Raw genomic sequence first — 240,768 nt, forward strand, 5'->3', positions numbered from 1 at the left:
CCAAGATCACACCCTGAGCCAAAGGCAGTCGCTCCACCCCTGAGTCACCCCGGCATCCCAGCCCTTTCATTTCCTATAAGCAGATTCTGTGGTTGGTGTGGAGGTAGTGACAATACCTGTAGTCTCAGGATGAACCAAAATAAGCGGAGGTGCAAGTTGATTTCTTCCTCTGAACATGGTAGGTCAATAGCAGTTACGGGTCATCTCCATATCCTGGCTTTTCATGGGCTGATAATTGGTTCAGCAAGTTAGCATAGCCCAGGCTGTTAGAAACTTACATCTTCCCAGAAAGGTTGTTCTTCACCCTTTTCCTTCTAGGCTAGACAAGTTTTCAAGTTTTGAGAGCACAAGAGAAGTCAAGTAAAGTGGGAGGGGAAGGTGGGGAACAGTGCAATTACAGGAAAGGAAAACAGCCTAGAAATGTGGACGTATGAGGTATTGAGAGCTTTCCTAATATCACAGTCCAAATTACAGAGTTAAAGTCACACGGTCCTATTTCTAGAGTTAGCCAAAGCCCTGAGAGTCGCCTCATCTTCGTTTCATAGAGAGGGAATCAAGGACCAGAGTGATGAAGGAGCAGGTCCACCGTCACAGAGGGAGTCAGGGGGAGGACTAGAACCCAGAACTCTCAAGTCCCAGACCAGCATTCTTTGCACTTTTCTTCTCTGCTTACAGGTCTGATGGGAACCACTCAGTTCTAACAGTTGGAGCAGCAGATGTAATTAGGATACTAAGTACTGGAGAGTGTGCTCCCTGAGGACCTATCTCTCCATGACCTTGGCCAACCCCCAAGCCTCCCTGAAAGCCTTTCCCTGCTTCTACCAGGAGCCAGCTCCCATCACCCACCAGGGTCTGACACAAACAGCCTGTCTGGGGTGAGTCTCTCAATTCCAAGGTGAAGCTCGAGTGAGAACATCTCCACCCAGAGCTCCAGAGTATCTGGGAAGGGAAAGTCTCCAGACTGGAAAGGCATGGAAATTTCCTTGAACCCAGAAGCATGCTTGGAATAGTATCAACTGCCGCATCACCACTCCAGCCTGGCCTTGTTAGTGAGGCAAGCCACAATCAGGAGATAATTAGCTTGCTGTTATTTATTCCCTACACTAATCAGCAGCCCACTGCTTGCACAGCAGAGAGGGCTCCCCCACCCCCCCACCCTGAGCTGTGGGGGTTCTCAGGGACCTTTAGTTACCAGCCAGGAAACAAGTAGCAGACAAAGGGCTGGGGAGAGGGGGAGAGAGAGGAGGATCCCCCACCACAGGACCTGAGCACCAACCACAGGACCTGGGCGCCGCAGGCTTCCACACAGCACAGAGCTCCCTGGGGAGAGGCAGCCCTGGGATCACCAGGAGCCCCAGGCAGTGCAACACCCCTCTTCGTTTTGGTCTTGGGGTTGGGCTCTGGTCGATAAAGGGCAGCTGGCCTTCAGCTCCTTGTTCTGCCTCACTGCAGTCAAATTGCCTTTTTCCAAGGCGACTTTCAAAAAAAAAAAAGATGACATTTATCAAAGCCTGCTGAGTGGTGACCTTGGTGGGAGGGAGAGAGGGCGGGTGTACTTTCTGTGGAAGCAGGCAAAGAAAATAAGAGAAACCTGGAGGGAAGGAAATGCTTTCAAACCTCAAAGTTTTTGGAACAATCACAGAGAGATGGCTGGAGGTTTGAGGATAGCCACTCCGTGCTCACCAGCACTCTGTCCTGCCTCCTTCCTCATCCTCACCAGCACATTCTCACTGGCAGTCCTGTCATTCCAGCCCAAATAGGAGACCAAAGGTGCTCCATTCAAATAACAATCTTGGGTAAGGGCTCAGATCTGTGACTTGATTGATAACTTCACGAGATACTGAAGCTTAGGTCAGTAGTAATTCCAAAATGTCTCTACAGCACAAGCTAGGAGGCTGCCATTTGGTTGGAAGGTAGAAGTAAGGGGAGGTGAAAGGCTTGCCCTGAAGCTATGTTTGCATAGCAAGCCCATCGGGGTTGTTTCCATATATTGTACATCTTTCTGGAATGGTGTAGATAAAGCCCTTTGATGCCACTTCTTGGCCCCATTGCCACCCAGAGGACTTTGGGGGACATCTGGTCAACCTCCACCCTTACACAGGAATCCCTACAAGTTTGCTTAATACTCTTCTCTGGCTTTCTAAGCCCTCTTTATACATGGGCTCATATATTACCTGTCACCATGTATCATGACCACCTGTGTCTCAGTTTCCTTCACCAAACCATGATACTTGAGAACAGAGACAGTTTCTTATGTGTCTACCTTCATATTGCCATTTTTCTACTCCTAAACACTCTCAGGACTTCTTGCTATATATGAATGAGGTGTGTGTAATAGAATGAATGAACAAACACGTGAAAGGACATCTATGCAAAGTAGTCATCCAGCCTCTGCTTGAATGCTTCCTGCAATGGGGAGATCATTACCGCAAGATGGAAAAGATCCATTACTGGACATTTGAAATGTCAGAAGATGTTTCTGTCCATGGGATAGAAATCTGCTTCTCTGACACTTCTACCCAGTAGCACACTTCTTCCCTTTAGAGGCCCAGAAGAACAGAGAAGTCCTCCACCTAGGATTCCACGGATGAGCCTTATGAGATCTCTGCCCCCAAGAAATGTGTGTAAAATTGTGTGTGCCCATGTGCTTAGGGGGAGGGAATCCACTGGTTTCACCAACGAGTCTGTGTTACCGAATTTTACAGCCACACTACATTTGTTTACTCCCTCTTCCCCATGAAAATGTATATTAGACAAACCAAGCAGCTTCAAAATGCTTGCTTTTGTAAATTTTTCCCTCCTTACTCTTCCAAAGAAAGCAGATCTGGACTATGTGTCATGAGCAAAATTAACTCTGCTACTCTAACCACAGATGATTGGATGGGGATCAATTCACATATTCAAGTGGACCAGGTATGGGAGGGACACACAGGAGGCTGAAGGAAAGGGTTTGATAGGACTTCTGCTCCAAAGGGTTCTCCATACTGGATGGCAGCAATCTGGCTCATTCAAAGCCTCTTACTGGGGAAGCACACATCCTAGTGGTACCCACAGAAGGTAGGTACATCTGGGCCTACAAACCTCTTTCTGCCATTTCAGACCACTATTTCAGCTCTCCAAGTCTTAGAAACATTGTGTTCACAACTCCTATAGCTAATAAAGCACCTCCCTAGCTACAGTAAACCTCTCGGTGGGACCCTGCAAGCCACCTGTCTTCGGAGCACTATGAGGGGTAACTCTTCTATATGGTTCCAAAGATTCTGACTAATCCACAACCTTTCAACTTCCCGAAGTGGTTATTATGACGTCCTCCCAAAGTAGAAGGTCTCATTGTTAAAGCACCCTTCATACATGAACTACCAAAGGATTCACATGCATTCTCATTTAATCCTCATGAAACTCCTTTATTTTCTATTTTTTAAAAAAGATTTTATTTATTTATTAAGAGACAGAGAAAGGGGGGTGGGCAGAGGCAGAGGAAGAAGCAGGCTCTCCATGGAGCAGGGAGCCCAATGCGGAGCTTGAACCCAGGACCCGGGGGTCATGACCTGAGCCAAAGGCAGATGCTTAACTGACTGAACCACTCAGGTGCCCCACGGAACTCCTTTAACAGTGGTTTTCAAATTTAGGGGTACCAAGAATCACTGGGCTTCTTACAAACAGATTCCCAAGCCCCCATCCCCAGAAGTTCTAAGCAGGTCTAAAGTGGCCTCAAAATCCTCTTTTTAATCAAGTTCCTTGGAGATTTCTGGTGCAAACAGCCTGAGGCCCACCCAGGGAGAACATGACCCTAAAGGGTAATGTTTCCTAATTGTCCTGATGATCAAAATGCTTTCTAGACTCCTCCTCAAAGATTTCTAGTTCTGTGGCTCAGGGGCTCTGGAATTTGTACTTTTAATTGAATAGGTATTACAACTTCCATTCTATAGATGAGAAAGCCGAGGCTCAGAGTAATTTATCCATAGTCTTATAACTAGCTGATGACAAGGGTGAAATTAGAACCCAGCTCTCTTGACACTCAGTCCAATGCTCTTTCTACTAGGCCACAGAAGCCACCACCTATATAGAGACCTGAATGTAACAGCCAATAGATAGATGTTTGTTAAATTGAATAGAATCCACATATATACTTTCTAGGTCCTGGGGGAAAGAGATGATTTCTAAGGCATATTTGCATCCCACTCCACCCAGCCTCACCCCAAGGCATACAACACAGTGGTCTGCCCGAGGGGTTCCACAGATGTTTGTGAGAGAATGCATTATGATATGATTACTGGACTGTGTATCATTCCATCAGCTACCTCTGGCTGTGCTCCAGGCTGTAAATGAGCTGTCCAAAACTGAACCTGATATTCCTGCTCTGGTCTGGCCCTAACTGAGCATAGCAGGAGCTTCTTTGCCCATGGTTTTAAAGGAACTACTACTGCCTGTTCTGGGAAGTTGGGCCTTGCCCTTCTTGCGGGTCTAGTTCTGTGTGTCCTCACAGAACTAATAGGAACTGACTCCATTTTGCTAACCCTGGGCCCTCCTCAACATCTTCAGCTTCTACTATGAATCCTAATCCTAGCCTCCCACTCATTAACACATAGAATCCTGCTAGGCTCAAAGTCTGGGCCCGGAACCCCTGGAGAACCTGGGCCACAGATTCAGATTTCTCCTGTTTCTATTTGCTTTGCATTGTCCCAGGAAGTGGTATCATCAGAATCCCAAACAAGGATGAAGGATGCAGCCCACTCCTACCTCCTCACACTTATAGAGCACCTACTACATGTTAGAGACTATGTTAGGTACATGAACTCAGTGAATCCCCACAACAAATCCATTAGGTAGGGCATCTTACTGTACCCATTTTACAGGTTAAGTAATAGCTCAAGTCACACAGTGAGTAGCAGAGCTTGAATATGATCCCAAGAAGCCTGGCTCCAGAGACTATCTCTTAACCACAAAGCAAGACTCCCTCTCCAGGTTAACTCAGGCCTGCTGTGAACCAGCTTGTGAACTTGACTGCTAAGGTATCTTCTAGGCCTGGTAGTCTAAATGCCTGTCATTATGGGTATGGGCCAGACAGGCTAACATTATGATTATTAGCCTTAGAATCAGCTAAAAACAGTTTAAGTGGTTAAAGAGTAGAAACTTCAAGCATAAATGAATAGCTAAGGATACAAAAGGCATGATTAGAGGAAAAAGATTAACTCGGAGAGTTAGTCAAATGGTCTTAGATAAGGGAGAAAAACCCTCAGCAGTAAACTTAACGTAGTTTAACTATAAACCTTCCCCAAATTACAACAGCACTGACTTCCTAAACTAGAATATTAACTTCCCAAATATAATGCAAACTAATCAAGGATTCATATGATAAGAATTCAGTGATAAATCTCACATTAGTTAGAATTTAATTTTAGATATAAAGGCTTTAGAAATGCCTAGATGGTTCAGTGGTTAAGCATCTGCCTTTGGCTCAGGTCGTGATCCTGGGATCAAGCCCCGCATCAGGCTCTCTGCTCAGCGGGGAGTCTGCTTTTCCCTCTGTTCCTCTCCCCCCTCAACCCCCTCCCCCCGCCCCTGCCTTGTGTTCTCTCTCTCTCAAATAAATAAATAAATAAATAAATAAATAAATAAACAAACAAACAAATATCTTTAAAAAGGGGGGCACCTAGGTGGCTCAGCAGTTGAGCATCTGCCTTTGGCTTAGGTTGTGATCCTGGGGTCCTGGGATGGAGTCCCGGTCAGGCTCCCTGCAGGGAGCCTCTATCTCCCTCTGCCTGTGTTTCTGCTTCTCTCTCTGTGTCATTCATGAAAAAAATAAATAAAATCTTTTTTTAAAAAATCTTTAAAAAAAGTAAAACCTTTAGAAATCCAGAGAGCGGGTTGTATGTACAGGAAAATAAAATATTTCTAGACTGATGGCAAAATTTCTTAATGAAAAAAATCCTAAACTCCCTTTAGAGGACCCCCTGGTTATCCAGGTTCACATGGCAGGAGCTCGGAGGAGTCTTATAACAATGCCTTGGAACAAAATCTTCCATCTCTGGGATGTCTGTCTGGTCAGCGGCAGGGTGAATGTGGTGGTGGAACCCCACCCGTAAAGGCGGAGATAACATTTTGTGCCATGAATTTATTTGTCAGCAATATTTCAAAGATGCATTTATTCTGATGACTCAGTGCTGGGCTATTTTGAGACATCCATATGTGAGTGTCAAGAGTCAAGAAAGTGTTCGTGATTTAGCCATCAGGAACGATCCTTCGCCTACGGAAGGAGAATAAAACCCTGACCAAGAGCACAAGCTGTAAATTGAATAAGGTGCTCTCAGATTTATTTGACAGACCTGAAAAGCCCAGGACACTCAAAGGTGTCTATGGCACCCCTCCACCTGCACCAACCATTCCTCTTTTGTCCATAGTTAATATTCCTATTCTTATGGCTTCTCCCGATCAAGTGGAGCCATGGTTGAGGTGGAAGTGGGTAAGGAATAGAAAGGCAGTCAATAGTGGGTGGGAATACTAATGGGCAATTGAAAAGGTTAAAAGAATCAGTGAAATGAGTGATAGTTTATGAAAGTGGGTGGGGGATGGCAACAGGAATCCTCCAAACTGAGCACCTTTAGGGAGAAACCACAAATGGCAACATGAGTGAACTGCTAGATACTGAAAGGGCTCAGCCCAATACTAAGGGCTCACATTTTAGCCTTTTAAGCAATACTTCACAAAGGACTAATCGTTATTGCTACCCCTCCCAGAAATAGCTTCATCTTAGAGCCCCCCTCTTTTCGGAGATACTCCAAGAACTACAAAAATAGTGCTGATATTAGTAACACCACTGGGGTTCTGTACAAAATATAAGAATGTCTCAAATAATTTTTTAAGATTATTTATTTATTTGAGAAAGAGAGAGAGCGAGAGCACACGCACACTTGGGCAGGGGAGAGGATCAGAGGGAGAGGGAGAAGCAGACTCCCCGCTGAGTAGGGTGCCTGACATAGGGTTCAATCCACACAACTCTGGGATCCTGATCTGAACCGAAGGCAGACACTTAACTGTCTGAGCCATCCAGGTCCCTCAAGAATTAGGACAATGTAGTCTAATTTGCTGGGTGCACGTAGATTAATTTTTTTTTAATTTTTTAAGTTTAAAATTTTGTTTAAAATTTGTAAACATATCTAAATTGTAAAAGTTAAACCAGTGAAGGAGATCTTATAAATCTGAATGTATGCTCCAAATACGTGATACCTTGAATGTAAGAACAAGGCATATAATTGGGCAAGGTAATTTAAACACATGGTGACAGCAAGACCAAGGGATCTCCTAACTCTTACGGAGAAAACCGGGATTTTTTTTACAAAAGTAATACTTATAAATGATAAAGCACTTTCACAAAATAACCCTATGAAGTAAGCTCAGGTTCTGTTATTGTTCCCATTTTATAGATAATGGAATGAGATTTAGTAGAACAAAGTGAAATACCCAAAGTCACACAGCCTAAATACAGCTATGATTTGTCCAAGCCCAAATCCTATGCTTATCCTTACTTCTAAAGCAGGCACTGAGACTAACATATAATAAATGTACTAATTTAATGGAATTACTTATTAACGTTAATTCAACAAACATATTTTGAGCACCTACTACTAGCCAGACCCAGGGCAAATCCCTCCTCTCAAGGAGCTTACAACTAAGCAGTCATGTAAACAGGCAAAATAGTAGGTGAGAAGTGCTATAAGGACATATACACAATGTGAAATGGATCAAAGAAAGGGACATCTACGTGCACCCAGCAAATTAGACTACATTGTCCTAAAGAAGAGTGGCCAGCCTCATGGAGTCTTTAAAACAGAGTCAAAGGTAGCTAGGGTGCTTTAATTCCTCCAGTATTCTCTAGTTTTGATTCTGATAGCCAGTATGTACTAGCTATTAAGAAAAGAAAAAAAAAAAACTACTTCTAGTGTAGAGAAAATTAATTCATCTAGTCCCATAACCTGGTAGACATATCCAACCTCTTTTGCTCAAATGCTGAGCTGCCCAAACAATCTTCCAAATTGTATTTAGGAACATTGGGTTGATCCCTTCCAGCAAGATGAAATAAATACTCACTATAAATAACCTGTTTATCCTATCAAGTTCTTCTTTTTATTGTGAATTAATAGATAGTTATTCTGGCCTAGAAAGCAGCTGTGGGAGAGTTAGCTTCAGTCAATTCTCTGAGCCAGTGCTATCCAATGGAACTTTCCACTATTCTATTCAATAGGGTAGCTAGCCACATGTGGCTATTGAACATTTGAAAGGCGTCTAGGGAAACTGAAGAGGTGATTTACAATGTTGTTTAATTTTAATTAATTTAAACGACCACATGTAGCTAGTGCCTACCGATTTGGACAGCACGGCTCTAGATCCTTGCTACTCAAACTGTGGTCTGTGAACTAGCAAGGTCTACGTCACCTTATTAGTTTGTTAGAAATACAGACTCTCCGGACACCTGGGTGGCTCAGAGGTTAAGTGTCTGCCTTTGGCTCAGGGCATGATCCTGGAGTTCCGGGATCGGGTCCCACATCGGGCTTCCTGCGTGGAGCCTGCTTCTCCCTCTGCCTGTGTCTCTGCCTCTCTCTCTGTGTCTCTCATGTGTAAATAAATAAAATCTAAAAAAAAAAAAAAAAAAAAAAAACAGACTCCCAGGTCCTACCCTAGGCCTCTTTGATTCAAAACTGTATGTTAGCAAGATCTGTATGCACAATAAAATTTGAAAATGGCATGGTTACTTCTGGATGAGCTGGATGAAAAAGGATTGACTGGGATCCCTGGGTGGCGCAGCGGTTTGGCGCCTGCCTTTGGCCCAGGGCGCGATCCTGGTGACCCAGGATCGAGTCCCACGTCGGGCTCCCGGTGCATGGAGCCTGCTTCTCTCTCTGCCTGTGTCTCTGCCTCTCCTTCTCTCTCTCTGTGTGACTATCATAAATAAATAAAGGAAAAAAAAAAAAAGTCTGCTAGTAAGCTTTAAAAAAAAAAAAAAAAGAAAAGAAAAAGGATTGACTGAGGACCCTATCTGTGGTGACCTCTCTGAAATGCAGACATCCACACTTGAGACTGGTGTCCAGCATGAAGGGCCTTCTTTCTTTGTATCTGTCTCTCCTTGGGGAAACATGACCCCATGTTTCCCCATCCCTAGAACATGGGATCTAGGGAAAGTTAGTATAGAATATGCGGAGGGGGATGGAATGGGAAGAGCATGTGTTTCATGGGGATACCTATACATAATAAATGATATACAGAATAAATGATCCCTTGATAATGACTGAATATGGATGATGGGTATATGAGAGTTCATTGTACTATTTTCTCTACTCTGTGTATATTTGAAATTTTTCAAAATAAAAAAATAGATATGATTTCAAAGATGATGTGAGTGATAACCTCCAAGATGGCCCCCAATGATCCTCTCCTTCTGGTATCCATGCCTTTGCATAGTCTTCTTTCATATTGAATCAGGGCTGGTCCATATGACCAAGATGGAGATAGCAGGCCTGACTTTGGAGAGCTAGGTCATTGGGACTTCTGCCTTGCTCTCTGTTGGCTCTCTTTCTCTCTTTTAAGATCTATTAATTTATTTATTCATGAGAGACACAGAGAGAGAGCCAGAGACATAGGCAGAGGGAGAAGCAGGCTCCCAGCAGGGAGCCCAATGTGGGACCTGCTCCCCAGACCCAGGGCCACACCCTGAGCAGAAGGCAGACGCCCTACTGCTGAGCCACCCCGGCGTCCCTCTCTTGGATCTCTTGCTCTAAAGGCTGTCAGCTACCATGCTGTGAGGACACTCAAGCAGTCTTGTAGTGAGGCCTTTATGGAGAGGAGCCAAGGCCTCCTACCAACAGCCAGCTGCAAGAACGAGCCATGTAGCAAGCCTCCATGGAGTTGATTTTCTAGCCCCAGTCAAACCTTCCCATGACTGCAGTTCCATCTGACATATGACTGCAATTTCATGAGAGGCCTCCAGGCCAGAACTGCCTGCCAGGTTACACCTGAATCTCTGACCAACAGAAACTGTGAAAGGCACTGAATATATATAGTTGTATTAAGCCACTGAATTTTGGGGTAATTTGTTATGCAGCAATAGAGTACTGTTTCGACGTCATCTCAGTATTTCCTACTCCCTGAAAACTCTCTCCACCTTATCATCAATGCTTCCAATGAACAGGAAAAGACCTTTCACACTGTGCATATGTTAACGTGCTAATACCCCTTGAAGAGATAGTACATTCACTTAAATTCAATGTAAAACATATGTGACAAATATAAATTCTTTCTTTTTAAAACTTAGCAGGTTAATGTATTGAGACATTAATTTCAGTCTTGCTCCTGCTGTTGTAAGAGACTGGAAAGAATAAAAAGGTAATTTCTCAGGCTCTATCATCCCAAGAATAGCTATAGTCTTGAGTTATAAGGTCTAAGGTCTCCTTACATCTCCCTCAGTCCATGTCCACCCCCCCACCCCACCGCCACCCTACACTGATTATCAGCTTCTTGATCAGAGGGTCCTGGGATCCAGCCCCATCAGGGTCTCTGGTCAGCAGGGAGCCCGCTTCTTCCTCTCCCTCTGCCCCTCCACTCCACTCATTCTGTTTCTCTAATAAATAAAAAATCTTAAAAAGAAAACAGCTTCTTGGTGTTAAAGAAGACCACCACCCTGACCGCCCCCCCCCCCCCCCCCCCCCCCCCCCCCCCCCCCCGCCATCCCAGCTTTTCTTGGGGATTAGGTAATAAACAAACTATGTTAGAATTGCTCCATAAGGGGAGGGGAAAGAACTGGTCCTGGTTCAGGAAGAGGGCAAGCAGCCAGGCCAAAGGGATGAATGGCTTTCCCCGGCCAGCCGGAAAGGTTCTGGAATTTCCAGAAGTAGAAGGTTGTCCCTGGCTTGTAGGAAGTGTGTGTGTGTGTGTGTGTGTGTGTGTGTGTGTGTGTGTGTGTCAGGGATGCAGTAGGGATCGCTTCATGGGAAAACTGGGCACGTGGGATCGGGGGGCCTGGCCGTACACCAAAGACCGCACCTACCCCTTTACCTCCACTCCGGCCCACCTGCCCGGCCCGCTGTGCGAGCGTACCCGTCGGGGTACCCCGGGGGTGGGGGCATAGTAGCGAGACTGAGACACACACGGAAACAAGGCTCTTCCCAAACCTTTCCCCAAATCTTTGAGACTTCACAGCCCTAGAGAGAGAAGTGGGGGAACCTCAGAACGTGACTAATGAATCTCCCGCCAACACTGACAGGCGGGAGCCGAGCCAGATTTCTTTAATTTGTAGGATTCCAAGACGTGTGACGCTCCCTGCCCCGGAGTCCCCGGCAGCGAAGTCACTCCGGCTCGACCCAGCTTGGCCGGGAGCGGCTCCGGTCGGGGCAGGGGGGGCGGGGGGCGAGCGGAGCAGGCGGCCGGACCCCCGCCCCCGCGCCCCCCCCCCGCGCCCTGCGGCCCCCGCGCCCCCCGCGCCCCCCGCGCCCGGGGGAGGGGCACCGGCGCGCGGCCGCTCGGCTCCGACACAAACACACGCACGTGCGCCCCGCCCCCGCCGCGCACGCGCCCCGAGGCTCCGGCGGCTGCGACGGGCGCGCGCGCGGTGCTCGCTGCCCCCACGCCGCTCCTCGGCTCGGCTCGCGGCGCCTCCCGCTCCCGGCCGGCTGCCCGCTCGGCTCCACGCCGGCCCCGCGGCCCCGGAGGCGGGGGGTGGGGGGCGGCGGGCCCTGCGGGTGCAGCGGGCGAGGCGGCGCGGAGCCGGCCGGCGCCCGGAGGCGATGGGGCCGAGCGCGGGCCGCTGCGGGAGGCGGGCGCCGCGACAGGCCGGCGGGTGAGGCGCCGCGGGCGGAGGCCGCGACGGAGCTCCCGGACCCGCCATGGGCTGAGACGCGTCCTTGCGAGCAGGTGCGGTGACCAGCGGCCCCGGGGTGCCCGCCGCGCAGGCCCCGGGGACCCCAGCCCCGGGAGCGGCCCTCCCCGCCCAGCCGGCGCCCCGCGGACCCCTGACCCCGCTGACCCCGCGGTCGAGGCGCCCCCCCCGCCCCCCGCCCCGCAGCCCTGGGACCCCAGCCCGGAGGCCCGGCGCCCGCCTCTCGGCTCCGTTGGGAGCCCACCGCCTGCGCAGCGCTTGGGAGCCCCGCGGCTCCTTTCCCTTCGAGCCCCACGTAGAGGGGGAGGGGGAATGTGACGGGGGGGGGGGGAGCGAGGGGGGGTCAGTGCTACCTTCGCGAGCCCTCGTGGCCCCACACCCGCCACTGTCTCCCTTAAGCCTGCAGTGAAAGTGACCCTTCCTTATCCCACCAGAACATGCCCGGGTGACTCTCCCAGATCTTCCTAGTGGCCTTCCTCGCCCTTCCCAGTGACACTATGCAACCCCAGCGTGACCCTCGAGGCCTCTGGCTCCTGCTGCTGTCCTTGTTCCCGCTCCTCTTTCGAGGTGGCCAGGGCCGGCCGTCCTGTGGTTAGCTGTCCTGCTGCCTGCCTGTGCGCCAGCAACATCCTCAGCTGCTCCAAGCAGCAGCTGCCCAACGTTCCCCACTCCTTACCCAGCTACACCGCGCTGTTAGACCTCAGCCACAACAACCTGAGCCGCCTGCGGGCCGAGTGGACCCCCACACGCCTGATCCACCTGCAGTCCCTGCTCCTGAGCCACAACCACCTGAATTTCATCTCCTCCGAGGCCTTTTCCCCAGTGCCCAACCTGCGCTACCTGGACCTCTCCTCCAACCAGCTGCGAACACTGGACGAGTTCCTGTTCAGCGAACTGCAGGCGCTGGAGGTGCTGCTGCTCTACAATAACCACATCATGGCAGTGGACCGCTGCGCCTTCGATGACATGGCCCAGCTACAGAAACTCTACTTGAGCCAGAACCAGATTTCCCGCTTCCCTCTGGAACTGGTCAAGGAAGGAGCCAAGCTACCCAAACTAACTCTCCTGGACCTGTCCTCCAACAAGCTGAAGAACTTACCGTTGCCCGACCTGCAGAAGCTGCCCGCCTGGATCAAGAATGGGCTGTACCTCCATAACAACCCCCTGCACTGCGACTGTGAGCTCTACCAGCTGTTTTCACACTGGCAGTACCGGCAGCTGAGCTCCGTGATGGACTTCCAGGAGGACCTGTACTGCATGAGCTCCAAGAAGCTGCACAATGTCTTCAACCTGAGTTTTCTCAACTGCAGCGAGTACAAGGAGCGGGCCTGGGAAGCGCACCTGGGTGACACCTTGACCATCAAGTGTGACACCAAGCAGCAGGGGATGACCAAGGTGTGGGTGACACCAAGCAATGAACGGGTGTTAGATGAGGTGGCCAACAGCACAGTGACAGTGTCCAAGGATGGCAGTCTTCATTTCCAGCAGGTGCAGGTTGAGGATGGGGGTGTGTATACCTGCTACGCCATGGGGGAGGCTTTCAATGAGACACTGTCTGTGGAGTTGAAAGTGTATAATTTCACCCTGCACGGCCACCATGACACCCTCAACACAGCCTATACCACCCTAGTGGGCTGTATCCTCAGTGTGGTCCTGGTCCTCATATACCTGTACCTTACCCCTTGCCGATGCTGGTGCCGGGGTGTCGAGAAACCGTCCAGCCATCAAGGAGACAGCCTCAGTTCGTCCATGCTTAGTACCACACCCAACCACGATCCCATGGCTGGTGGGGACAAGGATGATGGTTTTGACCGGCGGGTGGCCTTCCTGGAACCTGCTGGTCCCGGACAGGGTCAAAACGGCAAGCTCAAGCCAGGCAACACCCTGCCTGTGCCCGAGGCAACAGGCAAGGGCCCTCGGAGGATGTCGGATCCGGAGTCGGTCAGCTCGGTCTTCTCTGATACACCCATTGTGGTGTGAGCAGGATGGGTTGGTGGGGAGATTCCGCCCCAGGAGAGGTAATGCACCCCTGAAGGATATGAGGGGATGGAAGAGAGAGCTGGCTGCCCAAGGGAGTGGGTTCCCCCGACCTTGAGGGAATTGGTCACGGGTACCATAGCTAGCAAGACCTCAACCACGGTGTGGCCGCCACGACTTTCCATATGGATATACTAATCCTCAGGCAAGTGCTACCCCCTTACCCAAAGCCCTGGGAATTCTCAACCTGGTAGAGGAAGAGGAGCATGTCTGAGTTGGGTGGGAATGAGGAAGGGGTGGGGGGAAGAGCAGATTCCCTAAACTTTTTCGAGGTCATCCTTAGCTCCTTAAGAGAAAATCATTTTGGGGGAAAAATTTTTTTTGCTATCTCTGCCCACCCACACCTGTGATGTGTGTGCTGGGGGGTGGATCTTCCACGGGAGCCACCCTGGGGAAGAGCTGTAGTATCTTCTTTGGCCAGGAAGTCACACTTCACAGCCGGGGAAATTGGAAAAGCCTTTGGCAAAATGAATCGGGAAAAGGCTGAGACCTCAATCAATAACGCTCCCCAAAGCTGTCGTGATTTCCCACCAATGCCTCTTTCCCAACGAGTCCTGGATGGATGGATCTTTGCGGGAGCCTGGCCTGTTGCCTATCAGATATGGCAACAATGTGAGGTGTGGTATCTGTGCCAAGCCCTGGAACCAGTGACCCAGAGGGAGACAGCATGAACTGAGGGGTCTATGTCACGGCATAGGTGCCAGCACAAAACTTGTAGATGGGGGATAAACTCCAGATTTGCTAATTCTCCGGTTGGTGAAATCCTTGGTTAGTTAGCATTTGGTTCCCAGCGCCTATGTGTCAGACCAGGGTGGGGGCTGCTGAAGGCAGAGCTTTTATGGATGCTTGCCTCAGACCCGGGATGTGGGGCCACGTCAGCAGTGGGAGGAGGAGGAGGGCAAATCAGCCTCTGTTATGTAGCGTCCAGCTGGGCCTACCAGATTCCCTGATGCCATCTCTTCTCTCAGCTTCTTAGCAAGCTCAGGTGGGATTGAGTTTTCCCTGATATGCTGCTCTGCAAATGGAGGAACCCTGGAAGGTCTGGCCCCAGCTGCGTTAGACTGGGCTTGGGGACGGAGGGGACCAGTTATGTGTCTTCTCTATGTTGGCAAAGCAGCCTTGGTCCCCTCTTAGGTCTCATCCTGCTGCAAAGCTGAAGCATGGGATTTCATCATCCAAGGGGTTGGAATTGGGTGGTGGTCTCTGCCCCAGCATGGCAAGTTGGAGTGCAGCTTAGAGCTCGGCCCCTCTCCACAAGGTTCCAGGCAGTCTTGTAGCAGAGACAGTGGCACTAAACTTTCAGAAGGGAAGTTCTGCTGCCGGCAGCCCTCTCAGCCAGAGGTTTGTGCTGTTGGGGTGGTCAGGCCAGAGGAGCTTAAGAACAGGCCCAACATTCCATTCCATCCAGGGTTGTGGAATACTCTGGGCACAGAGATGACTGCACCCTTTGACTATACCGCAGGTCCAGGGAGATACCTGGGTGCTCCAAGCTCTGGCAAGGGGATGAGAGGAGCAAAGGTGAAAATGTTCTCTGACGTTGGTCTTTTTCAGTGTCTCCCCTTCTCCCAACCAAGCTCCCTGTCCATTGGAAGTTCTCCAGATCTTCTAGCTTTCTGACCTGCTCTTTAAGGTTCCAAGAGGTGTCCTCTCCCTACAGGTGAGGGATGCTTGCTAGGAGGGCCTGACTCCCGCTGCCTATTAAGATTGGGAAAGGGGACTGGAACTCACCATCTTCCCTTGTCTGTTCCTGGGATGTCAAGACTGCTGTCCATCCTTTATTAGTAACCTCATTTGTCAAGAGGTGCAGCATTTCCCTCAAGTACTTGCATGCTCCTAGGTATGCATGCTTCTAGGTGTGCATGCACACTAGCACCTTGACTTCCATCAGGACAGTGACTCTTTAGTCCCCACTAATTTCCCCTGTCACAGTGGGTTCCATCTATGAGCACAGCTTTGTGCAGACAACTTTCTTGCCCTATAGGAGAGACAGTGACTACGCCAGGCTCCCCAGATACAAACTCTTGTACTTTTCGTTTCCAAACTCCCTGAAGCTTTACCTAGCATCTCCCTGGCACTGAATAACTTCTCTGCAAAGGCTGGAGTTAGGAGAACCACAGGTTGAAGACCTGAGGAAAAGGGATGATGGGGGACTGGCCAGGTCTTCAGACCCCTCAGAAACCTCCTTTGGATAGAAGGTAATATATATGAGAAATAAATGGAGAACTGGGTCAGTGATGGACCCAGAAGGAAACTGGCAGGGGAACAAGCAGCTAGAAGTTATTCTTCCTGTGTTAGCTGCCCTGGAAAGACAGGGGCATGAAGGAAAAGTTGTCTTGTTGTATATTCCAGAGACTTCTGAGGATTTGTCACTGGAGCTATAGTAACCAGGCCACCCTCCTCAGACTTACTAGGGAACCTGGGAAAATCTCATCTCTCTGTAGTTCCCCACTAGGCACCAGCTAGGGCTTTGACAATCTTTAAAATAAATGTCAAATGAAATTGGCCTTCTAGAACATTCGGAGCTCCTGAGGACTAGGAAGGCCTTTTTCTTCAGAAGTACTACCCAGTTCAGGGAATAAGAAAAGACCCTGAGGCTCTAAGTCTCCCTACTATATCCATGAAGTAGCCTCCTTGTTTGAAAGACTGGTAGATATGTCTGGCTGCCCCACCAAGAGACTGAACTGATTGGCCTCTTCCCATGGTTTCAGTTGGTAGAACCCAAAGGTAAGCTTTCCACATGGGGGATTAGGTACTCAGCCTATATAAGCTCACGAGAACGTTGTGTAGGAAACTGCCAGTTCTGGTTATAAGAGAAGGCTGAGAAATCACTCCCTCCCTTCTTCCACCCTGCACCCATAAACCAGACATGTCTCCCAGGAAGCAGGTGTCCCTGGAGACAGAATATGACAGGGCTCTACAATCTGTCTGTGTGATTATTTGTGATCTTTTTTTTCTTTGCCTGTATTTATGGGGCTCCTAGGAAGGGGCCTGGAGAGGGTACACCCCACCTGGGGACAGTAAAGCCAACTGATTCCAATTTTCTGTGTGTTCTTACCTCTGTACTTCCTTGTGGCCCTGCTGGCAAAGCAAGCAGGCCTTCCTGTGTCCAGGACCCTGCCCCTCGCACTTATGTACACCCAGGCTGGCAAATCTTGGAGCCTCTGGGCTCTGAAAACTAGACTATGATCATTAAACCTGGCTTGAGTCTCTGTTCTGGCAGTCTGTGACTGGTTTATCTTTCTTTTCAGCCTGTGGGTGGGGCTCGCTGTACCTCATAAGTGTGTGCCCTAAGGAGAGGATACCTAAATGCTGTTATAAAGGCAAGAGTAGAATCCACATCCAGGCATGAAAATAGACCAGGGTCAAGGAACTTTGACCTGAGAGTAAATACGGTAGGCTCTGCAGGCCATGAACACTCCGTTACAGCTGCTTAGCCGTGCCATGGGAGCAGGAAGGCTGCCCCAGACAGTATATAAACTGATGATTGTGGCCCTGTTCCAGTAAAACTTTATTTACAGACATTAAAATTCGAATTTCATATCATTTTAACATGGCTTTTGAGTTTTTTCAACAATTTAAAAATGTAAGAACTCTTATTAGCTCACAGACCATACAAAACCCAGCTGTGGGCTGGTTTTAACCAGCAAAGGATAGTTTCCCAACCTGATAGATTCTCAAAAGAAATGTTACTGATGCTGTAGCAGGAGAGAGTTTAGAAATTCCTTAACCTGTGGCTACTCCCTGTAGATAATGAAGTCTTTCTGGATCCCTGGGGAGGAAGATCTGCCTCCCCACAGAGTTCTCTTAAAAGTCTAGATGAAGCCTACTAACTGTGCTATGGAAAAACGCTTGCACTGGATTAAAAGAATTGGTGGAAAGTAGCTAGCTCAGTTTCAGTATTTTGATTATTACCTGTATTTTTATCATACTGTAAATGGTAACTATCTTAGTTTGGCTAAAAGCATATTCATTGAATAGGCAGGTTACTATTCATTGACACTTTAATGTGTCCTAGGCATTGCAAAGAAAGAAATGCAACCCCCCACCTTCTTGGTACAGACACAGCCTATCAGAAATTGGACTGGATTCTACTAAACTCTGAACATGCATATTCTTTGGCTACTGTCTTGGTACTTCTGGAAGGGGACTGTCATGGTAGATTCCAAGAGGGGAGAGGAAATGGTATAAGGAAAAAAAGAAAACCCAGAATTTGAATCATTACCTGATTTGCTAAATTGGTAAAATCTTGACCAAAGGGCAGCCCTCCTCTGTCTGGAAAAGTTTTGTTCTCTCTGTGAGGAACCACCAAAGTGGTGAGAGGATGGAGATACCTTACTCCAGACACATCAGACAGATCAACCTTAGCAGTCCGTGAAATCACAGATGTTGATGCCAGAGTGCCCCCATAGTCTTGTAGCAGTTTTTCATTTTTTCAAAGCAGCTTTTGCTGTGGCTGATGTTGGCCAAGAAGAGGATGCTGGCAAAGAGAATGGGTCTGGGAAGACTGCTGGTGTTTCTGCCATCATGGCCTGTGCCAAGCCCTGTCTCTGAGCCTGCAAAGTCCTCGTGCTCCTTTCTCCCATTACGCCGGAGAAGTGCATGGCTGCATCTCAGCCCCCAAACCACAAGAAGTTCTCTAAGATTCTGGTCAAGACATGCGATGTTGTCGGTCATGTCTCGCAGCTCTCTCCTTAGCTCCTCTTATGTGGCATTTTGGAGGACTGGAGGAGGCTGATCGTACTGTTTGTTGCCTTGTAGAACCGAAGTTGAGAGTTCAGTTGCACCGGCCAGCCTAGTCTCCCTCTTGACTTCTCACCTCCTTCCCCTCTGCAGTTGTACTTCTTATACCACTTACCTTGGTCTCCCAGGAAACCAAGCTCCTTTCCCCATCCAAATCATAGGGACAGTTCAGACCTTTGCCTTAGGAAGGTTGGCTTTTCTGGTCTGGCGGCAGTGAGCCCATGCTCCCCCTCCCGGGGCTCGAGAGGAAGGCTAAAAAGCAGCTGCCACATCAAGCCCCTTCATCAGGCTTCCATGCTGTTGGGCAGGAAATACCAAGTGGTAAAGATGCACAGACCAGCCCTGAGGTCTTCCAGTCTATGTCCAGTTACTGTCCCAGAAACTTAGAGGGTGTGGAACTGTGGCCTGAGAACCACCCTTCTGTGAGCCAGGACATGGAACCCTGCAGGGAGACTTCCTGGCACAGGCATACAGAAGGTGAGAGTCCTTGGCCCCAAAGTTAGGGGTGTGTGTATACACATGCATGTGTAGGTGTGCAAACATGCACATAGGGTGAGGAGTGCCATACCTGGGCAGAACTCCGTGCTGCTTTCCTCTCACTTTCCGCTGCTCCCTCCCTTGGCCAGTTTATTTTTGGTGGGGTCCAGCTGGAAAGGCCCAGCTCAGTCCTGGGCATCCTTAGAAAGCGTGCCAAGAGAACTCACTAGCTGCTTTAAAGAGAGGGGTGCTGGGGGCCCCTCATGTATACTCGGTGAGACCCAAGAGTTGAATCCTCTGGTACCACAGAATGGCCTGAAGTAGCTCTTTGATCTATAGCGGAGGTTAAAAAAAATCCTCTGGGAAATTCTGACAATAGCAGGAAGATTAAAAACTGGGGCTCTTAGTCCCCGCACACTGGTGACTAGCTAAGCTTTCTGGGTGGATGGGCAGAGGGAAGGCTGCCTTATTGGAGGTATTCTGGGTTTGCTTTAAGCTTAGCCCAGAGCTGGGAACTGTCTCCTTCAAGCCGCCCCTTAGGGCAGTTCTGGGGCCCTGTCGTTCCGTCTGTCACCTATGTCTTCTCTGTGCCCATGTTGGGGAGAAATGCCAGGCTATGCCCACAACAGCTGACTAATGTCTCGTTGCTGGATCCCAGGTTAGAAAAGAAACGATAAAAAACTGAATACCGAAGCCTCTGCACTGCTGTGCTACCTACCTCTCGGTGTGCACTCCGGGTGGGCTGCTGGCAGTTCTCAAATGGAATGGAAAGTATCCTTCCCCTAATTTAACATTTAAATAGAACTGTTTTCTTGGTGTGTGTGTGTGTGTTTTAATTCCAATGAAGTCCTTTAAGGAGGAAGGGACAGATCCTACTCCAAGGAGAGAAGCCTGTGAAGGAGCTGGGGGCCATGTGTCGCAGCTCTCCACCTCCAGTGCCTGGCATGAGGGCCCGATGCAGGCCTTGCTCAGCCTGAGGCTACAGGGGAAACCAGAGGGTCAGGGTGGCAGTGTTGTGTCCATTACTGTTGCTCCTGCCTTCCTGGCCTGTCTGCTCCACTTTTCCTTCCGAAGTGCAGAATTAGGTAGGAGAGATTTAGGCAGACTTGTGACCTGCTCCATGAACTTTGGGCTGGATGAAGGGACAACTGTGCTGATCTCCAGATTTATAATCAGCCCCATGCCTGGAAACCACTGGGTGGGCAGCACCCAGGGCTGGCTTCGCTAGGGTCATAACCTTGATGGCATTCCTAACAGTGAGTGACAGCTGACCTTGCATCTAGAAGGAGGAAGTGTGTGTTCTCTTACAACGGCCGACAACACAACCTCTCAGAGTTGGGTCCCCTCAGCATCATTTTCCGTAACTGTCGATTGCTTCCCTAAAAGAAGCGTCAAACCCAGAGCCACGCTGAGTAAAAGAGAGTCAAGGACAAGAACATACTTCTCAACACAGCTGTTTACATTTGTTTAATGCTTTGGACTCTGCAATCCCTTGTTAACATGCATTCTCTCCTCTGACCCTCACAACATCCCTGTGAGGTAGGTGGGTGGAGCAGTAAGTGGTTTGCCTTTGGCCACACCCTTGTGAGGAGCTGAACAAACCCAGGCTTCAGCTCTCCTGGCTCCCAGGACAATGCACTTTGTGCTGCCTGATTCACAGGCTCTTAGGTCAACCAGATACAAGGGTAACAGAGCACTAACCCAGAAGCCTCCCTGCTCCCTAAGCCTGCAAAGGGCCCCCAGAAATGCTGAGATTGGGGCATCAGGAGCAGGGGTGTCCTCTAGAAGTCAAGACAGGTAAGAGAAGGACAGCATGCTAGCGGTTCAGAGTCAACAGCTGCCACTGCTATTCTCAGTGGAGCCTACGCTTTGTTCCCCACGTCTTGACTTTTGTCAGGTGAAAAGACCTTAGTGATTTACTCAGAGGGTGCTCGGGCCCCACTCCCAGAGGACAGCAGCCTCAAGCCATGGCTAGGAAGTGAGCCTCCGACCCCCCTGCCCCTCCCCATTCTGTTACACTCCGGCGGGGGGGGGGGGGGGGGGAGTGGCTGACTCAGCCTGCAAGTGCCTAGAGCTCTGGAACTGAAAGGCCCCTGTGCAGCTAATGATTATTATTAACTCTGAACAGGCCTTGGCACAGCAGCCAGCTGGCTCGGGGAGGATGCCTAGATCTCCCACAGTGAGGTTTGAAAAACAAGACCCAGAGCAGCCATGCACGGGGGTGGAAGGGTGAGGACAATGAGGAAGAAGGTACAGGCCAGTGTCGGGATGGGCTGGGCAGTCGGCCCCCTGGGGTGGCACGGAGAGGAGGAACGGGCCAGCAAGGGACCCGGTAACCGACCTTTGCTGCAGCGTAGCAGCCAAGAAGGTGAGGCTGGAAGACTTCCCCAGACACAGAGCTCCTGCCATTCAACACCAACCCCAGCTACGGTGGGGCTCAAGGCAAGGAGTGGTTCCGGGAAGATGGGGGGAGGGTCTGAACCCAGGACGATAATCCTGTTACCATTTGGATTTGGTTACAAAAAACATCTACATTTCTAATGTCCTCAAGGTTGAGTTTGAAACATAATCATATTTGGAATCAAGTCTTAGTGAGCCTGATATGCAAATCTGTGCAAATGACATGCAATTTTTTTTTTTTTAATGTGAGCACCCCGGCCTTTTTTTTTTTTTTTTTAAAGGCAAAACAGGCTGACTACTAGCAGCTTTCCCTAGTCAGGGAACAAGGGCAAAAGGGCAGCCATTTGCTCCTTCACCCCAGAGCCTCTGCCTCACTGCTGAGGAGCCCAGCTAACATCCCAGATGGGGAGAGACAGGGAGGTGGGAACAGGGCGTAGGGAGGAGGAAACCACACAAGCCAGGGGCTGTGCAGCAGGCAGCCACCCAGATCCCAGCTGGAGGAAGAGTGCCCTGGCGCCAAGGTCTAATGGTTGTCCAGCTGCTGCCTCAGGATGGGAGGGCAGGTGGTGATGCAGGGAGAGACGCAGAGGAGGGGGGCGGGAAGTACCCCCCAGGCTGGCCGACCGGGAAGAAGGGCTCCTCCTGGTGACCTGCTCTGTCTACTGCAGTCAGACAGGCTCGGCAGAAGACCACCTGTGCCCCTCCTGGCCCTGTGCCCCTGCCCCCCAGGCCTCCCGGTCAGAGAGGTGACAGCTGGGGCCCCCTTCCTCCTGCAGAACATAAATGACGTCCCCCTTCCTCCCAGGGCTGGGAATAGACATCAGCTGGCACAGCCCACGCAAACCACCGGCTGTCAGCCCGCCGCCCGCCGCGGCCCCCGCACCACCTGGCAGCAGCCAACACCTCCGGCAGGCTGGGCTCTGTGGCGCTGGCTGCCCGGCTCGCAAAAGCTGGTGAACCTCACCCGGACCTGACGCCCTGCTGGAGACAGTGACACTCCCAGCACTGGCTGCAATGGGGGGGGAGACGGGAGTCCCTGAGCAAAGTGACCCTGGATAAGAATGCCCTTCAGGCAGCCCCAGAAACTACCTCTCCCAAGTTTAGACCACACTGGGTAGCCTGAGAGCGGAGAGGTGACAGTGAGACAGGTGTAATCACCTGAAGAGCAGAGACCCCCTTTACATGCCCCTGGAAGATGCCATCTGACCCAGTGAGATCCACTCAGAGGATACTTCTGTCCTTGCAGTTCCCAGTGCCGGATTGTTAAACCATACCAACCTCCTGGTTTCTGAGCCACTCAGAGACGGAGGTCTTAAATCTTAGGAGGACCTAAGACATCGAAATTACTGCCACCTAGGAACACCTGCCCTGCTCCTGGGACCAGGAGCTCCAGCCCCAACACCCAGGCCTCCCAGAGCTTCCATTGAGCTGTCTACCTGCCTCAACACCAGCTTTCCTGGTGTGGCAGTCTTCAATCCTTGCCACAATCTACGGCGGTGCATCTCCCCAACCAAACCAGTCTGGCATCCAGCTCACCACTGAGGGCAGCTGGGGAACTACCTTCAGTTTGGAACAAGGAAGGGTCTCTGCAGGCAAGAGGGCCCAGCGCTTTTATTTTTTGCCAGCTGGCACCACACTTAGCCCCCTCCTGGGCCAAAGAGCTGAAAAGAGACAGCAACTGAGAAAAGCTTGGCTGAGAAGGGGAACCAGGGAGACTTTGTTTTTCCTCGATCAGAAAAGCCCTACCCCACTTCTTTAGCTTTTATTTTGTTCTAAAAGCTTTGGAATACCTCCACAGAGCTACGTGCTAAGGCAAGAGCCCGAGCCTAAGGATGGCTACGAGATGCTCAGGACTACTATGCAACCCAGAACACATGGCAGGGAAAGGCACCGCCCCATGTGCTGCAGTCCTCAAGTCCAGAATCTGAGGTGGGGCGAAGGAAGTTCTCAACTGAGCTGAGAAGCCCTGCCCGGAGCCACAGGCTTGCTGAGGCTAACGCCCTTCTGCTCCTTCAAAAGCTTTAAAGTGACTTTAGTGCCTTTATTAAAGTCTTGGAGTTCAAGAGAGCCTCATCTGGGACCCTTCTCTCCACAGTGCCTGACCCCCTGTGCCCTAGGTCCAGGAGCCCAATCAGCAGATTATTCCTGGAGGGCCATGAGGGACAGGGGGATAATGAATGTGACAATAACATCCTGAGTCTGCTTAGTGGTCCAGCCCATGGTCCAGAGCAGGAAGAGTGTTCTGTGGCATCCATCTGACAGACACTGAATGTTGGAGATTGTTTAGAAACACTCACCTGCGACACGGATGCAGAAACCGGTCCCAAGACATGTGACTTGCCTAAGGCTGCCCAGTAGAGCCTACAAGAACCATAACCCGTGGTCTCTCTCCATACTCTACCCAAAGTACTACTGCTATTGTTCATAAATTACTGGAACCCAACCGCCCATCAGCCACACAGGCAAGAAATGACTGCGAACACCCAACACTACCACCACCCGACACTTCTGTCTCCCAACAAGAGTAGAGGCTTCAGGAGCAAGCCCCCCCATCACCTTCTATGGGCACCCAGCAGATTTCCCCATCGGAGTCACCATCAGCAACAGCAGTTTGGGTTTCTGCAGCCCCTGGCCCAGCTAAGAGGTACAAAAACCCTACCACTTCTGAAGTGGATCCCCTGAAGCGCACCAATGGGAACCTTTAAGTCCAAGGCAAGTGTCCCACCTGCATTCAGAGTTTGGAGAAACTCACATTTCCATTTTCTTCTTTGGCAAGTAGGAGCTGGAGATCTGGTGCATGATCACCAGGGCAGGATAGAGGGGCAGTGCCAGGCACAGGTACCAGGCTGTACCTTTGATCTGGGCCTGGAACCACACTGAGTACATGCCCAGGAGCACCGTGACCGTAGCCGTCAGGTAGACCACCAGTCCACAAGTAAGATGGTAGAGTTTGAGGCGAGCCACCCTGGACACCCCGGCTGCTCGGGGACAGAGAAGGCAGGACCCGCACAGCGCCTGCCCACCCGTGGCCAGCAGCGTCACCACCCCCGCCCAGCTGTGCCAGGACGCCAGGTGGGGCAGCTCACTGCGGGCCCTGCTGAGGATGATGAAGCCCAGGCCCAGGGCCGCACAGAGGATGGCTAGGGTCTGTCCCGCCCAGTGGAGTCGGATCCGGGCCTTTCGGGAGCAGAAGAAGAACAGAGAGTGTTCAGGCGAGAAGAGCAGGATGGCCTCAGCCATGCAGAGGCAGAACTGTGAACACAGGAGAGGGCCAGTGAGTGCAGGCCCGGCCTGGAGGCCTAGGAGGAGGTCGTGCTTGCACTCCTCCACACTCCTCAGCAGGGAGCCTAAAGAACTCCCCCAGGACCTCCTGCCTCGGGTCAGGGTCAGCGTCTGAGCACAGGCAGGAATGGACAGCTGAGTGAGGTCCTCCTTCAGGCCACAGCCATGCCCACCTCCTCCACAGGCGGGGCTCCCATTTCCTGACCCATGTTAAGCAAATTTTTAGCAAGTGTTAAACCTCCTCCTGAACTTCGTGGGGCTGGAGTTGGGGGTGGGGGCAGGTGACTGGACACCACTTCTACTTCCTCCTTTCAGGTCTTAGAGGAGAAGAAACGTCTTCCACGGCCTCCCAACTCCCCTCAGCCACGGACACTAACTACAGCCCAGCCTTCCATGTCTCCCAACCATAAGCTGCAGGGGAAGATGGGGCCCTCATCCTCTCCCCCTGGTCTCTGGGCCTTAGGAAGGCTGGATGCTTCCCTAGGGGCATACCAAGCAAATCAGGGGCAGAAAGGAAGCCCAAACTCACCGCCAAGGCCATGAATACAGGGTGCCAGGAGAAAAGACCTAGGAATCAAAGAGAACAGACTGACAGCCGGGCGCCAGGTTTCTGCCCTGCGGCTGGCGGGAGCCCGAGACTCCGGCTACGGGGAAGGTCGGCGCCCTGCTGCCGCCCCAATCAGCAACTCGTGCGAAGTGGAGCTGCCAGTGGGGCTTACGGTGAGCAACCAAGGGGGAACCATCCACCAGGTCTGGCCTGGGCTCCCCCTCCCGCAGCTCCAGCTCAGCTCGGCCCTACACTGGCCCTTGGCCTCCTTGTATCCTCCACGAGGGGCTCCGCTTCTGCTGAACCGGTGAGTTCGGGGGGCTCTGCCTCTGCGGCCCAGCACCCACAGCGCCCCGCCAGCTCGCGGGGCCCCGCCCCACCACGCCCTGAGCCCCGCCGGGCCCCTCCAGGGACCGAGGCGCCCGGCCCCGCCCCGGCCCCGCCCCCGGCCGCCAGGCCCCGCCCCCGGCCGCCAGGCCCCGCCCCGCGCACTCACTGGTGCCTGGCCGGGACAGCGCGGTCAGGAAGATGGTGAAGCCCAAAGCCACCAGGTGCGCCAAGATCCCACTGCCTCTCCGCAGCCAGAGGCTCAGTCTCGGCTCCCTCGCCGGAGCGGGAACCAGACCCACCTCCAGGGGCTGCATGGCCGGGCGGGCTCCCGCTCCCAGCCGCCGGGGCGCGTCTTCCGGGTTTGCGATCGCTGAGGCGGCGGCGGCGGCGGCGGCGGGAGAGGCCCCTCCCCCGGGCGCGGCGGCAGCACGGCGGCCTCGCCCACAGCGCCCCCTGGGGCCTGGGGGGAAAGCGCGCCGGCCCCAGGGCGCGGGGGGCTCCAGGGCGCCGGGGGCTCCAGGGCGCCGGACGGCAGGCGGCCCCTGCCTCACTGTACCTTCCTGCCCGCGAGGGCTTACGTCTCAAGTAGCCTATGGAAATGACACTTAGGGCAACTGATCCCACCCAAACCCCAATGACCGACTTCGTGCACTGAACCGAGAGTGTGAAACCAGTGCTTTTTGAACGGTCTTCTAGAAACTCTGAATTTCTCGGCTCACACCCTCCCCCCGCCGTCCCTTCTTCTGTCTTGTAAAGGGGGTAAGTGTCCTCCCTGCCGAAAAGCAAGGAGACTGAAAGGTAAGGACCAGGTCAAAAAATCGTGCTCGTGCCTGGTGAGCTCAGGTTTGGAGGAGAAGAAACCAGCTGGTGCTGGTGAGCTCAGGTTTGGAGGACCCAAGGAGGGAGATGCAACAACAGTCTCATCCCCTATCAGCACGCCAGTCGCCAGTGAGAGAAACGGAAGAACTAGGGCACCCCCAGGCCTTCCCACCTCCACACCATCTGCTCAGCCCTGGGGAGCCAGGTGATCCGGAGGGACCAGGACCTCCCACATTCCTGCTGCCTCCCACGCCAGAAGTTTTGTAAGCGATCATACCTTTCTCCTTCCTGCCTCCAGAAAGGTGTGGTGCAGCTTAAGGCCTACCTGGGAGGGACTCTCTACCCCTTCCTGAAGGGCAAACCCACAGGCCTCGGACAGAGACCAAAACAGGCTGTCCACGAAAATCATGGACATCCTTAGAGCGGTTACCAACTCCATTCGAGCTCCCCTAGTGGTTGAGAAAACAAAGCTGCTAGTGAGAGGTGGTTAGGGCAGCAACAGTGGAAGAGACTGAGGCAATGGGTTCAGAGATAGCACGGAGGCCCAGTGTTGCCGGAGGGCAAGAAGGCCCAGACTGATGCCCACAGACCCTCAGGGCAGAGACCTGAGAGTAGAGCCAGAGGTGTGCCCCCACCTCCCCACCCATCAAGTTTCCCTTCCCAGTGGGACCAGGGTCATTTCTGGGATAAAGATTCTCGTGAGCCTTGCTCACACAGAGCCATATGCCTCATCATCCTCTCTGGAGGGAAGACTCCCGCAGGACACAAATCCCAGCCATCCCCACACCATTTAAAAGGACAAAAATATATGAGCATAAGAGACTTCTGCAGGCAGGCGCTGGGAGCTGGAGTCTGGCTGCCTATCATCTTCGCCTCCTGGGGTGCGGATGGGGACAGCAAGGATACTCATTTTATTACATCTTTTCCTTCCTTTTCTATGTTTCTGTTTTTACATTTTCTTTAGCAGCAACAGAACAGGGAGACAGTCTTGAGGTATTTTAAAGAGTTTTTTTTCTTAAAAAAAATAATATAAAGTTATAAAAAGCGGCAGCAGCCTGGGGCCCGGATCTGGAGGGGAGGAGGTGCTGGCGGCTCCATCGCAGTGGGCAGGCACTTTCTTGTTAATGGGCTTTAGACTGCAGGAAGACAAGAGGCAAGAGACACCATCAGGCTGGGGGCCTACCAGTCCTCCTACCCAGTGGACTGTGGGCCATTAGAGCTAAAGCTTGCTTTCCTCCTGGCGGAGCTGATGATGACAGCTGGACGAGGGGACAGATGAAGGCCAGCCGAGCAGGGACAGCCTGAGAACATCCGCATGCACATGCGCACACATGTGGGGCACCGTCCGACTTGCTACTCATGCAGGTGCCCGAGGAGCGGGTATGCATCTGGCCCGTGCCTACACCAGAAGAGTATCCATCCCCTTCTCACTATCAGGAAGTCCCTCCAGGATGAGATCATACAGACAGCCCATAGCATGCTGCTCTGGGGCTCCCACCAGAAGAGGCACATAAACCTGGCTGCTGGCTTTACCAGAAACCCTGGAGGACTAGCCTGACACCTGAAATCCTGGAAGTGGGCACGTGTGCAAGGTGGGCACATAGGCATACGTGGACTTGGGTGGTGTCCCTGCCTTTCCAGGCCCTGATGCCCAGAAGCAGAACCAAGGAACAAGAGTGGCCCACCCACCCTGCCACCCAGCCTATCAGGCCATGGCTCGGGGACCCAAGTTCAACGCCCCTGCCCAAACCTTTCCCATCAGAGTTCATGAAGTCCAACTTCCTTTCCTTCGGGGACAGAGGGAGCTCCAGTTCCTGGTGTGAGGAACAGCCGATTCAAAAAGTGGCCCTTTCATTACAACAGAAGCAGATGTGGGGGCAGAGGAGAGGCAGCCTCTCCGTAGCTCAAGGGAGAGAGAGGGGAGGGCCCATCAAGCAAAAGCTGGGTCACCTTTCAAAGAGCTGACCTACCTCTGCCTAGAGAAGGCGGCCCAGGACTCTCTCAGCTTCCCCTTTCATCCCTTCCCCGCACAAACATTGCCTTAGCACCTTCTCTGCGCCAGGCTCCCACTGTGCGCTCTACCCTCGTCCATCCTCATCTCTCCCTGCCCATGCTCTCCAGGGAGCTGGGCTGGTACCTTCAGTGTGGAACACTTCTCCTCAAAGGCCACGGCAGGACCCGGCTTCTTGCGGCGCACGGGGCAGGCCGCATCGGCAGGGGTGCCGGCCTGGCAGTGCTTGGCCTTCACCGGCCGGCAGTAAGTGGCCAGGTTTTTCCGCTTCTTGGCTACCTCCTCCTCAGAGAGGCAATTGGTTGGCAGGGCCTTGGCTGGGTGTCCAGCCGCTCCCCGGTTGTCCAGCTGAGAAGCCTTGACGGGTGCAGGGGCCTGATGAGGGGAAGCCCGACAGTCCAGCGGCCCTGCCCGCTTCACTCTTGGCCCCACCGTCCCATTAAGCCCCACGCCCAGGGCTGTTTTAGTCTTGGCCGAGAGGCCTCGGCAGCCGGAGGGTTTGCCTTTGCCAGAGGGCTCCAGGATGCAGGTCCGTTTGAAAGTGGTGGGGCCTGGGGATAACTTTCGCTTTCGAGAAGGGGCCTCCGCCTCGGGCCCGTCCTTGCCTTTGGATGACTTGCTAGCCTTCGATGGTGGGAGTTTGCTGAAGGATGGGGACGGCGTGTTGGCAGGCAGTGGTGAGGTGATGGCCTGGCTCCCGCCCGTGCACTCTGCCTGGCTGCAGGCGGCTGCCACACTGGGGGAGCCGGCAGGGTAGCTGGGGACCAGGCTGTCCTTGGCGGGGGACGTGGAGGCTGGGCAGGCAGGTCTGGGGGGTGGGCCTGGGAGGCGGGGGCAGCTGCCCGTAGAGGATGGGCTCAGGGGAGCAGAGAGTGGGGAGCTGACAGGGTGGGATGGAGGTTCCGCTGCCGGTGGGATCTTCCTGCAGCAAAAAGAGCTCCGCTGTGACGCCACCCTGCAAACAAGAGGACCTCCCCACCAACCTCCGCCTCTGCCCCACCTAGAAATGGCCCACAGAGCCCCTGGCCTTGCTGCCATCTGCTGGGAGACCGTGGAACTGAGGGTCAGGAAGAAAGCACAGCGGGTAGGCAGGAATGGAGGGCTACAGAGACCCATTAAGAACCTCATTTCAAATTTCAGTTTGGCTGTCCCCTATGCCTAGTCACCCAGAAGGTACTGGAAGCGATGGGTAAGGGTCGGGATTCCCTCCCCCACCACCCACTCATGCCCTGCCTCAGCCCAGCCTCGGCCTGTCAGCTTCCCACCTCTCCTTCATTCTATCTGGGGTCTTGCCAAACAGCCAAACCGCATCTCTAGGTGTGTGAGAACGAGGGCTTCTGAAGCCCACGTACATCCGGGCCCCGGGGGACTAGGGAGGGTGGTTCTGGGCCGGAGAGACTCACTTCCACATGTGAGAGCTGAGGTGCCGCTCCAGCATGGAGCTCAGTGCTGAGCAGAACCGGTCCAGCCGGCGGCTAAACACGTAGCATCCTGGACTCACCAGCCGGCTCCCAAAGGTGCAGAACTAAAGGCAGAAGGAAGGTGCACGGTTAGTGGGGCCTGGGACGCAGGGAGGGCTCCTGTGCAGAGGATCTGACCTCCTCCCCACACTGTGGGCCAGGAGGGCTGGGCCACCCCCCGCCCCAGGTCCCTGCCCCAGGTCCTTACCGCCTGTGGCCGCGGGGGCCGGGTTGCATAATGGCAGTCAGGGGGGAGGTGGAGGTCCTCAGATGTCCCCTCCTCCTCACTCTCCTCGCTGGAGGCCTGGGCCCCACCCCGGGGCAGGGGAAAGGGGAACAGGCCTGGGTCCCCATCACCACCACAGGGGCCTTCATCATCCAACTCACTCTCAGAGGAGGCCCGGGACCTGGAAGGGCCAAAGGGGATGTGAGGGCGATGAGACGGGAGTGGGTCAGGGTGGGGGTGTCCCTGAACCCGCCAAGCTCAAAAAGCCAGGGCAGACACCCTGCTGGGCAGTGAGCCAGAGAGGAAGGATAGGAAGGAAGGGAACCACAGAGCTCACAGAGTAGGAGCCAGAAAGGTCAGGGGCCACGGCTCCCAAGGGATCCTCTCCCCAGCCCCTTCACTTCCCAGGCCCTGCCTCCTGAGGGGCGGGGAGGGGGTGGGAAATCTGCTCCAGATTCGCCTCCTCCAGAGCATCTTCTGAGTTTAACTGCACCCAGCTCTGGTCAGCCCAGTCAATTCTCTCAACCCCCTTCTTGCATCACATATTCCTGTGAGCCTGTCTGTGAGCTGAGCCTGTTTCGGGTCTGCCCCTTGTGTTACAGGCAGAGATGCGTGTGTGTCTCCTTCGGCCAGGCAGGCTCTCCCCGGGCTCCGGCGCAGCCTCTGCACACGAAGGGGCCAGTGAATGAATACGCGGTAGGACTGCCTCACCCAGGACCCTGACCCTTTCGGTTCCCCAGGTACGAGTGTTGGCCTGTGCGAAGCAGCTGGGCACATGGTTTTATCCCGGGTATGGGCACCGGCACCCTACGGAGAGCCTGAGGTACGGCGGTATGCTTGGTGAGGAGCAGCAGTCGCCCACCTCCGCGCCATGGCCAGGGGCCCCAGGTGTCACCCCCCCCCCCCCAGCCTGGGGCAGAGTGAGACTCCCTGGACCTCTCTCCCGGGGTCCCGGGTGGCTTGGGGCCAAGTGTCCCCAGGTGGGGGACTGGACTCTGGACGTACCTGGGCAGTGCACAGTACGGGTAGGTCTGCTTGGCACGAGCAGAGAAGGTGCTGCTGGGGGCGGCCGCTGCCACAGCCTGGCCTGAGGAGGGGTGCTCCTGGGAGGGGCGCTCAAGAGCCGGCTCCTTGCGCCCTGGGCTCTTCTCTTTGGGAGACTCCCCTTTGCGGGAATTGGCCTTCAGCTCTGCCACTAGCACGTCAAAGTCCTTGGCTCTGCCCTGGACCTCCCGGCGCTGGTGCACCGAGTGGATCTAGAATAGAGCAGGGTGAAGGGTAGGGAGGGTGTGTGAGCCGAGCAGTGTCGCGGGGCGGCAGTGCGCTCCCCTGGGCAAGCAGAGGGGCGTGTGCGCATGTTCCTGGGTGTATTCGTGTGTCTTTGTTTCACACCTGCACAGGCCCAGAACCTTCCTTTGGAGTGGGGCAATCTGCCTAAAGCTCCCATGCTGGGCCCCCTGGGGGGCACTTCCTCTCCTCTAGCCTCACCTGGAATTTACCCCCAGGCCCTGAGCCGAATCTTGGATAACACTGCAGTTTCTCTCCTTGCCCAGGGTCCGGGTCTCTGCTGTCCCCCTCACTGTGCAGTGGGACTCAGATTACCTTGCAGGTCAGCAGCCGGGTACAGATCTTTTTGGTCTCTGGGTTTATTACCCCACACTGCCTGTTGAGGTCGCACTCCTTCCCTGTGGGGAAAACAGTTCCCGTGACCCCCCAAGGCCATTTCCAGGAGGCCCGAGGGAGAAGAGCTGGGCCTAAGGCAGAAGAACCTCTGGCCTTCAAGTCCAGGGCTGCAGCCTTCTAGAGAAACTCCTCTGGGCATCAGACAGAAACTCTCTGCTGGACACAAGAACCATCCCCGTCCCCACTCCCAGCCTAGGCACTCCTGGCGAAGACACTCCAAGTCCACAACAGGGCAACACGTATCAATAAACAAAAGCAGCCATAGGCATCTGAGATGCCAGGGAAACCAGCTGTGGGAGGGGTCTGATGCCCTGGATCTAGCTGAGGACAGAGATAAAGGTCAACAGCCCAGGGTGAGAAAGAATACCTTCACCCACTTGGGCTTAAGGTCCCTTAGCTTTGAGCAGGACACCTGGGCTGGAGAGAAGCTTCCTAGACAGCAAGGAGTTCAAGTGTATGTCCACATCAAGCGGTGACCAGGGGCTCCTGCACCCTGGCAACCAGTGATGGCCAGGACCGCTCCTTCCTGAACCCCCTCCATCTAGTCCAAGGACTAAGCAGTCCAAAGGGGTCCCCACTCTACTTTCCTGACTCCCAAGACCAGGACTACTCACGGGCCATCTTCCGGTGGGTTTTGTGGGTCAGCCTGGCCCCACCAGGCTCCTTTTCAGGGGGGCTGCCTTCAGCCCGGTGACTGGGGCCCTCACTGGGGGTCATCTCGATGCTCTCTCTCCCAGGAGGTTCTTTAGAAGGGGGTGCCATGGGAGTTTTTCCAGGGGAGTCCTTGGTGAGGCCACCAGGCTGGCTGAGGAAAGCAGAGGGCGGGGCCACCCTGATTCCATGTCCATCGGGCTTCGGGAGACTGGACATCTTCTCCAGATTCACCACAGGCACGAAAAGGCTACACACGGAGAGAGGGTGTGGGCTGGGGGGCAGGGGGGCTGGGCCTGGGCCCTGGACTCTAGCCCAGAGCCATCTCCTTCCCAGCCCTTGAACTTGGGTGGGCTATAGCAGGGGTGCAGAACATGGGGAAAGGGGACCCCATATTCCTTGGAGCACCTGGAAGGGAGCTGCAGAGAGAATGGCTGCCTCCTGCTGTGAGCAGCCCCCACTGCCCCATGGCTGCCTCCATTTGTATTAACCCCTCCCTGGGCTAGGGTCAGGGTCAAGGTTGGTCTCAGGGAGTCTCCAGCCTCTCCTTACCAGAGGTTGTCCTTCTGTGTCTTCTCAGGAGGCTGGTGGCCACGGCTCCGGGACCCCTGGCCCTTCTCCCTGGAGGAGGTTTTGGTGGAACCTGGGGCCCTACAAGCTGGGCCCTGCCCATTCACTACATGGCATTTCTGAGAGCTGGCAGGGGCTGGAGGTGGGGGTGGGGCCCGGGCATAAAGCTTGCTGAGGGGCCCATGTCTTCTTTCTGTCACCAGGAGGTGGAGAGAGTAATCAAGGTGAGTGGTATCAAAACAAAAAAACAAACAAACAAAAAAAAGGTGAGTGGTATCAACTGGCTCCTCCCCCAACCTCCTAACCCTGGCCACAGACTCACGATACAAAGTCTGGAATTTCCCAAGCCTAAGATTTTAAATTTGCCCTCTTTCCCCTTGCATGAGCCTTCAAGACTCAAAATTCTAGGACTCACCTTGCTGAACCTCTTAGTTCTTCCACTAATTCCCCTAGATGCTACAACTTTGCTCAAACAAGCACCCTGACCCGCCACGATCCTCTGAAGCCACCCCCAGGACCTTCTGACCCCCCCCCCCAAGGCCTCCCCGCGCTACCCACATGACCTCCCAACTGACCCTTTCCTCAGAGGCCCATGTTCCACCTTCCCCTGTCCCCTCTGTCTCCTCCCTAGGGCTCGCCTCACCGCAGTGCTTCTGGAAAGCTTGAGGCTTCACCACTTGGCTGCAGTGGTTACACACAACCAAATAGAAGTCGTCATGGGCAGGGCAGTGCCCGAAGATGGACATGTCTGCAATGAAGAAGCCCTCATCACTGGGGCTGGGGATCCCAGGGGTTTCCCTGTAAGGTCAGACAGCACTCCCACCCACCCCGCGCAGAAGACACCTCCCCCTCCCAGCTGACATGACAAGCTTTATGCTGCATGCTCTCAGCTTCTAGAGATTCATCTAAGAAGGAGCTGTTGGGTGAGTGAGCCCAATCACCTATGATTAGGATCTCCCACAACAGGTCACAGGCGGTAGGTGAATGGGCTGACTCAGATCTAGCAAAGTGAGGCTCCCCAGGCCTGCTGCTTCAAGCAGCTACCTCCTGGGATATGCTGGAAGAGAGGAAGGTGGTCCTGTCTGCCCTAGGCCCCAGCCTAATGTGTGTCAACTCCCACCTTCTTTAATGAGGGTCATGGCATCCAACTTCTTCGTGTTTTTGTTACTCTCCTCCAACTCAGCCCCTAGAGGAGAAACACAGCTCAGAAGGAACACCTCCACCCCAGAAGCCCCATCTCCTACCCAAGCGGCAGCGGCCTGGCAGCAGAGCAGCAGGAGCCCACAGTCCCTAACACGCTTCTGGTGCTCAGGATCTGGTGCTCAGGACCGCTTACAGTGCCTTTCAGCAGGTCATTCTCAAGTGCCCATTCTTCCTTCACCTGCTACCTCTGGAATGGCCTGACCCCATTAGGAAGGATCCTGTCACCTTTCTTATGGACCCTTCACTCCAAGGTGCGATTCCCAGCTCCACTGCAAACTACTGGGCGATTGTGAATAAATATGATCTCTTTTCTGGGCCCGCTTCCCCATTTAAATGGGAAACGATCCTTAACATATTTTACTACAAATCTCTAAGTCCCTTCTTTGGAGATTTCTCTGATGCGTCCTTTCTGCTACTCTGTGCCGTGCCAAACAGGTACCCTCCCAGGTCCCCATCCCCATGAATGCTATTCTGTTCCACCTGGGTTACCCTGGTACTGACAAAGTTACACCCAGCTTCTGAGGTCCTGTGCTGACAGGATGGTCACAGAGCATCCTGAGAAGAGAAACTGCTGTCTGGCTGGGGGGGTCCTCTGGCATCCTCAAAGTCCCTTTGGTCACCTATGCAAGCCCCTCCCCTCCTTAGGAGGGCTCTGGGCAAGGGTTGCCCTTCTACCTCAGTTTCTGGGTTGATGACAAAAACATCTTAGCTGTGCAAAGCAGCTCTTTCCCCCATCCCCCTACCTTACTCCTCTCCCCTCCCTCCTCTATGCCCCCTCCCTGTCCCTTGGAAAAAAAATCAATTCTGAGTCACCAAACCCGTCTGATTCCATTTCCGGTTCTCAAAGCACCCAGACCCTGACAATGGCCCCATCCTTGCCCACCCAGCATGGGGCAGTCCTGGGGTGGCCTGGGCTTCCACTGAGATGTGCTTCTAACACCTACCAACAGATTTGCCCCTTTCTAGGATGAGAAGTTTCACTGACAGTCTTACATAATCTCTGTATACGAGGGGTAGTGGGTTAGGCAGGCAAGAGACAAGGGGCAGCTCCCACTCTTAAGTCCCTTAAAATGCAGTGATGGGCAGAGCTGAGCTGGGAGTCGGATGTCTCAGAGGAGAACAAGTGTCATCAGAGACGGCTCCATGCGGTCTCCTCCTCCACCTCTTCTCACTTGCAAACTTCTTCAGGGCTGTGATGCCTGCTGTCACCCCAAAGGCCACGAGGCCAGGTGCCCCCTGGGGCCCAGGAGACAAAGATCAGCAGAAGGGGCTGTCAGCCAGCTTACCAAAGGCACTCGGGGGCCTAGAGAAGGTGGGTGTCAGGGGAGAGAGCCAAGAGGCAGGGCAAGAGGCCCGGGAGAGGACTGAGGGTTGGAGGCACAGAGGGATGGATGGACGAAAGGAGGGAGGAAGGGAGGATGGATAGATGGATGGACCGACGAACTAAAGCGGAGGGGGCGGGGGTCCAGTAGCACTGCAACCCGCAGGCCCAAACGCCGTAACGGAGCAGGAGGTGCGGGGCAGAAGGCGAAGGAACAAGGGGGGTGGGAGGGGGGCACAGAAGTGGGGTGCGTGGGAAACACGTGGAGAGGGCTGTTGCGGACGGGGAAAGCCCTGGGCAGGTGCAGGAGGGGCGGAAGCTAGAGGACAGCAGGCGAAGAGAGAGATAAAGGCAAGCAGACGTGGGGGCAGGTGCCGGGCACCGGTAGAGGCAGAGGTGGGCAGGGTGGGCTGCGGGCGGTGGGCCGGCGCTAGGACCCGGAGGCGCGAAGGTGATGAGCGGGCGGGCACTAGGACCCGGCGGGTCCTTTGTTTGGGGGGCCGCGGAGCCGGACGGCGGCTGCCGTCGGCGGCTCCCCTCTGCCGGCGGGGGCCCGGAGGGGGGGAGGGGAGACGGTGATGGGGTCCCCGGACTCGAGGGGGGCTTCACTCACCGTCGGCCGCGGGCAGGTCGGCCCGTTCCACCCACGAGCTCCAGCTCTGTCCCGCGAAGTCATCGAGACTCGGCACCCGCCGCTCCAGAGCGGCCATTGCTGCCGCCGCGCGTTCACGCACCGCCATCACCGCCGCGGACGCGCGCCCGCCCCGGCGCCTCCGCCGCGCGGCCCCCGCCCCCCCGCCCCGCCGCGGGCACGCCTCCCCTCCCCCTCCCCCCGCCAGCTCACGCTCTGCGCAAGCGCGCCACGGCTCGTCGGCCCCTCGCGCTCCCTCTCGTACAGCCTTCTGGGAAGTGTAGTCTTGGGGGGGCGCTGTTGCCTACCGAGCTTGCAGCCAGAGCCCCTCCAAAATGCACAACTGCGGGGGGCGAAGAGACCGAAGGCCCGGGACCCCCTCTCTTAACCCTTGTGCACCCACTCTCTGTGCTACCAGCCCGCTCCCGCAAGCTCCCTGCACCCCCAGCCCCAGCCCTCTCTCTGCCCGAGAGCCCTTCTGAGCCGTGCCTCCGCCAGCTGGCTGGCGCCCCTTCCCGGGCTGGCGGTCAAGAAGCGACTTCGCTCCCCCGTAGATCGAATAGGGTAGGTGCAGGGAGGTGGGCGCTGTGAATCAGAAGGGCAAGGGGAGGGAGTCTGTTGGATGTGCTGAAGGACACAAGGGTTGGAGTGGGGGAGGGTCCTCGGCTCCCGTGTTGTGCCTCCTCTGTGGGCCACCCACGGTGCCCTGATGCAGTCTAGAGGGCTGGGGTGGCGTTGTCTGGGTTTGGGAGGACCTAGATGAGCTGATCAGGATCACCTGTCAGGATGACAGAAGGCTGTCTCCGAGCCAGAGCCGGCCCCGAGGCTGCTGGTCTTTGCAGCATCTCTGCTGATCCTTCTCTCCTCCTGAGAACTGCGATCGATACCCTGTACCGCCTCTTCCCAAACCCTGGCTGGACCCTGACTCCATCCATCACTTTGGCTTCCTTTTTCTAATGAATATTTTCTCTGCTGGAAGGGCTGCTACCAGAGCCTAGGCATAGGGAGATTTCTCATCAGATCTGTCATTTTCCTTACTAAGGCCTGGAAAATACCTTAATCATCCTCTTTCTTCTTTTCAGCTGATAACATTTCTTCCCACCCTCCCACAACCAAGAGACAAAGCCTGTCCCCCCCTATCACATCAGAAAAGAGATACTAGTCCTCTTTTCCCTCTTCAACCCTCACAGCTCACCCCAGATTCATTCCTTCAGCTAAAGGAAACCAAATTGGAGGCAAGTAAGTCAAGGTCTGTGACTTCAAGAACTCAGACTTTCTTTTCACTTTCACCCAGGGAATGTTTAAGTACTAGGAAGATAATCTCTGAGGGCAGAGATTCTTAACCCGAGAGCCACAGATTGTGGGGGGGGGGGGGGTGTCCAGGAACTTGTTGAAATTGAATTTAACATTGTGTCCAAATGTGTTTTTTCTAGGGAATGTAAGGGTAGCCTGTAAGAAGGGCAAGGGATATAGAGGTGCAAGTTTGTTCAGAAAGAACCTTCATAGTTAAAAGGGCAAGGCATATGGCCCTCACCTCCTGACAGGAAGTTTAGAAGAGCAAATGGAAATAGCACTGTGGAAGCCACTGTCTCTTGCCTTTTGAGTTTGCTCAAATTTGCTAATGAGTCTACTTGCCTTGAACTAACTGGTGCCACCAAAAGAGGAAAAACTCAGACTCTACTGCTTGGGATGCAGAGTGGAGAGGAGTAGAATAATGTTTTGGTAGAAATGCTGACATTTGTCCAAGAACCTAAAGCAATGGTAGGAAGAGAAAAAAAAAAAAAATCCCTGGAAGGGTTCTAGTCTTGGCTCCTTTATGGCAAATGCTTTGAAGCACTGTTTATTCAAATGTGTAATAACAAGCACCAGAAAACAACATGCAACATTCTCCCTCCCACCCCGATCCTCAATCCCAGAAGTAGGAGACCTATGATCATAATACTGGAGGGAACGCAAATTCAGAAAGGGTCCTTGGCGGGCACCCTGGCAGGGTCAGCATTTAGTAGGGCAGAGGGCATGTTCCCTGCCTGTTGGCCTCCTGTAATCTGGAGAAACCAGACTCAGTCCCCTACTCCAGGCCCCACCAGGCAATGCATTGGTGCCAGCCCTGACTGGAGGGGACATGAGTCCTATGAGAACAGCTCTGCCCTCAGCAGTTGGCCTAGCCCAGACATCTGGAGGTAATGAGGTGAAGTAGCCTTTCCTCTTTGGGTGGTCACGGAAAATGAGGCCATAGCCTAAATCAAGGCCCTTCTGGATGAGAACAAGCCGGCCTCTTGAGGAGGAGAAAGAACCTTCTCTGCTCTAGGAAGAGTTCTGGGCTAGGAGTCCTTGGCAGGAGTGCATACCCACCCCACCCCCCTTCCCCTAGCTCAAGGGCCAGTTGCTAACTTCAGCCCCCAAATCAGAACACTTTATCCATCACATTTCAAATAAATTATAAATACATATACAGAATCCAAACGAAGTTCCAGTAGAAGCTGCTCACAGACCCTCACAGGGGCCAGCTTAAGAAAAATGGTCACCTCTTTGTTCTCTGTGTCTCTGGAGCTGTAGGCAATACTGTTCCCCCCTCTTTCTTGAGTAACCATGGGGACAGCTCAGGACAGAGAGAGGTTCAGACTTAGAAACACTCTCAACCCCATCCCCTCTCTTCCCTCCTCAAATCCCTTCCCCCAAAATCTAAAAACAAAACAAAAAACTAATTCTTTCACTGAAGGGTTCTAGAGCATTTGAGGACGTAAATCTCACACTCCCCCTGTCCAGTGGGGAAACTCTGACCCAAAGAAGAAATGATTGGCCCAAAGTCAAAGACTCTGTCCTCTGGGGACCCTGGTAATCTGCACTGTGAATGGTGTTTAGGGAGGTGAGAAGGTTGGAGGGGTTGTCTCCGTCCTGAGGAGAAATTGGCACAGGGCACATTCACCTTTGGGATGATAAATCGGTTAATTGGCACTGGATTGGGAAATGGCTGGATTCTTCATCCTTCTTCATCCTTCCCTGAGCAGCCCGATGGCCAGGGCAGACTGAAGTGCTTCGAGTTGGGGAGGAGCTGGATGGCCTTTTCCCAGTCAGCATTGACTCTTAGGCCCTGGGGTTCAGAGAGGGACTGAAGGAGGTGTCAGAAAGAGGAGACACATCAAAGACAAATATGGAACTGGGTCCCAAAGTGAAGAAGCACCAATAGCATTGGCCTGCCCTGGACTGGGGTTGGGGTGGAGAGGGTTAGAGCCTGGGAGGGACAGAGGGCAAACCGAGAGGCCACATTCTTTCGTGAAGGTGAGACAAAGAAGTATGAAAGAGAGGCCAAAGAAGGAATTGTGGTTTGGGGGAAATGAGGAAGAAATGGGCCCATCCATCCATGTCCTGGGGCTCTGGGGCAACTTAGCCTCGTGATGGTCCTTTGGGCCCTTCCAAAGCCCTCTCTGGACCCACAGGAATGAAAGGAAGGCCTGGACAGACATGGAAAAGGATCTTGAATGCCTCAGACCCAAGAGGCTGGGGAAGGGAGATGGACGGAGCGGCTGGAGGAAGGGAGGGCTGAGATGGAGATGCTCCTAGACCCCTCATCTTGTGTCCGATATGGGAGACTAAGCCCAAGAAGGAGGACAGGGAGGAAGGTCAGGAGCTTCTAGTGTTGGTAGAAAGTGCCAGAGCCTGGAGGGGTGGGAGGATTGAGGGAATAGAAGAAACTGCTTCCCCAGACAGTTTCCTGGCTTCAGTTTCTTGAAGTTGCAAGCCAGTTGCAATATATCTGCTCCCCACTGAGTCCAGGCCTCATCAGGACCCTCTACAGAGCTGTTTTCTAGGCTAGTTGGCCTCTTGGGTTCCCACATGATAGGCTCTGTGGGTGAGCAGGGGCCAGAGGAAAAAGTAGGAGAGCTCCAACTGACAGGAGATCAGGGCAGAAACAAGGCTTAGATGACAGCCATTGAAGAGGGGCCACCAAACCACTGGTGGGCTCTTCATGCAAGAGACCAGGAAGAAGGCTGCCGGCCAATCCCCTCCCCCCCCTGACTTTTATTGAAGCCGACAGGTTGATAGAAGTGGCTGCTAGGAACCGGTCTCAGGACTCTGGTCTCCTGCCCCAAACTCTCCTGCAGTAGAGGCTCGTTCTCAGAGGCTGTAAAGGTACAAGTAAGATCCCAAGTAAGATGCTGAGGTCCAGGCAGTGGACAAGGAGCACTGAGCTCCTACCACCAGAGGCTTCAGTAAAAGGAGGGATAGGAAGCCACTGGGTGGGCTGCCCTGGGTTTCTGACAGCTGATGCCCATCCATCCACGATGACGTCTCAAAGCTCAAAGCCCAGAATGATGGGGGAAGGGGAGTTGGAGAAGGAAGAGGGAGGTCTTGGAAGCTGGAGGTTGTTGAAGAGGTGCTGTCCTGTTCAGGAGTAGCCAGATGGGGGGCTGCTTACTGCTTCTCCACCGCTCCCTGCTCAGCTGCGCTCTCCTGGCTAGGGCCCTGGCCCTGGTCCTGGCCCTGGCCCTGGCCCTGTCCATGCCATGGGGTCTCCTTGAACACAAACCAACAGTTCCCGGCCCACAGGAAGAAGTTGATAAAGCCGAAGAGCTGCAAAGACATCAGAGAAGTTTGTGAGAATGGTAAGGAAAGCATTGTGGGAACAGGGAGTTGTTCGTGTGGTGGGTGGGAGAAGAGCATAGAGGGCTAGGGAGACTGGACTTCAGGGGACGGGATGTAGAGACCGGGTTCAATGCCAGTGCCCACTAGGGGTTCTCTGGTAAAAGTCTGTAACTGTCCACAGCATGCACCTGAGCTGTAGCTTGATCACTAGGAGAATCTGGCCCCTGGAGTGAAGCATCATGCAAAACAGAGCACGGAGCAAGGGCTCTAGTGGCGCTATCCACAGCACTGTTTTGAGGGCCTTTTCCAAGGGTGGGTGGGACCAGAGCTGTCCAAGGTGCTCCTTTCCTAGGGCCAGGGACCCAGGCAGGGCCATATTCAAATATTTATTCAAAAATACTTAAAAGCCTATCAGCAGGATGTATTCGGGTGGGAGTGTGCTGATGTCTGCAGTTAACTTCAAAATGCATTAAAAATAAGATGGTTTGATGGATGAAGAGAGGCAGATAGGTATGTGATAAAGCGAGTCTAGTAAAATGTTAATGGTACAGTTTGGGCGACGAGTGTGTGGGTGTTCATTGTAAAATTCTTTCAACTTTACTGTGTGTGTGAAAATTTTTACAATAAGCTCTTGGGGACTAAAATCTATCAGCAGGGTTCTAGCAAGGTCTAGAAGGCTCCCTGGTGTGCCAGCAATGAAACTCTTCAGTTGCTGGACCTTGGGGAGTTCCAGGTCATTTTCAGGGCAGGGCTAAGGTGAGGGCACATTTGAAAAGCTCGAGGGCTCAGCTATTTACCAACTGATATGGAAAAATTTCCACAATCTTAACAACTGGGGTGGCCAAACATGTGCGTACCAGCTGGACCCACCTCTGCCCAGAGCCTCTTTCCAGTCTGGAGGCCCGAGTGACAATGAACCCCTTTTCACTCCGGGTCTGCTCCCAGTCTTGAGCCCAGCCACACTCTGTGCTCCCCTTCACATGCTTGCACGCGCACAGAGACACACACACACACATATTGTAAAGAGGCAGGAGGAGTGGGAGGCAGTCGCAGAGAGCATGCCTGGACATGGGGAGAAGGGAAATGGGAAGACACTACAGGAGGAAAGAACAGGAGGCTACGTGGCTCTTAGGTTCCCCACCCCCCAAACCAAAATGTCTTCTCAGGGTCAACCAGCGACCAGCAGCCACTCTTAGGTGCAGGGGTCACCAGCTCCAGTTGCAGGGAATACCAGTGGAGAGATGGCCTGTCTGTTCCCCTCAGAACCTGCCACCGGGCGAGGCCCAGGTACCTGAGATAGCACTGCCTCCCCGACGCCCCTTCAGCGGTCACAGGTCTCACCACAGAGATGTTGGCCAGGCCCATGGAGGGCGTGGCGCCGGCACTGCACACTGCTTCCTCCCCGTGGCACACAGACATGGCTGCAGTCAGGCTGGATGGCCGCGTGGCCCCCTTGATGTCTGTCAAGCCCTTGCCCCAGGCAGCTGCAGCTACCAGCCAGAAGAAGGTGAAGGAGACAGTCACACAGAAGTCCTAGGAGGAGCAGAGGGACAGGAAACACACTCAGAAAGGCCCCCCTCTCGTTGTCTACTTTTTTTCCTCTGGTCATAAGGTCATAATGCACTGGGATCTTGGGGTCCGGGACAGCTACCCCTTGCTATCCTACCCAACACCTGGAGCCTCAAAGAGCCCAGATCATCTTAAGGAATCTCTTCACTGCCACCAAAGGAACCCTGCCACCCAGGGCTACCCCTGCCCAGGCCCTCAGAACGAAGTCAGACAACAGTCTATCAAAACAGCTGCTAGGGATCCCTGGGTGGCGCAGCGGTTTGGCGCCTGCCTTTGGCCCAGGGCGCGATCCTGGAGACCCGGGATCGAGTCCCACATCGGGTTCCCGGTGCCTGGAGCCTGCTTCTCCCTCTGCCTATGTCTCTGCCTCTCTCTCTCTCTGTGTGACTATCATAAATAAATAAAAGACTAAAAAAAAAAAAAAAACAGCTGCTAGTCACTGTCACCCCCAAACCTAGGTGGCCTAAACTCCCCACCCTCGCCTTCAAGCCTTTCCTCTGATCATCATTGCTCAGCTACAACTGAAGGCAGTGTGAAAGCAGACTGCAGGAGACAAATGGGGTTCTCTAAGGCACCCCTTCCACCCTGCATGCCTGGGATAGGAAGGTGGTAGAAGGGGAACAACATTAATGATAGCTAACGCTTATTGAAGCTAACTCTACACCAGATATTTTATATGCAGCTTCACTCACCTCCCCCAAACACTATGAGATAGGTATTATCTTATCCCCATTTTATATTGAGGAAACTGAGGTCTGGAGAGGAGAAGTGACTTGTCCAAGAGCACAGTTAGTAAAGACTGTCCTGGAATTTGAACCCAGGCAGTGTGACTCCAGAGCCTACTTCTTGATGCTATTATGCTTTCTGTGAGCACAGCAAATGATGGGAGGTTGGGAGAGGCAGCGTCCTTGGAGCCGTGGGAGCCACAGAACCCAAAGGGTATGAAGGGCAAAGAGCTGGTGGGAGACTCAGGAGGTTCCACATATGGATGTCCTCTCCCCCCCATGTGGCCTCAGTCCCAGAACGCATATCTCCTTAGTTTCCCCGCCCATCCCTTCTGGCCTGTGCCCACTCACCACCAGTGGGAAGCGCCTGTTCTCTGTGTAGAGGTTGTGAAAGCGCAGGTACAGGACCAGCGCAGCCATGGTGTAGAAGAAGGAAAAGATGCCCAGGGTCACAAAGAACTCAGCAGGAGCAGAGAAATCCCCCATCAGGTGCATGATCTTGGAGGTGGAGTCATCATCGCAGAGGGGCATCTCATACTGGACCCGGTTCAACCTGCAAGTGGCAGGGGATGCCATCCTGAGCTCGGGGCAGTCCTCTCCCAGTGGAGGCAGGGGACTGTCCCTGCTCTGGGAGTAGTCCTGTGCTACTTCCCACCCCGGGACTCTTACAGAACCAAGAAAAGGAGTGTGGGGGGAGGGTCGTTCCTGGAGGCAACCTTGTAGTCAAGACAGGAACATTCCCAGGGACGCCTGGGTGGCTCAGTGGTTGAGCAGCTGCCTTCAGATCAGGGCGTGACCCCGGGGTCCTGGGATTGAGTCCCGCATCGGGCTCCCCACAGAGAGCCTGCTTCTCCCTCTGCCTGTGTCTCTGCCTCTCTCTGTGTCTCTTATGAATAAATAAAAAAATCTTAAAAAAAAAAAAAGACAGGAACATCCCTGGAATTCTGGTCCAACTCTACCTCCCATTCAGCCACTACCCAACAGTCATCCACCTTGCCCAGATATGGTGACTGTTAAACCACCAGGGAGATCAGCTTCATTTTGCCCCTGGGAAAGCACAGGTCCACGGTGGCCAGGTTAAGGTTGGACTTGCCCATTCTCAGGCCTTATTTAGTGAACGCCCCCCACCCCCACCCCATGAGACTATATGGTACAAAATCAGGACAAAGAAAAAAAATCACTCTGTTATAAACAAAAGATAGTTAACCTAACTTAGCTGTTGGTACTAAAACTTTCTGAGAAAATGAGCCCTGTCCCCGATTCTCCTCTGAACAGTTGGGATTCCCCTCCCTAGGCTCAAGCTCCCTAACCTTCAAGGCAGGAAGAAGGTTGCTGGAGGTCAAGAAAGACCTGAACAACTAGCCCCGACTCCTGGAAACCTCCATCCCAAACTGCAAGGGTTCTTCCTGTAGGAACTATGTCACCTGCTAATGGTCATCTGTGGACTGGAACATTATTATAACAATGATCTATTTGAGTTTCCTTGATGTTTCCGTATGGCTAGTGTGTCTGAAATTCTGTGTGTGTGTGTGTGTGTGTGTGTGTGTGTGTGTGTGTGTGTCTGAGATTGTTAACGGGCAGGGAGGACCCAAGTCTTATAGTTCTATCTGAACCTGGAGTGGCACTCAGCAAAAAAGTCTTTAGGTTTCTGGAGGAAGAAGAGACCAAGCAGGTCCTGCCAAACCAGCGAGAGAGGCTGTGTGGGGTCGGAATCAGTTCCTGCTCACCTGAAGGGATAGCCGAACAAAACAATGATGGAGCTCACATCTTTGGCTTCGTTGTTGCAGCGAACTGTTGCTCCTGTCTCCCCGCTGTAGGAGCCGCAGGACCCGAAGGCGAAAATAGCAAAGAGCTGAGGGAGAGGGAAGCCACTTTGAGAGTCGGAAGCCCTCAACCAGCCAAGGTATATCCCATCAAAACCACCTTCTGACTCTCCGCAGGTGCAGTTATGGGGGTGGGGGAGGATTCCCTTTAATCAAGTCCCTCCTGGGCAGGGACTCGTGGCTTCCATTGGCCTTCCAGGCTCCAGATGCCGTGTTCACTGCACCTAAGTGCTGGACCAAATAGCCAAATGAATGAGGTTGACTTGGAAGGGAGATGTAGAGAGAGGAAATGGATACTTTCCACGTCTCCCCGGTGGATGTGACAGTGGAGCACAGGTAGTCTCCTTAAGAGGATGACCAACACAAAGCAAGTTAGACTTTTGGAAATATCTAGCATAAAGCTGGACTTGAACTTTCTCCCCAAGGGAGAGCCACCCTAGAAATAGGTTCCTCTGTGCCAGCTGAGATCAGGCGTGTGTTGGAATTCCTAATATTTCTCCTTTGAAGCTGTCGTTGAATCTTGTCATTACCTCGTTGCTACCTTCCAGTGGCTTCTTTCCTCACTGGAGGTATAGCTAGAAGGGACACCTGTCGCCAAGCCTTCGGAGGGGCCAGGCAGGGAGCTGCCGTCCCATGGTCTGGCAGCCCAACCCCTCTTCCCCCAAACATACTTTTCTCGCAGCAGCAGGGCTGGCTGCGTCTATGCTGACAGTCCTGGCTCAAGCCCAGAGAAAAGTACCTTCCACTTGCCTTATCGGCCTCCACTCTTTCTCCAGTGGTGTTGCCCTTTGTAATCTGCGGGTGCTGCCATCACTCAGTGTTAAGAACCCGAGGCATTTCAGATCACTTGAATTGTTTTCCTCTCCACCTTTCATCACATCTGACTAAACCTCCTGTCTTGAGTGAGATGAAATTTCCCCAACCTATGGTTTTCAGATTTCTTTCTGGGGAAACACACTGGTTAGAAAAGGAGGTGAGAAGCTGGAATCTCTGATCCTCCCACGTCATCTGCTCAGGCCCCATTTCCTGTGCACTTACCTCGTCCAGGCTTGCACATGATGTAATCATTCTTAATAAGCACAGAGCTTATTCTGTTAATGACCGTTTTCTGTATGTTTTTCCATGTCTTGGTGTCTTGGACATTAAGCACCTAGAAGACAGCTCATCTACATCCCAGCCTTGCACCCAGAGTTTAGAGTAGAGTTGTGTGCACAGGATTTTGCTAATGCTTGACAGTGTTACAGAGGGAAAAGAGACCTGGGTTAGGAGTTTGGAAATGTGGGTTCTAGTCCGGGTCCAGTCACTCATTAGCTGGATGAGCTCAAGTAAGTCACTCCACTTTGAGTCTCAGTTTTCTTGTCTGTAAAATGAGGGCTTTGGAGCAGGCAATCCAGAGGCCTTTCTCTCACTGGAAGAGAGTAATGCTATCAGAGTGCTCTTGGCTGGGCTTGCCAGCAGCTGTACTCTGCCCCTGGGTGGTGTCTGGTGCCACTGCCCTGCCTTGCATCGCCTGGCCTGGCAGCTCTTGTCCACGCTGGAGCTGCTCACCCCTCTCTAAAGGTCATAATGAGCACCTCTCTGTCTCCATGAGGTTTAGTTCAGACAAATGAGAATTGTCTTCATTTTTAAAAACATTCAGAAAAGGAGAGAGTATAGCTCTTTCCAATGCCTGAATAACCTCATCTGGCTTCATTTACAGAGGCTGAGATAGAGACCTGTTTGCTCATGTTGACAGAGCTGAAGAGAAGTTGCCCAAAGCTTCTGCATCATTACCTTTTATATACTCCAAGCCTCCTCACTGGCATAACAATGGTGCTCCTCTAGCTCTTTTGTCATAGGAATTCTGGAATTTATGTCAGCTTCTTACAAGTTTCTTTATCCCTCTTAGCCTCTGGCGCTGAGAACTGGACACACAATTAGAGTGTCACATTCTAGGAAGGGCAGCACAGTTGGACATATTTTTATCCGTTGGCAGTTAGCGCTATAGAGGTCCCCTAAGAAAATAGGTATTTCTAACTTGGGGCAATGAGTGGTCAATTGTGGAGCTTTCTCCTCACCAGCACTTCCTTGACAGGCACATCTACAGAAGGATGACACTGAGCATCTACTGTGTACCAGGCACTGTTTTAAGCACTATCATTTAGTAGTGAACAAAAGAGAAAAATCTCTGTCTTCATGGAACTCGTAATTTAGAGCTGGACTATCCACCATGGTAGCCACTAGCCAAGTGCGGCTATTTACACTCAAGTTCATTAAAATTAAATAAAATTAAAAATTCAGCTGTTGAGTCACAATAGCCACATTTCAATAGCTACATGTGACTAGCAGGTACCATATTGGACAACACAGGTTATAGAACTTTACCATCATTGTCCAAAGTTCTGCTAATGTCTAGATGGTAACCTAGAAGTTCTGAAAATCCTAAACCCTGCTCTATGATTCCTCAAAGAGTGAAATATACCACAAATAGCTGGAGTACTAACTGTTTCCTCTTCTATTTTGATTCTTTGAAAGTCAGGAATCCAGAAACACCTTACATAATTCTTTATCAATCAGAATACATAATTAAATCTGAATATCGGGCAGTCATGTGATGCCAGATAACATAAAGTTTGCTGTGTAAGTGGACAAAGGGAAAAATCTGAGGGGAACTTCATAGGTTCACAGGACATCAGAGCAAAAAAAGATCTCAGAGATCGTTACGCCCAGTGGTCTCACTTCACAGAGGTGGAAACTAAAGTCCCAAAAGATCAAGTAACTCTCCCAAGGTCACATTTAGTGATTGTGAGAGCTAGCCTTAGAATTCACATCTCCTCATTCCCTGTCCAGGGCTTTCTACTTCATTCACTCATCAACAAACAGTTATGAACCATCTGCTATGTGCCAAGTGCTGGTGACACAAAGATGAATGAATAAGACCCAGTACCTTCTCTTGACAGTTTATGTCAAGGAGAAAAAAAGTGTAATGTTCAAATAAACAAACTAAAATTCTGCATCACAAAGTTATTAAGGCCAAAAGAGAGCGAGAGCGAGAGCGAGCAACAGAGACAGAAAGAGAGGGAGAGGGAGAGGGGGGGAGAGAGAGAGAGAGAGATCTTTCCTATGTTCAGTGAAGATTATAAGGAGGCAGGGAGGAGCTCTGCACCTGGGATGCAGGTGGCAGAGAAAGACACCCTGACCCAGCCTCCTCCACCTTTTGGAACCAGAATGTGCCAGGTGACTGAGGCACAGAGAGGAGCAGGATAGAACTGAAACCATCCATATCACTGAACACAAGGGCCTGAGTTCAGCAAACTGCTCAAAAATAGCAGTAGCCAAGGAGTCACTGAGAGGGGAGAGGTGGGGAGGGAATCTCTAAGTCTCTAATGCCAACCAGCCTTCTTCCTCTTGGAACTGTATTGCTGGGGACAGTGATGGTCATACACTGCACTCCTGCTCGTCTCTGTATCTCTGATACAGGTGACAGGTGGCCAGAATCACCTTGCCAGTTTGGTGCTGACTTGCTGGATGGTGATGATCCTTTGAGAACCCCAGTTAGTGCAGGGCACAAGGAAGATGAGTTCTCCCCCTACTCTTACCTCTACAGTCATCTCAGTGGTTTTATGGACTCTGGTGGTATTCTTTCGCATTCCCCTACACCAGCTGAAATAGCTTATTTTCATTATAGAGATCCTGGAGCCAAGTAAGTGGCTTTGGCACCTCAAAGGTGAATTATTGATTAGGGATACACCCAGTTAATGATAATATGACTTACTATGGAAACAGTGACTGAGTAATCCAGGATTCCTTGATGCCTTACCCTCAAAATGAGGATCTGGTGGTGACATTTGAGTAATCTAATCAAAGGACAAATCTAGCTGACAGTCTGTATACAGAGGAAATTTAGGGGAAAGGGGAGGTCTATAAACAAAAGGAAGGGGAGCCAACACTTACTGAATATCTCCTGGATTTCTTGGATTGAATGCTTGGATGCTTTATAGAAGTCACCTCCTATAATAGATCTCCCCTCATTTACAGATAAGAAACCACGGCCCACAAAGATTTTACTTACCCCAGGTACCCTAGATTCCATGACTAGAAAGCAGAGGAGACTTAATGTAAACCAAAGCCCATTGACCTCACAATCTGCCTTTTTCTTTTTTTAAGAAACCAATTCTTTAATAATTGGTCTATACCTATGTCATTTCACTAGCTTTGTGAAGATTTAGTGAGACATCAGAATTGGAAATGAGGTGTGGCTTGGCGGTTTAGCGCCGCCTTCAGCCCAGGGTGTGATCCTGGAGACCAGGAATCGAGTCCCACGTCGGGCTCCCTGCATGGAGCCTTCTTCTCCCTCTGCCTGTGTCTCTGCCTCTCTCTGTGTTTCTCATGAATAAATAAATAAAATCTTAAAAAAAAAAGACACTCTAAGCCACACTCCTAATGAATAAAAGACTAACACTGCTTTCTTCTTACCAGGGTATCAGCAAACTGCTTTTGGAGAACAATAAAAACACAAGTTTTCAAGCATCATTACGATAAATGCAAGATTTGTGTTTTCTCTTTTTCCTTTTCCAGTCCAGGAACATTGGATCCCCCAAGCAGGAGATGAGTGAAAATCCAAAAGGATATTTTACTGTCATTTCTGGTGCTGGTTCCTGTGTACTTTCACATTAGCTCATCCTGGAGAGACTCAGGGCAAGTGAAACTCAAGCTCTGCTAGCACGGCAGCAAAAGCAAATCATGTCTCCCTTTGACGCTGTCCTTCGAATGAAGGCTGAGTTCAGAGTCTAGCCTGGGCCCCTGGATTTAGCACTGAGAGAAAGGCATCACCCCCTCTCTGAGAAGGTGAGGATCATAAAAGTCAAATGGGTCTTGACGTAGGCATCAGTGCTGGCCCTGGGAGGAGACTGGATCATTTTCCTAGGCATCGCTTTGCGCAGCCTTTACAGAAATGTGGGTATTGGGGTGGGGGGCATTCAGAAAAGGATAGAAGGACTGAAGAGGGAAGCTTTTCGGAATCCCCCCCCCCACCAACGAAGATTCCATGGTCTAATAATGATCCTCATTGTTTCCCTCACCCCTTGACAGTCTTTGTCAAATTCCCCTTAGATCCATTTGTCTAGTTTAATGATAAAATTGTACTCTTATATTTCAGGTTCTGCTCCTCATAATGGCTCCCTTGTTCTGGATGGCAGTCACATGGAGCCTTAACATCATTCTTATATGGCCACCACTGGTACTGAGACCTTAATATCATTCTTATATGGCCACCACTCTAGTCCTGAAGGGAAGTGGGGGTGGGAGTATAAAAGAGCTCAGTCAGCAGTCCATCCAACTGCTCTTGAGGCAGTGAGGAGAATGGAAAGTCCCCACTAGGTCCCAGAGTTTGCACTTGGGAGCGCCTTGCCTGGCCTGTAGCCCCAGTCAAGGTCTCAGATATCTGGAGATAACCCTACATGCACTATTGCCACTGAATTCCAGATCTGATGATTCCCATCCAAAGGATGATTCAGGAATTGGTGACACAGCGCTAACTCCTATCTCCAGTGAGTTAAAAGCCCTTTAGAACTCCATCCTCTTCCGTATTAACGGTAACTTATTGCCTAGCTGAATTCTGTGCTGAAAGCACATAAATTAATTAAGTGAAAGCACAAATGGTGTGTGGATTGTCTAACTTAAATCTCTTCTGTTATAGTGCACTAAATGCTTCCAACAAGTTGTCATGATTTGAAAGACTGACCTGTCCACATTCCTGACTTACACTCAGGACGCCTTGGGCACTGGTAAGGACAGAGAACATACCTATATCTCCAAGTACCAGTCAGGCAAGGAGATGGTATTTCCCCTGGACCATTACAGAGGTAAACTGAGGCCACAGGCAAGTGATTTCTTCAAGGTCACAGGGTGAGTCTAATGGAGGGCAATATTCTAGCATACCAACCCGTTTAGAACAGAAGGGGACCCTAGGAATGGTGTGACTAACAGTTAACTAACGTGAGAAACTGAGGTCCAGGGAAGTGACTTGCCCAAGGTCACATAGCTGGAAAAGGCAGGTAGGTCCAGGTCTGAAACCCAGAGCTCCAGCTTCCCAACTCAATGTTTTACCTTATTTTACAAGCACATTTGGACACAGTGTGATGTTTATTGTCTTCATATTTTTTATTTAATCCTAGACCCATAGACTTCATTCATTCATCCATTCATTCATTCATTCATTCCCCCTTTCACTCAGTCACTTGAATCCAGATTATTCTGGCGACCTGGACAGGACAACTCCCAGCCAGGACCCTGTCCCCCGGAGCCCATTTTCAAGATCAGCCAGATCCTAGTGGGTTTGGGGGCAGGATGGTTTCCATCGCCCGCCTCCTTCCCTCCTCTGCCCTCCGTGGCTTTCCTCGTCCTCCTTGTCCTCCTCCCCCCTCTGCCACCGAGGAGTGGTATGTGCAGGATCAGAGTTCTGGAAAGGTTACACCCGGGTCCTGTCGCCCGGGTGAAATGTGAGCGCCCTGGGCAAGGGCTCCTTGCACATAGAAGGACCGAATCCCGGGCTCCGCGGGCCCCGCTCGCACCCCCCTGCCCCCGGCGCTGGAGGAGCAGCCCCGGCCCGCCCCTCCCCCGCCCACCTGTCGCCGCCCCCCGCTCCGGCCACATTGCTTCGGGCCGGCGTCACGGCCCAAGCTCCCGAAATAGCCCGCGGCCGGAGCCGACTCACCCACTGGAGAACTTTGATGAAGCCCAGCGGCTCCTCCAGCCGCTGCCAGCGCAGCCCCACCAGCAGGCGGTCCACCTGCGGAGACGGGCGGCGCTCAGGGAGGGTCCCGCCGACTCCCCGGGGAGGGGGCGACAGCCGGGGCGGGGAGTACCTGCTGGCGCGGCGACTTGTCCGCCGCGCGACTCGAGCCCTCGGTCGCAGACATGCCGGCGCGGCGGGGGCGGCGGGGGCGGCGGGGCGAGCGGGGACCGGCGGGGCTCGGCGGGGCTCGGCGGGCGGCGGGGCTCGGGGGCTCGGCGGGCGGCGGGGGCGGCGGGGGCGGCGGGGGCGGCCGACGCGGGGACCGCGCGCTGCCGCTCCGGCTGCACCGAGCCGCCGGGGCCGATTCAAACTTCTGTCAAACTGGCGAGCGCACTTGGCCGCCGAGTCACGTGGCGAGCGCCCGCGCACCCTCCTCCCGCCCCCGGGCTCCGGGCCCGCTCGCGGGGCGCCTTAAAGGGACCCGTGGCCTCCGCGGGCGCCTGGGCGGCGACGGGCTCGGCTTCGGGGCGGGGAGCCGCGGGAGCCGCGGTCCCCAGGCGCACCCGCAGCCGGGCCGGGCCGAGGCCGGCGCTGGGCCGCACGCTCGGTCCCCAGCCCATCCCATCCCGCCCCGTGTGCCTTCGGCGCCGCGGTGCTCAGAATCCACAGGACTTGCATAAAGCATGATCCGTGTCGAAATAAGGTTCTAGACCCCACTTGAGTTAACAAACTGCTTGCTCCCAAGAATCTCCGGGGGCCACTACAGAGGGGAAGGGCAATACCAGGGAAGTCGCTCACTTTTTATTCCGTCTAGCTGGGCGTCCGCTTAATCTTTCAACAACAAAAGGCGTTCGTATGTTAGTGGCTGACAAGTTATTAACCTTTGCAAAGTATAAACTCATTCTCCCTTAAAATACGCAGCACTACTTAAATGAGAGCGAAAGAGTCTTTGAGGAATAGGGGGCTCGCAGAGTATTTGCATTGAGAAGTTGGCAGTTGCGTTCTGATCGGCCTTACATCGGTCCCTAGTTTTCAAAGCAGTGTTTGGCAGGAGGCCCGAGGGAGCAGTTATGAATGTGACACGTTCGGCCTCCTGGATTGTAAGTGTAAGTAGTGGAAGGTTAAGGGATTTGTCCAAGGTCACCGAGTGAGCCAGGGGGCTGCGGCCAGGAGGTGACACCCGCCTGTGCCTCTGTAGAACGGGCTCGCGGTATGTATCCCTCCCACCCCGTCACAAAGTCATTACTGGAGCGCTTTAGAATGACTACTTTTTAAACAAACATTTAGCTGGGTTTTTTTTTTTTTTTAAAGATTTTATTTATTTGAGACAGAGAGAGAGAGAGAGGCGGGGACAAAGGCAGAGAGAGAAGCAGGCTCCACGCAGGGAGCCCGACGTGGGACTCGACCCCGAGTCTCCGGGATCACGCCCTGCGCTGAAGGCGGCGCTAAACCGCGGAGCCACCCGGCTGCCCTTTAGCTGTTATTAATACAATTCATACCCACATTGGGTAAAGTGAATTACCAAAGTTCGGGTAGGAGGGAATGGCTGCACTTGAACGAAACTTCTCCAACATATTTCCATGCAAATCTAGATGAAATAAGAAACAAGAGAGTCCCAATTTTTAAAAGGATTTTATTTATTCCTGAGAGACACAAAAAGAGGCAGAGACATAGGCAGAGGGAGAAGCAGGCTTCCTATGGGGAGTCTGATATGGGACTCGGTCCCAGGACCCGGGGATCACGCTCTCAGGGGCAGAGGCTCAACCACTGAGCCACCCAGGCTTCCCCCAATCCAATTCTTAATAAACTATTCTACAGTTTTAGGTTCCTTAACCATAGAATAGGAATAATAATGTCTGCCCTACTTACCCCAAAGGGGCGTCAAGAGGATTAAGTGCTGTGATGTGTGTAAATGCCCACACTACACAAATATGAAATACTTATTACCAATGTTTACAACGATATGCATACAGAATATAACACAACCATAAGATTCAGAATAATACAGCAAAAATCCCACATCTACCAAGTAGTCTTACTACTTGCTGGGGGGTTGACTATAAAAGGGCAAGAGGGAGCTTCTTGGAAAGATGGAAATCTGTATCTCAATCGTGGTGATGGTTACATGGTTTCATATATTTATCAAAACTCAAAGTTGAAATATTCACATCTTATGACCTAGCCTGCTCACTTTTAGGTATAGAGTGATGTTTATCAAACTGCTGTTAGAGAACCATTATTAGGAACCATTAAAGCAATTTAGCGTGTCTCCTCTATGGGGCATTTACCCTGAAACTAATTATGGTTAATCTTCGGGCTCCCTTACTTGCAAAACCTTCTTTCAAGGCCAGGTTACTAGTTCTGTATTCATAATTTTGTGTTCTTTTTCTGCAGGAGGGCCCCAAATTTTATAAATTTTAGGCAAATTTAGACAAAACCTAGATTGGCTCTGGATGGCCAGATTTTTTTTTAATGAAATGGAATAGAAAATAATGAGAATGTTTTATGAAATGTTTGTTTCAATTCATACAATGGGCGATGACTTAAAAATTTGTCTTTTACCAGGGATTGTGTCTAAGGGGAAAAAGAAGAAAGTTGGAAATTCAGGGCTATGTGGCGACGTATAGATGTATGTATATATTCAATGCAACACTTTGTAAAAGTAAATATTTGGAAAGAACCTAAATGTCCATAGATGTGAGAATAATTCAGTGGTTTATATATATGCTGTGGAATTCTATATAATTAAAATGAAGGGACTAAAGGCACATATATCAGGCTACATGACTCTAATAAACCCACTGTTAAGTATTAAAAAAAAAACCCCAGGGATCCCTGGGTGGCGCAGCGGTTTGGCGCCTGCCTTTGGCCCAGGGCGCGATCTGGAGACCCGGGATCAAATCCCACATCAGGCTCCCTGTGCATGGAGCCTGCTTCGTCCTCTGCCTGTGTCTCTGCCTCTCTCTCTCTCTCTCTGTGACTATCATAAATAAATAAATAAATAAAAATTAAAAAAAACCCCACAAGTTAAAGCCCAATATTTAAGTTAAGTTAAAAATCATGTGAGAGGGGATCCCTGGGTGGCTCAGAGGTTTGGCACCTGCCTTTGCCCCAGGGTGCGATCCTGGAGACGCAGGATCGAGTCCCGCATCAGGCTTCCTGTGTGGAGCCTGCTTCTCCCTCTGCCTGTGTCTCTGCCTCTCTCTCTCTATGTCTATCATGAATAAATAAATAAATCTTTAAAAAAAATCATGTGAGAAACAATAGAATAAGTCTGGTGAATTTTGATGTCTTGTTCATAGTTACAGTCATTCTACAGTACAAGTTTTAAAATACTTTAGTACAGAGCTAATAAAAAAATTCAGGATGGGACAGTGGTTACTTCTGGGGAGGAAAGAGAGGGGAGGGAACGGTATCAGGGTACACACAGGGCTTCGTTTTTATATACAATTTTTATTTTGTTAAAGAATGGATTTGAGGCAAGCAAGGAACTGTTAAAATTTAGTAAGACTACTTGGTAGAGTTATTTTTTATATAAGGTATGGGATTTAAGTTAGGGTTATTATTATTATTATTTTTAGCATGTAGATATCCAATTTTCCTAACACCAGTTTTTGAAAATATTATTCTTTGTCCATTTAATTGCTTTTGCACTTTTGTAAAAAAAATCAATTGGCCATATTTGTGCGAGTCTATTTGTGGACTTTCTATTCCATCTATGTGTCTGTACCTTTGCCAATACCAATACCACATTGGCTCAGATACTGTAGTTTTCTAGTAAATCTTAAAATAGGCTAAAATGAGTCCTCCAACTTTGGTCTTTTTCAAAATTGTTTTAGTTATCTAGTTCCTTTGACTTTCAAAATAAATTTTAGAATCAGCTTGTCTATATCTACAAAAAATTCTGCTGGGATAGTGATTAAAATTGCATTAAATCTATAGACCAATTTAGACAAAATTGACATCATTACTATGTTGCATTTTCCAATCCATGAACACTGAATGCCTCTCCATTTATTTAAGTCTTCTTTGATTTCTGTATCAGCATTTGCAGTTTTAGGCATACAGCACTCATGTACATGTTTGGTAGATTTATATTGGATTATTTAATTTTTTTGGAGCCACTCGTTTCCATTTGACAATTGCTAGAAACTGATGTTTTTCTATTGATCCATTATCCCATGACCTTTCAAGGCTCTTATTTTAGTTCTACGAGTTTTTTTGTAGATTCTTTTGGGTTTTCTGTATAGACAATTATGTTGTTTGCAAATTGGGACAAGTTTTCTTTCTCTCTTTACAATCGAATGCCTTTTATTTATCTTCCTTGCCTTAGTGCACTTGCTAGGACTTCCATCACAATGTTGAAGTGCATAGTGAGAGTGGACATCCTTGCCTCATTCTTCTTAAGAGAAACTGTTTAGTTTTTCACCATTTAGTATGATGTTAGCTCTAGGTATTTCATAGACTCCTCTTATCAGGTTAAAGATATTCCCCTCTATTCCCAGTTTGCTGACAGTTTTTTATCATGAATGGATGTTGAATTTTGTCAAAAATTTTTTGTATCAATAATGATCATGGACTTTTTTTTATTAATATGGTAGATTAAATTGATGTGTTTTTTATAATATTTAAAGATTCATATTATAATTAAATAATATACTATAATAATAATATAAAGTACATAATATTTAAAGATACATATTTCTCCCAGTCCTTGGCTTGTCTATATGTATATATAACTATACTTTATTTTTAGAGCAGTTTTAAATACACAGCAAAACTGGGCAGAAAGTATAGAAAATTCCTACTTCGCCTCCCCCTCTCCACACATAACCTCTCCCATCATCAACATCCTGAATCAGTATAGTTTATTATTTATTTATTTATTTATTTATTTATTTATTTATTTATTTATTTATTTATTGTTTTATTTGTTTTATTGTTTTATTGGAGTTCAATTTGCCAACATATGGTATAACACCCAATGCTCATCTCATCAAGTGCCCCCCTCAGCACCAGTCCCCCTAGTCACCCCATCCCCCTGCTCACCTCCCCTTCCATTACCCCTTGTTCTTTTCCCAGAGTTAGAGTCTCTTATGGTTTGTCACCCTCTCTGATTTTTCCCACTCATTTTCTCTCCTTTCCCCTATAATTCCTTTCACTATTTCTTGTATTCCCTGGATGAGTGAAAATATAATGATTGTCCTTCTCCGATTGACTTACTTCACTCAGCATAATACCCTCCAGTTCCATCTACGTCAAAGCAAATGGTGGGTACTCGTCATTTCTAATGGTTGAGTAATATTCCATTGTATACATAGACCACATCTTCTTTATCCTTTCATCTTTCGATGGACACCGAGGCTCCTTCCACAGTTTGGCTATTGTGGACATTGCTGCTGTGAACATTGGGGTGCAGATATCCCGCCGTTTCACATCTTAGGGGTAAATCCCCAGCAGTGCAATTGCTGGGTATAGTACATTTATTTGTCACAGTCAGTGAGTCAACACTGACACATCATTATCAGCCAAAGACCATAGTTTATATTAGGGTTTACTCTTTATGTTATATATTCTGTGGGTTTTGACAAATGTATACTGACATATATTCACACATATAGTATCATAAAGGATAATTTCACTGCCCTGAAGATCCCTTATGTTTTACCTATTCATCTCTCACTCCCCCAACCCTCTGGCAACCACCAATCTTCTTCTTTTTTTAAGATTTTATTTATTTGAGAGAGAGAGCACAAGCAGGGAGAGTAGCAGAGGGAGAGGGAGAAGCTTCCACTGCAGGGAGCACGATGTGGGGCTCTATCCCAGGACCATGGGATCATGACCTGAGCTGAAGCAGGCCCTTAACCAACTGAGCCACCCAGACCCCCAACCACTAATCTTACTGCTTTCACAGTCTTGCCTTATCCAGAACACCATGTAGTTGGAATCATTCAGTTTGTAGCCTCTTCAGAATGCCTTCTTCACTTAGTAATATACCTTTAAGTTTCCTTTGTGTCTTTTCATGGCTTAATAGCTCATTATTTTTTAGTAATGAATGATATCCCCTTGCATGGATGTACCACAGTTTATGTATCTACTCACCTACTGTGGGACATCTTGTTGCTTCCAAGTTTTAGCAATTATGAATAAAGCTGCTATAAATATCCTTGTGCGGGTTTTTGTATAGACAAATGTTTTCAACTCATTTGAGTAAATACCAAGGAGTGTGATTGCTGTATTGTATGGTAAGAGTATGTTTAATTTTGTAAGAAACTGCCAAACTATATCTGAAAGTGGCTGCACCATTTTGCATTTCCATCAACAATGAATGAGAGCTTGTATTGCTCCACATCCTTGCCAGCATTCGTTGTTGTCAGTGTTTTGGATCTTAGCCATTCTAATAGGTAGTGATATCTCATTGTTTTAATTTGCAATTTCTTAATGAAATATGATGTTGAGCATCTTTTCATATGCTTATTTGCCATCTGTAAATCTTTGGTGAAGTGTCTGTTCAGATACTTTCTCTATTTTAATTGGGTTGTTCATTTTCTTTTTTTTTTTCTTTCTTCCTTTCTTTTATCTTTTTTGGTTGTTCATTTTCTTTTTGAGATTTAAAAGAATTCTTTTGTGTACTTTGGGTAACAGTCCTTTATCAGATAGATATGTATTTTGCAAATATTTTCTCCCAGCCTTGGCTTGTCAACTTATTCTATTGACAGTGTCTTTCACCTAGCAGAAGTTTATGATTTTATTTTTGTGGGTTTTTAAAAAGATTTTATTTATTTTTTGGAGAGAGACCACGAGCAAGGAGAGGGATAGAGGGAGAGGGAGAAGCAGACACTCCACTGAGTCTCAATCCCGGAACACTGGGACCATGACCTGAGCCGAAGGCAGATGCTTAATGGACTAAGCCACCCAGGTGCCTCAGATGTTTATAATTTTAATGAAGTCCAACTTTTATTTTTGTTTTTTTAAGATTTTATTTATTTATTCATGAGAGACACACACACACACAGAGGCAGAGACACAGGCAGAGGGAGAAGCAGGCTCCATGCAGGGAGCCCGATGTGGGACTCGAACCCGGGTCTCCAGGATCACACCCTGGGTCAAAGGCAGGCGCTAAACTGCTGAGCCACCCAGGGATCCCTTTTTTTTGTATCTAAAAAGTCATGACTAGGGGTATGTGGGTGGCTCAGTCAGTTAAAAGTCTTGACTCTTGGTTTTGTCTCAGGATGTAATCTCATGGGTTTTGGTATGGAGCTGCATCAGGCTCCGTGCTCAGCAGGGAGTCTTCTTGAAGATTCTCTTCCTATGCTGCACCCCCCACCCCCGCCCCATCTCTCTCCTTCTCAAATAAATAAATAAATAAATAAATAAATAAATAAATAAATAAATCTTTTTTAAAAAAGTCATCACCAAGGGCAGCCCAGGTGGCTCAGCGGTTTAGCGCTGCCTTCCGCCCAGGGCGTGATCCTGGAGACCCAGGATCAGGTCCCGCGTCAGGCTCCCTGTGTGGAGCCTGCTTCTCCCTCTGCCTGTGTCTCTGCCTCTCTCTCTCTGTGTCTCTCATGAATAAATAAAATCTAAAAAAAAGAAAGTCATCACCAAACCTAAGGTCATTGAGATTTTCATATTATCTTCTAAGAGTTTCATAGCTTTGCATTTTAGATTTAGGTCTATAATCCATTCGAGTTAGTTTTCCTACAGAGTGTGAGGTCTGTGTCTAGATTAATTTTTTTCATGTGGATGTCCAGTTGTTCCAGCACTATCTGTTGAAAAGCCTGTCCTTTCTCCATTGAACTGCCTTTGTTCTTTTGTCAAAGATCAGTTGAATATATTTTTGTGGGTCTATTAACTGCTCATTGAATATTGAGCCATCTTGAATTTGTGGTCATGACATGTTATTCTTCATATTTTTTCTTTATATATTGGCTATATTTTTACATATTATATATATTGCTGAATTCAGTTTTCTAATATCTGTTGAGGAACTCTGCTTCTATGTTCATGCGGGTTATTGGTTTGTAGTTTTCTTTTTTGGATTGTCTTTATTATCAAGGTAATGATAGCCATCTAAAAGGAGTTGGAAAATGTTCTCATATATTCTGGAGATCTACTGCTTTTTAAAAAGCTGGCATCATATTTTAATTAAACCAATTGCATATTCAAAGTAACACCATTCTTCCAGCATTTTTTTAATCCATGAAACTATTACGTAGCAGATATTCATATTTTGAAAATTCTGCCTGTTAGGAGTAGAGCCACCCTACAAAAGGAGATTGACAGGTTGCTGAATCCCTGTCCTAATAGTTTTTTGCTTGTGTGTTTGTTTGTTTTAGATAACCTTAGGAAGCACTAAAAAATTCTTGGATTTTGGGGTGCGCCTGGGTGGCTCAGTCAGTTAAGTATCTGACTTTGGCTCAGGTCATGACCTCGGGGTACTGAGATTGAGCCCCAGGTCAGGCTTCCTGCTCAGCAGGAAGTCTGCTTGCCCCTCTCCCTCTGCCCCTTCCCCCCATGAGGCCACTCTTGCTCTCTTTCGGATGGATAAATAAAATCTTAAACAAAAAAAATTCTTGAGATTTTGGTAAAATTACTTTTACTATCTGGAATCCTAATTCTGTTGGATTGGTATTTATAAACAACTTGTAAAGGCCTAATATCAAAAACCTCTTAATCTTCATCCATGCCTCAGAAGAAAATAGTTTAAGGGAAAATACATATTTGAGAGTAAAAATCAATAGCTATTATTGTAATGAAAAATAGAAGTCATGGTATTATTGTGTAAAACAATGATTTAAAGTTGTTTTTCTTTTTTTTTCCTGGAGCTACTGACACAGAGAGAGCAATTTTACATAAATAAAAGCATAGAAGTGTGAACTATTGAGGGATATTGGTGATCAGCAAATCTTGCCCTGAAAATAGGACATTTGAAGGGGAGTAGTAGAAAATAAAATTGGAAAGGCAGTTAGAGGTAAAGACCTTGCATGATAAACCCTTAGACATCATTGACCACTTATTCTCAGGTTTTGAGCAGAACAGTTAATATAGAAGTGTTAAGGACCAAGCTTCCAAGTCAGCCAGATCTGAGTTCCCTACCTCGTTCTGCCATTTAGTAGCCTATGCTTTTTTTTTTTTTTCCAAGAGATTTGATTTCTCTAAGCTTATCTTCTTATCTACAGAATAGGGTTAATGATAGTACCTACTACAAAGTTATTGTGAAAATTAAATAAGATGATATATGATGAGCCTGGTGCCTGGAACTTAGCAAATATCCAATAAATATTAGTGACTACCTAGTTAGAACTGTGCTTCAGGAATATTAATCTGGCAGCTGTGTGCATAAGTGGTATAAGCATATGGCTTTCCTTTTTTTTTTTTAAGATTTTATTTATTTGAGAGAGAGAGAATGCACATAAAAGAGCACAAGCAGGGGCAAGAGGGAGAAGCAGGTTCTTAGATGAGCAGGGAGCCCCATGCAGGGCTCTATCTGGGATCACCACCTGAGCTGAAGGCAGCCACACCAACTAAGCCACTTAGAAGACCCCAGGCTTCCTTTTTAAAACAGAACCTGGGCCTTCCAAGGTCTGTGCCAAGAATATTTCAGAAGTTAGAATCTCAGCGTGGAATTTCATGTCTCTAAAGTCAAATTAACAAGAGTTAGAGGCTACCCTGACTGAAGGTCAGAGAAGGAGTCATGATTACTGTTTTCTATATTCCAGTATTCTGGTGTACTGTACTATGTTTAAGCACTCAAATGGAGGTATTCTTGTACCATTTACATTTCTTGTACCATTCTACTACTATTGGTAGTGCAATACCATTATTTTGGACACTGGTCACCAGCTTCATTTACTCTTCTTAGGTCTCTGCAAACCCTCCTTCCTCTCTTACCCCACCCCCTCCTCATCACTGTCACCACAAGCATCCCCCCAACCCCTTTTAACCACCAGTTCCAGCAACTTCCCACCTCTTCCAAACTCCTTCATCCTCTACTACACTCTCACAGCAAAAATGCTGAGCAAGGAATAGGGAGGAGGAGGCTGCGAAGTAGGAAGTCTCCCCATAGGAGATGGGGAAGATCAGACCCAGTTCAGATCATGTCTCTTAGACTAATGGGGAGAAATCATTTTCAATCAGAGACAGTAGTCCTGAAAACTCCATGAGGAGCTAGACATCAGGAAAGCCTCAAAGCTCTTCCAAATCAGCTATATTAGAGATGATGATGGATGGATGTGGCAGGGAATAGGGGAGCAATGAAGTTGCAGAGAGCCACAATGCCAGGAGTGACCAGAAGGGTATTTTGTAATGTGTTTATAATAATTTTTGTTTTAAGATGTATTAAATAATACTTTGTTTCATTAGTTTTTTAAAAACTTTATGAATTCTGAACATATACAATTTAAAATCCAGTATTTTGGCTTTGCAGGAAATTAAAACAGAAACATTAATAACACAGTTTTGCCCTAGTATCATTAATACTCGCTGAAAGCAGCATCAAAGAAGTGTGAGAAACCCGGGCACCTGGGTGGCTCAGTCAGTTGAGTGTTGGCATTTGGTTCAGGATATCGCTTCTCGGCCTTTTGGCTAAGATCAAGTGCATTTGGTTCAGGTCATGATCCCAGGGGTCCTGGGATCAAGCCGTGGATTGGGCTCCTTGATCAGAGGAGAATCTGCTTCTCCCTCTACCCCTCTCCCTACTTGTGTGTGAGCGCACTCTCTCTAAAATGAACACATAAAATCTTACAAAGAAAAAAAAAAAGAAGAGTGAGAAACCATTGAGGACAGTTATAAAAATAAGGAATGTCACAGGATTATCAAACATTGTCCTGTACCATAGCATATTGTACTGTAAGATATGTCATAACTAGAGTCCCAAATTGTTTGTTTCCTTCCTTCCTTCCTTCCTTCCTTCCTTCCTTCCTTCCTTCCTTCCTTCCTTCCTTCCTTCCTTCCTTTTTTAATTAGAGAGAGGGAGGGAGATTTTGTAGTTTTCATTTGCCTTCCTTTGATATCAGCACCAAGTACTAAAAACTGGACTTTAACTTCATTGTTTTGAATTTATAACGCATAAGCAAATTGGAGAAGCTGCTGCTAACTCACATGCCTTCAAGCAAAAACCTCTTCTATTGTTACTTCTAACTTGCTTGACCAGAAAACCAGATGAATTAGTTAAAACTCTTTCAGTGCAGACACTCAACTAGGCTTAAGGAAAAATGTATTGCCTCCAGCAACTGAAAAGTCTGAGTTTTAGTCATGACTGGTTCCAGGGGCACAAATTATAATATCAGAGCTGGGCTCCTCCTCTCTCTGTCTCTCCATCTCTTTGCTCTGATTTCCTTTATATTGATTTCATTTTCCAGCTGGATTCTTCCCATGATATCTCACATCAGTCTGACTTTACTACTACTACACTACTACTACCACTACTACTATTACTACTACTACTTCTTCTTTCTTCTTCTTCTTCTTCTTCTTCTTCTTCTTCTTCTTCTTCTTCTTCTTCTTCTTCTTCTTCTTCTTCTTCTTCTTCTTCTTCTTGTAGTAACATTATCCTATAGGATATAGTTCATACAAAAATGGACAATTTAATGAAGTAAAAGGTAAAAGTTGATACTATTGCTCAACCTTGGTAGAAATCTAAGGATTTGCAATTTGGGCAGGGAGGCTATGTAGGAACAAAGCTAGTCCTAAAGATAATTCTCAGTGTGTAAGGGGTTTGGGGGGCTGGACACTCATTCACAGCTGGTGAGGAACACATTTAGACAAGCTATGGCAGTATTTATTTTATTTGTAACAGAAACTAAGCTGAAACTAGTTTAAGCAAAAAAAGGGGGGGGGGATTTTCTGGCTTATGCATTGAGAAGTTCAAGGAATGGGAGTGGTTTATGCAAAGCTGGATTCCTTCTGTCTCTATTTCTGCCTCAGTCTTTTCATTGCCTCTGTGTGATGAAGAGATAGCTGCTGCAGACCCAAGTTTACATTGTCCTTACTGTTTACTGACTGGGTCAAGGGGATGGAGCTCTCTTACTGGCGAGGCCAGGTCACCATCTCAGCTCTGGAGCCTGGGAGATAGATCAGCTCCGCCTGAGCCATATGTTTGGGGTGAGATTACTATAGAATGGGAAGGGATTCTCCAAAGGTAGGAGAGCTGGGAAGGCAAATGTGTGTCCACAACAAGGACAACTTGGCAGTATGTACCCAAAGTCTTAAGAATATACATATCTCTGAGCTTAGCAAAACCAACCTTGGGACTTAATTCTAAAGAAAGAACCAGAAACAAACTTTTACTCCTGATGTGCCTGTGATGATGGGTAGGAAGCTGAGAAGGAGGCCAATCTGGCCTTACATCTTAACAGTCTAACAACCCCATAAGGGCTGTAGGCAAAATTGTGGGTAGGGCTCCTAATGGCCCAATTTGGGCTGCATTCCCATTTCAGAGTCAGTCTCTGTGGCCAAGGACTGGCCAGATCTTGGCCACATGCCCATTCTTGGACCTTGTGGGTAATATGAGTCCTATCAGACCCACAAAACTGAAAGTTAGAGAGACTCTAGTTTCCCCCAAAGCAAATCAGGGTGTTTTTGTCTAAAGAGGAAAGAATAGACAGTGAACAAGCAAAAGCAATAAACATACTACATCAGATAACTAAACCTTTAGAAATGCATCTAGAATCATGGCAAATTTGCTCTAAGTGAGGATCTGGGAATGTTTCCCAAAAGTTAAGTCCATCAACACTGGTATATAAATTTTGTGACATATATTTTGGAAGTTCCAAGTGGTTTTGCAGAGCTGAGGGCATATAGAGACACTCTTTTGCAGGATCATCTTCCTCTGTCAGCTCTTTAAGTGCAAGCATTTTTTAGGGTTTTATTCTCTGAATAATTAAGTTGTCACATAAACAAGCTCTGGAGAAGATGAACTGTACCATAATCTGACAAACCGTATTTCTCTCTTTCAGAATTGTACCAGCAAATCATTAGGTTTCCAAGAGAACCTTGCAGGATATTTAAGCCACCTGGAGAAGAGATAGTACAATTCCTTAGTGTAGAATTTAAGAACTAACAGAATCTGGGATTGCTTTCCAGAATGCAGCTAATTTTCAAAATGAAGAGTCAATTCAATAAATATCAACTGAACACTTTCATTATTGGTTGCTCCCACAGTATTAATACCCCCATTTTTCCAATGATAGTACCCGCATTTTGCTTAAGGCAAGCCATTCATGGCCAAATGGTTTGGGTATGATAGATCCCACTTCTGGCTTTAGAGGTAGGATCTAATTGACTTATGGCAACACCCCAGGTCATGATAATTCATTCAAGGATGGAAATGCCCCAATTCAAGCCAATTAACTCAATTCTTGGACACTGATTTGAATAAATAAGAATTTCTCTTTCTCTCTACCACCCCCCTCTAATTAGATATAAATTCACAAGCACATAACCTCAGGAAAAACTAGCAGTCATCCTTATCATCAGGAAGGGAGAGTTTGCCTGAGAATGAAGAAAATCTTGAGAAAAACTAAAAGAGAAAAACCTGGTCACATTGTTTGAGTTGCTGGATTTGAGTTGTGCTAGTCACATCAAGTTGCTGGATCATGCCATGCCTGAAGCAATATTGTTCACTTTTCAGTAATATGTACCAACAAATTCTTTTTACTTTTTAAAGTCAGCTTTTAAAAAAGATTTTATTTGACAGAGAGAGAGCACGAGCAGGGGGAGCAGCAGGTTGAGGGAGAAGCAGGCTCCCTACGGAGCAGGGAGTTCAACACAGGTCTCAATCCCAGGACCCTGGATCACAACCTGAGCTGAAGGCAGACGCTTAACTTACTGAGCCACCCAGGCACTGCTTAAAGACAGTTTGAGTAGAATTCTCTATTCTGATACCAACCTCAACTCCAAAACAATTCTGATGCTAACCGCCCAGAGTTAGTGTCAGACTTTGCAGGTGTAAGGGCACAACCCTCAGCAAGACTGCCCTTACTTCAGACATCAACTTACACTTTGGGAACCTCCAGGCCACCTACACTTTTGACCAATTAGTGAAAATTCAGGGGTTGTTATGACCTCCTTATATTCAGCAGTTCACAAGAATGACTCACAGAACTCTCTTAGGAAAGTGCTATACTTACAATTAGTTTTATTTTAAAAATACAAATCAGGGTCAGCCAAATGAAGAGACACAAGGCCAGGTCTGTGTCTTTTTTTTTTTTTTTTTTTTTAGAGGGAGAGAAGTCTTACGCAGACTCTGTGCTCTTCAGAGAACCCAATGTGGGGCTCAAATCCCGACCCTGAGATCAGGACCTGAGCAGAAACCAAGAGCCAGCCACTTAACCATTGTACTACCTAGGCATCCCATGGGAAGGTCTTAAACACAGAACTTCCATGCCTTCTCTCTGTGGAGTCCAGACATATCACCTTCCCAGCACACCCTATGCTCACTAACCAGGAACTTCTCTGAGCCACAGTATCCAGAGATTTTACTGGGATTTCATTATGTAGGCATGATTGTTTGGATCGTTGGCTGAACTCAATCTCCAGCTTTGTTAGAGATGTTTCTTCAAGCTCTCCCTCCAGTTCATCCTCTCTGTCTCTGTATTAGTTCAATCTTATCACTCATTTAGTTCCCACTCTCATTCTATGCCACATTCCCACAGTTTAGGCCTCACTCTATCAGCTTCCCTGCTTTGGTTAAGCCTCAGGGGGACTGGCTTATCCTGGAACAGCAGGGGTGGAATTTCTTTGAGCCTATTTAACCTGCAAAGTCTGAAGACATTCTTGAAGATTCTCATTACCTGAAACAGAGATGGTTAAACATTTAGGTTGTTTCTCATTACTCCTCCTTCTTGTAAAGTCTCTTGTTGAAGTTCATATCATTCATCCACTCATCTTTTCTCCCCTCTCAGTGCAATTATCTTCCAAACTCTTGGCCATTTTCCTCATTCTTTAACAAGCACCTGGTTCACAGCCTTCCTCCTCCCTCAACTTCTGCCATTCTTCTGGGCAATTTTAAGGTCCATATGGCTTCTTGGTTTCATGTTCTCATTATCTCCAATCCAATGAATTTCTTCTCAACTTCACATCATCCATAATCCTCTTCTCTTTTCATGCTACAATCTCTCCCTAAGCACTCTTATCAATTCTTACGGCTTTACACACAATCTGTGTGTTCACGACTCCCAGTTATTTTTCCAGCCCAGACCTCTCTTCTGAAATCCATACCTCTATCTATATTCAACCTGAATTTTTGGCATATCCCTATACATGTCTCATATTCAGGCATCCTATACTTACCCTCTCAAAACTTACCCATTGCTCCTTTGACTCTCCTCTGGCAAATCTGCTTCATTTCAGCAAATGATCCCACCAGCCATTCAATTGTGCAATCTTCCTTCTCCATCCCATCATTTATTCTACCACTAAGTCCCATTTTACCTCTAAGATACCTCTTGAGGTACTTATTTATCTCTCACCATCCCCACTATATCAACCCAACCCAACCAATCATCACTTTTGCCTAGACCATTGCAATAATGTCCATCTGGTCTCTCTGCATTCATTCTTGCATCCTTTCAACCCATTCTTTACATAGCAAGCATCATGGCTAGGTTTTTAAAAATATATTTATTTATTTACTTTGGTTGGGCAGAGGAGTAGAGGGAGAGAGTCCTAAGCAGATTCTGTGCTCAGTGGGGCTTAATCTCACAACTCTGAGATAACAACATAAGCCAAAACCAAGAGTCAGCCACTTAACCGACTGTACCACCCAGGGGCCCTGCATCATGACTTTTTTATTTTTATTTATTTTTTATTTTATTTTTTAAATTTTTATTTATTTATGATAGTCACACACACACACACAGAGAGGCAGAGACATAGGCAGAGGGAGAAGCAGGCTCCATTCACCGGGAGCCCGACGTGGGATTCGATCCTGGGTCTCCAGGATAGCGCCCTGGGCCAAAGGCAGGTGCTAAACCGCTGTGCCACCCAGGGATCCCTCATCATCACTTTTTTAAATACAAATTTTGTCTTGTTGTTCCCCTACTTAAAACCTTTTAGAGGCTTCCTATTTCTCTTAGGATAATGTTTGAGATCCTTTGCATGTTCAACAGGGCCTTCCATGATGTGGTTTCCACAATCCAGCTTATTCTTCTGCCATAACTCCTCATTCACTGGGCCAGTCACACTGGCCTTTTCTTTTCTCTGAAGATGCCAAGCTCCCTATGTCTCAGAGTATTGGTACATACAATTCCTTCTACTTTGAACATTCTCCACGCCCTAATCCCACCTCCATATACTACTTACTATGTGACAAGAGCTATGCTCTGAGTAAAAGAACACCTCTCTTCCCTTAAGAAGTTCACAGTTTAATAAGAGACATACATATATGCAAAAAAATTCACCACTTTATAATAAATGCAATAGAAGTATGGCCACAGAAAGAAATATTTATCTATTTCTGAGAGTTAGGAGGGGCACTTAAATAGAAGAACCAGCAGCATGTCTTATAGACAGAGACAAGGACATGAGGAGATACAAGACGTTTGGTGCTATTGGAGAGTTATGGCAAGAAGGTGGCAGGAGGCACCTTGGGTGTTGTGTTAAGGGGCTTGAACTTTATTCAAAATGTAAAATGTAAAAGAAGGTGTCCCCTACAAAGAGTTTTATGTAGAGGCATTAATAGTGCTATCAAGTTGGTAGTAGTTTGGGGAAAAGGCTGGATAAAAGAAGGTGAAGGCAAAATGTCAAGTAGAATACTAAAATAGTCCTAGCAACTGATGATGACAACTGAATAAGTGCAAAGGTAGTGAGAATAGAGAGAAGGTGAACTGAAGATGTATTTAAGAGGTAGAATTTGGGACGCCTGGGTGGCTCAGCGATTAAGTGTCTGCCTTCTGGCTCAGGGCATGATCCTGGAGTACTGGGATGAGTCCCACATCAAGCTCCCGGCATGGAGCCTGCTTCTCCCTCTGCCTATGTCTCTGCCTCTCTCTCTGTCTCTCATGAATAAATAAAATATTTAGCAACAACAACAAAAGCAAAAAAAAAGAGAGGTAGAATTGACAGGACTTGGTGACTGAACAATACAGGTAACTTCCTTGTCCTTATGGAGCTTGCATTCTAGAATGGAAGGCAAATAATATGTCCAATAAACAAATGCATACATGATATGATCCCTGTAGTGTCACAGGCTGTAAAAGAAAATAGAGCAGAGTAAAAGCACAGCAAATGAAGGAGAGAGTTCTAGATAGGGTGGTCTCTGTGAGGAGGTGACATTTGAACAGAAAAGAAATGAGCCATGTGAATATCTGAAGAAAGATTATTTCAGGAAGAGAGAGTTATAAGTGCTAATGTCCAGAGATGGGATATGCTTGTCATATGTTTGAAGAATAACAATAAGACTAGAATGGCTAAAGTGCAGAAAAGAGGAAGGGGAGAGTAGAGTTAAAGTCAGAATTTATTTTTTTTTAATTTTTATTTATTTATGATAGTCACAGAGAGAGAGAGAGAGAGAGGCAGAGACACAGGCAGAGGGAGAAGCAGGCTCCATGCACCGGGAGCCCGATGTGGGATTCGATCCTGGGTCTCCAGGATCGCGCCCTAGGCCAAAGGCAGGCGCCAAACCGCTGCGCCACCTAGGGATCCCTTAAAGTCAGAATTTAGCAAGAGATCAGATGATGAGTGTCTCATAGATAATGAAAATAGCTTTGGATTTTATTTTAGTGTAATGCAAATCACTGGAAGGTTTTGAACAGGGGAATGGCATATTCCAACTTACACTGTGAAAGGGTCACTCTCAACAGATTATAGTGAGGGAAATGTGGAAGCTGGCTAGTCAGTTAGGAGGAAGGGATCTAGGTGAAAGATGGTTTGGACTAGAATAGAAGTGATCATGGTGGTGAGAGTTGGTCAGAATTGGGATATGTTTTGAAGGCAGTGCTGATGTAATGTGTTGATGGGTTGAATGAGGGTAGAGAGGAGTCAACAATGATCCCAACATTGCTGGCTTGAGCAACAGGCTGAATCATAGAGCCATTTACTGAGATGGAGAAGATTGAAGGGAATTAGGTTTGATAAATGCAAGAACTGTTTTAGACTTATTAAGTTTGGAATCCTGTTAGATGTCCAAGTAGAGTAGCTAGTAGAGATAGCACTCTGGAGTTAAAGGGAGAGGTTGAGTCTATAGATGTAATTTTTGGAATCATTAGCATTTAGATGGCATTTATGATGATAGCACTGGTTAAGATTTTCTAAGATGAAAGAAAGCAAAAACTAAATAGAAGTCCAAGGATGAAACACTAGAATACTCTAATACTTAAAGGTTGAGAGGAGAAAGACGATCCAACAAAGAAACTAAGAAAGAGTGGCTAGTGAGATGAGAAGAAAATTAGTAGAGGGTGGAAGTCAGGTAAAGATAGTTTTTCAAGAAAGGGAAAATGGGGCAGCCCCGGTGGCTTAGCAGTTTGGCGCCACCTTCAGCCCAGGGCATGAACCTGGAGACCTGGGATCGAGTCCCATGTTGGGCTCCCTGCATGGAGACTGCTTCTTCCTCTGCCTGTGTCTCTGCCTCTCCCTCTCCCTGCGTCTCTCATGAATAAATAAATAAAATGTTTTAAAAAAGAAAGGGAAAACGGTCAACTGGCCAAGCTGCTATTGGGTCAAGTCAATTGAGAATTGGATTTGGCAATATGAAGTTTATCAGTGACCTTGATAAGAGAAGTCTCAGGAGAGTAACAAGGATAATAGGCTCATAAAGTATTTTATGTATCATAAAGGTTAAGATATGTAGAAAGAAAGTGAGAAGCACCACCATATAAAGGGAACAGAGAAGTAGTGCAGTAGCTGGAGAGACATACTATCAAGGGAGAGGTTTGTTGTTGTTGCTGTTGTTATTGTTATTTGAGAAGGGAAGGAAGATTGGTGATGCAGGAGAGAGGGGGAATATATAAGTGTGGAGGCAAAGTCCTTGAGTAGTTGAGTTCTCTAGACACTTGAATATTTAGGCCTAGAGCTGAAGAAGGAGATGGAGATTGGAGATACAGATTTTGAAATGATTAACGTATATGAAAGGGACAAATGTGGAAGTGAACAAGTTGTTTGGGAGAGTGAAAAGCCAGAAGCCAAAGACAGAACTCTGAGGTATCAAAAAATTTAAGGGAATAAGGAGAGAAGATCAAGTAAGGAAGACTGAGAAGAAATATCCTCTATTTTCCAGTTATTTTTATGTCCATAGCACACGGCACATAGTTTCATCTATCACGCCTGGAAAGCCTTCCCTTCCCTGGATTCATACCCATCTCTCATAGTACTTTATGCAAATCTTTATTAGCACTTATTTCACTGCATTTACATTTTATGTTGTCTTCTTCCATCAGCCTGAAGGGTCCTCCTGCCAAAAACTTTATTCATCTTTTTATCTACAGCTTGTAACATAATGCATAGTAGGTGCTAAATAAGTGATGCATAGAGCAGCGGGAAGCTAATCCACAAATAGAATGTGTAATATATATAAGCATTAGAAAGCGTCAATATGCATTTTATGACTTTCTAAAAGAAGTATACATGTTGGAAAGAGTTCACCAGTAAAGCCATCTGGAGTTTTCTTTGTAGAAAGATTTTAAATTATGAATTCAATTTCTTTAAAACATAAAATACAGAATTTTCTAATTATTAGTCTATTTCTAGTTTTAGTCTTCGTAAGTTTTGTTTCTCAATAAAATTTTCCCTTTTATCTATATTGCCAAAATTTTTTAAAAAAATATTTTATTTATTTATTCATAGACAGAGAGAGAGAGAGAGGCAGAGACACAGGCAGAGGGAGAAGCAGGCTCCATGCAAGGGAGCCCAATGTGGGACTCGATCCTGGGTCTCCAGGATCACACCCCAGGCTGCGGGCGGCACCAAACCGCTGCACCACCGGGGCTGCCCTATATTGCCAAATTTATTGGTAATAAGTTGTTTATAATATCCTCATATTTTTAATGTCTCTAGGACCTATGCTAATGTCCTCTTTTTTATTGCTGATATTGGTAATATGTTTTCTTGCATTCTTCCTTGATTAGTCTTGCTAGGAGTTGATTAATCTTTTCAGTCCTTTTGAAGATTAGTAAGCTTTGGCTTTGCCGACTCTGTTGATTAATGAGTGTTGGCTCTTGTATATCTGCTTTCTATTTCATTGATTTCTGATTTTATCTTGATTTCCTTTTTAAGCTTTCTTTGCGTAAACTTGCTGTATCTTTCTTTAAACTTCCCTGTGAGCTCTAAATCCCATGGGTAGTTCTCTAGCCAAAGTGGCGCATTAGTAGAATCCCAAGGCTCAAAGGAATGAGTCTGATTTATTAGCCCATGATGCTCAGTCATTAGCTAGAAATGGGTTGTGAGAAGAATGGCCTCAGTTGTGAACATATGGCAGATCCAGGTCAGTAGCTGGGGCTATCAATTAACTATGTTCTGCACAGAAGGGAATCCAGTGGCCCATTTTCAGAACCACCACAATTCAACCCTTTGCCTCATAGATCTATTTCTTCAGAGGGTGCCTGGGTGGCTCAGTCGGTTAAGCAGCCTACTCTTAATTTCAGCTCAGGTCATGATCTCAGGGTCCTGGAACTGAGCCCTGTGTAGGGCTCTGTGCTCCACATTTAGCAGGGAGTCTGCTTGAGGATTTCTCTCCCTCTCCCTCTCTCCTCCCACCTCCCCTCCCCCCACTAACACACACATTCTCTCTCTCAGATAAACAAATCTTTAAAAAAAATAATTATTTAAAAAAATCTATTTCTTCATTTGGATTTAAGAAGCTCTTCCATGGTTCCCACGGGCCTCTCTTCCTGATGGGAACTTAGAAAAGTAAGTTTAGTGGGATGAACTACAGCAATTGATATAGATGCCACAACTGACACTCATCCTATCCCTTTTCCACTATCCAGTCTAAATTCCCCTCACTCTCAGTTAGCATCTTAGCAGGTCTTGGTGGTTTTTGTGGTAACATAATCCAAAGCTTTATTCTTGGTCTGAGCTTTTGGTAACCATTCTCTCTTCTCAGGTCAGGGCTGCTGAATATGTTCACAGTTACAGTGGGGCAAGGGAGTATCAGATATCCAAGAGGGACCATATGAATTCGGTAAAAAGCAGTGCTACCTTTTCCTACTAAGCAGTTATCCTTGTCATGATCGTGACTCCTCTTTTTGCCTACAGGTCCTAGGAATAATGAGTCCGAAGTGCAGCAATCATAGCTTATAGTTCAAAGGGACACTCGTTGTGTCCTTTAATAGAAGTGTGAGCCCTTTGAGGACCAGCATCTTCAACCCTATAGATCCCATATTTGTGCGTATGGGAAGCACAAAATCCTCTAGTGGGTCATTGGTAGTAAAAGTAAATGGGGCTATTCCTGCACCCATTCGTTGGCTAGTGGACCCATGTTTTTTCTTAGTGGGGTCATAAAGACCTTTGATTTAATGTATATGACATATTCTGAATAATAGCACCCAATTTTTTCAGAATGTTACCCTTCAGGGGCACTTCACCTGTGCCTTTATAAAGTCATTCTAGCTCTCTATGAGGTCAGCTTTTTCTGGATTGTATGGTATCACCATAGGATTCTATGTCTGTAGTTCAGGCAGGCATTCCATAAGCCCCAATATAGTAATGTTGGCTAAGGATCTGTGGGTGGAAAGGAAATCCCATGCCCAGAATAGCCATCTATCTCTGTGAGAATAAACCACTGGCTCCTTCAAGATGGAAGGGACCCAATGCAGTCAACTTGTCACCAAGTAGCCAGTTGGTCTCCTTGAGTAATCGTGACATATTAGGGGCTCAGCATTGGTCTCTGTTGCTGGCAGGTTGGACATTAAGACATCAATAGCTATATTAGCCTTGGAAATTTGGGGTCTATGCTTTTGGGACCTGCACATAGTCTCCATCCCTGCCACTATGGCCACTCCATTTATGCACTTGTATTAGGTTCTTAGGGCTCCCTAAACAAAGTACCACACATTTGGTAATATAAACAACACACACTTACTGTCTTACAGTTCTAGAAGCTAGAAGTCAGAGTTCAAGGTGTCCGCTGGCTTGGTTCCTCTTGCGGGCTGTGAAAGAAAATCTGTCCCATGCTTTTCCCCTAGCTTGTGGTGGTTTGCTGGCAATTTTTGGCATTCTTTGGCTTCTGCTACATTACTCTGATCTCTTGTTTTTATTTTTACATGGTATTTTCTCTGTGTATCCCTGTCTTCACATGGCTGTCTGCTTATTAGAACACTGATCATATTGAATTAGGAGACCATCCTACTCCAGTATGATGTCTTCCTAACTAATTACATCCACAACAACCCTATTTCCAAATAAGGTCACATTTTAAGGTATTGGGGGTTAAATTTTCAACATGAGAATTTGAGAGGGGGGATAAAATATAACATATTTGAGAGGAGGGATAAAATATAACATAACAGTGCCTATAACAATCATGCTGGTTCCAAGGTAGCCAATGATTAAGGCTGGTAATGACAACTAGATGAGTCATTTTGTCTACTTGATTGCTTAGTGCCTCTTCCCTGGCGGATGCAAGATGTGATCAAACATCTTCACACTTCATGCCCACTTCTGTATATTCATTCACATGACTCTATCCCAGATCTCTTGGTCTTTGATCTTCTAGTCCTCCTTCTAGGTCTAGGTTCCTGGACAGGCCATTGACACCTGCCCAAGAATCTATATACATTCTTACTTCAGTCTGCATCTCCTTATACATAAAGCAGATGATCAGGGACGATCCTTGCAACTCTACCAACTGGGAAGATTTTCCCTCTTTGCTGTTTTTCAAGGACTCTCAAGAATATAACTATAATGCAGCTACTATTTAATTTTGGTTTGCACCCATATACTAAGCTGATTCATCCATAAGCCAAACTTTGGCTTTACCCTTCTTCCTTCAGCTGGTCATGGTATTGGTGCAGCTGTGGTGGGTTACATGGGGATCTGGGCAGCCTGATCATGCAGTTTACAAGTGCCCTAGTTGTGCTTGATCTCCATCCCATACGTACTATTTCCATCTTACAAAAGATGCTGCTGGGTCCATCTGAACCAATAGAACCCGGTCCATAACCAGTGGTTCTGGACACATGGTTACTTAGTGTACCGTGGTTAAGTGTTCTGTCTCCACCAAGGCTCAGTATTTGGTTCTCACTAGTAGCTGGTTCTTAAAATGTGTATAATTCTCTGTTGCAGATGGCATGACCTTGCTCCAGAGTCCTGGGGAATGTATTGTGATTTTTCCACTAGGGCTTACCATAAGCTCTTAGCTTGGGCTGCCAAAACAAAATACCATAGACAGGGTGGCTGAAACAACAAAAATTTATTTCCTCACAGTTCTGGAGGTCAGAGGTCTAAGATCAGAATGCCAGCATGATCAGGATCTGGTGAAAGCTCTCTTCCTGACTTGTAGACAGATTTACCTTCTCACTGTGTTCTTACAGGGTAGAGAAAGAGAGGAGTGGGGAGGGAGAAAGAAAGAGAAAGAGAGAGAGCGAGAGCGCTCTGTTGCCTCTTTATCATCACATTAGGGGTTAGGGCTTCAACATATGAATTGTAAGGGGGACACATTCAGTCCATAACATTCCACCCGTGGCCCCCTAAAATTCATGTCATCATTGCATGCGAAATACATTCATTCCATCTTCAAAGCCCCGAAGCTCTTATTAATTCATTCCAGTATCAACTCTAAAGTCTCATCTGAATATCATATAAATCAGATATAGTGAGACTGGGGGTATGATTCATCCTGAGGCAGCTGTGAATCTGATAAATCAGACAAGTTATGTGCTTTCAAAATATAATAGTGGGACAGGCCTAGGATAGACATTCTCATTCCAAATGGGAGAAGAAGGAAGGGATTCCAAATGGGAGAAGAAGGAAGGGATGATGGTCCCAAGCAAATTCAAAATTTAGCAAGGCAAAAATTCCGTTAGATTTTAAGGCTTGGGAATAATCCTCCTTGGTTTGATGCTCTGCCCTCCAGGTACAGTTGGTGGCAGTATCAGCCCCAAGGTTCTGCTGGGTAGTCCCACTCCCAAGGCTGTTGAAACTGAGGCAGTGGCCCTGATGATCTCTCAATCAATTTCAGGGTCATTTTTCCCCCTTTTTTTTAAATTTAAATATTTTATTTATTTATTCATGGAAGACACAGAGAGAGAGGCAGAGACATAGGCAGAGGGAGAAGCAGGCTCCCTGCAAGGGTCTCCAGGACCAAATCCTGGGCTGAAGGCAGTGCTAAATTGCTGAGCCACCCAGGCTGCCCCATTTTTTGGTTCCCTCTTCTTGAAGAATAATGCATGTTCACAGTTAAATAGCTCTATCATTCTGTCCTGTCAAATTCAGTAAGTCCAACAGCGTTCCTTCATTTGTTCTCATCTCCACCTCCTTCAGTTTAAACTGGCTGTGTTGCTGCTTATATAATCCCATAAACTCTATCAAGTGATAATCTAGTTGTGCCATTGGTGTTCTCTTTACATCATGCTTTCTCATTTTTTGCAATATGGATAGGCTGAGTATATTTGAAATCATCAAGTTCTGGTTCCTTTTTGCTTAACAATTCCTTCTTCTTCTTTCTTTCTTTCTTTCTTTTAAATATATATATTTTATTTATTCACCACACACACACACACACACACACACACACACACACACACACAGGGGCAGAGACACAGGCAGAGGAAGAAGCAGGCTCCATCCAGGGAGCCTGACGTGGGACTCAATCCCGGGTCTCCAGGATCACACCCTGGGCTGAAGGCAGCGCCAAACCGCTGAGCCACCTGGGCTGCCCCCTTCTTCTTCTTTAAAAAATATTTTATTTATTCATGAGAGACACACACACACAGAGATATGGGCAGAGGGAGAAGCAGGCTCCCTGCAGAGCCTGATGCAGGACTCCATCCCAGGACTCCAGGATCAGGACTTGAGCCGAAGGCAGATGTTCAACCACTGAACCACCCAGGTGCTCCAATAATTCCTTCTTCAATTCACCTCTCTCCTTTTGCATTTTACTATAAGCAATCAGGAGGAACCAAGCCCCTCCTTCAATACTATGCTTAGAAATCTCCTCAGCTAAACATTCAGTTTCATTGCTCACAAATTCTGCTTTCCACAAAATACTAGAACACAGTTCAGCCAAGTTCTTTGCCACTTTATAACAAAGTTCACCTTACCTCCAGTTTCCAGTAACATGATCCGTATTTCTGACATCTCACCAGAATTGCCCTTAATGTCCATATCTCTAGCATGTACTGTAAAACTCTTCCAACTCCACCCATTATCCAGTTCCAAAGCTGCTTCCACATTTTCAGTTATTTGTTTCAGCTGCATTCCACTGGTGGTGTCAAGATCTATATTAGCCAGAGAACTCCAGAAAAACAGAGTCATTATAGTTATATGGATGTAGGTATAAGTACACATAGATTATACAGCAATAGCCATTGGCTTACTATAAAGAATTGATTCACATGATTATGGAGGCCAAGAAGTCCCAAGATCTGCAGTCATCAAACTGGAGACCCAGGAAAGCTGATGTGTAGTTCCAGTCTGAATCCAAAGGCCTGAGAACCAGGAGGGCCAATGGTATAATTTCCAGTCCGAAAGTTGGCAAGTTCAAGATCCAAAAAGAGCCGATGTTTTAGTCCAAGCCTGAAGTCTGGAAAAGACGAGCATTCTACCTATGCAATCAAGCAGGAGTTCCTTTTTATTCAGTCTTTTTGTTCTTTTTGTTTGTGGGACTCGATCCCGGGACTCCAGGATCGCACCCTGGGCCAAAGGCAGGCACTAAACCGCTGAGCCACCCAGGGATCCCCTTATATTCTGAGATGTTTAAGAGGTTTATTATTACAGAAGGCAGAGCTAACTGATCCTGAGGCAAAACTGTAAATGAATAATTATTTGTCCCACATGTATGTGAATCATTTCTGACGCTCTTCCCGGAAAATAATTCATTCAACAAATCACTGGCCACATATCACGTCCTGATGCCTTATTAATCTGCTCCAGTAATAAGACCATATCAAGCACAGCATGTGCAGTTGGGGCTGTTTCTTGCTGAAGCCTATGGCAGTCTAAAGTCATTCTCCAGAATCCACCTAGTTTTTGCAGTGGCCAGACAGACATTCCTTAGGTCTTTAATGGTAGCACTAACTTCCATCATGCCCCCTGTTATGTGATATGTTTGTTAATTTACCATGTTGGCCGGGTGGAAGGTCATTTTCAGATGTTTCTACTTGGCTTTCCCCATTGATAGCTGTCACTTCACACGGGTCAAGGATTTAACTTTGGTATTACTGCAGCTGCTAAGTATATCAATTCCAATTACATACTCGAGAACTGGAGAAATGATGTGGGTGGGCTGTAAGCTAGACTTTAGTCAGAACTCCATTTGCCTCCACTCTAATAAGAGGCCATGATAGTACTTTGGGCCTCAGCATATTGATGTAAACTCAGACCCTAAGTCCAATAGTTCTCAAATTCTCTGGTTACTCCTCTTCCCCACTGTGTAATCACTGAAGAAAGTGGCCATAGTTATCTTTTGGGAAAGGACCAGGGAATCATTACATTTATACTCCCTGCAGTGAAGCAGGATCTTCCACCTCTAAGTCAAGCTGTTTCAGATTGGGACACTGACAAGGGATAATGACTTTTTGGGTGAAATCACCCTCAGTATCCTGCTCCTCCATGTTGGTCTGTTTTTGGGTTATTGATGTTAATAGGCTTCCCATCTATTTCATCCCTACAGATGCCCACCTCTATATCCATCTCCACAACTCCCTGTGAGTCAAGTCCCTTTGGCTGCCACTCATTAGATGTTGCTGGTCTTTATAGTTGTGGCCTCCTCGCTTCTAGTGACTAAGTGCCACCATCTGGCCTCTACTACTTGGGGAAGGGGAACTTTATTTCCCTAGTTATTAATGAGCTCTAACTCTGTGACTGCTAGTATTAGCTCAGGACTGTAGAGAATTTCTTGGTGTTGTTGCCCCTTACCAGAGGATTTCTAATGGCCTTCTGGCTTATCTTCTGGGCTCTCCTATGAAGTGTAATCCTTTGATAGGATTATCAAAGGATTGGCCTCACCCATATCCATCCCAGCATGCCCACCTCCCCCAGTCTTTTAATTCACTCTCCTACCATATATGCCTGGGCAACTCTCATGTTTCTACTTTGCTCAGCGTTGGCCATCACTTTCTCTAGGTTTCTAAGAGCCCCCCCAACAGTGAGTTGTTTTATCTCCAAGATAAAACACCCTTACCAGGGTGTTAAGTCCTGACTCAAGAAAATGCTCCTAAGTCAATAAATTCTTGATTATCTAGTCTGATATTCCAGCCTCCATGATCAAACAACTTCAAAACTCAATTGTACTCTCCTGATTTGTGTGTGCTAGCTAATTCTTACAGCTCCTTTGTACATGATCTCTTTCCTCCTTTATCAGGTCAGGCATGTTTTCAGCTGGGTAATGCTAGGATTTGGTTCTGGTTATTAGCACAGCAGCCAGAGTAGGGGAAGCTCTGCATTGTCTTTCAGCATGGAGGAAGTACTAGTTCTTACTATGAAGGGACAGACCATCTCTTTGCAGAGAACTCTGAAAGTTTTTGAGGGTCTGTAGAGCTGATATCCTTACAGTTGTGCATTCATGCATCCAGATGTCCCAACCCTTGTTTCGGGGTTCAGGTTTCCTCAACCAGGGCCCTAACCTGCTCTGGCCATACATTTTAATGTTTCTGGGGCTCTGTGCCTCTATCATGTCCTGAATCTGTGGCATAGCTGTGTCAGCTCCTCCACTATAGGAGATAGAAGCCTCTTTGTAAGTTACTGAAGAGGTCCTCTGTCTCTCATACTTGGCCATTAACCTAGGGAGACCTTTGCTTTTTCTTTATCCCTCCTGAGTATCAATATAATTTAGCAGTAACCAGCCAACTCCATTCCTTGTGCTGGGAACTACCCATGGTCCTATCCTACTCAGGATAATATTGTCTCTTGCCCACCAGGTAGTGTGTGAGCTGGTCCTGAAACCTCATTTTATTATTCAGCTTTTGTTTTAGTTTTGGGTTTTTTGAACCTCTGCCGGTATCACTTGTATTAGTTAGGATCCTCTACTCAGAGTTGCCAAGGTGGAATTTGGCATGTGTATTAACTAGGGCTGCCATGACAAAATATCACGGGCTGGGTAGCTTAAACAACAGAAATTTATTTCTCACAGTTTTGGAACCTAGAAATTTATTTCTTACACTTCTGGAGCCTAGAAGCCCAAGATCAAGAGTTCCACAGATTTGGTTGCTTCTGAGGCCTCTCCTTCAGCTTGCAGATGGCCACCTTCTTGCTCTGTCCTCACATGGCCCTTAGTCAGCACCATACCCCTCCTGTCTCTCTGTGAGTCCAATCCTCTTTTGGAAAGATTGGGATTAGAGTTCACCCTAACAGCTTAGTTTTAACTTAATTGCCTCTTTAAAGGAGGCTGTATTTGAATAAATACAGTCTGAGTTACTGGGTGTTAGGGCTTCACCATATGAATTTCGGAGAGAACACAATTCAGCCCATAACATGCAGATTTCTTAGGGGAAATGTCTATGAAAGATAGAAGGGAAGGGGAGGAGAAGGTGGAAAAGTGTATACACTGTGATACAGATCTGACACCTATGAATGAGAGGGAAAAGAAATGACTGAGTAGACAGGGTCTCAGACTGCAGCATAGTTCTAAGAGTTTCAGCTAGACTGATAGGTGGTCCTCAAGGCAAAGCTACCCATTAGAGGAGTCCCAAATATTCCAACAATGAGGCTCCACTGGTACTCCTGCCATGCTCAGTCATTGGCCAGGACTAGCCAATTATTATTTAAGAGGCCTGCAAGAACCAAAGCCAGTTAAACCTCTCAATATCCTTGGTGAAAAATCTTTGCTTATTTAAAAATATTCCTACAAAATGACTGAAGTAAAAAAACAAAACAAAAAAAAACCCAAAACCCAAACAAGGTGAAGGAGCCAAATTTAAAATGTCCCTTTATGTAAATAATAAATTGTAGCTACTAAAGATAAAAGTAGATAGATAGATTTGGGGAATATGGTATCTAGGAAGAGCAAAGGGACCTAGATTATAAATTGATTTGAAATCACTTACAGGGCAGCCCTGGTGGCGCAGGGGTTTAGCGCCGTCTGCAGCCCAGGGCATGATCCTGAAGTCCCGGGATCCAGTCCCACGTCAGGCTCTCTGCATGGAGCCTGCTTCTCCCTCTGCCTGTGTCTCTGCCTCTCTCTCTCTCTCTCTGCATCTCTATGAATAAATAAAACCTTTTTTTTTTTTTTAAATAAAATCTTAAAAAAATAAAAAAAATAAAAAGAAATCACTTACAAAATTCTCCACATTAAGTATATTTTATGCCATTCACCCAGGAATATCTGACACAAAGTAATAATACAGGACATTTACTAACATATCTGAATATTTTCAATATTTGTTGGGCTATTAATTTTACCAAACTATTTCATTTACTTCCAGTGGAATGACAATGCTTCTAATCTGTAGATACTTAAATAGTTAAGACCTCTGTGTTTCATTTCTTAAAATGATTAAAGCAGCTTTCAATTAGGGGATCATTTTTATTTGAAAAAATGTGCAAAAACGTACCAAAATATCTGCGAGCTCTCATTCTGTGGGTGAATGCAGAACTTTCATTAATGTCCAAATGATCTGCATTTCTCTGGGAAGAAACAGTCCTCATTTCTCAGTATGTCACCTAAAAAAGTTGTGACCAACAAACTTCTGTCATGTTTATAAAAAAAACTACAACCAACCAAACAAAAAAAACTCCACAAAGGAAATAAAAGGAAAAGAAATATTAATGTTAAATTTTAGGGATCCCTGGGTGGCGCAGCGCGATCCTGGAGACCCGGGATCGAGTCCCACGTCGGGCTCCTGGTGTATGGAGCCTGCTTCTCCCTCTGCCTATGTCTCTGCCTCTCTTTCTCTCTCTCTCTCTCTCTGTGTGACTATCATAAATAAATTTTTTTTAAAAATTTAAAGAAAAATTTTTTTAAAGTGGCAATTTGAACTGAATTTTCTACTTACTCTAATTCTTCAAGTGACACACACTCACTCACACACACACACACACACACACACACATATATTTTTAAGATTGGACAATTTATTGAAAGCCGCCCCACCCCATCCTCGCAGTCTCTAGGTCACTTTTTCCTCTGGTAGATGTTGTGCGCCAGCCCCAGGAAGATGGCTGGGGGCAGGGGCGAGGCACATTGCTCAATGAGGCTCATGAGGCGGCTATCGCTATCTTCCTCATACTTCGTGAAAACGGCTGGCAGGTTCAGCTCCTCATACAGTGCCTTCACCCGGGCCACATTCTCCGTCTCCTTCTGCCCATAATTCTCCTGAAGGACCTTGTGCTGCTCTGGAGATGCCTGCTGCAGACACTGAACCACCAGCCAGATGCACTTGTCCTGAATGTCTGTGCCAATCTTGCCTGTCACACTGGGGTCCCCAAAGAGATCCAGGAAATCAGCCTGAAACTGAAAGAACTCCCCCATCTCCAGCAGGATCTTCTTAGCATTGGCATGGTCTTTCTCCCCGTCGATGCCTGCCACATACATGGTGGCAACCACGGGAAGGTAGAATGAGTAGAAGGCCGTCTTATACTTGACAACGTACCTCTTGACTTGTACCTCTTGTCAGTGAACCTGCTGAGACCCACACTGCCCTGAGGGGCGGTGATGAGGTCCAAGGTCTGTCCAATCTCAGTTTGGTAGGAACTCTGGAGGAAAAGCTCAATCAGGTTCAGGTAATAGGGCTGCTCCCAGCAGTAGACTTCAGCAGGCGGTAGATACATGATTCCGGAAGCAAAGCGTCATTGATGGCATCCAAGCCTATGCCTGGATTCTGATACCAACAGATCTGCCCCCATCGGGTGAGGGTCAAGTCCATGATGTCATCTGATACCAGGAAGAAAGCCTGGAGCAGCTCCACACACCAGCCCACGCTCAGCGCCCGCCGCAGACTAGTAGCATCCTGCTACCTGGGCTCCACCAGCTCCTGAAATGCTATCAGCACCGTCAAACCCCGCTGGTACCTGCCTCCAACAGCTTTGTACTCCAAGACCTCCTTGAGCCGGGCAATGGCGTCTCCCATCTCGGGGTGGCCCATGTCATCCTCGGTCAGCATCTTGACAATCTAGGGGAAGTGCTGGATGAAATCCTGCCTTGCTTGGGCATAAGCATCCAATTTCTGGTCTCCATTCATTCTGAGGGAGGAGCAAAGTGCTCTGCTCCTGGATGCCGAAGTGACACATTTTTTTTTTTTTCTGCAGCTATCCAAAGTGACACATATATTAACCTCTATACAACTAGTATGTTTACAGCAATCCATCAATAATTGTCTATTTACTCAACAATCATTCTAGAGCATATAAGAGGTGCTAGGCTGAGTAAGACATAGTACTGGTCCTCAGAGAACTCATGTTTCAATTACTTTTCTTCTTAAAAAATATTTTTATTGTGGTAAAATACACATGAAATTTACTATTTTTTCCATTTTTAAGTGTACAGTTCAGTGCATGAAGTACATTCACACTGTTGTGCAACCATCACCACAATCCATCCCCAGAACTTTCCGTCATCATCCCGCACTGAAATTCTGTACCTATTAAACAATAATTCCTCAGCCCCTTTTCCCCCGGCCCCAGGTAACCACTAGTCTACTTTCCATCCCTAATGAATGTGACTATTCTAGATACCTTATATAAGTACAATAATACAATATCCATCCTTTCATGTCTGGCTTATTTTGTTTAGCATAATGTCTTCAACCTCCATCCAAGTTGTAGCATGTGTCAGAATTTCATTCCTTTTTAAGGCTAAAATAATATTGTTGTGCATATATACCACGTTTTGTTTATCTTTAGCTAGCTAATCTCTTAATTTCTTTCAAAAAGATATGACAATGCTTTTAAAATTACTGTTTTAAGCTAGAGTATGCAGCATCACAGTAGCTCCCCAGACGCCAGTTCCCTGATTTTGCTCTGACCAAAGAACAAGGTGCTCTCTTTCACGGTTTTAGTTTTGTTTTGTTTTTTTTTTTTAAAAAGACTTTATTTATTCATTCATGATAGTCACACAGAGAGAGAGAGAGAGAGAGAGGCAGAGACACAGGCAGAGGGAGAAGCAGGCTCCATGCAGGGAGCCCGACGTGGGATTCGATCCTGGGTCTCCAGGATCATGCGCCGGGCCAAAGGCAGGCACTAAACCACTGCGCCACCCAGGGATCCCCGGTTTTAGTTTTTGAAACAATTCCTGACACTTCTGTATTTCTCCTTAAAAGTACTTGGGACAGTTATACACTTTGAGGTGTCTTTTTTTACAGCAATATCTTCTAGTTTATGTAAAGTCAGAAGTATTTAAAAATTAGGCAATTTCAAGTACGTAAAGAATTCAGTTCGGGGATCAGTTCTTACTGGCGTCCTCATTTGGGGGCATCTCCAGTCCAGCTGGGGCTTATTTTGCCACAGTTCATTTTGCTCCAGGACCAATGTGCCTAGGTTCCCAATATATTTTCTGAATGTAGGGAGGGTTTCTGAATGTAGCTCATTCTCTCATGTTTTATTACATTCATTTCTTTTTTGTCTTTAATGGCTCCATTATCATTTTTCTCAGAGGGATGCATGGTTCAACTTTTTTTTTTTTTAAGATTTTATTTATTTATTCATGAGAGACACAGAGAGAGAGACAGAGACACAGGCAGAGGGAAGAAGCAGGCTCTACACAGGGAGCCCGATGTGGGACTCGATCCCAGGATCTGGGATCACGCCCTGAGCCAAAGGCAGGAGCTCAACCGCTGAGCCACCCAGGGATCCCAAAATATTTTTTTAAAAAAAGAAACATTTATCGAATTGATCATGGTATGAAACTATACTAGGTGCTGGATTTTTAAAGCCAGGACGATCCATTTTCTTGGGAGAAAACAGGATTTCCCTGATTACGCACCATCAGCTACTGGCTCCCCTTCATTTATGATATACAGGGCACAGACACACTTACCCAGAAGAGATTCCACTTTCAAGTCGTTTTGCGAGACATTCACTGCCATACCTGAAACTAGTAGGGGCTGCAGAACACCTTGCATCCCTGAGTGTTCAGGAAATATTATTATGCTCAAGTACCTATATAGGTTTATAGGTAATACCTATGCAGGTGTATAGATAGTTACTATACATTAATTTTAACATAACTTTTAAAGTGCAGGCACAGTATATTTAACTGGCATTTTTCAATAGAAAGGTCACATTAATTGACCAGAAACCTAAAGGATACTCTCCTTTTCTCAGAAAACAGGTTTCTGAGGATTGCTACTTGAAACTTCTCGGTTTTATTAGTGTCAAACATCTGATTGGCCAGGGACCACAAAAACGATATCTCTGCTGAATTTATGAAGGCAGGAAATAAACGATGGGAAAAACAGATCTCATTACTCTAAAGGCTTATGTCTACATTCCCCCCCCCCCCCGACTGAAATGCCTTGATTGTTTACAAACCTAATCTAGGACCAAATACGAACTTTTCTTGAGAGACACGGGGCCTGGGAAGCTAAGACTTGATCAGACTGACTGGAGTGGAACTGGTGTCTCCCTTTCAGTCATCTACCGCCCCCGCACAGGGCTTCTTAAGGGGCTGCCTCTCTTGAGCAAATCATTCACTTACAGCCTTTCTATGAAGCGTGAAGTTGCTCTCCTACCTTTACGGAAGGGAAGCACCAGAAGGCGGCACGGTCAGCTAAATTCTCATGAAGAACAGAAAAGGCAGCGAGCCATACGAATCCCGGATCCAAGGATGTGCGTTGGCCGACCTAAAACCCAGACTGGAGGGTGGGGGGCGGCGGGGAAGGGCAAAGAGCGGAAGGAAATGCTGCTAAGGTTACCTTGACCAGGTGACAACGTGGGAGACTCTTCCCGCTTAACGGAAACCCATCAATTTTTCTCAAACGGACCACGCAGTAGCGAGGGCAGAAGCGGATGGCCTAGGCCGCAGCGGCCCGCGCGCCTCGCCGCCGCCACGGGGAGCCCCGCGCCCCGCGCCTGGAACCCGGGAGCGCCAGAGCCGGAAGCGCGGGGATCCCGCCAGCGGCTGGGCGGGGGCACAGCGGAGGCAAAACGGGACCGACGTACCCTGGCGGGGATTCCGGGAGCCGGCAAGGAGCCTATTGAATCACAGTTCACACGGCCCAACCCTCGCAGCCGGGCTCCGGCTGCCAATCTGAGGGCGGCTCGCACCTCCTCCGGGGGAGGAACTCTCTCCACACGCCTCCGGCACCGAGCGCCCCTAGCAACCACCTGCGCTGCGAAGCGGAAGCTCGGCCCTGGTCCCGCCCTCCCCGAAACCAACCGCGGCCTGGCAGGGAGGCACGTTGGGCCAATCACGTCGGCGGGAACTACGACCAACCAATCGGAGGCCGTCACAGGCGGGCGGGCTGAAGGGGTCGCAGGCGCACGCGCGGTCGGGAGCAGGGCCTCGCGCTGTGGTGGTGCGGGCGAGCTGGGTGCCGGCGGGCTCGTGTTGGCTCTCAAAGACCCCGCGTAGCGGCTGCCGCCTTCTGCCCTCGCCATGTTCCTCACTCGGTCTGAGTACGACAGGTCTGTGCGTCGGGGTGGGGGGATGGGGCCGGGCTTCTGGGCGGGCAGGACCGGGGCCCGGCCCGGCCTGGGTTCTGCCGTGTCATGGGGCGCCCCGGGAACCCGAGTCTGGCCCGGCCCGGGGCATCTCTTGCCGTCCCCGGCCGCCCGGGGCGATTCCCCGAGCTAGACTCGCGCCGGGTCCTACCGCTGAGTCACTGCTGGGTCGCGACTGGGTGCGGAAGCGGGAAGCTGCGCTTTGTGCTCAGAGAGGCCGAGGGGCCGGGGCTCCGACCTTTAACCCGGAGGAGTCCAGGGGTCGCCGCCTCCCGCGTTCATCATGACTGCCTTTAAAAAAAAAAAATGTGCACGTGTTGCCTGAAAGAAAAAGCAACTAGAGATTCTTTAATGGCTTTCATAATTTCAGCTCCCCTTTCCTTCTAGGGAAACAACCTCGTTTTGTTTCTTAGTCGTGGAAGTACAGCGGCCTTTTCTTGAAATGTAGGAGGGCGTGCTGGGATGTGTACTTTTATGCAAAAGCGCCGAGGCATTCTCAGTTCTGCAGAGATAAAGAGTGTGGAGTCTGATTTTATAGGAACTGGAATTTAGAGTGGTTCTCAAGAGTTTCCTCATCACGCTGAGTCGACCAGACCTGGGCTTTTTTGACTTTTTAAGAAGCTTATAGCAAGCTAGTTGTGTGTTAGGGCCAGATCTGTTCTCGAAATTAAGGTTGTGAAATTGTTGTATTTATTTTAAAAAGCAACAGTTTTCAGGACTTGGAAGTACTAAATAATATTAAATTGTGCATATTTAAGCTGTAGACATTTTCACTTTCAGTTTTTGTTTTGGTCAGTTAGGTTTTCATCTACTATAGAAGGTTTTTTTTTTTTTTAAGCCCAGAAGGGCAGATTTTCCTTTCCTACTAGGTCCTTAGGAGCTGCATTTCTTGTGAAAGTATACGTTGACCCTGTCAAAATTTTAACACCTGGAACTACCACTTTTTTATTCTTTTACTGACTCTTAGAATAGATAATGTGAAGTTTAAAAACTGACAGCTTTTCCTACTGTCCTATAAAATGACTCTTAGTATGTATATCCCAGAGCATTAAAAGGAATCTTCTTTAGGTGATAGAATTTTGAGTTATGGTGTACATGATAGAAATTGTTATCCTGATTTATCAGAAAACCTTTATCAAGATTTTGTGATCTTTAACATCTTCAGTGACTGCTTTGTGTTACTCATTTTTGTATCTTTCCAAGAATGCCTAAAATACAGCTTTTTAAAATTCTCTTAGCTAATATACTTGAATGCTTGCTGTGTACAAGGCACTGTTTAGTTGCTGGCCATACAGCAGTGAACAAAATCAAGATCCTTACTCTCATATGGGAGACTGTCTTTTAAAGAACTATCTACAAAAATAATTATAGTGTAAATTGGAAGTGTATTCATGTCATTAGAGAAATTCAAATCAAGTACTATAGGAGTTTTGTTGAGAGAGATTGCATTCAATATTAGAGGATTATTGAAAACTTTAAAAAGGAGCTGGTATTTAAACTGAGTCTTGAGAAAGAGGAAGATTTTAATAAATATGGACTGTAAAAGTCAGTAGTTTTTGAGGCCAAGAATATAGTATGAAAAAGGGAGGGCAGTGGGAAAGCACAGTTCATGTTTGGGAAAATTCTGTTCTGGGTGGCATGTATGATGCATGTATGTATGGGAATGGTGAACTATGGGAAAAACAGGATGGTGCTAGAATCTGAATGTTTTTTTTTTTTTTATGTGTGGTTGAGTTCAGGTCTTACTCTTTGGGCAACCATATGCTATTAATTTTCCTGTTAAGAAGTTTTATAATTGTGTTTGCAGAGATTATTTGACTGAAATAGAGGAAAGAATGAATCAATACCTGTTAGAAGGCTATTATAATAGGTGAAAGGTAATGAGGGCGTTGAGACTGAAAGAAGAGTGTTGAGTTACTATGTGGGAGGAATTGATGTGACTTGGCATGTTGTTAATATGAGAGATGGAGAGAAATGGGTCAGATCATTCAGAACTTTCTAGCTTGGGGAACTGGGAGATTGGAGATGTTTTAAAATAGAAATGAAATAGGAATGGCAGGAGATGGAGCTGATTTTGCAAGGATGGCTGGATTTAAAGAGATATTTCTGGGATGCCTGGGTGGCTCAGTGATTAAGCGTTTGCCTTCGGCTCAGGGCATGATCCCGGAGTTCTGGGATCAAGTTCTGAGTCCTGCATCGGGCTCCCTGTGGGGAGTCTGCTTCTCCCTCTGCCTGTGTCTCTGCCTTCTCTCTGTGTCTCTCATGAATAAATAAATAAAATCTTAGAGAGAGAGAGATTTCATGTTGGAAAATGTTGAGTGTTTGGTGCTAATGGGATATCCTTTTAAAAATGCTTAGGAGGCATTTAAATTAGGAAAGAGGTCAAACTGGTAATAGAGATTTGAAAGTAGTTGGTGCTTAGTGTAAATAAAATGACCCAGGGAAACAGTAAAGTTTGAGTTAGAGGGCTAAGAGTAGAGCCCATGTTAGGATTTGGTAGTACCTCACTAGGGTGAAGTGCTTGAATTAGAGTAAAAATGCTATATTCACATAGTACTTTATACTTTACAAAGTTCTTTCATACTCTATGGAATTCAGTATTAATTATCTTGTAACAGATGCAGCATAGGTTTTGGTTTTTGCTTTTCATTTGAGGGAATTACAGCTAGTTGCAGAACTAGAACTTAAGTCCAGGTCTTCTGTCCTCGCTTTTCACTCAGTCATTTTTAAAAATTGTTCATTGGGTGCCTAGGTGGCTTAGTTGGTTAAGCCTCTGACCAGCTTGTCCTGATCTCAGGGTCCTGGGATCGAGTTCTGCATGGGGCTCCCCTCTCAACATGGAGTCAGCTTATCCCTCTCCCTCGGCTCCACCTTGTGCTTATGCTTTCTTTCTCTCTCAAATAAATAAATAAAATCTTTTTTAAAGAAGTTGTTCCTTAGAGGGGCACCTGGGTGGCTCAGTGGTTGAGCTTCTGCCTTTGGCTCAGGTCATGGTCCTGGGATCAAGTCCTCCATCCAGGGATGTTCCCTACAGGGAGCCTGCTTCTGCGAACTCTGCCTGTGTCTGCTCTCTATGTCTCTCATGAATAAATAAATAAAATCTTTTTTTTTAAAAAGTTGTTTCTTAGAGTTCTGAACTTTTTAAAAAATATTTTATTTATTCTCTGACAGAGAGCACAAGCAGGGGGAGTAGTAGACAGGCAGAAGCAGCAGGCACCCTGCTAAGCAGGTGTGGGGCCTGATCCCAGGACTGGATCATGATCTGAGTCTAAGGCAGTTGCTTAACCAACTGAGCCACCCAAGTGCCCCAGGTTCTGAACTTTTTAAATGACCTCTGGGAAAGGGGGATACTGGGATGGTGGGATTCTTCTTTCACTCCTCATTTAACCCAGAGTAATAATTCCCAGAGGTGGTATAGTGAAATAGCTAAAAGCTTGGACTCTGCAGTCACTTGTGTAAATTCTAATTCCACCTCTGCTGCTTATATGCTGAGGGACTTTGGGCAAATTAGGTAACTTCTATGTGTCTCAACTTTCTCATCTGTGAAATAGTATCTATCTCAAAATGCTACTTCGTAGGATTATTTTGAGGATTAAGTGAGGTAATCATTTAAAAGTTTATAACAATGCGAGGCATATAGTAGATATGCAGTTAAGTGTTAACTTGTATTATTACCTGTTTTATATTTGGGGGATATATATGAATTTTTTTTTGAAGACAGTTTTTGATAAATTTGAAAATGCTGTATTACACATCATATTACATGTTATAAAATCAAAACTCCATAAACCAAGGATTGTAACTATTTTCATTCATTTGTTCAAGTATTTTTGAAGTGTCCATTGTGTCCTGAAAACTTCTGTAGCTAAGACCATGCCTGATGTGTCTTCTCTATAGTGATTTCCAAAAGACTGGAGCAAGGAAAGGTGGGGAAGTGTTTTGGAGAGAAAAAGAAGTCTGGCAAGAAATGGATATAAATCTGTATGGAATAAATAAATTAGCTTAGGCTTTAGGAACTACACAGACCTCCGTCTGTTAAGATACTAATAGTAATTGCTACAAATAAATAAACGTGCTTATAGCTGACTTATACTAAAAAGTAAGATATTAACAGCAAATCCATGTAATGAGAAGAGGATAAGAATAAATACTTATTTTCTTGGGAATCGCCTGGTAGTTTTGGGGCATGAATTTATTGAAGGAATTACAGATTGATTCAGGGTTGAGGCAGAAGATCACCTGCTCTCATTTGATCAGTTTGAAGTCTCTGGGAATAGGACAGAAGTATTCCATACAGAAGTTCCATTTTCTTAAAAAGCTGTACAAAAGCTTTTACAAAAATGTACAAAAAATAGCTACAGATTGCTTTGGGTGAAAGAATAATGATATTTACATCTTGTAGCCATTTGAGCTAAATATCAAGGAACTTGAGTTTCATGTATCTATGCTTATTTTTTCTGCCAATTTTTAATACTTTTTTTTTAATTATAGGGGCGTGAATACTTTTTCTCCTGAAGGAAGATTATTTCAAGTGGAATATGCCATTGAAGCTATCAAGGTATACTATCAAGTGGCAAGTTTTTGAAATTTCATGGCAACCTAATGCTTTGCTGGCAAAATATTTGGAGTGAATGTGTATTAGCTATTTCTTTAGAAAATATTCTTTATCTCCCTTTAACCAAGAACTAACCATTCTAATAGCAATTTCAATATCATTCCTAAAACCTTTTGAACAGATAACTGCTTCATAATTCTATATTATGTAGCTTTTTCTCGTGGGGCTGAAGGGACACGTTTGTGTTCGTAATCTTCTTGGTCATACAGAGAGGGGTATAGAAGTCTAGAGTTAGCACCTGGGAGACATTTTGAACAAATCATTTAAATGATCACCTGTAAAAAATTAGTAAGTAAGCTATACTTAAAGTTAGTTATCACATGGGATTGCATTTGTTGAACTGTGGATAGTCTGAATTCTGATATAGACTGTCCAGGGTAAAGTCCAGGCATCAGTATTTTTAAGGACTCCCTCAGTGAATCTAATATCTAGCAAGGGTTGAGAATCCCTGATCTAGTCCAACCCTTCACTCTGTACTTCAATCAACTCTACATCCTCAAATATTTATAGAATCCTAGTCCCACCCAGATGTGCAAACCAAGAATAATCCTCAGTTTTGGAGGGTTTCTCCGTTAAGCTCCTTACTGTGATTTTCCAGATTGCTTAAAGATAGGTAGGTGGCATCCGATCCCTAGCCCTATGTTGGACTAAGAAATAGTGATGTGGCCTTTAATAGATGTGACTTAACCTGTGTGAAAATTCAGGCTTTTTGGTATTTAAACTACCTGGTATTTATTTATTTATTTTTATTTATTTATTTTTTTATATATATTTTAAATATTTTTATTTATTTATTCATAGAGATGCAGAGAGAGAGAGAGGCAGAGACACAGGCAGAGGGAGAAGTAGGCTTCATGCAGGGAGCCTGACGTGGGACTCGATCCACGGTCTCCAGGATCACGCCCTGGGCTGCAGGCGGCACTAAACCGCTGCGCCACCGGGGCTGCCCAACTACCTGATATTTAAACAATTTATGAGCTGCCAGTGAGAAAGCAATTTGATAACTTTAAATATTCAATAGTATGAAAGGAGCTGGAGAAATGACTAGGAATGGCTGACAAGTAGGAATTGTCATTTGAAGGTACTGTATGGATGGCATGAGTGAGATACAGCCAGCAGAAATGGAAAAAAATTGCCTTTGGAGTAGGTTTTTTTTGGGGGGGGAATAATTTGTGGCAGTATCAAAATTAATGTATTATACTGAGGATCTGGACATTGGTTATAATTAAAATACTAAAGAAATAACTACGTAAAGTTAAATGTTCTCTCACTTTGCTTCTCCGTTTCCCCAGTTCCCATCAAGGGTTAGGGTGAAGTTTAGGCAGAACTTTAATATTGAAACATCTGGGGGTAAGTGTAAATGTTCAAAAGAAAATTATCTTGATTTTGATATATTTTATAAAGTAGACTGTCTTGAAACTATTAATCCTTTTTTGAGTGGAAGCTTAGGAAGTTATTTAAGTGGAGGCCAAATTGAATATGCTGAGAACTTATTCTTGTAATATGAGAATATTTCATCCACAAAATAATTATAGTACCCAGGGACTGACATTTTGCACCAGGTATTTCTTTGTTGGGGGACCATCCTGTGCAAGGTAGAATGTTTAGCAGGATCACTGGTCTCTACCCACTAGATGCCAGTAGCAATACATTTCCAACCATGACAACCAAAAATGTCTCAAGACTTTCCTCTCCAGATATATGTCCTCCAGAGAGTAAAATGGCCCCTGGTTGAGAACAACTTCGCTAGATAAAATTTAAAAGTAGGTATGAATTCTGTCCTCTTCTGTTCAGTTGGAGATTTAAGAGCAATACAGAATATATAAAACAACTAGAGAACAACTAAGTGCCAAATTAAATTCAACGATAATATTTTCTGATTAAAAATTTTATTAAGGTATAACTGTATGTAGTTTCAGAGTCAAAAGATAAAACAATTACAAAAACTTCTTAAAAAACAGCAGTCCCTGAAGATTGTCCCCTTTATCTTCAGTTTCCCGAAAGCAACACTTTAAAATCTTTTTAGCTGATAATTTTCTTGGCATTAACTTCGTATTTCTAGCACAGACTTACATATTTTTGTTTTGTTTTGTTTAGGTATTATCCACAGACTTTATATTGTGGAGTGTGATAATTTCTGCCCCTAATGACACACAGACAGACAGATAGACATACACACAATTTCCTACTGTGGTGGGGGTAAGGTGACCCACTCAATATATATATCATATTTAGCATAATTTTGTAAGATCACTAGTCAACATTTTTATCTGTATGATTGTGTAAGTACTATTCACAGTAAGCCATTTTCCCATTTCTGCACAGTATTTTCCTGGGAGTTGAGTACTCTCTTCTTAAAAAAAAAAATGTGCTTAATTTAATATTTATATATCACAAAATCACCCCAAAGTCTCTCAAAATACCCAGGCACTTAAAATAGCCTATTAAAGATTCTTAATCTTGGGGCTTGATCCCACCACCCTGAGATCATGATCTGAGCCAAAATCAAGAGTCGGATGCTTAACCAACTGAGCCACCCAGGCATCCCCTTTTTAAAGATTTTATTTATTTATTTGAGAGAAAGAGCAGAAGTGCTCAGAAGTTTGAAAATCACTGCTCTAGAGAAAACTGCCCCTTCTCATTTCATGCCTGAAGAGCGTTTCAACTAGTTTGTGAGAGCTGAACGGGGAAAGGCTGAGGTTCTTAACATTAAGCTTGTCAATTTTTACTTAATGCCCCTATTTTCACTGTAGTCTTTGACTGTGCTTAGTGTCCCCCAACCCAGAGACCACTCTATTTTACCCTCTCCAGAGTCTTCTACAGGAGTTAGGGTGAGGCCATTATCTAGCTTTACAGCACAGGGACAGGGATCTGGAAATCTGTTTCTTAGGTAGACATTGAACTGATCTTAATTTTTTTTAGCTCCTCTGTCTATTGCCAGAGGTCCTTGTTGCCACCATTTCCTTTTTTGGGGGGTTCTATGATATAAATCAGATAGTTTCTTGATTTTCTTTACCACTGGTTTAGGATTCAGAATTCACAGATCTGCTAAGTAACTTATCACTAACTCATCTTCTTTGAAATTTTGTTGCTTGTCTTTGCCCATTCTCTTTGTCCCAGTATATTTGTTTATCTCCCCCACCCCACCCCAGCCTTTAATCTTGTACTATTACCAGGCTGGGGAAAGGAGTAGAGCTAATGTGTGTGTTCAGTCTATACCTTTTAACTAGAAGTATGAATACTCATTTTTTTTACATAAAATTCTTTTATAGTTCATCTCCTAGAGTTATGCATGCAAACACTGATTAAGATATTATATAATAAGGGATCCCTGGGTGGCGCAGAGGTTTAGCGCCTGCCTTTGGCCCAGGGCGCAATCCTGGAGACCCGAGATCGAATCCCACGTCAGGCTCCCGGTGCATGGAGCCTGCTTCTCCCTCTGCCTGTGTCTCTGCCTCTCTCTCTCTCTCTCTGTGTGACTATCATAAATAAATGAAAAAAAAAAAAGATATTATATAATAAAAAATTGGTATGTGCATTTAAAAACACTTAAAGTCACGACTTTACCCATTTGAAAAGTAGTACATCTATGTATGAGACATGATCAGTGTGCAGACATGTTAAACGTGTTATGCATAATGATTCGTGGAATTCTTTGGAATCCTTTGCAATAACAGTCTGGTGGCTTGCACTGGCAGGCATTGGTTTGTAGAACTAATTAAATAATAATGGTAATTCAGAGGAAAGAGCACATTTAGTCATGGAAGGCTTTATGAATGGTGGGTGGGATTTGGATAGTCAGAAGATTGTATTCAAGGGGAGAGACTGCATGAGCAGAAGTGCAAGGGTAGGAGATAATATAGCATGAGAAAATGGGTTAGGCTATACCTGGTGGATTTTTTTGGAGAATACTGAGTAATAAAGTTGGAAGAGAAGAGTGAGATTAGGTTTTGAGGGCTCTGGAAGCTTATTTGGATTTTATGTTACAGACAATATAGGGAGATGTTAATTCTTCAGAGAAGTATAATGAAAATAGCATTTATTAGATCAGTCAGGCCATAACATGAAATATACATTAAGAGAAAGATTAAGTAGGGGAGCCTAAGTAGGAGACTATTGAAGTAATCTAGGCGTATAAGAAGAATGACTAAATTTATTATTCATTTATTAGGCACCAGGCACCATTTTAAGCCTTTTATATATTAATATGTTTATTCTTCTTGATGTATTTTGCAGATAAAGAAATATAGGAGGGTGGTGACTAGGATGGTGCCATGGAAATGGAGAGATGAAATTAAGCTATATTGTGAACTGCTAGTGACCTCAAAAGATTAAGTTAATATTTTTATGTTGGTAATGGGTGTTGCGATTTCTTTTTTCTTCCTTTTTTTTTTTTTTTTTTTTCTTTTTAAAATACATTATTTTTCTGGAGGTCACGTAAATTTGAGAAATAATAGTGTTTGGGACAAGTCAAGATGGCAGAGGTGAAAAGAAAAACATTAGAGTTTTATTGTTTTTTTGCATGCCTGTTTAGAACTTTAGAATCTGCTCCTCCAAAATATTGGCATTAGAGTTGATCCTTTCCCACATATTTTTAAGAACTTAGTGAACTTTCCCGTTAGAAGAACAAAATTCTGTAAATTAGTGCTCTTGCCATAGATAGGAATACTACATTACTTATTAGGGGTCTGCATACTAGATATGACTTGAAACTTCTGTCTTGTGAAGTTATTCAGAGAGATCCCTGGTGAGTATGTGAGACTGTTCTTTAACCTGTACACGATAACCATAACACGTTTCTTTTTAGCTTGGTTCTACAGCCATTGGGATCCAGACATCAGAGGGTGTGTGCCTAGCTGTGGAGAAGAGAATTACCTCCCCACTCATGGAGCCAAGCAGCATTGAGAAAATTGTAGAGATCGATGCTCACATAGGTAAGGAGTAGGGGAAAGCCGTTCTGTAGGATCTGGCTTGGGTTAGTCTTCTTTGGCTTTCCAAGGGAGGTGCATATTAGATGAATATCTTATTCCTTTGTTAGCTATGGTTTTTCAGGTAGTAGGCCAGTGTGCATAATATAATAGTAGGAAGCAGCTGTAGAGCTCACCTACTCCCAGAAGTTCCTTTCTCCTTCAAATTTAGACTTGGCATGTTATGATGGTTGTTGAACTATGTAAAGGTTGAATCGGCCAGCTCCCTATGATTGGGTCTTCAGTGATGCATAATGTTAATCCTGATAGAAAACCATGAGAGTGATCATGTGGAAAACTAGAGATGTCCACTAAAAAGAGGAATTCTTAAAGCTCTTTAGGGTGACTAAGGTTCAGAGAGCATAAGAATATTTGAGCAGATCCGTCCTCTTCCTCTGTTTTCAGATTTATCTTTTTACTCTCTGTCACCCTCTACATCCCTCACCCACACCGCAGCACTTTTTTTTTTTTTTTTTTTTTTTGGTCTCTGTTTAAATTCTCCTGCCTTAGCTTCTGGCATCATTATAGTATTACAGGGTGAGTAGTTCTGCTTATTTATAGCGTGGTATTTTAGTTGGCTGTCCAAATTTTCTTAACCTACTAGTCATCTTATTAATGAAACATCAGTAAAATCAGTAAAATAATTACTTGAAGGCCTTAGAACCAAATGCCCTGGTGACTCTGAGAGCTTGACATTATTTCTTTCATGGATATAGAAACTAAGATTTAATCTTTTAAGATTAGAACATTGTTTCTATTTTAACTCAAGTCACCTGTCTTTTGGAGATAGATCAGTGTCACTTTAGCAAATTGAGAACCTACCGTGTGCCAGATACATGCTAGTCATCAGGGATACAGAGAGAAATGAGACATAGTCCTTGTATTTCAGAAGCATACAGCCTAATGGTGAAGGTGGACATGTAAATAAGAATATGCAGTTGAGTGATATAAGGTATTAAGAAAGGCTATAGTATGTGCTCAGTAGGGGTACAAAGGAGGAAATAATTAGTTTTGTCTGGAGCCAGTGGTAGTGGGTGTTGAGAAAAGGATTCTATAAAGGTGAAGCTTGAGCTGAGTTGAATTGCAAAAGATCAGGAAGTGTTCAAGTGAACAAGTGTTTGGGTATAGCAAGGGAGAGCACTGTGGTTAGAGAGAATAGAAACCCTTGATGGTGTAAAATATGGAATACGTTGGCACAAACAGTTTGGTATAATTGGGAGGCAGACTATAGCAAGAAGTGAGCTTGGGATCAGATAGTTGGAAGTTCTTTTTATTATTATGCTAAAGAGATTGAACTTGATCCTTTGCATTGATGAGAAAGATTTTAAGCATTGAGGTAATATGATCAGATGAATATTTTAGAAAGGCCATTCTGATTAACAAGGTTGCATGGTAGAGTGAAGGGATTTGAGACTGGAAACAGGGAGACCACGTAAGAAATTTCCTTTAATCCACATGGAAATAATGAGGGCCTTAACCAAAGCAGTAGCCAGAGAATGGAGAAAGTAGGATTAATGCCAGACAGGTCAATTTGATAGAGATTGATAGAATTTGGGGTCTGATTGGTTGTGAGGGCCAAGGAGTCTAGAAGGGAAAGAACTTGATTTGAGTCAGTGGTACGTCCAAGGAGATATTAAGCTAGGTTTGAAATGTGGGAATAAGGCTTAGGCTGGAGATACAGAGTTTGAGTCATGGCATATAAAGTAATAGCCATAACTTTGGCATCTTGGACCGTTAGGTAAACTTTCTCTCTAAACTATGTGGTTTGTATTTGGTCAGAAAGATGAAAAAGCTTTTGATTTTATCATAGGGTCTTTCACCATAGCTCATAGTGAGATGGTTATTTTTTTATCTTTATTTCTTCTGTTGGAATACTAGTGTTTGCTTATTTTGAAAGTGCATTGTGGTCACAAAGTGCTAAAGGGATGCTTAAGGATGTAATATGTGGAAAATCATGTTTGTTTGGCTGTTCTTTTCTGTCTTCTATCTTATTGGACTTCTGTGTTATTGTGGGTGGTTTTTTATTTATTTGTAATATAATTCTATTTGTGTTCAGTACAGATAATCAAATAATTTCCCATCTGTCTCTTGGGTATATTGCCATGGGATTGCTATATGGCTGCCATGATTCCATTTCAGTATTTCAGTTACTTCCTGAGTGGATGAAAGAGTCTGCAAGGATTTGGCCCCTGGGTCACTATTGCTTTTACATTGCAGGTTGTGCCATGAGTGGGCTAATTGCTGATGCTAAGACTTTAATTGATAAAGCCAGAGTGGAGACACAGGTAAAATTAGCATCATCTCTCTTTTTTACCATGATGCTTGAGTTCCTTGTTAATGACGATATAGCTGCCTGGGCTATCTTGCGGGTTATCTGTGTTAATGTCAAATGTAGCTGTTGGGAGTGGTTTTGGATAGAATCCCTAGTTTATAACTTTCTGAGGCTTGGGGTCTAGCCATCCAACCATTGCAGCTTTAAGGAAGCTGACAAATAGTGCTGACAGTCTCTTGCTTCTTTTTGATTTGCCTTATATAAAGCAAGCTTTACACTGCCTTCTGTTCCCTAATTGACTTTTTGTGGGAGCACCATAGCAAGAAGTGGATGTAGCTAAAGAGCATTCTATCCCAACTGCTTTGGTGTTGGGCTTGCAAATAACAGCTCTCCTGTGGCAAGTAATATTATGGTTCCAGGTGACAGATACTGATCAGGAATACTGATATTTTCTGCTTGGAGAATAGACCAGTAAGAAAAAATCTGATTGGTAAAATTTTTTTTGCATTTATTTTCAACTTTGCTGTCAGACTTATATACAAGTAAGTCATTAATTTAAACGCCAGTGGGGCACTTGGGTGGCTCAGTTGGTTCAGCATCTGCCTGTGGCTCAGGTCATGATCCCAGGGTCCTGGGATTGATCCCCACGTGGGGCTCCCTGTTCAATGGGGAGTCTGCTACTCCCTTTCTCTCTCCTCTCTCCCCCACCCTGCCTTGCTCATCATGCATGCTCTCTCTCAAATAAATAAAAGCTTTAAAAAAAAATTTAAACACCAATAAACACAATGATGAGATAAGGTCTGTGAGGGAAAGTGGCACTTAACTGTTAGCATTCACTTTGTGCAAAGACTAAGTTTGGTTATATGAGGGGTTAACTGGTTTTCAATGGAGTCATCCTCTAGTCTGTCATTACTTAAGAGTCCTTTTGATCAGAGTTTATTTGCAGAGCTATTTCTCTTTCTCATGTAGTCCCAAGCATTTGAGTTTAGTGTTAAGGAAAACGAAATGGAGCTGAGCATTCAGTTTACAATCACAGTTCACAGGGATGTGTGTAGTGGGATGGTGGGCTGCTTTAATGCTTTTCTTATTTAAAAGGTAGACTGTTTTAGGGGCACCTGCGTGGTTCAATTGGTTAAGCGTCCAGCTCTTGATTTCAGCTCAGGTCATGATCTCAGTATTGTGGGAGTGAGCCCCACATCATGCTCTGTGCTCAGTAGGGAGTCTGCTTGAAATTCTCTTTCCCTCTCTGCCCTCCACCACATGTGCTCTCTCTCTCAAATAAATACATAAATCTTTAAACAAAAAAAAAAAGAAGAAGAAGAAGAGGTAGACCACATTTTGCTCTTCTTCTAGAACCATTGGTTCACCTACAATGAGACAATGACAGTGGAAAGTGTGACTCAAGCTGTGTCCAATCTAGCTCTACAGTTTGGTGAAGAAGATGCAGATCCAGGTGCCATGGTGAGTGTGGTGTTTGTGTCAAGTTTTCTTGCTGTTCTAAGGGATGCAGGATATTTGTCTTCTGAACATACCTTTCTCAGCCCCTCTGACCGCCTACTTCAATAGCCATTTATCTTAAGACCTCTTGTTTTTTGGTTCTAGTCTCGTCCCTTTGGAGTAGCACTGTTATTTGGAGGAGTTGATGAGAAAGGACCTCAGCTGTAAGAATAATTTGCCATTTTTTCCTGTTTCTTTTTTGGTAGAATTTTTAATTTGGGTTGGGGACTTGCTTAAATCAACTGAGAAGATTATTATAGAATTACAGAAAATGAGGGGCGTCTAACTCTAAAGTTCAGTGATTGTGTGCTCTTTATATAGAAAGACAAATTTGAGGATTCTATGAAAAACTATTGACACCACTGCTAATTCTGGGAAGAATTAAAAGTAACTTTGTTACTATGGTCAGGATGCATTTTAGAGCTTTGTTTTAGAACATTGATTTGCTCCTTATTCTCAAATATTATTTAGGTAAGCCTACTCAGGTGCAATATTTATATCATCTGTACTTCTGAATCTCTGAGGAATTTATTAAACGCTTTTTGAAAGATCTGGTTCTCTAGGCACAGAATGTCTTTGGACCTGTGCCTCAGTATTTTGGTGGTTTCCTGGCTGCAGAGCCAAGCATTTATATTCTTCAGTGAGATGTTTGTTTCTTAAAATGCCACCACGCTTCATTTTAACCACCCCTCCTTTGGGGGAGTTTTGTAGGTTTCATATGGACCCATCTGGAACCTTTGTACAGTGCGATGCTAGAGCAATTGGCTCTGCTTCAGAGGGTGCCCAGAGCTCCTTGCAAGAAGTTTACCACAAGGTAATTGAGCCTTCTCACAACTTTTATTATTATTTTTAAAATCAGGGTATAATTTACATATAATACAGTGGGCAGACCTTAAGAATTGAGTTCTAGGAGTTTGACGGTTATATATACCCTTGTAAGCACCACCTAAAACAAAATGTAGACTACTTCCCTCACTCCCTAAAATGCTTATCTCCTCTCCAGTCACTTTCTTCCTCCCTGGTAACCACGTTTACCACTATAGATGAGTTTTGTCTGTTCTTGTCATTTTTATAAATACACTCATATAGTTCGTATTTTGTGTTTGCTCTTTTTTGTTCAATATATTGTTTTTAGGATGCATTCACATTTTTGTACTTAACAGTAATTAATGCTGAGTGGTATACCATGGTGTAGGTTTACCACAGTTTATTCTTTATCTTTACAGCTTTACTTAATAATTATATTTCCTAGTCTGGCTCTTGAAGCAAGTAGGTATTTGGTACTTTTTATCTTGTAGGCTGGGAAAACTTGGTTTTGGGGGATTCATTGTTGTAGTTGAAGGCTGCCATACTCATTCATATGATTTACACAGGGGTGCCTGCTTCCATGAACCGCTGGTAGTTTTGATTTTATGTATGAAAAAGATTGGGTTCATGGGTTCAAAACAGTACAAGAGCAGATTTGCCAAATCAGTGGGCAACCTTTTTAGATTATTTGGGAATTCTCATTCATAGAATATTCCCAATATTATCTTGCTTCTGTATTAAAGAAGATAACTAGGGAAATGTAGCCCTTTCCACTTTTTCAAAGATCACGTAGATGAAAGTGGGTGACTTTGATCTGGTTCAAAATAAGATTTTTTTTTTTCCTTTGAATAAATGTATTAACGGTTTACTTGAATTCTAGAGATACTTGTCATGCACTGTACTTACTAAGCCACTTTATTTATTAATATTTGCCAAGTTATTTCTTCAGGGAGATACAGGGGAAATCTTTGAAGGAAAGTGGAATTAAATTATAATGGCTACTCTCCTTACCCTTTTTGTTTCAAGTCTATGACACTGAAAGAAGCTATCAAGTCTTCACTCATCATCCTCAAGCAAGTAATGGAGGAGAAGCTGAATGCAACTAATATAGAGGTATTTTTTGTTCCATTATTTTTATTCGGATATCATAGCTCCTGTTGCTAAAGGTTGAATGGATGGAGATCATTCATCCCTTCAAAAGTTATTACTATCCTTTGAGTAAGTGATAACAGCAGAAGCCAGAATTGGATGTGTTAAAGAGTAGAAGGGAGGTGGACAAAACAAAAGTGGGCTCCTTTCTCAAGGAGTTATTACTATCCGCAGAAGGCAGCATTAAAGAAAGGGATTTTTGTCTTTTTAAGCATGAGAAAAGACTTGAAAACAACTTTTATACACTGAGAAGAAACTAGTGTATAGAAGCATGCTAAAAGAAACAAAAGCAGAGGTTAGTGATGGAAAACTAAAAGAGGGAAGGCATATTACAAATGAAGGAATTGATTTAAAGATTAGAACTCATTGGGATCCCTGGGTGGCGCAGCGGTTTGGCCCGGGGCGCGATCCTGGAGACCCGGGATCTAGTCCCACGTCCGGTTCCCGATGCATGGAGCCTGCTTCTCCCTCTGCCTGTGTCTCTGCCTCTCTCTCTCTCTCTCTGTGACTATCATAAATAAATAAATTAATTAAAAAAAAAAGAACTCATTCAGCTTAATATTGAATAGCCATTATATGTCCAGTACTACACTAGATGCCAGGGATACAGACAGAAAATCCAGTTCCCCATTCTGGGAGTATACTGTATGATATAGGGGCCATATAGATAATAACAGTTTGAGACAATACTTCTATAATAGTAATAAGAATGGATTGTCACAAGAACATATGTCCTAATATACTAGGACATTAGGAAAGCTGGCTGGAAGAGGTGATGCTAAAGAATAGAAGAGAAGGGAGTCTAGGAAGATGGAGCAGCCATGGGCAAAGGCTCAAAGATGTGAAATAATATTGTATGTAAAAGGAAAAAACTTTTAAAGATTGATTGATTGATTTGAGAGCGTACTTGTGCAAGAGAACACAGTGTGGAGAGGGGCAAAGGGAGAGGGAGAGTCCTAAGCAGACTCCTCACTGAAGGGGGAGCCCAATGATGAAGGGCTCTATCTCACAACCCTGAGATCATGACCTAAGCTGAAACCAAGAGTTGGATCTTAACCCACTGAACCATCCAGGCCCCCCTTATAAAAGGAACTTTGAGGGTTTTCTGACTGTTGGGGTTCAAGATAAATGTAAGGTAGTGAGATGGTAAGGGTGACATGGGAGGGTTGTGGACCAGATTCTGACTGCCCTTATTTAGGATGCAAAGTGTAGATGGGAGAAAAAGGGGGTGGTAGTGAGTAAAGATCAAGTAGGTTTGCAGGTGAATTGGGAGAGGAGAGGTCCTGTATTTCCTTAGTGATTGTTACATTATCTGCTGAGGGTGGGTGAATGCAACAGTAGAATTTAGGAGAATGGGAACTATTTGGAAGAGTCATTATGAATAGGGAAAAGGAAGACCAGGATAAGTAAAAGGATTGCTGGGCTACATTAAAATACTAATAGAGGGTTTCTGGGTGGTTCAGTCAAGTGTCTGCCTTTGGCTCAGGTCATGATCCCAAGGTCCTGCCATCGAGCCCCACATCAATTGATCAAGCCCTCTGATCGAGCCACCATCAATTGGCTCCCTGCTCAGCAGGGAGTCTGCTTCTCCCTCTCCTGCTGCCCCCCCCATGCTTGCTCTCTCTCGTTCTCTCTCAAATAAATAAAATCTTTTAAAACATTTTTTCAAATTATTTTTTTGTCAATTTGTTTTTTTTTTTTAAGATTTTTTAAAAAATTTATTTATTTATGATAGTCACAGAGAGAGAGAGGCAGAGACACAGGCAGAGGGAGAAGCAGGCTCCATGCACCGGGAGCCCGACGTGGGATTCGATCCCGGGTCTCCAGGATCACGCCCTGGGCCAAAGGCAGGCGCCAAACCGCTGCGCCACCCAGGGATCCCTAAAACATTATTAAAATACTAATGGAGGGCAGCCCGGGTGGCTCAGCGGTTTAGTGCCACCTTCATCCCAGGGCATGATCCTGGAGATCCCGGATCGAGTCCCACGTCAGGCTCCTTGTATGGAGCCTGCTTCTCCCTCTGCCTGTGTCTCTGCCTCTCTCTCTCTCTCATTAATAAATAAATAAAATTTCTTTAAAAAAATAATAAAATAAAATACTAATGGAGAAAAATAATTTTTTAAAATTAGCAGAAGGACACTTGGGTGGTTCAGTGGTTCGGCTCAGGGAGTGATCCTGGAGGGATCGAGTCCCACATCAGGCTCCCTGCATGGAGCCTGCTTCTCCCTCGGCGTGTGTCTCTGCCTCTCTTTCTCTCATATAAATAAATACAATCTTTAAAAAAATAAAAAACTAGGAGAAGCTGGAATCATCAAACAGATTATTATAAAAAGTCTGGATAGTAGGCATAGTATGTATGTATATTATATTTCAATTAGACAGAAATTTTAAAGGCAACTGCAGTTGTAATCACAAATCTGTAATTAAACCAATTAGCACTTACCACAGTATTTATCAGCGGTACTGAACATAGACTGAGATACTGTATGTTTGTATTAATCCCTGGTGCAGATTTGCTGGTTCAGGGCCTAAGGATGGCTTACCAATAGAGCCACTTCCACAGACTGAGTGAAAGTGGCAAACTTGGATGATGAAACAGAGGCTGGCCTAAAGGTGGGAAGGTCTGAGTGGAGTTGGAGAAAGGGGTTGGGGTTGGGGGGGGGCGTTGCTCCTTGAGCAGTAATGGGGAAAGGAGGGCTTTGGAATGGAAATGGAAAATTTTACTATGTAAATACTGTTTTTCACTTTCTTAGCAAAGATCTTTAAATATTTACCCTTGCCAGTCTTTGAGATGATCAAGCACAGCAAATGCCATGATACCGCCTATCTTGACCCTTTAGGAGGGATTTTGTCATTTCCTTTCTAGTACTTTGTGTTGGTACTGAATGAGATAGGGTCTTAGCATTTCTGCTGAGAAAATCCCCTACCCCTCTCAGAGTAATTCGTAGGTAGCTCTGTTGATTTCACAATGAAAGTTCTGAGGCCTGGGACACCTTGGTGGCCTAGTGGTTGAGCGTCTGCCTTTGGCTCAGGGCATGATTCCGGAGTCCTGGGATTGAGTCCCACATCGGGCTTTCCGCAGGGAGCCACTTCTCCCTCTGCCTGTGTCTCTGCCTCTTTCTCTCTCTCTCTGTCTCTCATGAATGAATAAATAAAATCTTAAAAAAAACAAAAAAAAGTTTTGAGGCCTGCTTGGTTCAGTTGAAACTGCAAAGGTTTTTGGCTCATTCAATTTCAGTGTTGCTTTGTTTGTTTGTTTTTTAAATTTTTTTATTATTATTTATGATAGAGAGAGAGAGGCAGAGACATAGTCAGAGGGAGAAGCAGGCTCCATGTACCGGGAGACGTGGGATTCGATCCCGGGTCTCCAGGATCACGCCCTGGGCCAAAGGCAGGCGCCAAACCGCTGCGCCACCCAGGGATCCCTTCAGTGTTGCTTTGAAAAGAGCATCAGACGTGTCTCCTTCCTATCATTAACTGCATTAATACCTGACTGTGGTTTTTTTCACATTTAAGCAAAAGGGCACTTCGCTGTCCAAGACAATTTACTCCACCAGTACTGATGTTTCTAAATCTAACTGTCCATCAGTCTTTGGAAATGAGGCCCAGAAATCTGTATTTTGAAGTTGGGTGAGTGTGATGGTCAGTCTGAGAAAGTTGGACATTTGGGAGCCACTGCTCTAGAGCATTTCCTCCATCTCTTTTAGGTCCCTGCTCCATCAGTTGTCCCTTGGATCCCTAGCCTCTCCTCTACAAAAAAAATTTCCAAGTCACATATTTTTTAGAAAACAAAACAGGGGCACCTCAGTGGCTCAGTCAGTTAAGCGCCTGCCTTTGGCACAGGTCATGATCCTGGGGTCCTGGGCTCCATGCTCAGCTGGGAGCCTGCTTCTCTCTCTGCCCCTCCCCCACCTGTGCTGACATGTTCTCTCTCTTTCTGTCCCTCTCAAATAAATAAAATCTTTTAAAAAATAAAAGAGAACAAAACAAAATCCACTTTTGTTAACTCCTCCCCCTATCTATGTCCTGTCTTTAAAAAAAAAAAACAGAACCAACCTTGTGGAGATACAGTGTATGTACTATAAAATGCACTTATTTTAAGTGTACAGTTAAGTGAATTTTGACAAATACATAATCGCCACCTCAATTAGGGTATAGAACATTTCTATCATCCAAAAAGTTTTCTCATGTCCCTTTTTAGTCCATTTCTTCCCACTGATCTGCTTTTTGTCCCTATAGATTTGTTTTGGGTGTTCTAGAATTTCATGTAAATGGGTCACACAGTGTGTGCTCTTTGGTGTCTGACTTCTTTCACTCAGTATAATGATTTTGAGATCCATCCTGTGTGTTATCAATAGTCTGTTATATTTTATTGCTGAGAGCTATTCCATTCATCCTTTTTTGTAACCTTTATTGCTAGGTCTCTTTCCAGCAGAACTTTGTTCATTGCCTTCAGCGCTTTCCCCATCATTTGTTCCTCAGTTGCTACCATTTGTTTCTGTTCTTAATATTTCCCTCAGACTGCTTCTTGCTAAGATAACTCCTGTTGGTCAGATTTCATCGTCACATTTTAGACCTATTATTTGACCTTTCTGAAGCAGACTCCTCAAAATTTTGACAGTTCTAAAACTAAACATTATCTTTCCTGAAAACCATTTCATCTTCTCATCTTCCTAATTCTGGCAGATGACACCACTGGGGTACCTGTCATTCACAGCAGAAACCGAGACGACTCTGGCTTCCCCTTTCCCTTCACTGAATCATTCTCTTCACTGACTTTGCACATTTTTAAATAATTCTCATGTCTGTGCCCCCTCTCCCTCCCTACTTTCAAGTGCCTTCTTTTGTTCAGGAACTCCGTTTTCTCCTGCCCTGTATATTTTCAGAGGTTTCCTAACTAGTTTTCCTGCCTGTAGTCTTGCCATCCTTCATTTCATTACAGCCCCCATCATTGTGCTTCTGAAGTTGATTTTCTAAATTACACATCTAGTCTTGCTTGTTCTCCACTTAAAAACATTTTTATAACTCCTGACCACAAGATGAATTTGAAACTTCTTCCACAGTATGATGATTCACTATTCTTAAGTCATAATGTTTAATCTGTTAGGCACTTTGCTAAGCATTTTGTGTGCAATTATTTCTTTTAATCTTCACAGCAACTCTCCAAATGGGTATTCCCGTTTTACAAAAGAGGAAACTGAGGCTTTGAGAGGGTAGAATCATGCCCAAAATAACAGAATTGGTAAATGGTAAAGTCAAAATTCGAACCCACTGTGATTTTGAGGTCCTATACTTATAACCAGTAAATATACTGTCTTTCCTACTTTCCCTTCCCATTTTTATCTCATCCTGTAAGCAACCTCTGCTCCAGCCATTCAGAATCACTTTGTTTTGCAAATATATCATCTTGTTTCATGCTTTTATGCATTTGCACATTCAGTGTGCCCTTCTGCTCCTCCACTGTCTGACCCATTCTTGGAAAACTTTAAGACACAACTCAGCGGGCGCCTGAGTGGCTCAGTTGGTTAAGCATCTGAATCCTGATTTCAGCTCAGGTCATGATCTCAGGGTCTTAAGATTGAGTCCTACTTTGGGCTCCCCACTCAGCATGGAGTCTGCTTGGGATTCTCTCTCTTGCTGTCTAAAATAAATAAAATCTTAAAAAAAAAAAAAAACCTCAAAAGTTGCTTCTCTTTGAAACCTTCTTGACCTCCCTTAGGTCAATCTTTTGTGCCTCTACATATGCTTAGCTCTGTTGTAACACCTAACATTGAAAGTATTTGGCATCCAGCACCCTTAGTAAATAAGAGATTTTCTTCATTTGGATCCCTAGTGCCTAGTACAATTGTACTAGTACACACGTGCTTAATAATTATTATTCAATGAAAGAAAGTATGTTTTACCTATCTCACAGAGATTGGTCAGTTGGGTTTTTGTTTTTGTGGTGTTTTTTGGTGTTTTTCAGATTGGTTTGGTTCTTTAGATTTATTTTAGAGAGTGAGTGCACAGGGATGGGGAGACGGAGAAGAGAGAGAGAATCTTAAGTAGACTCCCAAATGATAGCAGAGCCCCACATAGGGCTTGATCCTACAACCCATGAAATCATGACCTGAGCCAAGACCAAGAGTTTGGACACTCATCTGATTGAGCCACCCAAGTGCCCCCTCACAACGGTTTTTGAAAGAATAAGAAAAATAGAAGAGTATCTTTCATATTATATAAATAAAATTATCATTATGCAAATCCAAGGGGTTCTTTTTATTCATCTAGTGATGAGTGATATTATATAAAGACTCGGTGGCTCAGTCCGTTCAGTGTTGGACTCTTGGTTTCAGCTCAGGTCATGATCTCAGGATCATGAGATCGAGCCCTGTGTTGGGCTTACAGGGTCTTCTGCTCCAGATAATCTCTCTCTCTCCTTCTGGCTCCCCCTCCCCCCACCCCCACTGTAAATAAATAGATAGATAAATAGATAAATAAATAAAATATATATTTTTTTAATGTGCAGTATTGGGCAGCCCTGGTGGCTCAGTGGTTTAGCGCTGCCTTCAGTCCAGGGCCTGATCCTGGAGACCTGGGATCGAGTCCCATGTCAGGCTCCCTGCATGGATCCTGTTTCTCCCTCTGCTTGTGTCTCTGCCTCTCTCTCTCTCTCTCTCTGTTTCTCATGAATAAATAAATAAAAAATATATTTTTTAATGTGCAGTATTCTGTTTTACCTTAGATGAGGCAGAAAATAATAAACATCCTGTAATTGGATGATGCTAATTCTGGCAGTTTTCAAATTATTTAAATATCAGTAATGAATATTACCAAAAATGCCCTAGTATATTTAATTTTAAAGTCTAAAGAAAAAGGCAATATGAGGAAATGACATCTACTGCTCAGTATTGCCCCCAAAACATGGGGAACTATGTTATCAGCAGAGGTAATGGAAAAGTTGGTAGTTTTAGTTAAATGTGAAACTAACTATCTTCTGACCTTGGTCTTTTATTGCTTAAGTAGATTATATCTGGATTGTTGGTTATTAGTAATATCTGCCAATCACAACTGATTTCCTGTTGTCAGTGTTAATGGAATCCTTTCATTTTCATTGCCAGTCCTTTTATTTTTTAATTTTAAAAATTTTTTTAAAGTTTCTTCTTTAAAAAAAAAGAAAAGATTTTTAATTTATTTGCTTGAGAGAGAAAGTGAGAGAGAGAGAGAGAGAGAGCGAGAAACAGCAGAGGAAGAAGCAGACTCCTTGCTGAGCAGGGAGCCAGAGCCAGAACCAGAGCTCAGCTGGATGTGAGGCTAGGATCCCAGGACCCTGGGATCATGGCCTGACCTCAAGGCAGACAGACACTTAACTGACTGAGCAATCCAGGTGCCCCTCATGGCCAGTCCTTTTAAAAAACAAAAATTTGGTGGTTAAGTTGCCTTATGAACAATTTTAGAGAAGACAAAATATACTTAATATTTCGTACTTTTGTTTTTTATTTAGTACTTATTATAATGTTCTAGGCAGTGTTGTAAGCACTTTACATATGTTAACACATTTAATCTTCACAACTTCTGTATAAGTTAGGTGCTATTATTATCCCATTTTACTGATGGAAATTGAAACACTGAGTGGCCAAGAAACAGGTCACACAATACAAGCTTCACTTGCAAGTGGGTAAATACACTTTAAAAATATTTCTAAAAAAAAAAAATATATATATATATATATATATTTCTAAAGGAATCGTTAACAGAAAAAAGTACTGATGCTATGCAATTTGCTGTTGCTTTTCTGATCCTTATTGAAGTAACTTCAAGAAATGACAATGACACCAGGCATTTGGTTAACTATTGTGTGGTAAGTTAACCTCAAAATAGAAAATTTGGTCAATAAGGATTTTAATTTGGGAGTCAGAGAGCTATTTTAGGAACCCACGGCTGGAAAGGATATCCCTGGGACAGCAGATCCCTTAGTTCCTAATGAACAGCTGCATCACTAACACAGCTTCTCCTGACCTAGTGCTATCTGCATGGTAATCAAGCCCAGCTCGTCAACCCTTCTCTGCTTTCTTTGCAGCTAGCCACGGTGCAGCCTGGCCAGAATTTCCACATGTTCACAAAGGAAGAACTCGAAGAGGTTATCAAGGACATTTAAAGAAGCATGATCCTCAGAACTTCTCTGGGACAATTTGAGTTCTCTTAAATGCTTTTAACTTTTAATTCCAGCTTCTGTTCCTTGGAAGAGATCCAGTGTATGTGCATTTTTTTATGATGTCTGTACATAAAGGCAGTTCTGAAATAAAGAAAAATTTCAAATTTGTTAATAGACCGTTCTCTTCTAATGCAGTCTTTTGTTAATATCCCTGTCCTATCAGAGTATCTGTTTGTTCTAAAATTGTTCTCGTGTCTGACTATCTCATGAATCCCTTGAAGTTGGCAGATGAACTCACACTAGTCCAGCTCCTCCCAATGGTTTAGAGATATTAATACCAACGTGAACCCATTTCAGTCCTGCAGTTTCTCTTGATTAAATAGGTACTTTGGCTGCTTTTCTTATATGAAGATGTTAACAAATTGACCATAAAAAACATGTTTTGAGGGTTGGAGTTAATTAAACCAGCTACAGTGTTGTCCCAGTTTTTCTATCTTAATAGATAATTTGGAGGGAGATTTTCGCTTTTAATGAAGTTAACTATAGAAGCCGCCATCTTTTGACCCATTGAGATTATTTAAAGAATCATCTGTTGGAGCCCCCCAAATAGCCATATGAAGTAGATATCATTATCATACTTTGACAGATGAAGAATCTAAGGCTGTGTGTCCATAGACACAGAAAATTAAACTGGGGATTTGAACTCAGATTTTCTGGTTTCATATATCAACTCTTGATTTTACAATGCCAGGTCCTTTGAGCCTACACCCCTATTGAGTGATAGGGAAAGGTCATAGAGATTTGTTTTTTTTTTTTTAATAAATTATTTTTTATTGGTGTTCAATTTACCAACATACAGAATAACACCCAGTGCTCATCCCGTCAAGTGCCCCCCTCAGTGCCCGTCACCCATTCACCCCCACCCCTGGTCATAGAGATTTGAAATATACCTGGACTATATACAACATGGCTAATCCATATGTGGATAATGCAGAATTGATTGCATGTTATCTTCATTGACATTTGTAGGATGTTGTAGTCCATGATGTCAAAATAAATGATGTTATTTGAGTAGGTTGAATTCATACTAAATTTCATACTGTGTTTCCAGGGAAAAAAAAACAACAAAAAACTTGTGTTTATATACATTTGGAAATTGCAATGGCAGGAAACATTTGGAAGAAAATAATTTTGCCCTAGATACATACATAAGGAAAACAGGGAACTAGAGTTGTCACCAATGTTCTGGAGACTGTTTTGGTGACTTTAACCCTGTTATTAAATATTACATGATAGGGGTGCCTGGCTGGCTCAAAATAGAGCATGCAACTTTTGATCTCAGGTCCATGAGTTTGAGCCCCACATTGGGCACAGCAATTATTTTTAAAATAAATACAACACGATAATCATGAGATTCATTTCTCTCATGTTCACTTTAATTAGATCATAGTAGAAATGCCACTGAAAAGTCCTATCACAACTTCTATTTATTCAAATCTAACAAACTTACCGAGTACCTATCCACTATATGCCAAGCAATGTATTAGGCATTGGGGATAGAGTTGTGAAAATACTGGATATGGTCTGCTCCCACGGAGCCCTTAGTGGGGAGAACTAGACAGTACATTCCCTTTAACTATAGGTTCATGAACAAAGCATGTTCCTTTAGGGAGAGGTGGGAGTTGTGTCTCTGAATTATGGATATTATGTGGGGAAAAGCAGATCTTGGCATATCTCGCTTAGCCTCAGCTTCCACTGTTACTCCTCTCGCTGCCTGGGCAGTGTTATTTGTAGTTGGGACTATACAACTAGTGAAACAATAAATGTCATACTCTATAATTCAAACTTGATAATTCTTGAAAGAATAGAATTCCAGCATTCTTGAGAGAGAAGTTTGGTTTTCTGTAGAATTTTAAAACTTTCTACAACGTTTCTATTGTCCAATTTAAATGGGAGGAGAAATGGTCTCACTAGGAAAAGTGATGATTTTGTGATGTATAACTGCTTTCTATCGATACTTCTGCTATAGAATGTATCTTGGAGAAAAGTACAGTTTTGGGATCCCTGGGTGGCGCAGCGGTTTGGCGCCTGCCTTTGGCCCAGGGCGCGATCCTGGAGACCCGGGATCGAATCCCACGTCCGGCTCCCGGTGCATGGAGCCTGCTTCTCCCTCTGCCTGTGTCTGCCTCTCTCTCTCTCTCTGTCTGTGACTATAATAAATAAATAAATAATAAATAAAATATTTTAAAAAGTACAGTTTTTAGTAATAGGTAATTGATATATTTTAGTCCTGCAAGTGAGGTAAGATCTTAACTGTAGTATTTCACAAGGGAGGTCTGACAGTGCAACTTTTGTATATAGTGCCTTTGTCAGATGAAAGTAAAATTCAAAAAGTTCATTCACTCAAAACATTTTCTCAGTGCCATATGCAAAGTACCATGTTCCTAGCAACTGGTCCAGTTTGAAGAAGGCAATATACATTCTGTAAGCATATGGTTGGTAACTAAAAGCAATATATTCAGAAGTGAAGGTACAGAGAACTGCAACAATACTTGTAAAGAAGTGCATTTGGTAATTTCTCCAGGAGATGGCACTGTTGAGTTGGCTCTTTTTCTTTTCCAGACAGACAATAGACCATTCATCTTTGTGTCACCCAAACAAAGAAATATTCCTCTGTAGCCCCTCTTCTTCCCCTAGCTAATCACATGCTACTGGAACTGACTGTCTTGTGATCTACTCCATAGTTGGCATAGATCAAAAAAATAATCTGTATTTAAAAAAATAATCTGACACATGGTAATTAATGGAAAGGTACAAATTGTACACCAGTTTTCAAGCTTTGTCATTTCAGCAGCTGAGAACCTGGAAGACTAGTCTAGTGATTTCAACACTCTGCTCAGATGCCATTCAAAAATATTTTTCATTCCTCAGTCTTACTGTGGTTGTTCTGGGGGAGGGGGGGAATGTAAATTTGTAAATCTTTTTGTTTGCAAATCTCTGTGAGTAGGATTTTAATGTAAACATCGGGTGGGTGCATTGCACCATTTTGCTCTACAGTGAATAATATAATTTCATTTGGGTTTACCTCCAGTTTATAGCTAAAAGTATCAGTGATCTTATTTGGGTGTAACGTTTTGCATATTTTGTCTCTTTCTATTTACTACCTTTTCTACTGAACAGCTTTTAGCATTCCGAAGGGTTGGAGTCCATAAAGTCAAGATTCAAAACTGGTTTTACCTGCGCTGCATGTTCTAAAAGTTAAGTCTGCGGTTTTCTGCGATAAAGGGAACAGCATGGGGGTTTTATTGATTAGAGGCAGAGCCCTTATTTGGTGGGCATCACATACGGAAAACCAAACTTGTGCAATGCACTGCCTGCGGGGTTAAGGCACATCGGTAAAGGCAGCATGCACCCATGAAATGATCGTGTCTGAAGTGGGCACTGGGGAATTCTCTGGCCCCTTTTACCCAGCCCTGATTTCTAAGCTACTTTGTTGAGTCCGGGGACACCAATGAGCCAGTCTATTCTGCCTCTGGCCTAACTCCCTGCAGGAGAGGAAGGTGAGCGAGACCCTAAGTGGTGGAGGGCTCCCGGGGCTTGCAGGAGTCACGGAGGTCCCGGTGTCCATCTGCCTCTGCAGGACCTGCCCACACAGCTCGCGTTGCCCCGTCCGGCAGCGAGGCGGCGGCTCCATCGCACAATGGGCGCTCCCTGCGCCGGGCTTGAGAACCCGAAGCACCGGTTCGTGACGAAGCCCCCTTTCCAGCAGAGCGAGCTGAGGGATTCCCTCGGGAGGCTCTCCCGGCGCCGCCGCAGCCCAGGGGCGGGGGCCGGGGAGTCTCGGCGGGCCCGACCCAGGGCGCCGCGGTGGGCAGCGGGGTCCGCGGCGGGGCGGGGCGGGGCGGGGCAGCGCCCGCGGAACTCGGGCGGCCGGCGAGGCCGCGGGGCGAGCGGGATGACCTCAGCCGCCTCGGCCGCTCCAGCCAATCGGCCCCGCGTCCCGGCCTCGGAACGCAGGACCCCCGCAGCCGGAGGCGACGCGAGCCAATGAGGAGCGGCCGCCGAAGAAGGACAGGCGGCCCGCCTATGGGGCGGAGGGGCCGGGCCGCGCGTCCGCGGAGCGCCGGGCCGGCTCGGGGGTGTGGCGCGGCGCCGGCGGCGGGGGCGGGGGCGGGCGCGGGCGCGGGCGCGGGCGGCAGGTGGCGGCGGCGTCGGCATTCGGCGGCGATGGAGCGGCCCCGGGCAGCCGCGCACGGCCTCGGCCTCCCCCTCCTCCTCCTCGTCCAGCTGCTGCCGCCCGCCAGCCTCGGCCAGGACCGGCTGGACGCGCCGCCGCCGCCCGCCGCGCCGCTGTCGCGCTGGCCCGGGCCCGTCGGGGTGAGCTGGGGGCTGCGCGCCGCCGCGCCCGGGGGCCCCGGTCTCCGCGCCGGCCGCTGGCGCCGCAGCGCGCTCCAGGACGACCAGGACTGCGGCCGCGTCCGGGACGTCGTGGCCAAGCTGGCCAACAACACGCACCAGGTGAGCGGCCGCCGGGCCCCCCCGGCCCCCCCCCCGATCCCCCCCGGCCCCCCGCCCCTCGCCGCGCGCCTGGCGTGTCCACGGGGGCCCGGGGGCGCAGGCCGCCCCCCCCGCCCCCCGCCCCCCCCCCCCTCGCCGGGCCCCGGCTGCGGCGGCGAGTCCGGCCCGCGCGGCTGTGTCGTCACAGCGGAGGCAGCCTAGACTTCCACGGCATTCTTTTTTTTTTTTTTTTTCTTTAAGTTGTCACAAGTCTCTCGAGCGTCGTTGCTTTGCGTCGTGTCAGTAATGAGGCTCCCGTGGCCAGGACCCGCGGGGAGGCTGGAGGAAGGACTCCCCAAGCGCCGAGCAGTTGGGCTGCGCGAGGCGAAGGTGCGACCTCGCCGGCGGCCCTTCCCGGAGCGCGGCGGGGCTCGGGTCGCTGCGTGTCCGGACGTGGAGGCGCCGGCTTGCAGGGGGCTCACGGCCACCCACGCGCTCTCTCCTCCGCCTTCAGTTTGACCTTCTAGCCTGGCCTTGGCCTCGGACCGGGTTGTCTTCATCCTGCTGTAACAAGATTTCCAGCAGTCAGGACCCACATTGCGGATGGTCTCCTGTGCGCTGGGTTCTCCTTGGAAACTTCAGAAATTGTGGTAGCTCTGTCCCAGGGGACAGGCCCCTCGACCTTTGCACACTTACGGGCTTGACAAAGCCCATTGTTAAGAAGGTCCTGGCTCCTTGCTCTGGTGCAACACGGCATCTTCCTCACGTTTCTCAAGAACTAGAGCTTTAATTGTTGCCACCCGTATTTGCACAGTGTATTCTCAATTTGATATATTCTCTGTTACATCCCTTCCTCTTTCAGGAAGAGTTGCACAGAGGAATAAAGACAAGCGCTTAACTGCACTTGGCCCGGTATAACCACATCCCCTGCCTGCCCAATCTCAGTCTCTCCTTGAACTGCCCTTCTCCCTCTGCCTGGACTAGTTACCTGTGCAGAGTTCTCAGATGTGAGGTCCCCGGGGCAGCTGCAGTCAGAGCCCCGCCAGTCAGGGAGAGCCCCCACTTAAGGCCATACAGCCAACAGCTGCACCAACAGCCAAAGTAGTGCTGATGGGTGAGGACCAGTTGGGTACAGATAGGGTGGAATGAGTACCGGGGAGATAATGGTGTAGATTCCATCTCACAGTGGGGAGTTGAGAAAGGCTTTACAGCGCTGATGGTGAACTTACAACAGGATCACTTCCTTCCGGGAGTCAGCTGGACACAGAAATCTTACCCCACATTTTAGATTCTTCTCTTGCTGCTTGCCCTACCCTAGGACCTGCTGCTACTCCCGAATTATTCCCTGATTGGTTTGACTTGATATGTCTTTTGTAAACTATTGATTTCTGAAGCTAGAGGTTGAAAAAACTGGAACTTGTTCTTTTAGGTCCATATGAAAAGAAACGTCCCTCTATTTCTGTCATTTTATTTAGCTACTGTTTCCAATATATTCTTTGTGTGTGGCTTCCCCCCCCCCTCAGTTTTCTTTCAGTGACCTATTTTTTTTTTATTTTTATTTATTTTTATGATAGTCCCACACAGAGAGAGGCAGAGACATACATAGGCAGAGAGAGAAGCAGGCTCCATGCACCGGGAGCCCGATGTGGGACTCAATCCCGGGTCTCCAGGATCGCACCCTGAGCCAAAGGCAGGCACTAAACCACTGCGCCACCCAAGGATCCCCATCAGTGACCTAATTTTAAATAGCTCTTTTTGCACTTGTTAACCAGCCATGGTCTCTTCTTCAGAAATCCCATCCTGTTTATAACATGTATACATGGTGAAAGTGAAGCCGTTGTGAATAATCTTCACCTTACACATAGTTGAGTAAAGCAGTTCTTAGAGGTCCATCTCCTTAACCAGGAATTACGTAGTAGGCTGTTCTGCTTTTCGGTTCTTCATTTTTAGAAGTCCTGATAAATCATCCTGAACCGTACTGAAGAGATCTAGTATTTTGGGACCTTTCATAAGCAGTGTGAAATAAAAGTATCAGCGTGATAGAACAACTTTTTATCAGGGATATTATATACTTTTTAGAGTAGCCTTTCATAAGATGGCAGGATTCAGTTCCCAAGAAAATCAGAAGTTCTTGGTTCTCTTATTTGTTAAAACTTGCTGTTCATGTTAAGCCATGTTAATTCGTATAGTCAGTGTATGAGAATGGCCTCCAAATGTCCAAGATGTGCCGGATGCTGGGGGTGCTGAGATACAAAGAAAAGATAATTCAGACTGGACAGTGAAAAGCCTCAGAAGGTTTTAGCAGATCTCCTAGACTGTTGCTTGTTTGGCCTGTGAGAATATATTGGCATTTAATCTTTACAAAGCAAGGTAAAACTAAAGCACTCTTTTATATTCTTCTGGTTTTAAGAGATCTGTGCCCTAATGACCTATAACTTAGGCTCCTTCCCTCATGAAATTTGGCAGATATGTATGTGTATTTATAAATGCCCTTCTTTTATTTTTTATTTATTTATTTTTATTTATTTATGATAGTCACAGAGAGAGAGAGAGAGGCAGAGACACAGGCAGAGGGAGAAGCAGGCTCCATGCACCGGAAGCCCGACGTGGGATTCGATCCTGGGTCTCCAGGATCGCGCCCTGGGCCAAAGGCAGGCGCCAAACCGCTGCGCCACCCAGGGATCCCAGTGCCCTTCTTTTAGACTCAAGAAATAACCTCCTTTTTTGCCTTTAACACAAAACTGTTTTCATGCCACACTTTTAATTGATTCTTTCCTTTAAGCGCTCGGAGTGTTTGTGACATGTATAGCCTTTGCACATGAGAGAAATTGAGCAAGCACAGAAGATTTTACTAATGTTGGTTGCTAAGTTGGATTGCTTCAAAACATTCCTCCTATAAGTACCCCTTTGAGGTTAGGCATGAAAACTGTCTTAAAGAAACAGATGAAATGCTTTGGCCAGAGTTGCAGTGGTTGCTGACATAATTTCCGTACTTTTCATTCCTCGGTTCTGACTGTTTGATAATTTCCTTAAAACTTTCAAAACTTACGATTAAAAGCCAGCTACTGCTCAGTCTCTGTCCTCCCTCTGCTCCTGTCATTAACTACTCCTTCACACAGAACTCCCCAACTTCTACCCCAACATCAAAGCATCTGGTTTCTTAAATAAACAGGCCCTGTAGAGAGACTGTGTTGTATGGCATGTGGGCTCTGAGAAGAATGTGCGTGTTTGTTTGCTGGTGCTGGCAAGGCTGAGTCCAGGCTGACAGGACTGAATGTGCCTGTTGGAGGTTCAGGGAGCTGCCGCTCCTAGCCAGTTGTGGATCTTTGTCACACCCGGAAATCTGAAGGGGTCAGTGCCTTTAACTGCCCTGGAACTTTCTAACTGCATTATTTATTACCACATCCAGCCTCTCCCCACGGTACTGTCCTCCCCAGCACTCCACAGCTCACCCTTGAGTTAATAGCTCGATCCCCCCCACCACCCTTGAGTTAATAGCTCGATTCTGTTCCACTCGTTTGTTTTACACCAAAGTCAAAGAAGAGGAATTCTGTTTCCTTCTTGGTCCTGGTTGAGCAGAAGGAGCAAAATCCTCGTGAGGGTTCTACACCCATGCAGTGTACTAATCAGACCTTTAACCCCTAAAGGACATTAAAATGACTTCTGCATTGGGGATTTCAGTTCCGAGTGTCAGCAGATTTGATGAAGTATATTTATATGGGGAAAGGTTAATCTTCATCTGTGGTTTGGTTGAGCTGAGGGTAGAAAGCTGTCCAGGCAGGACAAATGGCTCCGAGGGAATGCAGTGTAACAATTAGGTAAGTTCTCTGCTGACTCAAATATTTGGCTCTGTGTGTAGTGATTTTTAATTAGAAATCTGAATCTCCTGTTTGTGGAAATAATTGGAAGAAGGCTTATGTTCTGGTCAATTTCTAATGGTTATTTTCTTTCTGTAATGATAATAATAATAGGCTCTCCATCCTGCTGTTTTGATCTGATCTCTCATGTCAGGTTCACAGAGGCTATTAGCTTCTTCTGCACTCTGCTGATTTCCAATCAGCTCTTGCCAACAAGCATTGGATTCTCAGTGGGTGTCTGCAGAGACTCTGCTCCCCAACTTTGTCCTAGTTGGCCTGTTATCCTTGTGTGATCCTCACAAGAAGGGCAATGCTTAACACTGAGTGGTAACTTTCAGAGCAGGAGTGACGTCTGCTCACCTCTCTCCCTTTCTGTCCACCCCATCCCTCAAGTTGTTTTTTCTTTTTTAAAGATTTGAGAGAGAGAGAGAGAGCGCACATGAAGTAGGAGGCACAGAGAGAGAGGAGGAGAGAATCCCGAGCAGATTCCATGCTGAGTGCAGGAGCCCAACTCGAGGCTCAATCTCATGACTCTAAGATCATGATCTGAGTCGAAACCAAGAGTTGCATGCTTAACCAACTTTGCCGCCCAGGTGCCCTTCAAATTCTGTCTTTACAGAAAGTGAAATGTGTTTCAAGACTGGAGAAATGATGCTCAGATGTTTTATATGGTTAGAAGCTAATATTACGGTAGGCAAAACTATCAGATTTGACATGTAATTAAAAATACAGCTTTTCAGGGCACCTGGGTGGTTGAGATGGTTAAGCACCTGCCATCAGCTCAGGTCATGATCTGGAGTCCTGGGATGGAGTACTGCATGGGGATCCCCACAAGGAAAGAGCTTGCTTCTTCCTCTCTCCTTCTCTCCTACACTCATGGACTCTTTCTCTGAAATAAATAAATTAAATATTTAAATGTATAAATATATAGCTTTTCTAGCAAAAGGCGTTGTGATAGTAGCTCTAAAAATATTATCAAATTGATAGTGCGTTTGTAAGTTTCCAAAATTTTTCAGTTACCTTCCTATCTCTTTGTAATAGTGTTTCTTTTGCATCTGTTACTATTTTAAAATTTTGGGAGAGATTTGTTCTTCCCATTGTCTAGGTAGCCTCAGGGATCTGTGTGTAGGTGGGTTTGAGGAGGAATGGCACTTGAGGAACATGCTGGTCAATTTCTAATCAAAGTCGGGTTAGTAATATGTGGCTGTGAGCTAGCTGGGTTGAATGAATCTTCCTAACAGACCCTTCAATCCTATAGAGGTTGTTAGGTGAAAGCCAGACACGTGGTGGGTTTTTCTGTTTTTTGTTTGTTTTGTTTTTTTTTTTCAAAGATTGAGGCTCTTTTCCCTGCTCTACCCCGAACCCTAGTCTCAGGAAACCACAGTGAAAACAGAATCTTCCATTCAGAGCCTGTGGTGTTTTGCTGAGGAAGTTTTCTGTGAATGCAGTTTATTTTCTGTTTTGCGTTTCAGAATCTAGCTCTCAGTTCCTCATCTACAACATGAGAAATTTTGGATTAAATTTAAAATGTCTAAAACAATTCTGACTCATATGGAGAGGGGGAGGCCAGAGGTTGTGATCACAAATGTTTATTGGTTGTTTCCAAATTTAGAAGCAAATTAAGGCTGTTCTGCTTCCCAGGTGAACTTGAACATAGCCTGGGATTTCACATCTGGGGGTAATTTGTTACCACCTCCAGAGCTTGCTTCACTGAAATACGAGTGTTCTTCAAGATAGCAGGATTGGGTTTTTTCATATAATTATGAAAGACACTTGACTCATTTGTTTTTTGAGTAATACTTTATCATTCTCTGTTGCCTGAAAAATCTAATGCTAAGCAAAGCTACTAGCTTGGATAGTCCAAAAGCAAACCCAGTAAACATGTAACAGTAAATTTTTTTTTCTTCCCTACAGTACTATGCCAAAACTGGGGCCTTTTTCTTTTTCTTTTTTCTTTTCTTTTTTTTTTTTTTTTCAGTCTTGGCTGCTTGTGTGTTTGAAAATACATGATCAACTTACCCATTAATATACTCAGCCCTGTGCTAGCTAGAATCATATGAGTGATTAATTGGCTTGATTTTTTTTTTTTTTTGTCAGAAGAAAATGTGTGGGGTTTTTTTTTCCTTCTAGAGCTTGAATACTCTCTCTCTCATATTTGCTTTTGTTAAGAGTTTTGTTCTTTTCTTCTTGTGTGTTCTAAGAAACTAAGTTCTGATATTGTACTTAAGCCAGTTTGCAAGTCTGGTTCAACAGTAAGATCACTCTGAAGGACTAAGAGAATTTAACTGGGGAGGAAAATTTTGATTGACTTTGTACTTCCTAGACAAGATAGTTCAAATCAAATGTCGTATCTGGGGGTAGCCTCCGTGGCTCAGCGGTTTAGCGCCGCCTTCAGTTCAGGGCGTGATTCTGGGGACCTGGGATCAAGTCCCACATCGGGCTCCCTGCATGGAGCCTGCTTCTCCCTCTGCCTGTGTCTCTGCTTCTCTCTGTGTGTGTGTCTCTCATGAATAATATAAATAAAATCTTTAAAAAAAATGTCTATCTGGTACCTACTGTTTGTCAAAGGGATGCAAATGTTGTATACAAAATTCAAAAGAGAGATCTCAATACCCAGATTTGAGTCCTGGCTCTGCTGCTTTATAGCTGTGTGATCATGGACAATCACTTAACTTCTCTGATCTTTATAGTTTTTTAAACTAGAGAAGCAACTTTAGGATTATTTGGAGAGTGAAATAAAAATTTTACAAAATGTTTTGTTAAATGTATTATGTTCATGTAATTCACTTAAGCACTTAGTAAACTACATATAGTGGAGTCCAGGCCTTTTGACATCCAAGGTAAATGTTCAAGATATTCTCATCGGTGCTGCTTTAAGGATTAGGTGTTCAGAGACGGCTTGATGGAAATTTGGAAGAAGTTTTTAAAAAGGCAAGCCCACTATAATGCAGTGGTCTGGAAGACCTCTTGGATGAAGAGAGAATCAAAAGTATGGAAGTAATTCTTAAGGAGATCTGTAAAGGCATGATGGTAGGGAAATCTAGGATGTCCTCAGAGAATGGTTAATGGAAAGTTTCTGTGGAGCAGAAGGAGCTGATGAGTAGTATATCTAAGGTTTCCAGAAAAACATATAGAGAAGTCAAGAAAGGTAGGTCTTGGGCAGGGCAGGAGGAGGAAGGAGAGGAGAGGTCTGGGCAGGGAGTTGTACATTGGGACTTCCTAGGGAACATCTCTTAACAGGTAGTGCTGGACATGAAGCCAGAGCTGGAGAAAGCAGAGGTGGGAAGGGACTTCCTAGGGAACATCTCTTAACAGGTAGTGCTGGACATGAAGCCAGAGCTGGAGAAAGCAGAGGTGGGAATGGGGAGCCAGGAAGAGTTGAGCGTTCAGAAGTTGGCCATTGCTGTGGTTTTGAAGAGTAGGTCTAACAGGAGGACAGAGTAGAGGGCAGGGCAGACCACCTTTTATACTTGAAGTGCTAAGGGTCCTAAGAAACACTCTTGGACTCCTGGATCTCATCAGGGGAGAATGGGAGCCAAGGCGTGAGAAACCCAAGAGCTCTGAGATGGTGAAGCCAGTGAACAGATTGCTCTTAATATTTGTGGGAAAGGATGAGGTTGAGTTCTTGCTGATAATGTGCTTAACAGTGTGAATCATAGATTGTTAGGCTGATTAGCTGCCCAGATCTCTTACTTTTACTGATGAGGCTAAATGATTTGTATGTGGGCCAAGAGCTGAGAGTAGAACACAGATGTCCCAACATGGTGCTACATTTGGAAGTGCTTCATAGAGATATTTTATTTTATTATTTGAGAGGGAGAGAGCACACAAGCAGGGGGGGAGGGGCGGAGGGAGAGGACAAGCCAACTCTCCGCTGAGCAGGGAGCTTGACTCAGGGCTCAATCCCAGGATTCCCTGGGTCATGACCCGAGCCAAAGGCAGACATGGAACCTACTGAACCACCCAGGTGCCCCTCATAGAGATGTTTTGAATTAATGCATTTGCTTTAGGGATAAGGCAAGGTTATAGACCCCAGCTATAAGTCATAGAATTGTGAATTCTCTGCTCCTTAAGGTCATTGAACCCTCAGCAGCGCTCAGTTAGCCTTTTTTTTTTTTTTTTAAGATTTTATTTATTCATAGAGACAGAGAGAGGCAGAGACACAGGCAGAAGGAGAAGCAGGCTCCATACAGGAAGCCTGACGTGGGACTCGATCCCAGGTCTCCAGGATCACACCCCAGGCTGCAGGCCACAGGGGCTGCCCTCAGTTAGCCTTTTTAAGCCTTAGTTTCCCTTCATATAAAATGTAGCATCATCAGGGGCTTTGAAGAGAAAATGTCTTGAAAACCTTAAAGTATGACATATGTGTGATTTATGTCATTTCTTAATAAGCCTGTTGATCTGGCTGCTGATTCCATAAGGTCCAATTGTCAGCCAGATGATCCTGATAAATACCAACCCCAGAGGAACACATGCATAAGAGGAGATACATGAGATGAGGTGGTTTTATCACTTGGCAGAGTTGGGTGACAGGCTTGGGTGGGGGTGGCAAGAAGGAGGCTGAGTCAAGATTGGCAGCAATGTGAGAAGTGTATGTGTTCTTTTTTTAACCTTCATGATTACATCAAAATTTTAACTTGTTAATGTGATTGGCAGTTCTTTGAAGCAGTGGATAGGAGGGAACATGATCTTAGATCAACCTGGCTGGAGTCAAACTTCAGTGGTGAGCATGGACACATTAATCTCAGTGAGCCTTGGTCTTTTCATCTATAAAATGGATATCCTAATATCTATGTCTTAGGGTCATTGTGAAGATTAAATGAGATGTGGGGTTTAATGTGTATCCATCCTTTATCTTACAATAATTCTTTCCACAAAGATTCTGATGCATTACCAGTTAGATGCCCAAGTATTTGTGTATGTACTTGAATTTTTTTTCATTGCTGTAATATTCCTAGAAAATCATCATGGATACTCATAGAAACCAAATCTGGCTTAAGAAATATATACTACTTATGTCCTTGGACTTGGGATTTTACGAACAAGGGTATATAAAGTAAGAGAGAGATTAACTCAAGTAAGTGTCTTTTCCTGAAGCTATGGGAGATTCAGGAGAAATAATAATCCTACCATCATTTAGTTCTAGTAGTTTTCAGTATATATAGTTGTTTACTCATAGTTTTAAAGAATTTACGATGGTAAAAAAATAAGACTACTTATCATTTGATAACTACTTCTGTTTCATTAAGCTGTAGTTTATTGGAGTTAGTGACTATGGTTTTAACAGCTCTGAAATGGCATGTTGCTGGCTTCACCCTCATTTGTTAACAGGCACCACTGTTAGATTTGCACGGTACTAACCTCTGTGAAGCTTTGAGAAATAGTAACAAGATGTGATAGGTGCTGCTCAGGAACTTTGCTTGGAAGCATAGCAGACCAGAATGTTAATGGAATTATTTTTTCTTAGGTGCATGTCTCTTCAGTCTAACATTTGACCATTTCCTGGCCTGTGTTAACCCTCTGTTCAGTTAGTGTGATCTGTCCACCAGTCCATTGAGCTGGTCATGTGCTATGTACTTCTCCATCTTTGTTCACATGGTTTTCCTCCTGTCTCAATGCCCTTCTAGCTCTAGTGGCTTTCTTTTTTCCTACAACATTTAATAGTGCCGCGTAATCTAGCATTTAACTGTATTATTCCATCTCATGTTCACTTTGGTTTATGAAACTTTTTTGCCTCGGATTATAATTTTATTAAAGGTGGGGGCCAGGCTTGTGCTATTCCTGCACCACTTTTGCCTCACACAGTGCTGGAGGGAAGAGTAGTCATTACACCTGTAGTCTGGAAGCAGGCAGGTAGGAGTTTGAATCATTGCACTGCCACCTACCAGCTGTGTAATTCTGCACAAAGTACTCGACCGCTCTGAGGCTGCTGCTTCACCTCTAGAAGGGTAGGGGTATGTCACCTGTCATAGGTGCTCAGTAAGAGTTCACTACCATTATTGGTATTCTTTATTTCAGCCGTTGCAGATTGCATACCTTCCAGATGTTGGACATTGTACTGGATCCTCAGTCCTGGAAACTGATGGTGGCACACGGCCGACAAGAGCCAACAGAAAACATGAACGTTAAACAAATATGTAGTCATAAATATACCCGGAAGAAGAAAAGTACCAGCAGGAGAATAATTGACAGAGGTCCTTTTAGTCTGGGGACATTAAGGACTCACTGAGAAATTATTCGAACTGAGACTTGAAGATGAATAGAATTTGATCAGTAGGAGTACCATGGGCAGAGAGAACCGCAGGTTCGAAGGCCTGGGGCTAGAAAGAGCTCGGTGTGCCCAAGGGTCTGGAGGAAGGCGGGTGTGGTTGCTGCAGAGGCAGTGAGGGATTGGTCCCCACCCCCAGTGGGTCAGTGGCTGCCAACTAGGGCCTATCCCTTATCACTTTTTCTTTGAAGTGGGACTAAGATTTGGAAATCCAGCTTTTATTGGGCATAAGGAGAACTGAGTTATCCCACAAAAGTGAACTTTGCAAAAACTAAGCCCACCCTTTCAAGTTCCAAAGGTTTTTTTGTGGTTGTTTAATGAGAATCTTTCTAAAATATTTCTCTGCCTTCTTAGTCAACAGTATGACACTGGATCATTTAAGAAGAGATTAAATTATTTTAATCTGGCGTGGCATTCATGCCCTCAAGGCTGTTGAGATGTGTGGGGCCTGTTTGCTTGTTGGAGCTTACTTTTTTGTTCTGCAGAAATGACAGTCCCCTTGGAATATCCATCTCCTTCTTGCTGCTGACCCTGTCTTGAGACGTACTATCCCCCAGATTTTATTTGCTGCCTCTGTAAGCTAAGAAAATGGGTCACTAATTTTAGGCAGTTCTGACAAGTTTAGCAAATTGATCAGAGTGATGGTCTGTAGGTTTATCTTAGAAGTCAGATGCATAAATTTCTGCTACATGGATCCTGGCCCCAGAGGCCTCCCTTGCTTCCTTCCAGTGAGTGTGTGGGTCTTTGGGGTTTCTGCCTAAAGCAGGTTGCTGTTGCCCTCTCCTTTCAACACTGACGTATTGCAGAGCCGGCAGGCTTAGTTGGTTTTTTGTTTGTTTTAAACAAAGAGCACTGGAAAAGCAAACGGAGTGGTTAAATTATTGATGAGTCAGAATTTTAAAGTTCATAAGGAGTAGAAATGTTGGCATTCCATCCCCCTCACCTTGGCTGTGAAGTTAGATTGCACTGCTCAAGTTCACACAGCAGAGCTGGAAATAAAATTCAGATTGAATGTTAGCCCAGGGCTCTCCTCTGTATCGTCTTGCCTTGCAGAAAACTGAATAATTGAGTAGGTATGAAAACTTGTGTAATATTTTGTGTTTAGTGTTTTCATTTCTAAGAATAGTCTCCATGAGAACTGGAACATTTGTGATCTTATTTTTAGCTCATGTTTTATGATCCTAGCAGCGCCTTATTTAACGGAACTGAATTCTGTTAAGATGTTCTTCCTGCCTGCAAAAGCGTCACCTAGGTTGTTTCGCAGACCTCTTCTGCACAGCCCTGTGTCCCGTCTGTCCCTGTGTTCCCTAGTTGGGGTTAAGAAGCCTGAATCTTAAATTTCCAGCTTTTATGAGATCACCAGGGCCTTGCCTTTGTATGTTATTTCATTTGATTCCTATTATTCCAGTGAGTGAAGGAGCATAATTCAGTTTTACTTCTGAGGAAGTGGATTCCCAAGAGAGAAAATAATTTGAGCCTGTTTTTCCAACCAGCGAGTTACTGGTCTGGGCTTTCATACCTACTTTCATAGTTGTATTTTCGCTGTGACAGGCTGTCGTCTCTAGATTAAAGGTCTACTAGCATGGTTAGCCTTCATTTTTAGACTTCTGCAGGAAGTGTGTTTTGGGGTATAAATGCTCCATGAGCACGGAACATGTACTCTCACTGCTGTTTCCCCAGTGCTCCAAATAGGGCATGGCACGTGGTAGACAGAGGTACTTGTCAAAAGAAGGAATTTGTGCGAAAGATGCCGTCAAGGGATTCATTCCCTCGTTTACCAGCCAGAGAAGCCATTCCTGGTCTGGTCATCTGCAAGTGGATTCTCAGTTGGGGCCAACCCTGTGAAACTGACCCATGTTTGGTTGTGCCAGTGTTGGTTCTCTCAGTGTTTTACTTTCCATCAGGTGTGTAACTAAGACAGGCAGAAGTTTCTCATTACCACATTTTCTTTCCAAGCTACAGTGACTCTCAGGACCAACTTTAAGTTCTCTGAGCTACAGCAACAGTAATTTAATTAGGCTTCTGGCTTAATTGGATGTGAAGATAAAGTTATCCTGTGAAGGATGTTGTGTTTTGTGGCCTTTCTCATTTTCCAGATGGAGCTAGCAGTCGGCCACAGGACCACAGAAATGGACATTTGTGTTAATTCATGGTCTCTAAAATGTGTGGACCTCAGACTTTAAAATGGTAGGCAGTAAATGCATGGGTAAATCTTACCATCATCTGTCAAGGTGAATGTTTCAGAAAAGGTAGTACAAGCTGTCCCCTACTTCCTAACATAATGAGTCCCTGAAAACCAATTTGGTTATAAATGCCAGCCAATGATTCCCTGCTGCCCAGAGCTTCCCTACTGGGGGCAGCAGACGGCTGCCAGTGCCATCTGGGACGTTAGAAGTCACGGTTCAACAGGTGATGAACAAGAGACTGTGAGTTTATCAGAGAAGAATGATGTTGGGATGTGGTATTAGGAAGTCTACTTTAAATTGAGACCCACCCCTGTTAGTGTGGCTGGGAGGAGCGGGGCTCTCTGACCTGTCCTGTAACCTTCTCTTGCATCCCGCTAGCCAGTATAACAGAAGAATAAACTGATATGCTCTGTGTATACTTTTTATACCACTCACCACTCTTTTATATATCCTTTTTTTTTTTTTTTTCAAAATAAAAAAATCTGGGATCCCTGGGTGGCGCAGCGGTTTAGCACCTGCCTTTGGCCCAGGGCGCGATCCTGGAGACCCGGGATCGAATCCCACGTCGGGCTCCCGGTGCATGGAGCCTGCTTCTCCCTCTGCCTATGTCTCTGCCTCTCTCTCTCTCTCTGTGACTACCATAAATAAATAAAAAATATTAAAAAAAATAAAAAAATAAAAAAATCTGTAGTTTTATTTTTATTTTTTAGGGAGGGACAGGGAGAGGGAGTGAGAATCTTTTTTTTTTTTTTTTAAGATTTTATTTATTCATGACACAGAGAGAGGCAGAGACACAGGCAGAGGGAGAAGCAGGCTCCATGCAGGGAGCCCGACGCGGGACTCGATCCCCGGTCTCCAGGATCACACCCTGGGCCGAAGGTGGTGCTAAACTGCTGAGCCACCCAGGCTGCCCTGTAGTTTTATTTTTAAACATGATTCCTGCTAGTTGGAGGTGGCATGGGGATTAATTCAGTCAATCCAGAAAAACTAAAAAGAAGAAAAAGTGTCACCATAAATTCTACCATATAGAGACAGGTGCTGTTAATTTTTTGAAGGCCCTCCCTCCAGGTAGCTTCTAACCAGAAGTACCCACACAAGATTTCACACACTGTCCTGTAACTTGCTTTACACGCACCGCACTGCAAGTATCTTCCAGCGTCAGTGAATACCTGAAACATTTTCAGCAGCACCCAGTATGTTTCATTGCGCATCATTGCATATTTAACGAGGCTTAATCCTTCACCTAGAATATACTGAGAGAGTGATATCTATGGCGTTGTTATATGGATTAGATGATAATGTGTTAAGATGCTTTCGCACAGCGGCCTATAGGGAGTGCCCAGTAGTTGTTAGCTGCAACATCCAGGTACGATCATCCTTTGTCAAGACGTGTAATAATCTCCCTGTGATAGATCCCGAGGGTGGGTTTGCTGGGTCGCATGGTATGGACATTTTCAGTTCCAATTCACATCAGTGAGCAGATCTCCAGAAAAGTGGTAGCAGTTGGTATGCTCCCACCCACAGGTGCTGGTCTCCCTGTCCTCCTCACTGGATATGTGCTGTCCAGCTTTTCTGGAAGGTGGAAGTGTCATTACATTATTTTTCTGTGACTTTCTTTGGATTACTAGTGAAATTGAATAGCTTTTCCCATGTTATTAGCCACTTCCTTGTCCTTTGTGAATTGCTTGTTTGTGTCTTCCTCCTAGTTTCTTTGGAGGTCTTTGTCTTTTTCTTATTGACTTGACAGCTATGATAGAAACCCTTTGTCTTGTTGCAAATAATTTTCCCAATTTTTTCAACTTGCCATTTTGTGTTTTTTTTTTTTAATAAATGAATCTTTTTTTATTATTTATTTATTCATAGAGACACAGAGAGAGAGAGAGAGGGGCAGAGACACAGGCAGAGGGAGAAGCAGGCCCCATGCAGAGAGCCTGACCTGGGACTCGATCCCAGGTCTCCAGGATCATGCCCTGGGCTGAAGGCAGCGCTAAACCACTACGCCACTGGGGCTGCCCACCATTTTGTGTTTTGCCATTAAAATTCTTTTATATAGTCCAGGTAATCCCTACGTTATATTATGGGTTCCAGTTTCTGTATTATTTTTTGTAATTTCTCATTCTAAGATTATATCAATAGTCACTCATACTTTCAAGGGTTTTCAAGATTTGACTTTTTATATTTAAATCTTTGCTGTATGTGGAATTTATTTGGGAGTGGGGGTAAGAAAGGTTTTAAGGATCCAGCTTATTTTTTCCAAATAGCTAGTTTCCCCAGTACTTCGACCACTAACTTGAAATGCCAGCTTCATCATAGGCTGAAAAAAACCTTGCCTGGTCTTGGACTTTGTTTTGTTCCATTGATCTATCTTGTCTTTTCTTGTACCAGTAACTGTGCTAGGAAATTAATAAATCTGTCTCTAGGAGTGGCAAGTTCCATGCTCATCTGCTTCTGATTGAATCAAGCTGAGGTTTTTCTTGTTTGTTTGTTTTTTTTACGTAGTCTTAAACTGCTTGGTTTCTGAGCTTCCTACCATAGGGTATGATGAAGTAATCTGAATTACTGTATTTACCCTGTGGCCCCTCTGGATACTGGCTTTTGTACTGTTGGTTCATCATATAAACAGCATGTATACACGGTTTCCCTTAATTTTGGCCTGCTTCTGCAATGTGCATTTGGCTCACTGCTTAGCAATAGGAAGTGGCCAGATCATGTTCTCTTTGTGCTAAATAATCTACCTCTTAGGGATAGTACATTGGAGCAACACAGCCATTGTTTTCTGGAAATGAAACATGCGTCACCTCTCCCCACCTTCTCCATTTCAATTGTCACATATACCTCTAATACATAACATCGTTTTTGCAACACTGCTTGAGGTAGACACTCACTCTACCTTCTGTTGGCTGAACTCTTTGCCTCCCACATGTTTTTATATGTTCAGTATTTTAATATTGTGGCCTATTCATTGGTAATATTGTGCTGATGGTTTGGGGTTTTCTCCCCTTAAAGGGATTATTTTGCCTTTCAGTTCTTTCTAGCCACACAGCTTCGTTCTCTGCTCATATTTCTCTTATTCATCTTACTTTGCCTTGATTAGAACAGTTGAACCATAACTTATTGGTTGATTATGTTCAGCTGTATATATGATTGGAAACCATGCATATTCGAGAGTGATCCTGTGGCCTCATCTCCTTTTTTCTTTGTGCATGCAAGCAAATACTCTTCTTCTATACACTTTTCCTTTTCTGTATTTTTATTTTCCTTCTATTCCTACTACAACTTTTCTATCATTTTTAACAAGCACTTATAGCATCTGCTGTATACTCAGCCCTTGACTGGTGGTGACATTAGTAGGTTACTTGTGTTATCCTTTGACATCTTTCAGAAGGCTTGCATGTATCCTCATGTTTGTTGTACCTGCACAGCCACCTTGTTATTGTTTGTGTCTGCTTCCACCTCTGGAAGTCCTGCCTAAATCTCAGTATGCAGATCACTATTCTTCGTACTCAAATGTGTGAACTTCTCTTCTGTACAGTCTTCCCCTGGCCTGTGTCTCCAAACACTTTGATGCAGGCAGGCCATCTTGACCAGTTTGGGCCATATGGAGCTGATGGTAAGTATAGTGGGAAGGAGGAGTGAGGTCACTATTATGTGTGTGGGCTAGTGTTAACAGTGTTCTGGCTGGCAGAAAGGCCATAGGAAGAATCCCTATTCAGCCATTATTTATGGAAATGTTGGTAACTATGCTAGAAGGAAGATGACACACAGGTCAGTAGTGTTGGTAGCAGGGGTTTGTGAATAGACTTCTACAGAGATATTTGTGGAGCTCTTAATGCATGTAAGACCTTGTACTAGGCCTGATAGGCGATACCAGAGCACAGTGCTTGCCATCTAAGAATTCCTAGCATTATCTGAGAGGTAGTCAAAGAGGCAAATAGTTATAGTACCAGCAACATCCATAAGTGCTGTGAGAATAATAGCTAAGAAGAGATCACGTGAGCTGTGTTAGGAACCAGAATGGTTGGTTCTACATGGTAAGTTGGAATTTCAGCTGTCTTTCAGATCTTTTGCACTGGTGTAGTCCCTCTCTTGTGGCTGTCAAAAAGTCATGCCCACCGTATAATACTGAGGGGCAATGAACAAGTTCAGAAGAACAGAGCTTTTCTTTTCTAAAGCCTGCATTTAACAACTATTTTCACTGGCCATAGAATTCTGTCTTTACAATTTCCCCCTAGTTCTTTAGAGATACCAATACACTGGCTTGCACTGTGACCAAGGAGAAGTCTGCTATGATTCTTTGTTTTTCTGTGTATGATGTTTTTGTTTCTCCTGGATGCTTTTAAGATTTTTATCACTGGTTTTAAACATTTTGAATGTGATGTGCTTCAGTGTAGTTTTCATTATGCTCCTTAAGCTTGGGATTTGTAAGCTTTTTAGCTCCCTGGGTTTATACTTTTCATTAAATCTGGGAAATTTGAGGCTCTTATTCCTTTCAATTTTTTTTCCTGTTCCCACCCCCCATCTTCCAGAGACTCCTATTACATATATATTAGGTTACTTGAAACTCTGTAGCCCAGTGATGCTCTGTTCATTTTTTCCTGTCTTTTTTGCTATGTCTCACGTGAATAGTTTCCATGGGTATGGCTTCAAGTCTATTAACGGCCTCTTCTGCAGTGCCTCCTCTCCTGTTAATGCTGTCCAGGGTAATTTTCATCCCAGACACTGTAATTCCCATCTCTAGAAGTCCAGTTTGAGTCTGTTTCCTATCTTCTGGGCCTTTATTTAGCATGCTCAATCTGCTCTCTAATTTCTTGAACCTGTGGAGTATAATTACAGCTGTCTTCACGTCTTTGTCTATTAGTTCTATTATCTGTGTTATTTCTGGGTCAGTTTGATTGATTTTTCTCTTCATTATGGTTCCTGTTTTCTTGCTTCTTTGGGCGCCTGGTTTTTTTTTTTTTTTTTTTTTTTTTTTTTTTTTTTGGGCGCCTGGTTTTTTGATTGAATGTTGGACATTGTGGATTTTATCTTCTCGAGTGCTAGATATTTTTATAGTCCTATAAATATCTTGAACTTTGGTCCGAGGCATAGTTAGGTTCCTTTTTTCTTTTTTTAAGATTTTATTTATTTATTCATGAGGGACACAGAAAGAGAGAGAGGCAGAGACATAGGCAGAGGCAGAAGCAGGCTCCATGCAGGGAGCCCGATGTGGGACTCGATCCAGGAACTCCAGGGTCACACCCTGGGCTGAAGGCAGGCGCTAAACCAGTGAGCCACCCAGGGATCCCCATAGTTAGGTTCCTTAGCAGTGAATTGGTCCTTTTTGTTTTTGTTGGTTTTTTTTTAAGCTTTTTAAGGTAAGACCATTATAGCATTTAGATGAGGGTTAATTTTTCTCCTGAGGTAAGGAGAAGTGAGGTAGTGAGGTAGAGCTTTTCTGAGTACTCTATCCAATTACTGTGACATAAGAGGTTTTCTACTATGGTTGGGAACAGGAATTATTTCTGGACCCATGTGAGGCCTGGATATGGTCTCTTTCATTTCTTTCAGGTAGAACTTTCCTTGGTCTCAGGTAGCTTCCTTACACACATATGCTGATGAGGACTTAGTTGAAGGCTTGGCAGTTTGGTTGGAGAGCCTCTGGCTGTGGATCTCAAGTTCTCTTTCTGTACAGCTCTTGCCTTTCTAGTACTCTATTCTGTGAACCCCAACCTCCACCGCCTCCACAGACTACCACCTCATCTCTTCAACTGAGGAGACCTCTGGGCTCCACCCTGGGTTTCCCTTCCCTGCACTGTGGCCTAGAAATTCTCTCCAGACAGTAAGGTAGGGCAGATGGAGGCCCTCGTTTGTTTCCTGTCTCTCGGAGATCAGTGTCTTTCATTGCCTGAAGTCCAGTGCCTTGAAAACTATTATTGTTTTACATATGCTGTGGTCTTGGGGTTTTTTTTTTCAGGTGGGAAAGCACATCTGACCCTTGTTACTCCATCTTGGCTGGAGGCAGAAATCCTCTCAGAATAGAACTTTTACATGTCATACTCCGTTCTGTCATGGGGAAATTAAGTGGGTCTGGCCTTTCTACTTCATCATCTTCCTTTTCAGAGCTTCACAAGTAGTTCATAAAGAAAATGAATTGAATATTTATGGAGTGCCATCCATGTGCTGTGCTATATATTAGTTCCTAAAATGAATAGGTTTTGTCTCTGCACTAGATGGACTTCAGGGCTAATGAGGGATGCAGCCAAGGTTCTTGTTGCTGTCATTAAAAGTAATACATATTTTGAAACATCTAAGATGCCACTGCGTTGTAGAGTGACACTTGTGTTGTACCGAGTATAATCGGTCACTAACCATTAGAATTGCTAGCCTTTTGCTGACGCTTGTGAATTCTGTCTCCTAACCATGCCTTGGTTGTCCACTCTTTCCTGAACATCCAAAATCCTTCTCCCACTGAAGGGGTAGGATTATATCCATGCTTTTAGTTCCCCAGTGTTTCTGGGTTTGTCTTCTTTCCATATGTCCTTTTCTTTTCATCTGAGGTTTGGACCATTGTTAGATCTGATTTCATTTTTCTCTTTAACTTTCACTAGTATAAGAATGGTAAAGACTGGAATATAAAAAGTTAATTGCATTTGCCATAGGTGAGTGGGTTTTTTCAGTGAGTTTGCTTTCAAAAGGAGAATGTACTTGGTTATTGGGAAGGGAAGGGGGCTTAGGGGTCGCAAAAGACCACAATTATAGTTAATAAATCTGGCCTCCATTTCCAGAGGAACTCTTTGAATGATAATGAGGTCCATAATGATCCTTTGAGTTGTTCAGGTGAAGCTAGGTGTTGCTAGCGATATCTAATGATCCTCCTCCTACTGTGACTGGGCAATAGGAAAATGTGAGTAATGCCAGTGTGCATTGACTGGGTCAGGTATGTAGGGCTTTGTCCGAAAAGCCAGAGTTGCAAATCCCGATTGGCTCAAGACTATATTGTGGCCTGATCAAGATAGCCAGGACTCCAGAGATACAGGTTATCTTTTATCCCAGTCAGTTGTGACCAGAGCCTTCCTTGGAAAGATAGCCTGTGTTTAGATGACTGTGAGCCCCTGTGGTCTGTCTGGTGCCTGTGGTAGCTCTGGATATTCCTGCTCCTCAAGGAGCTCATTGATGTAATTTCAGACACTATATCCTCACTCAAGAGAACAGGCCGTCTTGCTCTGTGTGGAATATCTTACAAGACACATGGCTGTGTCAGTCTTTAAGCTTCCGGTTCCAGATGTTTCTAGCAGCCCTACTTTTTCTCCAATGCTTAGCCAGCTCACATGTATGAATGGCCTTTCTGTCCCACAGGGCTGTGAGCAGCTCTGGCTGAGCGTTTGGTGGTTATCCAGCGTTTAGTGAGCAAGTCGTCCGTGAGGCCCTGCTTGGACCTCTTACAGAGGTTCTCCCAAGGCTTCTGCTGATCTAGAGGTACTTACGATCCGGGGAGGAGACAGCAGAGGTGAATTCAGAAACCCATTCGGGAGGACCATGAAAGAAGATAGAAGATCAGCAAAACAATTCATGTTTGAAGTCATAGTTCTACAGACTTCTCTCTTGGGGCAATGGCTCAAGTGACCACGTGGCGGGAGTCCCACCATTTATAGACATGTTCTATTTATGGTTTGGGAAGGATGTAGAATCATTGTCAACAAATGCTTAGTAAGTGTGTAAAGTAGCATGGTGGGCACAGAGAATACCAAGAAGTATAAAGTTGTAGCCTCTATTCTAAGGAACTGCTCAAACTCAGAAAGGCAGGGCCTGCTTAAGATTTAAAAACTTAAAAAAGAAAAGATTTAAAAACTTAAGAAGTTACAGTAAGTCTTTGTAGGTGAAAAGCATAATCGTCAACATTTAGCAGAAATCTATACTAAACTATTTTTTTTTTAAAGATTTTATTTATTTATTCATGATAGTCACACAGAGAGAGAGAGAGGCAGAGACATAGGCAGAGGGAGAAGCAGGCTCCATGCAGGGAGTCCGATGTGGGATTCGATCCCGGGTCTCCAGGATCGCGCCCTGGGCCAAAGGCAGGCGCCAAACCGCTGCGCCACCCAGGGATCCCTATACTAAACTATTAACTGCTCTCAGGGGAGTGGGGCTTGAGGTGGTGGGACGTGTGACGGGGAAAAGGAAAGCTCTTCACTTTTTCCTGTACATTTGACCCTTGAACAGTACAGGTTTGAGCTGCATGAGTCCACTTACATGGAGTGTTCTGTTTGTTTTATAAATGGAGTGCAGTACTCTAAGTGTATTTTCTCTTCCTTATGATTTTCTTTGTAACATTTTATTTCCGCTAGCTACTTTATTGCAAGAATACAGCCTGTAATACCTGTAACATACAAAATATGTGTTACTCTACTATTGATGATATTGGTAAGGCTCCCAGTCAACAGTAGCCGATTAGTAGTTAAGTTTTTAATGAGTTGTATGTCAAAAGTTATATGTGGATGTTTGACCATGCTGGGGTGTCAACACCCTTTACCCCCGTATACATTTGTGTATGGCTGGAAATTGTTACCAAGTGTCAGTATTGCCTTTTAGGAATTCTTTATCAGTTAAAAAATGGTAGAGACCAGGAGATTATACCCATAATGTTAGCCTTAAATAGCTCTGTGTGATAGGACTATAAATAATTTATATTTTCTTTATTATACCTCCCTAGTTTTTCTATTGTACCTACATTTTCTATAATGGGTATGTATTATTTTATAAATAGAGAAAGTATTTGAAAACCAAAACCCTAAAGAATCCATAATGATCATTATAACTACATTCCAACATGCTTAACATATCTTGGAAATAATATACCAGCTTTCCCTTTTCTTTCTCCTCACTCTTACCATGACTTTTAAGACTGTTCTGTCGTAATTCATCATGCTCATCATTACTATGTATTTATTTTTAAAGATTTATTTATTAGAGAGCAGGGGGAGGGAGAGGGGGAGAGGGGGAGAGGAAGAGAGAATCTCAAGCAGACTCTGCGCACTGAGCACGGAACCTGACATGGGGCTCGGTCTTGTGACCCTGAGATCATGACCTGAGCCAAAATCAAGAGCCAGATGCTTAATAGACTGAACCACCCAGGCACCATCATCACTATTTAAAGGTGAAGCAGGGCATCAGCTCTTGCTTCTGTCCCTTGTGATTTTGAGTGAGTGAGTTAGCCTAGGAGCAAAAGGAATCTGGCTAATAACTACTCAACTGTACTGTGAAGGCTGCCTAGAAAAATTCAAATTATGCCGATTGGGTTACAATTATATCTGTCAATGTGGGCTGTGATCTCTTGTTTTAAAGCATCCTAAGAATACTTTCTATATCTTTATATTTAGTTCTTTTGGAGAAAGCAATTAGATTATTCCATCTCCCCATCTGGTGCAGTAAGAAAACTCATCTGCTTGGCTTACTTCGTACGTGAGAGAATTAAAATGTCCAAGTTATTTGTAATTTGGGTTAAGTAGTTCAATCCTAGCTCTCCCAGATTTTTCTGGGAATCCGTATCCCCTTATAATAATGAAGTTAATTACTTTGAAAAGAATAGTGCTCTGAATTATTTAAGGAAACCGGAGATCGAAAGACAGATGACAATTCTAAATCAAATTTTTTTTTTCCCTTATAGCATGTGTTTGATGATCTCAGTGTCTCAGTATCCTTGTCCTGGGTTGGCGATGGCACTGGGGTAAGTAGCATTTTGAGTCTGTTAATTCAGTGCGGTGAGAAAAAGATGTTGATTGTAGGAGTTTAAACACTGAATGTTGTTACTTTCTGAAATGGTCTCCAACCTCCGTTGCAGAAAATAACATGTTTGCAGTACAGACTTTCAGGAAGCTGTGATTGGTTTGGTTTTGCTTTAGACCTGGGAACATCTGGTCACCTCCTTCTTCCATAATAGGAAGATAGACACCTTTTTAGTTTTTGGTAGCTGCTTGGCATCAAGATGAGCAAGAAGAAGAAAGAGGAGGAAGAGTGCCATGTGCCCAGACAAGAGCCTCACAATACTTGGGAAGACCCCTGTATAGAAGCAGAAAACTGCACGTCGCACATCTTGGCATTTTTTTTCCTCCAAACTGTTCCTGTGTCCTTTCCTGTGGTTAGCGTTGAAGGACTATGGCGCCCAGGGCTCATAGTTGTTCGACTCCATCTGTTGTCTCTTCTCCTGTCACAGAGGAGCCACTGCCAGGACTGGGGCCATGGAGAAAGAGTCCGTCAGCCCCTTATCCCTGCTGGTATATATGATTTCCCAGTAGGAGGGTGTGCTGAGGGTGGCCTCAGGTCTTGAATCAGGGCTTGGTGTTGCCCAGCTCTATGTCCTTCTGTCTGAACAAAGGCAGAGGAGGCCACAGCTCATACCCTCTGGTATTCTGGTAATGTATATATCCTGGCACTGGGGCACATAACTGCTGTATCAGGAACCAAAAGAAATAGAATTTTAGTGTTGAAAAGCAAGTTAGAAATTTCTTATTTTAATTAATTTTTAAACTTCTGGTAGAATGTCTTTAAACACATCTCCGGTTCTTCTACAATTTGAGTAGCATGCTAATTTCCAGAATGTATCCATTTATCTAAGATAGTTGGTATCTCTAAGGTTTCTTGTTATATGGCTACTTGAGATTCCCTCCCCTCTTATACTAAACTACTATCAGAATCTTTTCCTCATGCATATTTATGTCTAGAAAAATACTTATTTGAAAAATTAATTTCATGGGGAACTAACAGCAAGGAAAGGAAGAAAAGGATAAATATATGTGACATATTGACCTCTGTTAGAACACCCATACTGTTTAAACCTCTGTAAGCAGAAAAAGGGATGATCTTTGCCTGAGACTATCTTACAATTATAGAGATACAAAATAGTTGAACCCTTCCTTTATTATAATGTGTAGTTGATGAGCTCTGCCTCACTACTTCAAAAGTATGTGATGGAACCATTTCAACAAATTGAGTTGAGATCCTGTGTCATGGTGAACCCTAGTAACATGGTCCTTCTTGGTTTTCTTTTTCTTTTTTTAAGATTTTTATTTATTAATTAGATACAGAGAGCGAGAGAGAGAGAGAGAGGCAGAGACACAGGCAGAGGGAAAAGCAGCCTCCACGCAGGGAGCACGACGTGGGACTCCATCCCAGGTCTCTAGGATCAGGCCCTGGGCCAAAGGTGGCGCTAAACCACTGAACCACCCAGGCCGCCCCCTTCTTGGTTTTCTGACATTAGGCTACCACAGAACAGGGTTATTGACGATCTTTTAGATGTTGATTTAATCCCATCACATGCAAGCATGTAACTGGACTATCTTTCTTATTGACTGCATGCTTTTGTCTCTTCCCAGATCATTCTAGTCTTGACTACCTTCCATGTACCACTGGTAATTATGACTTTCGGACAGTCCAAGCTATATCGAAGGTGAGGTGCATAACATGTGGCTGGGGCATTGGCTGAGTAACACATTGTGAATGTAAGTTCCCTACTTTTATAGACATGACGGAGTCTAAAAGTTGATTTAAAGGATCTTCTAGCCATCTTAAATTTTCACCAGACTGTCACACTCAGCACACTGAGTGTCCGTTTAGCAACCTGAAGAAGTATGAAAAGGGATCTAGTTCCAAGGAAATTAGGCTGACCACACTGAGTGGCAAAACAAGAAAGGAAGATGAAGGAAGGTCTGTAGGGGTCTGTATCTCTTCATTTAAATGGGTATTTATTTGTGGGAGGGTAGTATAGAGTTTTAACCATCTTTGTATTTATTGTGAGTTTTTATATCCCTGAAATAACACAAATGGTTTTTATATCCCTGAAATAACAGTCCTTACTGTACCTCCAAATGAGTGTGATTTATCTTACAATAAAATGGATACATATTTTGAGCCCTAAACAGATTGTTTCCAGGTCAGAAGGAAGTTCTCAGGTCAGACCTAACCCAAGTGCGTCATCATATTCACACTGGTAATGATGGTGGCAGTATGTTCAGGAACCATAATCTATACTGTGACATTCACAAAGTTTTAGAGTTGTCTTCTCAGAGGTACAGCTTGGTTAAATACTAGGTTCTTTCCCTTAATTGTAAGATTCGAGACCAGCTAATTCTCAGCAATTACTAATTGTCTTCTCAGTCATTTGTGCCTATCTCATTTTCCCCCCAAGGGACCTAGAGAAGTATGACATGCCAGCAGATGACATAGAAACTGCCTCCCAGGGCCAAGCGATCTCCCAAGAGCCACAATACTCTCTCAGAGTTCCTTCTTTGACTATTGGTCTTGGTCCAGAAGGGAGTGAGTCCATGTTGAAGCTCTCAGATGGATCAGCCTAACCCCCCTTCCCTAGTAGGTATGATCACTGGCTGCTGCTCCTGAGCCTGGATCCAATGCTCTCTGCCCTTCAACACAGCAATGTTGGTTTAAAAATTGGCCAAGAAGGAATTGCCATCTTGAAATTGCTGTATGCTCCATGAAAGCAAGGTTCTTGACTAACTTAGTTCTCCACCAACTGGCCAAACAGCTGACTCATAGCAGGCAGTACATAGTAATTGAATGAATGAATACCTTGGCTTCTCTATAATTTTTAGACTGATGGTATTTTTTATTTGTTTGATAAAGATTGACAATGCATGTAGAATCCCAGTGCTAGAAAGGGCTATAATCTATAGGTGATCTTGTTTTTTCAGATAGAACAGTATTTGAAGCATTTCAGACAAATGAAAAGTATCCTGTTTTGAGGAGGGGGAAAAATTGTTTTAAATTTGTAACTTCAGTAACTCTTTCCAGTGTTTAAAAAAACTTGCTGTCATAAAATCTTTCCTTATGATAGTTTTTCTTACCAGTTTACTTTTCATTATAAAAGCAAAACAACTGTATTACAAAACATTTGGAAATTTTAAAAGAAAGAAAAAAATCACCCTAAAAAAGTAAAATGTAATCTTAATTTATTTACACTTTATTATCTTGATTTTTCCCTTTTGTATTATTCATATAGCTACATAGTCTTGGGAAAGAAGCAGTGTGGTCCAGGGTAAAGTTGCCAGATTCTGTTGGCAAACAGGTCTGAGATTGAATCTCAGCACTGTCATTTATTTGCAAGCAGAATGAATTCGAACAAGTCATTTAACCTCCCTAAGTTTTTTGTCATCTGTAGGAGAAAGATGGTAATAATGATCACCGTAGAGCTGTTGCAAGTTGTGCTTTGCAGTGGCTGGCATGGAGTGAGGGCTCAGTGGGGTTAGCGGCTGTCGGCACAACAGTCAGGGATGGCACGTAGCCAGCCTGTGCTGGCACTGCTGCATCAGTTGTTAAAATGAATTTGAAAGCCTTTGGTGCCAGTTGGTTAAAAACGATTGCCTGCCCCCACATGCTTCCATGGCTTCTGCAAATGCAAACATACCCTTGCCCCAGCAAATATTACTAACACCTGGTGTCACAACAGAATATGTCAAACCTATGTCTATTCTGTTTCGTGAGTGCTCGTATATTTTTCATAACCCCTCTACTAGTAACTCATTATTTTTGTTAGATTGACAGAACTTAATCACTATCCCCTTGAACACTTGGGTTGTAACTAATGTTTTCAGTATTCCTGATGCTGCTGTGGTAAATATCACACGTTTGTGTCACAGAAGCTGCCCTCCAATTTTTTAGTAGCAAATGAAAACCTCTTCTCTGATGGATCCCTCCCTGTATGTTGTGAAGGCTACTTGCTAAATTCTTCCCTCTCCAGGTTGAATTATCTTCTCTACCTATTGCCTTGGCCACTTGCTTGCTTGCTTTCTGAATTCACTGCCCCCCCCCCCCCGCCCCGCCCTCTACACCACTCTTTAAGCGTTTGGCTAGAACTGGACCTGGCAGGTTCATGAGTCATACCCAGGGGAAGTAGAATGTGTTTTCATGACTCTCTTTCCCATCCTTTTACTTCTCAATTTTGTGCTTTAAGATAGCCAAAAAACCAAAACAAAAGCAGTATCACTAAATGTTACTGTTGAAATAACCTACCAGCCCAAACATCCTATATTTCTCTAGTCTTGTGAGGAACCCTCAACACACACTTTACTAGAAAGCAATCCTATTTGCTTCTCACATGGTCTCAAGTGACTAAGGTTCTTCTGCTTCGTGTTGCACAGCGGGGTTTTTGTTTTGTTGTTTTTTGTTTTTTCCAAGGTCATTTTGAATATTATTTCCTCCCTGCTATGAAGTGAGACCTCTTCCAGAGTTCAGGTGGAAACTGCAAATAGGCCTCGTTGCTTTTCCAGCTGGGCTGGCCACTCTGAAGTGACTCATGGTGTGGAGCATGCCAGTAATGTGTGGCTTCAGAGGGGAGGGGGCAGTTTGATTAAGAGGAGTCATGGATATGGTGAGGTTGCCCAACTGAAAAATGAAATTAAAGCCTGTTGAATCTACTCTGAAGACTCTGTTTTTCACAGTTCTCACAATTATATTATTTATTGGATTATCTTTCTGTACTAAATCTTATGTGGCCAAAGGTTCATTTGGGATTAAAAGAAAAAGCACTTTATCACATGCCAGCTGCTCTGAGTAGTACAGCCCAGAGGCTCACAGGAATAAAACGAAGTTGTGTTTGTTAACTACACCAAGTTAGAAGGAAATATACCTTGATCTTTAGGTTATAAAAAAGAATTGTAGAAAGATTTGGGAAATAATAAATACAGTTCCTAGGCATTGATTAGGTAAAATCGAATAATATATTAATACCTTCAGTTTAAAGGAGTTATATTTAAATAGATGTAATTTTGATTCTCTGTTAAGCAATAATTTATGTAATTGTAAAGTACATTTCCTCTTTCAAATGTGAAGTTAAAAAGGAAATAAACTATATCTATGGTTAAGATGATGATTTGATTTTTGGCAACTGAAAAATGTTTTGCATGCTTTTGTCTGATGGCCTCTTGAGTAACTTTTCATTGTAAGATCAACTTAATCAAACACCACATGTAAGTATGATTCTATACCAAAATTCTGTACCCAGTTGCCATAAAACTATTTCAGGACACCTGGGTGGGTCAGTCAGTTAAGTGTGTGGATTTTGGCCTAGGTCGTGATCTCAGAGTCATGACACTGAGTCCTGTGTCAGGCTTCACGCTCAAAGGGGAGTCTACTTGAGATTCTCTCTCTCCTTCTGTGCCCTTCTTCACCAAATAAATAAATAAATAAATCTTTAAAAAAAACTGGTGCTATTTTATTTGTAATTTTTACTTTGTATCGGTAGTCAAACTTTTAGAAATTAGAGCATATTGTGAGTACTTAATTTCATATTAAATTTTATTCCAGTGTCAATGTAAATTTTTAAGGATGTTACTTGAGGTTAAAAAGAAAAGTTAATGTAAAGGTATGTAACAGATATTAAAGCAAAACAGGGCAGCCCCGGTGGCGCAGCGGCTTAGCGCCGCCTGCAGCCCGGGGTGTGATCCTGGAGACCCGGGATCGAGTCCCAACGTCAGGCTCCCTGCGTACAGCCTGCTTCTCTCTCTGCCTGTGTCTCTGCCTCTCTTTCGCTCTCTCTGAATAAATAAATAAATAAATCTTTAAAAAAAAAATAAAGCAAAACATAGTGAACTGGCTTATCGGAGACATCTTGTATGACAGCCTTTTTAATGTTATGCTTAGTTCAGTTTTCACTGCAGTAGATTATTAATAATGATTGCATATTTTAGTTACAAGGTGAGCACAAATTACATTACAAAATATATTTTACTGTTTTTTTTTCTTAAAAAGTTTATTAAGATGTATGATGATGGCATTTTTACTACAGCTTCACTTTTATAAACTTAGGGCATATAAAAATCATGAAACTAGGTGATTTTCCTCATTTAGGAAATATTCCCATGAAAATGCCTAGTAGACTTGCCTTGTTAACCAAAGCAAAATAGAGATACCGGATACATACTCATGTTCCTTCTCATTAAAAGTTTCAGGATTTTATTCACAATGTCTTAGCCCTTTATTTTATTACTTGCATTTTCAAAACATCTACAGAAAACATGCATGCGTTTTTCGGTAAGATAAAACAGAATAAAATATTAAAATAAAAAGACATAAGGTAGCCTTAGACAGCTGGGGGTAAAATAAAAAAAGAGCTAGAGACTGAGGTATTGGGAGTTCAGCTTAATGTGAATTCAAATTCTACCCATTTTACTGACCAGTCCATGATGTTGGGTCTGCTGTTATGTTGCCACATTTTAATAAGCTACATTCTCCCTGTTGGTCTTTTAACTAGAAATTTCAGTACAGTTGATTTTCATTATTTTACAAAGTCTCCATGAATACTGAATTGGCGAATACTCAAACCATTGCTCCTACGGGAAAGAAAGATTTAGGCTCCTGCAGACCTCTGGTCACAACATTCATTTTTGTTAATTGATCGGTACATAATCTGGTTTTATGCACCTTTCTGTTGAAAGACACCTTATATAATGTATATTGTTGATTCATTAACATTGAGCTGATACCCGGAAGACACTAACTCACGTATTTTCTCCATAAGGCACATCAAAGCCTTCTTGTGCTCAGGAACACTAGCCCTTTAACGCTGTGCTTGGATGCTATTCTAAATAGCAGAATCACCAACAAAAAATGCAAAATGCATGGCACTAAATAGACTGTGAAGAAGATACTTAATGGCAGTATAAGAGCTGAAACAAGAAAGCAGAGGGTCCCCTTTTTGGACCTCAGCTGGAAAAGTGCGTGCTGGGTTACTCCCAATGTTCTTCAGTCTATGCGTGCTTGCAAATGATTGCAAAAGTGCCATAAGTATTGATTTTAGGGTTACAAATACATTTGAGTGAGTAGTCAAATTTGCAAATATGGAATCTAGAAACAATAAGGATCTACTGTATAAGCTTTGCTGATTAGTGAAAACTACAAAACAGTAGTTTGGGTTTTTTGTTTGTTGTCATCCTTGTTGCTTGTGTGTTGCAATTTCTAGCAACTTAATCATGGTAAAAATGAACTAAATAAACAGAAATGGTTAGGCCTGAAAGCCAACCAAACAAGGATATCTATACTTGTTGGGGTTTTGTTTTGTTTTGTTTTTAAGAGATAGTGAGCAGGGAGGGTTGAGGGGCAGAGGGAGAGTGATGTGTATTTTGTGCTGATAGAAAATAAACCCACTTTATTTTTTTAAAGATTTTTAAAATCTATGTATTTTAGAGCAAGCAAGCAGTGGGAGGGGCAAGAGAGACAGGGACAGGAAGGGAGAAAGAATGTCACACAGTCTCCACATTGAGTGTAGAGTGTGATGCAGGGCTGCATCCCAGGGCTCTGAGATCATGACCTGAGCTGAAACCAAGAGTTGGATGCTTAACCAGCTGAGCCACCCAGGTGCCCTAAATAAAGCTACTTTAAAATCAGGTGTTAAGGGCAGCCCAGGTGGCTCAGCGGTTTAGTGCCGCCTTAAGTCCAGGGCCTGATCCTGGAGACCTAGGATCGAGTCCCACATCAGGCTCCCTGCATGGAGCCTGCTTCTCTCTCTGCCTGTGTCTCTGCCTCTCTCTCTGTCTGTCTCTGTCTCTCATGAATAAATAAAATCTTAAAATAAAAATTTTAAAAATCAGGTGTTCTATTAAAATATATTCCTTGGACTTATGTGGCCTTAACAGAACCCTACATAAATCCTAGCAGGTCACTACTAGTCCATTGTGTTCCAGTTTTTTTTTTTTGTAAGTGGCTAAAGTAGTGTTGTTGCAGATGATTTTTTTTCCCTCAGTGTTGCGCTCTTTTTCTGAAGGGCAGGGATGTGTTTGTTGTGCCAAGTTCTTAAAAAGCAAGCAGGCTTGCCAACAGGTCTGTGGAGGCTCCCTGGGGATGTCATGAAGGAGGGGAGATTTGTAAGCTGGTGATAAGCAAACCACTACAGTAACCCTATTAGATGGTTGGTTGTCTGAGCGCTGATGATATGTACATCATAGAGCCAGGGATTGTTTATGCATATCCCTTTGACCTGTTATCCAGAGGATAAGAACACTTCTTGTACTCCAAAGCCAAGGAAAGGGTAGTAAAGAATCAGTTGGGTAGTGTCTCATCCCTATTTTGTTTAGGTAGAGTAAGACAGCTTAAAGTTATGTGTATTTTACTCTACATACTGTCGAGGACCCAGGCAAATGCTCAGAGACTCTGCCTTCCTCTCTGTCTCCAGCTTCCTCTCAGCCCATCTTTACTGCCAGCCCACCAGCCCGGACAAGACTGTGGAGGTCTACACGTTGTAAGAGAAAAACTAGGGACACCCGGGTGGCTCAGCAGTTGAGTGCCTGCCTTCAGCCCAGGGCGGGATCCTGGAGACCTGGGATCGAGTCCCACATCGGGCTCCCTGCATGGAGCCTGCTTCTCCCTCTGCCTGGGTCTCTGCCTCTCTCTCTCCCTGTGTCTTTCATGAATAAATACATAAAACCTTTTAAAAAGAGAGAGAGAAGGACACCTGGGTGGCTCAGCGGTTAAGCATCTGCCTGCAGCCCAGGGGGTGATCCTGGAGACCAGGAATCGAGTCCCACGTCAGGCTCCCTGCAGGGAGCCTGCTTCTCCCTCTGCCTATGTCTCTGCCTCTCTTTCTGTGTCTCTCATAAATAAATAAATAAATAAATAAATAAATAAATAAATAAATAAATAAATAAAATCTTAAAAAAGAGAGAGAGAGAGAAACTCCTCACAAATAATTAAAAGCTGCCTCTAGTATAGGACTGAGAGTTAAGAGACTTGCATTGTAGTTTCAATCTTGCCCTGAATTAACTGGTTGGCTTTTGACAAATAATTGCCTCCTCTTGAACCCTCATCTGTGAGATGAGGGAGTTGGACAAGATGTTCTCCTTAGTCCCTTGCATCTCTCGTGTTCTGCATTTCTGTGATTCTTTATTTGTTGAGGCCACTACCAAAATTGGTTAGGTCATATATATATTCTATCAGTGAAGACCCCTGAACATTACATTTATCACTTGGAACTAACTTGCACTATACAGTGGTCTACACTGATGAACATTTAGATTTATTTTTAAGATTTTACTTATGTATTCATGAGACACAGAGAGAGGCAGAGACATAGGCATCTGGAGAAGGAGGCTCCCCACAGGGAGCCTGATGCAGGACTTGATCCCAGGACCCCGGGGTCATGACCTGAAGGCAGACATTCAACCACCCAGGTAACTCTGAACATTTAGATTTAATGAATACTGAGGGTTTGCATTCTATGTCGTGTTTTAGCAGACTGCACACAGTATTAAACCCGTCAGAGGCAGATAGCTACTGACTTTTGCTTTTAGTTTTCAAAATCTAAACACGAAATTCTCTCAAAAATATTGTTGGAATGAACTTTTTGGGAAAAGCTTGGACTACCGAAGAGATGAGATTAATTTGTTTGTTTTCCTTAGCTGTGTTGTGTGCACGGCGAGCACTCGAGACCAGTGCCTGGTACAGCAACCTCTGGGAGTGGGGGTATTTTGGGACTCCTGCTACTTAGCTTACAGCTTTATCATGAGTACTGTGCGTGAATAGATTAGTTAGGAGGCCTTGGGCTATATTTAGCAGACCTCCCAACCCAGACCAGCTTAAATAATAAGAGAATTAATGGCTCATAACTAAATACAGAAGAAGGATGGGCTTCAGCGTTGATTTAATCCAGTGTCAAAGGCTCTGCTTCTCCGGAATTCCAGAATTCCCTCAACAGTTCTCTCCACTTATGTTGGCTTATTTTTCAAGTTGTGCTCTTGTGTCAAAATGCCTGTAGTAATTTTTTGCTTTGTATTCACATATTATAGTGTTGAGGTTTCTCGACCTTTATATTACTGACATTTGGGGCCAGATAATTTTTTAATTTTTTTTCTTTTTTAAAGGTTTTATTTATTCATTTGAGACACAGGCAGAGGGAGAAGTAGGCTCCCTGCAGGGAGTCCAGTGTGGGACTCGATCCCCCCCGACCGGGATCACACCCTGACCCAAAGGCAGATGCTCAACCGCTGAGCCAGCCAGGCAGCCTCAGAGAATTTTTTTCTTATTGTGAAATCATCCTGTGCATTGTAGGATATTTAGCTGCATCCCTGGCCTTTACCCATTTGATGCCAGCAGCATCTTACCCCTGCGTTGTGATAATCATGAATGTCTCCAGACATTGCCAAACGTTTGTGGTCGGGTTGGGGGATGGCACACAAAAATGCACTGATTGAGAACCACTGGTCTAAAGGAAGATCATTTTGTTAGGTGTTTGTGTTTCCTCAAAGACCCCAGAATTCCCCTTATTGGCTCAACCTGGGCCACTCCCCATTTCTGACCCCATCACTGGGAAGGGGGTGGAATTTCCTTCAGACTAATCTGCCCACCACTGGAGCTAGAGATGAATCAACTCCTCTGAGGCAGGTAGCTGTTCAGAGGAGAGCAAGTGCCTCAGCAAAGCCAGTGGGAAGGGGTAACGGAAGCCAGGCAGGAGCCCAGGAGCGTCCTTGACCACTGCGTACTAAATGTGTCTTGCTTTTCTTCCTCTCAGTGAAGACTATGGAAAGAACTTTAAGGATATTACAAATCTCATCAATAACACCTTCATTCGGACTGAGTTTGGCATGGCTATTGGTCCTGAGAATTCTGGAAAGGTGAGACTCATTCATACGCATATGAAGCTGCACTTGATACCACATGCAGGGCTGTCATGACAATGTTGGAGTGATCCAGTTATATACAGTGATGGATTTAGTTTGCTATTAGTATGCTTTAAAATTAAACATAATTTAGTGTTGTTCACAAAAGAATGGAATTCAGCACACAGGTTCTTTTTTTTGGTCCCTGGCCAAGAGCCAGCTAAACTCTTTGTAATTATGTAGCAGTTGTTTGGCATCACAGCTCATAATCCGCAAGACAGCATTTTAGTCTTTGGGCAGCTAGCTCATCGCAAACTGAGCAGGCTATATTCGTGGTTATGACCCACTATTTCAATCTAGGATAATATTTGTTATAAGACTAATCCTTGAATAGTACAGTACACCAACTAATCTGTTTTTATGACTCTTCTTTTGGAAATTTTCTTAAACACATATCTTGTGAAAATGGTATAAGAACTTCCTGTGCTTTTATAGTATTATACTCTGAATCTGAACTTTTTTCTTCCTAATCAGGTGATTTTAACAGCAGAGGTATCTGGAGGAAGTCATGGAGGAAGAATCTTCAGATCATCAGATTTTGCAAAGAACTTTGTTCAGTCCAATCTCCCTTTCCATCCTCTGACTCAGATGATGTATAGTCCTCAGAATTCTGATTATCTTTTAGCTCTCAGCACTGAAGTAAGTATAGTTGAGGAACTTGTCTTGCTTTTTCTCATTTTTATAGGCTCAAATACACTGTTTTAAAAGAACCCTTTATGAAATGTCTTTATATTGGGCTGCTTTCTAGTGACTTCGTAAAGCATGAATTTTGTATTTTTTTGCATTTTTTTCCTGTTTATAAAGGGCACAATTTTCATGTGCTACCTCTTCTAGACAAGTATGATATCTAACTGTCGTTACATATTTTTTTTAAGTAAGTGGATATGGTGTGCTATCGGAGTAATAAACTAGAAAACAGTTGAGTGTAATCATTCTTGTGCTTCAAGATTGTCGGACTCTTGACGGTGGTTTTCCTTCCCTACAGCCAAACCACATCTTTGTAATTGTTCTTGTTAGTTCCCAGTATATAAAGCATATTGATTTCTGTCTTTGATACTCCTATATTAAATATCCAGAGTTTTAAATCTCTGCATCCCCTACCATATTCCTATACTGTCCCCAGAAATCTGTGTTGTCCCCCGCCCCCCAGCCCTCACACCTCTCCTCTGAAAGTTCTCTGGGGAGCACGTTTCACTTTTCCTTTCCTGGGGGACTAGTGTCCTTTACCATGGATTTTAAGGACCCAAAGTCGCTGAGTTGCTAAACTATGATAATCATAATTATACTTTACGCTTACATGGCTCTCTCTCACCTTATTTCTTAGGGCATGGTCTCCTGACCAGCAACATCAGAGAAACCCCTGGGAAACTGGTTTCATTTGCAGTTCATAGGCCCCAATCTAGACATGGTCCATCACTGACTTTCGGTTTTGGGGTGGTTAGTGTTTTTAACAACCTTCCCAGTGGAGTCTGCACACAGCAATTGGAGAGCCACTGCTGTGGTGACCATTGAGGGGACAGAAACTTGACCATCGATTTGGACAAGTCGGGCTGAGCAATGGGGTGACCCAGGAAGTGTGAAGTGCGCTGGAAGAGTGGTCTGGGTCTGGGCCTTCTGTGTGCAGATATTTGAGCAGAGGGAAGGCTGAAGACTCAAGGAAGGTCACAGTTAAGTTTAGCCAGAGGAGGCTAGAGGAAGGAAACTAGCCTGCCGGGTAGGCTTCAGATCTTGAAGCAACAATTCCAGGAAGCTGACCGCCAGCAGCTTGAGCTACAGGCCCTTCAAGGGTACAGAGACATCCTCTGAGGAATGGATAGAATCACCAACCCCCCTTTGACCACCCCATCGCCCTTACCTGTATGTTAAGATCATTGAAACATGTTCTCCTCAAGAAGAAGTAGCCTGGGCAGCCCAGGTGGCCCAGCAGTTTAGCGCCGCCTTTGGCCCAGGGCGTGATCCTGGAGACCTGGGATCGAGTCCCACATCGGGCTCCCTGCATGGAGCCTGCTTCTCCCTCTGCCTGTGTCTCTGCCCCTTTCTCTCTTTCTCTCTCTCATGAATAAATAAATAAAATCTTTAAAAAAAAAAAAAAAGAGGTAGTCAGCCACAGTTGGCTTTTATACCTCAAGTTTCTTCCAGTTAAAGGCAAGTTGGAAGTAAAAATAATCAGGTTGGGGCACCTGGGTGGTTCAGTTGGTTAAGTGTCCCGCTCTTGGTTTCGGCTCAGGTCGTGATCTCAGGGTCGTGAGATCAAGCCCCTCATCAGGCTCTGTGCTGTGCATGGAATCTGCTTAAGATCCAATCTCTGTCTCTCTCTCTCCCCCCCCCACTTTCCCCCCTCCCTTCCTCCCTCTGCTCCTCCCTCCGCCCTGCACTTATGCTTACTCACTCTCCAATTCTTTAAAAAAAAAAAAAAAAAAAAACAGTCCAGAAGACAGACCAATAGGTACTAAAGTGCAGATAGATGATACCAGACCCTTTCCTATTTCCAAGTAGAATTGGGTAAATCAGGAATGTGGGGAGGTGAGTATTACCAGAGGAGAAAGGAATTACAGAGGAAGAATGGTGGGTGAGAGTGGGGGAAGCACTGCCTAGATCAGTCCCGTTTAATCGCAGTTGTTCGGGGACACTTCTCTCCCGCCCCCGTGGGGTCTGGGCCCAGGAGGCTTGTGTTGCCAATGTAACTGACATTGTCCTGTCTTTACCTAAGTCTCTGCTACATTGGAAAATGTTGACCAGTCTCTTCTTTTGGGAACTGGGCTTGCTTGGCCTCTGTGACCTCATTCCTTTGGTTCTTTCTTACCTTCTAACCTTTCCTTCCTGGTCTCTATCGTAAACTCCTGTCAACCTCTTCCACTCTGACCATTTGAACTGCCGTGGTTATATATAAGATCTATGTTTCTGACTTCCTTCTAGGGCTCCAGATTTGTCTTGCTGCTCCCCTGTTGTGCGCGTGCGTGCGCGTGTACACATACACACACATACACACTCATACACTCTGCCCTACAGCGGGGAGCTCCCAGTTCTACGGAATCTAGTTCCTAGATTCTTTCTGAGCCTATTCCTCATAGCTGTGGTTTAGGGCCTCACTAACTTTTTTTTTTTACATTTTATTTCTTTATGTGAGAGAGGCAGAGAGCGAGCATGAGCGGGGGGGGGGGGGGGGGCAGAAGGAGAGGGAGAAGCAGCCTCCCTGCTGAGCAGGGAGCCCAACATGGGTCCATCTCAGGACCCTGAGATCATGATCTGAGCTGAAGGCAGACGCTTAACTGACTGAGCCACCCAGACCTCACTAACTCCTAATGAACTAATATAGAACCACTTTTTCACTACTTTTCCTGCCTCTGGTCTGAAATCCATTTTTCCCATTGCCATCCAAGTATTCTGCCTTTAAAAAAGTAAAACCAAGGGGCACCTGGGTTGCTCAGTCAATCCAACTCTTGATTTTTGACTCAGGTCATGAGCTCTCGGGCTCTTGAGATCGAGCCCTGTGTCAGGCTTGATGCTAGTCATGGAGCCTGCTTAAGATTCTCTCTCTCCCTCTGCTCTTCTCCTCCTTACCCCCCATTGCACATGTGCATGCTCTCTCTCTCTCTCTCAAAAAAAAAAAAAAGTAAAACTGAGGGCCAGTTCACAGAGCGGGCCCTTCTTTGCTCACCTTGGAATTTGTGCTGCATTGGTGTCTAAAAGCTTTTAGCTCCTTGCCCATGCTGTCATGTGTTCTCACCTCTCACCTTGGCTAGTACTACTGTGTATTCATGCAATAATATTTCATCTCCCCTATTTGCCTTCTTTTGGTTACACTCCTCATTATTTAATACTAGTTCCGCTGTCTTCACAAACCATCCAATGCAATGTCACCCGCTTCTTATTCCCACCCCAGCAACCATGTTTTCATAACTTACTACATAACTTACTACATCATATCAAACTACTTCTCCCCGCCCCTTGTTAAACCCAGAGCTCCTTGAGATCCTGGGTATATTTTGTCTTTGTATCCTCAGTGCAACATCTAAGACAGTGCCTGGCTAATAGTAGGCACTTTGTAAGTGTTTGTTCTTCTGAACTTCGAAAACCCTGAAGGGGTCCCCATCAGTGATGGGGGGAGGGTGCAGGCAGCTTGGAGGGAACTTCAGCGTGTGTTTCACTGCCCTGAATGATTAGATATGAATTATTAAAGGTCGTATAAGCAGCTGCACAGGACAAAGCTAGAATTCTGATAAATCCTTTATAATATTTCAGAATGGCCTGTGGGTGTCCAAGGATTTTGGGGGAAAATGGGAAGAAATCCACAAAGCAGTATGTTTGGCCAAATGGTGAGTAACAGAAGACTCTGTATGTGCAGAGCCCTAAACCTTTCCTGACAGTGCTGCCAAAAGTCACATGAATAAATATTGAGCACTTATTCTCTGCCAAGTACTCCTCAGGGTGCCATAAGGGATATAAGGGGAGGGGTATGACACAGATCTTGACCTGGAGGAGCTTCTAATTTTGCTGGGAAAGAATACTTAATCTCACTAAATGTTAGAATATAAAGCATAAAATTAGGCACGTGACGGAGTAGCTGCTGCCTGCAAAGGTTTATTCTCCATAAATGGTGACATCAGTTGGAGTAGCATAAAATACAGCTTTGATTTGGGGACTTACGTATTTCCCTGTACCCAGATTTATATTCCTTCATCTGAAGATCCATTTCAGTTGTGTGGAATGCAGCAGGGAATCAGGAAGAAAGCCCAGACAGCTTCCAGACCAGCAGAGTCACGCTGTCTGTGCACCAAAAATCCTTCACTTCTCTCAGTGGAACACCCCACCACCACCACCTGTGCAGTGGAGGGACTCTTACTTGGGAGTCAGGTCACCTTTGTTCTAAACTGGACAGTCAGTGGCTTAACATATCTGGGCTTTCATTGTTACCTTTTATGAAGAAAGATTTATTGGGAGAGTTTAGGAGTTGGTTGAGCAATAATTGAATTAAAAACTTTCATAGCCGGGATCCCTGGGTGGCGCAGCGGTTTGGCGCCTGCCTTTGGCCCAGGGCGCGATCCTGGAGACCCGGGATCGAATCCCACATCGGGCTCCCGGTGCATGGAGCCTGCTTCTCCCTCTGCCTGTGTCTCTGCCTCTCTCTCTCTCTCTCTCTCTCTCTGTGTGACTATTATGAATAAATAAATAAAATCTAAAAAAAAAAAAAAAAAAAAAACTTTCATAGCCAAAATTCTGATTAGGCTCACACTCTTGTTTAGAGCCTCTTTCTTCTTTCTCTTTGACTAATTTTAGCACATTTGTTAGTCTAGTTTTCCTGTTGATAGCATATTGGTGCCAGAGGTTGGGTATGTGAGTGCTAACAACAAGCCCATGCCAGCATGAGAAACCTCTGCCTGGGAGCCTCGTGGAGGTGTAACTGTACAAGCAGAAACAGACTCTGATGGGATGTGATGATTTAATGCTAGACCAGGAGAGCACACGGACCTCAGTAACTTCTAATGGGAACACTGTGTTGTGGTTCCATATGGTTGATGCTCATGAATGTGACCCATAGTCCCAAGGAAGAATTTAATATTTAATGGCCTCTAATGGCCTCTACTTAGGGAGTCAGGGAGATGTGTAATACAGACATTGCCAAATATATCTCCTGAAATTAAAATACTAAAAAAATACTGCTTAGAGTAGCCTTTCCCCAGAAACTCTTGGTAAAATGAGGTCTGTGCTGCCCTGCTAGGATACACATGCTACATCTGCATTCATTCTGTGTATTTTAAGGAATGTGGTTTGTGCCTTATATGGTCTTATCAGGAAGGAAGGAATTTTAAGATTACTAAGTTAACAAATTACTTCACTCTCGATGGATCTAAAGTATATAGGGTGTGTTCAAGTAAGCCTAAAATAAATTTTGGTCATTAAAACTAACCTTGATATATATCACACTCCACAGTGTGCACTTTAAATGTTATATTTCAATTATACCACAATAAAGCCAAAAGAAACCAACAGAAAACTCATCTTTAAAACTAAACATTTAGGGATCCCTGGGTGGCGCAGTGGTTTGGCGCCTGCCTTTGGCCCAGGGCGTGATCCTGGAGACCCGGGATCGAATCCCACGTCGGGCTCCCGGTGCATGGAGCCTGCTTCTCCCTCTGCCTGTGTCTCTGCCTCTCTCTCTCTCTCTCTGTGACTATCATAAATAAATAAATAAAAATAAAATAAAATAAAAAGGTAAAAAAAAAAAAAACTAAACATTTAGGGCAGCCCAGGTGGCTCAGCGGTTTAGCACCACCTTCAGCCCAGGGCGTGATCATGGAGAAGACCTGGGATCGAGTCCTGCGTCGGGCTTCCTGCATGGAGCCTGCTTCTCCCTCTGCCTCTCTCTCTGTGTCTCTCATGAATGAATGAATGAATGAATGAATGAATGAATAAATCTATCTATCTATCTATCTGTCTGTCTGTCTATCTATCTATCTATCTATCTATCTAAACATTTAGAGGCGCCTGGCTGGTTCAGTCAGTAGAGCTGCAACGCTTGATCTCAGGGTTGTGGGTTCCAGTCCCACGTTGAGTGTAGAGATTACTTAAAAAATTTTTTAAATCTTTAAAAAAAACTAATGGTATTTTATTTTGTATCCAATATTTTTTTTTTAAAGATTTTATTTATTTATTCATGATAGTCACACAGAGAGAGACAGAGAGGCAGAGACACAGGCAGAGGGAGAAGCAGGCTCCATGCACCGGGAGCCCGACGTGGGATTCGATCCCGGGTCTCCAGGATCGTGCCCCGGGCCAAAGGCAGGCGCCAAACCGCTGCGCCACCCAGGGATCCCTTGTATCCAATATTAATTTTTTACTTTTATGATCCATTTCTTTGATTAGCATCTAAATGTAAGATAACTTGTAGATCTTTGATTTCTGGAATTGACAGCCTGAAGTGCTGAAAGAACATGCTCAGACCTGCACCTTGTGCTGGTGCTAATCCATAAGTACTATCAGAGTCTGAACCTGCTTTCCTGAAAACTCCCTTTCCAAGTTAGAATTTAAATTATTCAACATCTGACCTAGCTATCTATTCAAGATGAAAGAACTAATTTATTTAGCACATGCAAAGCATTGAACTAGGTTCTGAGGGGAAACAAATCCTAAAACTTCATACCTGTCCTGAAGAACCTAATAATGTAGAAGGAAAAGAAGTAAGCTGTTGGATTAAAATAATTAAATAGGAGACGGAGGAGTGCTGAGCGGCCGGTACAGAATGGCACAGTGCTCTGGAACAAGGTTTCTCAACCTTGGCACTAATGACATTTTGGACTGGACAATTCATTGTTGTGGGGGTGTTGCCCTCTGCATTGTAGGATGTTTAGCAGCATTTCTGGCCTCTTCCCACTATATACTAGCAACAACTCCCCATCCCCCAGCTGTGACAACCAGAAATGTCCCCTGGGGAGTAAAATCACCCCCAGTTGAGAATCACTGCTCTAGAAGTGTGTAGCAAAGAAGCTTTCCAATTGGAGTGCCAGGAAAAGTTTCATGAAAGAGCTAGATTTTAAGCTAGACCCTAAAGATTGTGAGGGTAAGATTTGGTTACATGAGAGAAAAAAAAGCATTTAAGCCGGAAACAGGAACAGCAAATGCAAGAGGCAGACTTGCAGAGAGTAAACAGACCAGTCTGCCCAGCTGGAAGAGTTCACGTGAAGAAGTAGTGGGCTGGAGGAAATCCTGGGGCCAGGCTGGGGGCGGTGGGGGGGGGCTTGACCAGTGAGGCTGGGAGAGTCTGGCGTACAGCATCCCATCCCAGAAGGCTGTTCCGGCTGGCCCCTGTGGATGGAGCTTATCATTAGCAGCATTGCTTGGAGCTTTGTGACTGCAGTTGATGTTCAGCTGTCTTGAACCCTGTCTTTTCTCTCTTTGTCTGTCTGTAGGGGTTCAGAAAACACCATCTTCTTTACCACCTATGCGAATGGCTCCTGCAGTAAGTAATATTTTAGTTCCAAATAAGAGTGTTCTGTTGTCCATTCATAGTAGAATGTTCTGGGTTATAAGAGATAGAAACATCAAAGATCCTTCCATTCTCTAGTAATTTTAATAGCTAAGATAACTGTCAAGGATTTTTTAAATTTGGAAGTACTGAACCTAGATCAAATAAAAATGCAAGCTATACATAGAGACAATGTACTTAATTTTACCAGCGTATTTAATAAAGTAAATATTAGGCTACAGACAATAACAAGTTGAAATGCATAGTGATTTCCGCAGAAGTGGATGGGGGTTGTGTTTGTGTCAGTGGATGTTGTTGGCTTTCCAATCTGTGACACCGTTTTAAAGCAGAAAGCATAATCTTTCATTTATTCATTCAACAAATTCATTTCATTTTTTCATTCATTGATTTTTCACACCTGCAGTAGTATGAATCACTGTTCTAAGGATGGAGAGAGGAAGGCACCGAAGCCCTTCTCTCTTGGGGCCTGAATTCCAGTAGGGGGTTAGATGATGAGCAAGAAAACAGAAAACTCAAACAATACTACTTAAAATAGAGTAAGATAAGTGTGTCGTGAAGAAAGCAAAAACAGGACGCTGTGGCTGTGATGTGTTTATGCAACACTGTATTTGAATTAAGTAAACTCTTACAGAAGGGGAGAGGGTGAGGGGTTAGAGTAACTGGGCAATGGGCACTGAGGAGGGCACTTGATGGGATGAGCACTGGGTGTTATACTATGTTAGCAAATTGAATTTAAATAAAATATTTTTTAAAAATTAAGTAAACTCTCTGTCCAGTGCAAAACCTTACATGTATAAAAATAAAACCCAAATTATGAATTCCCTATGTCTAATGTGTGGTATTTCCATGGTCACTTGACTAACATGCGTAGAATTAAAAATCCTTTAGCTGGGCAGCCTGGATGGTTCAGCAGTTTAGGGCCTCCTTCAGTCCAGGGCATGATCCCGGGCACCCAGGATCGAATCCTACATCAGGCTCCCTGCATGGAGTCTGCTTCTCCCTCTGCCTGTGTCTCTGCCTTTCTCTCTCTCTCTCTCTCTCTCTCTCTCTCTGTCTCTATGAATAAATAAATAAAATATTTTTTAAAAATCCTTTAGCTATAAAATTAAGAACATTCTAAAACAGTTATTTTGAACTAGAGATTCACCTGTATGTGAAATTTTAATTCATATTTTGTCTTGTTTAAGAAGCTGACCTTGGGGCACTGGAATTATGGAGAACTTCAGATTTGGGGAAAAGCTTCAAAACCATTGGTGTGAAAATCTACTCATTTGGTCTTGGGGGACGTTTCCTTTTTGCCTCTGTGATGGCTGATAAGGTGTGTATTGCCTCTCTTGGAGGTTCTGAAATTTCTCTAAGTATGTGTTAAATGGATCCCTATTATGACTAGTACTGACAGTTTCTTGCCTTTTTGCAACATTTAGTATCGCTAACATTTGGAGGTAATTCTTTTGAGAGGCTGATTGATTCTTCTGGGCTACTCTGCACTCCAGCCTGTTGTCACCACAGGAATTCTGATTTCTGTTTTGTGACACTTAGTCCCAAAGTTTGGACTTCACTCAGACACAGACATCTGAAAAAAAGCAATCCACTTGCTCGTTATCCAATCTGATAATAGAAATAGGTAACATTAATTGGGTACCTGCTATATTCTAGGTACTGTTCTAGGCCCTAGGAATATAGCAGTGAACAAAATAGATAAAGGTCCTGCTCTCAGAGCTTATATTTAAATAAGGAATTAGATACTAAATGAATAAATATGACATTATATACAGTAATGATCCAATCTATAAAGAAACATAAAACCGAGTAAGGAAACAGAATGTGCTTGGAACTGGAGCAGTCCTGTTTTAGGTAGGGTGGTGTGGATGAGCTGTCTGAGACCCAGCTGGAGTGAGAGCTAGTTCTGTGTACATCTAGGCTGAAGGAACAGTAAGCGCAAAGCCCCTCAGACTGGAACATGTTTGAAATATTGAAGAAAAGTGAAAAGGACAGCATGGCTGGAGCACACTGAAGGGTGGTCCAAAGAGGGGGAGCCAGTGGTCAGATCAAACAAGACCTTTATAGGTCATGATTAAGACCTTGGCTTTAAAAAAAAAAAAAAAAAAAAGACCTTGGCTTTTATTCTTCATGTGTTGGGAAGCTGTGAAAGGTGGTGAGCGGGGGACTGGCATAAGTTGGCTTCCCTTTTGACAGAGCAGGTAGGTGCAGAATAGCCTCCTGGGGGCAAGAATGGAAGCACCAGGCGCAGCTAGGAGTCCGTGACAGCAGTGAGAGATGGTAGATGGGACCAGGCTATTAATGTGAATGAGGGAAGAAGTGGTAAGATTTTGGATATATTTTTAACGTATTCCCAATAGGATTTGCTGATGAATTAGCTATGGTTTGCGAGGGAGTAAATGAGAGGAACCAAGGATAACTTTAGAGTCTTTGCCCTGAGCAACTGGGTGAATGGTAGTACCATTCACCGAGATGGCAAGAGAACCAAGTTTGTAGCAGGAAAATCAAGAATTAGGTATTGGGTATGAGATGCCTCTTAGATATCTAAGTGGAAATGTCGAGTGAGCATTTGGGCATGTGAGTCTCCCCAAATTATATGATACATGATATATGATTATATGGTATATGATATATGAAGAATTATAAGATGATATCTTCTGGAGGGCTGAGCACTCGCTGGAGCACCCTGACGACACTGAGGGGCTGGGAAGAGATGAGAATGTAGCAGAGAAGACTGAAGGAAGGAAAACCAAGTGGACTGAGCCACGAAAGCCAAATGGAGGAACTGCCTCAAGAAGGAGGTTGGCTACATGAAACTCAACAGAGATGCGGAGTTAAAGGAGTCCTGAGAATTATCCACTGGAGTTGGCAAAGTGGTGGTTGCCACTGCACCTGGTGCCAGGAGGCTATTCCTGCCCCCAGGAGGCTATTCTCCACCTACCTGCAGACCTTGACCTTGACGAGTGGAGTTTCATCGGAGGACTGGGGTTAGCAGGCTGATTACCGTGGGTTCAGAGAGAATGGGAGTGGAGAAGGGGAAGTAGTCACAGTAACCACACATAACTTCCTCCAGCAGTTTCATAAAATCTTCCCAGCAACCCTAGGAACAGGTCCTCTTGCCTCAATTTGTTTTTGAGGAAATTGAGTAAGTTGCTTACTACCCAAAGGTAGAACCATGGTCGAAAGCAGATTCCAGAGGTAGCCTCCAACAGTGTACTGCTACTATCTATAAAATCATCATCCTACTGTATGCTTTTGAATTCTAGTTTCTAAGTGTAATAATGGGTAAGATTGAAAGTAAACACCTAGGTATAAGTTAGAAAATAAGTTAAATGTACTTGTCACTGAATTTTAAAAAGTATTTAACATAAGGAGGCCCTGGGACTAATTCTTGTGCCCTGGCCAACTGTGTTGAGCTGTTTATCAAAGAGGAGGTGTTAATTGCCTCCTTAACGGACTCCTTTTAGCAGATAACTACTCCCTGATCAGCTCCTTTATATTAATTTCTGCCTCTCCTTGGCCACTTCCCAGCCTGTGCATGTGACCTTCATTATGGCTGTTCATCGACACCTATTTCCGTAAAGAGGAGATACGTCACATCTTGACTTCCCTGTGATCTCCCAAGCATGGGTTTCATCTCCAATTTTTGGATTCTTAATTATTTAATTCTTTGGATTATGTCAGGACTATCTCAAAGGGATCAAACTTTTGTGCAGCAATTGTAATTTTATGAATTATCTGAGCAAGCATATGCAAATGGCTATAAAGCCAAACTAATGGTGGCTCCATCATACTCTTAGCTCAATTGAAGGAAATGGGAATGTCAGAGGTTGGAAAGATTCTGTCTTACAGGGCCATACTAGAATGAGGAAGCCAAAGAGGAGGCCAAGATAGCCTTACTTACAATAGAATGGATTGTTCCTTTGCCTGGAACTTTGCCGGGGGTTAGAAATTGCTTTGGTAATTGGTACTGGACCTGTCATTTACAGCAGTTATATGAGGAAATGGATGATACTCAGAATTATGAGTAATAGTGTTCCTATTCATGTCCCTATACATGGCATCTTGGCTCAGCAGTTTAGCGCCTGCCTTTGGCCCAGAGCGTGATCCTGGAGTCCTGGGATTGAATCCTACATGGAGCCTGCTTGTCCCTCTGCCTGTGTCTCTGTCTCTCTGTCTCTGTCTCTGTCTCTCTCTCTCTCTCTCTCTCTCTCTGTGTCTCTCATGAATAAATAAATAAAATCTTAAAAAAAATAATAAAATTGAAAAGGTAAATATTGGCATTTGTTCCAGGATACAACAAGAAGGATTCATGTGTCGACAGATCAAGGGGACACGTGGAGCATGGCCCAGCTACCTTCTGTGGGGCAGGAGCAGTTCTACTCCATTCTAGCAGCTAATGATGACATGGTGTTCATGCATGTAGATGAACCTGGAGGTAAGAGCTTTTTTAGTGGCCCACCCTTGATGCATAGAGATTTAAGTTTCATGTTCTACTTTGAGCTTCCTTCTTACATGTTGACTTTTCCTCTTACCCGTAGGCATAGGCATTAATTAGTGAGTGTCCTACTGAATACACTATCTTACAGATAATACAGTCTCTGTTAAGAAGGCCCCTTGTTTTGATCCTGTAATATGGTTTACGTGTATGTCCAGGTATTCTAGAGCAGTGCTGCTTAAAGAATGGTCAGAGGACTGATACTGGTTTGCAAACTCTTTGTTACCAAGTAAGCACAGAAAGCAGTAGCAAGCACTGAGAAACATCTATAGCCATTTGTTTTTTTGTTTTTGTTTTTGTTTTTTTTGTTTTGTTTTTTTTTTCTTTTTTTTCTTTTTTTTTTTTTAATTTTTTTTTATTTATTTATTTATGATAGTCACAGAGAGAGAGAGAGAGGCAGAGACACAGGCAGAGGGAGAAGCAGGCTCCATGCACCGGGAGCCTGACATGGGATTCGATCGTGGGTCTCCAGGATCGCGCCCTGGGCCAAAGGCAGGCGCCAAACCGCTGCGCCACCCAGGGATCCCTGTTTTGTTTTTTTTTCTATAGCCATTTGATAAAGTAATCTTATATCTGTTAAATGTAATCATTTAAAAGTAATGGATCATATTTCCTCTCTCTTTTGTATTTCACTCTTCTTGTGATTAATTTTTTTATATGTCACAAAGGACCAGTTTGTGCTAATAATAATAGAAATTTAAAAATTAATTCTTCAGGGCTGGCTCAGTCAGGAGCATGTTACTCTTGATCTTTGGGTTGTGAGTTCAAGCCCCACGCTAGGTACAGAGATTATTTAAATAAATAAAACTTAGGGGAATCCCTGGGTGGCTCAGTGGTTTAGGTCCTGCCTTTGGCCCAGGGCGTGATCCTGGAGCCCCGGGATCAAGTCCCACGTCAGGCTCCCTGCATGGAGCCTGCTTCTCCCTCTGCCTGTGTCTCTGCCTCTCTCTCTCTCTGTGTCTTTCATGAATGAATAAATAAATAAATAAAATCTTAAAAAAAAACTTAAGAAAAAATTAATCCTTCACCACAAATAGTTTGAGAAGAGTTGTTCTGGAATATAAAGATTTAGAGATATGTATGAAATGAATATAAGTGCATTGCCTCTGCCATCTGAATATACCTGGGAAGGGCTTTTCTGTAGCACCTAATTCATCCAACAAACAGCATCCACCATGCTGGGTGCTGGAGTTAAAGGTGGACATCACACTCATGAGTATCAAACCAGGACCTATTCTCAGGTCTGCATCCACATCATGAAGAGAGACAGTTGGCTAATGTATGCAGGCAGCCATGTGTACAGTTGGACTGTTGTTTTCTCTCTGTTCCCTCCCAAGACAGTGTTTTTGCTTGTTCACCTATTTCAGATACTGGATATGGCACAATCTTTACCTCAGACGATCGAGGCATTGTCTATTCCAAGTCCTTGGACCGACATCTCTACACCACTACAGGTGGCGAGACAGACTTTACCAATGTGACCTCCCTCCGTGGGGTCTACATAACCAGTGTGCTCTCAGAAGGTGAGTCTGGCCACAGCTGTCCTTCAGCCGAAAATGTTGGGAGTTGAGGTTTTGCGGGAGAAGAATGGTCCTGTCCCCCAGGAATGTTGCTTGCCTAGCCTACAAGCCTATCCATATAGATTCTGGTCCTTTATTTTACATAAGTCATGGTAAATAGAACTAAAAAAAGGCAAAACAATAGCAGGTAGAAAGAAAGACTTTTGGGGTTCCATGTTGTTTAGAGTAAGTGTTAAATTAAAATAAGTTTTCTATATTGAGAGGTTCAGGACTAGAGGAATGAGCTTGAGTTTGAACCACTGCCCGCTTTCCTCCTTGTAGAGGGCACAGCGGTAGCCAGCATTTCTCTTGTGTTATACTCGGTGGTTCTGCAGAGCTCACCTTCCCTCAGGCCCAGTTATACAAATAAACACGTCACTCTGAAGTACAGAACGACTCTTAAGGTTTTGTTCATATATGTATTTATTTTTTGGTAGGAGGTGGGGGTTTGTTTTTATTTGTAAAGATCTTGCAGCAGTCTGCAGGTCCTAAATGGTATTGGTCCCGTTTCCTCCCTGACCTCACCTCCCACCCCTCTCCCCTCTGCTGACCGCATTCTGGTCACTCCAGCCCTCTGCACACACGCGGGTTAGAAATTTGCGGGCACTGTTCTCTGTTCCCCAGACAGCTGTGAGGATGACACCATGCCCCTTCCCATCTCTGCTCATATGTCGCTTTCTGACTAGAACCTGCCCTGGCTATCCTGTTGGAAGCTTGTCTGCTCTCCCCTCCTCACAGACACATTCAGCCTCTCTTGAGCTGGGCAGGTTTTTCTCATAGCACTTACTATCTAACATACTATATAATTTGCCTATTTATAGCATCTGGTGTTCGTTGTCTGACCTCACTAGGATGTATGTTTCACAAAGTTTTTTCCTGTTTTGTTCACTGATAGAGTCCCAAAGGCTCACAACAGTCTTCATAGTAGGCACACAATAAATATTTATTGACTAAATGAATTGTCCTTCACTGGCCTTCTTGTTTGATTTTTCTTGGAAATCTCAACGCAAATTGTTTCTGAATTTAAACCTGCAGTAGGGCAGCCCGGGTGGCTCAGTGGTTTAGTGCTGCCTTCAGCCCAGGGCGTGATCCTGGAGACCCAGGATCGAGTCCCATGTCAGGCTCCCTGCGTGGAGCCTGCTTCTCCCTCTGCCTGTGTCTCTGCCTCTCTCTCTCTCTCTGTGTCTCTCATGAATAAATAAATTCTTTTAAAAAAATAAAAAATAAATAAACCTAAAAAAATAAATAAATAAACCTGCAGTAGTGTATGTCATTGATGAGACATGTAGAAAAAAGAAAAGGTATAAGAGAGGGTAGTGGACAGACCAAAACCAGGAATTATTATGCCAGACTTACACATATACATTCAAGTCTTGAGAGTCCCTAAAACAAGCCTGATATCCTGGCCTTATCTGAGGAAGGATTGGGATGCCTTCCCAGTGTCCATTTTACTTCTAAGGCAAGCAGGCAAGCAAGGAGAATGGACATCAGCCTGTTTGTGTTGGTGAGGAGATAAAAGGTATCTTTCAAGAGTATCAGTCTAGATGGTATCTGGAATCAGCTGGGTCCTACTGAAGTGGGAAATCTTCCTCAAGTATCCTGGAGTTCTGCTCACCAACACTGAGCCATATTTGTTGGATGTTACAAGCTTGTGAGACTCCAGACTTTTAATGGTATTATATCGTCTCGAGAGAGAGAGATGCAATGATAAACAAATTTAAGAGGGGGCACCTGGGTAATTGAGTGGTTGAGTGTCTGCCTTTGGCTCAGGTCCTGCATCGGGCTCCCCACAGGGAGCCTTCCTCTCCCTCTGCCTGTGTTTCTCCTTCTCTCTCTCTCTCTCTCTCTCTCTCTCTCTCGAATAAATTAAATCTTTAAAAAGAAAAAAAAATTTAAGAGGATGCTTCTGGTGTTTCAGACTTAATATCATTATTTTCTCATTCAGATAATTCCATCCAGACTATGATCACTTTTGACCAAGGAGGAAGGTGGAAGCACCTGAGGAAGCCTGAAAACAGTGAATGTGATGCTACGGCAAAAAACAAGAATGAGGTTTGTTTTACCCCCAAGTGTCCTGTGTATTGGGAGCAAGGCAGCCATCCCATTCTGCTTTGATCAGTGTCAGGCCTTTGACTAATGAACATGATTAGGGGCCACAGCTACAAGTGGAAAGTTGGGAAATGAGAGTAATGAAAGTGACTTCGAATGTAGGAAAAGGAACTGCAAAGAAAAGCCCAAATACTATGGATTATTTGTCTTTTAAAGAAAAAAACTGAAGGCTACAATTTTGTGTTTTACTATGCTGCTGAATGCAGAGTGGAAGACAGGCCAGGGATCAGTTAAGAATCAGTGTGGCAATGAATGAATGAATGAATGAATGAATGAATGAATGAATCAGCGTGGCAGGGACTCCCGGTGGCTCAGCGTTTTAGCACCTGCCTTCCGCTCAGGGCGTGATCCTGGGGTCCTGGGATCCGGCTCCTGCATGGAGCCTGCTTCTACCTCTGCCTGTGTGTCTCTGCCCCTCTCTCTGTCTCTGTGTGTGTCTTTCATGAATAAATAAATAAAATCTTTTAAAAAAAAGTAAAAATTAAAAAAAATTATTTCTTTTAGAAAGTTCACACGTGTGGGGGGAGGGGCAGAGGGAGGGAATCTTCAAGCAGACTCTCTGCTGAGCAAAGAGCCTGATGCAGGGCTCAATTCCAAGACCCATGAGATCATGACCTGAGCCGAAACCAAAAGTCAGAGGCTTAACCGACTGAGTCACCCCAGCGCCCCTCAGAAATCTCTCTTAAAGACAGGACTAGGTCTTACTTTTAATCACCACCACATCTTGTACAGTATCTAAACAACGTCAAGTGTTTATCAAGTTTATCTGTGTGGAATCAGGCTTTAAATTGATCAGAGGCTTTGTATAATGCAGGAATAAGATAAACTAAGACATTACACATAAGAAAATAATTACATAATTTGCTCCCAGATATATACTAATGCATTTGGAATCAAGAATATCCCACTGGAGGGCACCTGGGTGGCTCAGTGGTTGAGCCTCTGCCTTTGGCTCAGGGCATGATCCTGGGGTCCTGGGATTGTGTCCGCCATCAGGCTTCCTGTGGGGAGCCTGCTTCTCTCTGTCTATGTCTCTCTCTGTCTCTCATGAATAAATAAACAAAATCTTAGAAAATATATATCCCATTGGGACTATAACTCAACAACAACAACAAAAAAACCCAAATTAAAAAATGGTTAGGGATCCCTGGGTGGCGCAGCGGTTTGGCGCCTGCCTTTGGCCTAGGGCGCGATCCTGGAGACCCGGGATCGATTCCCACGTCGGGCTCCCGGTGCATGGAGCCTGCTTCTCTCTGCCTGTGTCTCTGCCTCTCTTTCTCTCTCTGTGACTATCATAAATAAATAAAAATTAAAAAAAAAGAAAAAAAAAAAAAAGAAAAGATTTAAAAAAAATAAATAAATAAATAAATAAAAAATGGTTAAAGGACTCGAATAGGCATTTCTCAAGAAAATATACAAATGGCCAATAAGCACATGAAAAGATGCTTCATGGGCAGCCCCGGTGGCTCAGCGGTTTAGCGCTGCCTTCAGTCCAGGTCGTGATCCTGGAGACCCAGGATCCAGTCCCATGTCAGGCTCCCTGCGTGAAGCCGGCTTCTCCCTCTCTCTGCCTATGTCTCTGCCTCTGTGTGTGTGTGTGTCTCTCATGAATAAATAAAATCTTTTTTTTAAAAAAAGATGCTTTACATCACTAATTATTAAAGAAGTACAAATCAAAGCCACAGGGAGTGATCATCTCACACACACAAGAAAGGCTACTATCAAAAACAAAACAACCTGTGTTACTAAGGATGTGGAGAAATTAGAAACCTTGTGCACTGTTGGTGGGTATGAAAAATAGTGCAGTCGCTATGGAAAATGGTATAGTGGTTCCTCAAAAAATTAAACGTAGAACTACCATATCCAGCAATCCTACTTCTGGGTATATATCCAAAAGATTGAGAGCAGGGTCTCAAAGAGCTATTCGTGTGTCCATGTTCATAGCAGCATTGTTCACAATAGCTAAAAGGTAGAAACAAGCCAAGTGTCCATTGACATATGGATAGATAAGCAAAGTATGATTGATATATATATATATATATATATATGCAACGGAATAATATTCTATCTTAAAAAGGCAGGAAGTTCTGACACTTGTTACAACACGGATGAACCCTAAGGACATAACACTAAGTGAAATAAGCCTGTTGTAAAACAAATATGGTTCCACTTCTATAAGGTACCTAGAATAGTCAAATTCATAGAAACAGAAAGTAGAATGGTGGTTCTCATTCTGGGAGGTCTGGAGGTCTGGGGGGATCTGGGAATTATTGGTTAATGGGGAGTTTTAGTTTTGCAAGATGAAAAAGCTCTGGAGATGGTTGGTGGTGATGGTGGTACAATATTGTAAATGTACTTAATCCTAGTGAACTGTACACTTAAACATGCATGGTCAAGATGGTAAACTTTATGGTATGTGTATTTTATCACAGTTTTTTTAAGGGGTATCCCACTGAAGTCTGGATTAAGTTCAAAACTGCCATAGAAGGCTCTGAGATGAGTAAAAAATAGCACTTTGATTTTAATCTAAGCTTTGGTTTCTTTTCACAGTGCAGCCTTCATATTCATGCTTCCTACAGCATCTCCCAGAAGCTAAATGTTCCGATGGCCCCACTCTCAGAGCCTAAGGCCGTCGGCATAGTCATTGCCCACGGTAAGCAGCTCTCCCCTCATCTCCCTGGGAACTATCAGCTGAGCACACTGAGACTCAGTCCCAGCCTTGAATCCTATAACAAAACCACCATATGTGACTTTTATCATTCTTCGTAGAATTTCTTGCACAATAATGTTACTTTGGGTTTTTCCTAGAGAGAGAAACGTGACTTCTCCCTTTCCCAAATTTTGTGGCCCTTTTTTTCTGTTACAAGAAGCACGATGGGAAATTATCAGAGAAAATTCATCGAAAATTATTCTCTCTGCAGTAAATCCCCTGTGTTTCGTTGCTGATCTTGGCTGATGAGATGGTGTATTGTGTTGCAGGTAGTGTAGGGGATGCCATCTCAGTGATGATCCCGGATGTGTACATCTCAGATGATGGGGGTTACTCCTGGGCGAAGATGCTGGAAGGACCCCACTATTACACCATCTTGGATTCCGGAGGCATCATTGTGGCCATTGAGCACAGCAGCCATCCTATCAATGTGATTAAGTATGCATGAGCTCCACTCCACCCACACTATCTGCATAGGGGGCAACTGTGGGGTGTTTTTTGGTTGTGGGGGTCAGAGTAGGCTGATTACTGACCCTGATTCAAATGGTGCATCCTGTGCAACTGTAGGGAACGTTCTTGAAGGGAATGCAACCCTTCAGTGGCTTTGCTTTTTCCTCTGACTTCTTCTAGCTAACACTTTGTCACTTTTTAAAAATATCCTTCTTTTTCTCCATGAGAATCTTACAGGAGTGTTTAAGCATTTGGGGTGGAAGATGACTCCTTAAGTATAAGTTATATAAAATAATTCCTGTTTTGTTTATTTATAAGCCCATTCTTCCCTATGAAAGAATTTTTATAAAGGCATTTTCCTCTGTACTCTTTGAATCCTTTTTATCTACCTTGTTAACTGTAGGCATTAAAAATTAACATAATTGTCAGTAAGACATAACCTAAAATATGAAGGGTTTTCTCTGGTTTGGGATCAAACAGCCAGAGTGGTTTCCTGGTACTCCAGAACATGTTGATGTCTGTCCCAACTGTTCTCTAATTGTGGTTTCAGGTTCTCCACGGATGAGGGTCAGTGTTGGCAGACCTATATGTTCACCAGGGAGCCCATCTACTTTACCGGCCTAGCTTCAGAACCTGGAGCTCGGTCCATGAATATCAGCATTTGGGGTTTCACAGAATCTTTCCTGACTCGCCAGTGGGTCTCCTACACCATTGATTTTAAAGATGTCCTTGAAAGGAACTGTGAGTATCTCCCTTGGCATTTTCTACCAGAAGCTTAGAAGCCCATTTTCCTAAATAACCAATTCAGTTTCATTTCTTTGAGCTGGAATAAGAAAATGAATAGGGGGATCCCTGGGTGGCGCAGCGGTTTAGCGCCTGCCTTTGGCCCAGGGCACGATCCTGGAGACCCGGGATCGAATCCCACGTCGGGCTTCCGGTGCATGGAGCCTGCTTCTCCCTCTGCCTATGTCTCTGCCTCTCTCTCTCTCTCTCTCTCTGTGTGTGTGTGACTATCATAAATAAAAAAAAAATTTAAAAAAAAAAAAAAAAAAAAGAAAATGAATAGGGAAAAGGGTTGAAGGATGTCCCATGTAGGTAACCAGGCAATGGAATGGTATCAGAAATGCAGCTTCCCTCTTTGGACTAGCACTGTCCAAGAGAAATAAAACAAGGATCACATGTGCCATTTAAATTATTCTGTTGGCTGCACTATAGGAGCAAAAGAAGTGAAATCCACTTTAGTAATAATACAATCATCTAACATATCCAAAATATTATCATTTCAACATGTAAGGAGTATTAAGAATTATCAATGAGGGATCCCTGGGTGGCGCAGCGGTTTGGCGCCTGCCTTTGGCCCAGGGCGCGATCCTGGAGACCCGGGATCGAATCCCACGTCGGGCTCCCAGTGCATGGAGCCTGCTTCTCCCTCTGCCTGTGTCTCTGCCTCTCTCTCTCTCTCTCTCTCTCTCTCTGTGACTATCATAAATAAATAAGAATTAAAAAATAAAATCTTTAAAAAAAAAAAAGAATTATCAATGAAATGTTTTGTATTTTCTATTTCTTTTTTTTTTAAGATTTTATTTATTTATTCATGAGAGACACAGAAAGAGAGGCAGAGACACAAGCAGAGGGGGAAGCAGGCTCCATGCAGGGAGCCCAATGTTGGGACTTGATCCCAGGACTCTGGGACCACGCCCTGAGCCAAAGGCAGACCCTCAACCGCTGAGCCACCCAGGTGTCCATTTCTCTTCTAAAGCTTCAAAATCCAGTGTAAATTTGCCACTTAGCCTTATCGTAAATCTCAATTCAGACTGGCCATAAGTGGCGAAGGCTGTCATGTAGGAGAGCCTGGCTTCGCACTGGTAGAGTTCTGTAACATTCTATAGGACTTCCTTCTGCTTGTAAGGATGGTGCATGCTTGTGTTTATCTTAAATTACTTCATGACATTTCAGGGATTTTCACCCTTGATTGCAACAGAACTGTAGAGAGAAAGCTTTAGAGGGAAGTCTATTGCAAAGAGCATCTGACTGTGTCCCTTATTAAACATTGAATGAAAAAAATAAAAACATTGAAGTGGGCAAGTTTTCATGCAAAGAGTTTTGGCTTGAATATCCGTCACCAGTGAGGCTCTAGAATGGCTACTGGGCAAACACGAAGCCCTACACTGACCATTTCAGAGTTCTGTGACTTCAGGCTGGAAGGCATGTTCAAGGGACAGGAAATGACTTCAGAAAAGGAGGTAAAATGTTCGTCGCAAGCTGTTGCTAAAGAATCACAAGCCAACCCAGGCCCCAGTACCCAAGATGCTGACATGCTACTGAAAGATATGGAGGATAAAAGAGAAAACTGGAGAAAAGGCCCCCACCCTGTGAACTCTGGGGTGTTATAATAAAAGACTTAAGGTTTTCAGGTCACTTTGGTTGAGTCCTGGTCTCGTTATTAGATTGTATGCTGGCTCTGTTTCCTCAGAATGTTAGTTCAGTGACCCCTGGAGGAAGCAGGAGCACTCGTTTGGACCTTACTTTTCTACAGGTGTTTAAATATGATTTAATATTCGAGAGTCATTATTATCCAGATTCATGAAATAGGCTGTAAAGGAGCCAGCTTACGAGTTTTCCTTCGTAAGGCAGCTCTACAGTTATCCCTAAAGTTTAACGCCATTAAAAGATTTGGTAAGCACCTGCTTCTTAAAAGGCTCTGTGCTGGTCTTCATATCCCAAAGGATAAAAACCTAATGCACAGTCTTCAGGCCATAGCCTTTGAGTCATTTTTCCAGTATGATAAGACTCACGAAACCAGATTGACTGTCACTGATTGGAAAGCCAGTTGACTAGAGTTAAAGGTCTAGAAAGACCTTGTCTCCTTCTACTTGAGGCAAGCTAACCTAACGGTGAGATTGAACCCCTGCTTTGGCTGGCTCTTATCTTGTCCTAAAAGGGAACACCTGGCCACTTACTAGTGGCAGCTCTGCTGACCAAGAGCACAGGTGTACCAGACGTAGAGACAGCAGCCTCTCCACCTCAAAGGGAGCTTTGAGGTCCCCCATCCAGCTGCCCACTTTGAAACAAATAGGGTTTTTCCTAATATCCAGATGGACGGTGAGACATGAAGAGTCCTCTCCTGACATGAGTGATGCCAACTGCTAGCAGGCTTCAAGTCCTGCAACTTTCATCTGCAGTTCCAAAATGAGGCAGTAGGATGAGTCAGACACCCCCATTTCCCATCCGTGTTCTCCTCCCCGCCTGCAACCGCCTCTCGCATGTGGGTGTGGGGCCAGGCGGTCACCTGAACAGCCTGTGTTCTCTCTAGGTGAGGAGAAGGACTATACCATATGGCTGGCTCACTCCGCAGACCCCGGGGATTATGGAGATGGCTGCATCTTGGGTTACAAGGAACAGTATCTGCGGCTCCGCAAGTCGTCCGTCTGCCAGAACGGCCGGGACTATGTTGTGACCAAGCAGCCGTCCGTCTGTCCCTGCTCCCTGGAGGACTTCCTCTGGTATTGGCCCCCCTCACATCCCTGTTAGCCCCTTTGCTGGGCGGGAGGGGGCAAAAGGCAGTTGTCTTCGGGGGCTGTAAAGGATTTCAATCCTTCCTTCCCCGAGTGTGGCGAGCTGCTGCTGCTGCTGCTGCTGCTTATTGAGGAGCTGGAGGCACAGAGAAGGGATCCACAGTTACAGTCCTCAGACAGGTGATCTGTCACACCAGACAGCAAGGGAGAGAGGTGTATAAGGAGAAAGAGAACTCAAACCCAGAGAGGAACCGACAGTGTGGAAACCACCGGGAAGGGCAGTGCAGCAGCTGGGGGGAGGTTGGGCCTCCTGTGCTCACTAAATACCGACCGCCCGAGTGCAGCAGGTAGGGCGCTAGGTTTTGGATTGTCTGCACGCCTGAAGGCAAAGAGTGCTTCTGTCCTGAGACAGGAGGGGGCATCGGGGTGGTGATGTCCAGATGTCCCATCAGGGTCTAGAGGCCATCGTGGTGGACTCCCTCGAGTTCAGGACCACCAGGTACAGGGCTAGTGACAAGGCCAGCGTGGAGTTAGCTGATTATCTAAGGGTGAGACAGGCCCCAGCTAGCCAAGCAGGGTAGCTTAGCACAAATGAGAGGGGCTGCATGCCGTCACAGCCAGTAACCTCATGGAACTCGTTTCTTGCAGAACATACTGGCAGGAAGGTAAGGTGAATCCTAAAGGATCTGGAAAGAGTGCAGGCAGATAGCAGTCGTGTCCTCCCGCATAGACATTTCTCTAGAACTGCGGGTGAGGGGAATGGGGGATGGAGCGAACCCCCGGTCTGACTGCTGTGGTCCTGCCTGTGTGGCTCACGTCTGTATGTGGAGCAGGCCAGGGGTGACCTGCTGTCCTTCCACAAGGAGTGGGATCCCTCAGATCACTGCGGTGTCCCTCTGGGGCTAGAGCTTGCTGACACTGATGCTCCAGCGGGCTGTCTTCATCACACAGACCAGGCTCTTAATTACCTGGCCTTCCCCTGCTTTCCAGACATGCTGTGCTCCGTCAAAGCTCCACACTGTTGTTTACGCAGCTTCCTCCACCCGTGAAGTCTTCCCATGCTCCCTGCGTGACCCCCAGGCTTGAGGAGGTCCTACTTGGCCTTTAATACATAGCGCCCTTCTTCTCCTCACGTGGGCTCCTGCAGGATGCCTGCTGCTAGGTTTTGGTTATTGTGCATGGATTGGTTCCACCGGTAAACTCCCGACTCCTTGAGGGCACATTAGATTTGATCATCTTGGAGTACACGCAGCCCCTGACGTCTACTGAGCACGGACCCGGTAGCCAACCCCATCCTGAGCAATTTACATTTAACCTCAGCAGCCTCTGAGATAGGGCCTGCTGCCATTTCCATCTCACCAAGAAAGAAGATTCAGAGAGGTCCCTACTAACTTGCAGCCCACACAGTGGCCCAGCCAGGAAGCAGAAGAGCTGGACTGTGCTCCTGACAGCCCCACTCCAGAGCCTGCACGCTTCCCTCCCATGCTTGAGAAATGTGTACTTTGTGAGCAGGAAGGACATTTTCCCTGACATGTGCGATTGGATACCTAAACTTTTTGCCAGAATTTTCCCCACTGTCAGAGGTCTGGTGTCTTGGCATCGCTTGTTCTCTTCTTACCCCGTTCCCTAAACATTTGTCAGAAACACCTTGAAGTACAAGCGCAGCATCAGTGCATTGCCTAAACGTCCATTGCATCCTTGCTGTGCTCAGGGTAGCACAAAGTGACAGTAAGTTTGTTGTTGATTGTCCTGGTCAGATGCACAGAATTATGCGGTGAAACAGTGCCTCGGGGATTTAGCGAAGGGAAAGGCCATTCCATCTAGAGCTGAAAGGCGGTGTGTCAAAGAAGGCTTTGTTGGGCAGCCCGGGTGGCTTGGCGGTTTAGCGCCGCCTTCAGCCCAGGGTGTGATCCTGGAGACCCAGGATCTAGTCCCGCGTCGGGCTCCCTGCGTGGAGCCTGCTTCTCCCTCTGCCTGTGTCTCTGCCACACACACCCCCTCTCTCTCATGAATAGATAAATTTAAAAATCTAAAAAAAAAAAGGCTTTGTTGAGGAGGTAGCATTTGAGCTAGGCCCTGGCAAGCGGTAAGACTTGTCCTTGCACATCTGGGAAGAAACAAGTCCTTAAAGCCAGTGGACTGGTACAAGAGTAGATACCACCAGCATGCTCAGGAAGAGTGTGCTGGGAGATCGGCCATGAGGGGAAGTCCCCATGGCCACGATAAAGAAGCGAGTAGGGGGCAAATAGGGGATGCCCAGGCTGAATTTTCAGCTTAGATAATGGAAGGAAGGTAGCACCGTGGCAAACACAGAGAAGTGATGGGAGAGGCTGGCTTGAGAGAGAACACATGATGCGTTTTGGATGTTTTCATTTATTTGGGGTTCTGATTTAGGTGGTGATGTCCAGCAGGTACTGAGAATGGAGGCTCAGAGCTCTAGAGAGGTGAGACCTACAAGTTTTAGTTGCAACAAATAATTATGCTCAGACACAGGCTAAGAGAATGACTTGCCGACGCTGGAAAGTGTGTGCATTTCCAGGTTAGAAGATGGAAACCGAGAGAAACAGGCAAGCACAGCTGGCCAGGGGCTGGGGCAGGCAGTGTGTTAGGTGCCACAGCACAGGCCAGACCAGAGGGCCCCCCAGGGTTGCAGGCCTAGTGAGTCCTGGGGGCCTTAGAAGTTTACCCCCAAAGTTGTAGAGGGTGCTAAAGCCAACATGCACAGAATGCAAAGTAAGAGTATAACAGAAAAAATCTAAAATATTATTTTAAGAAGAGAGAGAAGGAAGAGGAAACACATAGGCTAAGGAGAAGCCCCCAGCTGCACGGGCCTGGTGGTCCCTCTACACCCTCAGGGAAGCTAGGTCCCGGGACAGGAGGAAGGACGGACCAAGGATGCTCACATAAGGCGTCAGCCTCTGAGAGGGGGCAGTGTGTGAGTTCTTAGGGGAAAGGGCAGATGGGAAGTGCGGTGGAGAGATAGGGTAGGATGGAGGGCAGGACAGGGCATTCACACTGGAGACAGAGGGACAGAAATGAGGCAGGCAGAATCTGACCTACACCCTAGGGCACCCTGCCAGAGAACACAGTAACGAGTGATCAGGAGGGAAATAAAAAGATCACTAAGCGGCGTGGGTTTAGATCTGTCGCTGATGCGACAGTTTTTTGGTGTCGTGAGTCCCTGGCCTGTGCAGTTGGCCCCTGCCTGGAGCCAGTGCTGTCTGTGTGTGAGGGGGGGGGAGGCAGTTCCCGAGGCCCAAGCTCACCAGGCCTGCCCGTAAGCTGCCCGTGGCCCCCCAGTTTGGTCTTCTCCATGCCTGTTTCCCTAAGTACACCTTCTCTACAGATGACACTGAACTGCTTCCAAAGACTGGAATATTAATCTTCCACTGCTCCACACAAAACCTTCAGTACTAGTCACTTGACTGTCTTCCAGCAACTCTGAAAGATACTTTATTTGTTGACTCTTACAGTGATTTTGGCTACTTCCGTCCAGAAAATGACTCCAAGTGTGTGGAACAGCCAGAACTAAAGGGCCACGACCTGGAGTTTTGTCTGTACGGCAGAGAGGAGCACCTGACAACAAATGGGTGAGGCAGCTCTCCTCCAAAATCAGGGCAGACACGTCCTCAGCAGGCAGAGCGAGACCCCAGATCTCCACACAAACAGTGTTCGGAGCACGCTAGCCAAATACTGTCTGATGGAACATTCTGCGGTGCTGGGAAGGCCCTCTGATCTGCTGTGTCCGACATGGTAGCCACTAACCCTGTGTAGCAACTGAGGCACTGAGTTAATTTTAATTAGTTTAAATGTAAGTTGCCGCTGTACTAGGCAGGGCTGCTCTGGAGCAGACACAGTACCTCCCTCCCCTGCTAAACACTTCCCTTCCCCGTTTTATACCACATGTTAATGTGCTTTCCTTGGGTCACGGTTCTTTGGCCCCATCTCTTCAGGCAGAAAGGTAGGCATGCCCCTGCAGCAAGGCTGGGGATGCCTGGTCTTTTCAAGGCCTGAAACTACACAATATCCCCCAAACACTCCTGTGGCTCTCCCCTCAGGCCTAAAGGTGGTGTAAGCTTGAGAAGCTCTTCTGCAGCTTTTCATATCCTGTTTCCAGGAACGAGGCAAGAATCCAGGAATACATCCTAATGGTCTGATAACAAATGGTCTCTGCCTTTTCAGGTACCGAAAAATTCCAGGAGACAGATGCCAAGGTGGCGTGAATCCAGTTCGAGAAGTAAAAGACTTGAAAAAGAAATGCACAAGCAACTTTTTGAGTCCTGAAAAGCAGGTACATTAAAGTAGATCTGGTTTAAAGTAGATCTGCCTGGAACAAAGCAACAGCATTAAGAATTTTATTACTGAATACAGAGTGGTCAGACCACTTCCAGCAGGCCTCACTTTGCACAGGAAACCATTAGGATGGCGGATGGGTCACCCATGCAATGATAAACTCATCTACTAATGGGGGAATGAAAGTGGAACTCCATAAAGTTGAGCTGAGTCTTGGAAGCATTGGGTTGAGGACATTTCTGAGGCTAACAGTCATTGAGGAAAAAGGATTGAAGTCTGGCTATAAAGTGCTGGAGCCTTGCACATGTGAAAGAGAGGAGCCCTGGGCCATACATAGATCAGGTGGTCTCAGTGCCGAGTACGCTGAGTGCGTTCAGAGTGGACAACTGAACCATGATAGTAAGGAGTTTTTGATGTAGAAGCAAGTTATGGGTCTGATTACAGATCTGTAGGACTGAGCTGTCTGGCTGCGATGTGGGAAACGGTAAAGAGGAAACCTCTTGTTAAAGAAGCTCTGGACCAGCAGTGTGATTGGGGTAGTCAGCTGTGGGCCCCAGTTTCCTAATCCACAAAATGAGAGGTGGCCAATCTACAGTCACCTTCTTTCTGGCCTTCTAAGGATGAGGGCCTGACACGGGTGGAATTAGGAAGGTTGTGGGAGAAAAAAAAAAAAAAAAAAAAAGGAAGGTTGTGGGAGAGAAATGTGGCGGGGGGCGGTGTACTTGTCGGGGGGCAGGTTCCTCCTCTGCACCCCCACCCTGCACTCCTGGCGACTGTTCCCAGAGTATATGTGCCTGTGATTGCACAGGACTCCCTCCCACAGGGACACAAATTGTCCCAGAATCCGCAGCTCCACCTCCTCTTGGGTACACTGAAAACACGCTCCATGTCTCCCACCAGAAGCAGGTAGGTCTCGTCATAAATTTAAAAAAAAAAAAAAAATAGGTAGGTCACACGGTCACACTCTGACAATGATATGAAAAGGCTCATTTGTAAAAACATACCAAAAATTAAGTACAAACAAAAGTCTTAATGTCAGATGATGTCCTGCCTGATATGGCATCGGCACAGCTTCTTCCCGGGTGCCGGCCCTGTTCTAGATTCATTCAGCCCACTGTTCTCAGAGTCGTCCTTTCCCGCCATGCCCTTAAGTGCTCCACGACTCCTACACTGCTAGCGGGCAACAGCCACAATGGCTCTTTGACGCAGGTCGCTGCCAAGGCCCCCAGGGTAACCGGGACATTGAAGGCCGTACCGTTCAGGCCGCGCCGAGGCAGCCAGAGTTCTGCTCCCCCTCTGTGAGTGGTGTACTCTTCCAGTGGCATGGAGACGGACCGCCGGGGGGGCGCTGGGAAAGCACGAAGTGCCTAAAGATTGTAGATCGCTCACAGAGAAACAAAGGGGAAGGAACAGCCCCTTTGAATGCAGTCCTAGAATATGCACACCTGAAATTGTTGTGTTTTAATTTGTCCAGAATTCCAAGTCAAATTCTGTCCCAATCATCTTGGCCACCGTGGGATTGATGCTAGTCACAGTCGTAGCTGGGGTGCTCATCGTGAAGAAGTACGTCTGCGGGGGAAGGTAAGGAGCATGGATATCAGTCAGAGGTACTGAATTCAAACCACAGAGTCAGCCAGGGCCGTGTGGTTGAGTCTGCGCCTGGCGAAAACTGACTCATTGAGGTGATGTTCCTGAAGTGTCAGGCCCAGATCTTCTCAGAGCTTCTATTTGCCTTATGCCGACTATGGGCTGTGCTCCCTGTGTGTGTGACTCGTGCTGTAAGTGGATAAAACTCTGAAGGCCACAGCCCTGTAGGCAGTGCATCCCTCCTCACCGCGTGAGGGCTCACAGAGGTCTCCACCCACAGGTTTCTGGTGCATCGATACTCTGTGCTGCAACAGCACGCAGAGGCCAACGGCGTGGATGGTGTGGACGCCCTGGACACGGCCTCCCACACTCATAAGAGTGGTTATCATGACGACTCAGACGAGGTGAGACCATTTCTTCTCGAGGGGTGGTCCAGAAGTACAAAAAAGAATGTTTCTTTTCCTGTTCATGACCAAGATCCAATTGAGGCAAAAGAGGGTATATGCCAGACGCAGCAACTTGATGACTGTAAGAGCTGGCCAGCCCAGAAACTAGGTCATAACTTTCAAAATAGGAATGTTTTAGGGTGTAAATAATATGGTCTCTGTTTTTCTTCTCAGGACCTCCTGGAATAGCTCCTCAGAGGAGCTGGGCCCGAGCACGGATGATGGAACCGCAGTACCTCTCACACTCCCTGTGGCTCCGACTTGGGGGAATAAATTTCCCATTGCGAGAGACCCAGCTCTGTTTCTGCTGCTTCCACCAAAGCCAAAAGGACCTGCGCTAAAGAAATGCAGCCGGGGGAGGGGGGGGGAACCCTAGGGGGGACCCTAAGCACTCATGATTGGCTCTGAGAAAGGGGGGGAAACTTTAAATTCTTGAACTTTTTGTTTCAAGTTCTGTCTTTTTGCAAAGTGTGGGTTCTTTTGGTTTTGTTTTTGTTTTGTAAGGGAAATGAAATGGGATTGGAAGGGACCGTTTCACTAACCCCCCTCTTGCATGTTTTGCATGGCGCCTGCCTCAGGGCACCTGCCAACCCCAGCATCAACTCTCACAAAGCACTCGGTGCTGTCCCTGGGCTCTGCTGGTGACCCGAAGCAGCTGCTGAGAGGGACTCGGGGGCTGCAATGACTGGCACAGCCTGGCGGCCTTTCCCTGGCCGGGGACAGCCCTGTCCTGAGAACGCCGCACACCGGCTCCTCACACACACCCGGCCTTTGCTTGCTTGCTTTTTTTGGGGACCATAGACTGCAGTGGTGTTTCTTCCCCCCTGTTTAATTAGGCAATACCCTCGTTAATTGCCCTTTGGCAACTGACTTAACCATGTGCTTCCAAAACACTAAATCAGGAAAACTGAAAGGGCAATATTTTTAACTTGGGGCAGGAAGTAGAGAGCAGCAGGGAATCGACTAGATTTAACACCTATTAAAGGACAAATTCTTGATTCTTCCAAGATCTCTCCAGCCGTGCTTCGTGTTTGTGCCAGTGGACTTGCTCAAGGATAGGCTTAGGGTCTGCCCCGGATGTCTGCCCAGGCCGAGTCGTCTCTCTGCTGGAGCCGAGGGAGGGTGCCTGGTGTGTCCCCTGAGGACTGAGCATCACAGTCTCCCATGTCCTCTGCCGCCCATTGGCACGGTGGTGAATCCTTAGGATGGCCACTTACTTGCTTGCTTCCTCTTAGATTGCCATTGTACACGGAGCCAGAACTAGACGTGTTTTCAGATTTGTAGGCTATTTTTTTAAAAATCAGGATTTTTATTACCAGGCTCTCCTCCTCACCCCTTTCCCCAGCTTTGCCAAGTAATTTGTGGGCATGAAACTTGTGGCTAAATCAACTGAAGACACACTTGCAGCACAGGTGATGTTTTAGGTGATGCATTCAGTTCATATTTTAAATTTCAGGAAGTTTTCCATTTGACATTTTTTCAAATCAAGTTAATAGTAGAATGTAGCGAGGTGGATTTTTGGTGGCTACATAGTACTGGAAACACTGCACTAAGTAGTTTTAATACAGCTTGACCATTTGCTATCCAGGAATATAGTATGGTACATTCTTGGTCTTGGTGTCCCTACTGTGCTGGCCACAGCTTCTCCCAGTAATTATGATTGGGACGTTCTTTGGTAACTGCCATTTTGCTGCTAGTTCATTTTATGGTGATAAAGTCACGAAAAAGTAAACGTGCCAAATCAACTTTTGTCAGAATGTGTGAGCAGATGGCTATGTTCTGTCCTCCCCAGAATGGATTAACAGCAGCAGGGAAAGTGGGAGAGGGGGTGGATGGAGAAGGTTAGAGACTTCGAAGCTGCAGCAGAATTAAATGAGTCAGAGAGCTTCAAGCTAGGGCGGTTTTGTGAAGAGAATTCATATTTGTTCGAGCCAGAGAGCACTGGTCTTTTAGGAAAAGCTCTTTCATTTTGCATAGTTTTTAAATTTGAAAAAAATTCCAAAGATAGACCAGCTCACAAATGATAAAGCATCGGTCTTTGTCCCGGTCACCCTCACCTGCCCAAAGTGAATCTGATGCCCAGAAAAGTCCCACTCCTGCTGCACACCTTCTCCACTGCAGCACACACCCGCTGGGGTAGATATGCCGGTATTTGGTAATTCTCTGATTCGTTTTAGGACGTAGGAAAGCTAATCTTCTCTAACCAAATAAGGTTAGAACTCTGTGCTTATAATAGTATCTGGGATTTCTTTAGAACTTAGCAATTTTCAGAGTACTTTCGCTTGGCATCATGTCATTGGAAGCTTACAACATTCTCAATGAGATTTCCTCCTTGAAGTCAGGGGCTTGTCATTCCCATTTTTCAGGAGACAGAGCTGAGATACAAAAGGAGTCCATCGTCCAGGGTCCCTGTGTGTATCGTGAGCCATGTTGGTTGGTCGTCTTCAGAGCTCTCGACCGTTTTTAGGTGTGCAGGTGTTGCCTACCTGGAGCAAGCCGGGCTCCTTTCTGATGGATGACTTGCTGTTCTCTAGGAGAGGGGTCAGTGGCATCTCTGCCAGAGCCAGTATGTGGCGCTTTTTTGCCACGGTGGTAAACAGAAAATTTTATTCTCCTGTTTTTCATGCCAAAAAACAAAAGTTAGTGGTCATTTTGAATATGTGTTTAGAATCTGTCCCTCACCTAGTCGTGGGAGTAGGCTCTCCCTTAATGAGCCACCCTTCTCCCATATTGTTTTTTTTTTTTTTTTCCTCATCCCTGGTTGGCTGGCTAGTGAGCCCCGTCATTTGGAGGACTGCTGATAAGCCTGGCTGACCCCCTTCATTGGCTAGTTAGCTTCCCATCTCAGCCTGCTCACCCACAAATGGATGCCCTCAGCCAGAAAGTCTAACAGCTAAAATCCATGGTAGCTTCGAAGAGAAAACAATTTCTAATTTGTTCTACTGATGTTAGGTTAGGAGCATTATCTTTGAAACTAAAGCGTAGCTTGTCCTTGTATAAAATCCCAGGTTTGATAGTAGCAGAAGAGATTATTTCTGGAGGTTTCAGCAATAGAAATTGAGCACTGCAAGATACGTTGGACATAGCAAACTGTCTAAAGTGGTCTGAGCTTTTAAATCCAGGTGGAGAACTCACCATCCCTCACCTGTGACTGGCATCTTGGACCTAAGGGGGCTTTTGGTGTTTATTGAGTCCAGAGACCAGGGGTGCATGCACCTAGGCTGGTAGTTGAATGGGGACACAATTTAGGAGAGAAATATCCAGAGTGTTCTGGCAGCTTCTAAGCTGGGCTCAGGAGATTGAATAGATTAGCTATAACTGAAATCTAGAACTTGCCATCTGCCTCTGAAAAGGCTTTCAGGTGCGTAACCCTAGTCCTAGGTTTGCCTCTGGGCCTCTCCGTGTCCACGCTGCCCTTTCATCCCTGACACATTAGTAGCAAGCTAGCCACCTGCAGCCCCTGCACTGGCTCTCTAAACTGTAGCTGGTTCCCCCAAGGCCTTGGTCACAGTACCAGGATACAGAGAGGAGTGCAGGCTGGCTGCACCCACCCCGGGGTGGCAAGGCCGGCCAGCGCTCTGTATTCTAGGCCAGTCCTCCTAGTAGAGAGGTCCTCTTTCCCTTCAGCAGAGCTCTCTAAAGAACCCTGCCTCCATATGCAGTGGTTTGGAGCTCTTCCACTCATCATTGGTACATCCTCCTCACCCCATATGAAGCCTGGATACTTGGCACTGCTAAAATAAGGAATTCAGCTTTTCAGCGTCGCTACTACCTGGCCTCAAGCAGGGAGATAAACATGGACTTAAATGTCCTTTGAACAAAACCAAAGTGTAAGATGAGCCGCATGAGGGAGTGCTTGGGAGGGCCAGACCTTCGGCACTGGCCCCGGGCAGGTGCCAGACTTTCTGTTGCACCTGCCACTCGTGTGCCCAGCAGCCCTGGGAGCATCGTCCTGCCCGAGGAGAGCCAGGCCTTGCCCTCGTGGAGGCTGACATAGCAGGAGCATGTTGATTCCTCCGTTATGTTGCATTATAACAATAAGAATCAGAACATTAATTTGAAACTGTCTAGAGCAACTTGCTGTGTGCATTTTTTCACACCAGTACATTCTTAAGCATCCTTGTTTATATAGAATAACAGAAACTAATCTGTACCTTTATATATATATGTACATATATACATGTATAAACTGTATAGTGTACATGGTAACGATCTATTGATACGTCCCACACCGTCACGCGGTTCTCAGCCTCCGCATGCCCTCACTTTGCGGTCGGGTAACTTGAATGTGCCCTGACGATTCTGCTCACCTCCGTGTTTGGACGTTTAGGGAAGGAGGGTTTTGGTCGTACCCTCCTTATCCTCACGCACAGAAATGCTCAGGGTCCCCATGTGCCTGCTGTTCACCCCTCTCTTGCGTCTCATTCCCTTTCTGAGCATGTGGCCCTTCCCGGTCCTGTAACCTCTCTGCCCCCTCCCCAGGCTGGGGGCAGCTGCCTTCCTCCTAACGTGTAAAGCAGTATTAACATCATTACTGCATGTGCGCTAAAAACCCAAGTCTTCTGTTCCTTGGGACAGAACGTTGCATGTGGGGTGGATGATCAAGTTTCTGTGACCCATGTCAGTTACACAGCAAAGCCAGACCCCATAGCAAAATCCCACAAAATGGAAATCAAACTTAAATTTCTTTATTAGCATTGTGTAAATAAATCTGGATGTGTTTAACTTTGTACTGGTAATTTTCTGTATATTTGCAATATTTGGGTTAGAAATAAAACAGACTGGACTTTGTTACCTGACCTACCAAAGTGCCTAAGCTAGTTTGTTAACATGACAGGTCTCCCAGTTTTCTAGCTTCAGAAATCAAACTCCAGCAACCAGAGAATAAGCCTGTCAAAGGGCCAGGACTGCCATGGTAGCCTGGGAGGGATTAGGTAAGTTATTGGGGAAAACTTAGGTGGTTCTTGTTCTTTTCGGCCCCGAGAGGTCTAGCTCTCACGGGTGTTTTAGGACCAGCTTTCCTGCTCTTACCCCACACACCATCTCAGGCTGTGACTGCTACCCACCTCCTCTGGACATGACAGCATAGACTGAGTGTTGCGAATTAGCTGTTCCTTCTGGCAACTTTGACAAACGACAGTACTGGAAGCTTCAGTATCTTCGCAGTTGCCTCCTTAGGTTTCTCTTGCTGCCCTTAACTCATAGTCCTGGCTGATCCATTTCATTTAAGGATCTTTCAAAGAATTGCAGCTTCCCTTTCTCCTCAAATATTTATTTTAGGAGAGGTTCCTGCCCACCCACCCCCACCCCACCCCTTGAGCCTTTAGCAGAGCCTGGAAGACTGCTGCTCAGCCTGCCATCCTGGGTGACAGTTCCAACGAGTACTTACTGTGACATCAAGATCTGAAGACCTAGCTCCTGAAGAGTGGGCTGTCTGGCTAAAGAGTTCCTCCCCCAGGAGATAACGCATGCTAGTTTTATTTTCAGGAAGTCTAGCTAACCTAGTGTCCAGAGACTTACTGTACCAGAATCACGGGGTTGCTTTTTCAAATGCAGATTCCTGGACTCAACCCAGACCCATTAAAATAGACTTTGTAATGGACAATCCCTAGGAGTCTGCGTTTTTAACTTTAGTCTTTTATACTTTTATTGCAACCAAGGGCTCAGACTGGAAGCCTAGGCCAATTTCGTACCACCTGATGTGGGCACTCTGTACTTCGAAGGGCTTTGGCTGGGTCAGGCTGAAATCGGGCAGAGGCCTTCATACTAGTCCTGATGTGGTCTGAGAGCAGCCTCAGAGGTCAAGCCCCGTAGGCCCCTCCTCAGCCGTAGTAGCTCCTGATAAACAGGCTCCTGGGCCGGAAGTGTGTCTGCAGACTGTCCTGGCCCTCAGCCCCTGTACAAGTTGCAAAGAGGAATTTCTACACCCCATAGTAGCACAGGTTCCTCAGATCCTATCCACTCTGCCTCCAAATTGAGGGCTAAAGGGGAAGGGGGGGGGGGGAATGAGTGTAAGGAGCCCATTCAAGCACACTCATTTTTTTTCCATAAGAGAAAAGGTCAGTGGGAAGGAGGAGAGGGTATGTGAGAACCTTGTACTTTCCACTCAAGTTTGCTATAAACCAACGCTGCTCTAAAAAGTAGTCACACATACACACACACACACACACACACACGGAGGAGGGGTGCTGGTCCCTGGAGCTAGTAAATTGAGAGTATGATAGGAAGCCATCTCGATGCAGTGCACAGAACGTGAGGAATGATGGCTTGGTCATCAACACGGGTCATGGCATTGTCATGCCTGGTTTCAGAGCCCAGGGCCCTGAGGTTCAGAGTAAGTGATTTGCCCAGGGTCACCTAGCTAATGGGCAAGTAGAAGTAGCAGAGCCTGGGAACCCCAGGGGGCTCAGCGGTTTAGCGCTGCCTTCAGCCCAGGGCATGATCCTGGAGTCCTGGGATCGAGTCCCACGTCGGCTCCCTGCATGGAGCCTGCGTCTCCCTCTGCCTGTGTCTCTGCCTCTCTCTCTCTCTGATTCTATGAATAAATAAAATCTTTAAAAAAAAAAAGGTAGCCGAGCCAGAAGTCACCCCACCCCCCGCGGCCTCTTGCTCTCTGCTGGTGCTTCATCTCCGAGGCCCAACCTAAAGGTAGCTCGCACATACGGAGCACTTAGCTACATTCTGCTAAGCACTTTACACAGATTACCTCTTGTGATCCTCACGACAACCCTATGGTCATTATCCTCTCCGTTTCACAGGTGAGGACGCAGACCCAGGAGAGACAGGGATGTGTGGCAAGTCACGCAAACTAGCGGGTGATGGAGCCCAACAGGAGTCCGTGCTCAGGGCGCAGACTCTACCTTCCACTGCCACTAGGGGTGAGGTGGAGGGGACGGGGACAGACCCCGCAAAGGGTGAGTTGGCAAGACTGCAGCTCGCCGCGGAGCAGAGCGAGGAGGAGCCGCTAAGCCTGCTAAGCCGGGCCGTCGCCGGCCTGTGTGCCGGAGTGACCGCGGCTGCGGGCCAAGCCCCCCCCCCCCCCCCCCCCCCGCGTCCCCAGCTGCCGTGCGGGACTGTCAGCCCTCTCCCAGACCCGCCAGGCCACCTCGGTCCTCCCTCAGCTCTTCGGGGCTGGGCTGCCGTCTGACCTCCTCTCCTGGGCCCCTGCTCCAGCCTCCTGCCCAAGCGAGCTGCGAGCTGCGGGGAGGAGGCCAGGCCGCTCACATAAGCCTGTGGCGGCGGCCGGGCCAGAGCAGGTGCTCGGCCTGTCCCCCAGCACCAACAGCCGGGATCTCCCGCTGGAGCCCAGGCCTCGGCCGCCTGGCATGGAGGCGGCCGCGGGATCCACACGGAAGGGGGAGGAATCGAGCCCGGCCGGGGCTGAAGGGCACCCAGCTTCAGCTCAACAAGAGCCCGGCAGCCCCCTTCCCCAGCTCCTGCCCCCTGTCGAAGGTGACCCGCAGGGGTGGGAAGGGGGGTGTCTGGGAGGCAGGAGTTGGGGAGGACATCCCAGCCGCTGGCTGCAGCTCCTTAGGTTTGTGCAGAGGTAAGCGCCCTCATGGGATTGGTACCTGGGATGGAGGAGCACCAGTTGGGCCCCTACCCTGTTCCTTGGTGGATTCTTTTTTGCTGCTCAAGTGTCTCTGCTGGGTTTGTGCTATTTAGCTGAGAGGTCAGTGAATGGTGTTTGTGGCACTTTACAGTGACTGTAAATGGCCTGTTTGTATTTGTACCTGTAATAAAATGTCTGTCCTGGGCACTGAGGGCCTGATCTACTGAAGCCAGCTAGGAAGGGAATGTGGGGTGAGCGAGATGGTGGCCGTCTGGAGTAGAAGGGGGAGATGAAAAGCTTCTAGCAGCTGAGAGGCTGGGTGGTGAACAGAGTATGTGACACCCTGGTTGTCCCTGGGCAGAGCCATGGGTCCAGGACCTACCCTACCACTCCTCCGGCTCCCAGGGAAACCCCAGCCTCCCAGACCTGCACTCCACGGAGGCAGGGCCCATCTAGGAGAAGCGCTGGCCTCCCTCCCCCACGGGCTTCTGTGAGCCCTCTCAGCAAAAAGGCACTTTGGAGCTGGGGGGGGGGGGGTGTCGGTGGGGCGGTGGGTGGCCCCTGTGGGGCCGCCCCCTCCCCAGCTACCCCTGGCTGAGGCCTCTGCAGCTAACAGGCCTGTGAGCCCCATGATGTTCCCTCGGGGTGTCACCCACTGTGCCAGGCTCAGCGGGCCAGAGACCAAAGGCAGGAGCCAGGCTTTTCCCTTCTACGCAGTAACTGGCAGAAGGAACCACGGGGGCTGCCTCAAACATTTAAGATAGTTACCTGCACAAAGTCCCTGCTCTTTGGCCTCTGGACATCTTGAGTGGAGGGCCATGCAAAGACCGCAAACAAAGAGCTCATGGAAGCCCAGGGTAGGAAGAGGTAGAACACCACGTCGTGATCTAGACTCTACCCTGTGCTGCTTGCCCTTGGACAAGCCAACCAGTGGCTCAGTTTCAGTTTCCTCTCTGTAAAATGGTAATTAATAACATCTACCTAGTAGGGCAGTTGAAAGGATTGTCGAGATGATCTGAAGTGCCTCGGAAGAGGCCAAACTAGGATGTAAATAGATAATATTTCCAAGTCAGGAGTGAAGACTAGGAGTTCTATCTGCAAATGGGGTGAAGTAGGGAAAGTTGGCTGCTTCTTCTCATCCTAATGGGAAACACTGGGTTTTCAGGAGCTATTTGAATGTCACAGGCAGCCCGCCAGCTGAGTTTGCTCCACTGAGAAGGAGGTCGGGGGAGTGGAAGTCATCGTGAGCATATCAGGCTGAGATGGTCTTGACACCGAAAACCAATTTCTTCCCCAAAAAGGTCCAGGGAACAAGCTACAGAGTGAGCATGAGAGCCGGGACTGGGGACTTCTGACTTGGCTGGTCTCCCCAAGGCCCTAGGGGAGGGCGTGCATCTCACCCACGCTCCTCCCTCTGGCTGCGAGTAGACACTGTGGGCCACGGGCTCTTGCTAGCTCCTGGCCAGCTCCCATGAGCAGCCTCAAGAGCCCTGGCCTTGGGTGTGGCAGCCCCCCTGGAGAGCAGGCCTCAGGGCCACCAGCGCCAGCAGCTCAACTCCTTAGCATCCCGGAGGTCAGTGAGAGTAAGCATTGCTTGGGATACTTTGCAAAGTATGTTTGCATCTGTTATCTGCTTAAAGACATGAGTTCAAATCCTAGCTCTGTTCTGTGACCCTAGGCAAGTAAGTGCACTTCTCTGGGCTTCCATTTTTTCATCTGTTTTTTTTTTTTTTTGTTTGTTTTTTTTTATTGATAGTCACACAGAGAGAGAGAGGCAGAGACATAGGCAGAGGGAGAAGCAGGCTCCATGCACCGGGAGCCCGACATGGGATTCGATCCCGGGTCTCCAGGATCACGCCCTGGGCCAAGGCAGGCGCCAAACCGCTGCGCCACCCAGGGATCCCCTCCATTTTTTCATCTGCAAATTGAAGGATAACCTTTTGATGGCTATGGACCCCTAGGAAAATCTAATGAAATCTATGGAATCTTATCCCAGGAAAAATACTCAAAAAAGTTCTGGGAGCTCACAGAAACCCTGAAGCTCATTCAAAGGTCCTTCAGGATGCCATGGACCTGGCCTAAATGGCCCCTAGGTTCCTATGAGCTCCAAGGCCTTTTTCTTCCTCTTAAGTCCTCCTCTACCTTATGGGGAGCACTGTGGGACCTGGAGGGGGCCCTGCAGAGAGCATGTGTGTGCATGCAAGCATCAGAGGCAGAAATTCATTTGTAACATCAAAATGAACTACATCTGGCCAACACTGAGCTTTTGGTCAAGAAAGCCTGCTACGTCACTTAACTAAGCAGAAGTAGGCAGCCGGCATTGGGAAACAAGTTCCTGTCTGCTCCCAGCACTACATGGAGGCACTGGGTCCCGGAGGCAGCATCTGGTGGGAGAAGACACCTTGAGACCCAGAGGAAGAACCCATCTGCTGATTTCAGAATAACTGCATCTCCTGTCAATCCAAACTGTTCTGTGTCTCCCAGGCTTGGGAAGCTGGAGCCAATGCCTGGGAGTAACCTTCCTTCCTTTCTTCCTTCTTCCCTTCCTCCTTACTTTCCTATCCTCTTTCTTCCTTCTACAAATATTTATGTCTATTATGTGCCAGGCAGTGCTACAGAAATGAACAAAATAGGCAAAGATAACTCCCCTTGTGGAGATTACATTCTAATGTAAGGAGATAGACAATAAATAACCAACTAAGATATATATAATATGTCAGATGGTAAAAGATGTTGTGCTGAAAAATGAAGCAGAGGAGGACAGAAAGTGCCGGGGGTGGAAAACATGCTTGCTGTTTTCAACAGGATATTCAGTGAAGGTCTCATTAATAAGGTGCTATTTGAGCAGGTACTTAAAGGAGATGAGAGAACAATGTATGCAGATATTTGAGGGGATTGTTTTCCATGCCCAGATTACAGCCAATGCAAAGGCACCGAGGCAGGTGTGTGCCCTATGGGTTGGGGCCACTGTGCCTGTAGCAGTGTGAGGGAGAAAATGGTAGGTTTGGGGGCAGATAGGTAGCAGGACCATTGTGAAGACTGGCTCAACTCTGAGGCTGATGGGCAGCCTGGGCAGGGTTTTAAGTGAGAACTGACATGATCAGGTTTAGGTTTTAAGGCTTTTTCTGACCACTGAGTTAAGAATAGGCTATCAGGGCAGCCTGGGTGGCTCAGTGGTTTAGCGCTGCCTTCGGCCCAGGGTGTGATCCTGGAGACCCAGGATTGAGTCCCACATCAGGCTCCCTGCATGGAGCCTGCTTCTCCCTCTGCCTGTGTCTCTGCCTTTCTCTCTGTGTGTCTCTCATGAATAAATAAAATCTTAAAAAAAAAAAAAAAAAAAAGAATAGGCTATCAGCGGGCCTGAGAAACTAGCAAGGTCCTCAACTGAGGATGAGGATGAGGGAGAAGGTAGGGAGGTTTTAGAAGAGGAAGGTGTACAGTTGTCACCCAGAATAGGAGGCTGAATGGACCTGGGAAGTCTAGAAAAACTGCCAGGGGCCATTAGTAGTTAGTGGTCACTGTTGCAGTCAGCCTTGCTTGTGTTTTTCTCCAGTGTGTGGATGGGGCATTGAGTGGATGGAAAGCTTTTACCCGGGGTTGGCCTTGCTGGGAAAGTGCAGTGGAGTGACGGGATTAAGGGAGCTGAGTGGGAGCACAAGGGAATGAGTGTAATGACTGGATTCTTGAGTTGGGTGGAAAAGAGGGTGGTAGAGCAGAGAGGGTGACAGGGATCGCCGAAGGTGCTGAAGGATCGCTGGTACTGGAGCAGCAGAGCTCGAGTACCAGCGCCGGCAGAGACTGCGCTGTCAGGGAATGCCCATTGATGTAACAAACAGGCCTCAGAACTGAAGACCCAGAAACAATAGATGTTTATTTCTATTAAAAAGTTTCTATTTATTTCTATTAAAAATAGTTCTCCATGCAGTAATTCCACACCCCAGGCCTTTTCCCTCTTGTGGCTCTGCCACAGATTTTCTCAGACAAGCATTGCCCATTTCTATGTCCTTCGGGTTTTTCTGACCTTAGTTTCAGAGTCTCCAAGGAGGTGACACTCCTGTCCTTCACAAGGTGCTTTTCGGAGGTCACCTTTGCAATGACGCTCCTCCAGACAAGTTTCTGATAAGGCCAAGGCCACATCCTCTTTCTTTTCTTTTCTTTTCTTTTCTTTTCTTTTCTTTTCTTTTCTTTTCTTTTCTTTTCTTCTTTTCTTTTCTTCTTTTCTCTTTCTTTCTTTCTTTCTTTATTTCATTTTTTTTAAGATTTTATTTATTTATTCATGAGAGACACACACAGAGAGGCAGAGACACAGGCAGAGGGAGAAGCAGGCTCCATGCAGGGAGCCCGACGTGGGACTCGATCCCGGGTCTCCAGGATCAGGCCCTGGGCTGAAGGCGGCACTAAACCGCCAAGTCACCCGGGGTGCCCCAACCCACATCCTGTTTCAAAGCCATAGCTCACCTTGTGCATTTGCTCTTTGTGGATAGCTGCTCACGTACACAGGCACGTGTATGCATGCACATATGCTCACAGTCTCACACTTACCCACAGACATGCACACACTGTCGCACACTTGCACACGCTGGCACACACACTGTCTTCCACATATGTGCACGCACACACACACCCTTCATTCTTGCAGCGTGTCTGGTTCTTTCAGGCTCCAGGACATAAGTAATAACATCAACATGAACTGCATAGCCCTTAAGAAATTGCTAGAAAAAAGTCTTTAACCGTGGGAAGGAAAATTTTGAGAGAATGTGAACACTCATTTCCCATGAGCATAGAATAAGGAAATGGGCATAAACTTCAGCAGAATGAAATTAGGATCGAGTTAAGAGGGATTTTCTAATCCAGAGGAGTCAAGATCTTTGGATTCTAAGGGGTCTTCTCTGCTAATTTCAAAGAAAGCATTAGACAGCATTCTGTCTGAGAGAAAGACAGTGCTGAGAGCAGCACAGTTCAGAACCCGATGTCTCTCAGAGGACTTTTCAAAATGCCTTTTCCCCAAGACTCTGTGAAGGGCATAAAAAACAAGCTGTGGCTTCTCAAACCTGGTCTCAGAAAACCCAGGTTGTGCTGTAGGGCTCCAGTCTCTGGTTCACACCCCTCCTGGCATCTGAGGAGCAGAAAGACCTTGGGCATCAGGCAAAAGCCACATTTCCCCAAGGTCAGTACAATTAACACCTCTCTTGACCGCAGATGTGTGAAAAGAGATGCCCCAAATGAGCCTCCGATTAACATTCTTAGCAAAGGGTCAGACTGCTTATTTGGGCAGACGGGAGAGCCTGAGTGGAGCTGAGGAAGAGCATTCTGCTGCCTGGGCCGCAGCTGCCAACTACTCTCCTGCCCGCCCCCCCCACCTCTGTCAGCTGCTCTGGCCTCAAGCCCATCCTCTTTCCCCACACTGGGGGCTGGGAGCCTGCTGAGAGCAATCCTCACCTACTAATCCTCAGACGCAGAACATTCTACCAACGGTGAGCTTGTTCCCTGTCAGTTCATCATCTTGTCAGGGAATCTGGCTTATAAAAGCCAAGACCCGGCCGGGGAGCCCCCAGGGAGGGAGAGACCACCGCCGGGCAGCCAGCCCTTCGCTGTCTCTCTCTGCCCCCGCCCGGGGGGGGGGGGGGGGCTCGGGATCTCAGGCCGTTCTGTTCTCCTCCTAATGCCACCACCGTCATTCACGTGCCACATAAACCTAGTTCTCTAATTATTCTCTTCCGTTCAGGTGAAGCAACGCTGACATCTCCCGAGATTTTTCTAAGGAACCCTTCGGTGGGCACAAGTACAGGAGGCGGCTTGCACCCACCTACAGGAGCCCGCTGCCCACCGAGGCCTAGAGCCGGCCTGAGCACCGGGCTCCTCCCCTCTCCGCACCTGCTCACTCCCTGAGGCCATCCCTCTGCCTCGGCCTTTGCCTCCTCCTCCAAAGGGGGTCACTTATGCCGGGGCCCTGACCGCGCAGGGCAGGGCAGCTGCGCCACTTCACAGCCTCCCCTCCTGGGGCTCGATCCGGGGGCTCACGCGGGGCCCTCCTGGGTCCCACGGGCAGAGCCAGCCTCTCTCTGGCGAGGCTGAAGGGCCCTTCCCCACCGACAGTGCCGAACCGAGCCTGGCAAGATGAGGCCTTGGCTCTCCTTTTCTTCTTTCAGAAAACACGCGAGTCCTATCCGTTGTTCTCGGCTCCCTGGCCGCTGGCCAAGAGGCCACAGAGGAGGAACGCCCCGCACAGCCGTCTGTTCCGTGGCCCCCTGCACCCGCCCACGTCGGGGGAGGGCCCCGCCGCGGTGCCGCTCCTCCGGGGACAGCGGCCCTGAGCCGCCCCGGCCGCCGAGTTCCGGCTTCTGCTGGGCGAAAAGGGATCTCGGAGAGCGGGAGGGCGCCGGCTACGGAGGGAGCGCGGCTCTCTGAACGGCGGGCTGCGGATGAGGTGGAGGAGGAACGCTGGAAACTCCGTTTACTTTATGTTAAATTTCGCCATTTAAAAGTTTGCACTGTGTAATGCACATACTTAATTCAACTTAGAAGTAAACACACATAGGCTGGGGCAGAATGTTCAGGAATGCTCTGGCACGGAAATGTTATCACACAGTTCGCAGTCCTCTGACAAACGGTTGCGCTGTTTGCCACGGTTGTGAACGGGGTGAAATTCTCCAACTGCTCTAATGAATTGTGGGGAGAGGCGGGGAAGGTGTGGCCACGCTCCCAAGGGAACCCGGCTGGGAGGTCTGCACTTTCTCAGCGGCGCCAGGCAGCCCGAGGCGCCAGGGGAGGAGAGAGCTCACACCTGCTCAGCCTCCACACCTTGCACTCAGCACTTCCCTGAGCATCTCCTGCTTCCATCCTGGAAGCCAATGGACAGAAACCAATCCCTCTTCTCGTTGGAACACGCCTGGGAGATCAAGGAGCGGGAGGAGCGAGCCCAGTCTCCCCCAGATTCTGTTCATACAAAGCGATCCTCCGTGAACTGGAAGAGCACTGCGCAGGCTCCCGAGCCGGCAGCCCCGCAGAGGAAGAGGCCCAGCTGCCAGCTCCCTCTGCAGTGATGTCCGTGCTGCCTGGATTGCTTTCTCCTTGAGTCCGGCATCAAACTGGGTAGCAGGGCTGACACTTGGAGGTCAAGACTAACATTGAAAGTGGCTTTGAGGAACGCCTGGGTGGCTCAGCAGTCTGCGGTCGGCTCAGGTCCCGGGGCCGGGGATGGAGTCCCATATCAGGCTCCTTGCAGGAGGCCTACCTTTTCCCTCTGCCTGTGTCTCTGCCTCTCTCTCTGTGTCTCTCGTGATTAAATAAATAAAATCTTTTTAAAAAAAGGATTTTATTTACTTATTCATGAGAGACAGAGGCAGAGACACAAGCAGAGGGAGAAGCAGGCTCCATGCAGGGAGCCTGATGAGGGACTCAATCTTGGGTCTCCAGTATCACTCCCTGGGCTGAAGGCGGGGCTAAACTGCTGAGCCACCTGGGCTGCCCAGTAAATAAAATCTTTAAAAAAAAGTGACTTTGATAAAAGGAGTGTTAAGAACAAATGTAGGGGCAGCCCCAGTGGCCTGGTGGTTTGGCGCCGCCTTCAGTCCAGGGTGTGATCCTGGAGACCTAGGATCAAGTCCCACATCAGGCTCCCTGCATGGAGCCTGCTTCTCCCTCTGCCTGTGTCTCTGCCTCTCTCTCTGTGTCTCTCATGAATAAATAAATAAAATCTTAAAAAAAAAATCTTAAAAAAAAGAACAAATGTAGAAAAGGGGTATAAAGACAAACCACACAGGCTAGACCAGTCTGTGCACAAACAGAAAGAAACCCCAGTTGATGAAAAGTCAGTAGTCAAGTTACACATTAAAAGAAGTAAGCATCAGGCTCACACTCCAGTGCTTTCTGCCAAGACTTGAATGCTCTCAAGAGGGTCTTTCAGCCAATCACTCTTCCCTAAATTTCAGCAAGACAATGGGAGCAATCTTCTCATTTCCTAGGAGAGGACTGATTTACTGAGTACCTGGGTCATCTGCCCATGGAGTACGGTCACATGCAGTGTCCACTTCCTCTGAGCTCTGCTCCTTCCACCACAGGAGGCTCACCACCAACTGTTCTCTTTCCTTCCATCACTCAGAGCACCCCAAGATCTGGCTACCTCGGACCCTGAGGCAGACATATATCCGGAAGGTCGGAGACACTGTGAACCTACTAATCCCATTCCAGGTGATCATGCTGTTCCCATGCTGGGTCCATGTTGGTTCCATGCTGGGACCAGGCCAGGGTTTTGATTTGGAAATAGATACTAAGAGTCTTGCTGGCACTGGGACAATCATCCTGGCCTGGAATGGAGGGGGCCATGTCACCAGAAGTCTGAAGCAGAAGGACCCTTCCATCTGTACTCCTAAGGTGGGGTTTGGGTTGGGCATGTCCCATGGACAAGCTGAGGCTAACCTATGTCCTTCGGTCAGCAGAGGTCTGGGAGCTCTTGGTTTGGAGGGCTCTTAGGAGTTTAGGCAGCTATTGTTAGTGCAGCTGCCCTGGGGTGACTAAACTCCCAGGAGGTGGGAGACTCAAAGCCAAACCCCTTCTTTTCCCATGATCCTTAGGCTGTTGATGAAAGACATGAGTCCCCTGAGACAGTCCACTGACTTCTAACTCAAGGCATTTGCAGTTGCAAGTCAAGTCACCATGTGGACCTGGGGTGGCTCTAACCCTCCACTGAGCAGGGAGGGTCATGGGGTCTCTTGGGGGCTGCTCACAGCCTTATTCCCATTTCTTAGGGCAAACCCAAACCTCGAGCCACCTGGACACATGACGGCTATGCCTTGGATGCCAGCCGTGTGAGTGTGCGGAATGGGGAGCAGGACTCCATCCTCTTCATCCGAGAAGCCCAACGTGCTGACTCGGGTCGCTACCAGCTCAGTGTGCAGCTGGGAGAGCTGGAGGCCACTGCTACCATTGACATCCTGGTTATCGGTACACTGCGGGGAGTGGGACAGAGGTGGTCATCAGGGGCTCCCTCTCCAGGCTAAAGAGGAGCCATTACAGAGAGCTAGGGAGGCCAGGGTGACTCCCCACACCAAGGGTGGGGCACAGTGGTGGGTGAGAGGAGGCACAGCTGAGCAGAGAAGAGGAAGGGCACCCCTGAAGTGATTTCCATGCATATGTGAGTTGCACCATGCCCACTGCCATGCTTGACCCTTTCAGAGAGGCCAGGCCCTCCTCAGAGTATCAAGTTGGTGGATGTTTGGGGCTCCAATGCTACTCTGGAGTGGACACCTCCCCAAGACACAGGCAACGCAGCACTCCTAGGATACACCGTACAGAAGGCTGACACAAAATCTGGGGTGAGGCCCAGATGGGAGGGAATGGGGAGAGAGGAGTAACACATTCTGGAATGGGGCTCTGGTAGCTCCACATGGTGGGCTGAGGTGGAGTGAGTCCACAAAACAGGGATCTCATTCAAGGCATCTTCTTTGGACCCCAAAGCTATGGTTCACAGTGCTGGAGCGTTATCACCACACCAGCTTCACGGTTTCCGACCTCATCGTGGGCAACTCCTACTCATTTCGAGTCTTTGCTGAGAACCAGTGTGGCCTCAGTGAGACAGCCCCCATCACTGCTGACCTTGCCCACATCCAGAAAGCAGGTAGGGCCCAGGGCCTGGGAGCTGGGAAGAGCTGAGGATGAAGAGTCAAAGCAAGGTGGGGGAATCTCAGGCACTACAGCACGGCCCTTCTTGGTCCTCTCAGCTACCATTTCTAAGACTGAGGGGTTTGCACAGCGAGATTTCTCTGAAGCCCCGAAGTTCACCCAGCCTTTGGCAGACTGCACCACAGTCACTGGCTATGACACCCAGCTCTTCTGCTGTGTCCGCGCCTCTCCCAAGGTGAGTGAGAGTTCTGTGGGCTGGCTGTGCCACACTGCTTCCTGCTCCTGCCCTAACCTTCACTATGTGGAAGAGCAGTCTAACCCATCACCATCATCCACCCCTCCCACAGCAGGTTAGGTAAGTTCTGAACAGTCAGGGCACTTAGAGTCCAAGACAGGCTGGTGTGGATGATGTTTCCAGCTTCCGTTTTAGTGTCTGTTCCTCATATATGAAGATGTTACTTACTGATCTGCTAGCAATTGGGCATGAGCTTCAAGTTGTCTCTTGGCTGAGGTGATGGAGTCCCCTGGTTTCTCCTTAGTCACCCACTATGCCTCACCTGTTCAAGGCCATCTGCATGCCAGCTGTCTAGAGTTGAGGCCACAACCCCGAGCAAGTCTATTTCCAACTTAGTCACTGTACTTCTGTACGTTATACCACATAAAACACCACTACCAACCTTACCAAGCACCTTTTGCATAGGAGTCCGGAGCCAGACTACATGGAGAGAGAATATAGAAAGCCCACTCTACACACTACTTTCTAACCAGAGGGGGCAACAGTGACTCCCAAGCCGACAGTGGGAACAGAATACAAATGATTCAACAACATATATACAAAAAAGAGGAGATCCTGAGGCCCGGTACTTAGGATCCAGGAAGGGGCTGCTTGCACAGGATGGAGCAGGAGGTTCCACCTTTTTTCCAGTCAGGAATACTTGATGAATAAGGCAAGGTTTCAGGTGCTCTTTTAAACCAACAGAAGGAGCTTTAGAAGGTACTGGAAAGAGGGGTCCCTGGGTGGCGCAGCGGTTTGGTGCCTGCCTTTGGCCCAGGGCGCGATCCTGGAGACCCGGTATCAAATCCCACGTCGGGCTCCCTGCATGGAGCCTGCTTCTCCCTCTGCCTGTGTCTCTGCCTCTCTCTCTCTCTCTCTCTCTCTCTATCATGAATAAATAAATAAAATCTTTAAAAAGAAACTAGACCATTCTCTTAAAAAAAAAAAAAAAAGAAGAAGGTACTGGAAAGGGAACACACACAAACACACACACTGCCAATGTAAGGAACGGGGAGCTTTCCAGAAGACCATTATCTCTTCTAGATCCAGTACCACCTGTTCTTAAGGCACCCTACTCCTCTGACTTCTCTGGTCTGTGTGTTCCCAAACCTTATCAGCAAGGAGCCCAGGGATCGAGCACAGAAGGAACAATTGGCTCTCACCTCCCATGCTGCCTCCCTCATCTTTATCTTGCAGCCAAAGATCATCTGGCTGAAGAACAAGATGGATATTCAAGGCAACCCCAAGTACAGAGCTCTCAGTCACCTGGGAATCTGCTCTTTGGAAATCCGCAAGCCTGGTCCCTTTGACGGGGGTATCTACACCTGCAAGGCAGTTAACCCCCTGGGGGAGGCGTCTGTGGACTGCCGGGTGGATGTCAAAGGTGAGTGCAGAATGCATCCCCTCTCTCCACAGCTGAAAAATTCAGAGCCAAGCCACAAGCCTGCATGGAGCCAGGCTTGGCTGGCTCCCCTTGCAGGTGCTCTAGGCACTGTCATCATCAGGATGTATTTGGGGAGGCGCTTTAATTATCCAACATCTTATTTATCTCCCAACATAATTCTGTAATATAGAACGGCTAGTTCCATTCAGCAAAGGAGAGACCTGAAGCACTGGAAGCTGATCGGTTTACCCAAGTTTCCCAAAATTGATTGAGGACTTGGCACTGTGGTGGAAAGAGCCCAAGCCTCCTGGCCCTCACTCAGATTGTCTTGAAAGTATACAGTCTTTGATTTAGTCCAGGAAAGCTGCAGCTGTTAGGCTTTTAAACAAACCAGAGGGGCAAGTCCTCTGGTTTGTTAAAAGGGAGAATTGCACATCCTCTCTACCCTTTTAAAGTATTATTCATCCGTCCATTCCTGTCACCTTACTTGAATCTCCATCATTGCATTTAGCGTATTGTTATATAAGTGCCTATTTACTGATCTGTTTCTCCATTAAACCAAGAGTACTGCGAAGGCAGGGACAGTCTGACTTGCCTTTGTCCCCTCCCCCCAACCCAGTGTCAAGCCCAGTTTCTGACACACAGTGGGCACTCTCCGAGTGTGCATAGCATGAATCAGGAATGAACGGGCCATGACATGCCCTATTCTTCCCCATGTGGAGACTCCTAATTAGCACCACAGACTCTGGAGAAACCTGAGAAGTCTATCCCTTCCCAGTGCTCCACAAGAAGGCTTCCCAGAGATTTCTGAGATGTTAACTCTGAGAAATGTGTGAATTCTTGCAGCTCCTCACTGAGGCTCCCCGAGAGGATTAGGGCAACTCTGACAAAGGTAAGGAAAGAGGGACTGGGGTTCTGAATGGAGTATTCCATGCTTATGGCTAGTGTTGAGTCTGGGACAGATATGTATTCCTGAGCCTCTCAACCATGCACTCATGGGTGACTACTTTTCCTTTTAAACACTTTTTTTGGTAAGTTAATCCTATCATCTTCAAGGAAGGAATTTACCATAGACAGTACTACTTTTGTCACATCCTCTATCTATCTGTACTTGAGTTGATGATAGGTATTAAACCTAATGGTCCTCTGGAAAAGGAGTGATAGCATCTACCTAACTGTAAGGAGGTTCCATGGGAGGGAGGGGGCAGGTGCTATAAGAAAAGGCATCAAAGGAACAATCAGGAGTGGTGGATGGATGGGGGTCACCACCAGCAAGTGGCAGCAGCATGGAAAAAAAAAGACAGAAAGCCGCTCCTGTCAACTATTTCTACTTCAGTATCATGAACGTGGTGAGAAACAGATTCATTTGCTTGTTTTTCACTTTGAAGTTTATGGATTCCTTCCCTTCTGAGAGAAGAAACCACCATTACCATCATGTCAATTATAACAACATGTGGGTATGTGGTCCCATGCAGCACATACTGGCAAAGGGTAGCTCAGACCATCATTTAAAACTGGGTAACTCCTTGAGGTTCTTAATCACTCACGGTAGAAATGCTGTGTATGAACTGATGAGTAGGGTGAAAAAGCAGCTCGTGGGAGAACCAGGGAGACCTGGTTCCCAATGTCTCCTTGGATTTGCAGTTCCTGGCTGATGAAAATTGAGGATGAATACCATCCCAGAAGCCATTTATTTGAGTCCATCATTGATACACAGCAAATAAAACCCCTCAGGGATGCATTAAAGTACAGCCTTTTCAGGAGAGCTCTCCCTGTCAAGTGGCTTGCAAAGACAGTTCTCGGGCCATCCCGGGTTCCTTCTCTGTGTTAATGTCAGTGTTATGTTGGAGTCAGCCTTGTAAGGGGGACTTGCTCTATTACCTCTCTCTCAGTCAGCACACAGAAACAAAGCTGGGTAAGTAGAGAACTGACAGCACAGGACCCCAGGACCGTGAAGAGGACTGCCTCAGCATCGTGGATGTGTGCTGGTTGTCTGCTTGTTACAGCCACAACATACCTTTTTTTTTTCTGTGCCTTTAGGAAGCCTGACTGTGGCGAGACTGTGTTCTTAAGGAGCTCCAGCACAGCATCTGGTTTGGACTAATCTAAATAAACGTGTGTGTCTTCAGGGCCTAAGTGTCCATCTGTTTGAGCCTTTCTATATGGGAAAACCATTTAGAAAGTTGGAATTCTTTAGCCAGATGGTACGGGATCTGCAGACCCTCAGACTCCTCTTTTTCCTTATACCCACATTCTCTTCCACAGAGATTCTAACACTGTCCTTTTGTCTAGAGTCTATGACAGAGCTGAATTCAACTCTATCTAGTGCCTGGTGCTGAAAGAGATTCTGAACATGACTTGCTCCCTTCCTCTGCACTTTCCAGTATAAACTGGAAAACAGGATGCACATCTATCACAGAGACAGAGACAGCAGAACACAGAAACATGTACATAGCTAATCAAAGACAGAGCACTAAGATTTGAGGGCTGGGAGATACTAACAAAACTGGCACAGTCTCATTAAGCCCTGGGGAAAGAAAAAAGGTGAGATGTCCTTGCTTACATGTTTGTTTTCATTCTTATAATAGGTAAGATATTAAAGGCATTCTGTGATGGACTCTTCAAAAGATAGCAACAATTCCTCCCATCCTAGGTAGGATGGGCATGGTGCTCATCATGGTGCTCCACCAAGAGTTAGAGTCAATTTCCCTTCCCCTTGAACCTGGGCTGACCATGTGACGTGCTTTAACTAAAAGAATATGGTGGAGGGGATCCCTCGGTGGCTCAGCGGTTTAGCGCCTGCCTTCGGCCCAGGGCGCAATCCTGGAGTCGCAGGATCGAGTCCCACGTCGCGTTCCTTGCATGGAGCCTGCTTCTCCCTCTGCCTGTATCTCCACCTCTCTCTCTGTGTGTCTATCATGAATAAATAAATAAATCTTAAAAAAAAAAAAAGAATATAGTGGAGGTGATGCTGTGCCAGTCTGGGCCTCGACCTCAAAAATTCTAGTAGTTTCTGCTTTTGCTTTTGAAGTCAGGTCCCATGTAAAGAATCTCAGGACGGATTACTGAATTATGAGAGGCCACATGCAGGACAACCAAACATCCCTGCCAACATGCACCACAGCCCTAGACATGTGTGGCCACCTGAGACCCTTCAGCCCTAGTCAAGCCCAATCTACTCCCTGTGGAGTAGAGACAGGTGGTCCTTGCACAAGCCTGCCCAAGTTGTAAAATCATGAGACGAATGGTTGCTGCTGTTTCAAGCCACCAAGTATTGGGGTGGTTTGTTACACAGTAATATGTAACTGAAACAACCTTCTCTGCATCAGATACTGAATGTCAGGCTTAATTTTTTTAAATGGGGAAGTTAAGTTTATCAACTGTTTCAAGTCATGCAGCTGGTAAGTAACAGAGCTAGGATTTGACCCAGGTGGCCTGACTTGAAGCCTTCCCTCTTTCCTCTCCTCTCTTTCATCCAGCGACCTTCACTGTGGTCTGGGTTGGGATCATGAATTTAAGAAAGAAAAGATTTCTATAGGAGGCAGTAAATCTTAGGCAAGATTTTGGCGGCGGGGGGAGGGGAGGGGTGGACTGAGAAGAGTGAGAACGGCTTTTCTGTTCACACTAAAGGTCTATTTTCAGTTGAGGCAAAGTGTCTATTCCAGCCTTTCTCAACTAGAGCACTATGAGAATTAAACCCCACTGCCTCCCAAGGCACCCACTGTATGTCATAAATTAACTCCTATGCATTCAGAACATTACTAGTTATGCAGCATCTTGGGAAAATTGAGAAAGTAGCCACACAAATTATTGGTGGGGTCTAATGCCCTTGCAGGCCCCCTGCTGAGAGTGCTGGACAGGGGAGAGAGAGAAGGGGACCAGAGTTCAGAGCCAGCTAGTCAGGTCCACGATGGCCACAAGGCCTCCCCTCAGCTGAAGCAGGGCTTAGGTCGGGAAGGAGTGGAATACTCCCAGCTATGATGCCTTCAGGATAAGTTAGACCTCTGGCCTCAGCCCACAGCTCCTTGCTGCCTTGCTGTCTGTTGAAGTACTCAAGGGCCATCCCTTATACTCTGAACAAGACTTCCGGTCATAGTTCATCTTTCCACGTTCCAGAAGGATTGTGCTGGCATCCTTAATTTTGTCATTTATCCATTCAACACTATGGAGTTCCTTCTGAACTAAGCCCTACCATGTGCATGGGAGCAGGTGTAATCTCTTTATTAATTCACGTATTCACTACCCTAGATCTTTTTTTTTTTCTTTGAGATTTTGTTTATTTATTCATGAGAGAGACAGAGAGAGAGTCAGAGGCAGAGGGAGAAGCAGGCTCCATGCCCGGAGCCCAACCAGGGACTTGATCCCGGATCCCAGGATCACGCCCTGCGCTGAAGGCAGATGCCCAACTGCTGAGCCAGCAGGCGTCCCTCACTACCCTAAATCTTAAACATCTCTTCATACATATCATTTTGAGGTTGAGCTGAGAGGGACAAATAATTCCCAGGGTAGAAACCTGAGGCTGAGGCTGAGTAAAGAACTCTTGTGCCTGAAACCTATATTTTCTGCTTCTGTTGTTATTCTGATGGAGGAGCAAGTAGTTCGATTGCTTTTTGTCTTGTACTGCAACAGCTTTCAAAATCATAATTTCGTGACAGGAAACTGAAGAGTTTCCTTAGGAGAAACCAACTTCCAATTTGCTAACACTGCCTGCGACGCTCATCCGAGGTTGGGGAAGCAGCAAGTGCTGGGTTTCCCTGCAAGGCAAGGCAGGAACGCAGGCTCCCAGCGCTTCTCTTCCTCCACGGGACTTTGCCACGACCTGCCCGGAGACAGGGAAGCTACTGGCTCCCGTTCTCCCACCTCCACAGAACCCGAGGCAGCCCCAGGGCCAGCAACTAGGCTTCCACCCGCACCAGCAGGCCTGAAGAAGACCAGGCCACCCTCTTCTCTCAGCTCTTCTTCACACAAGCCTCCCCACCCTTTCCCTCAGCACCGACCAACTCCCAGGCTCCTGCGCTCGCCGCGGCATTTATCCCAGCAACCGCTGACGCCTGCACACCTCAGGGGTCTAGGAAGTGGACCCCCAAAGCCCATAAATAGCCAAAATGATGGTTATCAACCCTGGAGACTAAGCTCGCCAGCCGGTCTTTTAAAAGTTTAGAACAGGGACCCCCGGTGCCTCAACGGTGGAGGTCGGCCTCCGGCTCAGGGCGTGACCCCGGGTCCGGATCGAGTCCCGCATCCGGCCTCCCGCAGGGAGCCTGCTTCTCCCTCGCCTGGGTCTATGCCTCTCTCTGTGTGTCCCTCATGAATAAATAAATAAAATCTTTAAAAACTAAAACAAAAAGATAAATGTTTAGAACTACTTCTAAAAAGCCCTGTCAGCTGGCGGCCCGGCCTATTCCCAGGCAACCCCTGGTAAACAACAAAGAGAAAATCTCGGAGGAGGGTTAAGCACCTCACAAACACAGCTCGCAGTGGGAGGCAGCAAGCTGCAAACACGCTCAAAAGCCCCCGAGGCACGCGGCAGAAAACTCGAGGCGGCAGCTCGAACCCCGAACCCCGAACCGACTGCCGCTCCGCATCCTCGCCCCGCAGAGAAGCCGGGGGTCAAGTACGCTCAAGCCCGCCCGCCTCCTGACATGGAGCCTCGCGGCAATCGGACTCAGACCTCCCCGTCCCGAAAGCCGATTCTCTTCACACCTCGGCTACCTCGGGTTCCGAATGCCCTCGCTTAAAGACGATGGAAGATGTACTGAGAGAACCTCAATACGCTAGAACAGCAATGTCCCGCTGCTTCCGTAACGTGTAAAAATCACAACCGACGAGACCTGGCAAACGCGGCGCTTGCACAAGGAGCAAACCTCCGGAAGCGAATTTCCTCAGGCGCAGCGCCAGTCTTCGGGCAGAAGGCTGAGCCGCGGCCCCACCGCCGGGGAGGGGGCGGGGAAGGGGAGGAGCTCGCCGGGCGCGAGGCCTACATTCATTGGTCAGGTCCGTCGCGCGCCGTCACGAGGCCCCGCCTCCTGGGGGGGGGGGTCTTCCGGGCACGCGCGCGCGCTCGCGGCTTCCCGGCTTCAGCCCTCCGGATGAAGTCTTTCTTAGTACTGCTCTCCGCACGGCCCCCACCTGCAGACTTCCGGCCGGCGGCTTTTCGCCGCCCCGCCCCCGAGGGCGGGATGCTGGTATCCACCAATCACTGGGCGCAGGTGGTCGGAGGGGGTGGAGCCCGAGAGATTCGAAAGGAGCCCCACCCCCTCGGGGCTGTTTCCCGGGGCTAAGCGGTGGGAGGCGGGCGCCTTCTGCAAGAGGTGAGGCGGGGCGGAAAGTGAAGACGGAGGGTGGCCTGGAGGTGTGGTGTGGGTGCGGTGCCGTGGGAGTGGAGAGGTAATTTGGGGAGAGGAAGAAGCGGAGAATGGTGGCGGGGAAGGAGATAGGGCGTGCAGGCCGCCCCCGTTGAGGAGAGGCCAGCTCGTAGCGGGGCGGCTGGGCCGCCTGAGGAGGGAGGGTGGCGCGCTCTCCGCACCTTCCCCGGAGGTCGCAGGGGCAGGTGCTACTCCTGGGAACCCTGCTTTACCCCCAGCGTGATCCTCACCCCTGGTTTGCACCCTGCGTGCAGCTGGGAGCCTCGGGCAGGATGGAGACCTGAAGCAAGGGTGCATTTTCTCTCCAGCTCAGGTCTCAGCTGACTCGCGCTCCTGCCGGCGGGAACATGGAAGATTTGGAGGAAGGTAAGGAAAGGAAGAAGGGAAGAATGAGGCGCTGCGACCGAGAGCCGTGGCAGCGACCGGAGGCTGGCATTCATCCCTTCCTCCCCCACAGATGTGAAGTTTATAGCGGACGAGACCTTGGACTTTGGAGGGCTGTCGCCGTGTGACAGGTACCGTCCTCTAACCTCGTTGCTTTCCTCCAACTATACCTCTTTGTCTCCAACCCCTTACAGCTGAATTACCGGCTTCAGGGGTCTGGGTTGGTGATGTAGCCAGGCTGGGTGCGGTGGGGCTGCTGAGTGACTTGTTGACATGGGCCTCTGTGACAGTGCTGGGGGAAGGGAAACGGATAAGCTGGAATGAGGTTTCAGGATGTTAAGAAGCAGGGTAAGTGGATTTGTTGCATCTTCATCCTGGCATCATTTCCAATGTTGCCAAGTGCTCAAGGCATATTAGGCCCCCTAGAACCGGGTGTCTGTCTCATCACCTAGAGGCCAGATCTCACAGCCAGCATGGGCATCAGGGTTTGGGGCTGTCTCCCTGGCTTTGTAGTGGCGTGGGGAGGTTGCCCAGTCTCCTTTGCACAGTCTCCTGCTCTCATCTGCGTGGGCGTGGTGCCTGGTTTGTTCTCTGTCTCAGTCGTGAGGAGGAGGAGGACGTAGCAGTGTTGGTGACTCCAGAGAAACCCCTCCGAAGAGGACTCTCCAATCGAAGTGACCCAAATGCAGTGGCCCCAGCACCCCCAGGGGTGAGGCTCAGCTTAGGCCCCCTTAGTCCAGAGAAGCTGGAGGAGATTCTCCACGAGGCCAACCGGCTGGCAGCCCAGCTGGAGCAGTGTGCCCTGCAGGAGCAGGACAGCACAGGTGAGAGCCTGGGGCCTCGCAAGGTGAAGCCCAGCCCTCGACGGGAGACCTTTGTGCTGAAAGACAGTCCAGTCCGAGACCTGCTGCCCACTGTGAGTTCTTTGACTCGGAGCACCCCCTCCCCAAGCAGCCTGACACCTCGACTCCGGAGCAGCGATAAGAAGGGGTCAGTCAGGGCTCTTCGGGCAACATCTGGAAAGAGGCCTTCGAGTGTGAAGAGGGTGAGTTTGGAGGGTCTGGGTTGGACATATGCCCTCAGATACAGTGTGTGATTTGGTACAGCCAGAGTGGTTTCCTTGTTGGTAAAATGGAGATAGTAAAATTCTACCTCAGAATTGTTGGAATTAAGCAAAATACCATAAGCAAAGCACTTACTGTATCACAGTGACTGCACATATCTCTATAGTGTTTTTTTTTTTTTTTCTATAGTGTTTATAATAAGCTCGTGATAAATGGTATTGGTGAGGATGATGATGTTGGCAAAAGTCTGCTCTTCCTTACTGGGATCTAGACAACTCTCCACCTCTTATTTCTCCAACAGCCAGCAGAACAGATTCTTTTTCCATTCTAGTCCTATTTTTTCTCTCTTTGTATTTCAGGAGTCACCCACTTGCAATCTGTTCCCTGGATCCAAAACCCCAGCGTCTTCTCCTCTTGCCCGATCCACTCCTCCAATCCGGAGCAAAGCTGGCCCCAGTGGGAGAGCAACAGCAAGTGAGAAGGCTTGGGCAGCAAAGCTGTGGGTGAATGTGAGGGGAAAGGATGTGAAGCTGATGCTAAAATTCCTCTACTCCTCTCCACCAGGTCCGCCTGCGCCTGTCAGGCCAGTCTTGGCCCCACAGCCTCCAACCGGCAACTCTCAGCGCCTCTCTCGGCCACAGGGAGCAGCTGCCAAGCCTTCCAGTCGACTGCCTGTTCCCTCGGCCATCCCCAGGCCTGCCAGCCGAATGCCACTCACCAGCCGGAGTGTACCACCTAGCAAAGGTGCCCTGCCTCCAGCCTCTCTGCCAACTCGGAAAGGACTTCCACGACCAAGCGCTGCAGGGCACAGAGGTGAGGAAGAGTGGACATAACAGTTGGAAATCAGGTGGAAGAATGCTTACCGTTGCCCAACTTGAATGCGCCGTCCCAGAGCTGGGCACAGTAACCACTTTCTCTGTCTGTCTTCATTACAACTCAATTTGAAGATGAGGATACTGAGTTAGAGAGAGGATGTGGGCCCGGGCAGAGTTTGAACCCTGGTTTTCAAATACATTATTTTTTTTTTTTTTTTTACCTTGGGTGGCAAGAAACTCACTCTGAGAAGGTCACTTGAACTCTCTAACTCATTTTTTTTGTCAACCCTCAAGTTCCTGTTACCCAGAGACTGAATCTTCCTGTCTCTGGTGCCACTCGTAGCAATCTGCAGCCTCCCAAGAAAGTTGCAGTCCCAGGACCTACCAGGTAAGACTGGTTGAGATGCTCTCTCTCCCCTGTCATCTGGGCTCCAGAAATGTTATGCGCATGAGCCCTGAGTCTTGTGTGGCAAGATGGGGATGAGGAGGGGAGCCTGGAGGGGTAGGGAGTCCCATTTCTTCCTTCCCTGAGAAACTTGAACTCAGCCGGGACAATTTAAAGCAGCTCTTCCTTCTGACTCTTTAGGTAAAGAGATCAGGACAGCAAGCAAGAATTCAGTAGCAAACCACTACAGTCACTGCCTGGGCTCACCTATACTCAGCCTCGCAAGCCCTTCCGTGGAAGACAGGCCCTGACTCTAGCAGATTCTGGCCCAGAAGCAGGAGGAAGAGATGCCACTAGGGCTGGTGCCCCAGGAATAAAGAGATGGGAGATGGGGTGGATTAGGGTTGAGCTGGAGGGGAATCAAACCCTGTGGGTCCAAAGAGGATTAGGGAAAAGAGGTCACCTCCCAACAGTGAAATAACAAGCAGAAAATGAGAAATGCGGGAGAATAGTCTGTCCTCATCCACCCCCACTCTTGTGTTCAGTCCCAGAGAGTTTGATAATCTTCCCAGGCATTGGTTCACTGGACATTTACATGTGAATGGCCTCTGTAGCTGGCCTCTGTAGCTAACCTCCTTGCTCTCTGAGGAGTGGCCCTGAATCACATCCTCTACTGGACGCAGGCCTGTTTGGAGAGGCAGAGGCAGGCACCTGGCCTCCAGAACTTGTTTCCTGTGAATTCTATGACTCCTAAGAGGCCAGTTGACAATAAGCTTACATTGGTCTGCGTTTTTCTAAAATAAAGTGAATGTATTTTTCTAATCTCTGTATATGTGAAAGTAAATTCTCCAATTTCAAACAAATTTGTTGTAAACTATTATTCTGATGGGGGAGCCGGGATGAACTTCCCTGGCTAGGGACTAAATAGGCTGAAGGAGCTTTGTTGGCATTAGATGGGAATAAGCTGCTTTCTTCCAGGACTCATATGTTACCGAAAGGTCCAGATCAAGCTAAATATGTGAGTGAGGCTATCAAGGCAGGGTCTTGGTCAAATTATTATTTATATCTTAAGCTTGGGTGTCCTTTTCTGGCAAGAGCACGGAGCCTTCTGAGAATGCTTCAACATCTAGTCGACTGTACTGATGAGATGAGGGGACCCTTTGGTGGGTACCCTGGCATTCAGTTTTGCAGACTGCTTCAGCAGAAGACCCTGGAACACCTTGTCACGTTCTGCCTTATATCATTAGAATGGTTGGTCCTGGACCTGAGGGCTGACACTAGGTTTTATAAACCTCTGCTGTGCCTAATGTTATGATTTGTATGTGGTATAGAATTTCATTTGTTGAAAAATATTGGTGAGGGGTTGTTGAATGAATGACAGACTCATTTAACAGATTTCACTAAGGGTCTCCCTTATTCTCATAGCCATTGACTTGCAACCAGAACCAATTCCTTGGTTGTTGTTGCTTTTTTTTTTTTTTTTAAGATTTATTTATTTATTTATTTATGATAGAATGAGAGAGAGGCAGAGACACAGGAGGAGGGAGAGGCAGGCTCCATGCTGGGAGCCCCATGTGGGACTCGATCCCGGGACTCCAGGATCGTGCCCTGGGCCAAAGGCAGGCGCTAAACCACTGAGCCACCCAGGGATTCCCCCCCACTTTTTTTTAAAGATTTATTTATGCTTGGGATCCCTGGGTGGCTCAGCGATTTAGCACCTGCCTTCGGCCCAGGGCGTGATTCTGGGGTCCCGGGATCGAGTCCCATGTCGGGCTCCCCATGTGGAGCCTGCTTCTCCCTCTGCCTGTGTCTCTGCCTCTCTGTGTCTCTCATGAATAAATAAATAAAATCTTAAAAAAAATTTATTTATGCTAGAGAGAGAGAGCACCAGGGGGTGGAAGTAGGGGCAAAGGGACAAGGAAAGAGTCTTAAGTAGACTCTATATTAAGCATGGAGCCTGATGTGGGAGCTCGACATGAGGCTCGATCTCACGACCTGAACTGGAACCGAGTGAGATGCTTCACCGACTGAGCCACCCAGGTGCCCCTGATTTCTTCTGAGTTTTGAGAGAACTTCTCTCTTTGAAGGCCAGGTGATGACTTAAGGAAGCCAGTAGGCAACTGAGTAGAGGAAGTGGTGTGTCAGCTGAGGCCCCCCCCACCTCGCTGCCTCCCACATATATATGCCCATCAGCATCCTATGTAGGCACCGAAATGTCCTTCCCCAGACAGAGAGGCCTCCACTGCTGTCTTCTCGTTTGTGGCTAATCTTCGGGTTCACTGAACACATTCACCTGTATCACAGTGGCAGCCGCCTAGGCATGCACCCTCTCCCTGAGCCTCTTGCAACAACTCCTACAGCCTCCGGGATTCTAAGAATTGAGCTGGGGGAGGGGATGTGGAAACAAACAGTACTTGGCTCTGGAGAAATCCAGCAGAGGCAAGAAAACCTCAGGTGTGTTCTCCAGCTGAGACCTGCACTGGCGTCTGGTGAGGAGGGCCGGTCGTGACTCCCTGATGGGGTGCCCGCACGCCTAGGCAAGCCCTGAGGTGTGGCCAGCAGATGGCACATGTGTGGCTTGGGAGGCAAAATGAGTGGCAGACCCACAGGCTGTTGCCACCTGGTGGCCAGAAAGGACGAGGCATGTTCCTTTCCCCTTTTGGGTCAGTCTGGAATTTCGCAACCCCCACCTTGCCTGCCTGCACAGCTGCCCCCCTGGGCAGCTACCTGCTTACTTCCTGCCCTTCGGATCTGGCTGTTTTTCTCTTTATGCACTGTAGCCCTTCCCCCTCCCCCCAGTAGCAACAATGAGGGAAGCCAACATTCACTGGCCTCTTACTATGCACTGTGAACTGTTCTAAGCACTTTACGTGTGTTAACTCATTTAATTCTCATAAAAGCTCAATTAGGCGGTTGCTATTATCATACTCGTTTTGCAGGCAGAGAAACTAAGGCCCAGAGAGATTAAGTCACTCGGCCGTCTGGAGGTTTGTGCTCTTAATCACCACCCTCTACTGCCCCCATATTAACCCCCTAAATAGTTTGCTGAACAGACCTTTGAAAAACACAACACTTGGGAATAGGAGTAATGTTGCAGAACATATAGGTGGCTTGAGTGTGAACTGTCACTTCATTTCCAACGGTAGAACACACAAAATGGCCCAAGAGGAGTGGCGTCAGGAGATACCACGTCACTGAGCCACTCAGCCACTGACCTCTGCTCTCCCTGCCTCCTGAGTTCTGTCCCCAGGGCTCAGCCCTAAGGGGCTGCACTGAAAACCTGCCTGCTCTTTGCAGCCTCTCCAGGAACACAAGTCCCTCCAGTGCTGGGGAGAAAGAGCCTTTCCTGCCACCTGCCACATCCTCCTTGGACATGCTAGGACATGGGCTCTGTGCTGATGAGGCCATCCAGGGAGCACTGCTGGGATGTCAGTAGCAGGGCTAGCTCAGTGGCCGCTTGACATCCGAGGCCCCTGTCCCCCAGCCCTCCTAGGACCCTGGCTGCTCTTATTTTCCAGAGCACTGCACAGAAGCACATGATGACAGTGCTCAACCCGCACAGAACTAGAGTTTATTCAGTAGTATGGGGAAATGAAAAAACAAACACAAAACCCTACTGTATTTACAGTAACAATCAAACTGTACAATCTGATGGTTAGTATCAAGTTAGCATCCAGCATCTTTGTATTTTTTAAGTCAAGTCATCAGTAGTTAAAAACCAGTTAAATTTTTAACTCTTTGTAGGAATTGCTGAGGGGAGAGTTCGCGGGGAGAATCCATGGCAGAAAAGCCAGCAACCAGCCTTACAAATGAGAAATAGGTACTTTTTTTTCCACCCATAGCCTCTTTTTCTAGCCACCTGCTCCAGAGTAAAGTCAGTGACAAATCCGTAAAACATGCTCAGCGCAAATGGTACCTCAAACAGCGGTTGGCAAACTAAGACGGCGGCGGGAGGAGAGGAGGCGGGAGGTGACAGCCTAGGACAAGGGGAGGGCCTCAGGCCCCTCGCCAGGGCTGCTGGGCACACACCCAACCTGTCTCGGCCACATCAGACCCCTGGGACCGGACACAAACCCATCCCAACACAAAAAGCAAATAAATAAAAATATATATTAACTCTCTCTTCGCAGGGAGCTGGGAATGGGCGCCGGATGGGGGCAGAAAGAGGAACAGGACCCGGTCCTTTGAAGAAGAGAGCCCATTCCCAAAAGGGGTTAAAAATCAAACGTGTCTCAGAGGCCACAGCAGGTCAGACAAAGTGGCATTTGCCTGATCTTGGGCGGTGGGGGGGTGGGGTGGACAACAGCACCCAGACTTGAGACCTGTGCTCGAGACTTCTGGGGGGCAACCGAGCCAGCCCTGAATTTACTCTTCCTCCCCGTCCCACCCCCACCGCACAGCAAAGAAGCGCAACTGAACACATGACTGGCCTTCCCCGGGCGGGTCAGGCAGGGAAATGAAGCACTTTTGGGTCAGCAAACTGAGCAAACGCCTGGGCTGCAGCACGTGGCCAGAGTCCAGGAAAGGGAGAGGGACTGGGGTGGCCCGGCCTCCGCCCAGGGGCACGGGTTCCCCTCAAAATGTGTTCATGCAGCATTTGGGGGTTTGGGGGGCGCGGAGTCCTGCCCCCTTGCCAGACAGGGCCTTTTCAGTTCCTGGGCGGGACGGCACAGGCAGGGTGCGGCATGCCTTCGCCCTGGCCGCCCTCGCCATACTGAGGCCTGCAGGGGTGCAGCCCACAGGGCCCGATGCCCTGGGTGCGCGTGGCTTCGTCCTTTCCTTTTGGTGATGGCAAATGAGGGGCAGGCCCCCCACGAGTCCCTCTCCTCCCAGAGGCACAGCAGATGGGAAACCGAGGAGAGGCTGGGAAGTATCCTGGGAGGTCCTATCCTCTTTGGGAAGGGGAAGGGGAGTCAGTTTCCAGCATATAAAAAAAATTAATCCCTGAAGTCATGAAGAGTGGAGATCCTTTTTTAAATTCTTTTTTTCCTCTTTTCTGAAAAACTTTGTCTTGGAGATGTTGGCCCCAGGGTTCCAAAGTGCAGTGAAGGGGATGGTGGGGGAGGGAGTTGGCACTAGATGGCCTTAGGTGGGGTGCGACCCCTCCCGGCAAGGCCCGGGCTCCTCAGATGGACGTTTCATCGCTGCTGCGGGCAGGCGTTGGGGAGCAGGGGCAGGATAAAGCACAAGACAGGAGTAGGGGCATGAGTGCAGCTGGGGAAGGTAAGGGAGCCTCAGGGGTGTAGGAACCACCGGCCCAGGGTTAATGCAGGAAGTTAAAGAAGAGAAATCTGGAGAGGCAGGAAAGGAAAGTGACAGAAAAGGCAGACAGCGAATTAGTCAGAGCCGAGAAGACAGTGAGAAGCTTTCACCAGGAGGAGGAAACAGGAAAGCAACCCCAGCTCCCCACCCTCCCTCACTGTGCCTGCTGCAGGCCAAGCTGAGCCGGGCTCCACGGTTTGGGGGAAGGTCATGGTGGAGCTGGGCTACACCGGCCCATTCACCCCCCAACCGCCTGCCAGGGCAGCCCAGGGAGGCCCAGAAGCCGCTCTGAGCCCAGCCAGGGCCTCTGTGGGGCCGCACCCTGTCCCACCCAGCCAGACCCACTCACTCGGAGCCCGATGAGTCCTCATCCACCGTGCCCGCCTTGATGCTCATGGCGATGGGCATGACCCCATTCAGCTGCTCCTGGAGACTCTGCCGGGGTGGAGGGCGGGGAGGGGGCCCGCCCCGGCTGCCCTCGCTGGCTGAGGAGCCCCTAGAAGACCCTGTGCCTTGCTCCAGGGGTAGCCGTAAAAGGCTGCTCTTCTCACTGATGGTGGGCAGACACTTCTTCTTGAGGATGCCTGTGGGCCAGGGTGGGAGGGCGGAGGGGGCAGGTGCCATGAGGAGCAGGCGGTAGGATCATGGGGCTGCCCTAGAGAGCCCTACCAGCCACAGGACAAATGTGAGGTTGCTGGCCGGGGGAGCATGGCAGCCGGTCATGCCCCACTCACCTTTGTGAGGTTGGGCAGAGGGGCCTGGGAGGGGGCCAAGGGACCCCTCCCGAGGCAGGGCATCTCCATTCTCCCACGGGCGCTCCTCGGAGGCCCCATTGCCACTACTCTCCTTTGCTGTGGTCCCAAAGTCTCCCGGCCAGGGGGCCTTCCCCGGCCCTGAGCCCCCATCTGGTGGAGAAAGGAAGTCCATAAGGCCCAGAGAAGGCAGACAACTAGGAAAGTCACCACCCAGGGAATCCCTGGCTCTCTCCCCTCCCACTGCCCCTCAAAGGCCACGGCCCTGGCGCTGGCCCACCCTTGGGGGTACTGTGCAATGGCAGCCTCTCAGCGCCAGGCCCCAGCAGGCTGTCCCAGCCCGGCTCTCCAGGGAAGACGGCCTCCTCCTCCTCCTCCTCCTCCTCCTCCTCGCTGTCTGATGAGTGAGTAGAGGCATAGGAGCCACTCTGGTCATCTTCCAGGGACAGGTCGCTGTCAGAGTCTGTGTCAGGATCTGGGAGATGAGGGAGAGATCAGAGCTGACCCACCCACCTCTGCACACCCTCCACAAAAGCCAGGCAGCTGCCCCCCACTGGCCAGCAGGAGCTTCCTTTCTCACCATGCTGCTGGTCTTGACCTTCCAGGAATAGGCTGCCTGGGTCCCCCAGGCCAGGGGGCCCTTGGCCAGGGTTCAGTGTAGACTCTTCCCTGAGAAGACAAGACCATGCTGGAGGGGTCACCCATCACCTTGCCCGGTGTCCCATTCTCTTCTCTCTCCCTGATTTCCCAGTTCCCACCTGGTGCCCCTCCTGATTTTTTTTTTAAAGATTTATTTATTCATGAGACGGGGGGAGAGAGGAATAGAGACACAGGCAGAGGGAGAAGCAGGCTCCTTGCAGGGAGCCCGACATGGGACTCGATCCCTGGTCCGCAGGATCAGGCCCCGGGCCGAAGGCGGCGCTAAACCGCTGAGCCATCCGGGCTGCCCCCTCCTGCTTCTAATGGAAGCTGCCACCCTATGAGCTAGTCAACTCCCAGCCTGGCCGGCCTGGCTTCCAACATGCGTGGGCTCTTCTCCCTCTGCTGGTGCTCCCAACACCAGGGCTCACCTCAGCAAGAAGGGGATGTAGCTGGGCTGACTCTTGCCCGAGCGGCTCGCGCTGTGCAGAGAGCCGGCTGAGTCTCCGTAGGGCTGGTACAGCCGCCCGTCCGCATAGGGGCTGGGGCAGTTGTAGGACTAGGCAGGGGACAGAGAGCTCAGTAAGCAGGGAAGTGGGACGGGGGAAGGGTGGCGAGTGGAGGGGCCGAGGGAGCTTGCCCTGAGGTCTACCTCCCACACGCCCAGGTCTAGAAGAGAGAAGCCCGTCTCTGCTGCCCCCTCCGTATAGGGCCCAGTAGTGGCTGTTGCTCAGCCATAACCGTGCCAGCCCTATGCGCCCCAAGTACTCCGGACTCGGCTATGAGGGCTTCCTGGTAAAAATGGTATAAGGAATTATCTCCCAAGAATGTGCTGGCAGACAGAAAGTTTACCAAGATTCGCCAAGTATTCTCAGATGCTGGGTATCCATGGCTGGATCCCATCTTGTCCACTTCCTCGCCTTATGCCTCCTAGTTCCATCCACTCCCATTTCTCCTGAGTCAAAATCCTCTTCCCCACCCCACCCGCCAGCCCTCTCTTCCCGGGCCTCACATACCATTTCACCACCCCTTCCTCCTTCCAGGAAAGGATGTAAGGAGGAAGATGAGGTGGGGCAAAGGCACAGACAAGGAGCTCCATGGGGCTCCTGCCTCTTCCTCCCCGCCTCAGACCCCTCCACCTCCCCGTCCCCAGCTCCCTCACCGAGGTCAGGGTGGACTTGGTGGTGAGTGCAGGATCAGGGCTGGGCTTGCGGCTACAGGCAAACTTGAGTGCTTTCCGGACCTCTTTGCTAAGCACCACGTAGGAGAGGAAGATGAAGGGGCCCTGGTGGACAAGAGGCGGCAGCAGCTAAGTGCGTGTGTGGCCCCCCCACAGCCGAGCCGCACCCCCTCCACCCATCTCCATGGGGCTGGGCCAGGTACCTGGACGCAATTGCAGGCAGCAAAGAGGTAGTGGAAAAGGAGGGTGTCGCTGTTGACAGAGAGCAGCGCCAGCAGCCACGTGGCGCTCAGCAGCAGGAAGACAGCAAAGGACGGCCTCAGGCCCGAGCTGGAGACAGACAGGCTGTGAGCCCAGTGGCCTCCTACACCCAGGCCTGCCCCCAGCCCGCTGCCCAGGCACCCGCCCCCTGTACTCACACAGGGCCTTTCTTCTCAAAGCCCTGCCGCTGGGCAGCACAGGAGGCACGGGCCGCCAGGATGTACAGGAAGACACTCATCTAGCAGGGGAGGGGGTGGGGGGAATCGTCAGGGGACAGGCAGCTTGTACCCACCCCACGGGGGCCCAGGTCCTAAGGACACATGCAGCCTGCTCACCCCACTTTCTAGCACCTACCGAGACAGCGAAGGCCACGGGGCCAGCAAAGCTCCAGATGAGCGTATCATAGATGGAGAGCCAGCAGAAGTCAGGGTTCCCATAGCCCTCAGGGTCCAGGCCCACAGCCAGACCTGGGGGTATGGTGACAACAGCAGGGGAAGGGTGGTGGGGCCTTGGGAATTGGTCAGGTATCACGTGGGCTCACAGGGCCGGGGTGCCAAGGATTGAGGATTCCACCCACCATGTGTCAACACTGACCTCTCCAGGATGGGTGGGGGGAGCCCCAGCCCCTGGTGGGGAGCCTTGGGGGGCTGAGAGAACTCAGACCGGGGAATGGGGATGTGGGTGGGGAGAATAGGGCATGAAGGGAGACCCAAAGCCTAGAGATGTAGAACCTCAGGCCGAGGAAGGGGTGGGATGTACCTGTGATGAAGGCGGGCACGCCCCAGCCCAGCATGTAGTAGAAGCGCATGGGGCCAGCATTGACGTCACGCACTTCGGTGAGGGCCCGATAGAGGTGCAGGGCCTCCAGTAGGCCCCAGGAGAAGGTGCAGAGGTACAGGAAGTGCAGCAGGATGGCAATGACTGTGCAAGCAAACTGGGGGGCCCGGCCATGCCAGGTCAGTGACCAGGGTGCACCCAGAGCACGGATTCTATCTTGTTAGGCAGCGGGGAAAGTCGGAGTGTCAGGTGGTGCTTCGGGAGGTGTGGGCCAGAGGAAGGTACTTCTAGGGTGCCAGGGAAGTGAGGGGGAGCTGGAGAAGGGGAAACCATGGGCTGGGTGCCGGGCTGGGTTCTAGCAGAACCAGAGCAGGGACCAGGAGCAGGGAGCTGGGGAGGACTCCCGAGAGGACGGCAGGTTGTGGACAGCGTCTGGGTGAGGGGAGACAACTTACAGGGAGGTCAGCCTGGTTGATTCCTAGGAGGAAGACCAGCTGAGCCAGGCCCAGAGCAGCAGTTAGGTTCCGTCGGATGCCATGCTGGTTGGAGCGTAGGGCACGCAGGATGGTGAGGAAGAGGAAGGAGAGCAGCAGAGCGGCCAAGGTGACCCCTAGGGCCACGTATGTCAGTGTCTTCAGCGGCAGAATCTCTCCATTCTGCAGAGCGGGTGGCAGGAGGCCCAGAGAATTAGGAGGGGCGGGGCCTTAGCATCCAGCCCCGCACCCTGGGCTCCCACCCCTAGCTCCACAGCTGCCCCCTGCCCCGTGGTGGGTCCAACCTCCCGCCGGGACACATCCATGAGCACGGCAAAGCTCGTCATGTGGTTGCACTGGCAGCTGACATGGCTCTCATTGCGGAAGACGACCTCGCAGCCTCGGGCTGACCAGCCACCTGTGCCACTGACCCTGCGTGAGGAAGGCGGGATCAGGAGATAAGGAGGGTAAGGCACCCAGGGAGGCCTGGCTCTCCGCCCAAAGCCTTGGAGGTAGGGCAGTGCAGGCTCACAGGATGGAGTGGTTCCAGAAGACACAGATGGGCTTGGTGCGCTCCTCCGTCTCCAGCAGCCGGAACTGCACGGTGACCGGTTTGTCCAAGGCTCGGGGCAGAAGCTCCTCATCGTCATGGACACTGATACTCACCACGGGCGTGTTGATGACCGGGCGTTTGGGGACTCTGATGAGGAACAGGCAGGTATACAGTCACTATGGCAGTCTAGTGGCTGAAGGGACGCATCTCTGCATCACTCGGGGGTGCCTCCAACCCCTGGCCTCTCTCTAGGCTTCAGCACTCAGCCACCCAACCCACACGCCCACCCACCCTGCATCTCCCTAGCTGCTCACCTCAGGCTGCGCTTGTCCGGGTCATAGTTGTGGGGCAGCAGCCCGGCCAGAGTGCGGTAGATGATGACGCTGGCCACAGCCTCACCTTGGCTCAGCTCTGGGTGCCGCCGCTGACGCCGCGCCAGCTCCTCTGACTCTTGGGGCTCTCCAGGGCCCGCGGGCCTGACCACGGTGGGTGTTTCTGGGATCGGGACACTGTCCACTCAGCTGGGCCCTGCACAGATGCCCCAGCCTGACCCCTGACCCACCCTTTAGCTTCCCACTGACCTCTGAAGACAGAATCAGGCAGGATGACCGTTGTCTCAAGGTCTGGGGGCCGCTCCCCCCGCAGCGCCTCATAGCGGGGCAGCTTGGCCCCAGCAAAGTTCCCTTTGTCCAAGCGAACTACAGAGATGACTAGGGAGAGGGTCACAGGTCAGACCCTGGGTCAAGCAGGTAGGCCCGCAGCATGGCCACCTTTGCCAGGGATTCTCTCTACAAACCCTTCCCTGACCCAGTCTCACCAATGTTGGGTGTGACAATGGTGAAGGGGTTCAGGTAGGTGTGCCGCATGTTCTGAGCCAGGGCGCTGGCATAGGCCTCGTAGTGCTGGAGAAGCCAGGCGGTGCCACCCTCCGTCTGCTGGATCAGCTCCCAGTGCCGCTTGTTGGCCGCATCCAGGAGGGCACTGCCCACCCGCAGCAGATTCTAGGGGGGGCACAGTCACGGTGTTGTAGCCCCACACCTTCTCATCCCCACCACCAGGCCTCACCTGTGCCGAGACCAGCCCCGGCTACCCACCCTAACCACAAACCTTCCCTCCTCATTCCCCAACTAAGAGCTTCCGGGTCCTGGGCCTGGACCCCCACATATGTACTAGATGCTGATTCTCCCCACCCTGGCACAGTGGGCAGGGCCTCTGCTCCAAGGAACCGGGTCACACCAGGCCCCCCACAAACATTCAGTTCTATTAGCACCTTACTAGGAAAAGGGCTGCAAAGAGATGCTCTAAGTTCCATGGCTCAAGGGAGCTCCTGGAGGCCTCATGCCAGCTAGGAAGTCCCTTCCTAAAGGTAGGGAAGGCCCCCAAGTGGCCCTGGCAATAGGCTCACTCACCATGACCCCCATTTAAGGTGCCAGCCCTGCCCCATCCAAGCCCCACCTCAGTGAAGTGCACGTCCTGTGTGGCGGACAGTCCAAAGCCCCGCTGGGCACTCTCGTGGGCCAGCAGCCGTGTGGCCAGCTGGTAGGCCACCTTGACATCACTGCCAAAGTAGCCGGCCGTGTGCTGGGTGGCGTTGCGCAGAAGCAGAGCCAGTCGCTGGGAGCGCCCAGAGTCCAGACCCGACTCGTTCCGCTGCAGCCGCTCAGCCTAGGATGGAGCCAGACAGGACAGGGAGCAAGGGAAATCAGCACAGGAGGGCGGCAGTGAGGTCCCCAGAGGGCAGACCTGGAACTCAGGAATAAAGGGGCCTCAGGAAAGGGGAGAAATGACCACTCCATGTGGAGGCCCCAGGAGGCAGGGCCTGGAATTCCAGAAGCCCCTTTCTCAAAGCTGGCAGCAGGGAGGGGAGAGAGGAGCTAGAGATGAGGAGGTTCACTTACAAAGCCCTTCAGCTCTGAGAAGGTGACTGATGTGCAGTTGAAAAGGTTTGGGGGGAGCCACCCCCTGTGCTCATCACAGTGGCGCACGGCAGTCCCTGGGGGAAGGAAGCCCAGAGGACAGGCCTCAGGAGAGACACAGGAGGCTTCAGGGACCTCTCTGAGTTTCTGGGGGCCAGCACCTCATAGGCCAGAGATAGAAGACAAGCACACAGGGGCCCTGCCTTCCTGTAGTCCAGGTGAGAAGAGGAAGACAGGTGCAGAGAACACTAGAGCCAAAGCCTCTGCATGATGGGCCTGAACAAGGACTATAGGAGTACGGGGCATATGTTCTCCTCAAGCCCCCAGACATGGTTACCCCTCTGCAGCCGCCCCTTGGTGCTCTCTGCCCCTCTCTGTTCATCATCAATCCAAGGACCAGCACCAGCCCCCATCCCAGCGCTGTGTCCCCTGGAAGAGCACCCAACACCCCCAACTCCCCTAACTGCCTTTCCAGTGGCATCACTGCCCTTCCAGGTGGTGAGTGGAGGATGGGAACCCTGTGTGATTCATCTTCGAATCTCTAGGACCCAGCCCTATGGCAGGCACACTGTGGGTCTTTCAGCATTTTTTGCTAAAAATTCAAGATATAGGTGCCCTTTATTCTGGCAACCTTGGGAGCAGAGAAACAGTGTGCCAAGGAAGAATGGGACATGGGGTCTCTAGGACCTGGACACCAGAGAGAGGTCCCAGGATTTGCAGTCAGGGGCTTCCCACCCTCGTCCCAGCGATGAGAGGCTGAGTCCACAATATTGCATTCGAGGCTTCCAGCACCTACCAAAGGAACCTCTGGGGCAGGGGGCAGCAGCAGGCAGCCCGAAGCGGGTACGGGGCCACCAGATCCCAGCCTCTATGGCCCGTGGGCAGCTGTCGTAATTCACTGCAGGGAAGCACACTGGGTCACCCAGGAGCAACTGTCCCCCGGGAGCTGTGCTTAGGCTCCCAGCCCTCCCTCAGCAGCCTCAGGCCTGCAACCAGCCCCCCATGCCTGGCCTCCCTGGCACACAGCGGGACAGCCACCAACCCACTACAGGAACCCCACCTTCACAGCCATTGGTGGTGACCTCAGCAAAAGGATTGTCACAACGGTCACACTGGCGCCCAATGACGCCTGGCTTGCATGGACACTGGCCGTCCTCAGGGTCACAGACGCGGGACAAAGAGCCCGTGGGGTAGCAGTCACAGAGGAGGCAGGTGGGGCTGCCAGGGGGCCGGTAGTGGTTCTCCTGAGAGGGAGGACAGAGGACGTGGGTCATTGGCTCAGGCTCTCTCTCCGGGATGCTCATGGGTTCTTTTGGTGGTGGTCCCTTTAGGGAGAGGCTCGCTGACTTCAGGTCTCCCCAGGAGTGGTATTCAAAATATTTAACTGGTAACGATTTGAGGTCACCAAATCGGTGCTCTGAGGGACATCCCAGAGACAGGCAGTGATCGATGAGCAGGCTACAAAAAAACAGTATAGCTGGCCTAGAGCTCACCGGTAACGTTATCGGTCCTGGGTGCCCTCAAACCACAGACACACAAGAGCCCATGGCCACCTGTTCCCCACCACCCACCATCAGAACAAGGGCACATAGCTTGGAGCTCTCTGCAGGAAGGCTCTCTCCATGGCCTCCCTGCAAGGGCCCAGGCACCCACTGCGAAGGCCCAGGTCAGAGCTATCACCTTGCAGTGGCACTCGCCGCTTGTCTTGTTGCAGTCTGGGTCGAAGCCTTTGCTGACGTCACAGTTGCACGGGCCGCACGTGGGGTGTCCCCACCAGCCTCGGGGGCATGGCTGGTCAATCCTGTGGAGAGGGCCCAGGAAGACATGAGTTCCTTTTGCCACCCCCATCTGCTATAGCCACATGTGGCCCTTCTGGCTGGCTGTAGCTCAGCCTGGTTCTCGGTGCTCCGAGGGACACCCCAGAGACAGGCAGTGGCTACTGGGGCCTGCTGCAGCATGCCCTGGTCCACTTACCTGGTCTCACAATATGGCCCAAGGTAATTTTGGGGACACTCGCAGGTGTAGCCGTGGGGGGCACTGGGCTTTCGGATACACACGGATTGATGTTCACATGGGTTCAGGTCACACACATTAGTACAGTTGTCACCATAGTAACCTGAAACCGTAAAGACAAGAGAGGCTCAATACCCACCCTGCCCTGGCACTCTAATTTTTTTTTTAATTTTATTTATTTATTCATGAGACACAGAGAGAGAGAGAGAGAGAGGCACAGACACAGGCTCCATTCCATGCAGGGAGCCTGATGTGGGACTTGATCCCGGGTCTCCAGGACCACCCCCAGGATGGAAGGCGGCGCTAAGCCACTGAGCCACCCAGGCTGTGCCCCCTGGCACTCTCTTTAAACTTGCCTTCAATCCACCTCCTTCCACTCGGAGAATCATACCAGCTGGCTATGGCTTTGCAGTGCAGGAGATGAGGCCCAGAGGTCGCATGACTGGCCTCAGGTCACACAGCAGAGCCGAAAGGAGTCCCTGGGCCCCCGCCAACCTGCCCATTTCCCTGGATCCCTGGCACACCTGGATCACAGCTGCAAGAATAGCTGTCCCAGTCATCACTGCAGTAGCTGTTGGCAGGACACGGATTCGAGTCACACGGGTCTGGCAGGCTACAGCCGGGCTCCACATTGACGCTTTCCCCGCGGCTAGGATCCAGACTGCTGACCCCCTCCGACGTCTCGCTTACCCTCACACCCTGGCGGGGACAGAAGCGATGTTGGCCCTCTGTGGCGCTGGCCTCCAGATGGTGAGGAGGGGAAGGCAGAGGAGGATGCTCACCTGCAAACAGCCCCGGAAGCCGCGGGCCACACCACTGGCTGGCCCAGGCACTCCCCCGACCGTGATGTTGCTCAGATGCAGCCCGTGCAGCCGAGGGCCTAGGTTGCCCTCTGCCCGCTGCTGCCCGTAGTCGAAGGACAGGATGGCGTGGCCGGGGCCCCCACTGGCTCCCAGCGCCAGCTGTGCATGGTGCCAGTCGCCATCATTGGCTCGGCCTGGCTCCAGCTGCAGAGACGAGGCCTGGAGCCCTGTGCCCTCCACACTCAGTACCACATGGCCTTCCCTCAGCTTTACCAGAAGAAAAGAAAAGAGGGTCAGCCGACTGCCTTAATTGGCTCCTGTAGCCCACCATCCTCCTTCCCAGACCACCACACCATCCTACTGGCCAGCCGAGGCTGGAGAGGGAAACCTATTATTTCTCTCAGGGCCGAGAGGTGGCAGCAGTGATCCAACAAACAGCTCTAGCTGCCTCTTCCTCCGGCAAAGGATAGACCCTGCCCAGCCATCTCTGGCCAGCCTCCTGGCCAGCCTCCGGGAAGCACTTCAGCCAGGGTCAGGGCCCGCCCGCCCCCCACCCCCCACCCCTCCTGGCATCACCTGCAGGGTGATGGTGCTGCGCCCTCTGGTGACAGCCTGCAGCAGGACACCGTTGGCCTGGCGCGTGCGGAACATGAGGCTGAGGTGCCAGGGCTGGGAGATGGGCAGCGAGAGGCCGTGCCAGGCCACCAGGCTGCTGCCCAGGAAGCGCTGTGGGTTGGCCATTTCTGGGGAGGCAGATAAAGGTAGACTGTGACGGGCGGAGCAGCCAAGTGCCCCGGGGGGTATGATGCTCAGAGGCGGTGGTTCCCCGGGGAGGCAGGGCAGGCCTCCTAGTGCCCACTCCCCTTGCAGGCCCCGCCCTCCAGAGCGTTTACCTGTCCTGGGCCCGCCCCACACTGTGCCCAGGCCTGCCACTGACTGGGCCCTTTGTCTCCTGTGCTCCCCTCTCAGGGCTCTGCCTAGACATGCTTTTCCACCCACAGCCCAGCGTGGTTGGGCCCTGCCCAGTGCCTGCCCCGACCCTGCCAGCGTTCCCAGCATTGTCGACAGCTCCCAGGCCTTGGCTTCTCTGGTTGCCTCCCCTACCCTGGGCACAGCTCTTGCCCCCGAAGCCCAGAGGACACTCGCAGCTGAACGCATCCCACTGGTTCACGCAGGTACCCCCGTTGTTGCAAGTACTGCTGTCACACACGTTCTTCTTGGCAGGGCAGCCTAGAAAGGAGAGCAGGGGGCTCGGTCGGGGCTCCAAACAGTAAACCTGTAGCGGAGGGGCCTCTGAACCCCCCAGCACGTCCCCACACCAGGCACAGCCCTCCCTTCTGCCCTGGGCTCCTGGCCTCGCCCCTGGCCCAGGCTCCCATACCAGGCACGGTGCCATTGTTGGCGACGAAGTCAGCCATGTCCACATGCCGGCTGTCCACCTGCAGATTCCTCATGCAGCCCACAAAGTGCCGCGTCCGGACAGGGAAGCTCTCGGGCAGGTCAGGTACCCCGCCCAGCAGCAGGGGCCCGGTCAGATCCAGAGACCTGGTGAAGCAAAAATGGTGGCCACATGAGCAAAAGTGGTGGCAGATGGGGGAGCTCCTGGCTCTTCCTTCTCCCCTCTCCCTGCCACCAGGCTAGAGTGGGGAAGGGCCGAAGCAGGAGCCCACGGGACCCTGAAGAACAGCACAGGGGAAGGGAGGCACCCCGACCTGGAGCCGCTCTCATCTGGTCCCCACCCTTCCCGGGACCACTCCACAAGACCCTGCTCAAGGCCCTAAATCTTGCCGCTTCCACCCCCAACCCTGACCCCTGCAGAAGGCTGAGGGAAGCACAATGAGGGAAGGCCCCCATCCGGACTGGTTTCCATTTCAGGGTCCCCTAAGGCCTACCCTCTCAACCCTCCCCCACTGCCACACCCCATGCCTCAGCCCCCTTCCCAGCTCACTTTTTGCTGCCACCCTGGGTGCCCTGGGCAGCACAGGAGTAGTTGCCCAGGACAGCTCCGAAACGCAGGGCCACCCCCGTGTCACAGCCATCCACGGTCACCACAGCTACCTTCTGCTCAGATGGGCCCTGCGGGAGCCCCGTCTGACCTAACAGTGGCTGTGGACAGGGAAGGGCAGAGAAGGGAAACGGTGAACAAGGAGCCCAGCAGGTCCATGGGCCAGGCACGAAAATGCCAGCACATGCTGACACTTCTTCGTACCACACATATACACATGCGTGTACACATACTCACTTGCACATACAGTGTGCTCACATGACACACATGCTCAGCTGCCTTCCTCAGCATCCACCAGACTTTGTGCTTGTTTATCAGGATGGGGAGCATCTAACGCTCTGGGGTGGTAGAAGCGGAACACCCCAGCAAAGTGGCAAGTCCCCACCCCCGTCCCTCCCTTTCTGCCAGAAGTGCCATGAGCAGCACCCCCTGGACGAAGCGCCCCCTACGTCTGAACACTGAGACAAGGACAGAACCTTCCAACTCCTTGACCCCCTCCTACACCCACCTTATTATAGTACTTCAGCTGTACTGTGTGCCACTGGCCGTCACTGACCCCTCCAGGCACGAATGGGGACACGGTGGTGGTCGACTCCCCTGGAGAAAGCACCCAGGTGAGCTGGGACACTGGATGAGGGCTGGGAATGGGGAGGGCATGCTCGTGGTTGGGACTGGACCCAGGTTTGGCTCGGGGAGGGGGAAGTGTGTGTCTTGGGGTCAGGGGCCAAGACACATAGGGCCTTCCTGAGATGGGCAAGGACATGGGGCAACCGGGGTCACCTGCAGAGAAGGTGAGCTGGACCTGCTCCTGGATCACCTCGAGGGCCACAAAGTCATGCTTCTCATTGAAGCGCCCGTTGTACAACAGCAGCCCATCACGCTCCTTGGTGGCAAACCTGAGCAGGGGTTGGGGATGGGGGTAGGGAATGGGCCACCTACCTAACCCCAACCCCCAGCCACCTAACTAGCCCCTGATCCTACCCAGGACCCTCCAGAGGGCTTACACCTTGGCTAAGGTGATGGACTGTGGAGCTAAAGTGTGGAAGATGAGCCCAAACCAGAACTAAAACCAGAGCCCCTGGCCCCTCGGGCTCCCCACCCTCAAGGGTAGGCAGGAGGAGTGATAAGGCAAGCCTGGTGGGTGAGGAAGGTCTGCTAGCCAAGTGCACAGGTAACTCTCAGTGCAGACCTGGCTCTGCCAACAACCTGCTCCAAGCACTTTTGCTGCCCTTTCTCTCACCTTGTCTGTAGAACGGGAGACACCCCAGGGGCCCACCACACTCCCCATACACCCCACCCCCAGTGTCCAGCCACTCACGAGAGGGCCAGAGTGAAGTGGAAGCGCTGGCGCAGGCCACGAAAGGTGATGAAGGAGTGGGCAGGGAAGCTGCGTGTGGTCACCTGGCAGTAGGGCTTCTCGAAGTCTCCAGATGGGCAGTCGCACTTGAAGCCACCCACCAACAGGTTGACACAGGTGCCACCATTCTTGCAGACACCTGGGGTGCAACGGCCTGAGCGGGCACTCACCTCGCAGTGCTCACCTGGGCAAGGAGAAAGGCAGAGTGAGCACCAAGTGCCTGAGGAGGTGGAGGGGAACTGGGATGCCTCCCCACCCAGCCATACCTCCTGGAACACTCCCAAATTCTCCCACACTGCCTTTCATGTCCTCACCTTCTCTGAGATCTAGGCAACCGGGGTGCTGTGCTTAGCCCACCGCACCATCCTCACCACCATCCCATTATACTGCTGCCCTGCAAGTCCCTGAAGCTCCCAGGCCCTTCTGTACTCCTGTTTGGGGCTCAAGCCACAAGCCTGCCAGGGCCCCTGATCTAAGGCCCAGGTCCTAGTTATCCTTTGGTGTCAAGGCTACTAAGAAAGCATGGGGGTGTTGTGTTCCCACAGGGGTGAATGTGCATGGAGGAAGGCACTGTAGGACAACACGAGGGCTGGTGCCAAACCCCCTCCCTCCCCACTCCCTCCTAACTGGTGCTTTTGTCTCTGTTAGGAGCCAAGATCAGTTTCCCTCTCCAGGGATGAGACCAGGCTCCCACTTGGATTGTCAGAATTATGGGTGGACACGGGTGTGTGTGTGGGGGGGAAGCTGGGGACTCCTGGGAATGGGGCAGAGAACTCCTACTCTCAGCCCTGGGGTCCAGACGGAGGCCCTCTGTGCACTTGGGAGATGCTGACAGCGTGGAGATGTGAGACTTGGGAGCAGACCAGGCTTTCAGTGGAGGAGATGAAAATTCCAACAACATCAGATGGGAAAATCCACTCCTCTCTCTCCCTCCCCATTCCCAGATTCTAGAGATAGGTTCTCAGCTCCTGTGCCTAGTGACTGGCTCTTGTTTCCATGGAAACTGTTGTTCGCCTACCCTAAGCCCCCCTCCCCATCCTCTTGGACAAAGACTCCCTTCCCATCCCCCAAGCCCTCCTCTCCCTCCCACCCCCACCCACAGCAGCAGCTGAGAGGAGTCAAGTCTGGCAAGTTCTGGGCGGCAGGGACGGCGGTGGGGGTCGGCTGCCACTGCTGGCAGGGCCAGTGGGCATGGCTGTGGAGGAGAGAGGAAGGCCTAACCTATCTGGCAAGGCAGGGCCCATGGAGGAGAGGGGAAGGGGGTGTCCTGAGGAGAAACAGGATCCTGCAGAGCACAAAGCGGAGGCAGTGAGCCTCCCAGAGAGGCTGGGGAGGGGATGCTGTGTCAAGACTCAGGTCACAGGCCAATGGGGAGGCCTGACCCTTTCTCCAGAACCTGGGCAGGGGTGAAGCTCTGGTGCTAGGGGTCACACAGGTACAATGACCTTCTGAAACAACCCTACCCCACACCCGAAACCTCCAGTGTCTTCTATGCCTTTCCTTCAATGCCTGGGAAGAACAGCACTGCCTATAGCCCGGAAAGGTAATTCCCTCGGTGTTGGGGGGTGGGGGAGGCCAGGTCCCAGGCCCAGCTTTGGAGCTAGTCAGACTGTGAGGGGACACTCGGAACAAGTCACCTGATCCCAGTGGTCTCTTACATCACAGCCAACAGCTTCCAAAGCTAGCTCTTTACATGTATTAAGTTCATTATATTAATTCTTACAACCGTGCTATGACGTAAGTTGACGTGTTATCTCTGTTTGAAAATACTGAGACACAGAGAGGTTCAGGTGCCCAGGGTCGCACAGCCAGAACCCCGAGGGGCTGCCTCCCGAGCCGGCCCTGACCTCACTCACTGCGGCCCTGACCTCGCTCACTGCCCAGGCGGCCGCTGCTCCGGGAGGGGCTCGCACAGCTCCTCCCCACAGGCCCAGGCCTGTGGGGCTATGCTGGCCCCCAGAAGGGAACAGGCGCCCCCCTGCAGCCCCCGGGCTCATGCGTGGGGGCTCACCCGTGGGGCTCTCCCGTGGGACTCACCCGGGGGGCTCACTGGGGGGCTCTCCCATGGGGCCCTCCCGTGGGGCTCTCCTGTGGAGGCTCACCCGTGGGGCTCTCCTGTGGGGGCTCACCCGGGGGGCTCTCCCGTGGGGCTCTCCAGGGGGGCTCACCTGTGGAGGCTCACCTGGTAGGCTCACCTGGGGGGCTCACCCGTGGGACTCTCCCGTGGGGGCTCACTCGGGGGGCTCTCCCGTGGGGCTCTCCTGTGGGGCTCACCGGGGGGTTCACCGGGGGGGGGGGGGGCTCTCCCGGGGGGCTCTCCCGTGGGGCTCTCCAGGGGGGCTCACCTGTGGAGGCTCACCTGGTAGGCTCACCTGGGGGGCTCACCCGTGGGACTCTCCCGTGGGGGCTCACTCGGGGGGCTCTCCCGTGGGGCTCACCGGGGGGTTCACCCGGGGGGGGGGGGGCTCTCCCGTGGGGCTCTCCCGGGGGGCTCACCCGTGTAGCCGTCGCGGCAGAGGCAGGTGTAGCCGCCCTCGCGGCTGCGGCAGCGCCCGTGGGGGCCGCAGGGCCGCGAGTAGCACAGGTCCACCTCGGTCTCGCAGTAGTCGCCCGTGAAGCCGGGCGGGCAGCGGCAGCGCAGGCCGCCGACCGGGTGGATGGGCCGGAAGAGCACGGAGGACGAGGCGATGAAGGGCGCCGAGGAGTCGAAGCGCAGCACCGACACGCAGCGCATGTAGTTCTCGCAGGGCTCGCGTAGGCAGATGTTGTCGTCGAAGGGCAGCACGCGCTGCGCCGAGATGGCCGCGAGCAGGCTGCGGTTGAGGTACAGGCGCTCCTGCAGGTCCTCGGAGGGCAGGAAGGGCGGCCCGCCCCCCGGCCCCGGCGGCCGGCCCACCGACAGGCTCACGTTGAGGATGTGGCCGCCCGGGGCGTCCGTGTCCCGCTGCACGTTGAAGACCACCACGTGGTCCGGCGGTGTGGCCAGCGTGGCGGCCACCGCCTGGATGAAGAGACCCAGCAGGGGGGACAGGAAGCGCTCCGGCGACATGTCCTCCAGGCGCAGGGTGATGCTGTGCGTGAGCATCTCGTCCGTGATGATGGTGACACGCAGGGCGCACTGGGCGGTCACGCTGTGCACGCCATCTGCGGGGAAGCGACACAGGTCGGGATGCGATGAGCGGGGCTGGAGGGTCAGGGCTGCCAGGCCACAGACCTAGCCCTCCCGAGCACCCGACAGGGGAGGGGGGACTGAGATCCGGCCCAGCACCCCTGCTCCGCCCAGATGCCACGATGGACTGACTCCCTTCACTAACTGGCAAAAAGTGCCCAAGGGATCCCTGGGTGGCGCAGCGGTTTGGCGCCTGCCTTTGGCCCAGGGCGCGATCCTGGAGACCCGGGATCGAATCCCACATCGGGCTCCCAGTGCATGGAGCCTGCTTCTCCCTCTGCCTGTGTCTCTGCCTCTCTCTCTCTCTGTGACTATCATAAATAAATAAAAATTAAAAAAAATAAAAATAAAAAAAAGTGCCCAAGAAACTACATGGACGTCACTTGTAGGCAAGTCACACCTTGAGGGACTAGCCCCCATAGACACTTAGGGCGATTTGATTTTCAGAGGCTCTCTTGGCATGCTTTCCCCAACACCGCCCGCCCCCCCCCCCCCCCCCCCCCCGTGCCCGCGATCACAACGTCTGAAGAATGGCACATGTTTGAATGTTCGTGCACCCTTCCCTGCCCAAGCGGAGGGTCTTGCTCTCTTAAACCGGAATCTCGGCTTCCCTGCACTAGAACCTGATTTTTCCTATTTCTTACCTTTCTACAGGGCCCAGAGCACCATGAGAAAGCCACAAAAATGATCATCCTGCCCCCTCAGCCTCTATATCTCAAGGCTCCCATACCCCTGACCCTGGCTGTGCTCTCTCCTCCCCGACCAAGGCAGAGTGGGGGTGGTGAACTGGGTCAGTGGGCCACCCAGTCCCCCTCCCACTGAGCCCCATAGCTGCTTGGGCGCAGGCCTGCTATCCCCATAGCAACACCCCACACAAAGCATTCTTCCTGCCCAACTCCAGGCTGCTGAAGATAGCCTGGTGGGGGCCTCACCCCAGGAAATCCAGCTGAGCCACCCTACCAGAGGCTGCACCACCCATTGCCCTGATGCTGTGAGAGATCTTGGGGGCAGAGATGGAAGGGCCTGGGCAGCTGGCCAATCCGAAACCCCAGAAGAGCCCCACGAGTCTGATCTCTCCTCTAGCCTTGGGCCTCTAGCTATCCATCGCCCACTTGGCTTACCACATTATACCCGAGTGCCTGCCACACCTGCAGGCCACACACTCACTTATTAACACCTAGGTGCTAACACACTCTAGTGTCTCACTCCACCCACACTCTAAGCCCAGAAATACCATACACACCTGAATGCACATACACATGGCAATGGGTTTTATTTAGCTCAGAAATGAAGGCTGGAGGCCAGTGGAGAGGGGTAAATGGCTCAGCAGGGCTCTAAAGGGTATTTGTATTTTTACTCACTATAATGTTCTACACAAAGTAGGTGTTCAGTAAATATTAAGATGTCTCCATAGTGAAGAAACGTCTTTATTTTTTTAAGATTTTATTTATTTATTTATTTATTTATTTATTTATTTATTTATTTATTTATTTATTTGAGACAGAGAGCGAGCATGAGGGGGGGAGGGCAGAAGGAGAAGCGGGCTCCCTGCTAAGCAGGGGGCTCAGCAGGGGACTTGGGGGCTGGATCCCAGGACCCGGTGATCATGACCTGAGCCGAAGGCAGACACTCGACCTATTGAGCCACCCAGGTGCCCCAAGAAATGGTCTTTAAAACACAGCAGGAGGGGCCCTGAGTTGATATGGAAAAGGACTCCCTAGCAGGAATGGGTCAGGAGTTGTGTTTCTGGGATGGGGTGGGAGGAGGAGGAGGAACCTGGGAATAGAATCTGTTTCCAGAATAGCCAGGTCTATTTGAGGTGGCTCACTACACCAGGTGGCTCAGTTGAGCCTGAAGGCTGAAGGCAGAGACCATCTCAGCCCTGTCCTTGGTCCACCTCCCCTCCAGCCTCATCACATGAGACCGCTGAAGCCCTCCTGCTCTCACCAGCATGCTTGCTCGTCATTACCCACTCCCTCTCCTCCTACTCTTGTCTATAGCCACTGAACATGCTGTGCCTTCCCACCTGGCCTACCCAGACACCAGCTCTCTGTCCTCCTACATTTCTCACCTGCCCTAAGCTCACCGACTCCAGGAAGCCTGCACAGATTTATGACCTCAGGCTCCACTTTCCTCCCTCTTTCAGGCGGAGCTGGCACAGGGCTCTTGTGTACTTGGTGCCTCTGCCCAGTGATTCCTCGATGGGACAGTCCCTCTAGGCAGAAAGTGGCCCGAGAGTCCACACAGTGCCTCTAACTTATTAGGGAGGGAAGGGGGCAAAGCCTGTGAGCAAGAGAAACCTCACCACCACTCAGCCCTGCGAACAAGCACTCCTCCCTGCACGCCCCCCCCCCAGCAGCCCCAGGCCCCGCCCCTGCCCCTCACCCAATGTGTCTCTGTTGCTTCCCATCTGGTCTACCATCTGTGGCCACCTGCCCCTTCCTCTGTTGTCCCCCTCCCCAGCAATCAACCTACTGCACAAGCCTTCCTCTTTGTTCCTCTCCCCTGCCTTGACCTGGCTCACCCCTCCAGTGCCAGGGCAGGGTGGGAACAGGGGTCCCAGGCCCTGGACTGTGGCAGGATCAGACTCCAAGCCTCTCTTCCCCAGCAGGTGCGCTGGTGGGAGCTGTAGCCCCAGAGAGGGTCCCCCGCTCTGGGAGCTGACCAGACCACACACAGGAGCTCCTGTGTGTCCCAGCAGAGGAGGAAAGAGGCAGGGAGAATTGAGGCTTCAGGACAGCCCCCCAGCCCAAGCTGGGGCAGCTTCAGCCACGGGGAAAATGAGAGGGGGAAGTCAGAGAGGCAGGAACGCGGAGACTAAACAGGGGAAAACAAAGATCCAGGGAAAGACCCAGCAATGGAGAAAGTGGGGAAGGAGAGAGCCCCGCAGGAGATGGGGAGAGCGCCCTAGAGAGGGGCAGCACCAGAGGGCCCCGGTGGGCAGGGGCTGGGCAGGGGCGGGAAGAAAGAGAGACAAAGAACAAGAAAAGGAAAACAAAGGGGCAGTGGGAATCAATTCCCCCCCTCACCCCAGCCTCCCTGAACTTTGGGGTTGCCGTGGTGACTGTGTCCAAAGGTCAGGGCGGAGGGGACAGGATGGAGGGGACAGGATGGGGTCGGGCTAGAGGGCCAGCCTGAGGCCTTCCCTTCTGTTCTAGGGGAGCTGTGGTCAGGGGCTCCGCAGGTAGGAGCCTGAAGGCTGCGTGGGGCCTCCTCAGTGCCCTGCCACACTCACCTAGGACAGGCTGGGGGGAGGACACGAGGGAGAGCCCCTTCTTTCCCATCCCTCCCCACTGCTTGCTTCTCCCAGCACAGAGAAGGATACAGGATACAGGAACTCCAGCCCTTCCCTTCCTCCTGGAGAAAAACTGAAGCTTCGACAGGCACAGGGCCTTGCCGATGATCTCTAAAAGCTCACGTCAGGGCACCTGGGTGGCTCAGTGGTTGAGCATCTGCCTTCGGCTCAGGTCATGATCCTGGGGTCCTGGGATTGAGCCCCGCATCGGGCTCCTCGAAGGGAGCCTGCTTCTCCCTTTACCTGTGTCTCTGCCTCTCTCTGTGCCCCTCATGAATAAATAAATAAAATCTTAAAAGAATATTAATAAATAAATAAAAATAACGGCTCACATGTCCTGGCTCCCATGGCCACCCGAGGAGGGGAGGCATCTGTCCAGGAAGGACCCAGAGCGAGGAGGGGGCTAAAGCCACACCCTGCATCTCACATGCCTCTCGTTCCCCATCTCGTTCCAGTCCAAGCCCAGACTCCCTGGGGTGGCAGTAGAGGGGTGCCCGGCTCTTTTCCTCCTCCATGATGTGTCTGGAGTGGGGTACCGTGGCCCACCCATCCACAGGGTGCCCCTAACAAGGGGCCCTCAAGGGAGCACCAGTTGTTCCCCAGCTAGGGAAGGGCCTTAGCAACCTGGGGCTGGCCCCCTCCTATGCCACTGCCGATCACTCCCCACAGTTGACAGAGAAGACAGAAAGCGGCCCCCCTCAACTCTCCTCCCCCAGCCCTCTGTCCAGGGAGTCTGCAGGCTGAGCGCTTGGCCAAGCAGCAGGAATGTCCAGCCTGGGTCCCGGCCAGGCTCCCACGCCCCAGGACTCAGTTCTCTCCCCACCGGAGCAGGGGGCTGTACCCTCAAAGGCCACCGGTCCCCTGGCTCATCCTGGTTCCACACTCCATTCCTTGAGCCTGGGCTGGTCACAGGAAGGCCTAACATCCTAAGAAGAGCCCATAGGGTGGCAAGGGGGCCCAGGAGGCCTCAGCCTGCCCCTGGCTTCCCTGCAGCCCCTCCCCCAAGCTGGACCCCAAACCATGGCCTCTGACAGTGGGGTCTGTTTGGACAGAGACAATGAGCTCTGGCTTCACTTCCTGCGGGAGCTCTGAAGGGATAGCCAGGCCAGGCTCTTTCTGCCTGGAGGGAAAAGAATGCTCTAGACAAAGTCCCCCTCAGCCAGTCTGGGACTCAGCCGGGAGCCAGAAGGGGCCAGAAGAGGCCCAACTGCAGGGTCCTGACCCCTCGGCGGCAACCCTGTGCCCCGTGGCCCTCTGCTCTGTCAGAAGGCTGTTATGAGATCACAGGAATATCCTGCCGGGCGTGAAGGGGTGCTGAGGGGCCCGGCTCGCCTCTCCCCCCACACACACCACAGTCCTCTCTACCCCTCCCCCAGCTCTCCTGGTCCCCAGTCTTCCCCGCGCCTTTTTTCACAATCCTGGCAGCCATGGCCAGGGCAGCCTCGCAACACTTCCCCTGCCACGTCACAGGGTGGTAGGCAGGGGGCAGCCAACCGAAGCAGCCCAGCCCAGCCTGGGGCAGCAGGCGGGGCCTACACCAGCTGCCAGGATTCTGAGGGCTCCTTCCCAAGCTGCTTCTCGCCCCTCAACCTCTGCACCAGACACTGGGCAGAGAGGCGGGTCAGCGCTTCCTTGAACCTGTGCCCAGGCCCTCCCCCAAGGGCCACCCCCACCGGACGCCACCTGGGCCCTTCCTTACCTGACACTAGCACGCTCATGATGGCCTCCAGAGGACGGTTGTTGTCCAACGCCCGGCTCAGCCTCAGTTCGCCCGTCGAGGCATTGAGCAGGACCAGGCTGAGCTCATTCCCCCTCTCGAAGCTGTAGGTCAGGCTGTCTGAGACATCAGGGTCATGGGCAGGCACGCGGCCAATGGCACCCCCAGGGAAACTGCTTGAGCGGTTGGTGACATAGTTGTTGAAAAGGATCTCAAAGTTGCCCAGCACTGGTGGGTTGTCGTTGCGGTCAAGCAGGCGGACGTGGACGGTAGCCCGACTCACCAGGGGAGCTGACGTGGCCTGGATGACCAGGATGTATTCAGGCCGGTCCTCGTAGTCCAAGTCCACCAGGGCGGTCAACTCCCCAGAGAAGATGTCCAGTTGGAAGACCTCAGGAATGTTGCCCTCCACAATCTGGTACATGATCTGGGCATTGGTGCCTTCGTCGGGGTCAGTGGCTGTGACGCGGGCCACGGCCAGCCCAATGGGGCTGTTCTCTTCCACGAACACGTCAAACTCGTCCTGCTCAAAGACAGGTGGATTGTCGTTGACATCCAACACAGTGACTGTGACTTCCATGGGCGTGCGGGCTGGAGGCATCCCCTTGTCCACCGCATATGCCCGCAAAATGTATTGGGCCACGTTCTCGCGATCTAGCCTCCGAAGCGTTCTCACGATGCCCGACGTGGACTCCACGATAAAGTCACCATCTCCATCATCGCCCCCCTGGAAGGTGTAGAAGACTCTGCCGTTGAGGCCGGAGTCACGGTCAGTGGCTGAGATCTGCAGGACACTGGTGAAGGGAGGCACATCCTCATAGACGCTGCCCTGGTAGGAGTCACGCAGGAACTGAGGGGCATTGTCATTCACATCGTTCACCAGGATCTCTAGGTAGGTTGTGTCAGACTTCTGGGGAATGCCATTGTCCCGGGCAGTGATGGCCAGGGTATAGGACACTTGGTCCTCATAGTCTAGCTCAGCCTGGGTGGTGACAGCCCCTGTGTCTGCATCAATGCGGAACTGGGGGATGCTGTCCTCCATAAAGTAGGTGATGCGGGCATTCTCACCCGTGTCCTCGTCCGTGGCACTGATCAGCACCACCGTGGTGCCTGCTGGCCGGTCCTCGTTAACGTTCACCGTATAGTGGGAGCTCTGAAAGACTGGACGATGGGTGTTGGCATCAGTGACGTTCACTACCACCTGTGCTGTGTCCTGCCGAGTGCCATCGGAGGCAGTGACAGCTAGCACATATTGCCGCTCGAGTTTGTAGTCCAACGGCAGGGCGAGCGACACGAGCCCACCACCACTCTGGCTGGTGATGGAAAAGCGGTTGCGAGTGTTGCCGCTGGTGATCTGGTAGGTGATGACACTGTGGGCATCGCGGTCCACAGCCGACACTGTCACCACGCTGGTGCCCACAGCCGCATCCTCGTTGAGTCTCACTGTGTACTCCGGTTGGGTAAAGGTGGGGTTGTTGTCGTTGACATCCAGGATGGTCACACTGACGCTGGCTGAAGCAGTGAGCACTGGGGTGCCGTGGTCTCGGGCTTCTACCCCAAAGCTATAGAAATCAACCTCTTCCCGGTCCAGCTCAGCTGCCACAGAGATCCAGCCTGTGCCATTGTTGATGGCAAAGGGGAAGTCATGCCCAACCCCAGCAAGGCAGTATTCCAGGCGGGCATTATCACCAGCATCAGCATCGATGGCCTGGACATGGAGAACCAGGTAGCCTAAGGGGACACTCTCTAGCACAGTAGCCTGGAAGGGGGTGCTGACAAAGATGGGGGCGTTGTCGTTGATATCCAGGACTTGCACTGTCACCAAGCCAGAGACGTTGGAGAGTGGGGGGCGGCCACCATCCTGTGCCCGAACCCGGAGGGTATACTCCTTGGTCGTCTCATAGTCAAGAGGGCTCACCACGTCCAGAGCCCCGGTCTGGGCATCCAGGTAAAACTGTCCCCGAGCATTGCCACTCATGATGCTATAATGCACCAGGGCATTACTGCCCTTGTCTCTATCCGAGGCTGTGACCCGGAGTACCGGGGCCCCCGGGGTCACATCCTCACGCACCTGGACCACGTAGCGCTTCTCACTGAACTGAGGGGCGTTGTCATTGTCATCCTCCACAGACAGGAACACAGCAGCTGTGGCACTCCGTGGACCTGGGTCCCGACCCTGATCACTTGCCTCCACTGTCAACTGGTAGGATTCTACTTCTTCCCTATCCACGGGGCCACGGGTTCGGATGACCCCAGAGCGAGGGTCAATCTCAAAGATTTCAGAGGGGCTGCCGCCAGGCCCCTCCAATAGGCGGTACAGAATATTGGCATTGGGGGGGGCATCGCCATCTGTGGCTCTGACTGTGAGCACCTCATAGCCAACCTCCAGGTTCTCCCTGAGGCTCTCCTTGTACTCCTGCTGCTCGAAAACAGGGTCGTGATCATTGGTGTCAGTCACCAAGATGGTGAGTGTGGCCAAGGCACTGCGTCGGGGCATGCCATGATCCTGTGCCGTGACCCTGAAGACATGGGTGCTCTTGGTCTCACGATCCAGCTCCTCGGCTGTGGTCACGGCGCCCGTGATTGGGTCCAGAGAGAAGAACTGTTTGGAGCGGCTATCAAAGAGGGCATCCATGGTGTACTCAAGGCGGCCAGCCTCGCCCTCGTCTGGGTCAATGGCCCGCAGAGATGCCACAGGGGTACCTGCCGGCTGGTTCTCAGGCACTGTGGCCTGGTAACTGGGGGGCTGGAACTGGGGGGCTGTATTCACGTTCCTTTTCCGACGCCCGCCCATGGGCTCTTCTGTTGACCTTTCCCCTGCCCTGAGCACTGGGGTCTGCACCAGCTTGCAGGACTGGCATCTCAGCCGTGGGGCCTTTAAGCACGGGTGTTCCTGGGGTAGGGTGAGCTTGCCCTGTGGGGAAAGGTGGCCTCCAATGCCCAGGAGGCGACAGCTCCACGGGCAGCCTTCGGGGGCTGGCGGCAGAGGGATGAGGGCTCCGGATTCTGGGCACCAGACCCTCAGCCCGTCGTGGTGGGGCACCAGGTGGCCAGTCAGCTCTGTCCCTGCATCCCTGCAGCGGCTGGTGTACAGCCAGAGATTGGAGGCCGAGGCTGGGCAGAGCCAACCCACGGGGGCGCAGGCCCCTGAGGAGCCCCGGCCCCCGGGCCCCAGGGAACGACAGGGCCCCACTTGGTCTCCCAGCAGTGGCGGCGGCCGCAGCAGCAGCAGCAGCAGCAGCAGCAGCGGCGGCGGCGGCGGCGGCGGCGGCGGCGTTGGAAGGGGGGCGCGGGCCGCCCGGCTCTGCATCTCTCCCTGCTCCCGGCCGGCCGGGTCAACGGCGGCGGCGGCTCCCCCTCCGGCTCCAGCCGGCCCCGCCGCGCCTCATGCCCGGGCCGGGGCGCCGGTCCCCGGGGGCCCTCGTGCGCCCCGCGGGGCCTGCGCTTGGCTGTCTCGGCGGGGCCCGCGCTGAGCCCTGCGACGCAGCCGGGCTCGCAGCGCTCCCGGATCCCGGCCCGCGCCCGGGGCACCCGGCCGCCGCGGGCTGGCGCTGCGCCTCCACTCGCGCGCCCGTCTCCCGCCACCTGCGCCCGCGGGCCCCGCGCGCCCCTGGCCCTGCCGACTCCCCGAGCCCCGAGGTGCCCCTGCGCCGCCGCGGGGTGGCCCACCTGTGCCCGCCGATCCACGCACCCGGACCCCGGCCGTCCTCGACCGCCCCGCGCCGCCCGCTCGCGCCCCGCGTCCCCGCCGCGGCTGCCGCTGTCGCCGCGGCCACGGGCCCAGCCGCGCGATCCCTCGCCTCCCCGGCGGCCGGGCGAGCTCTGCAGAGCGGCGGCGGCGGCCGCGGCGGCGGCGGCTCATTACCATAGACCTGCTCGCGCCGCCGCCGCCTTAAAGCGGCGACGCCAGCCGCACCGAAGGAGGTGGGCCCACGCAGCGCCCTCCTCCGCACCGCCGTCCCGGGATTCCTGCGGGCCAGACCTCCACTCCGGATCCCCCCCAGGCCTGCCGCCAGGTGCCAGACCCCTGCCACAGGGTAGGGAGGAATTAGCCTTCAGAACCAGACAACGAATGAAGGTAATGGTGGTAGTATCCTAAGTATGCTTAGAGGTTTTCAGAAACATTTTGAAGGGCTCTCCGAGACCAAGGGCCCACCCCACCGCGCCTGCCTACCGTTGGCTGCTGATAAGAGCCCTCAGGTCCTGGGTCAACAGTATAAAGCCTCCTTCATACTCTAGAGAGACACCCCACCTCCCTCCCTGGCAACACACTTTGAAGTCCTAAACTCCCCCCACCACCCCTAATCCAGGTGGCAGTCTAACTAGGACCCCCTTGGGGTCCAACTGCTGGGCAGAATGACCCCAGGCTCATCTTGGACACCACCTGGACTCTTCAGGGGAGGGTGAGCTGAGAGCGTCAAAGTCAAAGCTAGCTGGTATAAACATACTAATATTACCAGGCTCTGAGGCCCAGAAAGGGTGAGACTTGTACAGGGTCACAAGGCCAGTTAGGGACAGAGCCAAACTTTAGGACCGGGGTTTCCTGGATCCTAGACCAGTGCATTTCTCTACCCTATGGGGCCTCCTGTCTGGAGAGATGACCTCTTGCCCCCTCCCTCCTTCCCCATCAGTGTCCAGCTGCTGTTCCCCTCCTTCTTCTCGCAGCTTTGTGATTAGCAAACAGCCCTGCCCAGTGCACAGTATAGGCCTGCAGACTGACTCTATCACTTGAAAGGGGTGTGCAGGATTCCAGAAGTCCTGGGGGTGGCCCAGGCCATGAAAACCAGACCATGAGGAAGAACCAGGCCGGGCTGGTGGAGGGTGATCCAGAAGGAGCTGCCCTCTTCCATACCCCACCCAGGGACCCCTATTCAGGGACAATGGGACCAACAGGGTGCAGTGCCAGGGGCCTGGTCAGCCTCCACCGCAACCCTCTGGCTGTGTGATCTTGGTGAAATTCCTGCATCTCAATTTCCCTTTTGTAAAATGAGGGGATTGAACAAGGCATATGGTTTCCAAAAGCTAGCAGTAGAATCTGTTTTTCAAATGAAATTTGAAGTAGAAGCCCAAAATATAAAACAGATAACAGCAGTGTTCCTGGGATGAAGGGCAGGTCAGGGCCTTGCCCTATCCCCGCTGTTCCACCAAACAGTACATCCCTGGGCCACCTTGTAGGGCTTATGCTCTGGAAGGAACCCAATTTGAAAAGCACTGAAGCACATGCTCTCTTCCAGCATGGTGGTGTTCTGGTCACATCAGAGGAGCCGAGAATGCTACCTCAGGGACCCTGGGCCCAGGGGTCACAGTATGACCATGCGTTGATACAACTGGATGTGATATCAGCTTTTCACTTTGTCCCCGGGGGAAAGGAAAGGAGATGGGCAAGACGGATTAGGATTAGACTATATTCTTGGCAGTGCTGGTGGAAAGGATGGGGAGAAGGAAGTGGGAGGAGGACCCATGGCTCATGGGAATGCTCTTGACTGAAGATGAGCTTTCTTCCTCCGGGCAAGGCCAAGGGCAGCTCCAGGAGCAGAGGGGTGGGTTAAGCAGCCTCTGCAGGGCTCTGCCTCCCTGGACTTGCTTTGACTCTGGTTTGGGAGGATCTAGGGGCTGCGTGGGCATTTTGCTCTTCACCTAATAGCCATGTGGCGCAGAGAATGCTCGGAAATTATACCATCTGTTAATTATCCTTTGAATCGGGGTTGGGTAATGAGACTCTCATTTCTGCCGAAGGCCTAAGCCGCCACATGGGGAAGCTGCAGCTCTCCATTCATCTCTTCCTTTGTACCCAAATCGGCTTTCTGGGTGGGACTGAGCCACCGCCTTGGCTCTGAATCACATGGGGATCATGGTTCTGGAGCCTAGTACTGAGACAGGGGTTGGAAGGCATGGAAGGCACAGAACAGGAAACCCTCCTCCTCCAGACGAATTGGGGATCCAAGGAACCCCTCCTTCCATCTACAAGCACATTTGGCACATAGTCCTTAATCGTCTTCCTGTCCTGCCCCCAAGGGCACAGGACAGAGCTGCCTCTCCATGCTGTGTCACCTCCTCAGCTGCTTCTGCCTCCCAAAAGCTGGAAGGAAACTTCCAAGTCTTCGGTGCACCATGGTGTCTCAGTCTAGGGCTTGCCCTGGTGGTGTTTGTTAGTTTTTTTCCAAAGTGAACAGTGGAGAAATAAAAAAAACACCAGCAGAGCCAGGCAGTAGGTTCGAGAGTGCTTTTAATGGGGAGTGACTCGGAGAGGTGGCCAGAGTCAGGGAAGTCGCGCCCGGTTGGGGAGTGTGGGGGTTTTTAAGCCTTATTGGTTCCAGGTCTGGATCCGGGTGGGTCTCTTGCCAAATTAGGCAAGGGAACACCGTGTCCCTAGGTGACTGGCTGGGGGTGGGGATAGTACAGACGATGGGGGGTGGTCCCTGGATGGAAAGTCTCCGTTTCCCGTCTAGGCTTCCACTTACTGGAGATGATGTGGTGGTCATGGCTGCTTTGGCCAGAAGATCAGCCATTTTGACCCAATTTGAGATGTCCGCCATTTTGGGTGCCCGTCTCTCAGCCAGCCCAACAGTGTTCTCCTTGACCCCTAGAAGAAGGGCCGCCTATTTTGTGGAACTTTCCAGCTGTAGGGAACCTTCAGAACTTCCCCCTATGTGGGAGAAAACCAGGGTGCAGCAAGATGCTGGAGTCCGTTCAAAGGGAATTTACTGCTCGTTTAGGCCAAACCTCCGCTGGAAGGGAAAGTGACCTGCTAGGATAGCCCCAGGCTCTCCCCCAGCCCTAATGGGTCTTCCTCGCCCAGGCTGCTTCTTGATTGAGGGTCACCTATACAAATGGAGAATACATTTTTGCATAAGGCCTGGCCCTGGCTCTCAGCTGAATAGGAGAGCCTGGGTGGAGTGCTCCAGGAGCAACTGAGACACAAAAGGCTAAAGGAACTCAGAGGAGAGAGCAGTGAGGGTGGAGGAAATCCTCCAAGGCTTCCTGGAGGAGGTAGGAAATCAGAAATAGCATTCCTGGCCAGAGGAAGTCATGAGCAAATTCATTTAACCTGGTACACCGGGGTAAGGGTCTTCTCCAAGGTTACACAGCTCGTAAATGGCAGACCTGGGATTTGAACCCAGGCAACCTGGCTCCAGAGTCCATGCTCTTAAGCATTATACTTACGAATGAATGAGATGTGTTACCTTGGCTGAAGCCAAGATGGGGGTGGGTGTGTTGTGGCCCAGCACAGTGGAGGGGACAGACAAGGCCACATTTGGGAAGAAGCATCTTCTTCCCCTGTCATGGGAAGATGCTTGTGGGCTGAAATTCTAGGACCAGTGGGCTGCTTGACAGAAGGGGTATGGATGGAGGCGGTGGAAGGGAAGGGTCTAGTGACCTTTGCTGGGCAGGCAGGGCAGTTTCTAGCAGGAGAGAAAGGTGGGAAGATCCTGATCCCCCTGGGGCCTGATCCTGTTTCTGGGCTCAGTGTTGCTTTATAGAGGGCACAGAAATGGGAGGGGAGAGGCTGTCCGTGTGGAACTCCAGACTCTGCTCTTCTGGGACTATGGGGTGGGGTAGGACGGAGGGGATCAGGAGCCAAAAATTGGAGCAGGCCAAGACCTGAGTGTCTCCTGTCCACACTTGCCTTGTGTGCCCAGTCTGCTTCCCTGAACTTTTCTCCACAGCTGAGGCTGTGCTCCCTTGAGGGTGGACACTGTCCTTTCTGGGCCCCCCGCTCCATGCCTGGCACCGAGGGGCACTTGGCAGAGTCCTGGGGATACTTGGATTCTCACCTGGTTGCTTCCTCTCCAAACCAGTCTCCACTTAGCAGTCCAAGTAATTGTTTTTAAATCGATGAACATTTTTTAAAAAAGATTTTATGTATTTATTCATGAGAGAGACAGAGAGAGAGGCAGAGACACAGGCAGAGGGAGAAGCAGGCTCCATGCAGGGAGGCCGATGGAGGACTCGATCCCGGGACCCCAGGATCACGCCCTGGGCCGAAGGCAGGTATTAAACCGCTGAGCCACCCAGGGGTCCCCCTCGGTAAACATGTTTTAAAGATTTTTTTTTAAATGTATTCATGAGAGTCACAGAGAGAAAGGCAAAGACATTAGGGAGCCTGATGTGGGACTTGTTCCCAGACCCTGGGATCACAACCTGAGCCGAAGGCAGACACTCAACCACTGAGCCCCCCAGGTACCCACATTTTTTAGATTAAAAAAAAATGTCTCCAGATTTTTTTATTTTGGAAAACGGCAAGTGTTCAGAGAAATTGCCAGAATGGTAGAATGCATCCCCAGCTACCCTCTACCTAGATTCATTCACTGACACTATGTTTTTTTTCTCCAATTTTTAGAGAAAGTGAGGTGCAAACATCATGGCACCTGCGCCCCCACCCCTCAGTGTGCAGCTCCTCCTCGCCGGGTGCTCCCCCAGGCCCCGCTGGGTGGCTGCCACACTCAGAACACAAGTGATGATTCCTGGTTCCATTTAATACCCAGTCTAATCCAAATTCCTCGCTATTCCTCAGACGTCATTGATAGTGACTATTTTCAAACCAGAGGTTTATACATGTACCTAAGTGACACGAACCTCCCTTCTTTCCTTGCTTCCTATCCTCCCTCCCTCCTTCCTTGTGATGTTGACTGCTTGAAGAGTCCAGGCCAGTTTTCTTATTGGATGGGCCACATGCTGGATTTACCAGATCGAAAGACCTCTTGTGGTGTCTTTCACAGAGTAATGCTGCAAAGTCTGAATCTGAGCATGTTTCTCCCTTCCTGAAAACCTTGCAATGGGGCTCTTTGGATGTGCTTGAATAAAAGCCAACTTCCTCATACTGGTTCACAAAGCCCTGAGGGGCCTAGCCACCGCCCCCATCACTCTGTTCTGGACACCCTGGCTTCCTTCCAGCTGTTGAATATGTTAGTCTTAAATATACCCCTTTTCTTGGCACATATCACAAGTTGTAATTACATAAAGTATTTACTTGTTAATTTATTTGGTCGACATCTCTCTTTGCCACTAACAGTCAGCTCCAGGAACAGAGAGAACATGTGTCTTGAGTACTAGCACCTAACATGGTACTTGACACATAGTAGGCAGTCAGTAAATACTGGTTAGATGGATGGATGGCAGGCAGGCATAGAGGAGTGACCAGGTGTTTGTCCATTCGTGGAACCATCTGGGAGGCCAGCTGGGTGTCTGGGCTCCTCTGTGGACAGCCCTGAACTCATTCACTTTAACCACGAAACTGTATTCCCAAGGCCAAGAACAGCTAGGAGTTGTAGGCCCGATGTCCCAGCCAAGTTATACACACTTTCTTTGAGACTCATTAAAAGATGGCACTGGGTGTCTTAACCTAGCCATAGGTTCAACCCACTATTAGGTTGGTTAGTAATAGGTGCTACACTATTTGCTGAGGGTGGCTCAGTAGGTCCAGCATTCCATATGACTGAAGTACAGTCCGTCAAAGATCCAGCTGAGATCATTTTTGGCTCCTGAGCACAGAGGGGAAGAGATGGAGCCTGGGGCTGAGCTATGAGCAGCACATCCCAGAGCAACACCTGCAGTAAGCAAATTGTTAAGGAGAGAGCCCTAGCCGTGCTCCAGGAGCCGAGCCAGGTACACAAATGAACAAGACTCCAGCTCTGGCCTCAAGGAGCAACCTGTCTAATGTGGACAGAGACAGATGCGGTGGTAGAGCCGTATTCGTGAATATTTCTGTGTGGGGCTGGAAGAGTTAGGAAGGCTGCACAAAAGAGGTGGCATTTGAAGCACCTCAAAGGGGAAGGAGGGATTCCACAGAATGGCAGGAGGAAAAGACATCCGGGCAGAGGGAAGGGCAAGGCAGATACGGAAGGGTACAAGGCAGGGTCAGTGCTGGGAGAGGAGCGCAGTTGGCAAGGCTGGGGCTCCAAGCTCATGGTGGGATAAGAAGAGAAGAGCTCACTGACCTGAACTGTGGCCACCGTGTAAAGAACGTGGGCCCTGCGGGGGAAGTCTGGGCTTTATTAGGAAAGCGGAGAGAACCGTGAGGCACGTGGGCAGGGGCGGGCAGGGGTGGGCAGGTCTGTGGCAGCCCTGCTGGCCTGAGGAGCAGCCCCACCAAAGGAGGGACGGGGTTGCTGACCACAGGAGGCGCTGGTGACAACAGCCCAGGAGGAGAGCCCGAGCAGATGTGAGTGACCCAGAGACTCAGCGGCCACTGGCGACCACAAGGAGGTGGTCCAGCGTGACTGTCAGGTGTTTGCTTCGGGTGTCTGAATGTCCAGAGGAGGGAGGGGGTGGGGATCAGCGAGGGAATTAGGCTTTGAGGCCTGGGGGGAAGCCATATGTCTGTTAGGGGGTGGGGAAGGGCATCAAGCTGGAGATGCTT

The 240,768-nt window shown here is 48.1% G+C and overlaps 9 protein-coding genes, 5 long non-coding RNA genes and 1 pseudogene across 30 annotated transcripts; 8 read left to right on the forward strand and 7 right to left on the reverse strand.

The window, feature by feature from the left end:
* Positions 1-12,363: 12,363 nt before the first annotated feature.
* Positions 12,364-19,924, forward strand: AMIGO1 (adhesion molecule with Ig like domain 1). Its single transcript, XM_038541077.1, is given in 2 exon segments — positions 12,364-12,426; positions 12,428-19,924. Coding segments are annotated over 2 exon segments (1,482 nt in total). The 3' UTR covers positions 13,847-19,924.
* Positions 19,925-20,558: 634 nt separating this feature from the next.
* On the reverse strand, positions 20,559-26,078 carry CYB561D1 (cytochrome b561 family member D1). The gene is made up of 3 exons (XM_038541078.1): positions 25,846-26,078; positions 25,332-25,369; positions 20,559-24,772 (listed from the first exon to the last, which is right to left on the reverse strand). Exons 1-3 carry the CDS (start codon positions 25,991-25,993, stop codon positions 24,269-24,271), a joined length of 690 nt encoding a protein of 229 aa, XP_038397006.1. The 5' UTR covers positions 25,994-26,078; the 3' UTR covers positions 20,559-24,268.
* LOC111096351 lies at positions 22,338-35,068 on the forward strand. Of its 2 annotated transcripts, XR_005361035.1 has the most exons (5): positions 22,339-25,656; positions 29,650-30,058; positions 30,798-30,935; positions 33,110-33,323; positions 33,731-35,068. It is a non-coding gene; the product is annotated as an uncharacterized LOC111096351 (long non-coding RNA). The 2 variants fall into 2 exon arrangements; XR_005361036.1 differs by lacking the exon at positions 33,110-33,323 and having other exon boundaries at positions 22,338-25,656; positions 33,731-35,066.
* ATXN7L2 (ataxin 7 like 2) lies at positions 27,474-36,393 on the reverse strand. 5 transcript variants are annotated; one of them, XM_038541074.1, is made up of 12 exons: positions 36,237-36,393; positions 34,220-34,285; positions 33,743-33,847; positions 33,082-33,292; positions 32,493-32,683; positions 31,798-31,880; positions 31,201-31,451; positions 30,178-30,376; positions 29,913-30,034; positions 28,636-29,431; positions 28,249-28,312; positions 27,474-27,634 (listed from the first exon to the last, which is right to left on the reverse strand). In XM_038541074.1, exons 1-12 carry the CDS (start codon positions 36,361-36,363, stop codon positions 27,630-27,632), a joined length of 2,220 nt encoding a protein of 739 aa, XP_038397002.1. In that variant the 5' UTR covers positions 36,364-36,393; the 3' UTR covers positions 27,474-27,629. The 5 variants fall into 5 exon arrangements, with proteins under 5 accessions (XP_038397002.1, XP_038397000.1, XP_038397003.1 ...); XM_038541072.1 differs by having other exon boundaries at positions 27,482-27,634; positions 32,493-32,779; XM_038541075.1 differs by lacking the exon at positions 36,237-36,393 and adding an exon at positions 35,247-36,072 and having other exon boundaries at positions 27,482-27,634; positions 32,493-32,779.
* A 97-nt stretch (positions 36,394-36,490) lies between these two features.
* LOC119872239 lies at positions 36,491-50,928 on the forward strand. Its single transcript, XR_005361040.1, has 5 exons — positions 36,491-36,818; positions 40,803-40,858; positions 44,950-45,035; positions 49,513-49,782; positions 50,093-50,928. It is a non-coding gene; the product is annotated as an uncharacterized LOC119872239 (long non-coding RNA).
* Positions 38,047-51,878, reverse strand: SYPL2 (synaptophysin like 2). The gene is made up of 6 exons (XM_038541079.1): positions 51,801-51,878; positions 51,650-51,724; positions 44,860-44,984; positions 43,484-43,685; positions 42,180-42,371; positions 38,047-40,826 (listed from the first exon to the last, which is right to left on the reverse strand). Exons 1-6 carry the CDS (start codon positions 51,852-51,854, stop codon positions 40,668-40,670), a joined length of 807 nt encoding a protein of 268 aa, XP_038397007.1. The 5' UTR covers positions 51,855-51,878; the 3' UTR covers positions 38,047-40,667.
* Positions 51,879-76,540: 24,662 nt separating this feature from the next.
* Positions 76,541-85,786, reverse strand: LOC111096353. Its single transcript, XR_005361042.1, has 3 exons — positions 85,612-85,786; positions 81,316-81,424; positions 76,541-80,961 (listed from the first exon to the last, which is right to left on the reverse strand). It is a non-coding gene; the product is annotated as an uncharacterized LOC111096353 (long non-coding RNA).
* Positions 81,816-86,076, reverse strand: LOC100856328 (annotated as a pseudogene).
* Positions 86,077-86,164: 88 nt separating this feature from the next.
* PSMA5 (proteasome 20S subunit alpha 5) lies at positions 86,165-109,976 on the forward strand. Its single transcript, XM_038541080.1, has 9 exons — positions 86,165-86,323; positions 90,851-90,917; positions 95,782-95,908; positions 98,159-98,226; positions 99,567-99,674; positions 99,816-99,874; positions 100,422-100,524; positions 101,544-101,630; positions 109,726-109,976. Exons 1-9 carry the CDS (start codon positions 86,295-86,297, stop codon positions 109,801-109,803), a joined length of 726 nt encoding a protein of 241 aa, XP_038397008.1. The 5' UTR covers positions 86,165-86,294; the 3' UTR covers positions 109,804-109,976.
* LOC111096352 lies at positions 109,134-113,661 on the reverse strand. 3 transcript variants are annotated; one of them, XR_005361039.1, is made up of 3 exons: positions 112,353-113,661; positions 110,751-110,899; positions 109,134-109,941 (listed from the first exon to the last, which is right to left on the reverse strand). It is a non-coding gene; the product is annotated as an uncharacterized LOC111096352 (long non-coding RNA). The 3 variants fall into 3 exon arrangements; XR_005361037.1 differs by having other exon boundaries at positions 111,772-113,661; XR_005361038.1 differs by having other exon boundaries at positions 112,965-113,660.
* A 366-nt stretch (positions 113,662-114,027) lies between these two features.
* Positions 114,028-181,191, forward strand: SORT1 (sortilin 1). Of its 4 annotated transcripts, none has more exons than XM_038541083.1 (21): positions 114,632-114,687; positions 136,252-136,311; positions 137,957-138,030; positions 144,763-144,828; positions 147,094-147,196; positions 147,716-147,880; positions 151,484-151,557; positions 155,149-155,198; positions 156,416-156,543; positions 159,519-159,663; positions 161,091-161,246; positions 163,228-163,334; positions 165,942-166,044; positions 166,371-166,539; positions 167,102-167,292; positions 169,865-170,054; positions 173,540-173,656; positions 174,249-174,357; positions 175,834-175,940; positions 176,227-176,350; positions 176,567-181,191. In XM_038541083.1, the coding sequence occupies exons 3-21, from the start codon at positions 137,999-138,001 to the stop codon at positions 176,579-176,581; spliced, it is 2,151 nt and encodes a 716-aa protein (XP_038397011.1). In that variant the 5' UTR covers positions 114,632-114,687; positions 136,252-136,311; positions 137,957-137,998; the 3' UTR covers positions 176,582-181,191. The 4 variants fall into 4 exon arrangements, with proteins under 4 accessions (XP_038397009.1, XP_038397011.1, XP_038397010.1 ...); XM_038541082.1 differs by having other exon boundaries at positions 114,633-114,687; positions 156,413-156,543; XM_038541081.1 differs by lacking the exons at positions 114,632-114,687; positions 144,763-144,828 and adding an exon at positions 114,028-114,318 and having other exon boundaries at positions 156,413-156,543.
* Positions 181,192-183,498: 2,307 nt separating this feature from the next.
* On the forward strand, positions 183,499-198,107 carry MYBPHL (myosin binding protein H like). The gene is made up of 7 exons (XM_038541085.1): positions 183,499-183,844; positions 192,046-192,134; positions 192,692-192,887; positions 193,119-193,258; positions 193,401-193,560; positions 193,664-193,800; positions 195,037-198,107. Exons 1-7 carry the CDS (start codon positions 183,718-183,720, stop codon positions 195,406-195,408), a joined length of 1,221 nt encoding a protein of 406 aa, XP_038397013.1. The 5' UTR covers positions 183,499-183,717; the 3' UTR covers positions 195,409-198,107.
* Positions 188,381-191,244, forward strand: LOC119872240. The gene is made up of 2 exons (XR_005361044.1): positions 188,381-189,418; positions 189,670-191,244. It is a non-coding gene; the product is annotated as an uncharacterized LOC119872240 (long non-coding RNA).
* Positions 198,108-201,304: 3,197 nt separating the features above from the next.
* Positions 201,305-205,099, forward strand: PSRC1 (proline and serine rich coiled-coil 1). Of its 3 annotated transcripts, none has more exons than XM_038538904.1 (8): positions 201,307-201,610; positions 201,897-201,954; positions 202,046-202,103; positions 202,573-203,017; positions 203,396-203,510; positions 203,601-203,849; positions 204,146-204,239; positions 204,438-205,099. In XM_038538904.1, the coding sequence occupies exons 2-8, from the start codon at positions 201,936-201,938 to the stop codon at positions 204,439-204,441; spliced, it is 984 nt and encodes a 327-aa protein (XP_038394832.1). In that variant the 5' UTR covers positions 201,307-201,610; positions 201,897-201,935; the 3' UTR covers positions 204,442-205,099. The 3 variants fall into 3 exon arrangements, with proteins under 3 accessions (XP_038394833.1, XP_038394832.1, XP_038394831.1); XM_038538903.1 differs by having other exon boundaries at positions 201,307-201,534; XM_038538905.1 differs by lacking the exon at positions 204,438-205,099 and having other exon boundaries at positions 201,305-201,534; positions 204,146-204,243.
* Positions 205,100-207,776: 2,677 nt separating this feature from the next.
* On the reverse strand, positions 207,777-233,737 carry CELSR2 (cadherin EGF LAG seven-pass G-type receptor 2). 5 transcript variants are annotated; one of them, XM_038541089.1, is made up of 34 exons: positions 230,391-233,737; positions 224,724-225,371; positions 222,189-222,411; positions 221,651-221,766; positions 221,379-221,467; positions 220,814-220,971; positions 220,247-220,410; positions 219,970-220,095; positions 219,442-219,608; positions 218,845-219,132; positions 218,587-218,761; positions 218,024-218,165; positions 217,730-217,850; positions 217,110-217,293; positions 216,846-216,947; positions 216,032-216,126; positions 215,589-215,798; positions 214,951-215,134; positions 214,715-214,843; positions 214,448-214,628; positions 214,113-214,280; positions 213,886-214,012; positions 213,563-213,763; positions 213,090-213,264; positions 212,685-212,797; positions 212,489-212,568; positions 212,273-212,399; positions 212,052-212,174; positions 211,321-211,448; positions 210,831-210,919; positions 210,531-210,725; positions 210,233-210,403; positions 209,848-210,082; positions 207,777-209,128 (listed from the first exon to the last, which is right to left on the reverse strand). In XM_038541089.1, the coding sequence occupies exons 1-34, from the start codon at positions 233,716-233,718 to the stop codon at positions 209,122-209,124; spliced, it is 8,769 nt and encodes a 2,922-aa protein (XP_038397017.1). In that variant the 5' UTR covers positions 233,719-233,737; the 3' UTR covers positions 207,777-209,121. The 5 variants fall into 5 exon arrangements, with proteins under 5 accessions (XP_038397017.1, XP_038397016.1, XP_038397015.1 ...); XM_038541088.1 differs by having other exon boundaries at positions 207,777-209,380; XM_038541087.1 differs by having other exon boundaries at positions 207,777-209,383.
* Between the last annotated feature and the right edge of the window lie 7,031 nt (positions 233,738-240,768).

The sequence above is a fragment of the Canis lupus genome, chromosome 6 (genome assembly GCF_011100685.1).
Source record: "Canis lupus familiaris isolate Mischka breed German Shepherd chromosome 6, alternate assembly UU_Cfam_GSD_1.0, whole genome shotgun sequence".
NCBI lineage: Eukaryota > Metazoa > Chordata > Mammalia > Carnivora > Canidae > Canis > Canis lupus.

Coding starts and splice junctions, on each gene's coding strand:
- CYB561D1 (XM_038541078.1), bottom strand. CDS start 25,993: ATGCAGCCCCTGGAGGTGGGTCTGGTTCCCGCTCCGGCGAGGGAGCCG. Junction 25,370..25,845: donor GCTGTCCCGGCCAGGCACCA/GTGAGTGCGCGG, acceptor TTTGATTCCTAG/GTCTTTTCTCCTGGCACCCT. Junction 24,773..25,331: donor CTGTATTCATGGCCTTGGCG/GTGAGTTTGGGC, acceptor CTGTGTTCACAG/TTCTGCCTCTGCATGGCTGA.
- ATXN7L2 (XM_038541072.1), bottom strand. CDS start 36,363: ATGGCGGTGCGTGAACGCGCGGCGGCAGCAATGGCCGCTCTGGAGCGG. Junction 30,035..30,177: donor GGCCCCCGCGGCCACAGGCG/GTAAGGACCTGG, acceptor TTCTGCCTTTAG/TTCTGCACCTTTGGGAGCCG. Junction 28,313..28,635: donor AGAAGTGTTCCACACTGAAG/GTACCAGCCCAG, acceptor TCCTCACACCAG/GAACTGGAGCTCCCTCTGTC.
- SYPL2 (XM_038541079.1), bottom strand. CDS start 51,854: ATGTCTGCGACCGAGGGCTCGAGTCGCGCGGCGGACAAGTCGCCGCGC. Junction 51,725..51,800: donor ACAAGTCGCCGCGCCAGCAG/GTACTCCCCGCC, acceptor CCGTCTCCGCAG/GTGGACCGCCTGCTGGTGGG. Junction 42,372..43,483: donor ACAGGCGCTTCCCACTGGTG/GTGAGTGGGCAC, acceptor TGCTCCTCCTAG/GACTTCTGTGTGACTGTCTC.
- PSMA5 (XM_038541080.1), top strand. CDS start 86,295: ATGTTCCTCACTCGGTCTGAGTACGACAG. Junction 99,675..99,815: donor ATGCAGATCCAGGTGCCATG/GTGAGTGTGGTG, acceptor TTTTGGTTCTAG/TCTCGTCCCTTTGGAGTAGC. Junction 99,875..100,421: donor GATGAGAAAGGACCTCAGCT/GTAAGAATAATT, acceptor GGAGTTTTGTAG/GTTTCATATGGACCCATCTG.
- SORT1 (XM_038541081.1), top strand. CDS start 114,028: ATGGAGCGGCCCCGGGCAGCCGCGCACGGCCTCGGCCTCCCCCTCCTC. Junction 166,540..167,101: donor CATCCTATCAATGTGATTAA/GTATGCATGAGC, acceptor TTGTGGTTTCAG/GTTCTCCACGGATGAGGGTC. Junction 174,358..175,833: donor TTTTGAGTCCTGAAAAGCAG/GTACATTAAAGT, acceptor TAATTTGTCCAG/AATTCCAAGTCAAATTCTGT.
- MYBPHL (XM_038541085.1), top strand. CDS start 183,718: ATGGAGGCGGCCGCGGGATCCACACGGAAGGGGGAGGAATCGAGCCCG. Junction 183,845..192,045: donor GCTCCTGCCCCCTGTCGAAG/GTGACCCGCAGG, acceptor TCCATCACTCAG/AGCACCCCAAGATCTGGCTA. Junction 192,135..192,691: donor ACCTACTAATCCCATTCCAG/GTGATCATGCTG, acceptor CCCATTTCTTAG/GGCAAACCCAAACCTCGAGC.
- PSRC1 (XM_038538905.1), top strand. Junction 202,104..202,572: donor GGGCTGTCGCCGTGTGACAG/GTACCGTCCTCT, acceptor TCTCTGTCTCAG/TCGTGAGGAGGAGGAGGACG. Junction 203,511..203,600: donor CAGTGGGAGAGCAACAGCAA/GTGAGAAGGCTT, acceptor CCTCTCCACCAG/GTCCGCCTGCGCCTGTCAGG.
- CELSR2 (XM_038541086.1), bottom strand. CDS start 233,718: ATGCAGAGCCGGGCGGCCCGCGCCCCCCTTCCAACGCCGCCGCCGCCG. Junction 220,096..220,246: donor CAACAATGGCACCGTGCCTG/GTATGGGAGCCT, acceptor TCTCCTTTCTAG/GCTGCCCTGCCAAGAAGAAC. Junction 216,127..216,845: donor CTGCCCCAGAGGTTCCTTTG/GTAGGTGCTGGA, acceptor TCCTTCCCCCAG/GGACTGCCGTGCGCCACTGT.